The sequence below is a fragment of the Sciurus carolinensis genome, chromosome 15 (genome assembly GCF_902686445.1).
Source record: "Sciurus carolinensis chromosome 15, mSciCar1.2, whole genome shotgun sequence".
Classification (NCBI taxonomy): domain Eukaryota; kingdom Metazoa; phylum Chordata; class Mammalia; order Rodentia; family Sciuridae; genus Sciurus; species Sciurus carolinensis.
Genome location: NC_062227.1, coordinates 41,800,130 through 42,088,487, shown reverse-complemented (window position 1 = coordinate 42,088,487; position 288,358 = coordinate 41,800,130). Strand labels below are relative to the sequence as shown.

At 38.4% G+C, this 288,358-nt stretch overlaps 1 protein-coding gene, 1 non-coding gene and 1 pseudogene across 4 annotated transcripts; 2 read left to right on the top strand and 1 right to left on the bottom strand.

Annotated features, from left to right (window-relative positions):
- The first annotated feature begins 41,321 nt into the window (after positions 1-41,321).
- On the top strand, positions 41,322-41,396 carry Trnat-ugu (transfer RNA threonine (anticodon UGU)). Its single transcript has one exon. It is a non-coding gene; the product is annotated as a tRNA-Thr (tRNA).
- A 40,639-nt stretch (positions 41,397-82,035) lies between these two features.
- LOC124965262 (EP300-interacting inhibitor of differentiation 1-like) lies at positions 82,036-82,530 on the bottom strand (annotated as a pseudogene).
- A 6,609-nt stretch (positions 82,531-89,139) lies between these two features.
- On the top strand, positions 89,140-276,307 carry Garem1 (GRB2 associated regulator of MAPK1 subtype 1). Of its 3 annotated transcripts, none has more exons than XM_047526425.1 (6): positions 89,140-89,674; positions 156,428-156,568; positions 234,593-234,723; positions 256,385-257,557; positions 272,288-272,454; positions 273,860-276,307. In XM_047526425.1, the coding sequence occupies exons 1-6, from the start codon at positions 89,554-89,556 to the stop codon at positions 274,752-274,754; spliced, it is 2,628 nt and encodes an 875-aa protein (XP_047382381.1). In that variant the 5' UTR covers positions 89,140-89,553; the 3' UTR covers positions 274,755-276,307. The 3 variants fall into 3 exon arrangements, with proteins under 3 accessions (XP_047382381.1, XP_047382380.1, XP_047382382.1); XM_047526424.1 differs by having other exon boundaries at positions 273,857-276,307; XM_047526426.1 differs by lacking the exon at positions 89,140-89,674 and adding an exon at positions 112,994-113,049 and having other exon boundaries at positions 273,857-276,307.
- The last annotated feature ends 12,051 nt before the right edge of the window (positions 276,308-288,358 follow it).

Below are 288,358 nucleotides of genomic sequence, written 5' to 3'. Positions count from 1 at the left end.
GTAAGCACATAAGTTCCTGCATTAAATCTCTTCGTAGCTGAAATGCTTATGGTGTCTGTCTCCTATACTGAATCTTCACTAGGTAAGTAGTGGGAAGGTGCAGGAGCCCAGGCATCTGCAGACTAGGCGAGTCCCAGGAAAGTGTTTCAACCAACTCAGTTTTGAGAAGCAATGCTTACCTCAGGTTACCCAAACATATATATATGATAAAACTTGGTTTTCTTTTCCAAAATACTCAAGATTTGGGATGCCACTTAAACTCTTGGCCGTACAGATGCTCCTAATGCATAATAGGTCCTAAACTAGCACTTCCAACTAGAGCAGCAGCCTCAACTCTCTGACCTTGCCCTTCATGCATTTCTCTGCTAAAGTGTAGGCAGAGGCTTTCTCTGAAGTTACTCCAGAAGGAAGGCAATTGTCCTGGGTCCCCTCCCTATCATTGCTTCAAAACAAGGGAAAGTTAACCCACAGGAAAGATTAGAGTTGACACACCACCCCCACAGCCAGATAAACTCTATCCCAAGCTCCTATTTTCATACACCCATCTCTCCTAGAAATCTTTTACTCTTCCTCTAACAGTCCCCACTTCCCTCTCTTCTTTAAACAAGAGTATATGATGTTAAATCTCATTGAATTCTTGGGTACCCACTTTCCTGCTGTGTCCTGTGTGTACTAAATTTGAATACCTTTTCTCCTGCTAATCTCTCAGTTGACTCAATCACTGAACCTTAGAGGGTGGCAGGGAAGTTCCCTTTGCCCCTACACATCCTACAATAGACATCTATTCCCTGTATTTGCCCAGCACCCCTCTCCCTCTTTTAGTAACAATACCCCAGTCTTCCCTCAGAGATCAGGGCCTCCCAATGCTCATCCAGGCTGAGCCCCTGGCTAAACAGGCCAATCAGAATCTACACTCAGATCCAGTGATTGGTTTTAAATGGACATGTGACCACTTTGGTCCAATTAAACTCGGGCTCAATTTTTAACTGGAAAGGCTTGGGAGAGAGTCACTTTCTTTTCACAGGATAACTATCCTAGAGCTGTTAATGGGATAAATGCACCCAGGAATGAAGCTCTGCAGACCTGACAGATGCAAGACTGCTTCCTAGCCAGGAGCAGTGATGGACTCCTGTAATTCCAGCAACTTAGGAGACTGAGGCAGGAGGATCCCAAGTGCGAGGACCCCCTGGGCAACTTAGTGAGGCCATCTCAAAGTAAAAAAAAGTAAAAATAAAAAGGGGGTGTTAGGGATGTGGAGTGGTAAAGTATCCCTGGGTTAAATCCCTAGGACCAAAAAAAAAAAGACTGCTTTCTGGATCCCTTTTGGTCACCAGGACCTCTTCACGCTGAAGTAAGGACGAGGCCTTTCGACTGCATGGGCATTAAGCTTTCTTTTCTTCTTAGATCAGTTTGACTTAGGTCTTTCACTCACACCAAAAAAAAAAAAAAAACAGGCAAACATCCCCCTGAAAAAGAATGTTTTACTTTTTACAAAATCCTTTTTCAACTACCTACTATTACTCTGTATTTGCTATTTAGAATTCAAAAAGGAACCATGCAGCCTTATCCTTCTGACTTATCCTTCAAGGATTCAGAGTCCAGAAGAGGCAGGTAAGGTTTTGTTGGTTTGTTGAATTGCAACATGATGAGGGGAGTCACACAGGTGGAGGGAGCTCCTGATGCACAGGGATGGGGAAAACTAACTCAGCATGGGGGTTAAAAAGGTCTTCACCAAGAAGGTGACACTTTGCTTGGGCCCACAGAGAAAGAATAGGGTTTCCCCCGAGCCAAGGAAATGCAGTGAAGGCATTTCAAGTGGAGGATTTTGGGGTAGAAACCACCACTCTTTCTGAGAAGGTGAAATGCATAGGACACCATAGAATGAAGACCAGGAGAGGAGCTGGCAGGGCAAAGGGGAGCAATTTTGCAAATTTTGCTGCTTCAACAATCTAAGGAAACAAGATTTTTATCCTAGAAATGCTGCATTGCGACTTGAAAGGATTTTAAAAGAATAATGATAGGATTGGATTTGGACTTTAGAAAGACGTACTGTGGAGGCCAGATCCCAATGTGGGACCAGTGGGAACATGGTGCCCCTCTGTTTAGGAGTCTGGGTGCACAGTGGTTTTTCACATGAGGATGACAGATGCTTTATCCAAGATGCAAAGGGGCTTGACTTGAGATCTATTTAGCAGCAGACTGGTAGACTTAAAGAGAGACTACCCGGAGTGAATGAGAAAGGCAGAAGGCAGGAGTTCAGATCCATCTTGATAGTACCCTAATCTTGTCCTACCTAGTCACCTAGCTGAATTTCTACCCCACCCTCATCTGGTTTATTCTGAGGACAGGATGTCCGAAGACCAGAAGTCCATCTTCAGGGGGATAGCCAGAACTGATTGGATCTAAGATGGTTGCCAGCATCACCAATCACACAATCTCCAACTTCATTTTAATACCATCTGCATGTCAAATGACACACCCAGCACCTTGACAGTTGAAAACTGCTGTGACAAAAATCAGAAAGCAACATAAAAGGAACAAAAAGAGGTGGCACCCCAATTCCCAGAGAATCTCTGACCATGCCCAGAAAAGACATGACTAGTCCTCCCTTCATTAGCTTATCCCACCCCCTCATTTCTTTTACCCTGTGTCTATAACCCTCCTAGCCCACAACAGGTTGAGAAGCTGATCTGTGAGCCTTTTCCCTGTTTCTCCTACTCTTGGCCAAGAATAAACCTTCCTTCACTACAATCAGTGGTTAGTCTTGTTATGGGTCCCACAATTCGGAGAGCAAAAAGGACTCCATTTGGGGTCAAAATTGGCAAGACTGAGAAGTTAAGTGCAAGAGAAGAACAGGTTTGAAAAAGAAAGTAATGAATAATTAGAGATATAATAATTGGAAGTATTAGAGATACAACAAGGCTAGAAGACAAAGATAAGCAACAAAGAAGATAGGTCAGCACAGTCATAGAGGCAAGAAATAAGTACTGAGATAACATACAGACCTGGGTTAAAAAATCTTAATTCTACCACACTTAACTGTGTAATCTATCTGAACTTCATTTCCTTCATGTGTAAAATGGAAAAATATCATGTCTCAGAGTGACTAAAGGAACAACATGAGACCACACAAGGAAAATAGCTACCTGGCATTCGGCACATGGGTAGATTCTAAATAAATGCTAGTGTCTTCCCTTACTCCTATTGATCCTTGCTTACTGCCTGAGATTTTACAGTCATGTTAGGTGGCCATAGGAGTGAGATAATGACCAAGTGTCGCTTAAACACATCTATTCTGCTAGATTTTAAGAGCAAGACCTATAACCCAGATGTTTGATCACAAAGTCTAGGGCAATCTCATCTATGAGGTCTCAACAGTCTAATCAACATGTTATATCATTAATGTAACCGCTTACCTTCACTGTATTCAGGAGAAAGAAAAGGAAGATCATTCTCACATTTTCATAGGTGGGTTTAGAGAGGAGAGTTAACTGTTTTAGTCACTGGGACCAAAATACCTGGCAAGAGCAGCACAGAGGAAGGAAGGCTTATTTGGGGCTCACAGTTTCCGAGCTCTCCATCCTCTGGCTGGCTCCATGGCTCTGGGCCCAGGTGCGGCAGCACATCATGGGGGAAGACCAGAGGACGAAAGCTGCTCAGCGCATGGCAGGATCAGGAGGCAGAGTGGAGGAAAGGGGACCACTGGGAAGATGCCCCTTCCAGGCTCCCCAGTGACACCTCCTCCTGTCATACCCCACCTGCCTACAGTTACCTCCCAGTCAGTTCATTCAAACTAAGATAGACTACCTCTCATAATTCAATCACTGCATATTCCTGCATTAACACAGAACTTCGAGGAGACATCTCATATCCAAACTATAACCCTGACTTTACCAGTAAACCACCCTCTCTGCTGACTCTCAGCATTGGCATTTCTGTATTCCTGTGAATAAGAATTACAATTACTGCTGTAATTGGTGGATCTAAGAGACATTTTACTGAATATCTACAGGAAGCAGATTCTTAAGACATACTAAAGATTGATATTTTGAATCTTCATTATATGTTACATAATGTTTGGTTCGTATTAAGAAACAAATTTAAGATTTTTTCCAATATAATTAATGCCAGTTTATGAAGTTTTGGGGGTTTTGAGAACATAGAAAATTTCCTCTGAAATCAGTGAGGTATCTCAGTGTTTCTTCCTTCTTTTTTTCTTTCTTTCTTCCTTCTCTTTCTCTCTCTTTCTTTCTTTCTTTCATTTTTAAACTTTTTTTCCTGACCAAATTATTTGAAATGTCATATAAAGACAAAAAAATTCAGGCATGCAATGGATATATTATCTTGTGTATTTCTCTCTACCAAGCTAAGCTGTTAGGTCAATATGTTTAAAGTTTACTTAATAAGTCAATATAATTTATTTCATTTTAGAGTTAGATTGTTTTAAATTGCCATGATCTTGGCGGTTTTTGTTTTTTATTTTTTGCTAAATATGGACCTACTGTCAGAGTATATTAACACATATGTTAAAAACTAGTTTCTTTGTGAATTAAAAGTGTCCTGCGTGATCATGGTTTTTTTCCAAAATAATAGAAGCAAATTTAAAATGACCCTTTGTCTTTCTCCCTTTCATCTCATGTGCTCTTATTTCCTTTAAAGAGCTATAATGTCTAGAAAGCTGTACAAACAATTAAGCTAAATCATTTTGTAAGCGGTTCTGTGAAATGCAAGAGTGATTTTTTTCTTAAAGTCCAAATGTGTAACTCAGCTTACATGAGCATATAAGCATATTTTGCTTAAATTACATTTCCATCTGACAATATTAATTTCATCAAGGAAGCTTAGTATAAAATTAATTATAGCTATCATTTATGTTATTTCATCTTCCCCTTCCATTGAAGCTTCAATGAGAATTCATCAACTGAAGGGCACAATTCACATTTTAACAACAATAATAAAGAAAATAACCAAAACTACTTTTTCCCCTCCTACGAGAATTCTGTGACTAAAGACTTATCTCTTAATGTCATCTGAAATGTAATAATATATTTGGAGGTTCAGGGAAATGCTTCCAGTAGATATAATGAGGGCACATCTAGTCATATTCTCCTGCTGACATAGGACATTTCAGTTTCATTGACTTTGGTGAATAACCTCCTGTGATTGAGAAATAAGTTCCAAGAAAGAATCTGAACAAGCATTCCAGGGCCATGCTGCTGAGCATGAAGACAGGGACACCAGCATTGCTTCACTCACCAATTCTAGAACACTAAGATTGGCAAATAAAATAGCATTTGTGCTTTAGAGCTCTTCCCCGCAACCCACCTTCCCATGAAAGTTCACTGCAGGCCATGGAGTAAATGACTCTAGGATCCTGCAGGACCCAACATCAAGGCAAACAATAACAATACAGACTTCAGAGAGCCAACAAAGATCAAAGGGTGCTGAAGAAAGAAAAGAAAAAATTTCAGGTATGGACAATTTTAAGTGTATTGGTCAGTCTTCCATCAATGAAAAAAAACAAAAAAAAAAAAAAACCTGAGAAAAACAACCTGAAGGAGAAAAGATTCATTTTATTTCAGTGGTTTCAGTACATGGCTGGCTGGCTCCATTGCTTTGAGCCTGAGGCAAGGCAGAACATCATGGCAGCCGGAGTGTGTGGCAGAGGAGACCACTCACCTCATGGACTCCTGAAAGCAAAAAGAAAAAGAAAGGGGTCAGGGACAAAGATATGATCCCAATTAATGACCCCAGTGACCCACATTCTCCAACCAGGCCCCATCTACTATGGTTTTTCAACACTTCCCAAGAGTCCATTTAATTGTGAACCCATCAACAGGTTGATCCATTGACAAGATCAGAGCTATCATGATCAAATCACTTCCCAAAGCCCTACCTCTGAACATTGCCACATTGGGACCCAGTGTTCAACACAAGAGCCTTTGGGAACATTCCAGATCCAAACTATAATAATCAGGAATCAGTTGCCATATCCTCAACTTTGATTGATACTTTTTCCTAAAACTGACCTGTCTGAGAACATAAGGAAGGATATCCTGATTCTCTTTTCCTCCCTCCTCTTCCTTATTTGCCCTGAACTGGTAGGGTTCCCACTTCAGAAATAAAAGGATCGCCTCTCTTACCCACTATGAATTAAAATATGGAACAAAAACTTCCAGGATGCCAAAGAACAGGAAAATTCCAAACGTTGGCATAAATGAGGCACCTTTTGATCACCATGTTCAATATGGTAGAAAGGTGAGGCAGAAGTAAAGACTGTTTTCTTTTAACCTCATCTCTTCCATCCTCTATGTACTGCCCCAAAGTCCTGCAACACTTCTGAAGGAGAGTTCAGGAAACCAAAGAGGATAAAAACCAAGAACATCACTTTCTTCCACCTACAACACTTAGCAAGATTCCCAGGCCTTACCTATGCATCTTAGAATGGTAATTATTTGCCTCCCCAAAATAAAAAGAGATGGGGGGGACAGGGGTTGTGACTCAGTGGTAGAGCACTCACCTAGGATGCAGAAGGCCCTGGGTTTGATTCTCAGCACCACATAAAAAAAAAGGAATTGTGTCCACAGACAACTAAAAATATGTATATATAAAGAAAAAAATGCTGGAAAATACCAACTGTTACAAAGCTGGTATGCAATATTCTGATTTTCACCATTCTTAGTAATAACAATGTTTGGTATCAGGATGGGTCAAATGGACACTTCTTGGGTTCTATGTCCCACCTTCCAGCCCACTTGTGTACTTGCCAACCAGCTTCTCACTGGTATGACCTCAGAACCTTCTGCTGCTACCACATTTGATGATCACTCCAACCTGGAAGTCAGAAAGAATTAATACGCCATGAGGTCACCACTTTAACCAATGGAAACAAGAGCCAGAGGATAAATCCTCTAAAATATCCATTGGGTGGACAATTTTGAGGCATATTTCAAATGGTTCTTCAAAGGGTACCTAGCAGAACTGAGCTGCAGTTGCCCACAGTGGTAAATGAGCTCCAAATCATACAGTTGGACTGGCTCTTCCTCCTTCTCTCTTTAAATCCTTCCTATGTCCTACTCCCATTTCGTGGGAGTCACTTAAAGTAAATCACTTGCATACAAGTCCTTGTCTCAGGCTCTGCCATTATGGGGAACCCAAGACAATGCACTTAGGTGCATTATTTTGCCTAGTTTCAGAAGAGGTCAAAATTTTCATGATTGTGTTGAATGACTATGTCTCTTTAAGTAAAAGGATTATATGGCACTGGGTAACTTCACATACTGAATTTTCCTGTATTATTCACACAGGTAGAAGGAACATTTCAATTAACCTTTGCCAAAACATTATCAGATGTTATAAATACATATTCATTTTTCCTTTGTACAAGAAACTCCCTCTTGCCTGCATTTGTCAGCTAATTCTTTGTTCATATATTCCATGTATTTTTTAATTTAAGATTAAAATAAAGATTATGTTCTACTGTAAATCATGCAGTGAGCAATAATTCACATTTACTTTAGTGTATCTTTTAATTTAATGTCTTGCTCTACCATTAAGAAGGCATATGGTTTTTTATATCAACTTTTAAAAAATATAAATGGGTAGTATGAAAAGCCAAGCACCCTCTATTATGCAAGTTTCAAAATGTTTCCAAACTATATTCTGAGGTATTCATTTTAAATTCTAGAAAACCAGGCTTCATCTAATTAGAATTTGTTTCTCTTTTGCAGGTTCAAATATGTTTTAATTGTGTCAAATATATAATTGTATAAGTCATTTCCCATCATAACACAAAATTAGACTGTATATATATATTGGAATATAATAATTCTCAAGTGTCATGACTTTCAAAGACCTTGGAGATGAAGTCCTAGATAATTGAAATTTGGCATTAATATATTAGCCCTTCTTCAGAAACTATGGGTAAATTCCTAAAGTACAAAATGTCCTTTCATATGGGGTTATTTTTACCCCAGTTTCATGTAATTTTAGCTCCAAAAACCAGAGGCCTGTAAGGTAAAGACTAATGGGAATAACAGCTGATAAATTATATGGGAGGTTTCTTAATACATTTCCCAAATATTGAGAAGCTAAATGATTTTAATGACTGGATAACAAATCCTTTGAAAATCAGATGATTTCTAATGCTCGTATTTTATGAAATTAAATGAGGTCATTAGGAGGTCATCAGTTGCTCAATCAATAAAAATATTTTTGATTATGGACTACAGTATTCATCTTCCACTGACTTGGATTTCAGATAACCTAGTGACTTTCCTATATTGAAACTCCTTCCATTTCCACCAACTTTTATCAGCAAGTTTTCTCAGTATTCACCTCTAGATTAAGAAAGAAAGAAGGGAGAAAGGAAAAAGGGATCGGAAAGGGGAGAAGGGGAAGGAATTGGAGGGAGAGAAGAGAAAGAAAAAGGTGAGAGAAGAAATTAAAAACAAACATTCTTGTGATAAATAGTATCTGTAGACTCAAACTCACTGGGGCAAAAATTCAACTTTATCCTTCTCCACAGGATGGGTATGTACATTTCAATATTTTACAGTTTATAATTTAATAATTACAAAATTATATAATGCATTTACATATGCTTTTAATCAATTTATACAAAAAAATTGTATGGATAATTTAATGAATTAAAATTAGTAGCATTCACAGACATCATCAAAGATAGTAAACATACTTTAATTTTATGGACATACTTTTATTGACAGAGCAGAGGACCTCTAGAAAGTGATTTTAGCATCCAGGCATGAGACAGGTTTCAGACTGATGTGACTTTAGATACAGAAAAGAAGGGACAAAGCTCAGACATTTTTCAAAAGAACTCAAAGGCACAATGACTTCTGGGACATGAGAGACCAAGTCATGTCGCGTGCCAAAAGTAACTTCGGAGTTTTGAGTCTGGATACCTCAGAGAATAGTGATGTTGGTAGTTATACTGCTAGTGACCTGATTTGATTTATGAGGTCAGTGTTCCACACAGTCCTAAAAATGAGGAAGTGGGACACAAGGGGGCTGGCAGTCAGGAAGGTAAGTCAGGGCACCAGGGAACTTCAGCTCACAGGGCATTTCTATAGTCTTTCTACAAACATATAAGCAATCTTGAACCAAGCTGGGGAAATCTCCATCTGTACATAATGGTCATCTCTACACTTGGATCAACATCCTTTGATGTCATTTTAACTTAAAAGGTCATTACAATTTTATGCTTGCCTTTCACAACAACTTTAGTATCAACTGTGCCTATTTTTCTCAGGAATCCTGCAGCTTCACTGTTCTAAAGAGAAGGTGCCAATTTTGCTAACTCTGCTCAGCTATTCTGGGTAAAGCCCTTCTCCCAGAGTTAAAATGCTAAGTCACAAACCCTTCCCTATTTTCAAAAGTGACTCATTCTTCAACTCCAGACCTGAGGGGTGGATGTCTTTTTACTAAACGTAATGCTTTTCAAAATGTCATTTTTATAGGAATGTACATTCCTCTGTGTAATTATAAACCACATATCTCCAGTTTGAGATGCAGTTTGATGTTTCCCTAGTGATGTTTGCTTATAGTCTACTTCTAAATTTTATGTTGTTGTTAAACATTCACTTTGAATGACACTACAGCATTTTAATTTCACATGGAAAGATTTGTCAAAATTAAAACAAGACATGCTGGTACGACTTTGTCACTTCAGCTGCCAGGGATGTATGTTGTTGTTGTTGTTTTAAGGAAACTACATCTCATGGAACATGTAATGGTCCATATTTTCATCTGTTTTTAATAGTCTACTTTTCCACATTGCAAGTTCTACTTCATAAATCTGTCTACTTGACTGCAGGTTAAGGTTCTAGCCACAATTTGTTCACTGGCTCTGTTGTAATAAATCATTTATTATTGACCAATCCAATTTGCTCACTTCTGACCTGCCACATTCTAAACAGTATAATTCTTAAAGCAGAAAGCTCATTTTGCTTCTTTTTTTGTTTCGAATGCCTTCAAAACAATTAATTTATTCATCCTTTGTTATCATTGGCCTCAAAGGTTTTCCTTTTCTACTTTTTCCCCATTCCTGTAATCATGCTTTGCTTTGACTGCCTTATTCCATTTAATTAACTTAGTTAATTGCACCTCCACCTTTAATTCTAACATCTAGTATAGCTTCATTCCTCTCCCATGACCCCGTATACTTTCCCCTGTTAACTTATCTCCCTCGGAAGATAGAGGGAGGGAGGGACAGTGAGGGAGAGATCATCTTCAATGAACACTGACAGTTCTGCATTCCTCTCCATCCTCAGACCATTCAAAGGCCCATTCAGCTGCATGTCCTTCAAATCAATTGTGCCTTATTTAGCAAAGGCACATACTGATGACATCCTTCCATACAAATATTTCTTTCTTTTTTATAGTTACAGGGGTGAGTTATGCCTTCCTGTGCATTAGACTAGAACTAATAGAAAGGTGATATTTGAAATTATTACTTTTATCCTAATCAAGTCATCTTTCATGAGGTGTGGAATAGGTTCAAATCCTTTATGTAAAGAAGAAAGTCTTGCATGGCTTTGCAAATACTACAAAATGATTTCTCGAGTTTTCAGTATTATTTTGGGAATGTTGAAGCAGTCAGGCTGCAATATTTGAAACCCATTGGAGATATACACAGCTGATTTAAATATTGGGTTTTTTTTAACTTGACTTCTGTGGAGATGATTAAAAATGATAATCTGAGTTTAGCTTGTGACAAGGAAAATTTTTTAACCTTATGATTTATTTTACTTTTCTAATATCATTGGAATTAATTTTAATTGTAGAATTTTAAATTTGTCAACATATCATTCAGACATGTCATTTTAAGAGGGACAGTTTGAAAGAACATTAAATTTATTCTCTATTTCCATGACTGTTTTTTACATGAAGAATCATATCATCTTGAACACTATTGCTAATTCATTCTATTTGTTTTTCTTTGGGGATCAAGAGGATTGATTTGTCTGTGAGCCAAGGACATTCAGTAGAGCTGATGAATTTTCAAGGATGCATGCACGAAGGTCAATCCATGCAAAAATATAAAATATTCAAAATTTATATTGAAATATTCAAACTTTATGCTTCGGTCTCTTGTGTTTGAACATTTTCCCTGACTTTAAAATGATCCTTCTGTCTTCTGCCTAGTGCCCACTAACTTCATAATTGCCCTGTGTTATAACTGCCTCTTGAAACAATTCACTTTGGAAGTAATTTCTGTTTTCAAGATGGGAACATGAGGACAGGAACTATTCCAGTTGAATGGAAAGTTAATTCTTCAAGCGACAGGATTGAATCTCCTATATACAAAATTTCAGGGCTGGACATATCAGTGGTAGAGTGCTTGCCTGGCATGTGTGAGTCCCTGGGTTCAATTCCCAGGACTGACAAAAACTAAAATAAAATAAAAAGGAGGAGAATTTTAGGGTACAACTGGAAAAGACATTCCCCTGTGGAGGAGACTTCCAGCTACAGGGTTCTGTAGGCGCTCATCAGTCTGGGTCCTCACAATTATTTGTCAACATGCAGGTGAGGCACCCTCCCTGGGCCCTGCCACTCCTCTGCCAGAGGATCCAGCCCATATTCTTGTGCCTTCTGATAAAAATCATTGGCATCTGCAATCACTTTGAAGATTTAAGATCACAAAGAAATTATTCATGTGACTTTCGTGTCTTCTTTTGTTTATGTGTTCATTCCAAAAAGAATCTGCTGACTGCCTATCATGAACCTGGACAGGTACCAAGTGCCGTGAGTACCGCTGAGAGTGAAAAGTGACTCCTGACCTAAAAGAAGAGAAATCTAACATGGGAAGTGGAGAAGCAAGCAGCTAAGATTCAATGCAACATGATCAAGGGTTTGGAAGAGGGGTGTTATGGTTTAGATAATGTGTCCCCCCCATATCCATGTATGAGACAATGCAAGAAAGTGTAGAGGTGAAATGATTGGGTTATAAGAGCCTTAACCTAATCAGTGCATTAATCCCCTGACTGGGATTAACTGGTGGTACCCGTAGGCAGGTAGGGTGTAGCTGGAGAAAATGGGTCACTGAGGGCGTGCCTTTGGAGTCTCTCTCTCTGCTTCCAGTACCTTGTCCTGAGCTGCTTTCCTCCACCACACCCTTGCATCTTGATGTTCTGCCTCACCTTGGGCCCAGAGCGGTGGAGTCAGCCATCTATGGACTGCAACCTCTAAAACTGAGAGTGACAAACGTTTTCCTCCTCTAAACTCATTCTTGACAGGGCTTTTGACCAAGCAAAAGAAAGCTGACTAAATCAAGGGAACAGTTACATCTTCTGAAAACACAGAAAAGGAGCACCTAACCCAGATCCTTCTGTCAAGGACTTCCTGTGAGAAGTGGTGGCTCAGCTTAGCCCCAAAAGATCAATCAGGGTTAACCATATTAAAAGGAAGAAGGGGAGGATACAGAGAAGCATGTGTGCGCCAAGGCTCTGAGGTGAAAGTGATCATGTTTCCTTGGAGAACCATTTCCAAAACACAGCATGTTAAAAGAAATGTGTAGGAGGTCATGCTTTGGACTGAGCTTCTGCACTAAACCCCAAAAGAACAAACCAAAATAGAGTCACTCATGCTAAGTACCACACAATCAAACTGAAACTTTAAAGAAGTAGGAAAATCTCTGAACAGACCAGTGGCCCCCCAAAACAGGACATTCGCAACAGCTGATGAGAAGGGACCTAGTCCGCCTGAACCAGCAAGATAGGGAAGTCCCCTCTGCTTTAACCTTTCAAAGAAAGTAATGTGGTGTTAACCAATTTGCTTTTTGTGTCATACGGTTTCCTCATTCCTACTCTAGCCACCTTCCCAAAACCAACTGTTCTGCACACCCAGCAGAGCAGCTCTTGTATTCTACAGATGAGATACTGCCCCATTCACAAATTGCCAATAAAAGCCTGTTAGATCTTTAGGCCAAATTTGTTGAAATTTTGTTTTTTTAACAAGAGTGAATGAAAGAGGAAAGGAGGAGAAGGGCATGAGGGGGAAATCCAGGCCTCAGTCTTGAAGGACTTTGTAAGCCACTTTACAGTATTTAAACTTAACCCTGAAGCAAGGAGAAACAATTGTGGGATTTCAACAGAAAAATGCCATGACCGAATTTATGTTCTAGAACGTTCTTTCTGGCAGTAATGTAGAAGTTAAAAATGTGCAAGACTGGAATCAAGAAAATTACTTACAAGGCTGCAGCAGTAATGCAGGCCAATAATGATACCGAAGTCCCAAGCTAATGTTAGAATGGTTGAGGTAGGACATTGGTAAGCTCAGGGGTTAAGGAGGAAAGAGAAGTTGGTCAACAGGCACAAGATTACAACTGGAGAGAAGGAAGAAGACCTGGTGTTCCACTGCACCAAACAGTGACTACAGTAGACAATGTCATAATTGTGTTTCCAAGAAAACAAGAAGAGTGGCTTTTTCTCACTACAGAGAAATGATAAACTTTTGAGGTGACAGATATGCTTAATGCCTTGATTTGCTCGTTACACAACATGTACATGCATCAAACATCACACGGTACATAAATATGTACAATTGTTATGCATCAACCCAAACCAAAATAATTTTCTAAAGAAGTTAAGAAAGACTGAACTGAAGATGGGCAAACAGACACAAGTAGCAGGATACCTAGGACTTGATGATTGGCAGACCAGTTGGTGGTCAAAGAGAGAAGAGCCCAAAGGACAGGGTGAAGGAGTGGGCATCACATCATGACGTCAGAACACGGAACAGTCTTCAGAGGGGTAATGATGAGTTCAGTTTGGGAATGTCACAGGGTAGATCCCCAAGAGAGGCTACTACATGGTGCCAAATACACTTCCCAATCCCAAGGGGTGCCAGCCACATTGGCTACAATGATGATGACAGTGATTTCCTTTGGAAGGGCAGAGACCAAACTATAAAATTATGTAGTAGCTCTGCCTGGAACTTAGAAGAGAGACTCCTTGAAAATGAAGACTTGAGGGTCCTCGCCATGTAGCTTAAGAATTTGAAGCTCAAGAATAGATGGATTATCCCCGCTCCCAAAGATGGCATGTAGAATAAGAGAACCAGGAATCAAAAGAAATCATGGTTTAACTAAACAGGCAGAGGAAGACACACAAAAGAAACCAAGAAAGGGTAACCAGTAAGAATACAGAGAATGGTCACCACCAAGGAAAGAGGGACTTGCAGTTTAGGTAAATTGCCACCAGGTGGAGTGTGGTCCCTGAGTTAGAGTCTCTTCAGCATTAGCTCAAATACCTGCAAGTGTATTAAGTTGGCAAACAGGTTAGTACAGATCAGTGTATGTAGACATTGTTTAGTTCCTTTGCAGATCCATAGAAAATAGAAGAATAGGTTTTCCATGTATAATTCAGAGAAAAGAGCAGTGATTTAATAAAAAAAGGAAACCAGGTTCTGAGTCTCACCTTTGGTACTCTATAGCAAGAAAATCTTAGGCAAATCTCTTTATCTCCCTGTCTTCAGTTTCTTCATATTCGATATCAGGAATGTGGGCCAGCTTTTTAATTTCCTTCCAACTGCAGTATGATAAGAAAAAAATGCAATAACAAACACAGATATAGCAAATATCTGGGCCTGAGACTGTTACATGCTGGAGAAACAAAAAAGGAATAAAACAAAATGTGATCTGCTCTTAGAGGATTGACATTTTAGTCGGTTAGGCGTGCCTGTAAACTGCAAGTCAGCAATATGACCAGGGCTGTAAGGGATGTGCAGGCCACCGTGGAAGGACAGGGAAGAAACTAACTGCTTCGGAGCCACAGTGGAGAAGGTGACCCCTGAATGAACTTTCCCTTGTGAATAGGAGTCTTCAAAAGCTCATGAGGAAAGGAATCTTATACAGAAGATAAGGACTGTGTGAAGGCTTGAGGTATGTGGGCACTCTGAGTTCTTAGTTCTATGGCTAGAGTCTGAGTGCAGGGAGGAACACAGATGCAACTGGAAAAGTAGGCGCAGACAGGAAAGGTCACTGCAGGCTTCACGTATTATGGTATATGTCTAAACCTTATCTAGTTAACAAACGTGTCTGGAGAGATTGTTATTTATGCCAGGTAGTGTTTGAAGTGCCTTATGAAAATAGGTCACTTAATTCTTGCAAAAATCTAATGCAATAAATAACACCACCACCATTTCATATAAGGAAACTGACAGGAAGGTCAAGTAACCAGTTCTTGTATAATCATAAGCCTATATCAAGTGATGGAACTCAGGTTCCAACAAGGCTTTCTGGCTCCCGAGCTCCTGCTCTTATCCACACCCTGTGCTGCAGGAAGGTCATGTGAGCTAATTAGATTTTCAGCTAGAAGTGACAGTATCTGAAATGCATTTTAGAAAAGTCCCCTGGCAGAAGTGAAAGACAGAGTTGGAGGGAGGTGACATTGGAGGAAGGGGTGCTATTGCAATGTTTTACCTAGAAGACACTGTGTGGATTTGGAAAGGGAGAGATTTATATTTTCAGTGAGCATCCTTTCTGAGCTCAATGACCAATTGAATGTGAATAGGACAGAGCAAGAGAAATTGAAAATGATTCCCAGATTTCTGACTTGGAGAACTAGGTAAATGATAGTGACTTTAACTGAAACTGAGAGTAGAAGAATTTAGGACATGCTGAGTTAAAAATATAATAGCCCATTGGAAATGTAGTGTCTGGAACTCAGGAGGAAAATCTAGATATGAATTTGAGAATTATTAAATTAGATGGTGGTTGAAGCAATGAGAATAAGTAGGGTCATCAGGAGAGAGTGGGTGGATAAAAGAGCTAAAAACTTAAACTTAATGTTGAACAAGAGGAAGAAAAAATTAGGATAAGGTTATCTATGGCATCACTTTTTTATTATTTAATATTTTCCCTTGTTTCCAGGAGATCAGTTTTGTGTTAGAAGAAAGGGACAAGTGAAGAGTGACTTTGCCTGGATGTAATTAGCCTTATAAATTATTTGTGAGAATCATGGCCAAGTTATTTTTATATTGACATGCCCACAATAAAAGAGACCCTTGGTAAATAAACAAATAAACCTTAGTTGGCAGATTTTGATGTTCTAACAGACTTAATTTTCTCACTTTTTTTGGGTGTACAGACCACCTTGACAAAATATATTCAGTTTTCCAAAAAAGAAAATCAACGATATCTTGATTAGGCCAGGCACAGTAGCACATGCCTGTAATCCCAGCAACTCCAGAGGCTGAGGTAGGAGGATTACAAGTTCAGAGCCAGCCTCAGCAAAAGTGAGGCTCTACGCAACTCAGTGAGACCCTGACTCTAAATAAAATACAAACTAGGGCTGGGGATGTGGCTCAGTGGTTGAGGGTCCCTGAGTTCATTCCCCGTACCAAAAGGGGGAAAAAAAAGACTTGGGGGACAGACTGAGGATGTGGTTTAGTGGTTAAGAAAACAAACAAATAAACAAATGAAAAAAAACAGTATCTTGAGAGTTATGTCAAAATACTTACTCTGGGTCTAAATTCTATATCAGCGGGTGGAGGTTGTAGCTCAGTGGTAAAGTACTTACCTAGCACATGTGAGGCCCTGGGTTCAATCCTCAGCACCACATAAAATTAAATAAATCAAATAAAGAAATTGTGTCATTCTACAACTTAAAAAAAAAATTGTTTTAAATAAATAAATTCTATATCAGCTTCCAAAAAAAAAATCATTAACAAACATCTTTACCACCCTTTGTCACGCAAAATTCAGGCAGTGAGTATTGCAAAGAACCTAGGCTCGGAAGTCAAGCAAATTTCAACCCACAGGCGGAGAAGGCCTAGTTCTCTAACCTTGAGCAAATCCCTTAATCTTGCTAAGCCTCAGTTTTCTCTTTGTAAAATGGTGATTATATTTTTGTACAGGCATTGGGCAGCTGGAATGAGACACACAAAGTCCCTGGAGCAGTTGCTGTCCTCAAGTGGATGTTCAGTAAATATTAGATTTACTCTGGCAATATTACAAGAACTAAATCATTTTCACTGATAGAACTGGAAATCTTCGGGAAGTGCTCCCCAGACTTGAAAACCTTTCTCTGAGGTTTTGGACCTGCAGTGTCATCAAGGGCCACCAGGTGGTGGTGTGCCTGTTAGGGGACTCCAAGTTGGACACTCTTCACATGAGGGTAGACAGTAACTTCTCAGGGCTAAGCAAGAGTGCTGTTCCCAGCATGTTTCTCTCTGTAGGATTGCAACCTTACTAAAATGGCCATCTCCAAAGATTAAACACACACTACCCACCACATGTGGATATTAACAATGAAAAATAGATCATTTGAAGTAAGACTTAAGGAAAAAAGAACTACTTAGGTACACATTACATAACTTCCTGATTCCCTTAAATTGTTTTTAATTATTCTTCATCTAACATGCTTTAATTTCCTCAACATTAATTGCAATTCATTCTTTTATTGGCAGAACGCTAATAGCCTTCATGCATAACTTTAGAGTTTGCAAAGCACTCTGGAAAAACCCTTTGTCCTTTTCACCTGCTGGGGGATTGAATCCCCTCATTAACAGTCTTGGGGAACCACAACAGCCAGCACTCACAAGCGAATCTTGGCCTCTATGTGCCTTCTCAGAGTTTGGCCCTCTTTGGGCTCCTTGTCTTCATCCACACAAAAATATAAAATACTTGATGGACTCTCCAGGCCCCATGACGATTGACTTCTGGTCGAAATCCAACTCCCAGAGTTAGCCAGGCTCCCACAGGAGAGCTCTGGTTCTCTGTGCTCACCCCATAAGCAACTCTACCAGAGAATGTTCTGCCATCTTTTCAATGCTAACATGTTGTTAAAGATTTTTTTTTTTTTAAGTTGACATTGTTTTTAGGGCAGTGAAACTACTCTGTATACTATAGTGGACACTTGTCCTGCACATTTGTCTGTTCCTACAGAATGGACAATCCCAAGAGTGAACCTTGATGTTAACCGTGAACTCTAAGTGATAATGAGGTGTCAGTGTAGGTTCTGGGGCTGTACTAAACATGGGTTGAGAATGGAGAGCCTGCATGTGTGAGGCAGGAGGTATTTGGGACTCGGTAGTTTTGTTTTCCTCTTTGCTGTGAACCTAAAACTGCTCTAAAAAATAGGGTCCAAAAAGTGTCATTGTCCTGACAGTTTCTGCACTGTCATGTAGCCCCTAAGGCATCTGTGGAGAAGGGGACAGGAGGTGTGCCCGTGGGGATGTGTATCAGATCGTTACTAAGCACCCACCGGGTACCTGTGACTGAGCTGTGGGCACAATAGAAACCAGATAAATGTGAGCCCTGTCCTCGGGAATACTACAGTTAAAGGGAAAAACTTGAGTTAAGTCACCCAAGTACTTAATTGTTTTGCACTAAATACAAAGAAGGTGCTCTAAGTGGCTCCTGGGGAGGAGCCAGCTGAAAAGCTCCATTCCTCTTCCCTGGACACTCATGTGTCTTCCGCCCTCCACACTGTCGAATGGACTCCAGTGCAGTGGGTGGCAGCCGCCACCACCCACCGCCCCATGGGGCATGTCTTCAAGATCAGATAGCAGACATGTTACTACCATGAGCGTCTTTGAGCTGCCCCGGCACTGACCTCCTCCGGACCCCATCAAAGCAGGACTGCTATAGTCTAAAAAACTTCCAGAAGGCAAGATGGTCCAGTCTCCTCTCACTGGCTTTGTGCTTCAGATCAACTTAGCCACAAGCCTCTGTCCATCCAGCTCCTCTGTTTGTTCTTTTCCTCCACCTCCCTCCTACCTTTTTCTAAATCGACTTTTAATTTGGTGTGTAGCAGAGAAAAGATGGGTGTGTGGAGATATCTCACATGTTAGGAAATTGTACTCTGAGAGCTTTACTATAACACTCCATAATCCCCATCTTCCGAGAAGAAGTGTGGGAAAATGAAGAGTCATCCATTCTTAGTGAGGCAATAGGACCTTTTGAGAGAACAATCTGCCACCTTCTAACAAAACATAACTACCTATGATTTTTGACCAAGTCATTCTATTTCAGAAGCATTTCTTTTAGACGTAAAAGAGGGCAACAATATATCCCTCCAAGAACGATTAAATAGATTTGGGTTCTTCTGTACAGTGGGGTTATTATGACCATGAGGTGGAACTATATCAGTCAAATGGAAAGAAGTTTGTGAAAGTGAAATCATTAAGTTACAGGTAAATATATCTAGAATGATCTCATTTAAAAACAAAATATGCTTATGTGTTTATATATACATTTTTTAAAGTCTAGAACATGGAGGTTGACCCTAGGGAGTGAAATCAAGGAAAAAGGACCTTTCACTCTCTATGTAAAAATGCTTTCATTTGGTCTGACTATTGTTTATAGTAAGAACATTTTTCTGATTAAGGAGAAAAAGTTAAATGAACATTTTTAAAAGGTTAGCTGCTATAGAACAGTAAAGTAATAGTAGACCCATCAGATGGATCCTATTACTTATTGCAGTGTTGGTGCTTATTTTGCGATAGTTCACACTATTTGATTTGAAACAGCCCCTTTCTTTTCAGAGCTCCCTTCCCCCCAACCACTGTGTTTGGCCTTCTGTGCAAAATCTGCCTAGCAACCACAGAGATGGAGAGGTAGAGAAGGAGGCCCAGCAAAGGAACTGAACAGACATTTCACAAAAGAAGAAATGCAATTCATCAACAAATATATGAAAAAAAGTTCAACATCTCTAGCAATTAGAGAAATGCAAATCAAAACTACACTGAGATTCCATCTCATTCCAGTCAGAATGGCAATTATCAAGAATACAAGCAACAATAAATGTTGGCAAGGATGCAGGGGGAAAAGGGTACACTCATACACTGCTGGTGGTGGGACTACAAATTGGTGCAACCACTATGGAAAGCAATATGGCGATCCCTAAGAAAACCTGGACTGGAACCACCATTCCAAGCCACTTGTAGATTTATACTCAAAGGAATCAGCATAGTACAGTGACCTGGCCACATCAATGTTTATAGTAGCTCAGTTCACAATAGCTAAACTATGAAACCATCCTAGGTGTCCTTTAACAGATGAAAGAATAAAGAAACTGTGGTATATATATACAATGGAATATTATTCAGCCTTAAAGAAGAATGAAATTATGGCTCTGACTGTTAAATGGATGGAACTGGAAACTATTATGCTAAACAAAATAAGCCAACCCCAAAGCACCAAAGGTCCAATGTTTTCTCTGATATATGAATGCTAATTCACAATTTGGGGAAGGGAGAATAGAGGTAGTTCAAAAGACTAGACAGAGGGGAATGAAGGGGGGGAGGAGGCACAGGGGTAGGAATAATAGTAGAATGAATCAGACATTATTAACCTATGTCCATATATGCTTACATGACCTGTGTAACCCTATATCATGTACAACCAGACGAATGAGAAGTTATACTCCATTTATGTATAAAGTGCCAAAATGCATTCTACTTTCATGTACAACTAATTAGAACAAATAAAAATACATATTAAAAAAGTAAAAATTAAATTTAAAAAAATGAGAAGAAGACCCAAGCAAAGAAAGGCAACACAAGAGGAAATTAAGAACTTATCCAAATAGAAAGCAGTCATCCAATTTTTTTTTCTTTTTTTTGGTGTGGAGAAATTTATAGTATGTTGAAAAAGTGATAATAGAAAGTACAGAATTCAGAGATGTATAAGTAGTATGATCATGGTAAGAAAAAGAAATAACCTCTCCCATTTCTAGAAGGCATACTAGAGAAAAGGGGATTTTTTTATTTCTTACACTCTAAGCTTTTGGAAATGAGCTGATTACTTTTATCATGTAAGCAATCACATTGACTTAAAAGACACCTATGTCTAACCAACGTTTTACCTTCCCAAAACACCACTGTCAGTACTGGTCATAGCAAAAAAGCATAGCTCTGTCTACTCCTAAGTGCATTTTCGAACCATAGGTATTATGATGCTGAGACGTTCACTGAGTTTTGAGGCTTCTCTTCTCTCTGAATTAGAAAAAAAAAAAAAAAGAAATGAAAATTTCATTATTTTCATAGGTACACAGTCTAGTGAAGTAAATTTAAAGGATTGTTTGGTTTAACTCTGGGAAATATTATACAATATTCATTAAATGGATTCAGAACCTCAGAGTGAGAATTTAGGATCCTTGATTGCTTAGAATCTATTCACAAAGTCGAAGCAGAAAACCTCAGGAATTTAACAAAATCGATCCCAGCCCCTCAAACTCCTGGCTGTAATTGACTGAATTTCCTCTGGTTAAAGGGCACTTATACCCTCCATTTTGGGGTAAGCATTTATTCTGGACTGTTTTTCTTGGTTTGGTTTATTTGATAACAATCCCCACCCATGAAAGCTCCCTCTATAATTTCCTTTAACATTTTTGTTTTTTCAAAAGAATAGGGCCTGAAATGCAGGTTTCATGATAAGGTCTCAAATTCCACTTAAAGTGGAAAATGCTCAGAAGTGGCCGACCAGTGAGGGGTGGGCAGGCTTGGGGAGGTCCTCTGATCACTTACAAGCCTAGACAGATGTTGTTCTTTCCTGGATTTCTCAGAATCTGTCACAGACCCAAGAGAAGAAATACTGGTTGTTTTCCATCTTTGAGATCTATAGGAAAATACAGCAACTGTCCCTGGATTCTTCTTCCTAAAATCTTATTCAAAAAAAAAAAAGAAGAAGAAGAAGAAGAAGAAGACAATCTATGGTTATACCTTTATTTCTCACCTACTGCATTTGTTCACCTGTACACAGACCTGAACAGCTCTGGGTATGTGGCCTGGTTCTGTTCCTTTATTTCAAATAAGAAGTGCTAGTCTTTTCAACCTAACTTTCTTCCCCTATGTACCAAGTTCAAAGTATATTATTATTGATTGTTTTCTTTTTTTAATTTAGATACTTGATTTCTACTAGCCAAAAGGAAAAAGGGAGGAAACTATACTAGCTATGAGCTGTGAGCTTCACATAAATATATCTTTTCATTTAATTTTCACATTAATCTAATAATTTTACAGATAAGAAAACTGAAAATCAAAAATGTGTAATTTGTGTGAGGAGTGGCCACACTTCTGTTAAATAGAAGAGTTAATTTCAAGTCTATTTCTACCCAAGTTCATTCTTTCAATTTTATATGTTGTTTCCAGAAGGGTACTATAAGAAACTAGTATTTGTGACCTATGATATGCCAGATATTTTAAAGATACAAATTTTTAAAATTCTTAACCATAACTGTTTTAATAATTATTCTAATAGAAATAAGTTGTCCTTGATTTTATGAAAAACAAATAAACAAATCCGTGGTTTGGAGAGGTTAAATATTTGCCTAAACTTCATGCAGTTCTCATGAGTGGGAACCAGGATCCCATCCCGTCTGTCTGTCTCCAATTTCTGCTTCATGTAACACCAGATCTCTTCCTGAGATCTTTATAAGGTGGATACCATTATTCCCGTTGCATAGAAGAGAAAAAACACTTTTAGTAAAGTAACTTGCTCCAAGTGCATTAAGTGCATTCGGAAAAGGGTATCAAGACCTAAGCTGTCAGACTCAGCACTCAACCATATCACAGATTATCTCCTCCGAAACATGTTTTAAGAATCTGTGTTCTAACAAAATCAAAGGAGAGATTTCCTTAGATAATAGAAGGGACAAAGCATAACTTCTAAAGAGAGAAAAGAAGAAGTGATGTGTTTGCTAAACTAGTATTTGTCACTGAAATCAAGCTTAGAGAATGAGCGCATCACACAAATTATTAACTGATATTTGCAAAAGACCCATTAGCACATTGTCTCATTAGTCATAACTATTGCTTGGGTGAAACCTTGAAACTTCAGAGGAAAAGGAGGCGGGTTCTGAAGTTGTATAAACAAGGAACTTGTGCAATGATCCGTGTGGGTGGCGGTAAGGCATTCGGTGTTCCGGCGTTCTGTTGTTTAGATGAGCTTACTCATCCTCAATGTTCCAGGTCAGAAGAGAGCTCTGCCAGTCGAGGGAATGGGCCATTCTTCATAGGTGAGGCCAAGGCCATTGACCCACCATCAAGAAGACATGACCCTGGAATTGCCAGTACAGTAACGGTGATGGATCTGTGACTGCCTGTGTGTGCTCACAGGTTCCTGTGACCTGTTGTGAGCAATGACGAGTGTTTGAGGGCGATGGGATTCAAGAGGTGGTATTGTCAACATAGATGAGATTAACAGTAACCTTCACTACCTTGGGCTAAGAGAAAGAGCAGGACCTCATGCAAACTTAAACCCTGTGGATTTGTGACCCACTTTCTCTCGCTTTGTCTGTGCAATTAAGAGATAACAAAACCTTTACAAGAAGCTGTGTTTTGAATGTCCGTAACAGCTCATGTTTCCAGGAATAGAATAAAACAGCTCAAGCAGAGTGCCCGCTGCCTAGTCTGAGACAAGTTCTTTTTATGGATATGTGTTAGATTTATATGCCCCCACCTTCCCTGTGCTTTAAAACAAGGCCATCCAGAATGAATGCCCTTACAGTGGAGATAGAAGCAATATTTCCTCCTGGTGGGAGGCAAGAGGTAGAAGTGGCCTTATTATGCAAAGGGACTATAATAAGGCCGCTCTCCCCACTGCAAGGAGTCCTTAGAGAAGATGAGTGGTGAAGGAGAGCAGGCAAAGGGATAGATGCCTATTTATCTAATAAAACCTGATTACAAGCAACAGGTGCACTAGCATATAAAGGACCTCAGAGTCATCAAGAAATTCTAAAGAAAGCTGCATCAAATTGCAAATGATATGACTTTCATCTAATGATAGATATTAATTATACAGGGGAAGATTGCAGTAGGCCCATAAAATGGGTGTTTGCATCCTCATTATTCAGTATTTCATGCCATGATGATAAAGCAATAATGACAGAATAATAAACAAGCTTTTTATTTATTTATTTGCCTCACTGAAAAACTACACTTTGAAAGTCAAATCAAAGTTCAGAGGAAGTAGGCAAAAGGTACACAAAAACATTGGCAAGAGGCGAGAAGAGATTATCAGGGGTGGGAAGAGTAAGGATGAGATCAGCCAAAGGATAAATGGAAAAAATGTGTTTACACACACTCCTAAAATTGTTTTCTGAATTAAGATGGCAATATCCCCTCATAGGTGATAGCTGCATTTTGTCCGTATGTTCAAAAACGCCCAAACCCTTAGAAAGAGCAATAATAGCTCCTTGCCTGACTTGGGAGGGAGGGAGCACAGGAGATCCCCTGTCAGGACAGCAGTGGCTATCACTTCTATGGTTGCTGTAGCTCCACTGGGTGTCAGGATCTAGTGAACAGCAGAACCAAGCTGTGGGAGATGAAGAGTGGGTGAAAGGGAGCTGGAAGGGCTGAGATGGCCGGCATGGAGAGAAGCAAGCAAAAGGGCAGGAGAGGGCAGGAAGTGGTGGGTGGAAAGGCAAGAGGGAGTGGTACAGAGAGAGAAAACAAACCCACAGCCAGGTAAGTGCCAAGACCCAGTGAAGATCTTTATCAAGATAATTTACTAAATAGCACCCTGAAGAATAGGGCAAATTGGAAGAGGGAAGTGGGGAGAGGGAAGTAGCAAGGGCCAGCTTACCTGGAATCCTAAAATAACCCTCTCAGAAGAAATTCTGCCCTAAGTGTCCTGCTTCCTTAAAAAAATCTCCATCCTTTCTCTAGCCAGCCAACTTCCTGCCTGTGTCTTATTTCTCAATGCTTTGAACCCTGTTCAGTTTAATGTTTTGATAGATGTATTTTTCAAAACACTGGCAAGTCTTGATGGCTTATGACTCAACCTTCTTATTTTTGGTCCTAATGGAGAGGATAAATACATTTTTTTCTATTTCAAAGACAAATAAAGTGATCTGATTATGTACCTGCTCTCAATTTTTCTTTGAATATTCTCTCTGGAGACAAAGGCAAAGGAATCACATTAGTTGTTTGCAAATTATGCTATTTGCATACAGTTCTGAGGTCATCAAGTTGATCTGACTAGTAATACAAACATGGAAAACCAAACTGGGAAAGAAAGATGGTGGAAGAATATGGAAACCCCATCAAGTTAGATTCTAAGAATTAGTGATAAATCTAAACTTTAGAAAAATTACCTTTAATTTTTTTAAATGGCAGACAAATTAATAAGGCAAAAAAAAGAAGAAAAACTGACCTAACAAAGCAAATAATACCTCATCTTGCCAAATTTCAACTACCATACAAGCCTAAGTTTCAAATGGGTGTTTGTAGCCTATTTTTCATAAGCTTTCATGAAATAAACCAATGGTAGATGGTTTTTCTTTTTAAATTGGGAGCATAAATCTTTTGTTTATAAAGCAAAATAAAAATCAGGGTAAATAGAATTTGTTGTTAATTTAAAAACTAACTCTTAATTCTTACAATATGAATGTTACTGTGTTCTGAAACTAAATTTGTATTTAGCCTGTAGTTACTTTATTTCTGGAACCTGGGACACTGTATCCCCAGGAACAAAGTCACTTTGTTCAGGAGACTCCCAAGTTCCCTGACCTTTGGTGAGAAGACTGCAGATGAAAAGACTGAATCATCTCTGGAACACTGGTTTTATATTCACGTGGAGTATTTTCAGAAAAACAGATGTCAAGATGATTCAGGGTGACTGTAATTCCTGAGTAGGAAGAATAACAAGGGGGACAAAGATGTGACACTCGGACATCCCTTGCTCCAACTCCATTCCTTAAATATCAAAAACAAAATCCACTGAATCATTGATACACTTTTCATTTGCTCTTCTCCATTCCTTAGTCACCCACTGGCTTACATAGATGCTAGAAGATGTGTCTGGTAGCTGTAATTTTCACTGAGCTACCCCAAATACAAGAATTCAAAAGGGACGCTGAGGTCCCACCTCTTTTCACAAAATTGTCTGACCCATTCACCCATGTTCATTGATTCATTTGTTCCAGAAATACTTATTGGGTCCTATTGTATACATAGTAATTAGAAAATAAAAGATTTAGGCTCTCTTCCTCTTAAGGCAGTCTGGAGGTTTAGGGTTTGGGGTGGAAACTGGAGTAAGATTCGAACAGGAGAAAACATAAGAGTATGTAAAAAAGTAAGAATAGCAGGCCTATTTTCTATCCCTTTTATGAAACAAAAATTGGATAGGGAGGGAGACAAAATTACTTCTCTAGGGGAAGGATTGTAAATATTGAACCAGGTATGGTGGCACAGGCCTGTAATTTCAGCTACTCAGGAGACTGAGGCAGGAAGATTCGAGTTTGAGGTCAGCCTGGGCAACCTAGTGACACCCTTTCTCAACATAAAATAAAAACGTTGGGAATGTCTTTCAGAGTTAGAAAGATCCTGGATTCAATCGCCAGTGCTAAAAAGAAAGAAAGAAAGAAGAACAAGAAGGAGGAGGAGGAGGAGGAGGAAGAGAGAGGAGGAGAGGAGGAGGGGAAGGAGGAGGAGGAGGAGGAGGAGGAGAAGAAGAAGAAGAAAGGAAGAAATAATAGTTGAGCTAGAGGTAGTTTTCAGTGTGAAATAAAAGCCTTCCAGGTAAGAGTAACACAGTTAGCAAGGAAATGGACATGAGGAAATGAAAATATGGGGTGATAATTAAGACAGCATTTGGGGATTTAGGTACATGAAGGGAAAAAATTAGATAAGTTTGGAAAAGTAGACCAGACTATTCATTCAATAGATGCTTGTTAAAATTCTGTAATATATACTCTACTAAGCACTGGGGTGAAAAGTTGAATAAAGACTTTCCGACCCAAAGCAAATTCCTCAGGGAATCAGCTTTGGCAATACCTGGGTACATTAGCAATGGACCATTTCAGAATCCACTTTACAGATAATGGATCAGAATATGCTCTTAAATAATATGCCAAGGCAATTCCTATGCCCCTAAAGTTTGAGAACCACTGATGTAACTCATCGTCCCTATTCAAGGAGTCTGCAGTTAATTGGAGGTGATGAACAAGCCAGCCAGTAAAGGAAGTGCTGTGTAATAAATGCCATGAGAGATAAGGACAGGGTGGCCTGCTGAAAGGAGCAAACCAGGTAAGGCAGAAAGCACAGGTGACTGAAGATGTTTACCAGTAAACAGAAGAAACATTAATTTTTCTTGATTGGCATTTCAAATACTATTGGATTAATTGTTTTAATGATGCTTTTCCACTTTTTTTACATTTTTTTAATTTTATTTCTTCCATAATTTTTATTGGTGCATTATAGCTGTACATAATGGTCACTATTATTTCTTAAGTTCAAGTTACCATCATATTCTTGCATGCACTATGTAACCTCAACTAGTTGATAAATCCCTTCCATTCTGCTCCATCTATTATATTGCAACCAGAAACATCTTTTCAAAACATGAATTTGAGGGTTGGGGTTGTAGCTCCATGGTAGAGTGCTTGCCTAGCCCATGTAAGGCACTGGGTTTGATCCTCAGCATCACATAAAAATAAATAAATAAAATAAAGATATTTTTTAAAAAAACATGAATTTGACTTCTACCATTCACCTTAAAATTGTTCAATATCTCCCTGATGCATCACTCCTTCCCATGGTTGATAACACCCTGGTGATTCAGCTCCTGCCGCAGCTCACTCCTGATACTCCTGGTGCACTCCACTCCAACCATCTGGCCTTCCCTCAGTCCCTCCTACACTTCCTCTTACCATAGGGAGTACAAACTTTTAGCTCTCTTTGCTTAAACACTCTCTCATTTTTCCCTTAGTCCAGTCGGAACATGCACACCCCCAGATCTTAACTAAAATGACCCTCTCTTGGAACAGCCAGATGTGACTCCCTAAGTTCATATCTCCTTGGGGAAGGATTACATGGTAGCTCTTTTCACAACTGCAATGTTGCACTGCCTAAGTGATGAACCAACTGTCTCACCCACGAATTCAACTTTAACTTTAACTTCCACCAGGGCCAAGGACCCAGTCTGTTATGACTCACTGCCTTTTTCCCTTAGAATGGTGCTGGTCCATATTAACCATTCAATAAATATCTGTTTAATCAATTGATTACTATAGAGAATATTTCTAGAATAAAATGCTAATGATAATATTTTTTGAAACAAAGTACGTGAGACACTTCCGAGAAATTTAGTGAAGGCTAAAAAAAGATCATGTATTTTATTAGAAGATCACTGATAATGACTAAGCCACCATTTAATGGAATAAGTGGTGAAAAAATTGAGGTAGGATCGTAGATGACTTGATTAGCAATGAAGGAGAAATAAGGACTGAGTTAAGTTCCAAGTGTTTAATTCTGTGAAAATAATTATTCCAAACTTATCATAAGTATATCTGTTGTTGGGTTTAAATTTTTATAGGTATTCCATGCATAGGATGATGGGGGCTGGGGGAGGGGGGATTGGGCTAAGAGAGAAGTTCAAAGGAGATAGCAAGGGCAAAGGAAGAGTAGTTCTAGAGTAAGGAAAACTTGGGCATATTTACTGGAAGCACAAGGACCAAGACTAGAACATAAGACTACAATGGAAGAAAGAAGATATGTAATCAAATTAACAAAAACAAGAGGACAGGTGAACAAGGCTAACACGTGTGGAGAAAACATCCCTGAAAAGAAAGAGTAGCACATCTTGCTTTGAAACAACAGGAAAGGAGACTGCTGGGTAACAACCTAGTAATATTGAGTTTGAGAAAATAGATGACCTTAAATAGTTTGTGCTAGTCAGTGTTAGTCAGCTTTCCATTACTGTAACAAAATGCATGAAATAATAAAATTTAAAAAAGGAAAGGTTAATTGGACTCATAGTTTTAGAGGTTGCAATTAATGGTTTTTTGGCCCCATTGCTTTTGGTCCTGTGACAAAGCAGCATATCATGGCAGTAGTACTCAGTGGAGGAAGCCCCTCATGTCAGAGCAGCCAGTAAGCAAAGAAAGAGACAGGAAGAGGCCAGAGTCCAGTATTCCTTTCAAGAGCATGCCCCCCAATAATTGGTAAACCTCCCACTAGAATACACCTCTTAGAGACTTCACCACCTCCCTATAGCACCACCAGATGGGAACCAAGTTTTTAACCCAACAGGCTTTCAGGGATACTTAAACAAACCACTGCAGTCTCTTTCATGATCCTTCCATTACCCTGCTTCCAGCATGTGGTTGTCAACATTCCTTGGGGGCAGAAAAACAGCTCACTTAACTCCATTCTCCTTTTGGCCCTCATATCTTTTTCTCTGCCTCTCTTCTTCAAAAGACCATTCTCTCAACTTATCACCATTATCAGGTAACTCTTCTACCTTCTGAGACTTCAGCCCTGGTCCAGTCATGCACTCTGGTCCTTTCAGCAATAGTCTAAAATGTCTCTATAACTCCTACTGAAACATCACTCATTTCCATTAAGAAAACAAATACTGACTAAACACCTACTCTGCTCCAGCCTGTATGCTAGGGCTTGGAAATACAAAGATGAATAAAATACAGTTCTTGTCTTCAATGAGCTTACAGTCTAGGATATAAGAAGCTACTTTTGAAGTGGTAAAAAGCAATACCAATAATATTAAGGAAATGTGCAGACTAAGGCAAGAAAGTAGAGTGGCAAATTCTCTCTTGGAGGTCTCAGGAGAGACTTCACAAACAAAGCGGCATCAGCTATGATACTTAGTTCCAGGGACTTGGAGGCAGAAGGTGTGGTCACCTCAGGTTTCAGTTGGTCAGGGGAGACTATGACCTTGAAAACATAATGAGGGCTCACAGGGAAGGACAGAAGTCCTTCAATAAATGCTGACTGAGCACCTACGTGTGGCAGGCACTGTGCAAAGGTAATGCCAGGCGTGGACTCAGTCACAGGCCTGTGTCCATTCTGCCTTGACTGACGCTCAGCAAAGTTATGGTACAACTTAAGTTTGTCTATCACCACCTTCATTTCCAAATTTTTTACCTTCCTTCTTCATGACTCTTGCTCCTCACCTCAATTCAAGAAGAAGAAAATATAGTAGCACGTAGCACTGCTAAATAAACATGTCAGCCTTTAAACAACAAAACAAAGCAATAGCATTCCCAGTGAACTCCCTCAACGTTTTCAACTTTGTGTAATAAAAAACAATGAAGATAACACACTACTAAGTGCAGTCCTTGTTGAACAATTAACTGTGCTCCCAACTTTGTGATGTGTTTTAGATGCATTATGTTTTTTAATTCACACGATAATTCTCTGATGTAAGAATAATTAACTGGATCTTACAGAAAAGGAAACAGCTTCAGACTGCTAGTAAATAACTGGCATGGATGTGGCTTTTCTTCTTACAGGCAATCAAATCCATTTTAACTCCACGACTTCACACACAGCAAAGAACTGGTTCAAGTCCTAATTAGGAATAGCCCTCTCTAGATGTTTCTCCACTTTAGAGACAAAGGTATTCTGCTACATAGTTCACTAGGGTTGTGGGTAAGGGTATTTTACATTAGAAGGATCTTCCTAGCACCCCTCAAGTAAGTCATTTGTCCCAATTCCCAGTGGAACTACCCATCTCACCCCATGCCCATGGTTTTGGATATGATAAATACAAAGACAATATTATTATATTACAAACCACATAAAATGTTAGTTACTATTACTAACCACATCAAATGTTTCATTTTAAATGGATTTTTAATAGGTCCTAAGCCTTCTTCTAGTCTAACTCTCTGCAAATTGCTGCTTTTGCTACTTCCCATACAATTGCTTTGACATTCTAAAGTCATCCATTCTTAAAACATGAGCTGCTTAGTATTTTATTCCACCTAATGAATACTGCAATCAGCAGAATGGCCCCCAAACATGTCCACACCTTGATCCCCGAAACCTGTGAACGTGATACCTTTCATGGCAAAAGGGCCTTTGCAAAGAGGATATTAAGGACCGTGAAATGAGCAGATTATTCTACCTTCCTGGGTTGAAACAGTAAATTCGCAAGGGTACTTATAAGTGAAATGGTGAAGCAAGAGGATCAGTATCAGAGAGACACTTGCACCGCACTGCTGGCTTTGAAAATGGGGAAAATTCCACAAACCAATATGCAGGAAGCTTCTGGAGCCACCCAAAGAGATGCAGCCAGCAGACATTGCTGGTGTTAACCTGCTGGTGGGACCTGTTCCAGATCTCTGACCTTCAGAACTGTAAGATACAAGTTGAGTTGTTCAGTCACTAAATTCTTGGCGAATTGATACAACATCAATAGGAAACAAACTCAAATACCCTTTAATCTTTTCCTATTCTTGACACTTGGTTATTAAAAATACTACATGCCACATAAGATGAATCAGACAGTTGGAATTTCTGTTGTATCAGTACCCCCGAGTTTTTTTGTCAAAAGTTCTCACAGAACAGCTTTAGGATTCAGTCATCTCACTTGGGCATGGTGGCACACATCAAACTTGAGTGTATCAGAATCACTTGGAGGGCTCATTAAGGCACAGATATTTGGAGCCCACTTGAGTGTGATGCAGCTCTTCCACCATGGGACTTGAGATGCTGTAGTTCTCACAGTCTCTTGGGTGATACTCATGCTGCTCTCATGGCAAACACACTCTGAGAAGCACTGTTCCATTCTTTGCTAGGAGTGCTTTGTTACAGGACAGAACTGTAACTGTAATAGACGCACTGACTCTGCAGATGAGTAAAGTACAGTGAGACTGAGAGTGGGCAGGACAGTACTAAACTGTTGGCCGAGAAGGTGGACAAAGGCCCCGATTCACTGTTCGCCACAGCACCAGTGCAGCACCAGGAAGAGGACCGTGCTTAGTGACGGTTTCTGAATGAAAGTTTGAATGAATGAAGACTTCCTATCACACTCATTCATTCACTTTCCATTTATTGACAGTAAATAGGTGGGGATGGGGAGGGGGCAATAAAATAGAGAACAAAACAAGCGAAGATCTCTCTCCTTGTAGTGCACTGAGAGAAACAAGAATAAACTAAACGAGTCATTTTTACAGATGTTAGAAAAATGATAATTGCAGTAAGGGAAAAAAATTAAGCTGGGCAGAGAATCAGAACTGGCAAGCAGACTGTAAACTTAGTGTGGTCCAAGTAGGCCCTGTCTAACTCCCCTCAAGCACTACCAAACTAGTTCATGAAAAATATGTTTGTCTTAGTCCACTTTGTGCTGCTCGAACAGAATTCCTGAGCCTGGGTAATGTATAAAGAACAGAGATCTGTCTTTTCACATTCCTGGAGGCTGGGAAGCCCCAGGAGCCAGCATCTGGTTGTCTGCTGAGTGCCCTCTTGCTAAGTCCATCCAGACATCATGGAAAAGCAGATGTGAAGCCTCTGTTATAAAGGTCCTCATCTCCTTCATGAGGGAGGAGCCCTCACAACCAAATCACCTCTCCTAGACACACTTCTCAATACCTGCATGTTGGTGACACTAATGTGGAGGGACACACTGAACTGCAGCAGGGCTCACTGGGCTCCTGGCTACTGCAACTTGGCCTGAACACCAAGGCACTAGGATTGCAGAGGGGAAGCGTCTGGCACCATGCATTCCAAGACTTCACAGCCTGCAAGCCCCATACAGAGGATCTAGCTACCTAATGCTGCCAGCCGTAACCCTCTCTACATCACCAAGACCCTGAATATATTGGCAGATAACACTTAAAACTTTCTTCAGGAATAAACCCAGAGACACTGAGAAGCCAGTGAAGGAAAAAACAAAACATCTACCTTTTAATCTTTGGGCTAGTATCTTCCTCAGCTTAAAAAAAAAAAAGCTGGAATAGGGTAGCAAGTTGTTTTACACTTTTACTTTCATTTGCGTGTCTTTTTTTTATTTTCAAAGCTTTTTTATATGTTATCTCACAGGAGCAAAAGAGGAAAGTAATTTGAAGAACTGGTTCAACTTCAAAACTCCAGACTCAATGCTCCTTATTCTTCTAAAACGAGTAGATGTAACCTGTAGACATCCTCAGATGTCTTGGAAGAGGGAATTAAGTAGAATATACAAAATAATATGCAAACTTTTTTCATGTTTCAATAAAGCAATGGCGGGACTAATTAAGCTTTTTGGGAGATGTGTCCCCTACCACTTTATACAGCCTCAAAAACAAACTTGCCATAGGAAGAATAACTTCTAATGTTCTATAGCACGGAAGGAAAACTATGGTTGACCATAGGTAATTGTGTAATTGAAAATAACTAATAGAGAGAAGTTTGAATATTCCTTACACAGAAAAATAATAAATGTTTGAGGTGATAGATATGCCAATTATCCTGATCTGATTACCTCACATTGCATACATGTATTGAAATATCACACTGTGCCCATAAATATATTATTATGTGTCTATTTAAAAAATAAAGAACTAACTTGCCTACTTACCTCTGTACACCTAACTATAAATACAGATCACAAAACAGTCTTGTCTGACTACACAATGAGTCTAACAGAATAATGCAATTCTCAATTTCTGCTAAGTATGTACAGGACTAGAAACACCAAAATCTCCTTTAACATACTGCTACAATATAACCACAATACTTTGAAAGCTTCTTCTTCAGGCCAAAACAAATTCATTTACCCTTTCCTTTAAAAAGTCCCCATTTTTATCATCTGTTCTTTAAACTCCTTCTGAAACATTATTTCTCAAATTTTAGTTTTCATTAGAATCACCTTTATGGCTTTGTTAAAACCAGTTGCTGGGCCCTGCCCACAGAGTTCTTAAAAAAGTAGGTCAGAGGTGGGGGAAAAAATTTGCATTTCTCATGAATTCCCAGGTGACACTGGTGTTACTGGTTTAGGGACCATACTTAGAGGACCTTTGCTTTAAATAAAATTGACGTATCTAATTGAAATTGTTCTTGTTGCCCATTACAATAACCAGTACACCTAAAGAGAGTAATAAATAACCATTTAAATTTCTCTTCAAGAAAAACAACCCAAGCAGATTTAATCTTCCAATTAATATACCTTTAATCAATGCTGCTGTTCCCTAAATTATCTTGGTTAAAGAAAAAAACCTTGAAAATATAAAAATTAAAATTGAACACCTTACATTAGTAAAGACTTAATAATAAATTAAGTGGAAATAATTTGCTATAGATCTTGAAAACAACCCAATAATCCCAGTTTCTTTTTAGTTTTTTAGATTAAAGCACAATTTTACTCATGAAAGACCTCACTAAGTTAGTTTATCAAGCAAAAAAATATACTGTTCAGATTTCCTGTTTCTTTAATAGCTACATAGACATAGGAAGTTAATTTTCCTTTTAATCTTCCATACTTAGAACAATTAAATTTAAGTCCATCTTCCCAAACCACATTTTAAAATAAGGGTTAAAATTACACAAAAGGAAAACAAACTTATTTTTAACTGATAAACTAAGTGAAATAGAACTCCTACAGCAACTAATAAAGCATGTCTCTTAACATTTGTAAATTCAGTAGATGCCACTTTAATACCATGTAGAAGTGTATATTGGTCCTCAGTTCATTAGTTTTAGTATGCCCTGTTAAAATATCCTACTTGCATTTTTGTATCTGCCAAGATGTCAGTTCTGACATGACTCTCTTCAGGCGAAATGTGGTTGGCCTTTCCTCATTTTTCGCTGACACAGAAAATGAACAATTTCTTAACATCATTTAGGGATAATGCTATCTGAATCATAGCAAGTTCAAGTATAAATGAGGTGCACATGTTAAGTCATCTGCAGAAAGGTACAATTTTACAACTGGCTGAATTAGTTCAAGGCATGAAAATTTAGCAGCCAGACTAACCAACTCTAGAAGTACATCTGACTGATGAAAAATCTGGAAATACATAAAGACGACCAGCCTTTAATGTCTTCATTTCCACTTGCACATAACATGTGACTTTAATCTAATGTATATGCAAGTTGATTCCTGCAATGTTAAGCATTAACTATAACATACCCTTATCTAGAGTACATTTGATGATCTGGGTTGGTCATTAAAATATTTAAATTGAGCACTTAAGTACAGTTTAGAAAATTATATTCTCTACATTTGAAATAACCATAAATAAAACTCTCTTTAAATTATTATGGAAGAATAATGCTAAGTGAAAAAAGCAGAATGCAAAATTGAATCTACACTGTAATTGCAACTATATAAAATTGGTTATGCATGCAAACAAGATCGGGGAAAAACATGGAAAATGTAAGTAATTTGTTAAGGAATAGATTGAAAGAGTTGCTTTTAAAATTCTGGTTCTTTTTATAGTTCTTTGTATAGTCTTCAAAAATATTTTGGGAAAGAAATTGTGTTTTCTTCTCTTAGATTGCATGTTTTCTTATCACTGATGACATTTTAAATTATCAAAACATAGGAAAGATAGTTTATGTTAGAGAAATAGCTGCTATCTTCTTTCCTTCAAAGAATTACATTTTTAAAGCTCATGAGGTTATTGTAGATGTACTAACACATACTTTTACATAGACATTATTATTGCCATTCATCACTAACATTACAATTATCAAAAATACCAGTCTTCCAACCAGAAGTAATCATGGAATCATAATAAAGACAAATGAACTAAATTACTGATGAAGTTGAAAGTTGCAGTATTTTGATTAAACAGCCAGCAGGAATTGTCAGACTAATTAACTCAGGGTCAAGATGCTGCTGAACCAAATGCCAGAACTATCAAAATCCAATACAGGCTATGCCCCGTTACTTCACTAAGACTACGTATTTGTACTTAAGAGTAATGATCTGATATGTTAAGAAAGTTTAGCTCAGTAAAATAACTGCTGTTGAGAACTATTTGTGCCAGGGCTGTTGTCAGCAAATCACTCAAGTTCTGATAGTTGAGTTAGGTCTTTTCAATTCTGAAAGCTAGGAATGTCAAGCATTGTTGTAGGTAACTTGCATACAAAGTAGGGCTCAGGAGGCCTGTAATCTAATATTTATACCCCTGTCTATTGTATTGTTTGGTGAGAAGCAGGGATGACCTGAACCCTCAGAGGTACCAGGACACCCCTTCAAGAACTCAAGATCCAGCTAATGGAATATTGGCAGTGATGCAGGAAGAAGGAAAACAGCCACTAAAGAGGAACTGGCCCAAGGACTGAGCTCTTCTTTCCCTATTAGTTACTGTGCATATCAACGTTTTGTCCCTAGGTTTAAGTTGGACAGAATTTAAACCATTCTGATCTAATTTGTCTCCTTCCTTTCTCAGTTTCCTTCATTGCTTCCATTCTCTGTACTAAATATTAGTCTATCATATATATATTTAAAGAACTTATTTAAAATTGCTAGCTCAAATTGCAAGTTATTAACAGTGTCTTAAGCTCTAAGAGTGCAGATGTTAACCTCCCACACTACCATCCCCCCAAAACAGACAACTATAGCAGATTTACTAGCTTCAGTCTAAGTGAAAGTTGGGATTGCCTAGGAAAATCAGATCAATATGGGGTACATTAAATTGGATAAAATGCAATGAGAATATGACATTCAGGTATACATTAGTGGCTTTCAACTGGAGCAATACTGTCCAATTGTCACAAGTAGAAGCAGTTGTCACAAATGAGAGATGGGGAAATGCTGCTGGAATCCATGCGAGGGATGCTGCTAAATTATCCCACAAAGATACAGGTACAAACGTGCAAAAAGTCACTAGTTCTATCCTACATTTGCCAATGATGGTATTTTTGCTCCCATAGTCAGGTTTAATTTATTGTTTTTGTTTGGTTTTGTTTTTATTTGGTTTTTGTGATGCTAAGGATGGAATCCAGGGCATGTTGGGCAAGTACCTGAGCCAAACCACCTCTCTTCATAGTCAAGTTTTTAAAAACATAAAATCAAGATGTTCAAAATTTTCCTGGTGTTAAGTTTGAATTGTGTCCCCACTGAAAAAAATATACTAAATCAAATCCCTCATGACTCAGAATATGTCCTTATTTGGAACGAGGTCATTACAGATGTAATTAGTTGAGATGAGGCCATTAGGGTAGCACCTAATCCAGTATGACTTACATAAGGGTGAAATGTGGAATAGACACCCATACAAGGACAACACCATGTGAAGACCAAGCAAAGATAAGGCTAAGCTTCTAAAGCCAAGGAGTGCTAAAGATTGCCAGAATCGCCCAGAAGCTAAGGGAGAAGTATGGAACAGATTCTTCCTCTTGGCCCTCACAGGGAGCCAATCTGACAGACACCTTACTCTTGCACTTGTAGTCTCCAGAACTGTGGGGCAATACATTTTGGTTTGTGAACTTTTGTTACGACAGGCTTAGCAAACTAATATACCTAGGACATAATGTATTCTCATTAGACACAGTTATAAGCTAACAGATGCATATAAGCGTCTTCCAAATATTCTTCTTTGACATTCAAACATCACAAAAACTTCTAATGTTCACACTTTTTTACTACTCTTTTTTTTTATTGCTTTCTTTTTATTTTTTTATTTTTTTATTGTAAACAAATGGGATACATGTTGTTTCTCTATTTGTACATGGAGTCAAGGCATACCATTTGTGTAATCATAAATTTACATAGGGTAATGTTGTTTGATTCATTCTGTTATTTTTTCCCTTCCCCCCCACCCCTCCCACCCCTCTTTTCCCTCTATACAGTCCTTCTTTTTTACTACTCTTTAACACTTCTTTGAAATCGCTCCAGATTATTCTAACAAATTTAATGAAGACTCTGGTGATTAGAATTTAGATTTCATTTCCATCCTACCTCCTACACGTGGGGAAAAACATCCAACATCCTAACTCGATATAGTTTCTCGACTTCCTCAGTTTCAGTGACCTTGACTCCCTCTTCGCTTCAGTCACCTAGTTATAACCAGTCCTTAAATCTAGTCACCATGACTCCTCTTACTCCTTTCTGGCTCTCCAAATGCACAAAGACTTGACTCACCCTCCTGTGGGGAAAGGAAGAAAATTTTGCTTTGGTCCTTTCCAAAGTGTCTAGAACAAGGGGATGTGGGGGATGAAGAGATCCGGTTATACCAATCTGTTATCACTACCCATGTCCCAAGTATATGCTGGTGATATCTTACATGGTGATCTTGGCTGAGACATACCCGAGAGTCAGTTTGTCCATCTACATTTATACCTAGAAAAAGAAAAAAAAAGAAGTTTAAACAGAGTATTTCACTCCCTTTAACCTTAGATTCCACTGAATTGCTCTATTTTGGGAAGATGTGTCTGCTCAAGTGTTTCTTGCTGGACCAAAATCACATGAGAATTGCCAGATTGATAGCAGGGTACAGCAGAAGGAAGCCAGAGTTCCAAAAAGGTAGCAATCCAGTAATGGTGGGAGGGGAGAGTCCCGCTGTATCTTCCACCTTGAGGTAAGTATGGCTTCTCCAGGGGGTAGACCAGCATAGATGGCAGGAAGGGCCCCAGGGGTTCAAGCGGATCAGTAACACTTTCTTTGAATGTTTTGCCTTTTTCCATGACTGCCAGCCCTAAGGCCAACTGCAGAAGTGAGGTCCCTCTCAAGGAAAAGCATAGTAGAGAATGAGGTAAATCCTTCTGCCCCTTTCTTGCCATTACCCCTATATTTTCATTGTGGACCAATGAATTGGCTTTTCAGTCCCTTGAGTTTCCTCACTGGCCTTCCTTCCTGGAATTTCCCCTCTATCCTTCCTTCTCACTGCTTCTGGTGCTCACCTCACTGTGTCTCTGCTCTCACACCTTCTGCACCCTCCCTCCCTATTCTTTTCATCAAGCAACGTGAACAAATTCTCTTGTTACTCAAGCAGGTATTTAATTTATATTCTAGGCCAACCTGATCCCCTGAGTCTGGGTTAGTTACCCCCAAATTTTTGTTCTCAGCGTGTTTATATATACCACTGTGGTTCTTCCACTATATTCCATTGACTCTAAGGTATCTGAGGGCAAACCCACCCTATTCATTTCTTTATTCCTTGCACTGTGCCTAGCACAAAGAATGTACGCAATAAATTAAACCATGTTAAAGACATCGTAAGAGAATTTCAACATGAATTCACTTTTTTCCCATTACTTGACACACATTTATGGAGCATCTGTCAAGTACTTGGTGTATAAAAAACTATTCAATTATATCCTTATACTCTCTGTAGAAGTGCTTTTCTCATGTAAAAATTTTGACCTTTGCAAATATTTAGCACAAGACTATTTTATTGCAGTTAAAATAAAACTTAAAATATTCCCCTACAATCAGCTGTGCATTAGCATGCACTAACCTAATTAAAAAGCAAGAACTGTAACAGGAGAAAGGAGATGGGCCATACATGGATTGCAAAGAAATAAAAAGAACTAAGTCATACAATAAAAAGGAGACATTCCATCCCATAAAGGTCAAATGAACATTATCAAACTAGTTTTTCCACTTGGGGTCCTGGTAACAAGGTTGGAAATATATCATTTTAAAAGCCATATATAAATATATTTTTCTCCTAATAAAGAAAAATACTCTCCTAAATAATGGAAAATGGATTCTTTTGTCAAATTATAACTTTCAAGTGGGCCAAGACCACAAAGTGTCTTATCACTATGTACAGCTGTGGTTCTCAGTAACTAGAACAGGCTCCTCCAAATGTTCTTATTCAGAACAGTTGGCTGTTTTGTTATTTATAAAGTACATTGTTCTGAGGATAAGGAGATCAGAGACTATTGTTTAGCCAAATTATAAAAAGAGTGACAAGCACCTCCCTTTGAGGGTAGATCCAGGGAATTCCTGGGGGCTTGACATTTCATCTTGGGATTCAAAAATTAAATGATAAATTTATTTATGGAAAGAATCATGACTTTCCCCTATAGGTTCCCAAAACCCAGTGCAAAATAAGAGGTAAATTAATATATGTTTCAATTTTTAGAATAGATAAATTATTCTCTCCAAATTACCACTTAACTCACTATTGCCTTTCTATAATTAAAAGAACAGCCTAAGGAAAATTTGAGGAGGTCAAGTAGGTTCCATCATCTGTAGATTTGTTATTATCTTACCCTGAAAATACTGCAAAAAACTTTAAGCTATTATTTGTATGAAAGTTTGCTTGTTTCTGTTGTAGGAATATGCGGCAGGGGTACCTGGGTAGCTTACCATTCAAAGTTACATTATTATTCCACTAGAGGATGATATTTGGGCAAATGATAAAATGATTTGGGCAGTTCCACCTCCCTCCCCCAAATGAATCTCTCTCTGATCCTTTTCACAGGTTGGGCTAGTTGTCTCCTGGCGTAAGCAATCACTTCTTTCTTAAATTACATCTCATAAAAATGCCCTAGAAAAGCAAGATTATTACCTGATGATCACATCTCCACTTTATCGTTCATTTACAACATTTATAATGTTGTCATATCACTGTTGTGGGCACTATTGATGATTATAAAGAACTACAAAAATATAGTTCTTAAGTGGTGCAACTCTACTTTGTGTACAACCAGAGAAATGAAAGTTGTACCCCATTTATGTACAATGAATCAAAATAATAATTAAAAAATTAAAAAATATAGTTCTTGACATTGAAAAACTTAAATAATCTAAGAAGGTAAACGGAACAACCAGAAATGACACAAATAATGGAAAGCAATGGTATTAGACTGTTTGGTCTCTGAATTCCCTTATACTCTTAAGATTATTAAGGACCCACCCCCAGAAGTTTTTGTTTCTGTGGATTATATCTATCCATGCATAGCATAACAGTTAAAACAGTACATTTTAATACACAAGTACATCCATGAGCTACAACATCATCACGTGTCATGTAGCCTCTAGAAAAATTGACACTGAAAAGGCCAACAATATCTCCAAATTATTATAAAACTCATTTTGACTTCTCAGATTCCCTGAAAGGATCATTAAGACTCCCATAGGGTCTCCCAAATTCACACTTTTAGAATCTCCAGTGAAAGAATATCTACATATTCCTCCTAAAACATAGCTTTTGAAAGAGCTGTGGAAGAAAACAACATCAATTTCTATAATATAAAAATTAAGAAATCTTAGGAAGACAGAAATCAGAAGAATGCAGAGCATACTGTTATCAGGCTGATAAATATGGCAATCACTCTACTGGTTGCACTGTTGTGTGCTATAGCTTTTCTCCATGGCTTATATACTTACATACTTCTTGGAATTTATTCCAGAAAAAAATGAAAAATTATGTCCACACCAAGACCTCTACATAAATGTTCATAGCAGTTTTATTTGTAATTTTATTTGTTATTGCTCTTTCTAGAAACAACAAAAATGTCCTCCAATAGGTGAATGGTTCAATAAACTATGGTATGTCCACAGCATGGAATATTTACAGAGAAATAACAAAGGAACAAACTACTGATACACACAACTTCAGTGAATCTCTAAGTGAAAAATCCAGTCTCAACAGTTTACAAACTATATGAGTACATTCATATACTCTCAAAACAACAAGAGTGAAAACATGAAAAAGAAATTTGTGGGGACTGGGGAGATAGCTCAGTTGGTAGAGTGCTTGCCTTGTAAGCACAAGGCCCTGGGTTCGATCCCCAGCACCCCCCCAAAAAAAAAAAAAAAAGAAATTTGTGGATGCCAGGATTTAAGGACCATAGCAAGGAAGGGAATGGGAGATGAGTGAGAAAGCAGGAAGGAGATCTTTGTGTTGATGGAATAATTTTGTATCTTGAGTGTGTGGTAATTAAACAAATCAACTCACTAAAATGGTATATGTACATTTTACCAATGTGTACATTGTGTAATATTTTTATACTATACTATGGTTATCTAAAATGTAACCATCAGATGAAACTGTGTAAAGGTACACTGGACTTTGCTGTATATTTCTGCAACTTCCTATAGGTCTCTATTTATCTTAATATTAAAAAGTTATAGAGATATGTATAGTTCCTTGTTCTGTTCGCTGAGAGGACAAAGAAGCAATGACACCCTAGTAATAACAAGTACACCTAGCACTCAAGTCTTACTTTCTAGTACCATTCTCCAAAATAAACAACCAAGACTAACTGGAATAATGGCTAATCCTAGGACTAGGACAGGAATTATACAAGATGACATTGGAACATCTTGTAGCTCTAAAAAGCAAAAAAGATTCTAAGAAAATCAAACAAACAAAAACCCCCAATGATGGGGTTACAAAAAAGGAGCAAAGGAACCAACCTAAGGAACTCCCAGAGGCCAGAGCTGGAACAATTTCAGCAAGAAAATAAAGTAGTATAGTATCATCCTCAAGGTATAAAATAAAAATCCATAAATCCATATTGATGAAAATAAAATACTGACTACAGAAACAAATGAGAAAGAAGAGAAAAATCTCCTATGCAGAATTCGAACGAATCTGTATAGATATTCCATTCTCAAAGTGGTGGAGCATAACTCCCCATACATACTGACTTCCTACCATTAAACGTGGCCTTCAATAGTGACGTCAGGCCTTCCTGCCATTCGGACCTTCCAAAGAGTACAGTACAGAAATGATTTAAAATCAAGAGTAACTTTACGGTAAAGAAACATGACAGGTTCAATCTCAGCCAGCTGTTCAAGATCAATATGAACAGTGGGAAGTCAGGTTAATCATATGATCCCCTGATATGAAGTAATGAAAATGACACACTTTATGTTTGTGGTCTTCCTCCCCAAAACAGTCCCAATCCAATCAGAAGAAGAACATCATATAAATTCCAGTTAAGGGATAGTCTCCAAAATACCTATCCAGTACCACTCCGAACTATAGAAGTCATCAATAAAAAGGAAAGTCTAAGAAAGGGAACCAAAAGGAGTTTAGGAAGACACAAAAACTAAATGCAATGTGGGATCCTGGTTGGGATCCTGGAACAGAAAAAGAACATCAGGTAAAAACTAAAAATATCTGAATAAAATATGAGCTTTTGATAACAATATATAAATATTGGTTCATTCATTAGAACATGTACCATTTTAATGTAAGATTCTAATTTGGTAAACTGGGAAAAGGGTATATGGGAACTGTATATGATCTTTGCAATTATTTTGTAAATTTTAAACTGTTATAAAGTTAATTGAGAATTTTTTTTAAGTGAGCTCCTTCACATGGGGCTGAGTTATACATCTTGCCATCACCTCATTGATCTGCATGTTTCTCTGTCCTTTACTTTTTAATGAGCTTCAAATGAGATATACCTCCACTTAATGGCAACTTATTGATTTGCACTGATTCTCTTTATTTGGTGTTTGAATACACAACTACATTCATATTCACAAATATGAATTGTCCAGTGGTGAAGATACATAGAACGAGAAAACAGAAACGGGAACTCATGAGGCAGCTGTGGTCATTAGTAAGCAGAAGTCATTAGGTAGGGAAGAGAGAAGGTATCCGTTCCTATCAGAGAATGAAGAAGCAGCAGGGACGGACAAGCTGAGTCACATACATGGCAGTCAGCTGTGTTGCTGCTGGATCTTCAGAGCCCCTGTTGACCTTCTGGGTCAACTTTCACTTTCTAACAGCAGAGAGTGCCTGGGCCAGTTCGTGGGACTTAGTTGGAACTCTCTCTTTCTCCCTCCCTACCTTTCTTCCCCTCTCTCTCTCTCTCTCTCTCTCTCTCTCTCTCTCTCTCTCTCTCTCTCTGTGTTTTTTCTTTCTTTTCCTTTTTTTAAAGTAAGACTAGCTTGGATTTGTTCAGGTGCAGGAAAAGATAAGTGACATGCAGGAGTTATTTACCATTTAATAAAATGCCATGATTATAAACCTAAAGACCTTAAAGATGACATGATTCTAGCCAGAGCTGATTTGTGTTCTTGTAAAGGAGAAAACTACTTATTCAAAGCAGCCATGTGTAAGGTTGGATTGAAAAGAGATTAAAATTAGTAAAACTAACTCAACAGAATTTTGCAATAACACAGTGAATGTTATCAAAATGCCTATGAAATCATACTTGCTTGATGCCTTTTTATGTCATATGTTTTTGTCATTTAATGTGTCATTTAATATATTATAATGACAGACCATTGCTTCTATCTTCAAGTCTTGCTAAATCACTAAGATTTAGGAGACACTGCAGTAGGTAAAATATTTATGGACAATAATATGCACTTAAACTAAACTTGATAAATAGTCCTTTCCTAAAAGAAGGTGAATTTTTACTTGAAAAAAAGATAAAAATTGTCCCATGAGTATAAGTACTATGTAAGTAACTATCACATTACATAAAAACTTAGCTTACTTCCTTCTCAACCTTCTTTATCAGATTAGATAGCAAAATTTTGCTTATACAGACTTTGTCTTATATTTACTTGTATCCACTTTAACACTTAGCTAGCTGTCTTACTGCAAGAGGATGCTCAGTGTATTGTTGGTGATTTAGATTTCATAAAATAGTAATTTTATTTTCAGAAAAAATTCAAAGAAGTTACATGTTACATTAACAAAAAAGTGACAAAAAATATATATAACAAATACTAAAATGTTGGGGCCAATTAATACCCCTTTGTTGTAAACAATGGAATTTGTAACTGTCCATTAGACTAATTGCTAAGATTTAACTGTGGCAACATGTTACTTAGCCCAGTCACTGTGTCGAGTGCTTTACAATGCACAGTATTATCTCATTTAATCTTCCCAACAATGCTTCAGATAATTATTGTCATTATCTTTACAGATGAAGAAACAGGCTTAAGGAAGTTAATTGTGAAATAATTAGCTAATTACATTTTATTAGTGCATTCTGTCTTGAAATCATATGCCTACAAGTTTATTTTAACTATGACCTTTATTTTCTAAGAATTCGGCATGTCTTAAATTATCTAGATTGTTATTAAATACATGCTTTTTAAAAAATTACTACTACTCCTTCTTGGAAATTTAATTACTATGTTTCTATTCAAAGGTAAATTGGTCAAGAACTTTGAGTTCAGTTGTCTTATTAAATACAATACCATCATTTGGTGATTTAGTATGTGTGTATCTTAAAGATTTTTTTCTGCTTATACAAAGACATGACTAATTTGAAACAAATGAACATGCTCTTTCTGATTTAAATTAAAGAGTTATACAACATGAAGTACTTTATTGTATTTTAAATACATTTATCAACCAAATAGTATCTATTCCATAAATGTGAATATCAAAGCAATAATTCTACCCATATCAAAGCAATGATATATTTGCACCCTAATAATCGGTTTTATATTTACTGGGGTTTTTTTGGTCCAGATTTATCTTTTTGGAGATGTAGTACTAAGAGTTTATAATTCACTACTGTATCCTTGAGACATGTCAGAAAGATTTACTAGGGCGATCCAAGATGGCGGCCTAGAGGGAGACTGCACCCCCGGTCGCTCCACAACCCAGGAGTTAAGAAGGGGAGGCATTGAGAGACTCGGACTGAAGTGGAGCCACGGGTGAGTCTGCCCACTGGGTAAAGCTCAGCCCGGGTGGCAGGCCCAGATAGAGGTGGCTTATCGGAGCCGGGCAGGGCAGCTAGAGTCATCCACAGGCAGTCCTGCGCACTCAGGCGGTGGGCCCCGCCCACACAGCCAGCTTCTCCAGGTTCTCGGAACGGAACTGGCCCGCTAGTGAGAGCCTGTCTGAACAGAGCAGGCTCCGAGTCCCGGAGCCCCTGCAGTGCAGTGTACTCCTGCAAAGAACCAGCGGAGAGCCTCGATCTGCAATCAGCCTCAGGGATAAGGGCAGGGCAGCCGGAGACCTCTTCAGGCGGCTCTGCCCACTCCGGCTGCGGGCTCTCTTCACGGGGCGATCCAAGATGGCGGACTAGAGGGAGACTGCACCCCCGGTCGCTCCACAACCCAGGAATTAAGAAGGGGAGGCATTGAGAGACTCGGACTGAAGTGGAGCCACGGGTGAGTCTGCCCACTGGGTAAAGCTCAGCCCGGGTGGCAGGCCCAGATAGAGGTGGCTTAGCAGAGCCGGGCAGGGCAGCTTGAGTCTTCCCAAGGTAGTCTTCCACACTCCGGCAGTGGGCTCTTCCCACACGGCCAGCTGCACGGTGCAGGCCCACAGTGAGAGCATTTCCGCACAGAGCCAGTTCCAAAACGTGGAACCAGTAGGGGGCTAGGGGCAGTATTCTTCGAATGAGCTGCTTTATCAGATTCCTCCAAGACATCAGGCTACTGAAGGCTGGGAGGTGATACACTGGAAATCTACTGGGACACTATAAGCCAATAGTGGAAAACTGCAATATCTCAGGGTCCCACTGACAACTGACCATTATGAGAAAACAAGGGAAGAAAATGTCCCAAACAAACCTAGATACTACATCAATAAAACCCAATGACAGCACAGCAGAAGAAATGTCAGAAAGGGAGTTCAGAATGTACGTAATTAAAACGATCAGGGAAGCTAATGAGGAGATGAAAGAGCAAATGCAGGCATTGAAGGAGGAGATGAAAGAGCAAATGCAGGCATTAAATGATCGCACCAATCAACAGTTAAAAGACCAAATACGGGAAGCTAGAGATCATTACAATAAAGAGTTAGAGATACTGAAAAAAAACCAAACTGAAATCCTTGAAATGAAGGAAACAATAAACCAAGTTAAAAACTCCATAGAAAGCATAACCAATAGGATAGAACACCTGGAAGACAGAACCTCAGACATTGAAGACAAAATATTTAACCTTGAAAACAAAGTGGAACAAACAGAGAAGATGGTAAGAAATCATGAACAGAATCTCCAAGAACTATGGGATATCATGAAAAGGCCAAATTTGAGAATTATTGGGATTGAGGAAGGCTTAGAGAAACAAACCAAAGGAATGAACAATCTATTCAATGAAATAATAACAGAAAATTTCCCAAATCTGAAGAACGAAATGGAAAACCAAGTACAAGAGGCTTATAGAACTCCAAACATACAAAATTACAACAGACCCACACCAAGGCACATTATTATGAAAATACCTAACATACAAAATAAAGACAGAATTTTAAAGGCCGCGAGAGAAAAGAATCAAATTACATTCAGAGGGAAACCAATAAGAATATCAGCAGATTTTTCAATCCAGACCCTAAAAGCTAGAAGGGCCTGGAACAACATATACCAAGCCCTGAAAGAAAATGGATGCCAACCAAGAATCTTATACCCAGCAAAACTTACCTTCAAATTTGACGATGAAATAAGATCCTTCCATGATAAACAAAAGCTAAAGGAATTTACAAAAAGAAAGCCAGCATTACAGAACATTCTCAGCAAAATATTCCATGAGGAAGAGATGAAAAACAACAATGCAAATCAGCAACAGGAGGCGCTAGCCTAAAGGAATAGCCAAATAAAGGAGAAACCAATCATGTCAAAAACAAATATGAGTCAATTGACTGGGAATACAAATCATATCACAATAATAACCCTGAATGTTAATGGCCTGAATTCATCAATCAAAAGACACAGACTGGCAGATTGGATTAAAAAGAAAAATCCAACAATATGCTGCCTGCAAGAGACTCATCTCATAGAAAGAGACACCCATAGACTAAAGGTGAAAGGATGGGGACAAACATACCATGCACACGGACACAGCAAAAAAGCTGGAGTATCCATCCTCATCTCAGATAATGTGGACTTCAAACCAAAACTAGTCAGAAGGGATAAAGAAGGACATTACATGCTGCTTAAGGGAAGCATAAATCAGCAAGACATAACAATCATAAATATCTATGCCCCGAACATTGGCTCATCCACGTACGTCAAACAAATCCTTCTCAATTCCAGAAATCAAATAGACCACAACACAATAATACTAGGCGATTTTAACACACCTCTCTCACCACTAGATAGATCGTCCAAACAAAAATTGAATAAAGAAACTATAGATCTCAACAACACAATGAGCAATTTAGACTTAACGGACATATATAGAATATACCATCCAACAAAGAATGAATACACTTTCTTCTCAGCAGCACATGGATCCTTCTCTAAAATAGACCATATTTTATGCCACAAAGCTACTGTTAGTAAATACAAGAAGATAGAGATACTACCTTGTACTCTATCAGATCATAATGGATTGAAATTAGAAATAAATGACAGAATAAAAAACAGAAACTTCTCCAATACCTGGAGACTAAATAATACACTATTATATGATGAATGGATAACAGAAGACATCAGGAGGGAAATAAAAAAATTCTTAGAAGTAAACGAGAACAAAGACACATCATATCAAAATCTCTGGGACACTATGAAAGCAGTACTTAGAGGAAGATTTATTTCATGGGGTGCATTCAAAAAAAGAAGTAGAAATCAACAAATAAACGAGTTAACACTACAGCTCAAAGCACTAGAAAAAGAAGAGCAGACCAATACCAAAAGTAGTAGAAGACAGGAAATAGTTAAAATCAGAGCCGAAATCAACGAAATCGAAACAAAAGAAACAATCGGAAAAATTAATAAAATAAATAGTTGATTCTTTGAAAAAATAAATAAAATTGATAAACCCTTAGCCACACTAACAAAGAGAAAGAGGGAGAAAACTCAAATTACTAAAATTCGGAATGAACAAGGAAACATCACAACAGACACGAGTGAAATACAAAACATAATTAAAAAATTATACTATACTATAATATATACTAAATATACAGTATATTATATATTTTAGTATATTATATATTTTAGTATATTATATATTTACTATATATAATATACTAAAATCTATACTCCAACAAAACAGAAAACCTTGAAGACATCAACAAATTTCTAGAGACATATGAACTACCTAAACTGAACGAGGAGGACATACACAACTTAAATAAACCAATTTCAAGCAATGAAATAGAAGAGGTCATCAAAAGCCTACCAACAAAGAAAAGTCCAGGACCAGATGGGTTCTCAGCCGAGTTCTACAAAACCTTTAAAGAAGAGCTCATTCCAATACTCCTCAAACTATTCCATGAAATAGAAGAGGAGGGAACCCTACCAAACTCGTTCTATGAAGCCAATATCACCCTGATACCTAAACCAGACAGAGACACATCAAGGAAAGAAAATTTCAGACCAATATCCTTAATGAACATCGATGCAAAAATTCTCAACAAAATTTTAGCAAATCGCATACAAATATATATTAAAAAGATAGTGCACCACGATCAAGTGGGTTTTATCCCAGGGATGCAAGGTTGGTTCAACATTCGGAAATCAATAAATGTCATTCACCATATCAACAGACTTAAAGTTAAGAATCACATGATTATTTCAATAGATGCAGAAAAAGCATTTGATAAAATACAGCATCCCTTCATGCTCAAAACACTAGAAAAAATTGGGGTAATGGGAACATTCCTAAACATTATAAAGGCCATCTACGCTAAGCCCATGGCTAATATCATTCTAAATGGTGAAAAACTGAAAGCATTCCCCCTAAAAACTGGAACAAGGCAAGGATGCCCTCTTTCACCGCTTCTATTCAACATCGTCCTTGAGACTCTAGCCAGAGCAATCAGACAAACCAAAGAAATTAAAGGGATACGAATAGGAAAAGAAGAACTCAAACTATCCCTGTTCGCTGATGACATGATTATATATTTAGAGGAACCTGGAAATTCCACCAGAAAACTTTTAGAACTCATAAGTGAATTCAGTAAAGTAGCAGGTTACAAGATCAATGCCCATAAATCCAATGCATTTTTATACATAAGTGATGAATCTTCAGAAAGAGAAATTAGGAAAACTACCCCATTCACAATAGCATCGAAAAAAATAAAATACTTGGGAATCAATCTCACAAAAGAGGTGAAAGACCTCTACAATGAGAACTACAGAACACTAAAGAAAGAAATTCAAGAAAACCTTAGAAGATGGAAAGATCTCCCATGTTCCTGGATAGGCAGAATTAATATCGTCAAAATGGCTATACTACCTAAAGTTCTATACAGATTCAATGCAATTCCAATTAAAATCCCAATGATGTACCTCGCAGAAATAGAGCAAGCAATTATGAAATTCATCTGGAAGAATAAAAAACCTAGAATAGCTAAAGCAATCCTCAGTAGCAAGAGCGAAGCAGGGGGTATTGCAATACCAGATCTTCAACTCTACTACAAAGCAATAGTAACAAAAACGGCATGGTATTGGTACCAAAATAGACAGGTAGATCAATGGTACAGAATAGAGGACATGGACACAAACCCAAATAAATACAATTTTCTCATACTAGACAAAGGTTCCAACAATATGCAATGGAGAAAAGATAGCCTCTTCAACAAATGGTGCTGGGAAAACTGGAAAACTATATGCAATAGAATGAAACTAAACCCCTATCTCTCACCCTACACAAAACTCAACTCAAAATGGATCAAGGACCTCGGAATCAGACCAGAGACCCTGCATCTTATAGAAGAAAAAGTAGGTCCAAATCTTCAACTTGTTGGCTCAGGATCAGATTTCCTTAACAGGACTCCCATAGCACAAGAAATAAAAGCAAGAATAAACAACTGGGATAGATTCAAACTAAAAAGCTTTCTCTCAGCAAAGGAAACTATCAGAAATATGAAGAGAGAGCCTACAGAGTGGGAGAATATCTTTGCCAATCATACTTCAGATAGAGCGCTAATCTCCAGAATCTATAAAGAACTCAAAAAACTCTACACGAAGAATACAAATAATCCAATCAACAAATGGGCTAAGGAAATGAACAGACACTTCACAGAAGAAGATGTACAAGTAATCACCAGATATATGAAAAAATGTTCAACATCCCTAGTAATAAGGGAAATGCAAATCAAAACTACCCTAAGATTTCATCTCACCCCAATTAGAATGGCGATTATCAAGAATACAAGCAACAATAGGTGTTGGCGAGGATGTGGTGAAAAAGGAACACTCATACATTGCTGGTGGGGTTGCAAATTAGTGCAACCACTCTGGAAAGCAGTGTGGAGATTCCTCAGAAAGCTTGGAATGGAAACACCATTTGACCCAGCTATCCCACTCCTTGGCCTATACCCAAAGGACTTAAAATCAGCATACTACAGAGATACAGCCACATCAATGTTCATTGCTGCTCAATTCACCATAGCCAGATTGTGGAACCAACCTAGATGCCCTTCAGTTGATGAATGGATAAAGAAACTGTGGCATATTTATACAATGGAATATTACTCCGCAATGAAGAATGATAAAATTATGGCATTTGTAGGCAAATGGTCGAAATTGGAGAATATCATGCTAAGTGAGATAAGCCAATCTCAAAAAACTAAAGGACGAATGATCTCGCTGATAAGCGGATGAGGACATATAATGGGGGGTGGGAGGGGCTAGCATTAGGTTTAGGGTTAGGTTTAGAGTTAGGCTAAGGAGAGCAGTAAGAATGAAGGAAAGAAGGACTGTGTAGAGGGAAAAGAGGGGTGGGAGGGGTGGGAGGGGTGGGAGGGGTGGGGGGGAGGGGAAAAATATAATAAACATCATTACCCTATGTAAACGTAAAAAAAAAATAAATAAATAAAAAAAAAAAGAAAGATTTACTATATCAATGGCTAACTAGATGGGAATAGGTTCATATGTCATGGATAGAATATTGGAAGGTACAAGTATTTCCTGAAGAGTCTCACATCATCTAAAACTGTGCACTAAATATATAAAAGTGTATAGGGAAAATGGGCTTAGGAGCCAAAAGTGCAAAAGTTCAAAAGTTTAGAGTTAGACAACTAATGGGATCAATAACAGTCTTTGAAAAAACATTATACAGCTAAAAAGACTTGGTAAATTTTTAAATAAACAAAATGTACTGCAGAATACATCAGGCATTGCCTTGAGAAAAAGTGATGTTGGCCTTGATGGATGTAGATTTAAGGAAGGGCTGAGGTTGCTAAATTATAGAGACAAGAGAAAACTGCACCAAGATTTAAGAGACTCTTTTTCAATAAGCACGTCCAAGACAGAGAGCAGAATCCAGGGAGCAAGAAGAAATCTTGGTGCAGAAATACAAAACCAACCTTGCTGCTTTCAGTCCTGACATTTCTTAATGTTTAACTGCTTTACTTGGGAGTCTGAAACATTAATGTTCCAAAAAATTGATAAACTATGGAGACTTGGGCATTTGATTGACACCATCTCATATGAGCTTACTTTGCTGATTCTCACTTCATAAAATCACAGCCAAACAAAATGAACTCAGAGAGATTATCTTTGTCCCCCAACCCCTTCTAGAATAGTGAATAAACTTCCACTATATGATTACTTATTAAATTTTAATCATTTGAAAATATCTATTCAAAGATGAAAACGTTATTATATGAAGACTTCACTCATTGTAGCCAAAACAAACATTTTATAATTAGGTTTGGGAGAACAAGATAGCCATTAACTTTTTAAAATCTACTCCTTGGGGTTTCAGTTGTGTTTTTGCTTTTTTTTGATATCTGAAAAATATTTAAACACACATACTTATCCCATTTTAACCCATCATCTGAGGCTTGTCCAAGTTACTTTCAAACTTGAAAGTGGGTTTGAAACAAAAACTTCGATGTTTCATTTGTCCTGTAATACACTGCAAAAGTGAACGATTTCTTTCACCTGAATTAAAATTTTACCTGCAACAAAAGTAAAATTGTTATGTAGTTATTTTTCACTTCTTAATGTGCTTTCACATCTATGATTTTATCAGAAGTACCTGCTCTCTGCAGCTTGAAATACAAACCAGATCTACAACAATTTCAAGGAAAAAAAATTATGGCAACATTTTATTTATAGAATTCCATTCTCAGTTACATTCTCTCATCTTAGGTACACTACTTACCTTTTCTCCTTACCTACATTAGGAGTCCACATGTTGGTTTTCTGAGCTTGGTTCCTTGACCTTTGAAAGTTGTTTGTTTTTAAATCACCAGACAGGTGTGCTTCTTTTCCAGACTTTAATCTCTTCTTCTGTGGAAATCCACTTTCCTGCTTCATTAAGCCTCTCTGTAATATCCAGAATTAAATCGCATACCTCATGTATTATTGTGCTTGTAGTTCTCCTTTTTTCTTTTTTTCTTTTCTTTTTTAACATAGTACTGGAAATGACTTTGAAAGGACCAATCTGAAGTTTTCAACATTTAATTTATTTTCTTTTTTACTTCTTAGTAACTGTGCAATAAAAAGTTGTTTGACATAAAAAAGTAAAAAATCCTTCCAAGCAATGGGTTAGGAAAAAGGGATAGGGCAAACATAGCTCTCTCCCAAGTGGAAGGGGTTTGTCATGCAAAGGAGAAACGATATTTTTCTGTCTAGTTTTCCAGATGGAAGTAGGACCAGAGAGAATAAATTATACAGAAACATATTTCTACTCAGGCTCTTGTAGAAGCAGGAAGTTATTCCCCTCTGGAAGTATTTTAGTTATGGGATTCCTAAAAGGAACAAGATATTTTACCCAATGAGTTTATAAATCTGCATCCATATCAAATCTGTACCTCTGGTTACAGGCCAATTACAGCAAAACAGAATTGTGTGATGGATTAGAACAAAGATATTTAAGGATGGGACTGAAAGTATAATTCAATGATAGAGTATTTACTTGGCATGCTGGGATCAATCCCTAGCACCAAACTTAAAGAAGAGATGAGAATGAATGACCTGGGTTCAAGTCTTCACCCTGCTGGAGGCAAAGTTGGATGAGGTTTTTTTAAAACCTCTTTTTGCCTCAGTTTCCTCATTTGTAAAATGAGATGGAAAGTAGTGTCATGCATTTTTATGAGGATAAAAATGTATGAAGTATACATGACATCTTGTACACATTATGTGTTGGCTATAAATATTGAGCTCTTTTGTATGAATTTCTTCTGTGCTTTTAAAAATTCTTTCAGAGTAGAGAATAAAATTTAGGGTAGACTACTCCTCCCTTCAGTTGTACATTCATCTAGAATACATTCTTGTGAAAATACACAGTCCACAAGGTAAGAACCTTTAATGTGTAAACAGACAATTCCCAAGGAATCAGTCTGTAGTAGGTTCTCAATAAATATGTATTGAGGTAATGAAAATGTCCAGTTATCTCACATAGAATCAATATATCTGTAAAGAGTATATTACGATAATTTCCTTTAGTCACAAATGAAGTTTTTGTCATAACAAGAACTTTCAAAGAAAAGTTTTCAAAGTCAGGAAACATGTCTAATTTCTCTGTTTGGCACCTTTAAAAATCTGCACTGGGAATGATCTCTTATTAAAAACATCTATGACACTTTTTTATTCTTGGAATTTTAAAAATTGGTTGGAGTTTTTTGGTAGAATATGCAAGCATGATGATCTATAAACCAGGTGCACTGCTGGCCCCACAGTAAGTAGGCTCAAAAATCTACTTTTAAATAGTTAACAAAGGAGATTTGTATACAATGTGAACACTACAGAGCAAAGTACCAAAGGAATAACACTTTCAAGTTTATTGACAGCTTGGTAAATCTTGGCCTAGGTCTAAGACGTGTGGTTTTCTATTGTGAATCCATGATTAAATTGTATTCTAATTGAACATTACTCTTCTCCAGTCCCTCCCATTCCTTAACAGGTCCCACCCTCCCCTACTCTCATGACAAAGGAATTACTCTCTTCCAAGTAAAAATTAAATAATTAGTTTGACATGTCAAAAGCCAAATGTATAAACTGGAGTTTCTCCCACTGAATCTTTCAAAAATACACATATAATACTACAAAATTAGCATCCATTGTTTGTGAATGACCATCTTAATGTTATTAACACTCAGATATATGTTCTTGTGCAAGAATCAAGGGGGCTGGAGCATCTTAGAAAATATCAGGAAACCAGCTGGGCACAGTAACGCGCACCAGTAATCCCAGTGATTTAGAAGGCTGAGGCAGAAAGATCACAAGTTCAAAGCCAGCCTCAGCAACTTGGTGAGGCCATAAACAACTTAGTGAGACCCTACCTCAAAATAAAAATAAAAGAGCTGGGGATGTGGCTCAGTGGTTAAGCACTCCTGGGTTCAATCCCTGGTACCAAAAAATAAAATATCAGAAAACTACTTAAAAATGGTTCAAATGTGTGCACAAAGCCTTGTGTGTTTCTGTAGAAACCCATCACAATTCAGGCATGATAGAATATTTGGTAAAAGTAAAGACTTTGAAATTAAAAAAAAACAACTAGGTTTACTCTTGCATTTGGTGTGACTTGGACCAAATGTTGATATCCTCTAGGTGTAAATCTACACTGTAAAGTGAGAATGTTAATCTCACCTTGAAGAGTATTGTGAAACTTAAATGAGATACTGTAAGTGAGTATGAGATACTGTGAGTACAGTCATACTGTAAATGAGATACAGTGAGGATACTGCTGCATTAAACATATTAAAAAACCATGTTACTGTTAATAATACTAGCTATGCATGACATTGATCAATTCACTAAAAAAAATATACTGAGGGCCAGATTAGTGTCACGCACTGCACTCCACCTTGGTGATAATTGAAAGGAATTCCTTTGACTCAAAAAGGACATAAATGGTACAATCCAGTATGCCTGGTTGCATAAATCTGCAGATGACCAAAAAGAACTATTGCTAATTAAGTCTGCATGTATGTGTGTGTGGTTGAGACAAGACCACACTGAGAAAAAAGTTTGCGTGTCTGTTTCCTGCTCCAAGACTCTTTTCAAGCAAGGCTGCTAATACAAATCACATATATTTCAGAGGACACTGTGCCACTCCTAATTATTTTAGGGTAATGTATTTAGTTACACATTAAATTAATGCTAATTGAAGTTGGAAGAGGTTCAGAAAGCAATTAAATATTACTTGGAATAGAATGGTAGAGTAGGATCTGTTGTTTTTCTCAATGTGGAATTCTTGTTGAATGATTGCACTGAGATAAATTGACATTTTCCCCCCTGAATTCCAGCAAGTGATTTAGCCTTCTACACTTTCTTCCAAATCCCATGGAAACAAGAGAAAAGATACTAAGGCAAGTCTATTTCCTTCTTAAGATTTGCCCTTGTATTAGGAATTTAGACTAAAAGCCAAAATACTTTATGCAGGAGCCCACAAACTCCAACTCAAATATAATCATCTGTTTTGTTTCGTTCCTAGTCTCCTCCATGGAACTTCTAAGAAGGTACTCAGAAGCTATTCAAAGAGAAAATTGAAACATAATTATTAAAAAGAGCTTTTGTATATTGCACATATTTTTGTTATGTTTGTGTTTTGTATAAAAAAAGAAAACAATACACTAATTTTCTTTACATATACACACATAATTTGCAGCAGATATTCTTGAAATTTCTGTTCAGAGTCAGGACACAATCTAGGATCACAAAGCAACATGGCCCATCATATCCAGTTACAGAAATTAAAAATTAAACCAGTTTATGGATTTTTCTCTGTATGCATGTTATGTTTTATGACTTAAAAGATTATCAACTACCTAAATTTGTTTTGGACTAAGACAGTTTTTGTTACCCAGTTTAAAGGTGTTTTTGCAACAAACTAGTTTAATTCATAGGAAGAATGCAATGGTATGCAAAATTCTATTTGTTTAGCTTGTATATATTCCAGATTTGAATGCAATTAATTTTTAATTAATTTGTTGCATACTGAAATAAGTATGTGGCTTAAAATGCCTACTAGTAATTTATTTACTTAGAGAATTCTACAGGGTTTGACTGGAATCAGAGGAATAATCAAATTACTACAGGTCTCTAGTGGATAATGACAATTTGGAAACTCAGAGGAAGATTTGCCTCTTCTCATGAGGGAGATTATCTGTAGGGAAAAGAAGTAAGAATTAAAACTCAGAGGAGATAACTGCATCTGAAGAGAGAAAGGAAGATTTAACTTCAAAAGGGGGGTACAGAAAAAGGACCAGCTGCTCTGAAGCCCAAGAATTAACTGGACCATAAACATTCAAAAACTCCTAGCTCACATTTTAGAAATTAAAGTATTTCATCCAACAGTTACAAGATAATATGTTTAGACAAAAGAGATATTTCCATTCCTTAAAGACTCTTGAGTCTATTGAGAAGAATCAAATAAACAGTCTTCAATTTTTAAATAAAATTTGTACATAATCCTGTGGAAACAAAGTAGACCACCCTAGGAATTTTGCAGAGGAAGATGACACTTGAGCTGAGTCTTGAAATAAAAGAAGTAGTTTGCAAAGCAGAGGGAGAGGAGACAAGCCATTTGTGGTCAAGGGGAAATCTGTGCAAGAGCCTGGAGACAAAGGGAGCCCCCATCTGGGGATCAGTATGCTGCTTAGAAGCTGGAAGGCAGAGGGCCTCCGGGAGGCTATAGCAGGTGAGCTGGGAAGTCACCCTTACCTAGACAGCAGGCCAAGGAATGTAAACATCATTCTGTAGAAGATGGTGAGCCATTAGGACTTTCAGGGTGGGTGCTGCAATTTACCTTTCAGAAATAGCACCTGATCTAATACAGAAAACTGATTTAATCAAAGAGGGTGGGTCAGGAAGCATCTTAGCAAAGGATGCATAATAGTCATAAATGATATCAACTTGGAATATTCACCATTAAACTGATCACTATTAAGGAATGACTCCTAAATTTTTAGACTTGAGCACAGCAGGCTCAGGATAATAAAAAAGGGAGGAGATTTTATAAATTAGAGTTGCGACAGGAAACAGAGGCACACACTAATTGGGATAATTAAAGGCAGGTTTAGCTAAAAGACTATTAACAAAGTTCTGGGCAGGATGTAGACATATGTGAGGGATAACTCAGTACCCTGGGACTGTAACAATAGCCCGAAGGGCAAGGGGAGAGGGCAGTTACTGGAATCCCACAGGGGAATGTTGTGGGAAAAGACCACCTTGAGAGCAGTCATGACCCTGGGTAAGGGTCACAGCCAATCTAGGGCAACACTGCAGGGAGAAAGTTAAAAAGCACATATCTTCACCTTTCCCTCTCCTGTTCCCTACACTCTGCCTGGGCTCCTCTTGGCCAAGCCTAATTGGAAATCAAAAGGTAAGAGGGATTTTTTTTTTTTCCTAATGTGGTCCCTATAGAACTATCTCCTAAGCAAATCAGGGTGGGCAAGTGAGGAAAGTGTATCTGGAGGAACAAATGGGCAACATCCAGCACAATTGCAGTTCACCTTCTCTGCCCCTTAGCATCCTCTCTTCTCTGCTATGTATTTGAAAAATATATGTCCCCCAGGCACAGTACATGTGAAGTCCTGTCAGCTACTAAGTCATCACAGGGTGCCATCTGAACCTAAAGTGTTGACTACTACCAATGTTTTTCAAATAAGGTAGCAGAGAGAAATGAGAAATAAACAATTCCATAGCATTAGCATAACTGATACTGGTGTGTGTGTGTGTGTGTGTGTGTGTGTGTGTGTGTGTGTGTCTGAGGCTGCTAATCACCACTGCTTCCTTCCTCTAGCTACTCCATGCTCCCATTGCTCTCAGCCAGCCTCTTGGTTAAGTCCCTGGTGGTCTTGTCTTTATTGTCTTGGTTTTCCACTGATAAGACTATTAGGGAAAGAATTACTAAACAAGAAGGAACACACCTCCCCAAAAGTGAGTCCCCTGAGTTCCCACGGAGTTCTCCTTATTGCATGGTATTGCAGCAACCCAATTTCCCCCAGTAATCAACTATCCAGGCAGTGCATTAACTGAGGAGTTTGGCTCTAAGTCGAAATCCTGTGTGGTCTTTCAGGCTGACTGAGATGACTGTGAGGGCTCTAACAGGCAGGCCTGAGGCCGGGGTAAGGGTGGATGGGTTGGGACATATTCCCTCCACACTTGACTTTGTACACAGCCAGTGCCTTGCATTCTCTAGATGGAGTTGCGATCAAGGACTTGGACCCCTGTGGGCTGGTCATGCTCTTATGCATGTCTGTATTCCAGGCCTTGGTGCCTTCATTGGGAAACCTTTGTTGAGACAGTCCTCTGTCAGGTGCTCCTGCCAAGACTTCCTTAATGGGGACCTTGAACCCTTTTCTCCAGTTTGACTTAGTACTCTGTACTTCTCTACTTAGAGGTAGCCTTTCTTTTCTCCTCTCCATCAGTCCCAGGGACTGTGAAATACCAGCAGCCTTTTACTTGAACATTTCTGAGCAGGAGACAGTCCCTTGTCTGCACTTATACATCTGACCTTGCTGAGTACCATTCCATTGGGGAGAAAATCTAACACTGGGGAACCAACCGCTCCTGTTTAGCCTCTTCTTTGTATAAAGATTCAAATGTTCTTTCAGTTTGGCTCATTGTTTTAATTGCCCACCTTGACATGGGTGGCTGTCTCTCTCTGACAATAACAATCCCTCCTTTGTCAAAGGAGTGGCAGGAGTATGCTAAAAGAAAAAAAAATCAGGAAATAATTTCTGCTTCCAATTTATTCCCCAGCTCCTGCCAAGATAATAATCTAAAAACAATGCCACATCCTGGGTAGAATGGAGAAGATTAGTCCCGGTTTTTTACCCCCATTTATTTTACCAGTCTGGCCTTTGCAAAAACTGAGTAGATCAGATAATGGTGGACTACCACAAATTTAACCAAGGGCAACTCTAGTCTCAGCTTCTGTTATTGAATACACTGGTGAATGCATTCCTTTTAACATCCATGAGAAAAGGGAATCAGAAACAATGCAGAATGAACTGAGATGGACAAGAGATTACACTCACAGTCTTGTCCTACAATTTTCATGGCCCTTTATTAAAATGTAGTCCATACAAACTTGAACCATTCTGAACATTCCAGAGAACATCACATTGCTCTGCTAATTTATTCGTATCATGTTAATTAGATGTGATGAGCAAGAAGTGCTAAGCACCCGGATGGCCTTTTAAGACCCATATGCTCCAGAGGCTAGGATATAAGTCCTATTAAAATTTAAAGGATACCACAGTAGTGAACTTTTCAGGGGTACAATAGTCTAAGGCATGCCAGGACACTGCCTCCAAGATAAGGGGCAAGTTAGTACCTCCTGGTTGCACTTAGTACCTTCTAACACTATGAAGGAGTACTCTGCAGGCCTTTTTGTATTTTGGAAGCAACATACTACTCTTGGGAATACTGTTCTCATCTATTTATCATGGGGGACAAAAGGCTGTCAGTATCAAGAAGAGACCAGACTATTTCAATGGTACAAGCAAAGGCCAGGCTACAGTACAAATAATCCTGTTTTTTTTTTTTTAATGCCATATCATAAGAAAGATTCCATGGCACCAGGAATGTCAATTAATAGATAAACCATGAAGAACATTTGGCAAGATTCAACAGGAAGTTGTGGTATAGAGTTGTAGGGTTCTGAATCAAGATCATGTGCCTGCATCACAGAACTACACACCATTTCAAAAGCAACTTCTGGCATGTTCCTGGGTCCCACTACAAACAAGCTATGACTTCTGGTCACCACAGGACTATGTAACCTGAAGAACCCATTATGAACTGGGTGCTGCAGACTGCCCCCCACAAGTCTTAAGCTTGAACAGGCCCATATCAGCAATTTGTCAAACAATAAAAATTAAGGAATTTGTGCTAAGCCCAGGAAGATCTATAGGACACAAGTAAAGTACACAATTAGGTGGCTCAAACTCACATATAACCCATGACCAGTGTCCTCAGTTTATGAGACCACAGGAGATCCTTATCACCAGCTGATTAAGAAAGAAAATCCCAGGGTTGGTTTGTAAATGGAATGACCTAATAGTTTGGCATGAGTCAAAAATGAATTGTTATTGCACTGTAGACCCACCAGAGGGGAGCCTAAAACATCTATGGAGAATCTTCCTGGTAGGCAGAGTTTGAGGAGAAAAAAGTAGCCAAAAGAAGAACACATACAGACTCGATGTCAGTCCTGAATTGTTTAGCTAGTGAGTCAGAGGCTAAAAGGAGGCAGGTTGAAAAACTGAGACAAAGAGGCCTGAGAGAAGAGATATGTACAATGGCCTACGGAAGAAAGAATAAAGGGAGAGGACCTTTGTATCAGGCGAGAGCCCACCAGAGAGCATCCACTAAAGGTGAGACACAAAACCACCAAGAGGACCCAAAGAGCCATTAGATGTCAGTTAGTCTCTGTCTGCAGCCTCTCCAACGTTTGTACAATAGTCACATAATTGAACCACAGTGGCAATTAAAAAAATAGATGCTATGCAGTATCTAATAAGGTGAGCTCCATCTTACCTGAGCTTTCTACTTATACTGCTGAATATCTGGTCTATTGTTAATAAGGACAATGTTGGAACCCCACTCCAGTACATCCCTCAGAGAACCCAAACAGCCATCAGTGACAAGTTATTGGCCCCCTTCTGGACTGGAAACACTGACAGGGAGAGACATGTTTTCTAGGCATGGGGTGGACATTGCTGCCCATCAGATTTTGACCAGCACTCCTATCTGAGGGTTCTAAAGTATCAGATTTTCTTTAAAAAAAATTTCCTGTTTCACATCACTTCATATCAAAGGATACTTTTGGCAAAGAGGTAGGTCAGTGAGCAAGTGAACACATGACCATGGGCTCCATTGGTCTTATCACTTATGTTATTATCCAGGGTCTGACAGTCTGATGGAGCATAGAGTGGCCTCTTAAAAGTGAAGTTAAGGCACCAGCTTCAAGATGGAATTCTTTGAGGATGAGGTTTTGTTTTTCAAGATGCAGTATGTATCTTAAACCAATGCCATTGTATTATACTGTGTCCCCAGTAGGATATATAGAGTCAGAGAATCAGGTTATAAAATGGAAATGTTCCTCCTAATAACCAGCCCACCTGCTGAAGGTGTGTTTCCAAGCTCTGCAATGTTAGGTTCTGGGAGTCTACAAGACCTGGTTCTTAGAGGGAGTAGGGTACACATTAAGAGTCTCGCTGAATTTAAAACTATAGTTGGCATCTGGTAACCTTGAGATGCCTATACAAATAGGCCACCAAATGCCAATGGAATTATCATCCTGGGAGGGATAAATGACCCTAATTACCACAAATATATCAAGTTGCCACTATATACTTTTGGCATAAAAGAATTTCTGTCACTCAAGTGATCTACTGTAGTATCTCTTGCTATTCCTTTGTTCACTTTTAACTATTAATGTCAAGTACACCAACCACAATCTGATAAAGTCTGTACCACTCTGCAAGTGGTAATAGTCAAATCAACTTTGATGACATATCTAGTTGGTAAGCCAATGTACAACCACCCTCCCTTTAACTGGTTATAGCCTATGGAGCATGCACTGAGGTGTCTGAAGAAAGAAACTGACATGATGATATGATTTCTTTTGTCCATATAGTTTCTAACAGACTCTTCCACTATGAATGGCCTCTGATGGGCATTTGCATGAGGCATAAATACCTTCATAACCTGTCCAGTCTAAGAATTCTACCTACATCTCTCTCTTCCTTCAATACTGTGATCAAAATTCCTATAGTGTCCTTCCCAAGTTCCTGGGTGTAAAAACCTATTATCAATTTATCTTGAGTGAATGCAGATCCACTTCTCAGGCTGTTTCTCCTCCTACACAAGTGGACAACCACCTGTGCTGCTCAAAGTTGAGCCCACTGATGGTCGGATCATGGTATAAAGGCCTTCTCTGTCTTCTACATACTGTGCAGATCCAAGCATACACTAAACCCACATCTCTTTCTCTTCTGTTAACACATCACAGAGAGGGGAGAAGAAGAAAGGGAAAGCAGTAGGAGCAGATGCCTTGGGATTTTGAGCACTGGCTCTGCTCAGGCAGTTTATTGTACCTTCTGGGCCTGCTTGGGTCTGGCTTCCCATATATCAGAGATCGGCAAGCCATAGCTTATGGGCCAAATCCAGCCGGACACCTCTTTTGTAGTTTGCATTTCTGGCAAGCTAAGAATTTTACACTTTTAAATGGTTGGAAAAATCAAAATAAGAATAATATTTTGCATCACATAAAATTATCTGAAATTCAAATTTCAGCATCAATAAAAAAAGTTTCATTAAAACACAACCAGATTCACTCATTTATGTATTGTTTATGGCCAATTTTGTGCTATGGCAGCAGAGTTGAATAGTTGCAACAGAAACCATAAGGCCCACAAAACCTAAACTATTTACTATCTGGCCCTTTATAGATAAAATTTGCTGACCCCTGATATATACTATTTCCATTCTATAATAGAATGCACTGTGCACATCCAATTTTATGGTTCATTGAATCAGAAAACACAAGTTTGGCAATTTGGATATCCTATGGTCAAGAATTCAATCTGTTCCAAGACCAGTAGCCAGTCAGAGGCTTCTTTACTAATGAATAGTGGTTGGCAGAATAGAACATAGCCTTATTCCAAAACTCTAGGGTGTCTGTGTTGTGATTCTCCTATTGGGGCTTGCCAGATGCTCTGTGCAGCAGTCCTATCTGCCACTGACAGAACAGACCATTGGTTTTGCTTGGTCACAGGGTCTATGTGACAAGACTGACTGAGCTGCAGCCTGAACTATCTCACAGCTCCTTCTAATTTCGGGTCCCACTAAAAACTGTCGACATAAGAAGTTACCTAGTCAATGAGTCAGTACAGCATGCCTAATTCTGGGATTAGAATTCTGGGATATTGCCCCCAATAACACAGAGGACCATAAAGCATTACAAGTGGGACAAAATACAGCTGCTTCTCTCCCACGTTAGAAGGGATTTCCTGAGATGTCTTGGATCATGGGTCCCCGATAAACCTCATTGATACTGTCAGCTTTTGTACTTTCAGAGTTTCTCTCCTCTGGCAAGCACAAGTGATCTCTAGTAAATTTTCTGAACATTAAACTTTTTATCAAAGTCTGCTTCCTGGAGAACTCAATTTGTGACCTCATAGATCATGCTAAGTGAAATAAGCCAATCCCAAAAAACCAAAGGTCAAATGATTTCTCTAATAAGGGAATGATGATATATAATGGCAGGGAGGTGATAAGGGAAGAATGGAGGAAGGATGGATTGTGTGGAGGGAAATGAGGGGTGGGGAGGGAGCGGGGGAAGGAACCATAATAGAATGAGACAAACATTATTATTCTATGTACATGTATGAATACACAAACAGTGTAACTCTACTTTGTGTGCAACCTGAGAAATGAAAGTTGTACCCCATTTGTGTACAACGAATCAAAAATAATATAAAAGATTACTATGACATACTGTTGTGTCCCTGGTTATAAGTTGTTTCTGATTTCACTGATAGAAATAGATGAAAGGGTATTTTCATACCAGGTGCCAGGGGCTCTACTGATTTGCTCCAATAAAGATACTACACCTGGAATCACAGCTACACTAGAGATCACTGTATGCATTACCCAGAGTTCACCAAGGAATATGAAAAAATATATATTATATTTTATACATAAAAATATGTATATTTTACACATAAGAATATTAAAAAATCTGTCCATGTAGAGGGAATGTCAACTCCATATTTTGATCAATTTCATTTTTTAGTGCCTTGATTTTTAACATAAAAGGATAGTAATGAAAACTTACAATGTGAATGGTGGATCAAATGATCACCCAGAGTAGAAAAAGAATGGAAAGGTAAATCATAGACAAAAGAGAGAACAGAAAAGAAGTCCTAAGTATTATCAATAACCTCAGTGGAATAAGAGTAAAAATTGTATCCACAAAATAATAAATAACTATAAAAAGCAAAAACAATTTGAAAGAGTCAAAGTTTAATATTCAGTTGAAGGGTTTTAAGATAATAGCAAGGAAATATCCCAAGAAGTAGAAGAAAGATAAATGCATGGGCAGGAGAAAAGACAAGACAATTTTAAAAGTACAATGTGTTACTGACAGTTCCCAAAGAAGAAAAATGCTCACAGGAATTTAAAGAAATAAAAAGAGACAATTTCTGAGGATTGCAAATATTTAATCTCCAGACTGAAAGGAACCTCATTTTCAGCATAAGAATTATAGAAAATAAATCATTACTGAGGCACATTACCACAAAATTCCACAACCTTAATAATATCAAGTAGATCCTTTCACAACATAAAAATTAAAGTTTCTGAAATCAGAATGGTATCAAACCTCTCAACTGCAACACTGAAAGGAGACATTGGAACAATGTCTTCAAAATCAATGGGAAAGGTCTAACAGACATTTTCAGACATGAGAACAATCCAATTTTTTTCAAATGTGTCATTCCTTGAGACGGGATGGGCAGAAGAAATGTTTAAAAATGGGGGCAAGACTAACCACAATCTCATAAAACATGGGATTCAGAAGATAAGGGAATCCAAAAATGGAAAGCAATAAAGGGAAGTCTCAGAACTATAGCTATACAGCAGGAATAGAGAGTAGCCAACCTATATTGGAGCAGGAGAATGTCCTACAGGAGAAACTGCTACTGGAAAAATAAATGGAACTGATATATTATTTGTTGCCTTTAAATACAAGGAAAATTATGTTGACAGCAATTTTAGAAATATGCTAAATTAAGAAGTGGTTTTATAACATTAAAAACTAAGCAAGATAAAATTAGTCAACAATCATGAAAAAACAAACTTTTCATATAAGGAAATGTCCTCATCATACTACACTTAGCTCCACTGTGACTAGTATTTACATAGTCAAAATAATGTGAATTATTTTATTTAAGAATATTGGGAGAATGTGCTAGAGGGAAGGAGGGCATAGAATAAATGCCTAACATAACAGGAAGACAATCAATAATATCTGAAATTAATCAAGCATGAAACAATGATACCAGTGTATTACTTGTGGCTTCCTAAGACTCCACATCTTGTCAATCCAAACCAGTCCCAAGCTCAATTTCTTACATTAGCCTAGTGCTGGTCCTATGTAGGACTATGTAGTGGCATGAAAGATGGCAGAGGGATTGTGGTGTGCTGGCAAACACACCATAACTGCTTAACAAGTTGAAACTTGATTTGTAGCATTTGCCCATTTCCTGGTGTAAATTTTTTCACCATAACCTATTTCTGCTTAACAAGTTTTTCCAGGAGAAAAAAAGTCTTTGGTTTGTAGCATTTGCCCATTTCCCTGGTGTAAATACTCTCACCAACCTATTTTAAACTACCAACACAATGTCACTGAACACAGAGTTGAGAAAAGATGTCCACAGCAGACTCATGAAGCAACATGAGTTGCTCCAGCACACCACTGCAAGGGGTATTGTTCATCCTGTCTTATCTGAAAACTGTCTCATTAGCTCCCAAAGTATCTCCATCTAATTAATCTTTATCTTTCTCCCCAAATCTTATTCTATAATGAAAAAAAAAAAACAATTCTACTATTATAGTATGCCATTTCATTATCAAATCTTATGTAATATAGTGTTCTAAAATATGTTTAGACCCATAGGCACACAGGAGAAGCAAAGGTCCCTTTCTCTTATAATCCCTAGTGAACTGGAGAAAGGCCTAAAATAAGCCTCTAGAGAAATCCAGCCAAACAGCAGCAGAAACCTTGGTTTACAACCAGATGGCTATAACTTCTCTGTGTGTGTGTGTGTGTGTGTGTGTGTGTGTGTGTGTCTAATATTTATATACATTCTCCTGTTTGCTGTTTTAGTAAAGTCTTGTAAATATTAGTCTCATTCAGGTAGGAGAATACCAGGCATAGTTTAAAAATATTACTAAAAGGATTTTTATTTAAATTTAAAAGTCAGTAACTTACTAAGTAAAATTTTAAAAAGGATGCAGAACAGCATATTCTTGTCAATCTCATTTTTTAAAACTATCACATTTTTGTAAAATACATCAACATAGCAAGATACGGACAATTTTGAGACCCTCAAAATTCAGCATCCAGGATGCAGACAATGACATTCTCATTAAGATAGGTGCTCTTAAAATCATTATAATTGGGCTGGGGAGATAGCTCAGTCAGTAGAGTGCTTGCCTTGCAAGCACAAGGCCCTGGGTTCGATCCCCAGCACTCCAAAAAAAAAAAAAAAAAAATCATTATGATTTATAATTATTTCAATAGTAATAAAGAGAACCCTTTGGAATTCACAGAGAGAAAAGGACTTAGTTGAGGAGAAAAATGAGAAAGAGGATGAGAACATATGGATGTCACATGGCCATTGTCCTAATGAATGACTTAAAGGTAAAACTGAAAATGTTTTCATCATTGAAAATTTCAAACATGTAAAAATAGGACAGAAAAATATAATGAATCCTCATGTATCTATGACCCAATTTGAACAATTATCAACACTGGCCAATTAATCTTGATTTATTCCCATCCACATCTACTATTTCCCCCAACCCTAGGTTATTTATAAGCAAATCAAAAGTATCATTTCATTTCATCTTTAAAATGTTCATTATATATCTCTAGGAGTTAAGGATTCTCTTAAATCATAACCACAGTACATTAACATATCTAAAATTAGTAATAACTACTTAATATTGAAACTAACAGGGCAGTATTAAAATTTTCCCAATTCTGCCCCACAATTTTAGTTCAAAAGTTTAGGTAAATTGAGATCAAAGTAAAGTCCATATCAAGGCCATTGTGTGATTTGAATCTCTAATCTTTAGGTTTCTCTCTTCAACTTTCTTTTTCTCTTGAAAATTTTGTTGAAATTTTCTATTGAAAAAACCCAGTCTTAAATGTCTAGGGTGGCTTATGGGATCATTGTGGCGTTGCTAAACATGTTCCTCATTGTTCAGGACTTCCTGTAACTTGATTGTTGTATCTAGTCTTGCTCAGATTCAGGCTCAGTTGTTTTGTCTAGACTACTTCATTGATGATATTGGGGACTTTCAACAGGAAGCACATGTTAATGGGTTGTCTCTATTTTGTGATGCTAGCAAGCATTGGTGATCATTACTGAGATCCATTAATTTAGTAAGGGGTGTTTAACAGTGACACTAAAGTCCTTTTTGGTTGTTAATTGGAATAGAGTACCTCTGTTAAGGGATATTTTACCTCGTCAATTATTTGGTTTCTCTAAGATACAGTTTTTCTTTTAAATAGGCAGGATAACATTTGAATTTTTCTCTTTACTTACAGAATTAAAAAATTAAATTGGCTCCCTAGTACTTTCCAATAGTGACCAATGAATTTGTTCATTTAAATAATAAATGCCAATCCAACTCAACTACTGAAGTTCCAGCTGGCCACTGAGAGCCTTAACAATTTGTCTCCTGAGCTCTTTCGATCCATCTTCATTAGTCTAGGATTACTTCCTTGCTTTCCAATATAAAGGATATTCTGGGTTCACATTGTAGACTTCTTGTCTCAGATCTGTAATCAACCATTTCTTCAGGAAATATGGTTCCTTCTTATGGTAAATGGTGTAAGCCAGCATACATATCTGATTATCCCATGACAAGTATCAACAGAATATCAATATCAATATGTGTTATGGTTTGGATATGGGACATTTCCCATTGTCCCATGTGTTCAGAGGTGGGGCTTTCAGCAAGTGATTGGATCATGAGGGCTCTGATTTCATCAATGAATTAATCCACTGGTGTCTCAGTGGACTACTGGGAGGTGGAACCTAGCTCTGGAGGAAGTAGATCACTGGAGATTTATCTTCTCTCCAGTTCCCTTCTTTCTCTCTCCCCCGCTTTCTGCCTGCATCTTGCTTCCCAGCTACCATGGCTGAGGATGTTCTGCCTCATGTCAAAACCAAAGCAATGGAAACATCAGACCATGGATTGACACCTTTGAAACCATGAGCCAAAATAAACCTTTCCTTCTCTGAGTTGTTCTTGCCAGGTATTTTGGTCACAGTGACAAAGAGCTGACTAATACAGTATCTCACACACAGGTATAGTTAAAGAATTCCTCGAGGACTTTCGGAAACAATTTTCAAGAAACAAAATATCCTGTCTAAGCAAGCAAGGGGAAAAACAGGAAGAGGAATTATCAGACTGGATTTGCCATAATTTGTACCCAACATGTGGTGAGTCCTAGGATAAACAGGTTACATATCCTATTGGATATATGTGGGCCAAGGGCCTTAATCACGTATTGTTTCTATGGGAAAATGCAAGTTCCTAACAAAAAATTTTCAAAGGAGTAAAATTAATTCATCAATTGAGAACTTACTGGTTTTTTTCTTATTCTAGTAGATAGTATTGATAAAACAAATCAGCTACAAAATACATATTTCTAAAATATTAATGTTAGTGTGACATTTCTTTAGGGTTCCTGATTAGATAATTCTATGCCCTAAAGTTAAACTTTTGATATAATGAGCATTTACTAGTTTTAAGGGGGAAAACAGTTGACTCTGATACAGGGAGAGAAATTCTCACCTCTTTGGGATTTACCCCAACCTTAAATGGTGACTGCGATATCAATGTGAATGATCATTAAGAGAAAAGGCGACAATACTGCCCAATCAGCCCTTGAATAACAGGGTACCCATGAAAAAAAGTACTGTTCTCTACTGAAGGTATCTTTCTTCTACAGTAAACAGTGAAGAGAATAATTGAGAATTTACTCTTATTTCTATCCCAGGATTTAGAAGTAATTTTCTATTATCTTACAAGCTGATATCTGATGGGTATAAACTTAAAATTTGGTCTTCCTGTCATTTAAGCAACTAGATTATTTCATTTCTATCAGTCCTATTTCCTATAGGACTAAAGGTTCAGAAGTAATTTGTAGGGGAAATTTGTAAAGGAAAATGTTCACAGCCACATGACTTAAAGGTTACCTTGAAAATATCTGTCTTCATTAGTCTTCTTGAAAGGCCGTGTTTTCTTAACTTTATATCATGCTCTTTCCTCCACTCACTAAATTTGGTCTGAGTCTGTATTAAGGGCTACATTATCATCTGCTGACTTCCAGAGAAACTGCCAAGCACCAAGAAAGAAAGCACTTAGCTGCTTTTAGTCATGATCAACGGTTTGCTCATAAGAGCCTAAAAGGATCAGAAGGGGCAGAGGAAGGATACAGAAAACCTCTAATAGATCATCACAGGACTTCTACACTTGTTTATAGAGAAAATACCATGTGCAGACTTCCTTACGAGCTCAGCTTGGTTTAGAGAATAGGGATTGACAGGTAATGCTCATAATTGATGTTGATGTAATTCTAGATGGGGTAGAATAGTATGTATATTTAATGTATCATATCTGTATAAAATTTATGTCACATCCTACTCTAATGCCCCTATAAACTGCTGCACAGGAATAGAAGGAAATGACCTTTTTGTTCTCTTTAATCTCTGTCTGGGGCACTAACCTCTTCCTGGGGGACTTCTCTACCCGTTTGCCTCTGTATTGGTGTTAGAGTAGCTCCAAGACCAATGGGTGGTATTAAAAAGAGGCATTAGCTAGAGAATTTAACCCATACAGACAAATCTAATTTACTTACTGCTTTGGAGAACATGCTTTCCTAGGGGTAATAATTACAGTGTCTATTTATAAGATTGGTCTTATCCTCTTTAACCCATAAGAAAGGTGTCTTCATTCCTGTTCTACGGCTGAGGAAACTGTGGCCCAGGGAGATTCAGTAACCCATCTAAGGCACTGTGCCAGTAAGGAATAGAGCAAACCTTTAAGTGCAAGCATATGAGCACAAAGCCAAAAAATGTGAAGAATATTCTTTATTTGTGATATCATTTTATACATTAATATTAGTTCATTTTCAGTCTTGAATTTGTCATAAATTATTTCAGATCTTACAAGTATCTAGAAGGTAGACTTGCAGCCCAGGTACCACGTTGAGAAATGCTCTGGACAAATGATCCAATGATCATTTAGTATAAATAGGTATAATCCCTGCTTTCTAGGTGTTTGGGCCCTAGGAGGGATACTCATTCCTAGAAGTGAACTTGTCTCAGATAGAAACAGTGTTATACATTCTGAGGCAAATAGGAGGGTCCTAAAAAGACTCCAGTGGTAAATAAGTGATATCCTACTTTCAATATGGTGTACTTTCAGAGGCAATTGGTGGTTGAATTAAAATATGCAGACTTATCTGGGTGTGGGGGTGCATGCCTGTAATCCTAGCAACTTTTGAGGCTGAGGCAGGAGGATCACAAGTTCAAATTCAAAGCCAGCCTCAGCAACTTAGGGAGACTGGGTCTCAAAATAATAATTAACAAAAGGACTGGGATATGGCTCAGTGGTTAAGTGCCCCTGGGCTCAATCCCAGGTAATACCTCCCTGCCAAATATAGAGTCTTCTCACCAGGTTGGTTTGGTTTGGGGAATAAGCTAGGGGGTTAGTTACACCTTCTTTACTTCCTGCACCCTTGGCCTAGGATGACCAACTTAATCTCACCATCATAGGTTTTCTCAAACATTAAAAGGGATTAAAAATATATACTTCATAGGTGGATTATAAGAACAAAAGGGAAAAACTTCTTTAAATTCACTTGTAAAGGGTCTAAAATATAGTAGATACAGTTTTACTTCTTAAAAATCTAGTTCAAGAAAGATTTGCTGGGCCTGCAAAAGAGATTTGAAAAATTATTAAGAAATGATCCACATATGCCAGAGGGACCGATGTGTAAATAGGTAGAGGTAATGTATATAAAAACAAAAATGCTCCAGAGACTCAGGAGGCTGAGGCAGGAGGATTGCAAGTTCAAAGCCAGTCTTAGCAATTTAGCAAGGCACTTAGCAACTCAGCAAAACCCTATCTCTAAATAAAATACAAAAAAGGGCTGGGGATGTGGTTCAGTGGTTAAGCACCTTGAGTTCAATCCCTGGTACCAAATAAATAAATAAATAAATAAATAAATAAATACTGCTTGGGAGAATGGATAAAGCGGGAACACTAAGAAGGGAAAGATTTATTCTTTCTTTGGAATATCAGAACACTTTTGTAGAAATGGTGATGTTTCATCTTGTATTTGAATGTCAGGAAAGAAATGATATGAATTTGCACAATTTTCAGTGTAATTAAGGTTACATAATAGAAATCTGCATGACATTCATCCATTATTCACACAAACATTTCTTAAAATCCTACTATGGGCCAGGCCTGTTAAAATACACTAGAGAGAAGAAATGGAACTTCTTACAGTATAGAGATTTACACAGGGGGATACCTTGCATTTTTATTTTGATTTCCTATTATTTATTCTTTTGAAAATCATGAATAGTATACTTGTGCATATTTGTAAAATGATTTTTAAGGCCATTGATCAGTAATAGTACAGAGGAAATTCCAGCATTATTGCCATTTTTTCCAATAATATGTCAGAAAGAAGAAATCATTTTATAGATTTGTAAATTTCTTTTTTTTCCTTTATCCTTCCTTAAAATTAAAGTCAGGTACTTTAATTGTGACTTTGTACTTCTACTATATGTCCCATACAAACACAAACAAGACACATCTGCCTTTGAAGAGTTTACAATTTAGCAAAGGTTTGAAAGTATTTATCTGTATAGATCACGGCAAAATTCCTTTCCAAGATTTGTCTAGTATGAAAACCTAGGGGGAATATAATAGAAAGCAAAGTAGAATTTATTAAATTGTTTTTATAGTGTACCTGAAGAATCATTTCGATCCTAATTTCCGCAGGCACACAAGAAAACCAAATTAAGTCTTGGATTTATTGCCTGCTTTGGGCATTCTGACGTGCTACTGTGTAAACTTAAGTCTCTGTTTCCTTGCAACTGTTGACAGAGGCATCTTGTATTTCTCACTAAGAAATTTTATAACAAAGAGACAAAGGAGATTAAGGCTCTAGACAAATTGGAAGGGTTTAAGTAGACCTGGCACTCTTCTAACGGTAAGACAGCTCTCCTGTTTCTCTGATCAGACTGTATTCTTTGGAAAATTTGGCTGTACATCGTTGTTTGGTTTTTATTTTTTGTTGTTGTTTTGCATGTGTGTGTGTGTGTGTGTGTGTGTGCGCGTGTGTGCGCGTGTGTGGTGCTGGGGATTGAACCCAGGACCTTATGCATATGAGGCAAGCACTCTACCAACTGAGCTATATCCCCAGCCTGTACATGGTTTTTAAGAGACACTGTTACCTTAATGACATGGAAATACATAAAGGAAAATACTGGAAAAGATATACCAGGCAAACTCCTCCAAAAAGAAGACTGGTGTAGGATATAAGGCAAATAAGATGAAGACAGATAAGATAATAGTAAGAGGAACAAGCCACCAAAAAGATGTGGCAACCATAAACCATAAGCCTAATGGCAAAGCAAAACAATAAATAAACAAATAAATAAACACAGCAAGCAGTTACAAGTAGAAATCGCCAAGTCCAAATCATAACCCGCAACCTTTACAAGTCTGTATCACAATCAGACATAGCAAGTTAACAAACCAAAAAACAAGTAAGACAGAGAATATCTTAAGCTGTTAAAATAATAATATTGAACAAATGGATGGATATAACTCTTCCAGTAAACAAATAAAAATATATACTTTTAAATATATTTTCAAGTATCTATAAAATTTTCACAAATTGATTACAAATGAGTTATTAAAGAATTATTTCCATAACTTTTTAAGAGTTAATACATTTCTTAATCACAAAGTAACAAAGTTGGAAATCAGTTATTAGAGGAAAATCCAGATGGTTAGAAAGATTTAAATACACCTCTAAAAATTTAAATATTTAGAGCGGGCTGGGGTTGTAGCTCAGTGGTGGAGCACTTGTCTCTCACTTATGAGGCACTGGTTTGATCCTCAGCACCACATAAAAGTAAATGAAATAAAAGGTATTGTGTCCATCTGCAATAAAAGGTATTGTGTCCATCTGCAACTAAAAAATAAAAGAAAAATTTAAAAAATTTAGAACCAAATGATAACTAGGTTACATCAAAATATTTTTATATATCAAAACAGAAGAGAAGAAGCCAAAGTGGATCTTAGGAAGTTAGAGCATACAGAAAATATTCATGAAAAATTTAAAAAAGGATTGAATATAAACAAGTTAAGAGTTTAACTCAGAAATGAGATGGGCAATAGTAAACTGGAAGAGTTTAAGGTAAAGAAGAGATCAAAGATTAATAAAACAGGACTAAAGATATAACTCAGGAGTAGGGTGCTTACCCAGTATGCACAAGACCCTGGGAAACTAATAAAACAGAAACTAAAAAGAAATGGTTTACCAAGCCCAAAATAAGCACAAAATTGGTTCTGTTGAAAGAACTAACAAATTTACAACTCATAATTTTTAAGATGACTTTTTTGCACTAATCTTTTAAACACTTAATGTTTCACAAAATGCTAATCCAATTCTTCTATTGTCAGGTTCTGTATATTGTAGCCCATGTTGTTGGACCAATAAAAGTTTCCATTTGATACCAAAGGGAAAATGCGAAATTTCTGTACTTGAGTAATTAAAATAGAAAGTTCAAAATTAGCATTTATATATGTTTAAAGTAATGTTTCCACTGGTGTATATTACAAATGATTAAAATTAAATTGGGGATCTCAGAAACCAATAATGAGTTTCTCAGGACACAGGAAGAATCTTGAATTCCTGTACCCACTCTCATCAGAAAAAACTTATTAGCACAAATTTGATTTTATCTTATGATTTCCCTTTTGCTCTTCCTTTCCTCCCTCCCCACTCCCCACACAAACCTTCTTCACTCTTTTCATGGAAGTTTATTTTCTGTTTCTCTTCTACTGTTCAGGAAACCCTCAGTAACAGGATTCTTCAGCATTTCCTTAGCTTGATCTTTTCCTACAGATTTTTCCCACAGTCCACCACCTCCTATGTTCTGCCTTGACTGTCCCTTTCCATTTTCCTATTTCCAGGTTTTTTCTCAGCTCCTACTTTCTCTATCACCTTAATCAGAAAAGTAATTGAAAGGATAGATATTCTCATCTTTACTTCCTGGGGATTCTGAGATAGACTTACCCCAGAAGATGGTAACTCTATTTCCTTTGTCAATATTTCATTTTGTACATTAATATAAATGTAGAAAAAGCAGAAAAACCCTTGGGTCAACTGCACTTTTCTATGTTTCTTTAATCCTAAAAAAGGTAGTATAAACTGCTTACTGAGGGAGTTCCTTGAAAATCAAAGGCACTAAATCTCACATGTACGTCAGTGAGATCCAAGAGTGCTTACTTCAAATAAAAGTAAATTAAGTACGCCAATATATATCTTGGCATCAAAGAGATTTACTAATAAAAAGAACCTTATTAATTCCTTTTCTGGACGGAATTACGACTAATGTGAAAAGGTCAAATGCTTTATTAAATTACTGCCATCTTTCCTCCAGATGTGGAATTTGCTTTTTGACATTGCACAAACTCTGTGGCAACACTTAATTTAATAAAATTCTGAAAGCTCCTAGTGAATTTCATCAGGATTTTATATTTTTATATGAAATAAGACTTATGTAAGTATTCTTGTCAACTGCCTCTCAATTCTTGATTTGATCTCACTTATTCACACTGTTTTGGACAGAATAATAAGATATAAATAGATAGGATACCATGTGACTTCCTCAATGTTTGGGTAATTATTATAAGTACAAATAATATCAGATAATTCTATATTAAAATAAAACTTTAAAAGAATTTTATAGACCTGAAACAATTTTGAAGTTAATAACTTTCCCCACTATTAGAAATATAAAATATTATAATTTTGAATATACATTCCCCCAGAAAATTTGATTCTGTACTTCCAGCTGAGTATCACTGTACTGAAAGATCAATCCCCAAATAAAAATGAGAAGCAATTGAAAGTTCTATTACTTTTCCTTATGGACAAGTATGAATCATATAACCTAGATAAAATGAAATAGAAGAGACCCTTGAAAGACACATGGCACCCCATATTTAAATTGTCTAGGAATAGTGATAATTTATCCTTCTTAGGAGGGAAATTTGGCAATAACATCTATGATCTATGAAGTGCTTTATCATGTTATGGTAGAATTCCTTAAGTTCAGGAAAGAATCTTAAAATTTTATGCTATCATAAATACATTTCTGGGTTTAACATATTTGTGCATAAAGCTTCTTTTCTATGGCAAAAATAATTTCTTTTGAGCAGTTTCTACAATACTAAATTGCTGGGTAGGCATTTAAAGCCTCATTGAAAATAGCCAAGTGCATACATAAAGGTTATACCCATCTACATTTCCACCAACAAGGGGTGAGAAACCCATTTCATCATCTCCTTGACACCCAGCCTGCTCTGGATGTTGAAATAAAACAGAGAAACTGCTGTGTGTGGGAGTGATCCACCAAGTTACTAGCAGTTAGCAGGAATTGGCATTTTATCTTCCTTTCTTCAGATGTTTTGGAGGCTATAATATAGTCTGGCATTGTTACCAAAGAGGGTTGGAAGTGCTGAAGAAGATCAAATAATCTACTTTATTCTATATCATTTGGATCTATGTGATCCTCCACATGTTCCAGTTCATTTAACAAATTTTTGTTGATCTATTATTATGTTCCAGGCCTTGTTTTAGACTACAAGAAGCAAAAGAGATTAATACACACTGTTGTTCAACAGGTTACAATTACAACTGAATAATTTTTCTGAATAATGCAGAACAGAATTTCAAAGCAGTCTTCATGCTGCCTGTTATAAATAATTCTGTACAAAATTCTTCCAAACTTATCTTAGATGCTGATGTTAATCCTAAGTCATTATTTCAGCAACTGTCCATTAGCAATTATCATATGCTAGGCACTAACCTCAAATATGCAAGAGGTACATAAAAACATACAAGATATTAAGTGTGCCTTCTGGAAGCCAGTCTACAAAAACCGAGTGTTTTCTACACATCTTGTGAGCAAAGGCACTGGCAACTTCTGTTATGGGTCATCTTTTCCAGGATCTGTGTATAGAGAACAGCCTTAGAAGGTAGAAATACTATTTCTCTTCGGTACACAGGGAGGTTTCTATACTATCCAACATAATAATGATAATCCTCTGGGAGAAAAGGTAGAGCAGATTTGTTTGATGAAAGGTTTGATTTCCTAATCACAGGGGTCCTTAGGTATAACACAAGCCCACTGTGTTTACGGCATCTACCCAGGACACTGAGTCACCCAAGTGACTTTGGTCAAGAGGAACTGATGTGAATGTGAAGTTTGTGCTGCTCCAACTGCCAAGACTAATCAATCCTTTGTCTCTGATCCAGGAGTCTCTTGTCTTCTGCCAACATCCATAAAAGTGTGGCAGTCTAACTTGTTAGCTTACAAATAGATAAAAATCTTAGCACTTTATAGCTCTTGAGAGTGCCAGGAAGAAATTAACTATTTAATAAGCACGTTAAGAAACACACAAAGATAACCACAACATGCTTTAATTATGGTAATAGTCACCAAAATATTATAAAGAAGGACTAAATTGACTCTGACCAAAAAACAGTTTCATGTAGGCAGTTAAAGATGAGTCCCAGGAGAAGTTTCAAGGTGGAGAAAAGGAACTTACTTGGGAAAGAGAGAGCATAAAAAGCATTATAATTCTACTCCTATTTCTCAGTATCTTCTACCAGGTTTTCCCTGTGACCCTCAGCATTGTATTCCCCAAGATTCTGTCATTTGCCCCACTTCTCTTTGCAAACTTTCTCCTTTCTTGTGAAACTGTATTTGTTCCTATGGTTTCTGCTATCAAATATGCATGTTTCTCATTTCTTTCTAAGCTCTAGTTCATTTCCAATTGTCTACTTCACATAATTCACAGGTGACTTAAATTTAATATGAACTGATTGTTTTTCTTCCCCCTGAAATATTCACTAGTCTCATCTTCCACCTGTTAATGGAATAATCATTCCCAGGGTCCTAGGCAAGAAATCCATAAGGGATTCTCATTGCTAGGCAGGCATGTCAACAGAACAAAGTCAATTTAAGAGTATCAGCCTAAGATGAACTAGGCTGCTAGAATATTATAAGAGTTGACTGTCAATAAAATCTACACTTACCTGGAAGTTGTCCTGTCCCTTTAAGGTGACTGCTTTATCTCTACTCTGATTTATCATGAATTGACTTGAAAATTCCATGTTGTTTAATTCACAGTTCCTTATAATTGTCCCTATGTGCTAATTATATGCTTACCTATGCTGGATTCTTCAGTTAGGTTTGCTTGTTGTTTAATAGAGTCCTGATCATTTTTGAAGAATTGCTTCACCCCAAGAAGTAAATTAATACACAAGTACTGAGGATTTTCCCTCCTTAACAAACATTTTCACTCTGTTACCTTATTTCCACCTCTCAGAATATACTGTCCTGGTTAAACCCTAGATCATGTCATTAGGTTCTTCTCCTGCAATCTCTGTCCTTTCTCTCCTCAGACTTAACCTCTTCAAATCTATTTCCCAAACAGAAACCTGATCTACTTAATCCTCTGTCTTATATACTCCAGTAGCATCCATCATTTATACCATAGATTATCTATTACGAGTCCCGGGAGATAAACATTCAGTTCCTTCATAGGACAGACAAATCTTTCCATAATGAATCCTGTCAAACTCTCCAAATTCATCTAAGCCACTCCCTACCTCAAATCTCAGGAGACAGCAAAACCAAACTGATGACTTCTGCTCCTCTCATGCAATGTGCTGCTTCTGGCCTCAGTGCTGTTTCTCACACTGGTCCTTTCCTACTCCTCTCCCCACTCCTTGTCTTGACCTGGAAACTTGTCCTCTAGCATGCTTCTCTAGTTGGTCATTTTCTCAAAGCAGTTCATGCTGCTGTCCTCCAAATTTGTGCCAGCCAGGAGCTTCCCTTTTTAGTCTCAAGATGTCATTCCTTTCTCTTAACTTTAACTTTACCACAGGGATTGTAATTACAATGTTTCTGGCTCTCCCAAGAACTCATCTTTCTATCCCTAACAGTTTGAATGGTGCCTGGTACATGAGTATGCAATAAATATTTAATATATGGGTGGATAGATTGATGGATTCATGAATGAAGAGCAGGTGCTGAGTTATGGACATTTATGTACCAATTTAATCAAAGTCATTAAAATTTTACTGAAAGGAAAAATGTACACAGTTTTTATAGTATGTCTTTTCAAAGGGCATAATTTACCATGATAAAACATATCAACAATAGATTTGCCTGCTGTTTCACCAATTATAAATACTTATTTTCTCCTTCTGTTAAACTCCTGACAAGTTAGACATGTAATAGATAAAATGGAACATAGTCAATATTTTCAAGTTGTTATATTTAGTTTCTTTTTAAATGGTAAATGTGAAGCATTTATAATGCTAGAATTGAAAGAACAAGAGTCAAATTTTATATTAATATATATCTGAATATACCACAGTGAATTTCACCATCATGTACAGCCACAAGAAATAAATTTAAAAAATGAAAACTATGGGTAAATGGCAGAAAGATCAATAGAGGAAGAGAGCAGGGGTTGGGGTAAGGGAAGTGGAAGGAGAGGTAACTGAGGTTCAAATTAGAAAAAGATATATTCCATATTTGTATAATTATGTCAAAATGGATTCTACTGTCACATAATACTAAAAAGAACCAACAAAAAATATTTCATATCTTTGCTTTCTTTTTTTAAAGTGAATTCATTTCCATTTGTTATCAACTCAAAAAGTGTGACAAATGACTTGAGTCCCTGTGAAAGAGCTGATAGGACAAGTTTAGGTGTGACTGCAGCATGCAATAAAATAATGATGAAACATTTGGGAAAAGAGTAGGTAGGTTGTCACAATCAGTGAGATAGTGAAAAAATAGCATATTTTAATCATCTGAGGTACAAAAGCAATGCTGGATAAATGTATCTTAAAATAGCACATGGGTGGGAGTTGGGAAGGGAAGCAGAGATAGTGTTCGTCAGGATCATCAGAACCTCTGGTAGGACCTGCGGAAAGTTTGCCTAATCATTCTAATGGCACCACCTTCCACTACATTAGCTGGAACAGTTTAGAGCAAAGTGAAACTCAATGGTCTCTGCCCCCATGAGTCCCCAGCGCCTGTTTAAATATCTTGGGACTGTGAGGGTTGATCAACTTAAACTATATTACATACAGGCATGTTTATCTTTCGCTTAGATTTAATGGTGGGAACAAAAAAAAAATTAAAGGAATTTATTTATCTCTAATAATAGAGCCAAGAAACAGAAAAAAATTACAAACTCAGGATCATTTTGTGGAGGAAATACAAATGTAGGCTCAGAATGGAAGCATTTAAAAAACATAATTTTTAAATAACAACTTTTAATTATGTCCTTATAATTATGTATATAAATAATTCCCTCTTCTTTCTTGATGTTCCCACTAATCTTTTATTGTACCCCAGTATTTCGGTAATTTTCTTGTTGGGTTTAGGCCTCCCCAAATATCTTCAATTTTCTTTTCCTCTTCTACTTAAAGGAGCTCTTATTAGAGCTCTTCTACAGGAAGAGTTTATTCAGATTCATGAGTGTCATTAAATATTCTTATCCATTCATATAATTATATGGGCTAATTGCTAACTATATTCAATTTTTATTACTTGTTAAAACTTGTTCACATTGTTTTGAGAAGGGCTAAGGATTGAACCTAGCACATCAAATATGCTAAGTATGTGCTTTACCACTGAACTACATTCCCAGTTCCTAATTCAAATATTTTTAAAAGTGTTTTTTGTGGGAAAAAGAAAGTAGTCTCCTCAGTTTCCAAGCAGTGAAATGAAATTCATATACTTCTAGAGAGCAAATCAGCAGTATATATCAAAAGCATTAAAACATATGTTCATACGTTCTAGTGCAGAAATTTCTCATGTAGGAAATTACATTAAGGGGGAGAAATTGTGGCTATGCCTAAATATTTACCTATAAGAATAGCCAGGAAGGCATTATAAACAATAAAAATGCCAACTTATAAAGAGATAAATTATGCTATTTTTAAAATATTTTTTTAGTTTGTAGATGAACACAATACCTTTATTTTATTTATTTATTTTTATGTGGTGCTGAAGATTGAACCCAGTGCCTCACACATGCCAGGCAAGTATTCTACTACTGAGCTACAACCCCAGCTGTATGTTATGTTATGTTTATATGATGAAATACTATATGATCATTTTTAAAAAACACATTTTGGCATATATAGCACAAGGAAAAATGTTCATAATATATAATTATGTAAGAAAGGTAGAACACATTATATTACAGTTTGATACAAATTAAATAGATACAAATATTAACAATCATAGTTAATTCAGGTTGATGGGATCATAGACCATATATTTTCTTCATTGAAATTTCCTGTGTGTCAAAATTCTTATGAAATATTATAAACACCACATTGGGGAAGTTTTTCATTTTTCTGTGAGGTGGGGGTAAGGCATAAAGTCTTTAAGATGTGGGTTTTGGAATGAGTAGAAGATCTGCAGCTATTCTTTTTTTTTTTTTTTTTTTTAACACAGAACAAGAAATTTTTTTATCTCCAATGCTGTGTTCATAAGGAATAACAAGTTTAATTAGAGGAGGAGACAGAGGGAAACTTCAGATATTGAGGTGAATTTCTGGGCAAGTTTAAAACCTTCAAAGGTTGACAGCATAATTATGCATATAGTCTTTTTAAAGACAGAGGGCTTTCTTTTCACTTGACAATTTTTATCAACAATTGTTACAATATGAAGTTCAACAAAGTCTTTCACCTATTAAGTTAAATGAAAAACAGCAAAACAAAACTTCCCTAGTATATAAGGGTATTAGAAATAAATTGTCTTTTTTGTACTTTAATATACATTTTAATGTCTAAATTTGAAACTTTGTAAAAAGACATTAATTTTTGATTTTAAAAGTCATGACAATGAATTTTCCTGAATTACTGATCATAGCTTTATAAATGGTCAAAATGCATGTACAAAAGTTTTTATGCTCTTGGAAACACATTTTAAGATATAGCACATATGATACATATAATTCACTAATCCTTTTGTAAATGAATACTCAATTCATCTCACAAAGGCAAATTTAGCCTTTGATATCCATGACTTGGCTAGATCATGAAGTAGAATTTTGAGTTTCTCAGCAGGTTTTCAGTTCAAATAACTCAAGATATCTGTGTATATTGTTTTTCCTCCTGTAATTTGTATCAATGGGCTCTTGTATCAGCAGTTTGTCTTGGTCATGATTTACTCTTGTAAAACCATCTTTACAGCCTAACAAGAAAGATATCTTCCCCAATGGAAGGAAAATAATCTCGATCAATAACAAAGTCAAAGCCATAGGTTTTTCAGGACTTTCTTGGAAAACATATTTCAACAGTCTTAAGACCGCCTTTTATGATTCTTATCCTTTTCACAACTGTGCAATCACTGTCCTATTTGTCCTTTATTCTGAAAAGCAAAAACCAACTTTTTTTCCAAAGATCAAGTTTTTCATTGGCACAGATCTCTTTGAAATGAACCCAAAGAAGAGCGGAAAGTTGGGTCTCTCCTCAAGTAGTTTCCTCCTCTTATCAGCATTTAATTACTCTCTATCAATAATCTCATCACAACCGAGTTCTTCCGTCAGATGATTGACCACCATTAAGTGAAAAAAGCTCTTCTATAAAAGTTGACTTATCAAACAGGGTCTTTCATAATGGGTCTGAAACCCGCCATCCCGGGCTGCTTGCCCCACTCAGCTGCTCCTCTTCAGGATGGTCGTCGTTGTCCTCCTGGTCATCAAATTCCTCGTCCTGGTCCTGGCTCTCAAGTCTGGGCCCGCCATCTGGCCCGGCTGTTCCCCAGGGTTGGGCTGGATAGCCAGGCCGCATTTCCCGTTGACTGGACCTTCTGCACCTCCACTGGGCCTTCCTCCTCGAGCTGTGGCAGGGGCCACCTTGCCAGAGGGGCTCAGGGGTGGCTCCTGGTTCCCGCTGCCCACCTCCACTACGGAAAGGTCACCCCCGCCAGGGATCACGTCCATCTGAAGGTCATTGCTCTCCTCATACAGCTCGGACAGCTCTGCCATTTCCGACATTGTTCAAACGGCTCAGTCGATCTGCAGCAATTCTACGCAAGCTAAGGTAACACTACCTAGTCTTCATAGACCAGGACCTGAAGGACAAGAGAGGTCAGGGAGGAAAGCATACCCCATTTGTCCAGGTGTAGTCAGGCGTTCAGGAGGTGCCCATATGACCACCATCTTCTTTCTTTTCTCACTGCTTGCTACAAAAGAGGGCAAAGAATGTGCAACTTAGGAAAACATATAGGATGGCCTTTCTTCAGAGGATTTGTCAGCAGGGAGCTAAAATCTCATTATCTTTCCAGGGAGAGGCTTAAAACTGGAAGCCATCTGTAACTGCCCCTAACACTAAAACTCCTTGCTTCAGATCACCAGAACAATGAACTTGTTCATATCCTGCGAAGAGCTTGGGCACTAATAAATGTTCATAATAGGAATTATTATTTTGGCACTAAGAAAAACAAAAGGAAATGTTTTCTACCTAAGCTTTGTCACATTAAATAGATAAAGTCATTGAGAAAAAACTAAATTATGTCATGAACCATAGACTCTTCTAAGAGAAAAGAACATTAGCTCATCTACTTCATAATGGATATACCTAATTCAGCTATTTCTTTAGCTAGTACTTTAAGTGAATTATTAAAAGCAACTTGCTAGCATACACAAAATAATGTTAATGATTCTGCTGTATTTTGGAAAGATCTATTAAAACAGCAGAATTGTATAGATAACCGTTGACTCATTTAACCACTCCTTTGGGAAGACTTGCCCATAACTTCAAAAGCCACACCCAGAGCAGGACAACTTTTCACTAATAGCAGCTTTTCTAGTTGGGGTCCTGTGCTTGGTTGGGAGCAAAAGCACCATCCACAAGGGGTGCTTTCTTTACAAATCCACATTTATCACCTGTGAAATTATGTACACACACATATACACATGTGCTCACATGTATACCCATAAACGATGACTTTGGTAAACTGAATGATTAAATTCTTATCAGTTTTACCTTTTTATTTCTGACTATTCTTGAATTTTAGAAGCTCCTATAACTTTAACCATAATGCACTTTGTTTTGATGAACTGTAAATACTTAATGCATAAATTATTATTTAAAATAGTGGTTTTTAAATGGTAGGTTGTGACCCATTATGGATTGTGAAATAAAGTTAGTCATGACTGATGTTAAAAAAATTAAACATAAAAGAATAGATTAAAAGATCAAGATGCAGTATGCATTCTAAGTATACAAAATAAGTATCATTTGTAAAACTTTTGTTTCAACTATGTATGTATTGGATCATAGCGTGAGATGTCTTTTTAAGTGGAGATTTCTTGCATATTGTTTTGAGAGCAAACAGCTCACGAGATCCAGGTTGCAACCTGTGATGCTTTCCCTTAATATTCCTCTATTAGCACCTTAGTATCTGTCTTATCTAGTGATCTACTTTTGATATCTATATCAAAAACAAGAAAGGGAGAGATGAGCCAGGCATGGTGGCACACACCTATAATCCCAGCAGCTCAGAAGGCTGAGGCAGGAGGATCTCGAGTTCAAAGCCAGCCTCAGCAACTTAGTGAGGCCCTAAGTAACTCAGTGAGACCCTGTCTCTAAATAAAATATATTAAAAAGGGCTGGGGATGTGGTTCAGTGGTTCAGTATCCCCAGTACCAAAAAAAAAAAAAAAAAAAAAAAAAAAGGGAGAGATGACAAAGTAAATTTTTGAATATTTTTAAAGCTTTTCTGAAAGTGTCCATACTAGATAGGATATGCTGGTTACGCTTTTTATGGTACTTTCATCCACTCGGCATATATATAAATATATACATATATATTCACTAATATATAAATACACATATACATATATAGAGAATATATATGTGACTTACTAGTTCTATGGAAGCTGAGATAATAAAGTCTGCCCTTTGGAGGAATAAAGTCCTAGTCAGGGAGACCACGAATAAACTAACAAACAATAAGTATGCTAATTGTTTTAATACGTGTTACAACTACTAGTCAAGAAGCGTAATCTCTAGTGTGGTGATAAGAGTGCAGATCTTGATTTCAATGAAATTCACATTTTCAGATGAATGAAAAAACCTGGGGAGAGGGGTCAATCTGATAAGAAACATTGTCCACATGGGAAAGTCCTGAAAAGATATAGGCTTGATGTATTGTTTATAATAAGAGATGCAGTGACCTATGAAATAATACAGAGTGAGAGGATGACTCAGACCATTGACTGCTCCGTTCAACAAACATTAATTGAGCATGTTCCCTGTGCCAGGCATGGAAACATGAGCTGCAGAAAAACAGGCAAATAAAACACACTTCCAGTGGGGACAGCTAATTGGTGTCTACTGGGGAAAGCTAACATGAAAACAGATAATAAATCACAGTGCAATCAGCATAGCTAACGAGGGTATTGCCAGGTGCAATGGTACCACAGAAAAAGGGGTCTCCTTGGAAAAGGACAGGCAACATTCCACCCAATGCAAGAAGTTGGAAGAGGAATAGGTGTTTCACAGTAAGCGAAAAGGTGAAGGGCATTTTATACTGAGAGAATACCTGCAAGGGCACGCATCAGCATGGCACTTTGGATCACTGCAAAAAGGCTGTACTACTGGATCACAGGGTGTCAGAAGGTAGTCAATAGAAATGAGGCCGGGGAGCAGACCAAACCACACAAAGGAAGAAACTTTTATGTCTTGCAAAGGACTTTATAGTTTATCCCACAGACAATGATGATATAGACAAGTTTTTAGGTAGGGAGTGACTTTTAAGTCAACTCTGGTAAAAGCATGGAATTTCAGAAAAAGAACTCAGTCATAGAAAACTAGGGCTGTGAACTTCAATATCACATTTGACCTAGGACACTCAGATATGAGGAAAACCAACACATAATATTTTTATCTTGCAAAGCTGATATTTTATAGAATTAACAAGTTATCTATGAATGGTAGACTCATAGTTAGGAAGCAGGGAAATGTCCATCCTAAAAATCTTCTAGTGATATATGCTGATTTCCTCTTGGACTTATCAATAGCTACAGACTCTAGTATATGAGAGTCCTCACTGACCACTGCCTGAATCTGCTGCTAGCAGGTTGGTTCACTGTGGAACAAGTTAATCCCGCAGACTCTAAAGTAAGGTAGTGAAGTCCTATAGCTGGGTTTCCTATTTGAGGAATGTATTTCAATTCTGTGACCTATACAATTATTTTTTTTCCAAAATCTAATCATTTCCTTACATCTAAATCTATCTCTATCTTTTCCATAAATTTTGCCCCTCCAAAGCCAATAATCCTTTTTTTTTTTTTTTTTTTTCTTTTGCGGTACTGGGTATCGAACTCAGATTCAGGTTGATCACCTCTAATCCAAACATCTTAAATCAGAAGTGCTCCAAAGTCTGAAAACTTTTTGAACACTGACAGGGTGCCACAAGTGGAATTCCCACCTGACCTCATGTGACAGATCCAAGTCAAAATGCAGGCATGCTAAAAACCGTGTAAAATTACCTTGAAAAGGCTGAGGTAGCTCAGTGGTAGAACACATGCTTAGCCCATACAAAGTCCAGGTTCAATATTAAGCAGTAAAATATTTTTAAAAATCACATATTATGTTTAGACCTGGTTCTCATTATCATGCATATGCAAATATTCCAAAATCCAAAAATATCTGAAATCCAAAAAACTTCTGGTCCTAAAAATTTCTGATAAAGAGATACTCAACCTATAATTGCAAATATTTCATGGCATTTCCTATGTATCAGACACTATTCTAAATGTCAACATAAATTAAATGATAAATTATTTAAGATGAGAGTTAGTATTATCTACATTTTTCAGAGGAGGAAACATCAAGCTTTCCAATATCCTAAATAGGAGGAAACTACTTACCAAACCCAAGCAATCAGTCTTTGGAGTTTATATTTTTAATCACCATAATATGCTGCCTCTCATAAATCACAGTTTAAAAAGGAATTCAGCAGGAAAAAGGAACCAGAATATCAAATTTTGCCTTACAGGAAACTTTTCCATAAGCTGCAAAATACTGTGTTTTACCCATATGTTAGTTTTCTATTACTATAACAAACACCTGAGATAGTCAACTTCTAAAGAGAGAAAATTTTGGCTTATGGTTTAGGAGATTCCAGTCCATGATCAGTTGGCCCTTTTGTTTTTGGGCCAGTGGTGACATAGGACATTATGGCAGGGGTTCATGGTAGAACAAACCCACCAACCTCCAGCCAGGGAGAGGAGGAGAGGAAGAGGAAAAGGCCAGGGTCATACTATCCCCTTCAAGAACATGGACACTAGGCCCCACCTCTTAATGGTTCCACCATCTTTCCAGAGTTCCACCTTGGGGAACAATAAGCCTTTAACACATGGACCATAGCGGGAAATACAAGGTTCAAACTATAGCACACCTGAACCCAGTTGTTATGCTTTTATATACATAGTTTGCATTGTTCCAACAATCTTCAGAAACATCTTTGGAAGTACAGTTCAGCCAGACTGAAAGATTATCCTTCTCAGTTGATGTTTTTTTGAGTTTAACCAAAACTCTCTTTATCTCCAATTAAAGGTTCCTCCAGGACATGAGACCAAGAATTTGCTGCTCATTAGAGTCTCTTCCTTTGAATACTCAAAATTGAAATGAAATTTTTTCTGCAAGGTCAGCAGTAAGAGCAAATCCAATGTAAGACTTTTATTGATTTTTAAAAAGTTGATTACATTAATCTTTTTCCTTTTTATCTTGTCTTTAGGTCATAAGTCACTAATCCTTTTGTGAGAGGGAATTATTTCTTATGTTCCCTGAAGCTTTTAAAGAGGATATAATAGTAGCAGAAAGTTATTTTTTTTAAATCAATTTACCATATAAGGATTTAGTATCCACCCACAGGCTGCAGTGCCCCTGACCTCCTTGCCCAATCTTAGAAGTTTCCTGTCCCCTACCCCCACCATGTGCTGAGGATTGAACCCAGGGCCTCACACATGCTAGGCAAGCACTCTACCACTAAGCTACATCCCCAAAACTTCGTGTCATTTTTTTTTTTTTTTGAAATCCCCAACCTTTATTCTCAGAAATGATTGTTTAGGGGAAAAAAAAGTTGGTTCCTTGTTCTTTATGGCTTTGAAACATTCTTCTTTATGTAAGCAAATCTTAGAACTTTATGAACCTCTGATTTTGAGTAAAATATATAGCAAAATACTGTTTTCTCCCAAGACTTAAAAAAATTAACGTGAATAACATAAAACTCAAAACTTTCAGTGGAAGAATTTTGTGAAAATTGTCAATAATGCTTCAAAGTGAGAGAACCAGGAGGTTGGGTGAAGAAAAATTCCTTGTTTTTCTTCAAGTGCAAACACTAACAGACTTGCTTGTTCATTGGCACAGACCTTTTAAGTCATCCCTGTAATAGGCCATGGAATCTCTTGAGGGCCTTTTGGGGTGGCCAGGCAGGTGCTTGCTTTACCTTACCAAGCACTGAACATTGAATACATGTGTTGAAAACAGAGGTGATGTACAACCCTTTTACCTCAGCAACACTTATCTCTGCTACTTTAACATTAGGAAAAAAAAAATTAGCATGCAAGCCAGGATGTGCTTCAAGAAACAGGTACCTCACCACCATCTTTATACTGTGTTCACAGTGAACAGGCCATGCTTACAAATGTGGGAAACAGACTTATTGTAGAAAGTAAACTGTAGGTTTGCATTCCAGCATGGGGTAGGACTGTGTGTGTGTGTGTGTGTGTGTGTGTGTATTGTGTAATCCTGTGAAATTACCTAATGTAGAGGTGGTGCTTCCAGAAACTAGGAACTATCCCAGTCTTTAAGACTGACAAGAACTGAGTGGGAAAAGCACGTGCAAACAGCTGACCCTAGTGGGCATCCAGTGACCTACTTTTCCTTTTCCCTTCGTCTGTGTGTGTGTGTGTGTCCCTTCATGTGCCTCAGTTCTCCAGCAGCTTTTTCACACAATGTAGGTACAGCACTGGATGGTCACCTTCCTTCCATCACGTTTCTGCTTCTCCACGCTTGGGCCTTTTTCGTCTTGCCTAGCAGCCAAAGCTTAAACTGGTGGGGGTAACTTCCAGCTCCGTTTGTGGAGTTGCGGGGTTGGGGGGAAACGGCAAGGAGGATTCCCAACCTCGTCTGTCCCCGTGACACTCTCCTGGCCTGTCTCCTTAGACTGTGGACAATTGAGCACCAAGAGGGGAACACCCAAAGGTCTGGTCACTCGTTATCCTGGTGGGAGTGGAGAACAGCACGACTGCGAAAACAATCCCCGAGTTCTCTCGGCCCTCCGGGGCTCCGGGAAGGGCCCCGCGCACGGCGACGCCGGGCGAGGCTGCAGGGCGCCCGAGCGGTCGGACGGGGGAGCGAGAGCTAAAGCTTGCGGAGTGCGCCGAGCTGCCGGCGCCGGCTGCTGCGGCCAGGGAGCAGACGCCGCGCCGAACCCGCCGGGTGGCGGGGCGGGAGTGGCGCGAGGCAGAGGCCGGGCGGGAGGCGGAGCGGGCGGCGCCGGGGAGGCGGAGGAGGAGGCGGTGTCTCCCGGAGCTGCGCAGGCGTTGCTCGCACCTTGTTGATTAGTCAGTGCTGGGAGCGCTGCTATGGCGTTTCTCAGACCCGCGGCTCCTCCTCACACGCTCGAGGCGGAGGGAAGGAGGGGTAAGAGGAGGAGGCGAGCGGGCGGCCGCCGCAGCTGCAGACCCGGGGCCAGAGGAGGCGGAGCGGGAGCAGCCGCCGCAGCCACCGGGGCCGCCGTTGCCGCCCGCCGCCGCGGGGCTGCTCCGAGTCCTCTCTGGGCTTGAGGGCACGCGGGGCGCCCCAGCCATGCCCCGCAGCGGCAGCTGAGCCAGGCGCCGGCCCCCTTCCTCCGGGCTCCCTTAGCCGCCGCGCCTCCCGGCTGCCCGCGGCCGGAGCTGCCCGGCGCCTCCGGCGCGCCCCAGACCGCGAGCGCGAGCAGCGGCGGCCGCCGACGCTCGCTGGTGCCGGTGGCGGGGAAGCGCGGGACCGGAGGAGGCGGGGAAGATGGACACGGCGCCCTTGCTGGGCTGCAGCCTCAAGGATGTGAAGTGGAGCTCGGTGGCCGTGCCGCTGGACCTGCTGGTCAGCACTTACCGGCTGCCCCAGATCGCGCGGCTGGACAGCGGTGAGTCCTGGCTGGGGCGCAGGGCAGACGCGCGCGGACCGCGGTCTCGGCGCGGGTGTACGCGCGTGTGCTCGTGAGGGTGGGACCGGTGGGGAGTGGGCTGCCCGCCCCCGCCCCCCGCCCCCCGCTCGGAGCGCTGGAGTTGGCCCGCGCGGCTGTCGCAGCTCTGGCGCGTTGCTCTCAACTCTCTCCAGCAGCGGCCAGAGAGATGGAAATCGGAGCCTTTGCAGTGTAATTAAAAGGACGCCTTAAAAAATAAAATAAAATAAAATCAACCTGGGGAAACCTCTGCAGATAGTAATCATGGACGCTGTCCCTCCCCAGCCGCCTGCAAGAATTACTCAACCTGAGAAACCCTGAGGAGTTATCTTAGGCAACTTTCTTATGAAAATAATTGCGCTCTGGGTGGCATCTTATTTTGGGTGCTCTCCCTGACCCCCCCAACCCCCTTCGTCAAGAAGCAGCAGATTAAACAGGAAAAGCTCCTGGGTGACCAATGAAAGGGATCACATTTCTCAAAGACCTTTTATTACAGCTTGTCTGTTTTGTTTAACCCAACTGAAAGTAATTTAGGGCTGTGTGTAGAAAATGTCTTCAGCAGAAGTGTTGGTATGTTTAAGGTTAATTATTAACTTAGTGCATTTTCAGCCTAGAAAGAAAATTTAAGTCACTGAAACATATATTGATTTGTAATCTGACCTCAGAACCAAGAAACGCGTGCATGTCCTGAAATTGCCCACCAGTGACCAACCAAACATCCCCCCAACTGTTAGCAGTGTGAGATCTGCAAATAAATATGTAGATGTGCTACTATCAGGCAAGTAGGCGCCTTTCACTTGGAGAGTTGTGACATGTAAAGTGGCAGGGTATGTTGTGTTTTGTTTTCAGGATAACTTCAGTGGGTTTTGACTTCATAGGATTTCAGACTGTTTTCAGAAAGAAGCCTGCCCTGCTGTGGGGCAGCCTGGCTGCTGGCCGGCAGGCAGGCAGATAGAGCTGTGGCCACACACAGGCCAAGTCAAAATAGCACTAAGTAGAAAGATGTCATTGGAGTCACAGGCACTTGTATTACTCCTTGTTTTCTGGGGTTTTGTGATTGTGCTCCTGAGCCGTATAAATGTCCAAAGGAATTTTTTATGCCATTTTTTACTGGGGTTAGATTAGACATTTGAAGCACCAATGTGAAAAATAAGGACAAGAAAGTTCATGAAACTGGAAAACAATCTTGGCATGCTTGCTGTCCTTGTTTGATTGTTGGTGGCAGTGGTGGACATTGGGAACAAACTGGAAGTTTTTAAAGAAGTGATGAAGTGCAAATGACAATAGATGTTGAATCCAGGGGAGGACAGATGGTATGTTGAGGCATTTCTGCTTAGGGCGGGGGTGGGAAAGTGTCTTGTGCTTTAAATATGCATTTGCAGGTCTGAATCTGTGTATGTATTCAGTGTTTTTATTTATTCCTCCACTGTATAAAATTATATATACTGGCAGGTTGTGAGTCCTCACCTTTTGTGACCTTCCCTCTTATCTGCATGCTGCCAAAACTTCTTAGTTAGGCAAGAGAGCATTGGTGCATGTGGTATAAAAGTCACTCAAAAGCCTCATTAAACTGGAAGTTTAAAGAGGCTGAGGACCAGTTTCAGACATAACTCTGAGTTTTCTTACCCCACTTTCCTATCCTCACCATTCATAAAAAGGATCTGAATCAGCAGTGTCCTCATCCCACACTTCTTTTTAAAATCAGGACGTGGGTTGTGAGTTTTAACACTGTGTTCTTTCAAGCCTGGAATGGATTTTGATCATTATGTGTAATTCCAATTCTTTATTATAAATTTAACTTATTTCCTTATTATCATTTGAGAATCACCATGGCACATACAAATTCATAGTCCTAGCCCAATACTGCTTTATACTTTGTCTTTTTCACTTTAACAGTCGCTTCTCATTTAAACACTTTTTGTTAGCATGGTTTTTAATAGCTACATAATGTTCTTTGGGGTAGCTGTACTGGAGAATCTAGTCCCCAGTATACTGTGGATGTTGTTTCTTCAATTTTTTGTTAATATAAATCATGATATAATGAACACTCCTGTATATAAATCTCTTTGTTTAGAATATAGTCCTTCCTTGCTGATTGCATATGAATCCTTTTTAAATCCTTGGCACACATTGTCACTGCTTTAAAGGCTAAAGGTTATGCTCATTTACACTAACATGGGCATTGTAGGAGTATTGCTTTCTGCTCACATCCTTAAAAAATTAGGATTTTAAAATATCTTTACTAATTAGTTTGGGCAATGTGTTATCTTAGCAATTTAATTTGTGTAGACCTTGAAAGAGCCAGTGGTAGATCTTCTGCTTATTTTTAAACATGTTTCACAGCAGTGTTTTAGAACAGGTTGAGGACTTGTGGCCATATTTTTAAATATTATCAGTGAAATCTCAAATTTGTTGCAGTCCTCATCCTGTGTGTATCTTTTTGCCAGTTTTAGTACCTCAGGTACACTTTACACACACACACACACACACACACAGTCCTACCCCGTACTTAGATGTGAAAGGTAGTCATTTTCCAAGTCACTTGCTTTGAAAGATACTAGAAAGAAATTGAAAAACATACCACTAGTTGACATTATGCCAAGAGGAAACTTTTGGCTAATTTTAAGCTATCCTGAAGGAACATTTAAAATCTATTTTCTGAACTTTATTATTGAATGCCCATCATATGCAGATACATTTCTAGATGCTTGATATATATTGCCTCAGTTCCTCAGCAGCCACATTTTAAGGACTTTGGAAACGTGAGATTGAGAGAAATTAAGTGAAGGACTCAGCTAGTAAATGGAGTGGGCTTTCCATAGGACTTTGTGCCTCCTAACAACTGGCCTCTTGGGCTCTGCTACCTCCTTGTCCTAGGGAGAGTAGTTTGGAGTAGGTCTGATTTCGGTTGTAAATAGCCTCACTGTCTCTCTCAGAGCTTGAGGACTGGAAAGTCAATATTTTAAAACAGTATAGACACTGAATTAAGTACTGGCATCATCCATCATGTTTAAATGACTTTCTACCTCCCAACAGAGTGGCTAGAAAGAAGCAGGGGCTAAGAAGAAAGGTTACAGAATCAGAAAGAAGTAAAGAAGTGGAATTTGGGGGAATAGGGCATATATACCTGTATAGGAGTCTTGGGATGGTTGCTTAGTACCCTTGCTTTTTAAAAAATATTAACTACATCAGACATGAAACAACTCCAGTTCTCCATATTAAGCATGTCATTCCTAAAATGCCAGTTAGATGGATGTATTCAATTTTACATACCCAATGTTGAAATTTGTCTTTTTTTTTTCCCTCTATACAGTCCTTCCTTCCTCCATTCTTGCCCCCCTCCCTAACCCTAACTCTAACCCTAACACTAACCCCTCCCACCCCCCATTATGTGTCATCATCCACTTATTAGCCATATCATTCGTCCTTTGGTTTTTTGTGATTGGCTTATCTCACTTAGCATGATATTCTCCAATTTTATCCATTTGCCTGCAAATGCCATAATTTTATCATTCTTTATGGCTGAGTAATATTCCATTGTATATATATACCACATTTTCTTTATCCATTCATCAATTGAAGGACAACTAGGTTGGTTCCACAATCTGGCTATTGTGAACTGAGCAGCTATGAACATTGATGTGGCTGTATCTCTGTAATATGCTGATTTTAGGTCCTTTGGGTATAGGCCAAGGAGTGGGATAGCTGGGTCAAATGGTGGTTCCATTCCAAGTTTTCTAAGGATTCTCCACACTGCTTTCCAGAGTGGCTGCACTAGTTTGTAGCCCCACCAGCAATGTATGAGTGTACCTTTCTCCCCACATCCTCGCCAACACCTGTTTTTGCTTGCATTCTTGATAATCGCCATTCTAATTGGGGTGAGATGGAATCTTAGGGTGGTTTTGATTTGCATTTCTCTTATTACTATAGATGTTGAACATTTTTCCATATGTTTGTTGATTGCTTGTACATCTTCTTCTGTGAAGTGTCTATTCATTTCCTTAGCCCATTTGTCGATTGGATTATTTGCATTCTTGGTGTAGAGTTTTTTGAGTTCTTTATAGATTCTGGAGATTAGTGCTCTATCTGAAGTATGATTGGCAAAGATTTTCTCCCACTCTGTAGGCTCTTTCTTTGCATTGCTGATAGTTTCCTTTGCTGAGAGAAAGCTTTTCAGTTTGAATCTATCCCAGTTGTTGATTCTTGCTTTTATTTCTTGTGCTATGGGAGTCCTGTTGAGGAAGTCTGGTCCTAAGCCGACATGTTGAAGCTCTGGACCTACTTTTTCTTCTATAAGATGCAAGGTCTCTGGTCTGATTCCGAGGTCCTTAATCCATTTTGAGTTTAGTTTCGTGCATGGTGAGAGATATGGGTTAATTTCATTCTGTTGCATATGGATTTCCAAGTCTTCCAGTACCATTTGTTGAAGAGGCTATCTTTTCTCCATTGCATATTTTTGGCCCCTTTGTCTAGTATGAGAAAATTGGAAATTTGTCTTTGTATGCTAAGATAAATACAAAATTGAGTGTTGTCCCACGAGTCTTCATGGAGAACCCAGAAAAAAGTACTCTTGCAGTTTTCCTTGGGAAGATTTGATGGTATTATATCTCATCAGACAAGTCTAATCCCAGTCACTGAAGCCTGTAGAATCAAATATTTATTTACTTTTTTAAATTAAAAAAAATTTTTTGTAGGGTAGGGATCAAACCCAGGGCCTCACATTCACTGGGCAAGCACCCTCTCACTGAACTACAGCCTCAGTCCTTAAATTTATTTTTTAAATGATACATGAAAACATAAAAAATTTGCATATTAGTAGGATACATGACGTTTCAACACACACATGCACTGTAAAATGTTCAACTCACATTAAACCAATCTCCTCAACCATTTGTTGTTTATTCAGGGTGATATTTAAACTGGTCTCATAAATCGTTGGCTAAAGAACCAGGTTCAGCAGATATGTTTAGGACTAAGAAGATAGAATACTAACCCCCACTCCACTCCAGCCATGCTCACTCAACTGGGTTGATGGAAAATTGCTTATTATCTTTCTTGTTATTTCATCTTGGAAAGGCTCTGAAGGTCTAGAGTAGTGTTCTTCTGTCTATTTTGTTCCTGTAAATCCTAAAAAAAAAAAATTCTGTGAAACTCTAAACACGTTTTTAAGTTTCTAAAATTTTTCCTCCTAAGTAGTTGAAAAGGGTGTAATTTTTCAGAATATTATAAATATTGACATTTTTAATTATATCATTTTTAAAAACTTACTGTAATTTGAAGGTACATGAATAAGTTCTTCATCACTTAAACATTTATACCTTTTTTCTCCCTAGGTTCACATTTTGATCTGCTTTTCCTTGTATAAAATAGACTATTCCAATGCAACATATTTGTATGCTTGAAAGTATTTTATTGATCATTGTCATACTTTTTGTAACAAAAAAGGTATATAAATTGAAATTCTGTACTTTTTATTTCTTTGGACCACAAAACAATTCATATTTAAATATTCTTGGGTTTTGTTTTTGTTTAACAAAGAATTGAAAATTACCTGACTTACAAAAGGAGTTGTTTACCCAAATACTAGAGATTCCACCCCTCCACACGCATTAGCACTTTTCTCTTTATCAGTCCTCCTGAGGTCTTTGCATCCCGGAGAATGCATTTCAGAAAGATTTGGGGAAAGGCTAGTTTTGTAAAGTTGGGGAAGGACCATTGTGAGGGGGAGTTGCTGAAGGACAGCTTTCATCCATCACAGTCATGGCCATCACAGAATGGATGTTCCTCCATCACAGTCACTGTCCCAGGTAGATAAATTCCTAGACAAGAGTACAGTTGAACGTTGAGGATTCGGATACTGATTCTTCTATGACTTTTATGGAGAACCCCTTGGGAAGTGTTGACTCTGCTTCAAACATGTACTCTGGTTCAGAAAATGCTGATGTACCAAACTAATAGATAGTTAATGACCTTGTTGTGTGTTGAAAAGAAAAGGAAGGCTGAGACTGCATGAATTGAGAGGGAAAGAGGAAAAAGAAGGTAGTAGAAGTTGGAGATAGCTAAATAGGTAGACTTGGGACAGTCTGTCCTTCCTAGGATTGTGGGGGTGTCAGATCTGATTCCAAGCCCTGAGTGTGTTGGGGCCATGGGAATTTTGGTTTTTGTTTTGTGCTCAGGTGCTTCTACAGCTTTGTCATTTATATGCCTGGAGACCGTAGGGACTTAAGCATGCACACTGAGACCCCAGGAAGGCTCCAGGTGTCTGTTTGCAAGTGTGGAAGGTCTTTGCAGATCTATGTATAATCTTTGAAATTGATGTAAGTTCTCAAAATCTGTTCTGTGCTTGATGTTATTTTATATATGGGTGTATGGATGTGTGCATATGTGTTCGTTTTACTTTTTTTCTAAAGTAACGGTGTAAGTCTTGCTCCAGGATGATGTGTCTTATGGTATGGCTTCATGTCCTCTGGTGTTCTGCATTTACAATACAAAGAGTATACACACCCAGGGTAGGGAAAATAATGGTTTTAAAGATGCTGGATTTGGAACCAAGAGACCTCTGTTAGCTATTTCATAGCTGTGAGTTCTTGGTCAGGTTTCTTTTTCTTTTTTTCGTACTGGGAGTTGAATCCAGCTGCACTTTACCACTGATATACATCCCCAGTCCTTTTTATTTTTTTGAGACAGGAGCTCACTAAGTTGTCCAGGCTAGCCTTGAACCTGTGATCCTCCTATTTCAGCCTCCTGAGTCTCTGGGATTAAAGATGTGTGCCACTGCACCTGGCTTGGTCAGGTTTCTTAACACCTTTGGCCTGTAGGTTTCTCATGCAGAAAAAATGAATATTGTAGTAATGAATGTATCTCTTAATTATTCATTAATTTGTTCACTTGTTCCCCTAATATTTATTAAGTCCCTACTATACGACAAGCCCTGTTACAGATATTGGAGCTACAGTAATGAACAAATCAGACAAAAACCTTTGTCCTCCTGGAGCTACATTCTTGTGTATCTACTTATTTTATTAGATACAATAGCATATATGAAATATATGCAGATATATAATAGCATGTATGCAATACACAACAGCATACCTATGAGATTGGCATAGTGAAGTGCAGATCATTTGAAGGGGAGGCTTCAGAGTGTATCATTTAGGCAATTGAAGTAAACTAAATAATAAGTGGATTTTATTATCCTTATACAGATAAAAAGAAAAAGAAAAATGCTCCGACTGACTTTAGTCTCTTTTCTCTTGAGTCTTTAGGTTATTAGTTATCCGCAGTTTATGAAAAGGAATAAAGTCTTTATCAGAAGTGTTATAAACTTACTCAAGACTGGGGTTGGGAGGGACTGAAGCAGAAAGTTAGGAAAAGACTTTTAATCTAGAATAGACATGTGAGTCCTACTAAATGGGACCAAAACAAAGAGTTGAGAAACTTAAATCTTTTCCTGCTTTTACCATGGACCTGTTACCTTCACTGATTGATGTTCAGTTTTTCGTATACTTTAAATTTTTAAAAATTTGTTCTTTTTAGTTATACATGACAGTAGAATGTGTTTTGACATATCATGTGTACATGGAGCATAACTTCCCATTTTTGTGGTGGTTCATGATATTTTTAGTATACTTGTACTTGCCCCCAGCTCTCACCTATTCTGACTATTGGTCTTGCCTAAAAACTGTGAAGAAAGAATAGGGACAGTGATAAACATTTAGACCCAAAAGACAGGATTGGCTGTAGAGCTTCAGGGTCCTAGTTTTTCCAAAGAAGATGGCTATTTTGAAAGTCTTAACATGAAATGAGTTTCCACACTGCCAGTAAAATCTTAAGATGTAAAAGCAAAACTGTGTTTGATTGTTGTGTTGTCTGCATCATACTTTAAAGAGGGAGTATTTACGTCTCTTTTGCTCATTGGCTGCCTTGTTGAAAGAGCAAGTTCTTGTGGACCAGCTTGTAAACTCATTAATTTTTATTCGAGATTCCTGAGGTATCTGTCTTTTCACTTACTGAGTAGAAGTTCTAGGAAGATTTGTAAACTCCCCTCTGGTCCTGAGCAGGATTCTCAATCTTAAGAACACCAGCTGTTTGGATGAAACATGAAAAATGATTCTCACAGCTTCTTTATGTACTATTCTGTCCTATTTTAAAAATATAAAATACTTGCTTAAGTATTTGGAAATTCATGAGATTAATTTCCTTTAGAAGCCATTTTCACATGAAATGCCCCTCGTCCCCAAACTTCCCTACCTTACCCCTGTTCCCAATATTACAAAAATGTTTATTTGAATTTCAGATTAAAGGTATCTAAAATTGTTTTTACTGTTTCTTAGCACCTAGCACAATGCCTGGCATTGTAAACATTTAATAAATAAACAAGCAAATCTCACTATTAGCAACCGTGAGTTTCAGGATATTTTTATTACTAAAACTTTTCAGCTCAGCAAGTCTCAAATAGAATTTCACTTTTGTTCCATTTAAGGTAGTCATTATATTCTTAAATTTATAAGTCAGAACCAAAATGATAGGACCTAATTAATATTAGCAGCAGGAAAACTAATAGTGTGGATCATCATGATTTATAAAGTAACAATTCTTAGAACTGTTATCAATATTTTAAATTATTTCTGGAATTTGCAACTCATTTTCAGATTTTTCTCTTAGATAAATAAGTCAGTTTTTTTTCATATTAAAATGACTCTTACTATCATGGTCTACATGTAATGGCACCAATCTTTGAAACTAGTCACTGCAATAAAGAAAATACCTGATTGGACAGTCAGCTAACCATTTACCCATCTTCTCATCTCAGGATACCAGTGATTTTATTTCCCCCCCTTTTTTTTTTTTTTTAGTTTTTTAACAAGATTTTTTCATATTTTTAGATTTATGCATTGTGGTCATACCTAACAATGGGATTTGGTGTTACATATTTGTACATGCACACAACATAACAACATAATTTGACCAGTATCGCTCCCCAGTATTTCCCCTTTCTCTCCCTAATTCTCTTCCGCTGGTCCATTTCATTTATTCTACTGATCAACCTTTGATTTTCATGAGATCCCCCACCCTGCCTTTCTTTGCCTTTTTCCTCTGTAGTTTCCACCCATGAGAGCAAACATACAACCCTTGATTTTCTGAGTTTGGCTTATTTCACTTAACATAATGTTTTCAAGTTCCATCCATCTTCCTGCAGATGACATAATTTTTATTTATTTTTTTTATGACTGAATGAAACTCCATTGTGTATATATACCACATTTTCTATGTCTATTCATCCATTGGTGGCCACCTATCTAGGCTGGTTCCATATAATTTGACTTTTGTTAATTTTGCTGCTATAAACATAGATATGCTTGTACAGTCATTTTACTTCTAAGCAAAGCAAGCCACTTGGTTCCAATGGTGTTAAAAAACCACAACTACTAGTTTAGTACAGTTGTCATCTTCCTAGAATAGACCCAAGATTGACTTGAAACCAGAGTGTCTTAATTTCACTGAGTTTCCTTTTATGCCCCCGAAGGAGTAGTACATTGTGGTAAAAGAAGGAAAAACAGCATTTCCAAGCCCCTTTCTGGTTCTGGGGGTGAATTGTGTTACCATTATGGACAGATTGTTTTAATCGATTCTGCTAATTGTTAACCCAGTTTGAAATATTTAAATACCACTTGGGCTTTGATGACTTAATGGTTGTTTAATAAATACCAAGTTACTGAATTTAAAATGCAGCACAGATTCTTCATAGTTATAAAGATATTTGTTCTGGGTAATATTTAACATGTACAGAAAGTTGTTATGATTGGGCTGTTTCTAGCATGGGGTGATGTAATTTTGAGCAGTACTTATGTATATATCCTTGTGAAGATTTTAAACAAGTTAGGCTCTGTTGTGTTTTCCTCAGCTCAGTAGAGAAAAATTTCCTTGGCTGGACACTTGTATATTAAGGTGTTAATTTTCTTAATCTAAGACTTTAGGATGTTGGAAATGAAAATTTGCCCTCCTCCTAGTTGGGAACTAGATTGAAATATCTAAAAATAACAGAAAAGGGTAAATGTTTGCATTCCTATTTTTAATCACATCTGTGAGCTTGTTAGGTAATTAGAAAGCACCAGTTTTAACAGTCTATCATCGATTCATAAAAAGGTTAATGAAATGCCTGAGAAAACCTTGAACAACTTCAACACATCTGCAGTACAGATTTGCATTCCATGATTGATATTCAGTTTTGGATTACTGTTTTTTCCTCTAGTAACAGTGAGTACATGAGGGGTGGTTGGAATCAAAGAGCCAGCATGTATCCTTCCCATTATCATTCCTGGTCCTCAGCAGCCTGTGCTCCCAGATCTTCAGTTTTAGTGTGATTCCAGTTGTTACTGAAACAGGATCCATTTTTACCTTTGGGCCACTGACCCACAAAATCAATCTAGCACCAAACCCAAGTTAAAAAAACAAAACAAAACAATTTAATTAGTTGGAGAAGGAGAGAGCACGTGGCAGAGAGAACCCTAGGTGGTTTAAATTACCTACTTAAAAATACCAAGTCACAGAAAACTTTAAAAGAAATGCCCCTTATTTTTGGTTTATTTTGGTCCCACGTTTTGGCCAGTTAAGAGAAGGGGAGCCACTGAGAGTGGATAGGATCAGAAGTTCTCTTAAGCTCATCATGGCCTTGTAGACCACTTAAGGTGAATTTCAGTTGTGTATAATACAGGTAACACACACACACGCACGCACACACACTCATACAACGTGGTTTATACAACGTGGAGATTTTTTTTTCCCACATAAAAGGAGCCCTGAGGTATGCAGTCCAGGACTTCATATGGTAGTCGGAAGAGTCGAGGAGTAGGCTTTATGTGTTTTGCTCTGACGTTCTCCGTGAGGAGTTTTCACTCTCAGGTTCACTTCAAGCTCCTAAATAGCTGCTGGAGTTCTAGCTATCTTGTCTGCATCCCACACAGCAATTAGGGGCAAAAAATGTTTTACCCCTATTCCTACACCACCCTTCACTCAGATCTCATTGGTCAGGATTAGGTACTTCCATGCAAAATGGAAGACAGGGAACTGAAGTCCTAATGAGTCACGATGCCCAGGGGTTCCTATGGCAGAAGAGGTGGTGGATGTTGGGTATTAGGAGCCACTTCAGCAACCTCGGCCACCCAGATTGTTGCTTGGTGCCCTTTCTTCCCATTTTCCCTCTTACTCAAAAACACTGTTAAAATAGCCACATTGTTGGGCCTCAGCCTCTTGACACCTCCCTTACCCAGGTTCTTCCTCAGCGAAGGTGGTGTGTGACCCTCTTGCCCTGACTTCCTCCTCTTTTTATCCTTGAGCCTCAACTCAACTTCAAAGTGGTTCTCTATTTAAGAAGCCTGTTATTAGAGGTGAAGTGCTTTATAAAAAGTATGGCATGAAAACTGCTTGTGAGGAATTGTGATAGAGGCACACCTCACTGTCTTTTTCCTGTGCCTTGTCACATTTCCTCTGATTCCATACACAGTGCAACAGCTGTACAGTTTTTAAAGGTGCTCCCCACCCCCACGGGCCAGAGTCTTCATGTTTGTGTTTAAAAAAACTTTTTCTGAGGCTGGGATTGTGGCTCAGTGGTAGAGTGCTTGCTTAGCATGTGTGAGGCCCTGGGTTCGATCCTCAGTACCACATAAAAATAAAATAAAGGTATTGTGTCCACCTACAACTAAAACAAAATATTAAAAAAAATACATTTTCTGTTTTTACCCCAATGTCATCATTATAGAAACTTTGGAAAATATAGAGAAAAAAAAAAAAAGATAAAATTGATTATCTGTCTTAATTCCAGAGCACATTATAACATGTTCTATAAGCATTATTTGTTATGCAGGCATGGAATATAAATGGAAAATATATGTCAAAGCGGAACCAAACTATGTGAAACTTCTTTTGAATTTTACATTTGCTCACATTTTTCTTCATTATTAATATCCTTAGAAAATAAAACTTTTGTCACTGAATGGGATTCTGTTATTACCAATAAACTGTTATTTCCTTGACTGTTTTCCAGTTGTGAGACATTTGCTTTTGAGTGTCCTGGTTTTGAGAATATTTTTTTTACTTAAATTAGTCAGTTTTATATTATTTCATCATTGTGGTTTGTAGAAGGGGGACTGTTGTTATTTTTAGATTGTGGATGACATCAATAACTTGCATCCAGGATAGTTGGAACCATCAGCAATGAGTAAGTAAGCCCAACACTCTGTACATTCTTGATTATCATAGTTGTTTCTTAGTCTTTGCTAATTTAAATAATTCAAGAAATTGGCATGTTTTTCTATTTTATTTCTTTGGTTACTAATAGAGTAACTTCAGTAATATATTTTTGTTTGTTACATTTTCTGACCTCTTTGTTCGGTTTTATTTGATAGCATAATACAAAAAACCTAATGTTCTATATTCTTTGTTTTCTATAGGATTTTTATAAATAATCTTCAAATTTAATGTCAGTTAATCACTTTGTAAACTGTTTTTCTTCAGTTATGTTTGTAAGTAGTTATAGTTTCTGAAACAGAATAATTGTGATTAATTTACTTATCAAAGTAGGTATCAGATTTAAATGTGTAGTGATCACTCTCAGATTGGGACTGATCCTCTGAAAGAAAGAATATCCTTTCATTGTATAAAATAAAATCATCTTGTGAAAATCTTGGTTAAACCATGTGTGTATTCCCAACTATAATTCTATTTTTTTTGGAGTCAGGAAGCTTTTCTATAGATACTTCATTGTTAATAAATTCCTGTGGATTGCATAAAACTAAGATGACAGATTAGATTCCTCAGTGTTTGACTTTAAAGACTAAGAATGCAATTGACAAATTGGTAAAAAGTTTAAATTCTATTTTTTTAAATTTTTTAAGTTGTAGATGGATGGACACAATATCTCTATTTTTTTTATGTGGTGCCAAAATTCAAACCCACTGCCTCACACATGTGAGTGCTCTACAATCCCAGCCCTTGAATTCTTTTTTTATGTAATCTCTAACATACCCTCATGTGCTGCGTGTGCGACAGAGACAGACTAGAGCAACTTCAGAGTCTTTTGAAGCTTAGGAGCTGAGTCCTGACACTAGGAGATAAATAACAGAAATTCTGAAATCACTTGAAGACCCAGAGAAGCAAATGTGATGATTCAAATGTCATTTCATTTCTTCTGTTGAATAACAATGCAAGTATTGAGTTCACTGCAGTGATTAGGAAGGGAGACGGGTAGGGGAGGAAGAACCCAGTTTAATTCTCTCTGGATATAAAGCCAGTGATTGATGGGAAATAAAATACATTATCAGTCTGCCAATTTAGCACCTAAAGACTCTATAAATAGTTGTATTTATCAGTGTCAAGGTGACAGTTGCCGAAAGTGAAGTATAAGATAACTTTCAGGGTATCTTCTAATGCCAAAGAAGAAGCTTCAAATTAACTTCACAGTAGATCAGGTAGCTTGTGAGTTGTGCTTACTCCAACTCCCAGTCTCTCTCCTTTACCCTTGACTCCACTGAAAGATATTAATCTGAGCAGACTGTGTGCAGATGAATACTTTCATATTAGAGCAGAGTTCCAGGCTAACTGGCAACTAGAAGGGAAGGATGGAGGAGATGGGTGCACTAAGTATAATCCACCTAATTGTTTTAAACAAAACTTCATTCTACCGTTTATAAACGTCACTGTGAAGAATATGGATATATAAACATGTATACAATGAGATAATGAAAGTCCCTACCATCTCAAGATAAGCCCCATCTAACATTTTGATGCATTCCCTACTCATACATATTTCAAATTTTACATAAATGAGGCATTTTAGCTATTTTAAAAACATCTCTCTCCTTTCACATCAAACCCCTCCCTCCCTCCCCCAAGCCATTCTGCCTACCCACATAATCCACTTCAACAATCTAGTGCATGATCTTCATATTTCTTCTGTACTTACCTTACATTGGCATTTCATATGTGTAGAGAGACCCCTACAGAATTCTGTTATTGTTAAATAAAATTGGATTATATTACAGATACTTCTGGGATTCTCATATCACTCATGGGAATCTTTGTAAATCATCTGGTATCATATGTAACTCATTTTTTAACAATTGCATTAATACTCCATGATATGAAAACACTCATTCTTTTCATTGATTTGTGTTGTTTGTTTCTAGTTATTGACTTTTGTGAGTTATACCTCCCTAAACTTCCCCATATATAATGTCATTAATTTGTTCATTGTTACTTTAGAATTTGCAGTTTCTAGCTAATATTGTCAATTTCTCCCCAAAACCATCTTGGATGCATTGCCTTCCTGATTCTTTCAATCATATATGCAAAATTAAGTATTTTGGGGGGGAAATTAAACTTATATCCACTCAAAATCCAGTTTACAGAGTGTAATTAATTGCCAAGATGTGATCTAAAAGTCCATAACAATTCTCAATTGTTTCAGGGAAATGAAAATACTGTATCTTTAAAATCTGTGTCAAGCACAATTATTATAAAGTTTAATGGTTATAAAGCGAGATCTTATTGCTTATTGTTATTTTCAGTATAGCTATTAGTAACGTTTTGCTGCTTTTTAAGAAGTGAATTGAAATCATGTTCTTTGTTTTTTCTATTGTTGGCTTGTTCTCATCAATTTCTAGATGCTATTTGTATATTATGGAGATATTTCCCCTAGTTTACATTTATTTTATTTATTGATTTTATTTATGTTGTATTTTTCCATTTAAGAGTTTTTAATTTTCCTGTGGACAGAGTTTCTTTTCTTGTTTTTGGTGTTAAGAAAAATCTCTCTTCTCTTAGATTGTACATGTAGTATTTTAGATTGTCTAGGAAAATTTACAGTTTTTTTATTTGTCTTTAATCCATCTGGAATTAATTAATTTTTGCATATGATGCAAGATTTTTTTTTCTTGCAGGCTGCTGTTGTGCCTTCCCATTTATTCAAAAGTCTGTTACTGCTGATATGAATTATCTTTGTTAAATTTATTTTGCTCTTTAACAGTAGAAAGACATAACTTGATTCACACCTGTCTTTCAGGGAGATGTTTTTGGCTGTGTTCTAAGAACACACAAGGTTAATGAAATCTGAAAACAATTCTTTTGTTCCCCAAAGAAGAGAAGTTATAGCTAGCACTGCCCCTTGTCTTGACTTGTTCTTCTTTTCCAGTGACCATGAGAGACCCATGTTTTCTTTTTTAAAGAAAATTTAAATTCCTTTTGAAGCAGAGCTACCCTGGGAGATTTAGAAGTGATAGTAACTTGTTAAATGCCTTCTAGAAGCATAGTCCAGATGCTTTGGCAAAAAGTTTTCTCCAGGGAAGAATTTGTTTTTAAATTGATACTTTACTAAGCTGTTGCACTTTGTTCATGTGTGTGCACACACTTTACTAAGCTATGCACTTTGTGCCTGTGTGTGTGTGTGGGGGGGGGGGATTCAGAATTTAAGAATTTGCAAGTCATACTCGATTTTAGGTTACTCAATTGAAAGTTTATTTCCCCATTATTTTTCTATGAGGGACACACTTTCATGCATTATTCTTAATAAATGTGTATATTTCTTTTACATACCCATAATGACCTGTATCTGTCCACTTTTGAAGACTTAAATTTCTCTCACATTTTGTTTACCTCTCCCAGACTCTTTGATGGCCTTGTCTTCCTGATTCCTCATAATCTTACTTGTAAGGACCAGAATTAGAACTTTCTAGAAAAAGTGTAGGGCAATGTGGATCTTCTATCTTAATTTCAAACCCAAAGTATGTTCATAAATAGAGGAGCAAGAAGACAACTCACAATATAGATTAATCTCTGAGACTTCATTCACTCTGTGATCCTTGTGTAAAATTAGAACAAAACTTCAATCCTGGATCCCCTGAGGAACTTTATTAGGTTGGAATAGAGAGTATTTAAAATTTTACTCTCTTTTTAAATTTGTCTGAGAACAGGGATCCCCTTTTCTCTTTCTATTGTAGATTTCACAGGTCTAGTATGATGCTCCCCTGAGGGATCAGAGATCTTATCTGAGTGACTGTTCCACAGTGTTGTCAGGGTACTCCCGCTTACACATGGGTGCACATACTCTGTTCTTCCCCTCTGGCCTGGTAGCAGGTTTTGGGCAAGGAAAGAAATAATGATTCTAGTAGTCACTCCTTCCTGCTTTAAAAGCTCAGGGGACTTGGTGTCTTTCTAAGACTCCGAGTTTTCAAACTATCTCAAGCTTAGAAGAAACCTCATATGCAAGAGTGTGTCTTTCTTTAAGATTTACTGATGGATGGAAAGAAGTTGAAACATTTCTGAGGCTGGGGAAATTACAGTCAGTTCATGGAATATCTTTGAGCCAAATAATTCCATGTACAAAGCAGACACATGAGACAAGGAATATTAGTGAATGCCCCAGTATTGGGAGCGGGGGAGATAATCTAAAAGGAAAATCAGGGCATATTCTCTGAAACATCCATCTCTAATGAAGAACGCTATAGTTGGGATTTGGAATGTTCCCCAAAGGCTCATGTATTGAAGGTTGATCCTCATCTTGGCCCTGTTGGGAGGTGGTAGAAACATTGGAAGAGGGGCCTAATGAGAAGTCTTCAGTGCGTTGGGGTTGTGCCCTTGAAGAGGGATTTGGGACCCTGACTCTTCCTTTTTTTCTTTTTTGATTTCTAGCCATGAAGTGAATGGTTTTACTGTCAATGGTGCTACTGCCATGATGTGCTGCCTTGCCACAGACCCAAGAATGCAACAGGGCCAACCAGTTATGGGCTGGAACCTCCCAAATTATAACCCAGAGTAAACTTTTTCCCTGTAAAGTTGATTTTCTTAGGTATTTGTTACAGTGATAGAAAGCTGACCAACCCAGAAAATGCCGGGTTGGTTACTCATGTGGCAAAAGATAAGGGGAAGTTCCTTGTTATATATGACCATGTTATGATTTTTTCCTTGTGCTACATTTTCCAACCTCAAAGAATAATTTAATTTGTGTTCCCAGTACCTTTGACCTCTCTGAAGACTGGGATTGTGTCTTTCATGCCCAGCACCCAAGATGGTTTTCAAATTGTGTTACCTTGGCAATATGTAGGTGTTCAGTGGAGCCTTAAGGACTTTTTTGGGGGGGTGGGGGGAGCATGATATACAATATGCAAACACACATACAGTGTAGTGGGTTGAATGGTTATGTTCCTCCCCACACCCACCCCTCACTGCCCAAAGAGATGTCCATGTTCAAATCCCTGGAACCTGTGAATATCACTTTATTTGGAAAAAGATCTTTGCAAATTTAACTAACAGTCCTGAGATGAGATTATTCAGGATTCCCTGAGTAGGCTCTAAATCCATGGTAGGTGTCTTTAGAAGAGAAGGGAAGAGGGAGATCTGAGACAGGAGTAGGCACTGTGACCAGGGAGGCAGAAATTGGAGTGATGGCAGCTATAAACTGAGGTTTACCTAGAGCCATGAGAAGCCAAAAGAAGCAGGGAACAGAATCTCCTGTAGAGACTTCGGAGGAAGTGTAGCCCTGCTGCCAACTTGATTTTGAACTTTTGGCCTCCAGAACTGGGAGAGAATAAATTTCTATTGTTTTAAGCTACTTTGTGTTAATTTATTATATGACCCAGAGGAAACTACTGCACAAACATACACAATGCACACACACACACACACACACACACACACACAATATACAAGTTTTGCTAGCCTAGAATTAAATAAAATGCCAGATTTTTTAAAAAATGGAAGTTATAAATATAGTACTGTATCCTCTGGATTAAAAAAAAAAGTTTCTCCTAGCATCCATCAATAGGCCGATGGATAAGTGGGAGTGTGGTATGTGGTTTCACAATGCTGTTCATTTAGAACAATGGAACACGAGCTTGCTGTCTCATAAGCACAGTACCAAGAGCTAGGAACACAAAGACAAATAAACAGAGCTGATCCTCAAGGAGTTCATAGGCCCAGATTCTTCGACAGTTATCATGTGATAAGCATGGAAATGCTCCATCCCATAAGTCAGTTAACCTTGCCAAGAACTCTTGGGGCAGTTTTTACAGAAAACATGAATTGGCTACTGAGTTAGTCATTGAAGTACGAGTAGAATTTTGCTGGGTTTGAAAGAAGGAGAATGTATTCCCGACGGAGGTTTAGAACATCCAGAACAGGGGAATGTGGGAGGGAAAGTAGGGAATCAGGCCCAAAAAGCAAGTTAGAAGCAGATTTTGAAGAGCCATAGTATTTTGAAGATTGACCTTTATCCCAAGGCTACACTGGTAGCCCTTAACCTTTGGTCGCCTTCCAGGACACAAATAACAGAGTGTTCTAACAGAATAGATTACAACAGAATCCACTGAGTCTCAAATTGTTATAAACTCTAGTATAAAAATTAACAAATAACAAACCTTACAGTGATACATATTCTAATAATTAATAAGCTACTCATATCAGTAGCAGTCTCAGGAGAGGCTTGATGTGGAATCTTGGGCTGTGTACCCATCCTTCCCCAACTTAAGATAAACCTCATGTTTCTGCCCTTATCAAGAAAGCAAGTCAGAATATGAGTGTGTGTCAGGTTTTCATAGAGAAATGTAAATCTGTTTTCATTATTAAGAATGAATTATTTCACACATTTCAGTATTTTACCAAATGCAGTATTAACATGTTCTATAGGTAGCCGTGTCACTAGTGTACAGGTAAATGGCTCATCATGTTCCCAGGTGCATAGCACAGTGCCTACTTACAGAAACGTTCGTGAGATGTTCGATTATATAAACAGTTGGAACATGTTTACCCTTTAAATATGGTAAAGGCCTATATTTATTTTTTACTTTAATGTCCTCTTGGAAGATCATTTAGAGTAGAAAAAGGATAGAATTAGAAAGACAGTGTTTTGAAGCTATAGGGTTATAATCAAGGAGAAGGATGGCCTCTGACCAAATGCAGAGGAGGAGGAGTTATGTGAAGGAGAAATTTCCAGGGCTAATGATTGGATATGGATAACAAAGAAGGAAGCATTAACTAGTGCTGAGGTGACAGGTTTAGATGCCAGTGCCCTTATTAGGAACAAGAACACACATTGAGAAGCAGGTTGTAGGGAAGTGCATAGTCAAGGTAGGCCAGGTTTGGCACTATAACAACAACTTCAAAATGTCAAGTTTGTTTAAAACAGCAAAGGTTAGTCCGGAGATGTGACTTAGTGGTAAAGCATGTGCTCAGCATGCACAATTTTCAGTTTGATCCCAATCCCATTAATACATTAATTTAAAAAACAGTAAAGGTTTATTCCTTGCTTATGCTATATGTGATGACACTGGTTGACTGGAGGGGTGGGGAGTGTAGGACTTTGTCCTCTTTCCCCTCACTTCGGGACCCATAATTGCATGTCCATCCATTGTTACTGAGGAAGGAGAGAGATTCAGGTATTATGGCAGATCATCCCCTGGCCCCTTAAAGTGCTGCCTGTAAATGGTGCTCCTCAGATCCCCCTTACATGTGGTTGCTAGTGGAGAGTTCCCTAGCCACAACTACCTTATGAATCCACTGACTACTATGGGGGGAGGTGTGGGAAGGCAGCATAATACGTGGACATGCTGGGGTATTGAAAGGGAATTCTGCCCACAAGGAGCTAGAAATCTTGCATCTTGAGAGACTTCAGGGTTAGAGAAATAGTATAGGGAGATGTCAGTGTCAAGTGAATAACATTGATCACTATCACTTGGGAATAGAGCCAGTGCTATTGATGGGAAACGATCAAGGTTAATAAGTTTGTGGTAACAAATGTTGCAACCCTTAAACCATATTTTTTTTAAGTAACTAGTTATAACTTTTAAATTTTATTTAATGGTTGCCATAAGGTTTCAATTAATCACCTAAACAGAATTTAACTATTTTAAGACTCCAAAATTGCTGACTTGCACTTAGTAATTTAAAAGGTGCCCTTAGATTTTGCCGTAGGATTTCCACCAGTTCTTTGACCCAGCAGGGAAGACAGCATATTGCAGAGGATAACCATTATGGTTGAAACAGAAGATCCGTTATAAGTTGATTGATGCCAAGGTTGCTGAGCACTCCAGAAATTAGCATACCTTTAAAATTTTTCTGACTGTGCCTCAGACAGCAGAATCAGCTCAGCCTTGCTATAATGATGTTCTTTTTATAGCTCCAATTACTGGCAAAGGGAGGTAGTTAATAGCAGTTTTCCCTATACGGAGGGAGACTTGTTTTCTATTCTTCATTCTCTTTAAAGGTTCTTAGGCATTTGCAAGCCCGGCCTCCATGCCTCTACCCCAGAATTACTCACTTTTTAAATGTTTCAAGTAGACTTCAGTGATTATCCAAAATAAACTCTCTTCTCTCCAAGACTGCATGTTTATCATTGAAAATGAAAACTGGTTTATTGCATGCCTTCATTCTCTTTGATGAAGATATTAATAGCAGGAATGGTGTGAATGGTAATTCTGGTTTTCCTGGTCAAAGCAACATTAAATTTCTGGGTTTTGGTAGTATTATACCATGCATATGTTTTTGGTGGTGGTGGTATTATTATTTTAAATAGAAAGCTAGCTTTAACTTCTTGACACAGGCATGTAAAACTAGTAACTGTTTCATATTCTGCATGGATGTTTACTCCTGGATGATAATTATAGTTCAGTTTGTTGAGAATTAATTGTGGTGCTGGTTATTGCACAGCATTTTATATATGTTGTCTCATTTACTCATAATACCCACAGCAGAAGAAGAATCTGCTCAAGGTCAGGGAGCGGACAACTGGCAGCCAGCAGCCAGAGGCAGGTTTAGAGCCTCTCAGACCAACCAAGAGTCCTTCCGCATGAGCATTGCACATTACAAAGCAAGAACATCTTTTGTCAATCATTTTTCTTTTTTTTTTTTTCTTTTTTTTTTCTTTTTTTACATTTACATAGGGTAATGATGTTTATTTTATTTTTCCCCTCCCCCCACCCCTCCCACCCCTCTTTTCCCTCTACACAGTCCTTCTTTCCTTCATTCTTGCCGCTCTCCTTAGCCTAACTCTAAACCTAACCCTAAACCTAATGCTAGCCCCTTCCACCCCCCATTATATGTCCTCATCCGCTTATCAGCGAGATCATTCGTCCTTTAGTTTTTTGAGATTGGCTTATCTCACTTAGCATGATATTCTCCAATTTCGACCATTTGCCTACAAATGCCATAATTTTATCATTCTTCATTGCGGAGTAATATTCCATTGTATAAATATGCCACAGTTTCTTTATCCATTCATCAACTGAAGGGCATCTAGGTTGGTTCCACAATCTGGCTATGGTGAATTGAGCAGCAATGAACATTGATGTGGCTGTATCTCTGTAGTATGCTGATTTTAAGTCCTTTGGGTATAGGCCAAGGAGTGGGATAGCTGGGTCAAATGGTGTTTCCATTCCAAGCTTTCTGAGGAATCTCCACACTGCTTTCCAGAGTGGCTGCACTAATTTGCAACCCCACCAGCAATGTATGAGTGTTCCTTTTTCACCACATCCTCGCCAACACCTGTTGTTGCTTGTATTCTTGATAATCGCCATTCTAATTGGGGTGAGATGAAATCTTAGGGTAGTTTTGATTTGCATTTCCCTTATTACTAGGGATGTTGAACATTTTTTCATATATCTGGTGATTACTTGTACATCTTCTTCTGTGAAGTGTCTGTTCATTTCCTTAGCCCATTTGTTGATTGGATTATTTGTATTCTTCGTGTAGAGTTTTTTGAGTTCTTTATAGATTCTGGAAATTAGCGCTCTATCTGAGGTATGGTTGGCAAAGATATTCTCCCACTCTGTAGGCTCTCTCTTCACATTTCTGATAGTTTCCTTTGCTGAGAGAAAGCTTTTAAGTTTGAATCTATCCCAGTTGTTGATTCTTGCTTTTATTTCTTGTGCTATGGGAGTCCTGTTAAGGAAATCTGATCCTGAGCCAACAAGTTGAAGATTTGGACCTACTTTTTCTTCTATAAGATGCAGGGTCTCTGGTCTGATTCCGAGGTCCTTGATCCATTTTGAGTTGAGTTTTGTGTAGGGTGAGAGATAGGGGTTTAATTTCATTCTATTGCATATGGTTTTCCAGTTTTCCCAGCACCATTTGTTGAAGAGGCTATCTTTTCTCCATTGCATATTGTTGGAACCTTTGTCTAGTATGAGAAAATTGTATTTATTTGGGTTTGTGTCCATGTCCTCTATTCTGTACCATTGATCTACCTGTCTATTTTGGTACCAATCATGCCGTTTTTGTTACTATTGCTTTGTAGTAGAGTTGAAGATCTGGTATTGCAATACCCCCTGCTTCGCTCTTGCTACTGAGGATTGCTTTAGCTATTCTAGGTTTTTTATTCTTCCAGATGAATTTCATAATTGCTTGCTCTATTTCTGCAAGGTACATCATTGGGATTTTAATTGGAATTGCATTGAATCTGTATAGCACTTTAGGTAGTATAGCCATTTTGACGATATTAATTCTGCCTATCCAGGAACATGGGAGATCTTTCCATCTTCTAAGGTTTTCTTGAATTTCTTTCTTTAGTGTTCTGTAGTTCTCATTGTAGAGGTCTTTCACCTCTTTTGTGAGATTGATTCCCAAGTATTTATTTTTTTCGATGCGGAAATCAATAAATGTCATTCACCATATCAACAGACTTAAAGTTAAGAATCACATGATTATTTCAATAGATGCAGAAAAAGCATTTGATAAAATATAGCATCCCTTCATGCTCAAAACACTAGAAAAAATTGGGGTAGTGGGAACATTCCTAAACATTATAAAGGCCATCTACGCTAAGCCCATGGCTAATATCATTCTAAATGGTGAAAAACTGAAAGCGTTCCCCCTAAAAACTGGAACAAGGCAGGGATGCCCTCTTTCACCGCTTCTATTCAACATCGTCCTTGAGACTCTAGCCAGAGCAATCAGACAAACCAAAGAAATTAAGGGATACGAATAGGAAAAGAAGAACTCAAACTATCCCTGTTCGCTGATGACATGATTATATATTTAGAGGAACCTGGAAATTCCACCAGAAAACTTTTAGAACTCATAAGTGAATTCAGTAAAGTAGCAGGTTACAAGATCAATGCTCATAAATCCAATGCATTTTTATACATAAGTGATGAATCTTCAGAAAGAGAAATTAGGGAAAACTACCCCATTCACAATAGCATTTTCCTTTTTTAAATAGTGAACCTCTTAGGCACAGGTACCAAGGATAGGCCTGATCCCACTAACTGAAGTAAAGAGACCACAAGGGCCCCTTAGAACTGTTTCTCGTGGGAAAGCAACTAAAGTGTGGACACCGGGGATTCCTAACTGAGGTGGGTTTCTTATTTGAAAAGCTTATGTCTTCCCCTACCCTAGGCTTCCCAGCAAGAAGGTGACATATAACGGCAAAATAAGAATGGCTTGTTTTTCTCACTTGACTTTTAAAAGTTATTCCCAAATTGTCCACAGTGGTCCATTAATACATATATTTGGTATTCCTGCACATAAACCCATATATGTAGTGATACTCTTAATCTACCTTGGAATGGGACTTGAAGAAACTGCAACCTCTGTCCAGTGTACCTCTGCTTCTGGTGTTCAGCCCTCTCGTCAGATCCTTCCCCTGAACTCAGCAGTAGTGTGTTCGACCTTACAGAGTGAAACAGCAAATCCTGTGGAAACCAGGCAGAAGCCGGCAGTTGCCCTCAGAATTGACAAAAACACAAGAGACAGAATCAGGGTGTGTGGTCTCACTTAGGCCTCAACATCAGTAGATAACCTGCTCCACATACACATCTGTACCAGGCAGTTACATTTTTATCAATTACAGTTCTAGAAGGGATTCTTCTTTAGCTTTTTGGACATCAGATGAAATCTGCTGAGGGACGTAGATAATGCACAAAAAGGTTTTCATATAATTTCAAAGTGTTCATGGACAGCCCCCACTCCTGCCTGAAACCAGGGAATCAGGCCCTGGGCTGGAGTGTCTGACGCTGCATGGGACTTGGACATAGGACAGATCATCAGGCAGCCAAGTAAAATTGCAGATGTTGGTAAGATTGGAAAGGCACACCCTCTTTATTCTAACTTTATTATTTTACATTAAAATCTTCAGTTTCTTAGGCAAGTAGTGATATTTTTTGTGTGGTGGGTGGATGTGGGGAAGGTGTTGGTACCCTGGAATGGGAAGTGATAGAGAAGGTTTCCCCAAAATGAAAATGCATGGTATCAGTTCACACAGATCTGTTGTTATTTGATTCAAGTCCCTCCCCCACCCCCCACCCCCCACCACACAGCAGCGAGCTTACCCTGAGTCAGAGTTGGCACCTGTGGCCCATGGGCCAAATCTGGCCTGCTGCCTGTTGAAGTAAATGAGGTTTTATTAGAAAATAGCATACCCATTTGTTCACATACTGTCTATGGAACCTTTTGTACCACAGTAGCTGAAGCCAATAGATCCAACAGAAATTGTGTAGCCCCTCCCAAGCCTAAAACCTTGACTATCTTGCTCTTAAAAGAAGTTCAACAGTCTTTATCCTAAACCATCAGTTCTTAACCAGTGTCCTTCAAGACCAGTGTTCATTTATGTGGATGAAAGTTGGATGCCTGTAGACCCTGCAAAGTTAAATGAGACTCTTGTTTGCTCATTTAGTAAATGGTAGATATTTCTTTGAAAATGGGGCGAGAGCCCAGAATAAAACCCTTTATAAATACAGTATGGCAATTCTTCATTATCTGTGTCCTTATTATCTGTGAAATAGCATAATTTTCATCCCAGGCCAGGATCTCTAGTGACTTCTCACAGTATTCTTGGCTGATACAAACTAAATTATTCAATGTAACCCTACAGAGCATAGAACCAGAAAGCCAAAAACACCCCAGTAATAACACAAAATGAATATCAACAACATATTTTCAAAATATGTGGTTTCTTGGGTCATCTATGGTACATCCTTTCATTAGTGTGATTAAGAGCTGTCTATAGAAGTAAACTGTGAATGTGCTTGTGATATGTAAGGTCCCTACCTCCTAGAGATTTTAAAATTTAGCACTTTATGTTTTACAATTAGAGTTACATCATTTTTTTTTTTTTTTACAACTGTTCCAGTAGGTTTGGAAGATCAATCTTGAGAGATAATTATTCATTATTTATTGCTTTCCTGTGAAACAAATATGGTATAGTTTTCTTTTAGATGGTACCATTGCATTGATGTTAGGAAAGAAAAAGTTGCATTATGTCTGTTTCCTGGGCTGGGGTGCAGCTCAGTGGAGTGCATGCTTAGCATGCATAAGACAGGATTCAATCTCTAGCACACACACACACACACACACACACAAAAAAAAAAAAAAAACAACAAAAAACCAAAAACCCAAAGTCTGTATTTAGGAGATTTAGAGGCTTAACTTTTCTACAAAACCAAGGAAATTTGTTAATAATTTTGGAGGAAGGAGTATGTATCAGATATCAGTAAGACCATTATTTAGATATTTATTTGATGAGTGTTTTTGTTTAATAAGCTTTTAAATAGGCAAAGGTGAAATTTGAGAACAATTTAGTTGAATAGTTTTATATAGGTAAGTTAACTGATTTCTTTATTAAAGATACACACACACACACACACACACACATTTTTTTTCCAACCAGAAAAAATTGGTCTTCAATTTGGTCCTAGGAAATATTTTATTCAGGGATTTTTCAGCTTAAGTCATGGGGGATAATTTGTGTAGTAAATGTAAATGAATTATCAGAAACCCACTTTCACCTTCCTTCTGAATGTAAATTAGGTGGTGAGGATTCTTGTGAAACATTTGTAACTGCTGTGTGTGTGTGCTTGTGATAGGAACAGCATATATGGTTTTAAAAGCAGGGAAGTTGCATGCAGTTAGTGTTCTCTGTGTATACAGTACAATCAGGGCCATTGATGGCCATGGCAGTTGAGCCTGCTGGGCTGATATATACAGTAAATGTCCCTTAATAAGATACTGCTGCCCGGCTACTGTTTGGAGGTTGTGCCTGATAACACTCACCAGGGCTCGGCTGGATTTTTCTATTTCGACTTTACTATTTCTTCTCAGTGTTTGAAAATTTAACCCCCACTTTTTTTTTTTTTTTTTAATGTAGAATAATTTAGAAATTGCAAAGGGATTTGGGAAAAGTTGTCTGAGGAAGCAGTAGTAATCAGTTCAGGAAGCTTCATACAAATTCCATCAATGAGCCTACAATTGCGGCAAAATATGAAAGAAAGAGACACTGCCATTATATCCATCAGCTTCCTCCTGGTTTTTGTTTGCCTAGGAAGTTGTTTTACACTTTTGAACTGCAGTCAGATGTCAGTTTCCCTCCTGTCCCTGTGTGTGAACTTGAGAGATTAAGAAACTTCTCTGAACTTGCTTCTTTCTGTGGAGGGTCCCCGGATCCCATTTGCCCACATGGGCCCTGTTTGTACCCCTGGTCCCAATGTCATTCTTCACGGATCTCTCCTTTCTTTCTGGGAAGTGCCCTAGTTTGGACAACACCTTATGTAGTCTTTCTGTTTGTAGGTGGAGATAGCATCTCCCTCTTTATCTCACTGTGATGATTAAATAAAATAGCATGGAGATGAACACCATGACTCTTGGTTTGCAAAAATAAAATTTTTGTTGTAGCAGATAGCCTTGAATAATGTAAACCTGGTGAACAATTTTATTATTTACACACACACACACACACACACAAACACACACAATGAGGAAGTTGCTGTCCAAGAAATGGGGAGAATATTTTGGTAACCATTTACTGTGTATTAGTAATCAAAACTCCGTACATTTTAAAAGAAATAATTACTACTATGTTTATGTCATTAGAGATTTCTGCCACACAGCTCTGTGTATCATTGTTTCAGAGTCCCCATCTGTTATTTGAATTAATTTGAAGACTGTAGTACCCTTGTGGCAGAAGATCATTTAAAATTAAGAGCGTTTCTGTTGGAAAGCTGCATACATCTTACCTTAACATCACATTTCCTCGAATAACTTGATTGTGCTACTGAAGTCATAATTTGCGAGAGTAATTTCTATCATGCTGCTATTGCTTAACTTATATTTCTTTCTAGAAAGATGAATTTAGCTTAATACCATATGGTTTGATTCTGGGATTGTTATATGCTAATTAAATGTTTGTGATTTACTATAAAGATCTTAAACTTTTTAGGAAGTGGGAATAATTTGTCATGCTACAGTAAGATGATTAATTGAGTTTTAGAATTCAGCAAAACAAACTGATCATATTTACACTTGGAACTTTGGCTGTTTAAACAAGGAATCTTAAGCTTCAGCCATTCATTTTGGCATAGGCATTTTTCATCAGAAGATTTCTGGTTTGTATTCAATGACAAATTATTAATTTATGAATTCTAAATATTGTCATGTGCAATAATTTTGACAAGATTTTTTAAAAAGAAATTTATGCCATTCATTTTCTTTTCTGTCTCTCCAAGTAACAATGCGAATGGTGCTCTGGGGGAATATAACACCCTGTTTGAGTGGCAGGGTGCTAGTCAGCATTTGTGATGAGCTATTTTACATATAGCTCATAGGTATGGTACTTATGAATAAATTCTGTTCTGCCCCTGAAAGATGCTCAGAAAGCTCTGTAGTAGTTCTTTGGCTTTTTCATGTATCTGATCCTGAATGAAAGCTGTATGTCTTTTAAAAGTTCTGTAATTCACTGCTTTACAGGTGTGTCAGATTTTTCCACCTGTATCCATTAGGCTATATAGATGGCGGTGTTCTTTTGTAAAATGAGGAGACAAAGGGACAGCTTTGCAGTGGGTAGTGGAGAGGACAAGATGATGAGGTTGGACACAGTGAGCTGAAATTGTTGGTGGGCATCAGGATGGCGATTCCCCCCCACCCCAGGTGGTAGTTGACGTTTTCATTTACCTGTGCATATCTGTGGGCACAGACAGACATTGAGATCCAGGCTGACTGGGGAGGGAAGTGGGTTAGGCTTCCAGGAGGAAGAGTTGCTTGTGCTGAGTCTTGAAGGACAGAGAGGACTGAGCTGGTAAAGAGGGCTAGCTTGTTTTCCTTTGTCTCTCAAATACCTTTTACCCTGATGTGGCCTTCTATTAATCTTTGAAAGTCATACCCTTTCAAATGTCTGTACCATAACAACATATGCATTCAAGGTCGAATTGTCTGAACAACTCATCTAGAAAAAGAGATTTTTTCCCCTCTCCAGAGCTGAGTTAATTCTTCTGGGATGGTTGAAAAGAGTTGGGGTGGGACCTGGCACTACTGCATGTTGGGGATTCCAGGTTTGGCTTAGTTCAGCTGGTTTTCTTACAATTCCTTTTGTTTTTGGAAGTATTAACTCTCTTGATGATTATGTCTCATGTGATGACTGTACTCAAAGCAGCACAGAATGTGAAATTTCTGTTGTTTCTCAAATATGTAGTATGATTTTTGCTGTGTTTTGATATCTGGCGAGATCATAAAATCACCTCACTGAAATCAGAGAAGGTGTTGTATTGCAGTACACACGCCAAGTAGATAACATATTTGTAGAAACTAGAGCTAAAGAACCATAGTTTGGGGAAAAAGACGTGGCAGAACTTGAGACTCCTAACTTTGAGGTTCATGTTATCTAATACACAATAGTGTACTTTAAAATTTATTTTTATGAACAACTTTATTGAGGAATAATTCATATACTATAAATTCACTCTGTTAAATTCACAATTCAGTATATTTTACTATATGCATAGAATTATAATTCCAGAGTATTTTTTTATCACTAGCATAATATTTCTTACCAGTTATTTCTCATTTCCCTCTTCTCTGCTGCCTAGTAACCACCAATGTATTTTCTCTTTGTGTGCCTTTGCCTATCCTGGACATTTTGTGTAAATAGAGTCATACCATTTGTGTCCTTTTATGACTGACTGGTCTTCTTTCACTTGAGCCAAAAGTTTTCAAGGTTCATCGTATTGTGACTTGTATCAATACTTCATTCCTTTTCCTGACTGAATAATATTCTGCCACATGGATCTAACCTGTTGGTTCATCTACTCAGCAGTTATTGGGTTTTGGGATGTTCTCCACCTTTGGCTGTTACCAATGCTGCTTATATGAGCATTTGTGTACAAGGTATTTGTGAACATCTGTTTTCATTTCTTTTGATACACAGGTAGGAATTTCTGGGTCATAATACCCAAGTTTAATAGTTAATTATGTTGAGAAATTACCAGATTGTTTTCCACTGTCTTAACCATTTTACCTTCCCACCAATCATGTATGAAGGTTCCCATTTCTACACATGCTTATTGTCTCTTGTTTTTACTACAGTCATCCCAATAAGTATGAAGTGGCACCTCATGGTGATTGTGTTTTGCGGTTCTCTAATGATCGATGGTGTTGAGCATCTTCTCATTTGCATGTTGCCATTTGTGTATCTTCTTTGGAGAAATGTTTATTCATATTGCACATCTTTAAATTGGGTTATCTACCTTTTTACTGTGGTTTGTTAGAGTTCCTAGTATATCCTAGATACAAGTCCTTTGACAAATAAATGTTTTGTAAATATTTTCTCTTGTTGTGTGGGTTAACTTTTCACTTTTTAATGGTATCCTTTGAAGCCCAAAAGTTTTAAATTTTTAAATTTATACACAGTCAACTTACCTATTTTTTAAAAATCTTGTTTATGTTTTGGTGTCATATGTAAAAAAACCAATGCTATATGTAAGGTCACAGAGATTTACTCTTAACCAGGCTTTCTTCCAAGAGTTGTGTAGTTTTGGCTTTTACATTTGGGATTTGATCTATTTTACATTGATTTTTATAAAGATTACTATTTGATGATGAGTTATTTGTATTTTCTAGCCATTTTATTTTTAAAGTGTTTCCAGTGTTTCAGTCACATGAAATGAAAAGTTTAAAAAAAAAAACTGTTTTTCACTCTTTCTTGTGTTTGATCATTTAGGGGGAATGACAGAGTTATTAATTTCAATTTTTTTTAACCCAGTGCTATTGTGAGTTGAAGAATACACATGTTCTTTTTTACAGTAGCAAATACAAGTCAGTGTACTAGTGAAGGCTCTTGCTCTGTTAACCTGAACAGTTGGTCTCTGTTCTAGAACAATATCTTCATTTTCTGAGAACGTTTGTTTGGGATCTTTCAATGAAAGCATCTCTCTTCCCAACAGCCTCTTATCTGCACAATGAACAAAGCTACTGAGTAGAGAGCAAAAGCTTAAGATGTGCAGGTGACTTGGAAACCATCGTATCCCATATGCTGTTGATGCTGAAGATTAACATCTGTACCAGAGTCGGTTGTGCAACCTCTCAGTCTGTTCTCCTCAGGCAAGATGCTGTACAGTTTTATTATAAAGTCACCTATTTTTGTAATTTTTCATTAAAACTGGACGCTCTTCTTGTTCTTTCATATGCTTAGTTCAGCATTCAATGACACTACTCCTTTTGTAAACAGCATGTTTTAAACTTAAGGGTGTCAAAATTTCTTAAAATACACTTTGTATTTCAAAGAACCGCTGTTTCCTTAACACATCCCAGGTAAGAAGAGGAATTTTTACACTGAAGTCACATAAACTGGTTTCTCTTCTTAGTTATTATTTTAGTATACTTAACTTTTCAGGTTGTTAAAATTATTTTGTTACAAATAATGTAGCTTCACACTTTATGGTGATAAATATAAAGGTTGAGAATCAGGTGATAAATATTGCCATTGTTGCAGTGAACTTTACATAAAACTATAAAAATAGTTTACTTAGCAATGATAAAGAGAAATATGGATTTTCAGTATAATTTTCATTTTTAAAAGGTGGATCAATAATGATTTTCATGTAGCAGCTCAGTAATTTAGTATTTGGCAGAGCTTCTAGCACTTCAGAAAGATTTCTTCTACAAAGAGAAATGGCAATTTGCACCTGCCTGGAATATGACAGAAGCAGCTTTCAGCCACAGGGGGCTGTGTTCTGGGGCTAGTTGTGAATTGCTTCAAGTGTCTCCACTGTGACCTTCTGGGGGGTTGGGTTGGCTGCACCAGGGACAGGAAGTTTGCTGTATTTTGGAATGCAAGCAAAAATATTGGCACATTGTTTCTCCAGTGCAATTTTTAAGAGCACTTTTCTTTCTCTGCGGGTGGAGAGGGTGGGCTCTGTGTGGAGAGATTTGCCGAGTGGGTTGAATTGTGTCTGAAGAAGGAGCCCTTTCAGATTCAGATCTGATTGCAGAAGAGGGGAAGTAAAACTGTAGTAGGGCTGCTTTTGTTTCTGGGTATGAGGGGATGCTTCTGCATGTTTAAAAGATGTTGTGTCTGGGAGAGCAGAGAGCACGGGTCACAGAGGAAGTCCTGGTTGTGGCCTGAGCACTGTAGGTAGCAGCTTTATTCCTCTGCTGCTTTGCTTTCTGAATGGTTGTCTAGGAGGACTGGCTCACAGTTACTAAGTGTTCACTGTGGGCCAGGCAGGTGCTTTATCAGACGGATCACTTAGTCTTCACCACTGCAGCTCAGTTAAGTCATGTTGTTATCTGCACTTGGCCAGGAACAGTGCTGGAGGTTGCTGTTGGAGTCCAACTGCCAGTTCATGCTGAATCCAAATTCTTATGTGAAATTAAAAAAAAAAAAAATTCAGCATTCTCAGTTAAAATCAATATTGTTTTCCATATCTTCACATACATATTATCTAGGAACTAGCTTCTTATACTTTCGGACTTTATTTTAGAGGGTCTTTTCCCTCTCAAAGAAAATGTAGGATCTATAAGGTCCTGATGGTGCTTGAGTTCAGTGACAGTTTCTACTAGTTTTGATGCTAATTTCTGTATTTTATTAAGTCTTAAGAAAGCATCAGTTGTAAGAGACACTATTATTTTATATGGAGCCAAGAAACAAAAAAGATGCCAAATAAACTAATGGTGCTTTTAATCACCTAAGCTTTTATTTTGTACATGTTAAATAATTATCTCTTCAAAATTCTAGACTTATTTAGGCATAGATTTTCACTCTAGATCCCATATAATAAGAATGCTGACGTGAAATAAGGCATTTCTAAGGCTGTTTTATATTCACCACTGTGTTCTTCTGCAGTACTTTCCTACTCAGCCATAGAGGTCCATGTTTTCCAACACAGTATGGTCTTCTATGCCATCAAGAGCATTGTTGATACAGCATACCTTAGGAATGCCACTGTTTTCTCAGGATTTTCTTCCAAGTATCTGACACCCCTTCCACAAGTGCTAATGGGCACACAGAGGCAATGAGGATAGTTACCACTGCATCAGGCCAGCAGTGATTATGAGATCCCGCCCGATTTTGGAAATTCATCATGGAACCAAAGCAAGTTTTGTTTTGTTTTTTTTCCTGCTGTGACTCAGTGACCCAATCAGCACAATTGTAGAGGAAAAAAGGTTTATTTGAGGGCTCACGGTTCCAGAGGTCTTAGTCCATAGACAGCTGGGTCCGTTCCTCAGAGCTGGAACATCATGGCGGAAGAGTGTGGTAGAGGGAAGCAGCTTGCATCATCAGGAAGCAGAGAGAGAGAGTCTCTGCTCTCCAGATAGAAAATATATACCCCAAAGCCACCCACAATTCCCACCTCCTCCAGCCACATCCTACCATTTCAATTAATCCCACCAGGGATTAATTCACTGATTGGGTTAGGACTCTTGCAACCCAATCATTTCCCCTTTGAACCTTTCTGCGTTGTCTCACATGTGAGCTTTGGGAGATACCCCACATCCAAACCATAACAACAAAAATACTGTAATAGTAAAGGAAGAAACAAAACCAAACAAAACACCCAGAATTCTTGACTTCATCACCTGTAAGTGCTCATAATTACATTTCCTCAGTGTGCTTTTGCTCATTATTAGTAATGATAACAGAGTACAAGCACTGTGCTAATTATAGTATGAAACAGGATTGATTGGATAATTCTCTCATAAGAATTTGAATTTAAGAGATATCAATAGCCCTGTGGTCTGAAGTAAAAATACCCTGAGGTAGAGGTGCCAAAACCCATTGTAACCATGTGGAAACTATGTGATCTTGCAAGTTACTTGACTTTCTGAACCTCAATTTCCTCATGCAAAAAAGATAAGGATGATAGTTTCCTTGTAGGGCTTTTTAGTTTACTGAGTTAATATCTGTAAAGCTTTTAAAACATTGATATACTGGTGACTACTATCTGTGTTAAATAAATTACTAAGTTAATAAATGACTGATACCATCAGTAAGTAGGGAACCAGGTAGAAGCAGAGGAGAATGGAACGGACATGCAGAAACTGCTTCAGTTGCCCATGCTGACGGCACAGCAAAGATCAGGCAATTTCTTGAGCTGCTTCCTTCCTTGCTGGAGGAACCTAGTCTGGGAGTCCTGTGGCAGAAGGGAGGACAGAGAGTTACCTTCTTGTACATAGAACCTTACTGGAGTGTACAGGTGTATATGTGTGTGCATATGCGTGCGTGCAGGGGTGTGTGTGTGCACATGCATGTGCCAGAGCGGAGATTGTCGACTGATAGAGTGTACAGGGAGGTGGTTGAGACTGATGTGTGCTCAGACTTCTCCTACCCAACGTTGCCCCACTCAACTGTGTCAGCCCCTTGCCTACAGTGTTCCTATAAAGAAGTAACTCTATTTTTTTTAAAGTTTCAAAACAATTTTTTTAAAGTTCACTAGGTCATTCTGTTAGTTTTGCAACCAAAACATTTAATCTGTTTTCTCCATTATCCAGAAATGACAAAGGATAAGATACAACCTGCAGGATTGTAAATCTGCTGGACTCTTTCCTGTTGGGGAGGTTTTATAGGATGGAAGAAAGCTCTGGAAGGAAGGTAATGCTTCCTTATCAGAAGTCAGTTGACCTCAGCAGTGACAAAGTTTCTCCTATAATTTGCCTTCTTCAGACTTTTATCTGTGGACCAATTCCATGCTTATCTGATGTCAGCATAGAACCAAGGTTCTTATTTTCATGTAATTGTTTTTTTTCCCTCCTCCACGTTCTCTTAGGAAAGAATTCCTCATGTTAAATAACAGAAGATGGAACCATAGGGTCAGGAAAGTAGGCTTTAGAATCCCACTGCCTCCCAGGGCCTGGCAAACCTCTAGTTTTGAGGTCTGTCAGATAGCAACACTAGTATCATCCCCAGAGAGCTATTAGTATCTGCCGAAATCATGTTGTTTAAGCTCTTGGTCTTGCAAATGATAGTATTTGCTCAGGGGAGTATGTGGGGGAAACAGAAGTCAAAGCTGGGCTGCTTCTCTTTCCATCCCCTCCCACCTTCCTCTGGTCCTTGAAACTTGGTTGGGGGACCCCATATCTCCACATTAGCCACCATGAGAAGCTAAACACTTACTTCACCGACAGTTCCCTTAAAATATTTATTGACAATCATATGTAGTCTTGAAAGCATTTCTTGTAAAAAAAAAAAAAAAAAAAAGTAGAATTAGAGTTTTCATCTTAGAGATAGAACTTCATCAGCAGTTAAGTAACAGCCCAAAAATAGAAGTAAAAGGTAAGTCCTGTTATAAACTTGTAAATGAGCCAGAGTTCCTGGTTTGGGGGTTTAGGTGTTAATTTATCAGGATGAGGATCTGACAGGCTTTCGTTGTTGACACTCCTTCACTGGGTCTGGAAAGAACAGAGGACGGTCATTCCTTTGACCCCATGTCGTCCTGTTCTCAGCAGTTCGTGGGGTTCATAGCCTGCTCAGCAAAGAGTCGTTTTAATCGGGCTTCAGCTGCCTCTGGGCAGAAGGGGCTGTGGGAAGAGGCTATCTGTCATCCAGGAGTCAGGCAGGCAGCCAGGGTGAGGAAAGTGTGAGGGCTTAGCAAGACCTGTGGAAGGAAGTTCACAGATTGAAGCTGTAATTCACAGTGATCCGGAGTCTGCTGCTTGCATGGGGGCTTAGCCTTAAACTAGAGCAAACATGCCTTCTCTGCCAGATTAAGCCTCTTACTTTTATCTGTTTATTTGTATATTGGAGGCCTTCTTCTCCCTTCTATTTTTGCTGAGAGTAGAAATAGCAGCTGAAAGTTCTGGGTTTTGCTTATTTTGAACTATTGGATGTTAACTCACCACTTCCAAAAGGCCAGTTCAACTGTTTTTAGATGAAACATGAAGGTAATGCTGCTTTGGTTAAGCACCATTTGCTCAGTTTAAGAACGCAAAGAGTGTAGGAATTGAATAAAAGCACATTTTTGAATAATTAAAAATGGAAATACTCTTTAACATGTCCACTTTCTGTTACCTACATTGGACTTTTAAGAAGAAAATAGAAAGAGTAATTAAAATTTCATTCTCTTCCTGTTTTCTTGTGTTTGGAAGCCTTCTTGTTGGCTGTCCGTCTGTAGGTAAATCCTTCATCACTCTCGGAGGTGAGTCTTCCCTGGCTGTCTTAGGGGGTCTCCAGCCTAGCAGCCTGTGTCAGGGGTTTAATCATTGTTCTTGACATTCATCATCCCTGGTGCTCACTGTTTGACCTTTAACCACTTGAAAGTGAAAGTTGGTTTCTACTGGTATGCATCTCTGGTCCGGAAGTCGTGGACGCCAAAGCACTTGGGAGAGTCCATCAAGTTGCCTTCTTTTCCCCTTCTCTGTTCTAGAACTAATTTCAGTCCCAGTTTTTCTCCCTTTATGACTTTCTCATTCAGCTCTTTCTCAAGCACCCAGTACAGTTTGGCATGCCAAGCTCTCTGCACCTTGGAGCTGGAAGAAAAGCACCAAGATGATCCTATGTTGTCCCCTTCCTGTGACAGAAGGGTCAGCAAAAGCAAGCACCAGAAGAGGTAGGGATGCAATCTTCTGGGTCACTGCTGACTGACAGTCAAAATACAGCTCATACTTCTGTTTGCTGGCCCTGCCTGGTGCTATTTTCACAGTAACACTGCTTTGGTTGCTTAGACTTACTTGCCAGCCGGCTTTCATTTTTTTGTCATTTTAATGATTACCTATCAGTATTCAGTGGTTTAAAATCTACATGTGAAGTGAATAAACATGTGATATGGTTGCTTTCTCTCAGCCCGTATATTAAAGCCTCTCTCTGTGCAGATGCTAGGTTGGGAGCTCTACATGTTGTTTCTCAGTTAATTCTGGGATAACCTTATAAGTAGGGTTTGCATTTGTTGACTCAAAGGATCAAGCTTGTGTAACATCCCCAGCTAAAAGTTAGGGGAGTAGGATTCAAAACTTTCTCCATTTCCAAGATCTCTACCCTGTGAGTATCCCACAGTTATAATAGGTGCATTCAGAGTAAACCTCTCACACTTGAGATTTTTATCAATTTTAAATCTGAAAATATCAAATCAGAATAAGGTATTTTTCTTAAACTATTATTCTGTTTTACCTTCATTTAAAAGTAAACTTCGTGGGAAACAGTTGGTATGAATGGGGCCATGCATGTAAGCCCTCCTAAGAATGATGCTGAAATGACATCTGACTTTAACTGCTTCACCAAGTTAATGACGAGCTTATGAGGGAACATCGATGTTTGCCTGCAGTCAGAGGCCGGGCTTTTAGTTTTATAATCTTTTATATTCAGAATTTAAGGCCAGCTGTTAATCTGAATCTTCTTTTAGGTTAAAAGAACATAGATAAATACAAGTCCTCATGTTAAGTTATTTTTCTTACTTGGGATTCACTTTATTTAAGAAATTGTAGGGTGCACATGTGTGCACACCAACAGAGCAGAGCTGCAGGACTTGCCAGTGTGAAGCTGTCATCAGTCTATGCACCATGTTGTTCTGCCTGACTTCCTTGAGAATCTCTTGGACAGGCTGGTGCTGTGCTTCATCTCGTAAGGCCCTCTTCATCCTCCTCCAGCCCTGAAGTGCTTGCCTGGAGAGCCCTCATCCAAAGCCGCCTCCACCAGCATCTTTCCTTTATCACTTAGGATCTGAATTAGTTATGCCTTATACTGGCCTGTGTTTATTCACATTTTGTGCCCTTCCCCTTGGACGCCTCTCTCTCTTCCTTCTCGCCTCTGAAGTTTTTCCGTTTGTTTGAGGAAAATGATTCTGTTTTCATCAGATGCCATAAACAAAGAGAAAGATAACTTTGAAATTAGACTCTGGGATTGAAATTTCTGCTTAACTGTGATGTTGGGCTACATTTTTTTCACTTGTAAAACTGAGCAGGTAATACCTTCCTCACAAGGTGATAAGATTAAGATCACATGTGAAAAGCACCCAGAAGAGTGCCTATCACACTCTGGGAATTCAAGTATTAATCCTCTGACCTCTACCCTGCATTTCCCTACGGGTCCCACATAGGAAATAAGGCATAGAAATGCATCAGAGATGTCAGGAGACCTTACATCTATACTGACATCCTTCTCCTCAAAGTTACTACTTTTCCTCATGGAACAACATCTTTTTAAAATCCCAATTTATATTCTATATCATTCAAAAAATTACTATGATTATAACCATACTGATTTCTCCCATCATAAAAAAGTAGAAAAAGAATATCTACCCATGATGTGTAATGTTCTGCAAATAAATGTATTCAGTATTTTGCCAGCATACTAATAAAGGTTAAAAAGAATGGTTTACTTTTTTAAAAAACTTTGAATTTTGGAATAATTTTAGATTTACAGGAATTATAAAAATAGTAAGAGTCCTCACGTACCCTTCAACCCGTCTTCCTCTAAGTACTATGGTATAGCTGTCAAAGCTTTGAAATTAACATTGTTCATTACTATTAAACTATAGACTTTTCAATTTCACGAGTTTTCACTACTGCCCTTTTTTCTTTTCTTTTTTTTTTTTTTTAAATTATAGAATTTCATTCAGTGTCCCAGGTTGCCTTCAGTTGTCCTGCCTTCTAGGCTTCTCTTATTTATGGCATTTCTTCAGTCTTCTTGTCTTTTATGACCTTGATGCTTTGGAACAGTACGGGTCATTTGTTGTGTAGAGCATCCCTCAACTTGGGTGTGTCTGATGTTTTCTCTTAATTGCATCAAGGTTGTGTGTTATGAGGAAGGTTTGCAGAGGTGAGCTGATGTGCTCTTCTTAGTGTTATGCCAGGGATACATGATGTCAGTATAGCTTTTTAGTAGAGATGTTCATCTTGATGTCTTGGTTAAGATGGTCTCTCCCAAATTTCTCCGTTGCAAAATAACTACTACTTTTTTCGTAATGAATAAATATTGCGGGTGGGGGGATGCTTGGAGATAATGCATAAGTATATCCTGTTTCTCCCTAAAACTTTGCTTATTTACTTGAACACTGAGTTGTGGGTCTTGGCTGCAACAATATTATGGTGGTATCCTGATGGTGATTATCTATTTCTCTCATTCTTTTTACATTTATTAATTAGAAATCTTCTGTAAAGAAGATTTTTTTCTCCCATACTTATTTATTTGCTATCATTAATTTTTATCAGAATGACTCATGAATATTTATATTACTCTTTGGGTCTTTAATCCAGCATTATCCCTGTTTACTTGGTTGCTCGAATTGTTCCGGCTTTTCTCTAGGAATCTCTCCTTTTGGTTTCCGTATCTTTCAATGGGTCTCCATCTGTTTTCTTTTTAAAATGTTCTTTCCTGTTTTCTGAAAAGAGATGTTCCAGGCTTACTTTCTGTTTTCCTTCACCTGGTCCTGAAATCAACCACTTCTCCAGCAAGCTTTGATTCCTTTTAATGAAGATGCAGGCCTCAGGTGTGATGGTTATTCCAGGAGTAAAACTGCTTCTAGATCTCTTAGCAGAGATAAGAAATATATGTATGTGTAATTGTAAATTTATATACATACATCTCTGTATTTCTAAATCCATTTGTGTGTGTATGAACTTAGGAGTTTGTGATGTATAAATGATTCATATCTACCACAAGATTTATTTTATCCCCCTCCTTTGCTTATTGGTTGCTTACTGGTTAACTTCTTTTTCTGACAAGAAACTGGCTTTTGTTATCAATAAACAATTGACAATATTCATCCATATTTGGATGAATCCATTTTTGAATTCTCTGTTCTGTTCCACTGATCTTTAGTCATTCATTCACCAGTACAACATAGTCTTAAAATTAGGGACTATGGGTTCTCCAACTTTACTCAAATAGTTTAGCAATCCTAGCTCCTTTGCCTTTCCCTGTACATATTTTAAAAAAAAGAAAGAAAAAAAAAAAAACCTGCCATGATATTAATTGTGATTGCATTAAATGAATAAGTCATTTTGGGAAGTATTTACATTTTAAGTATAATGAGCTTCTAGTCCATATACATGCTGTGTCTTTTGACATCTTTTGCTTCCTTTGATTTCTTTCAAAGTTTTTGTCATTTTCAGCACATAGACTCTGAATATGCTTTGTTAGATTTATACTTAAGTATTTTTTGAACTGTTATAAGTGGTATTATAATTTAAAATTAGTTTCCATTTATTTATGGCTAATATATGGAATTTGCTCAACTCTGGTATATTCTTAGGCCTTGACATATTATTAGTTCTAGGAACTGTTTAGTAGATTCTGTAGGATTTTCTATGTAGATATTCATAGTATCTGCAAATAGGAAAAATTTCTATTTCTTCCTTTCTAATCTCTAAGCTCTTGATTTGTTTTTCTTGCCTTAATTGCAATGGATAGAACTTCCAGAATTATTTTGAATAAGAATGGGAAAGAGTGCTACCTTCTTGATCTGAAAGGGAAAACTTTCATTCTTTCACCCAAAAGTATAGTAGTAAATGTGTTTTTTTGGCATATGACCTTCATCAGATCAGAAAGTTTTCTTCCCAGTTTGCTAAAAGTTTTTATCATGAATGGATGTTGAATTTTGTGAAATTCTTTTTCTCTATTAGTTGATATGGTCATTATGGGGTTTTGCCTTTTAGTTGATTATGTTAATCGATGTTTCAGATATTGAACCAAACTGAATTACTGGAATAAACTCCATTTAGATGTGGTATATTACTGCTAATATTTTGTTAAGGATTTTTACCTCTAGGTTTATGAGGGATGTTACTGTAATTCTTTTTTCCTGTTTCTGTCTTTGGTTTTGGTATTATGGAAATGCTGGCCCCAGAGAATGAGTTAGGAATTATCCTTTCCAGTAATTATATTTTCCAGAAGAGATTGTATGGAATGCTATTTCTTCTTAAAATATTTAATAGAATATACCAGTGAAACTGTCTGGGCTTTAGGCGTTCTTTTTGTGGGGAAGGGTTTCTAACTATAAATTTAATTTCCTTAATAAAGGACTATTTAGATTATCTACTCTTCAATGAGGTTAGTTGGTTCTGATTTTTAAGAAATTGGTCCTTTCATCCAGGTGATGTAAATTGTTGGATTTATACATGTTGAGTTGTTCTTAGTATTGTTTCCTTTTCATGTCTGTTGGATCTGTGGTGATATCTTTTCTGATATGGACAGTTTTTGTGATTTCTGATTTGTTATTTTTCATTTTGGCTAGAGATTTATCGATTTTACTAATCTTTTCAAATAGCTAATTTTAGATGTGATTGATTTCTTCTATTATCTGTTTTTAGTTTATTTCTCATTTCCATCTTTCTATTATTTAAAAAAATTGTACTCTGACTATCTTCTTTCTGATTACTTGGGTTCATTTTTCTTATCTTTTCCCAGTTTCCTTTTTTTGTCGGGGGGGGAGGGGTTATTAATTAGAAATCTTCTGTAAAGAAGATTTTTTTCTCCCATACTTATTTATTTGCTATCGTTAATTTTTATTAATGGGCACTCAACCACTGAGCCACATCCTCAGCCCTATTTTGCATTTTATTTAGACAGGATCTCATTAAATTGCTTAGCACCTCACTTTTGCTGAGACTGGCTTTGAACTCATGACCCTCCTTTTTCAGCCTCCTGAGCCACTGGGATTACAGGCCTGTGCCACCGAACCCGGCTTTTTCCAGTTTCTTCAAGTGAAAGTTTATTGTTGATCAAATTGTTGATTTGAGCCCTTCTCTTTTAAGATACCAGAATTTAACATTATAAATTTCCTTCAAATCACTGTTTTAGTAGCATCCTACATATATGAACAAGGCATTATTATAATTTTTGCTTTTAGCCATCATACAGATTTGAAGAAATTAAGAGAAAATTGTTATTTTTAATTACCCACATATTTACCATTTCTGCTGCTCTTTCTTCATTCCTGATATTCCCAGAAAGTTCTGCCTGTGGAACTTTCTTTGCATTTTTTTTAAAGAGCAGATCTGATGGTGACAGATTTTTTTTTTTTCCTTAGTTTTTTTGTTCATCTTAGAATGTCTTGATTTCACCTTAATTTGTCAAGGATACTTTCACTGGATATAGAATTCTGGGTTGATGGATCTTTTGTTAAGGATTTGTCTTAGGACTTGTTCTGCTCCTTTCTGGCCTCTATAATAGAGTTTTGGGTAGGTGACCAGCTGTTGCTACCACCACCACTACACTGGATTGCTTGAAGCTTCTGATGTTCTGTTTCCTCAGATTCCTATCCTCTTTTCTGTTCTGCCTGCTACTGCTTATTTTCTTAGACTCCTCAGAATGATGCTCCATGCATTCTGTTCAGAATTTATAACAGCATTCAGTGGAGCCACAGAGTAGATGGGCTATACCATATTTTGGACAGGCTGTGACTCTCCTGGGAGTCTGAGCCAGACTGAAACCCCTTGCTTTCAATATATTTGCTTGTTTGTGAGTCTATGGACCCATACCCCTGTGAGAAACAGAATTAGCAACCAGAATCCAGTATTTGTGTACAGGTCTTTTTCTTGTTGGCTTTGTTGTATCAAGTCAGAAACACTGTTTTCAAGCTACTGTGGTCCACTCCTTCCACCCCTTTTGGTGTATTTGTGTAAGCCATTCATGTGTAATGTATTATGTTTATAATTTTCAATATAACTAGATTCATTTGGTAAGACTGTGGCATTTTAAAAGTAGGATTTCATGGGCTTTAAGACTCAGAGGCATGAGTATGGCCTAACACAACTCTTGGATCCCTTTTTTTGCATCTGAAAACATGCAAAGTTGTATTTTAATACTGTTTCTTCCATTTACCACCTCTTCCTTTGATCCTATTTAGCAAGAACCATTATCTGTTCTTACTGAAGTACTGGAGTAATAATGTGAGCAATATTCTAGGATTGGATTGGTAATTATTTCATTGCATTTGACATACAATATGCTTGATGACTGAAAAGAACATGACTTTTAAAAAATTTATATCACCACCATTGTGTTTCATGATGTTAGAAACCAAATTGTTACCCTGTCATTGGATTGCCCATGACAAACTCTGATTTCTGGTCTTTTTTGGCTCTGTTAGCTAATCTCTGTAGTGCAGAATGTGGGCAGGTGTCTTGTCTGGTTTTGCTGTCTTACATGTACAATGTAGACCAATAGCAGTTAAGATAAAAGAATGTTCCTCTTCTGCATCAGGAAGGGGTGAGCTGGAAAAGCTGTTCATTTAGAATAAAGTTCACCTCTTGTTGGGTCACTGCTTTTCAGTAGAGAAGTAAAAATGTCCTTGATCAGCTTAGATTAAAATGCTATCAGAGACCTAAGCCAGAAACACAGCAGGCAAACTGAAGTTCTCTCTGGCGTTTCTCACTTCCTATCCTCACAGCTTGAATTCACTTCTAAAGTTTGAAGTATTCTGTTATGGGGTTGAAAAATATCATGCTAGCAACAGAATTCAGGATGACCTGCAGCCCTTCCTTTGAGGTGACTGTGTGACTGTAGCTGAAGAAAAGATTTGTTTTGCTGGAAAGGTTTAGGCTTGCTTATTGATCACTGTCATTTTGGGTGGCGAACATCATTGTCCAGAATGCTGAGGTTGTTATGAACTATTTATATATGATTCTCATGAGAGAAATAATTCTAAGAGGTAGATCACTGGCTCCAAAACCACTAAATTGAGTTAGAATATCACTCAGAAGACCTGTGAAGAATAAATTTGTAATAGCCATTTGTAGAATGATAGGTAATTTTATTAAGTTGCTCATTATTGATGTTAAAAGAAAGCCCAGCAGTGAATACAGATTTGAGATGAGGGCATTTACTCTTTGATGGAGAGAGTAAAAGTAATCTGGGTCATAGATGAGAGATTCCAAAACCGACTTTACCCTTTTTATGCCACAATAAAGGGAAGGCATTGTTGCTATCCTCAGTTTAGAAATTTTTATTTTTCCCTTAAGAGGAGGATCAGTGTGTACACTCACACACACACACACACACAAAAAAAAAAAAAAAAACCAAAAAACAAAAACAAAAACAAAAAAACAAAATTCATTCTATAAATACTTTTTAAAATGTAAAATTTGGGCTGGGGGGTGTGGCTCAGTGGTAGAGTGCTTGCCTCACGTGCATGAGATCCTGGTTGGGTGGGTAGATAGATAGGTAGATAGAAAAATAAAAATGTAAAATGCTTGGTTGGGCTTTGCAGATGGTACAAAACAAGCCTGAGTAACTCTTGAATCAGGAAAGGAGAATATAAGACCATCCAGGAATCCAAGGGCAAGAATGTAGCAAAGGACTGAAACAAGAAACCTCAAGGATGAGGATGTTTGATTGCGCTTCCTCGGTCACCTGTCCTTTCTGGGTAATCATCTGGGCCAGGGAGGTTGGAGCATTTAGTATAAATATTGTGTCTGGAGTTTCCCTTAGGGGCGGAGTAGTGACACTTAATAGTGAAGGGTTAAATCTGACAGAACCCCCCAAAACCATCTATTCTAATACCCTGTTTAAAATTCACCCGCTTATAATTAAAGCCTCTAATGGCGTGTGGCCTTCAGGAAGGTTACAAAATTTATCAAACTTGCAAATATAGTTTTCCAACCACTTTCATTTGCAAGCTGTCAGACTGTTTTAACAGTTTTCCTCCAGGTGGCTGCTCTGCAGCTCAGAGATCACTGCATTCCTAATAGCATTACATTTTCTAAAAGGAATGACTTCCTACCCTCTTACATAATCCATCACCATTTCTAGAACTCTGTGCTGTGCTGTTCTCCCTCTGTGGTCATCATACTGGACCTTCTCCCTTCTGTTACTCAGGCTGTTATATGTTGAAACTTTTTTGCAACCTAAAAAATTCAACTTTCAATTTTAGAAAATATAGCTTTAATATAGCTGTAAATGATGTGGCATTTTTGAAAGGTCACATTTTTTATGGTCGGAAGGAAAATCAGAAATATTTGTGAGTCATTCTAGTTGTCTAAGTGAGTTCCATGCCAGTTTTTTTCCCCTTGATGGTTAGGTGCTTAATTTAAATACAGAGTATCACTTGCCTCCATATGTCTGAGTTTAATTTTTGCAGTGTGACAAAATATAATACAGTCCCTTGAAGTAGGAAATTCTCACGTGCACTTGTGGGGAGTTTGTTGCTTCCATCAGCTTTTCTGATGGTGCCTCTGATAGTGGTGGTGGTGCCCCTGGACCACAGCCACCTTTCTATCACTGTGTCAAGGTTGAGTTCTTAATTTCCACATCAAGGGATGTGGAAAGCTCCTATTTTCTCTGCAGATATGTCATATCAACAGAGTGACTTTGGATTAATTATCTTACCTCTTTGAACTTGAGTTTTTCTCATCTATAAATTTTGGGGAAAAGAGCTTATATAGCTGTTGACCTTTAAAAACTTCAGCATGGTTCCTGGAAAATCATCAATGCTCAGTAGGTGGGAGCCACTGTGAATGTTTAGTTAATGATGCAGGTGTTTCCTGTGCAACATGATTTCACCAGTGAGAAGCCCCCTGTCCTTATTAATTTGCTATCTCCTTTGTTACTTTGTAACTTGTGTGGCTCTCCAAACTTGGAGCTCCCAGGGTAGGAAGTTGGGGCACTGAGAGTAATAGGAATTTAGGAGTAAATGGAGGAAATAAGGGTCAAACTCATTACCTGTTCAGGTAGTGTCAGATTGCTTGAGCTGATTCAATTGTGAAAACTCAAGGATTAAAAGGGAACTTTCTATAGAATAAAGAAAATGGCACTGATATATTTGGAGACTCAAATTCAGTTACATGAAGCGGAAAATGGAAATTGAAGGAGCAAAACTATACATAGTAAGTTGAAGCATGGGTTGAAACCTCTGCCACCTATGTATTTTACCTGAGATCCTGGAATTCATATTTTAATGTCAATAAAAGAATATAATTTTTCAGAACAGTTAAATAATCCTGCTTTACTCATTGTCGGCAGGCCTTCAATTGAACATCTTGCTTTGTCTTTTGGATTCTAGAATTAAAGGAAGAAAATGGGAAAAGATCCATAGAGAAGCAGTAGAATTAATCAAAACATTATAAAAAATAAGGCTCTTAAAGATATGGCATTTGTAGGCAAATGGTCGAAATTGGAGAATATCATGCTAAATGAGATAAGCCAATCTCAAAAAACTAAAGGACGAATGATCTCGCTGATAAGCGGATGAGGACATAATGGGGGGTGGGACGGGCTAGCATTAGGTTTAGGGTTAGGTTTAGAGTTAGGCTAAGGAGAGCAGTAAGAATGAAGGAAAGAAGGACTGTGTAGAGGGAAAAGAGGGGTGGGAGGGGTGGGAGGGGTGGGAGAGGTGGGGGGGAGGGGAAAAATATAATAAACATCATTACCCTATGTAAACGTAAAAAAAAAAATAAATAAAAAAAAAAAAAAAGAAATGGTGAAGAAGTTGTGAATCTTTAGTTTGAAGAGAGGTTTAAGAGGACACTTAATAACTGTCTTTAAATATGTGAAAGACTGTCATGAAAAGAATGTGAAGAATTGTTTGCTTTCTCACTAAGAACTGGATAAACTTAGATAAGAAAAGGTACTTCTTGCAAAAGAGAGAAGTGAGCCGTGTATAGACTGACTGCCACTTACCTTTGATGTTTGACTGTGTTCCTGGAGGTGGACTACCTGCCTTCCCTGAGCAGTTGTTGACTTAAAGTCTTGGCCACAGATTTAGCACTCGGCCTCAAAATTATCGTATGCTAGCTTTTATTTCTTGGTTCTTCTATGCATGTTGTCTTTCATTGGCATCTCAGACTCCCCTTTCTCTGTTACAAATCATACAGCAGTACAGATCACAACAGGAACTCTTGTGGCCAGTAAGAGAGACTCTTTTAGAGCTGATCCATTAGCAAACTACAGAGGGAGTTTGCCCTTCAGTGTTTATGAATACACGTGGAATCAGTGTTTACTTCAGAGAGGAGTACAGTCCATTTAAAAAGAGGAACACCTTCCTGAGGACTTGTGCACAGTTGGTGATGGGAAAAGTCTGTAGCAAATATTTGTTTACTAAATTTACTACCTTGTTTACAAAGGTAGTTTAGTAAATTGCCTAAGCAAGTGTGTTTATTCTCACAAAATATGGAAAATATATACTTTATATTTACACATATATGCATATTTAAGTGGGAGCTGCTATGTTAACAGAGTTTAAAAGCTAAGTATATGGAAAATACTAAGCACATTTATAGTGGAATGTATAAGTGAGTGATAATGAGTTAATATAAAAATAGTGGCGAGGAGGGGCCAAGTGATGGTGTCGTGGACCCTTTACTGCATCACAGACACTAAATTGGGACTGGTACAGAATTTTAAGTGCCTTTTTCTTGGGCCTTGATGCTGTGATCTTTCTTTAGAACAGTTCTGATAGACCCTTTGCAGGGCTGGCCTCTGTGGATGTTGTCTGTGCCAAATTACAACCCAGAACAAGAGACTGTTCTGTTGTAGTTGCTGAGAATAGTGCTTAATAAGTACTGTTTGACAACATGCTGAATTAAGAGAATGTTATAAGGATGTTTTACAAAGGAAAGTGGGTGAAGCATCTGATGTTCACAAGTTCTATTTATATGTAAGTTGATAGCAATAGAAAGCCCCATGCTGAAAGCTTTATTTTTAAAATTTTGTTCAACACATATGAATATGTATGCTGAGAGAAAATGATTTCATCTTGTTCCAAATATATACGATATCTCAAATATAGCTAATGCTATTTTTGAACCCTCATTTTTTGGCCTCATTTGTGTGAAATGTATCAGACCCCAGTAAATTGATTTGTGTTAACCAAACTCATGCAGTACTGATTAGGACACATCTGTGGTTCCTTCCTTCCTTCTTGTCTTTGACATTCATTCTACTATCTTATCTTGGTTTCTAATCCTAAGTAGCTATCGTTTCCTTTATACCGTTTTCTTGTATTCATGTTTCTATGTATATGCTAGTAAAGTTCAGTGAGATTTAATGTCCAAAGGGAGAAATAACTGTCAAAATTTTATATAATAATTCCATTTATGTTTCAGTGTCCAAGTTAAGCCTTTGTCTTGATTTAGTTCATATTAGATTTTAGTATATGAAAATACTCCTGTGGGACATTCAAACCGAGTTCCATTTTTTAAAAGACAATCTATGATCAGTGGTTGTGTACAACATGTGAAACAACTAACTTGTGTGTTGAAGTATAAAATATTATAACCTGTGGAATTTTTTCCCAGTTTGACTTCTTCCTTAAATATGCTTTGGAGGAAAGATAATATTTAGATGGTCATTAGTGCTTCTTGCAACTTAAAATAGTCTATGCTCCACTGATATTAAGCTTGTGTGAGAGGTACAGTCTCTGAATATACAAGTGGCAAACTGTCACACAGTGGTAATATACTTGTGACCTTATTTTGAAGAGATGTTGGTATTTCGTCACTGGCAATAGAGCCTAAGAAAAACCTGCCTGCGTAGTCAAATAGTAGCACTTTTCTTTCTTTTTCTTACTTTGGCAGAGGTACAGTTCTATAAAACACACACACACACACACAGAAAATGCCAGAGTTACAGAAGAGGAGGTAAGACAATCAACCTAATTTTCACTGCTGAAAAAACAGCACAGTGTAAACATAATACCTGCTTTTTATTTTATCAGTAACTGGCACTTGTGTGTCACTTATGGCTTACAGAATGCACTCACCATCATTCTCATTTAATCCTCCAGCAGAATATGAAAGAGGTTCTGTTCTCACATTTCAGATTAGAAAACTGCCTCCAAGGTCTCATGACTTCACTGGGAACACATAGCTCGCGTCAGACTGGATTCGCACTCAGCACTCAGACTTCTAAACCAGCTGACTGTCTGATGTCTCCGGGTATGCATGCACCTGGGCTTCACTGGTAGCAGCTTTGATTCTCCATTGAGAAACAGAACTTGGGTGACCTGGGTATGTGCTTGTCTGAAATCCGAGTATCCCAGTTAGTTTACAGAACGGGCAGTTTTGTTTTTCTTTGCGGGTGAAATAATGTTCGGGACTAAGAAGCAGGAAGCTGGGTTTAGTCTCGCTATTACCAGAAACTGATTGAGAACATTGTGTTTCCTCAGTGATCAGGTGAAAGCAGTTAGGTTTTAGGTTCTTCAGGGAACCTTCTTGTTCCAAAATTCTGTGGTTCCAAATTTAATTGTTATTCCTCCACTTGCTTTAACAAACTTCTACCACATATCATTAGCCCAAATCTTTACATAAATTTCTTCTCTCTAATCCAGGAATTGATATCCTATGAGTTTTGAATAGTGTAATAGTGAAATCACTTTGCAGTGGCCCCCCAAAAAACTTTCTCTGATCCAGTTCTGTTCTCTAAGAAGTAGGGTTCCATGGTGAAGCTCTTATCCTGAGTTTGAAGAATGGAAGATGACAGAATAATGCCAGTAACACAGTTCAGCAAAAATCCATTGAGCATCAATATAAAGTACTTGGGCTGTTGAGACCTTGAGCAAGCAGCTTAGTATAGAAGACTGACCCACAAATAGGAAATGTCACTCCAGTTACAAGGACTCTGGGGTGATGTTCCCAGAGTGCCAAGAGAGGAAAGAGAAGGAAGTAGTTCCATCTGTGGCAGGAAAGACAGAAAGGCATGTATCAGCAGAGGATTACTGAGAGTGAGATTTACCAGCTGCAGAAAAGATAATGCATCATTTTAGGCAGAAGGAAGCATGTAGAGAAAATTTGAGAACTGATGGAGACTCCTTCAGAGAACCTCAGGTAATTGTTTCTTGTACTGGAGAATGATGTGATTCTGGACAGGTAACTTGTGTCCAACTCAGGAGTGCCATAGCTCTGGGGTGACTTTTTAAGAAGGTAAGGAAGAACAGATCTCTTCCAGAGATGATAGAGATTCTGGAATTTACCCATGGGCAATGAGAGGGGGAAGGGCATTTCAGGCAAAAGGTAAATGTGGGAAAACCCCTAGGGACCTGAACTAGTGCCAGTCTTCATCTCTGGGCCCTTCTCTGCCCCTGACTTCCCTCGTATTATATCAGTGTAATTACTGTGACCAGGTCTTGGAAGCTTTCACACTGCACCCTGTGGAATTTGGACATGTTTTCTTAAGCAGTGAAGAGTCATCCAGGGTTTTCAAGCATAGGAATAATGTGAGCAGATTTGCATTTGGAAGATTCCAGCAGTGGCAGAACGGAAGCTAGGTTAGAGGAGTACCACGGCCTATTTTAAGCCAAAAGCAGAAGGGACACGAAGAAGGGACTGTAACTGAGAGGTACTGAATTGAAAGAATGATAGATCCTATTGGCTAAGACTTAGTGCTTACCGTGAACAGGTGCCTGGTCCAAGTGCCTAATGTCCACAAACTCTTTTAATCCTCTCTACAACCTATGAAGTAGACACTGTTATTTTTAGTGTCTGCATCCTACAGAAGAGGGAACTTAGGCACAGAGATGTTAAGTAGCTTACTGAAATGACTGGTTCTGTGCTGGACAACAGTGTGTAACTTTAAATACAGCTGTTGTCAGGACAAGCCAATGAATTCATGAAACCACATATAGTTTCAGCGACCCTTTCATAATTGCTTCCATGTGAAAGTCTCTTGGTGGAACTATATACCCATTTTCTATCCCCCCAGAAGTATTTACACACAGTTCTCTTAAATAGGTACATGCAGCACAAATACAGGGGAGGGAGTGCCACCCTCACCGTCAGTGGGAACAGTCTGAGAAACCCAGGGTTGTATTCTCTGCCATCATGACAGCAAAAAGCATTCATGTTTATGAAAGCAGTGTCGCTAAGACCCTAGAGTTCTCTTGCATCCAGCCTTGGAGTCTGTTCTTTACAAGTTAAATGAGAATGTTCTTCACAAACCCAGCAGGTCTGTGGTTTCCTGACAGTCATTTGTATGGATAAGCACTACAGGGAGAAAGCTGAACCCCCACCACCAGGTTGGGAGGTTTAGTCCCATTCAGAAAAGCAGATCAGGGTAGGAACACAGAATCCAAAGAGTAGTGGGTGCCCAGCAGCGGGTTAGACAGTCCACCCAGGAGCTGGGAAGCATGAGAGTGTCAAAGGCTGTGTCCATTCACCCAATACAGGTGTGCCTAGAACTTTTCAGAATTTTAAATATTTGTTTGGCCCTGATATTTATTTTGGGGTGGAAAAAGACTCTCCTTTTCCTTTCCTCTTTCATTCTAGGGTCAAAAAGTACAGTCAAAGGAGCATAGCAAAGAAGTTTTGAGATGTAAGCATGATATATAGAATAATAATTTTGAAACTATGTAAAAAGCTGTGATAATTATGTGCAATTAACTCGTAAAAGCCAAGTGAAATTGTTGAAAATTTCATTTCAGATTGTATTTTTAAATATAGACTAATGGATTTTGGCATCATTAATCTCTTAATTAAATTTATCTGATGGTATGATTGTCTCCAGAGTCTAAGTGAAGTATGTTCCTTTTGCGTAGTGATGGGGTTAGTGAAGCACAGTCACTCTCTTGCTGAACTCTTCCTTAGACTCACCTTAGACAAGATAACAACTGTTTTCATATCATAATATCTCCAAGTATAAACTGATTTTGATTGCTTTTTACCCATAAAGTCTCTTGAAAGTTCTTACGTAAACACAGAATTTAACCATAATACTCTTAACTGAAATTGTGTATCTGTCCTGTAGTTGAATGACTTGACTGACTTCTTTCCTGCATTAACATTTGTGATAGGCAGAATTCGGGGATGGCCACCTGTTCTCTGTCCTCTGGTGTTATAACACATTATATTATATAGATGGCAAAGGGAATTTTACAGCTATAATTAGGGTTCCTAGTTAGTCGATGTTAAGATAGGAGGTGTCTTAGTTTGGGCGGCTATAACAAAGTACCATCAACTAGATAGGTTATAAAACAGGAAATTTATTTCTCACAGTTCTGGAGGCTAGAAATCTAAGATGAACAGTATGCTGGGTCCTGGGGAGGACCTGCTGTAGGGTTGCAGACTGCTGACCTCTCCTTGTATCTTGCATCACATTGCAGGAAGGAGATGGGGACTTCTTGCTAGCTATTAACCAGAGACTGCTTTCCATTCCTAAAGGCCACTTTCAGGTCCTTGCCCTGTGGCCCACTCCTCATTCAGCAACAGATAAAACTATCTCATGTCAGATCCCTCTAATACTTTGAATATTTCCAACATACTCTTCTTTTTAGAGTTTTAGAAGAATTTTATTTTCCAGTTCTCTTTGGAGAAGGTGCACTTTACTTAACTGAAACACTTCGTACATTTTTTTAACTGTCATATCCTTACAGACCTGTCTATAAATTTGATCTGATTCTTTTGCTTATCGCTATAGTTTTAATATAGTGGGCTTTTCTTGTTGAAATTCTCAATTGTGTGTATTTTGAAGTTATAGAGATTTCCCTGGTGCTGCTCTTAGGGCAATCCACCTGAAAAAAGGTTCTACTGTTATTTGGCATCTGCGTTTTAAAAACTGTTACGTGTACAGGCACTATTAAAATTCATTGACTTTGCATATTGATTCTGGAAGCATCCTTAGATTTTTAACATTGGTCTAAGTATGAGTCTTGTATCTTTTAAATTGTGTTTGGTTTTTAAGGCCGGACAGTACTTTTTTGGAAATCCACGTAATGTGAGAAGATTCTAAAATCTGACAAATATGTAATTCAAACATTTTTCTTAAGACTGTATCTTGTGGGGATGTGGATATATAGCTCAATAGAGTGCTTGCCTTGCAAGCACAAGACCCTGGGTTCAATCCCCAGCACCACACACACACAAAAAAGGACTATATATCGTGTAACTTCTGTGGCAGTGAATCATAGTTCTTAATTCTATTCTTATATATTTTATGTATCTTTTGTCACATAATAAAGTTCAAAGGAAGCTTAAACCAAATTTGAAACAAAATGACCCTGCAGATCTCTTAAGTTTGACCTGTGGCTTGGTTTATCCTCTTGAAATTAAATTGGGTTTTGCACAATATTTACACCTGATGGAAATCACTCCTTGATTTTATTAGTTGAAGTGAGACATAAAGTGTGAATCATTACACTTTAGTGGTATATTTTCTCATTAGATGAAAGAACTGTGTCATGTTCTCAGCCAGGCTAATATAAGGGGAAGGAAACTGATGGAGGGGGAAATAAAGCCAGAGTCCCATTTGTGGGGAGCCTTCTCTCCGCATGTACTGTATAGAATCCCTTATCTTTATTCTCATTCAGTCATCCCAACGTTTTTACGGAGGTTCAAAGTTAAGTACTTTGCCCATGGTGATGTAGTTAATAAATATTAAAACCGCAATTTTAAATCTGTCTGCAATTCCCAGGCAGTTTCTCAGATGCCTCCCTTCCTCTTCTACCTACCCTGTAGAGTCATCACATATTCATTTAAACTATTAGAGTCAGAGAATTGGGGGCAGGGAAGAGGAAAATATTGAAATGTGCCTGGTGATTCCCCTTTACTGGCGAAACTAGAGCTGACTGCTGCCTGCCTCTGCGGGTCTCACACCCCGTGGGCCCTTTACGTGTGAGCCTGACCTCACACGGTGTGGTAGATGCCCACATCACTCAAACCTAACACACAAGCTCATGTTCACCCTCCAACGTGGAGGGAGAACAGACTGGATGCATCAGACTTACTGAAAGAGGAATATTTGTGTACTGTAACAAAATAGATTTTCTTATATAAATCTTAGTCTCCTCCCTCAGCTGCCAGAAATATTCCATGGTGCTAGGTACTGCTAGGAAATTTAGTAGTATTTTGCATGTTGATAGAAATATTGGAACTACTATTGCTCACCTGTTTTTCTAAAAATTGCTCCGAGTAGAATTCTTAATCTTTTAAATATTAGGTATGGTTCAGTATTTCAAGCATAAAATTTCAGATTTGACTTAAGTAGGCATACTTCTATTTCATACAGCAGAACTCTATTAGGTATAGTTCCTGGTAAATCTAATGTTGAAAAAGGAGTCCTTTGTCCATGGGTTTATTTAAAAGGAGGTAATAATATATTCCTAATCTTTTTTCTCTTTTGTTTTATACATTCCTTTTTGCTTAGATTTCACTATGAAGTTCTTAGAGACCACATTACCATTTAATGCTTTACCTAAATTAATCTTTAATGCCTTCTTTTCTTACTGGGATTTCACAGTAAAGGTCAAAAAATGTAAACACAGTTCTTTCATTACTGTAGAACTCAAGTCTTTGAATAAAGTATTCATCGAAAAAAAATAGGACCTTAGACAATGTAGATTTGTTGATATTTATTTAGGTAAGAAGAGATCAATAGAAGATATTAAAAAAATACTCTACTTGGGGCTTGGGGGTATAGCTCAGTGTTCAAGCGGTTGACTAGTATACATAAGGCCCTGAGTTCAATCCTTAGCACTGTGCACACACAGGGTCACTCTTCTTTCCTTGAGAGACTTAAATTTTGAATAAGTTCTGAGTCCTTCATTTACATTTAGATTTATTTGATGTGAATATTCACTAACTGATATCCAAGTTTGTTCATTTAGAAAGCATCTTATACACACCTATCATGTTGCCCAACAGTCCTGTTGAATGCAGACAGAGCAGAAAAAGGGGGTAATGCTGGAACTAAAGACCTAATAGTCTAGGTGGGAAGATAGGTCCTATTTGTTTCATGTGTATGCATTTAAAGTAAAGGGATTTATGAAGACTTAAGTACTTTCTTACCATATATTTCATTTTCCTAAATATGTGGTACTTTTAGTCAGTAAATGAACTGAAAGCTATTTTTTGATTAGTCAGTATGCCATGAAGGCAGATGTATAGCTTAACTTAATCAAATCAGATTTTTTTTTTTTAAATAACAATATCTTGGGGACCAAGGAAAATACCTTTCTGATTTTGTTGGCATATTATTGTAGACTTCTTTAAAGAATTAAATTGCTTTATTTTAAATTCTTGCACATTTTCAAAAACAGAAATGTCCTAATAATGGGACTCTACTTGAATTTCTGTGCTGTAGGTTCATGGCCAAAAAAGATACAAGGGGAGCTGAGAGTTAAATTATTGGCTATTTAGTCTTCTTTATGGTCAAATGGATATATAACCTAAAGCCTGTAAACTGGATTTTTCTCTTCTGTGCTGGTACTCACTATGTAATATCACTGAGGTACTTGGTGTTATTGTAAATTCTTTCATTGATGGCAGATTTTTGGTAATTAATATAAAAAAAACTTACTGTTTTTCTCTGCATTAGTGATACTTGAAGTTACCCCATCCACAGCTATGCCCCAGCTTAGTTTCATAATAACTTAGAGCCAAAGCTTATAAGATAAATAAATTGAATCATTGAAATTATGACTTAATGGAACCTTTTATATGTAAATGGATACATTGAAGAGTTTTATTAAATGTGGGACAGAATCTTTTAGTGATTTAAGGATAGCTCTCTAGTCTTTATGAAATAAACGAATTAGCAAGAGTAATGCAACTTTGGCAATCATGAACTAGTTGGGAATTTTGAAAGAATATATCAGAAGTATAATGATAAATACTATACCCTGTGAACTTTTTGAAATTAAAAAATAAAATTCTAGACATTGTTCAAATTTTACAAATTAGGCCGAGACAGTCCTTCATTAGGTGAACATCTTACAAAAATTGACTTAACAAAACAAGACAAAACTCTAGTATTTTGAAAATAGTTAATGTATTTTGATTGAGTATGCAGGTGCTGTAATCCTTAAGCTTTATTTAGATGCTCCTGAGTATCAGTTTAGGCTTTGTTTTATCTGCAGGTCACAGAAACTCAAAGACAAAGTCCATGTAGGAGATCTGAGGTTGGTATGTTGCCCAATATAGCAGAGAACCAAAAAAAAAAATTTTTTTTTCAATTAATGTGACATAATATCCTCAGTTCTAGTTCTTAGTTGTCCTCAAGGTCTGAGATGGTTGTTTCCATTATAGTAATCATATCTTCATTCCATCTTTCATCTTTTAATGAGGTAAAAGAAAGGCACATTCTCTCCAAAAATACATCTTTGATGCCACTTACATTCAGCATTCTGTTGGAGATTCTAACTAGGAGTACTGGCAAGAAAAAAGAAAAATATATAGAGCATCCAATTTGGAAAGGAGGTTGTAAACTGTCTCTATTCATAGATGACATGTACTTCCATGCAGAAAATTCTAAGGAACACATTTTTTTTAAAGCTATTAGAACTAGCAAAGTTAGTTAGCAAAGTTGCAGGATATAAGAAAAAAATGTACATTAGTAGCAAACAGTCAAAAAATGAAATTAAACCTGTTTATAATACCATCAAAAGAATAAAATATGTAGAATAAATTTGACACAAGAGTACAAGACTTATATACTGGAAGCTATAAAAAATCTTTGAAATAAATAAGGTCCACATAAATGGCAAGACATGCCATGTTCATGGATCAGAAGAGTTAATATTAAGATCATAATCTTCCCTACATTTATCTACAGAGTAACACAATCACATAAGATGCTCCCCATCACTAAGCATTAGAAAAACCCAAATCAAACTCACAATTGAATACTACTTCACCCTTATAACTAAAAAGATGGACAATAGGTGATGAGTTTGTGGAGAAAATAGAACACTAATTCATCACTGATGGGAATGTAAAATTATGTGGCCACCTTGGAAAAAGAGATTGGCAGTTCCTTGAAAAGTTAAATTAATTGATTGACTGATTACTTACAGTACTATGGATTGAACTCCATAGCATTCTACCTCTGAGCTTAACCCCATCTCCTTTTAAAATTTTATTTTGAGACAGTGTCTCTCTAGGATGCCCAGGCAAACCTTGAACTTGGTGATCCTCCTGCCTCGGCATCTCGAGTTGCTGAGATTACAGGGATACACCACTAAGCCCCGCTGAAAAATTAGAGTTACTTTGTGATCCAGCAGTGTATACCCAAACAGTGTGAAAACATGACCATGCAAAATCTTGTATACAGTATTGACAGCAGCATTATTCAGTAACCATCAGAGCTGAATGGTTCAATTGTTTATCATCTGATGAATGGATAAACAAAATGAAAAAATGACAATAAATGATACAAACTCAGCTATCTGAGAGAATATTACAACCTGAGGTATTTGGAGACAGTCATAGGAATACACTTCTGGAGAGATCACTGCGTGGCTAATATCTTTAAGCCCCTGAGGTATGTCATCTCTCTTCTTTCTCAAAACGAGTGCAAGAACTGAGTCACCCAGATGTCTTCCCAGGGATCCTGCTTTGACCACTGGTTGTGCTTTGAGATACCAGAGAGATTTCAGAACATGCAGATTCCTGGACCCACACCCACCTTTAATTCCGATTTAAATGGCCCCAACAGAGGATCTGTCCTTGCAGTTTTCACAAGTCTCTGGATGATTACAATGAGCATGCAGCCTGGGTTCAGGACTGTCTTACTCAGGGGTTCAGAGTCCCCTCATCACACACAAAGGGTGATTGTCCCTAAGACAATCACATATGTTCTCATTTTTGGAAGTGATTGAAAGAGGACGGCCACTAAACCAGAGGTACCATGGTTGACTGTAGTTGTCATTTTCCCAGAGCCCTTTCTCTGTACCACAGATGTTTTAGTATTCACAACGTGACACTGCCTAGAAATGGACTGCACTGTTGGGGAGAGTGAGTGTAGAAATGCAGGTGCATGCACATCCTTGGAGGATCATTTGGATAGTGGAATGTTGGTGATTTTTAGGATACTAAAATTATTCATCGTATCTACCCAGATTTGGGAATTTTATTTTATTTTATTTTTGCATCATGCTCTCTGTCCCAGAAGCTTCAGTTTTTTTTCCTGATTTGATGATTTGTGGGAAGCTGTTATCAAGTCGCTGTAGAACAGCACATGTATTTGATTGATATCTGTGTCTGTTCCTTCCTTCAGTCCTATACATTCTTGTAACACCTCAGCCATTAGGATAAAAGCAATTTATTCTTTTGTTCCTAGAGCTTTGGTTTCTTCAGTTCTCATTGATTTCAAATTATTACTTGTGCTTCAATGATTTCTTGTAACCACATCCTTCCTGATCACTTTATAATTTCTCCTCTTAATAGTTAGCTGCCAATTTGTTGTTTCTTTTAGGATTCTCTTCCACTTCTCTTACTTCCTTCTTGGAGCACCCCCCCCCCAACTTTTCATTGTAGACAACGTGTTAGAATTCAGATTTTGTGATCCCTCTTCCACTGTTCCGTAGAAGATTGCTACGACCTCGCCTCGCCTCTTCACGTCCTCTCACTACATATCCTTTCATAGTCACCATGGATTTCAGATTGTAGTCCTTCAAGACAGAAAAATATTATCACTAGGCGGCATTCTGTTCTTGTTTGTAGCAGGACCTCAAAAATTGAAAATGTTTGAGGCTGCTTGTTAAATAGCATTTAATTTTTATCCCTCACTTTATAGAATGAAATGCAAAATCTAAGCTACCTTTGCAAGGTGGAGGAAAGTTTGTATTTATGAAGAATATTTAGAATACTGTCTATGACAAAAACTTTGTGATCATTATAATTAGGAGACTTTGCTGGTGTTGAAGGTTATGTATATGGAAGGATTAGTTCAGGTAGGCTAACTACTGGAACAAGAAAGGAATCATGTCCCTGGCACACTACCACAGTGCAGGTTACTCCTCCCATACAGCTCAGTGTGTCATCAGAGTGGGGTTGGTGCTTTGCTCCACTATATTTCATTAAGGACCCACACTGCTAGCAGCTGTGCTGTCTTCAGTTTATTCCAAGGTGTTCCTGGGAATTGGTGTGTAGCCATTGGCAATATTTAGCATTGCACAGAGGATAGCTTCTGAGCTGCTCCTTGGGTATGGACAAGAAGTGGGAAATGTCATTTCTGCTTATGCACCATTGACTAGAACTCATTGACCTGCTAACGGTAACTACAGGGCAGTTAGGCACTGTGGTCCACTGCATGCCTGGAAAGAAGAGGAAACTTTAGGAATCTGTCCCTGCCATTAAAGGTACTTTTCAAAATGTTTGGCAAGAGAAATGCAGTGGCTTGAGTATTTAACTGACCCAGTTGGTTTCCTTTCTACATGAAAAGGATTGTAAGGTCAAGGAAACATTTGTAGTTTGTTGGGATGAACCCAACTACTATGTATAACTCTAAAGCTGTAATAAAACAAATAAGTAAATAATGACTAGAAGTGGTTAAGTTTGAGTTGCATATGCATAAAGCATTTTATCATTAAAATACTGGAAAATTTAAAAAAGAAAACTTGTTGGTAGTCAGCTAATGGGTTTAATATCAACTTGTATTTAGTCATCTGAGTACACTTACTCAGGTGGACTATCCCTTATCTGAAGTACTTGTGACCAGCAGTGTTTTTGGAGTTCAGATTTCTTTAAAATATTGGAATGTTTACAAGTACATCTTGAAGATGGAATCCAAGTCTAAATATAATTAATTTACATTTCATAAATGCCTTGTAGACATGTCCTGAAGATACCTTTACACGGTATTTTTAGGGCAGTTGCATTTTGACTGCAACTCTCATATGAGGTCAAATGTGAAATTTTCCATGGTGGCATCATGTTGGCACTCAAATTTTTTTTGAATTTTGGGTCATTTTGGTGTTTTGGGTTAGGCATATTAAACCTGTAGTTCATCTTCATTTAAAAAATGTTTTCAGTCATTTAATAGAGACTTGGATCCTACTGTGGCAGATGTTACATAACTACTTCAACGGAATCAAAACCATCCTGGGTAATTCATACATAAAGACTGTATATTTTATGCAGAAATTCACATATACTTAAATGTAATGGTGAGCAGAGCCAAAATAGTTATAAGGAGAAAACACAAAAATTCAACACTGGGATAGTCTAAATAAACATAAACATTTTATTTGAATATTTGATGAGTAAAAGAAAAAAAACCCAAAGACAATGAGTGAGGCTGCTCTGTTGCATTACTGTGGACACTATAAGGTGGGATGGTCTAGAGATCCCATCTAACAGCATTTATGGTCCTGAGTGTCTTTGTTCCTTAATTCCTACAACCATGTTTCTTAAACGTTAATATATTGAACAATTTTTAAAGAACAGAAAAAATGCTTGTAATTCTCAGTTTTCAATTATTTTAATTATAATTTTAATTTACGTATAAATTCATTGCATGTCAATGTATAAACATTAAATAATTGATCTGTTTCTCATACTCATAGCTCTAAAACAAATTTATAAATTCAGTTTAGAATATAAGCAAAAATACAAAATTAGTGTGGTTTAAATAAACACAATTAGGATCAGGATCAGGAAGACTTTCATGGAGATGGCATTTGAGCTGGTCTGTAAGAGTGAATTGGGTAAGGAGCTGGATAAATGGAGGCTGGAGGATAGAGGAAGGCCCGGGAAAGAGACAAAAGCAAGGAGAGGACCCCGTTACTTGAGACTGCAGCAAATATGTGGAGAATGGTCCCTTTGGGCTCTAGTGTAAGGATAGGGATGTGAGGTAGTGGACCTTTGAAACTAAATCATGGGGCCTGGAATGAATGGGCACCATTGAAGGCATGTGAGCAGAAGAATAGGATTCAGTATTTTAAAAAGATATATCTGTAGCAATATTTAAATAAATTAGAAAAATGAAAAAAGGTAGAAAATCTAAGAGGTCAGCTTTGTGAGGGCAGGAATTTGGTTTACTGATCACCTGGTCCTAGAACATAATTGTTCCTCAGTAATTGTGTGTTGAACTAATGGATGCTGTGCAATAATGAATGGCAGGAAGATATCTGTTGAAATGTGTAGAAAACAAAGTCCAGAATAGGAGCTCAGAATAGAAATTAGGAACTGGTAGTGTGGATTGGGGAGTCATCTACATCTAAGTGAACCCTTGAGAAATGTATAAGATTATAAAGGAGAACCAAATTAAATTGTTATATTGTAGGCACATGCAAATATATAACAGTGAATCCCACTATTATGTATGATTATAATACAACAATAAAATAAAAAAAAAAAAAGATTGTAAAGGGGAGAAAGAGAATAGGCTAAGGGTGGAACCTTAACTGCTACTGTGCAATTGATGTTAAGAGGCAACACAGAGATGGAAACAAGGAGAGGGAAAGGTGACTCAGGAGAAGGCATTGGTGCAGAAACCAAAGGACAGAAAGGGGATATCCATGACCCATTTGTGCATGTCTAACTTATAAATACTTATTTTGGATTTTGAAATTTAAACTTTTTTTTTTTTTAAAGCAGACTCACTTTGAAGTTATCCTAGTGTTAAAAATTATTTTAACAGGTATGTATGACTTCTTGTTGAGGGCTGCAAGGTCAAACCAGGCAAATAAAATAGATTCCAGAAGCATGCTGGATGTGGGGAAATTTCAGTTTTGTATTTCCATAATTTAGAATTTGACACACAGTCTTTTTTTTTTTTTTTTTTTTTTTTTTTTGGTTTTTTGGTATTGGTTTATTTCACATAGCATGATATTTTCCATTTTCATCCATTTACCTGCAAATGCCATAATTTAATTCTTCTTTAAGGCTGAGTAATATTTCATTGTGTATATATACCACATTTTCTTTATCCATTCATCTGTTGAAGGGCATCTAGGTTGGTTCCATAGTTTTGCTATTGTGAATTGAGTTGCTATAAACATTTATGTGACTGTATCACTGTAGTATGCTGATTTTAAATCCTTTGGGTATATACCAAGGAGTGGGATAACTGGGTCAAATGGTGGTTCCATTCCAAATTTTCTGAGGAATCTCCATACTGCTTTCAAGAGTGGTTGCATCAATTTGCACTTCTACCAGCAAAGTATGAGGGTGCCTTTTCCCCCACATCCTCACCAACACGTGTTAGTTGTATTCTTGATAATTGACATTCTGAGTGGAGTGAGAGGGTATCTCAGTGTAGTTTTAATTTGCATTTCTGTGTTTGCTAGAGATGTTGAACATTTTTTCATATTTTTGCCCAATCGTATTTCTTCTGAAGTATCTGTTCAGTTCCTTTCTCCATTTATTGATTGGGTTTTTTTTTTTTTTTTGGCGTTAAGTTTTTTGAATTCTTAATATATTCTGAAGATTAATGCTCTGAGGTGCAGATGGCAAAGACTTTCTCCCATTCTGTAGGATTTCTCATCACATCTTGATTATTTTTTTTTTTTTAATTTATTTATTTATTTATTTTTTTTTACGTTTACATAGGGTAATGATGTTTATTATATTTTTCCCCTCCCCCCCACCCCTCCCACCCCTCCCACCCCTCCCACCCCTCTTTTCCCTCTACACAGTCCTTCTTTCCTTCATTCTTACTGCTCTCCTTAGCCTAACTCTAAACCTAACCCTAAACCTAATGCTAGCCCCTCCCACCCCCCATTATATGTCCTCATCCACTTATCAGCGAGATCATTCGTCCTTTAGTTTTTTGAGATTGGCTTATCTCACTTAGCATGATATTCTCCAATTTCGACCATTTGCCTACAAATGCCATAATTTTATCATTCTTCATTGCAGAGTAATATTCCATTGTATAAATATGCCACAGTTTCTTTATCCATTCATCAACCGAAGGACATCTAGGTTGGTTCCACAATCTGGCTATGGTGAATTGAGCAGCAATGAACATTGATGTGGCTGTATCTCTGTAGTATGCTGATTTTAAGTCCTTTGGGTATAGGCCAAGGAGTGGGATAGCTGGGTCAAATGGTGTTTCCATTCCAAGCTTTCTGAGGAATCTCCACACTGCTTTCCAGAGTGGTTGCACTAATTTGCAACCCCACCAGCAATGTATGAGTGTTCCTTTTTCACCACATCCTCGCCAACACCTATTGTTGCTTGTATTCTTGATAATCGCCATTCTAATTGGGGTGAGATGAAATCTTAGGGTAGTTTTGATTTGCATTTCCCTTATTACTAGGGATGTTGAACATTTTTTCATATATCTGGTGATTACTTGTACATCTTCTTCTGTGAAGTGTCTGTTCATTTCCTTAGCCCATTTGTTGATTAGATTATTTGTATTCTTCGTGTAGAGTTTTTTGAGTTCTTTATAGATTCTGGAAATTAGCGCTCTATCTGAGGTATGGTTGGCAAAGATATTCTCCCACTCTGTAGGCTCTCTCTTCACATTTCTGATAGTTTCCTTTGCTGAGAGAAAGCTTTTTAGTTTGAATCTATCCCAGTTGTTTATTCTTGCTTTTATTTCTTGTGCTATGGGAGTCCTGTTAAGGAAATCTGATCCTGAGCCAACAAGTTGAAGATTTGGACCTACTTTTTCTTCTATAAGATGCAGGGTCTCTGGTCTGATTCCGAGGGTCCTTGATCCATTTTGAGTTGAGTTTTGTGTAGGGTGAGAGATAGGGGTTTAGTTTCATTCTATTGCATATAGTTTTCCAGTTTTCCCAGCACCATTTGTTGAAGAGGCTATCTTTTCTCCACTGCATATTGTTGGAACCTTTGTCTAGTATGAGAAAATTGTATTTATTTGGGTTTGTGTCCATGTCCTCTATTCTGTACCATTGATCTACCTGTCTATTTTGGTACCAATACCATGCCGTTTTTGTTACTATTGCTTTGTAGTAGAGTTGAAGATCTGGTATTGCAATACCCCCTGCTTCGCTCTTGCTACTGAGGATTGCTTTAGCTATTCTAGGTTTTTTATTCTTCCAGATGAATTTCATAATTGCTTGCTCTATTTCTGCAAGGTACATCATTGGGATTTTAATTGGAATTGCATTGAATCTGTATAGCACTTTAGGTAGTATAGCCATTTTGACGATATTAATTCTGCCTATCCAGGAACATGGGAGATCTTTCCATCTTCTAAGGTTTTCTTGAATTTCTTTCTTTAGTGTTCTGTAGTTCTCATTGTAGAGGTCTTTCACCTCTTTTGTGAGATTGATTCCCAAGTATTTTATTTTTTTCGATGCGGAAATCAATAAATGTCATTCACCATATCAACAGACTTAAAGTTAAGAATCACATGATTATTTCAATAGATGCAGAAAAAGCATTTGATAAAATATAGCATCCCTTCATGCTCAAAACACTAGAAAAAATTGGGGTAGTGGGAACATTCCTAAACATTATAAAGGCCATCTACGCTAAGCCCATGGCTAATATCATTCTAAATGGTGAAAAACTGAAAGCGTTCCCCCTAAAAACTGGAACAAGGCAGGGATGCCCTCTTTCACCGCTTCTATTCAACATCGTCCTTGAGACTCTAGCCAGAGCAATCAGACAAACCAAAGAAATTAAAGGGATACGAATAGGAAAAGAAGAACTCAAACTATCCCTGTTCGCTGATGACATGATTATATATTTAGAGGAACCTGGAAATTCCACCAGAAAACTTTTAGAACTCATAAGTGAATTCAGTAAAGTAGCAGGTTACAAGATCAATGCTCATAAATCCAATGCATTTTTATACATAAGTGATGAATCTTCAGAAAGAGAAATTAGGAAAACTACTCCATTCACAATAGCATCGACACACAGTCTTTTAGACTTCTTGTTACTATATCATTGAGCTAAATATATAAATTTTAGTATGTTATACATAGTAGTTAAGCAACAGGATAATTATATCACAAAATGTTGTTTACTTTACGAATTCATTTAATGTAGTATCTCTATTAATGGCCTACCCTAGGATATTTTAACTGATTATATTAAGTTTTGTTTCTAGACAATTTTGGTGAAACTTATTTTGCCTAAAGCAGACACACAGTTCAGTTGTTTAAAAAAAAAAAAAAAAAAAGACATAAGCTCAGATAGGCATTGGTTTCTTACTACTTTATGGCTTTGAAAGACATTCTGAATTCTCTTGCTGGAGTGTTTACTACACCAGCAAGCAGTAGGATTTAACATTAAATTTTCATTTTGATTAACTTGACTGCAGTTGTTTCTTGGCTGCCTCTTTAGAGCCCACTGTGGAATAAAATTAAAACGGTTTTTATGATACAACAATTTAGTTGCAGAAAATGACATTTTTCTTTTTTCCCAGAATGACTGTGTGTGCTATCCCTGAATTTCCTGCATATGCCCCATGGCTCTGGTTTCTCCCCATGCCCATCCATCTTTTACAATACTACCAGATTCATTTTCTTAAGCAGAACTTTGGTCATTCCCTTCTTCTTCAAAGGCTCCCCATTGCCTGCTGTCATTGAAGCCCAGCTCATTCATCAAAGAAGGAGCAGTTCATATGCTGTATTTTCCCTTGAACACCTTCCTTCTTTTCCTCTGCTAACGTCCTGTCCCCACTCAGATTCCTTGTCCCTCTTGCATTGTCCTCTCTTACAGGAACACATCTCACCTGTGAGAATGTGGACTTCTTGAATGCAAAAGCCAAGTCTCCTTTATTTTTTCGCACACCCTGCCATTGCCTGTTCATAGAAGATTCTCAACAAATGTTTGTTGGGTCAATGAAAAAGGAATATTTAAAAATAACCAACATGCAAACTGCCGCTTCTTATACTTGTGTGATCCTCTGATCCTTTACCTTTTCCCCCAGCTTCTGATTAGTTTGTAATGTAGATATTCATGTTTGTCCTTGGTGTTGACTGTCTCCTCCCTGTTGGGAGAGAACTGGTGCTTCCTTTTGTTCACAGATGTATCCATGGTGCTCAGAACCCTGCTTGTTATATGGTTGAGTGAATGAGTAAAACTAGAAGCAGAATGCCAGCTTCTCCCTGCTTCTTGGGTTATTGTCAGTAGTTTTCGATGTAAAGGACAATTGGTGTTGGAAGATCAGGGAGAAATGTAGAGAGACCCTCAAGTTAGTTTCTGCCCCTTCCTACTGTGCCACTCTGAGCAAGTTGCTTGACTGCTCTGAAGATAATTTCCAATCCTGTTCAAGGATAACAGGACCTAAATTACATTGTTTACATGAGGATTAAATTTTAGTAAAGAAACATGTAGTGTAGTTAATAACTGAAGTTTCTTGGTCATTCCTAGTATGTGAGACATGTTGCTACATATTTTCCATCTGTTACTGTATATTCCCACAGCCATTCTGTGGAGCAAAAGATGGCTACCCTATCTTGTAGATGAAAAGAGGAAGGGTCCTGCATAGTGGTGCGTGGCACAGCATTCACAGCACGACGGTTCTGCTGAACCCCAGACTGTGTGCTCCTAAGGCCTCTGCTGACTGTGTGTGTATGCTCCTCCTGGGCTGCTGGATCTTTCCTTTGGAGCAGTGGAGTCTAGACCTTGCCTTGTTGCCTTGTTATCACTTTGCAAAGGGCTCACAAGGACCCATGTCCCCAGGGAGGAATTTTTTAAAAATACCTGGTCCTCCCTAAGCTTGAAGTGCAGGGAGTCTGGTTTGGAAACTGTTCCCTGCGGAGTTAGCTCCTTCCCCTCCTACTAATACTCCTGCCTCCAGTTTGTGTCCCCTCCCCCCGCCAAATAAAGCTTTCAACTCTGTTATTTTCTAGTACAAAGACATAGCACTCCTGTGTTAAGACTGTTTTAAGGATCATTGCATTATTGGTTTGGAAACAAATTAGATGGTTTATGGTTGAGATAACCAAGTGGATCATTACTGTCTTTTCTATTGATTTGAAAAGTAATGAGTCTTCTAATTTTAGAGAGATCTGCAGATGCCACTTCAAAACACACTTATGTCCCTAATAACTCTTAATTATTGTAATAAAGTTAACTTAAATAATAAGGAAGACTGCTTTCTGTATAAAGGAATTAGCCTTTTCAGATATTTTCATTATGCATTTAAAAGAACCAACCTAGATTTAATGGGGTGGATTATGTTTTCATCTGAAAAGCATGTTTTTTACATTTCAAGGAATAGGTTTCTCTTTTGAAATAGTTTGTCATCAGTTCACTCCAGAAAATATTAAGATGAAAAATAATTTTGTTTATATGCTATAAAGCTTCATTATGCTTAATTGATTGGGAGACTTAGTAGGAGGTCAGAGAGAACTGGTAAACATAAAATTTAAAAAGGAAATATAGGCCTTTCACTTCAAGTACTCTTTCAACAGAGATATAAGTTCATTTCTGATAGTTTTATTATAGTGATTAAGAGCATGAACTTTGAAATCAGTCTGGCTTAAGTTTAAATCCTCCCCTCTTTTTTTTCTTATTAAATCTGAGTTTATTCATGTTACCTAAATTCTGAACCTTGATTTTTCTCACCTATAAAAAATGAGCAATACTTAGTTCATAAAGTTGTTTTATCACATGAAATAATATACACAACACATCTAAATAGTGCCAAAGTATTGCAGGCACTTTAACAATGTTTATTATCTTTGAGATACAGTCATTTAGATATAAGGAAACATTTGAATATCACTTTGCCAAATAGGTGGGAAAGATTTTTATGAAATCCCTATTGCAGTTTTCAATTTGGTATGGAATACTTTTTTTTTTTTCTTTTTTCCTTCAAGCCAGCTCAAATGATAATCTCATCTTGGGATGAACTGTCAACTTTCGCATTAGTGAGATTTTAACTCAGGAGACTTTCTTTCCAAGTATGGAGGTAGCAGGTGTGAATTTTAAGTTTCTGTATCAAATCGTGTTTTGCAGGAGAGTGCATAGAAGGACTGCGGGAGCATGACTACCTTCTGATTCATTCTTGCCGGCAGTGGACCACTATCACTGCCCACAGCCTGGAGGAGGGCCACTACGTCATTGGGCCAAAGATAGAGATTCCAGTGCACTACGCAGGTAAGACTCCTCTCGGGGGCAAGAAAAGGCAGAGAGAGGAAGGGGGCTTGAAGAGTTGATTTTTTTTTTTTTCCCCTTTACAATGGGAAAAGGGGACTTGTCTACACACTAGGAAGCATAATGACTAAGAAAAAGAAGAATCAAACACTTCTATGTGATTATTTTTATCTATCAGTGAAAGTTCGAATGCATTTTGTCATTGATATTTCTAATTGTTGCAGCTGGATATTTATAAGATAAAAATTTTACAGACACATAAATAACTTCTCTGTAGTCTTGGAATTAAGATGAAAATGTGTAGCCAACCTCTGAGCTCCAAGTGCTTGTGTTTCTGAATAACCCTGTGTAGCTTGAAAATTGCTTTTGTGAATGACTATGATGTAATGATTTCACGAGGTACCATTGCACAAGTGGCCATTGTGTCTGGTTTAAAAATATTGGCTTGGAAGTTCAGATACCTGGGTGTGTCCCTTTTTTTCAAGGAGGCTTTTAGAACACAGCCTCTCCGATGACCTCACTGCTCCAGTTCAGTGTGGATGATAGGTGCCTCCTCACCTCTCTTTGAACTCCATTCAGTTCAACAATGCCCTTTAACTAATTTTTATTGAGCTCATTCTGTGACCAGCACTGAGCTTGGGATATGTTTAGTGGTTTGAATAAACTTAGTAGTGGTAGTTATAAATGTTTAAAAAAAAAAAAAAAAAAAAAACTAGTATCACTGTACATTTTTTTCTGGTACTTATTGTTTGTTATATAAAGGATCTTAAGTTTTTCCACTATTATTGTTCAGTTTTTTAAAAGTTGATAGCAGAACATTTTAACCAACTAAGCATAAATCTTATAACCCTAGACTGACAGTTTTTTTTGATTGACCTCCTACAATGCTGACCAAGTTGTCTTTTTGGAAAAGGGATCTTGCTGTATCCCCAATGTCTTGAACAATAGTAAATGGGGTTTTTTAAAAATATATAAATGTTTTATGAATGGGTGCTTTGTTACCCTTTTTGATTCCTGGAAGTCTTTAATTGCTGGTATGACTGAGGAATCACTAAACCACTCAAAGATCGTTCTTATTCAAAATATTATAAGAAAATGAGAATTTCTCTGAACTTAATCTTTGTCCTTTAGAATATTTCCTAGTCCTGTGAGTTGAGTAGCTTTCATGAAAACAGAGAAACACTTAGTACTTCTCTGTGTGGTTTCCACAATAGGTGAGATTTACATTATTTATAGCAAGCTCAAATTCTGGTTTCTTTGTAGAAACCGAAAAAGAAAAGTAAATTGTTATATTGCTTCATCCACATCTATGATTTTACCTAGTCTGCTGAATTCTTCTATTGGTAGACTGCATTATTTTTTAATCTTCCCCCCCAAAAAGCCATTGTGAATAGCTCTATCAAATTGATCTTCCCAAAGGATTGTTTTCATTTGGTCACTTGCTCAGATCCCTTTGAAGGCTTCATGCTGCATTGGATTCTTGGCCTTGCTGTGTAAGCCCTCCACCCCGCAGAGTTCCAGGCTACTTCTCCAGCCTGTTCTACTCTGAAGAGTGAACATTCTAGCTAGATCAGACATCCCACTGTTTTCTGAACACCCTAGGCACTTGTCCCTTTGTATGGTTCTCCCCATTAGAGTGGCCTCCCTCGACCATAGTGCTTCTCAGAGCCTGCCATTAGGTTGGGAGTGTGCAGGGGTCCCTACTTACCCGTGTGGTCTCCCAGTGTACTCACCATGTGTCACATTCATTGGACACATTTGGTCACTGTTCATTCAGTTACCAGTTCTTATGTACATATATATTTTCACCAGTTGAACTATATCATCTTTAACAAGTTAAACCATTTCTGAAAAATACTTGCATATCCTTAGAAGTGACTTTATGGATGTAGATACTAGTTCTAGGGACCCCAAACGTGGTTATGTGTGGAATCACCTAGAGAGTTTTAGAAGACCGGTTGCTGGGTCCTAACTCCAGAAGTTCTGGTTTATTTGATCTGAAGTGTGGAACTAATTGAAGGATTTTAAATGTTTCCCCTGGTTAAGAATGCAACCAAAGTTGGGAGTGGACATCACAGTGTCAGATTATAGATAAGATTTCCCCAAACATCTAAAAATATTTGCAAATGTTGTAGTATTTGAACATATGTTTTTGTATTAGCAGCCATCCAGCTTTCACTGGAAAGAAAGAGACGGTATGTTCAATGGCTTACTCTCTTTTTAAGGAAAATGATGATAAACATAACTGGGAACCCAGGCATATTGTTTTTAATGAAACTGAGGTGCCAAGATTAAAATGAAATGTGAACACTAAGATCACACCACTTTACATGAAAGCAGACAAAATATTAAAGCAAGAAAAACTTGAAATAGACGCAAATGGTTTATGAGATCATCTGCCATTAGGCAAAATAGAATGGATGGTCAGTGATGCGCCTGAGTTGTCTGCCTGAATTGCTTCAGCAGGAAGCTTAGGTAGAAGTTTTGGGGTATAGATCGCTATGATTGATTATTTTGTTTAGGGACATTACATCTAGAGATAACACCAAGAAAGTTCCTTTAGCAAAGTTTATAAAGACAAATTTAGTGACTTATTAGTTTAAAAAAAAAAAAAAAAAACTATAAGCTAACCAGTAAATAAGAGGGCAGCGCATTCTGATTACAGTGTAAAATTGAGACTTTAGTCTGTATGTGATCATATCAGGAGTTATAGTGGCCTACGCCCTGGGCACTCACTACACACTGGTTTTTTGTTTTGCTTTGTTTTGGCTTTTTTTCCTGAGATGGGGTCTTGCTCTGTTGATCAGGCTGGTCTCGAACTCCTAGGCTCAAGCAATTCTCCTTTCTGAGCCTTCCTGAGAATCTGGAACTACAGGTTTGCACCACCATGTCCAATTTGTACTAGCTTATATTTTGTTTTGAAGAATGTATTTATTATGAAGTTCATCCCTTCGGAGAAGAGCATAAAGTACATTGTGGAGACCAAAAAATATCATTTATGTCTCTCTAACTTACCCTGATACATACATATTTGACTAATTTGTCAGAAATTTCATCTGGGATGCCTTCCCAGCCTTTTGGCTAAGATCAAGTGTAGAAATTTCATCTAGGTTAAGATTAATCTTTCATTCTTTGAGGGAAATTAATAAATAGTTAATAATTACAGTAGAGCCTACCAGCTGTATAATCAAATGGCATAGTTTGATTCCCAGTTCTGTCATTTATGGTCTATTTTAATTTGGGCAAGTTAATAGACCTCTTGAAATTTTAGTTTCCTCATCTGTAAAGTGGGGGTAATTATAGTGCCCTGCTCCTAAATTGGTTGTAAAGCATAAAAGAGGTAATGCACGTGAATCCCTTTTCAGAGTGCTGAGTACTTTCTAAGTGCTAAAGATTTAACCCTTTATCTTGTACCACTAATTACAAGCTGAATTTCCTTCAGCGAAGCCAGCTGAACATCGACATCCCTCAAAATCGTTTTGGTGGTGGTTTTTTTGTTTGGTTTTGCTTTGCTTTTTAAGAAAAACTCTTTCTTTTGAGGTTGCAGTAGCGTGGTACCTTTTCTCATCTACCCAGTTATGCCCATCGTTTTGCCAGGTCTGTTCTTAATCGTTCTTTCTCTCCCTCCCTAATGCACAGGTGGGTATGCACACGTTATTTTCACATGCAGTGTTTGAGAGTAGACAGCACACATCCCCTAACACTTCACTATGCATTTCCTCAGAGCGAGGATGTCCTCTTACGTAACTGTTAGCAAATTCAGGACACTTAATACTTGAATCTGCAGTCCGTATTCCAGTTTTGTCCATTGTCCCAACAGTGTCCCTTCTTGCATTTTCCCTACCAGGCCAGCATCCAGTCTGGGCCCATGTATCGGATTTCACTGTCCTGTCTCTTTAGCCTACTTTAATCTGGAGCAGTTCCTCAGCTGTCTCTGTGTGTTGGGATGTAGACATTTTCTGAAGAGTATGGACAAGTTATTTTATAGACTAGCTCTCATGTTGGGTTTTCCTCTCTCCTGATGATTAAATTCAGGCTGTGCATTTGGGGCTGGATTACCACATATGTGATGTGTCCCTCTTAGGAATCACAGCTCAGGACAAGGGATGTCTGTGTGCCCCTTATTGGTGATATCAGTTTTGATCACTTAGATTAAGTTGTTGTCTGATTTCTTTGGCTGTGTAATTAACATTACTAGGAAGTTTGAGAGAGGATATTTCAAGACCTATAAGTATCCTTGCTCCTTCTGTAAAGCTTCCAGCCCCTCCTTCCTACCCTGATTGTGCAGCTGTTGAAGATTTCTGTCTAATTTGGTTTTTGCTTGAAGGTGGCAAACATTTACTCTGTCATTCCTTCTTATTTCTTAACCTTGTTCCACTGGAAGGAAAAGCATTCCTTTCTTTCCCATTTAGTAACTTAACTTACCTGTTCTGATCAGCACGCAGTACGGATTCTGTGTCATTTTGTGGATTGTACCAGCTGTATAATCAAATGGCATAGTGTAGAAATTTCTAATATTACTCTCCTAATATTAGTACCCATATTGCCCCAGATTTGCGCGTTGGGGTATGAGCTATCATCTGTATCTTGGAGACATGCTTCCTCCGTATTTTTCAAGCATGCCCTTGTCTTCTGGTGTAGGTAGCACACATTCTTCTCAGTCAGTATGCTTTGTGAATCAGGGCTGCAACACTATCCTGTTCCAGGCAGTGCTTTTCACTGTATGGTTTTGTAGATAGAGTCCTTGGAGTTGGGCAGTGTGCAGCCTGGGCAGCCACACACAGCAGCAGTGTTCTCACATACCCTGGAAAGTGGTGAAACTCAGGACTTTTTAAAAATCACAACTCAAGAGTGCCTTTCCCATGTTTCATATCGAAGATTTTCATGAAATTCCTCATGTGAAAAGAATGTCATAAGACTTTGAGAAAAGCTAAGTACCTGTGACTGGAAGTTTGTATCAGAACTACACTCTGAAATGGAAGTATAAAATTTCTTATTCCAAATTCTGAGATGATTAGATGTGCTCTCAACAAATACTTTCCTCATTCTAGCTAGGCACAGTGGCACACTCCTGGAATCCTAGTGATTAGGTAAACTGAGAAACTGAGACAGGAGGATCATCAGTTTGAGACCAGTCTCAGCAATGTAGCAAGACCCTGTCTCAAAAATAAAATTAAAAGGACTGGGGATGAAGCTCAGTGATAAAGCATCCTTGGGTTCAATCCCTAGTATCAAAAAACCAACCAACCAACCAAAGAAACCTTTCCTCATTATGGCAAAAAATAAAAAAGTTTAAATTTTGGAAAACAAGGAGTTTTTTGGTATAACAAATAATCAATTCTAAGAGAGAAAATGTGTCAGTCAGCGTCACGTAATTTCCTAACAGTGAAGAAACCACTTGAAGAAATTGGCACAGTGTTGAGGGAAGAGGCTGCCTCTTTCATACAAGTTTTCTTCAAAAGGCACTGCAGATAAATTTCATCTAAACTTTCTGACTTCACTTTGCTACCAGAAGGGCAAAGATTTCCTAAGAAACATACATTATTGCAATATAGAACTCAGATTTTTTTTTTCTGCATTCTGCACACTCAAAACATGTAACTTCAAAATTGCCTGGAACTTCATCAGACACTGCTTGCTCAGCCTGCATGCCCACCCTTCCCCCCTTTTACCCTGACATATTGAACCAAAAATACCTACTTAAAAAAACTCTTTTCAACCCCTAGTACAACTTAATTCTAGCCAAGAGTTCCTAAAGATGAATGGTTTTCATTTTATCTTTCACATATCTATTCATCAGATTCGTTTTGTCTCTGCACCTCAGAGTAGTCAGTCAAGCAGACCCAAATTTTACCATGAAAGCATATATCTCACTTAGGTGATCCTCTCCTAGTATCCACAACCTAATTTGGTGTTCGTAATTTGATATTTATTTTCTTTAAAGGAAATCTAAACTTCAGGTCCCATAAAGATCTGGATGCATAGCCTCAGGAATTTTATTTACCCTCCTGCACTCCAGGTGTCCTCTCCAGATGATGGACATAAACCATAAAAAATATGTGAAAATTCGGTGAGGTCTGACTTGTGTTATGACTCAACACTGTGCTGGCACATAATGAGTATGGAATAAGGGAATCTTCTCTCTCACCTCTTAGAAAAACCAGAGAAAACCCTACCAAGACATACCTTTGGGAAGCTAAATGGATCCAAATGTGAGGGGTCTCTGTATCTGTGGTTCACCAGTTTTCAAAGTAGTGGAATACTGAGTAGCTTTCTGAAAATTTAAATCATTCAATGGCATGCTCACTATTATCATGGATGAACAGATTGCTACATGAACATAAGCATCTGAGATAAACTCCAGCCCTGTTTGACTTCTATTTTTAAATGCTCATCCTCCTGCAAATCCGGTGAATCTATAACAAGCTAAAATGATCTCAGTGCTTTCCCCCTGAGCTGCAGTATGTACAGAAATAAGTGACACTTGCGTGCAAGATTGGTGAGAAACGCTTATGCGGTCTTTGAGGTCCTTATTCAGCAAGCACCTGGATTTATATCCGCAGTGCCTGATTTTAAAAATGTGGGGTGTGCGGTGTCTGTCTCATGGGCAAAGTTATAGTAACGCAGTATCTAACATAACCTTGAATTGTAATTACTGAACAAAAGGAAATGTTGAAACAAGCTAATTTTATTCTCCTGGGTTGCAAGTTTAATTAGCATGAATCATCAGTTTACAAAAGTAGCTGCTAATGTTGAACAACACTTTGTGTACTTTCTCTGTTACATGGGATAAAGCTTCTGTGATAAGATAGAAAATAACTTTCTTTTAAAAGGTGCTAAAAATGAATATAGTATGCTAAGGAATATTTATCCCAGCCTGTTTTGCCTTGAGTAGATATTAAAGACCTAAGGAGAAACCATTTTTCGTGATTAAATCTTTTTTTGGTGGGGGTTGTGGCTTGAACTCAGGGGCATTTGACCACTGGGCCACCTCCCCAGCCCTATTTTGTATTTTATTTAGAGACAGGGCCTCACTGAGTTGTTTAGCACCTTGCTGTTGATGAGGCGGTCTTTGAACTTAGGATCCTCCTGTCTCAGCCTCCTGAGCCACTGGGATTATAGAATTGCACCACCATACCCGACTCATGATTGAATCTTTAGGTCACAGTTAACAGCTAAAAAAGATTTAGTGCTTAGTATTTCCTAGGCATTTGTTAATTAAGCCTTTTCCCTTGATTTCTTCATATAACTTTCACAGCATACCCATGAGGTTTGTTCCATTATCATCTGCATTTCATAGAAGTAGAAACTGAGGTTCAGGGATGTGGTCTTATCATATAATACAGTACCTTGTCATATAATATAGCCAAAAAGTGTGATTTGAACCCAGGGTATGTGCTCCATAGCCTGCTCCCCTTACCACTATCCCTTGGAAAATATTAGAAGACACTTTCTCTGTGGAGTGTGTGCTTATCCTAGAGAAGAGGGGTCTCTTAGAATTAACCAGTACCACGAGTAAAGCTTTTGTTTTCTTTCCTTTCACGTATAGTTCCCCACTTGTATTCTAACTCCAGGGGAAAATTAAGTAAACATTTGAATTTTGAACTTTAATATGTACAAGTCATCTCCATAAAAGTAACATTATTTCTATTTCTTGAGTAATTGCCAGGAAGAAGGAAAAGTAGGAAGAACTTCCAGGAGAGCTTCTAGCTTGATGGAGAGGGGACCTGCAGAGGCCAGAGTTTTGCAAAGACTGGAGGAAGAATCTTTCACATATGGACTAAGCAAACTGGTGATCTTCAACAGGGCAGTCTCAGTGAATACAGGAGGAAAAATAGACTACAGCAAGAGATTAGAAATGAGTGAGGAGTCTGACAGCAAGCAAACATCCATTGCTTTCCAAGATTTTTGTTTTAAAAGGAAGTCAGGAGAGGATACAGGAATGAAAGCCTTTTTAATATTTGAGGGAGGGGGTACCAGGGATTGACCTCAGGGGCACTCAACTACTGAGCCACATCCCCAGCCCTATTTTGTATTTTATTTAGAGACAGGGTCTCACCAAGTTACTTAGCACCTCGCTTTTGCTGAGGCTGGCTTTGAACTCTCCATCTTCTGTCCCAGCCTCCCGAGCTGCTGGGATTACAGGCATGTGCCACCACACCTGGCCTTTTTAATATTTAATGTTTAGAGAATAATGCAACCTGAGGAATCTTTCTGGGCTAGGTGGAAAGAGAAAAGAAAGAGAAACTAATTAAGTAATATAATAGCCTGGTGTCAGGGAAATTGTCTCTGCCACTTTTTCCTCAAGAGGAGTTTGCTATTCCTGCAGCATGGAGAGGTGTGATCCCTTTCCACACCACTCAGAAGGGGTCACGGTTGACACTCCTAACAAAAGACAGGTTAGAAAGAGAAAAGCATAGCAGGTTTATTTTATCAAAGCTTTACATGATATGGAAGCCTTCAGAATAAAGATCTAGTGAAAAATGCCCATCTTTATGCTTAGATTTGATGAAGGATGGATGGCCATGCAGAAATGTGATCCCACAAAGAGTGTAACTCTTTCACAAAAAGTAATGGACTGAGTAGGAACCCAGCAAGGCTTGTCTGTTCAGACTGTCCGTGACTTTTCTTTGTGGGTACTCCTTCCTCCCAGGTACAGGGCAGGACTCCTTCTAGAATGAGGATCTCATGAGCTACTATCAGACATGGTAGAATTTCTTTATGGCCAGTTCCTGTGCAGAAAGGCAGGGCTGTGGGGAAGGTTAGAGTGATATTTCTGGGGTTTTTGGCAGACTCTGGGGGAGAAGGGTCTGTAGTTTTTATGACCCAGCTTGGGGGGAATAATTTGCTTAGTTTATGTGAGGGAAAAATGAAAGCAGAATTGAGAGGAGAAATTCAAATAGACTTTGCTTCAGAGGCCCTTCCAATGAACAGAAGGGCAGTATAAATTATATACATATCTGCCTTTGCTTCAAGAATGAATTGAAGGTTATCAGTCTTTGTTATAGCTTTGATATAGCTAGTCTCACTTCTCTTTGATTATAACCCTAGGAAATTTGAATGTAAGTGATAATTCATGATGAGATGATATCAGGGAATTACTTTGGTTTTATTAGTTGGCATTATAGTTATGGTGGGATATACTCTCATTTTTTGGAGACATACTGGATTACACAGGGGTAAAATATGATTAAAATTTATAAAATACCTAAAACAGATGGATATCTGGCAGACTGTTAAAGTTGTTAAAACTAGGTAAAGGGAATATCAATGTTCATTACCCTAATTTTCTAAATATTTGAACACTTTGGTAAAGGAAACGAAAATGACTCGGTGGTATGGAGGCTAGCAGCAAATTTAATTGCATTGTGGAACTCTTAAGTGATATTCTTACCAAAACCACTCTGCTTCCCTTCTTAAATCCTAATTATAGTCCTGTTTTCTAGGGGTGAAAGTTCCTCATTCACTAGGTCATTTTGTTCCAGTATCAAATGTTTATGGAAATAATAGGGTGAAAGGTGAATTTAGGAATAAGTGGTTTTGTTTTTACTGGGGTGGAACCACCTTAACTGGTGGCTTCCTGTGGAGACTCGATTGCCCACAGCTGTGGCTAGTTTCCAGGGGCTGACCAGTTTAGAGACTGAAGTGTTAAAGGGGAAGAGGAGTGGGTGGATAGATGTAAAATTTGGGGAGAAAGGAACTATTTTTTTCCCTTCGTTTTCTTCTTAAAACAGGAGCTTTAGCCAGGCACCGTGGGGCACACCTGTAATCCCAGCAGCTCAGGAGGTGGAGGCAGGAGGATCTGAGTTCAAAGTGAGGTGCTAAGCAAGCAACTCAGTGAGATTCTGCATCTAAATAAAATACAAAATAGGGCTGGGGGTGTGACCCACCAGTGGTTGAGTACCCCTGAATTTAATCCCCAATACCAAAAAAGAAGGTGTTTTATGGGAGACATGGGAGTGTGGGGGGAATACAAGCAAATACATTGGAAAGTTCTTTTGTGTCATACCAAGTGACTTTTCTTGATTATCCTATAAACACTGGTAAATTCACTTAATGAAAATTTTAGAATTCCTTAATTGGCGTTTTCACATTTTAGCCTGTTTACCCTTGTCATCCTTGCAAATCATATGCTGAATATACAAACAAAAACTCAGACTTAAAACAAAAAATCTCTGACACAAATCAGGGATAGCATTTGGGGTTGAAAACTCCTAGGTTGCCATTTTGTATTTCGTTTTTACTTCTGTTTATGCACTCAATGGAAGTTTGTACTTGAAAGGGCTAACTCCAGTTCAAGTATAATTTAACCTATGAGATAATGTGATTAACATCAGGCGGAAAGTTTGAACAAGCCGCCTGTGACCACACTGTTAATGGAGTGTTTATAGCATGGGTGGGAATACACTTGTCTCACTTCATAATTTGATTTCCATATTGGATTTGTACCTCTAAAAAGTAGTGTGACCTTTCAAAAGGTTCCCTTTTAGCTTTTAGAAATTGCTTCAAGCTTTCTATCTTTGCAGAAAACAGACTTACCAGTGCGTTCCAAAACTGAATTTGATGCTAGTAAAACTTGGAAATCACTTCACTCCATTTCTTAGGGTTAGAATCACTTTCCTTTACAACTGACTATCCAGGGAAAATCACATGCTGGCTTTCTGATAAGACCCTGACCCATGTGGCTAGTCATTCAGTGAACGCCCAACAAAAAAAACTGCAAATCCAAGTGTATTGTGTGAACTTCTGACACTTGAGACAAGATCATTCATACACTTCATGTTGGTTTGTCCCAGCTGAACATTATTATACAGCACTCCAACTTGTCAGAACTGGTTGATAGAACTCCATGGGGTTTGCCCCTCGTGGTGAGTCAGGCCAAGGAGTGAGTGTGAGGCAAGCAAAATAAACACAGAGCTTTTATTTTCTAGATGCTAAAAATCACTGTAGGTAAATGAAATGCAGTGGGCACATAGACATTCAAAATATTCCATTTCTCCAGTCCTGCCTTTTGCATTCCCTCAGTTCTAATTCTCAGTGGCAGTTATTTATTTATTTTTCTTATGGTCCTTTACAATGTTTGATAGTCCCAACTCTTTCCCATTTATGAAACCAGACACCTTGTGTGGGAAAACCAGTCCTCCATCCACCGCAGGCCCTTTCCTCCTTGCCCTCAGGGTAACTGTGTCAAATCTTGTTGATTTTGCTAACTTGACCCTGAAATAAGCTGCTTCTCATTTTCAACCAAGCCCAACTGTCTCACCTGCTCTAGAGACCCTACATCCTCCTGCAAGTCCTCTTATATGTGATCGTCAGATTGTTCTTCTCAAGTACATCTCTGCTAATTTAATGACTGGGACCTTTCAGAACTTTACCCATGTGACACCAACTTTTGATTAATACTGGGCCCTGAAGCCTGTCCAGCAGATGCCCCCAGGCACCAGCCTGTCACTCAGCTAGGCTCTGCTTGTCTCACTCTCTTCGCTTTCTTGACATAGTCACTCCCCAATTGTGAGGTCTTCCCTCAAATGCCACTTAACTCCAGAAAATGTTCCCCCTCTTCCATACCACATAGATAATCTTCCTGCTTCCTTCTACTTGGGCATCCCTGTAACAATTTATGCCTAGAAGAAGTTGTCTGGCTCTTACTCTTCTTCCCATTACTAAAGGCTCCTCAAGGGCAGTTGCGGATAGGATTGATCCTGTCAGCATAGGTTTTAAAATAAGGGCTCAGTAAATAATTCTGACCTAACAAACTGCTTCATCTTGTAAGGACATTTTTTTTTTTTTAAAGTAGGTTCCCAAAGATGCTCAAGAACCACTTAGAAAACAAGTCTCTTACTCTCTTGAAACAGGGGACCACAGGAAAATGCTCTCATGGGAGTGCCACCAAATGCCACCAAGGGACTGCTAAAGGCGGGGCCGTGGCTGTTGTCTGGGAGTGGGACGTGAGGACTTCAGGCAAAAGTGGAAGACAGGCCATTCTCCATGTAACCAGCTTGAACAAAGCTTTGGCTTGTGGGAAACAGTGAGGATCTCTTGAATGGTTGTGGGATAGGGGAGGGATATTTAGGAGATAAGTTGGGAAATCTGCTGTGCAGCAAAGGGCAAGGGACTTAAACCAGGTAGACTACTGGGAGCTGTAACCTCTGTGCCTGGGGAGGTGTTCACAGAATCTGTGTTTTAAGATGATAGGAGGGAGGCCTCCCTCCTCTGCATGTGAGTTAAATCCGTCAGGAGTGGAATGGGCAGAGAGAGCAAGAGACTGCTGATGGGAAAACTGGTTAGGAGGTTGTTGAAATCGACCTGATGGAAAAGCAAGAAGTGATGGGCTAGCAGGAAGGTCTGATGAGTTAAAAGCTGAAGTCTAGATAAAAGGAGTATGGAAATGGGGCACATCAGTCTAAGAATTTTAAAAAACTTTTGTCCAGTGTTTAAGGAAATGAATTTTCCTCCCCTCCCCTCTCTCCTTCTTCCCTGTCTCCCTCTCAGACATAGATACTTGCTTGCACACACTTTTTCCTAATGGCTTCAATTTATTTCTAGCATTTTCTTTGTTGCTACAGCACCCTTTCCCCTTAAAATAAATTTTGTCAATAAAATGCAACCTTTCAAGTTCCTCCTAATAATAGAAATAAGAAAGTAAAGATTTAGATTTCTTTTGGAATTCTTTGTGATCTTTGAGACACTTGGGGCCTTCCAGTAGAAGTTTCTGATCATCTCAGATACTGGATTCTAGACTGGAAAAAAAAAAATCTTTTTATTTCTTGGGCCTGCCTGGTACATAGAGTTAGGAGTTCCGTAGAAAAGTATATTTGGAGTTAAGGGTCAGGAGATAGAAAAAAAAAAATTGTGTTTAAAAACCCCAGACTCTAAAAGATGAATACCTTGAAGACTTGATAGTTTTACTTGTATTTAATAATTATATATTTCCTACATCCAATTAGAATTTGTTCTGTGGTCAAAATCTAGGACAGTGGTGAATCACATGAAATATTATGGTCATATATTTTCAGTATGATGATAAATTTCTCTGTGAAGGAGAATGTGTAATGTAGGTCAACTGGTAAAGCTCAAAAACATCTGTTAAGGAATTTCTCATAATTCATTATTACTTCTTTATTTAAGAAAAATAACAATTGTTATCTGTTTAGCGTAGACCATTATTTTCAACCAGGCTGAAAGTTTGTACCCACGTCCCCACTGAAGGGACATCTGCAATGTCTAGAGACATATTTGTTGGTCACAGCTGGCGGGTAACCACTGTAGTCTGGTGGGTAGAAGCCCAGGATGCAGACCACTGCTACAGCACAGAATTGTCCAGCCCTAAATGGTACCAAGATAGAAAAACCTAGGTTATGATCTTCATTATTATTGTAATCAGTTTTATATTCCGCTACATTATCCAATTTTTAACTTTGGAGTCGGGAGTACTAGGGATTGAACCCAGGGCTCTTAAACACTAAGCCACACCCCCAGCCCCTTTTTATTTTGAAACAGAGTCTTGCTAAGTTGCCTAGGGCCTCTCTGAGTTGCCGAGGCTGACTTTGAACTTGTAGTCCTCCTGCCTCAGCCTCCTGAGCTGCTGGGATTACAGACATGCACCACCACACCTGGCCAAATTTTAACTTTTTTTTTTTTTTTTTTTTTGCGATACTGGGGATCGAACTCAGGGACTTGTGCTTTCAAGTCAAGCACTCTACCAGCTGAGCTATCTCCCCAGCCCAAATTTTAACTTTTTAAATAGAAACTGTCAGACACATTGTCTAGAAAATCAGTGTCAGAGTTGACTTTTAGAATATAATCAGTCGTTGCCCAGACTGAAAAACAAAAAAATAAATGTTCAATAGATCGTGAGTCTACGTTACTCTCCTCACACATTGCATGAGACTGACAGCAACCCTGCATGTCATGGCCAAGAAATTCAGGCGGCAGAGTGGAGCAGTCCCTTCAGTTGCAAAGCTTTGTTCATCTTCCAGAACTATCCTGAATTTTTTCTTCTTCCTTTGTTTTAAAAAGGCGTATCCATAAATGCCTAGGATAAACAGGTTTTAGAAGAAAACCAGGTCTACTGCTACAGATTAGCTACATGACATATGGTTCTTCAAATGCTAGAAATTAAGGATTTAACATCCATCCACCTGAGGTCATAATCTGGGTCTTTCCTTAGTCCACCTCCCTGACCCCTGCAAAAGCATATCATTTTTCTTATGTTGCTCATTCTTCATCCTTCCCCAGCATTTTAACAGCAGTATTGTTGTTTTTTGTTTTTAAGTTCAGGCAACTGCAAAGGGAGCCTAATCTAGGAAGGAGGGACAAGGACGTTGAAGCTGTCTTCCTTCAGGTCTGTGGATCGATTCAGATATTCACTGAATGATTGAATACCTACCAGATGCTGGGTAGTAGATGCCGAGAGTGGAAGAATAATTGGCAGTGTCGAAGTTAAGATGACACTAATGAGCATCAGGGAGCACCTACCACGTGGTGGCTGTGTCAGTGCCTCACACGTTACCATTATCTCATTTAATATAGAAACTGCCCTTTTCTAGATTAGGAAAGCAAGGCTTGGATCCTCCAATCAATAGTGGAGAAGTAGGGAGTCCAGCTGAGAGCCACCCAGTTATAGAGCCTTAGCACTTAACATGCTGCCTGTCACTATGGCCCATTCTCGACATTTTTGTGAACCTTCTGGAAGGACTTGGACTGTATCTTGTGAGCAGTGAGCTCATTCCCATGGTGTGGTATTTGTGTTTCAGAGATAACCCTTTGGCAGTAGGTGGGAATGGCTCTTTGTGAGGAGCAAATTGCATAAGTCAAATGGAGGGAGCTCATAATGTCTTCCATTGTTCCTTGACTCTCAGGACTCTGGAGGGACTGTTCCACCACAGTCTTTCACAGGCAGGCCACATGAATCATGAAGAGAGGGATGACACAATCTCAGGCATGAGAAAGCACCGTGATTGAGGCCGCCCTTGTTCTATTTTTCCATCTCTCCCCTACCTTTAGCCCTCTCGCCAGCCAGTCTCTTAATGAGGGCTCTTCCACCAGGACATGCTCCCAGGTGCCAGGGCTTTTGTTCCTCCCCCTCACGTTGGAGTGAGGTCTTTTGTGTGTTCCCAGGGTGTAAATGGGCTTCAGAAAAGGCAGTGCTTACATTTCAACAAACTCCCATATCTGAACCAAGAGGACAGTCGTAGACATGTAAAGAAGAATGACCTCTGGGCTTGGTGGTGCACACCTGTAATCCCAGTGACTTGGGAGTCTGGGGCAGGAGGAGCGGGAATTCAAAGCCAGCCTCAGCGAAAGCCAAATCCCCGGTACCAAAACAAAACAAAACAAAACAACAAAACAGAAGAAGAAAAAAGAAATGTAAAGAATGAAGACCTTGAAGAAGAACTACAGAATTCTTGGCGTTTATAACTCACTTCATCTCTACCCCACTCTCCTCCTAGGTGCACACACATATGACAAATGACTCCTCTTTTCTGAGTGGGGGGGAGGAAAATCAGATGATAGCTGTTTACCTGTTGCAGGAACCATGAGGAAATTACCTTCTCTTTTATATAGTGGTTCTGGTGAGTTCCCATGTAGCAGCTATCAAGCTTGTTGCCATTTAGAGGGATATTGTCCTCAAGTGCTTCTGCCCAGTCACCTGGACACTTTCTTCACACCTGGTGACTGGGCAGTGCCACACTGACCCTGAGAGTAACACCAGTCTCAGAGTGACATAGTCCCAAGATGCTTAGGTGGCAGCAGCCACCTTGGGTGATGTCTGATTCCTGGCAAAAACTCAAGTTCATCCCCTCCTTCCTCCGGCTTCAAAGAGACATGCATGATACCGATGCCACTGGAGTCAGGACCAAGCCAAGGGCTCCTGGCTTTACCTCTACCCTTCTGTAGACCAACAACTTGCATTTTTCTCCCCAACTACAGTGAAGTACTGTACCAGAATGATGATACAGAGTCAAGGTACCTGTCCTGGCTCAACCCCTTCTGACATATGTTGCCTCACTTCCATCATTTACAAAATGAGGCTAATAATACTGTTTCATACACTTATCATGTAGATTAAGTAGTGCCTAGAAGCATATCTGACCTATTAAGTACCATGTAAGTGTTCTCTGCTGCTCTTTTTATAAGTACACTTTTGTTTTTATTGATACATAGTAATTGTGCATATTTATGGGATTCAGTACATGTTTACAATGTGTAAAGCTCAGATCAGGGTATTTTGCATATCACCGCAGACATTTATCATTTCTTTGTGTTGAGAGCTTTCAATCCTCTCTACCATCTATTTTGAAATATTCAGTTGTTGTCAACTATAGTTATTCTGTGCTATAGAATATTAAGTTATTCTTCCTAACCAACTGCAGCCTATGCTCATTAACCTTTCTTTCTCTATCCCTCCCTCTCCCACACCCTTACCATGATCTGGTAATAATAATTCTGTTCTTTTCTTCTTTGAGATAAATGTTTTAGCTTCCACGTAGGAGTATATGTGATATCTATCTTTCTGTGTTGACTTCGTTTACTCATCATAATGTCTTCCAGTACCTCTGTATTGCTGCAACATGAAAAAGAACTTCATTCCTTTTTACAGTTGAATAATATTCCATTGGGTATGTATACCACATTTTCTTTGCCCATTTACCCATTGATGGATAGCTAGGTTGATCCTGTGTCTTGGCTATCATGAATAGTTCTGCCATAAAAATGGGAGTGCCCAAGTTTCTTCAACACACTGATTTAAATTCCTTTGACTCTCTACCCAGTAGTGGAATTGCTGGATCATATGGTAGTTCTATTTCAAGTTTTGGGAGGAACCTCCGTACTGTTTTCCACAAAGGCTATTCTAGTTTGTATTCCCACCAGCCATATATGAGTGTTCCTCTTTCTCCATATTTTTGCCCGTGTTGCTATTACTTTGTAGTAGATACAATAAGACCAAAAAAGAAAAGAAAATGGGAAATGAGATCTTAAACCATGGGAAAGAGGAGAAAAATATTATTTGTAGATTATGATTGTCTGGCTAGAAAATCCAAGTATACCAGTTGAGCCACAGAGAGTAATATCTGAATTTACTGGCCAAATATAAGTGTAGCTTACAAAGGTAAATAATGTTTCTATTATACTAGAAATAGCCAGGTCAAAATATATTTTTTTAACAAAGTAAATTAGAGCAGCAACCAGCAGACATTCTCCTTTACCTTGAGGAGACCTTGGCCGGATCTAAATGGAGACAGTTACAGTTTGAGAGGTCTTTACATCAATTATTCAGTAAGATGAGTGATTCTTTGATGGTATGTGAAAACATGCCAAGTGGTATGTGTTAATTTGCTTACATATTTAAGTGTTTCTCACACCTTTACATGGAGGATGTTGCCTTGATTTTGAGGTAACTCTGATTAATCTGTGCCATACTTTGATTTGGCCATTTTCCTTAATACAGTGAAACACGATGAGACAGTTTTTATAAGATTGATTTTTTTTTTCCAAATTCAGATAAGTCCATGAATATCCCCTGTTGGAAATTAAGTCTGGTGGTGATCCATGTGGGTTACACAGCAGCACTTGTAGCAGTGGCCATTGAAGTCAGTATTGAATCTTACAAAACCTATTTGATTATTTTCCATACAAAGTAGAGGTGCATTGGACTGAAGAGCCAGACATGTACTATTGTCTCTTATAATCTATTCAACAGTGGAATCAATTCCAATTGTTCCATCTAATGTGCAACCATCACCTTTAATGAAATGACTTCCAGTTTGGCAGCATGTAGGCTGGGCAAAATAGCTAGGATGATAGCGCTGTTCCAGTGTGAGACATAATTGGAAAAGATCACTCATGGTTGGCAGCTTTCGAATGGATTGGATTTCTCAAGTAATTCTTGACTCAATTTAATTGATCTGAATGAGTAAGATATGGAGGTTCCCCAAACTCAGAGGAACCCATGGAAAAATCCATGTAGCTTGAGACTTGTAGTCCCACCCAAGACATGGAATTGTTCTTTGTGGTGTCCAGGGTGACATGGTGGGGGGGGGGGGGTGGAATGAGTAGACTGTGGTACTTGCTTCTGAAATTTACATTTTTAGCTCTTCATCCTCAAAATGTGCCTTTATCCTTTATAAATCTCAGTTCCCAATTTTTCAAAATAGTTACAATAATACCTAGGTTGCCATGTGTTTAGACTAGTAAATATATCGATTATAGAAGCTTTGTGGACTGTGAAGAACTATCCTTTTGCAAAGCATTACTTTCAGTTAGTCTGCATTTTCATGGTCCTTCATATACTTAGCATCTTCTTTTGTAACAAATTGGTGTCTTTCATACTTAAAACAGATGGTATCTAATCTTTAATCCATCCTAAATGTCCTCATCTTAAATCTCCCAGTTAGAAGAACTTTTTCTTTTTGTAAGTCACATAACACTTTACTGGAACTACGTCTGGCACTTCAGAGTATAAAATGTCTCTTACACACATCTGCTACTTTGTTTTATAAGCTCTCAAATATAATACATTCTTCACAGTACCTTGCTGGGTGCCAGGTATATAGGAAGCACTGTGGAGCGGTCACATACATGAACTAGTATGAAATTATGTCTTGTCTTACCATGTAGAGTGGTTCTCAAAAGCACATATTATATAGGACAGTTTTTATTTTTGTCATCATTCAGGAATTTTCTTGTTGCCTTTCATACTCTCTTTATCATTTTGATGTGTGTGTATCTCTAGAGGTGCTACTTAAAGCAAATGCAAATTTTAGTATTTTTGTTGAAGCTCTCTTGTTTTGCTTGAATCTGAGAAAGGGTCTAGCATAAGATCTTGTATCCTTGATTACTCATTTTGGCTTCAACTAGAGATCGAATATTATATGGCCACGTGTCAACAAGGATAGATCACCAGCAAGGAGGGTGAGCAGTTAAGTCAGTGATCCAAGAACACCAACTCGTATGTAGAAAACCAACGGGCAAATTAAAAGAAACACTCTTAATTATTGTGCAGAGCAAGAAGTGGAGTGGTATGTAATGACTGAACACAATGTAAAAAGTTGGCTATCTGCCCAGAAAAGGAATTTATGACCAACTGACCTCACTGTGTGTGCCTTCAGCAGAGTGTCACCTTTCTACCATCTACTTGAATGTCCCTCATGTCTTTGAAAACCATGTGTGAAGCATTTGATAGGAAATACGCAGTGTGAGTGCTAGGTTCATGGTCTTTGTTGGAAGCCGAAGCATTTAGCATCTGAGAACTCAAACAAGCCGTGACTCTGTTACTTATGAAAGCTGCTGAAATCACACACCAGGTTTTTAGCATTCAGTGTGCTGGCAAAATGAAAGCTATAAGCACGTTGTCCATCAGTACTGGATACTGTGTACACACGGTTTTTTTAGGTGGAAGCAATGTATTCATTTTGCCAAAAATTCTTATCGGTAGTTTTATAAGGCCTTGAAGGCTCATTTACAGAACTAGTGCAAGAAACCTCCCATAAACTGACACCGCTAACAGTAAATCTAGTCCACTATGAAACAGATGATTGGAGATTTCCAGGTTTATCTCTCTCTGGAGGCTGAAGAAAATCAGGATTGCACATAGTGACCAAATTTCACAATTTTCTCATGGAAATACAGTGAGCAGCTAGAACATATTGTGTGACAGGTGTTCCATTCTGGCATCTTCTTCCAAATGCCTCATTTTCAAGTACTCTCCTTGATCAGTGGTATCTCTGAAGGCCTGAAAAATTCACTGTTTCATTACTTCTTGTCAGAGTCTTCTTGGGGAAATATGAAGGAAGAGAAAATGCAGGTATTTTTTTCTTTCTTTTCCTTCTTGTCGTATACCAAACCAGACAATGATCTTGTAGGTTGTTATCAAAGAAAGAGTGTCCTCTACATTCTACATCATGTTCCCCTGGGTTCTGTGAGTGAAAGTAGGGGAGGCACATGACTGCTGAGTGTTCTCCTGTTTCCTGGAAGACGTAGCCAAGGAGACCAGGAAGCCTTCTACCCAGCAGGAAGTGTCGTTATCCATCCTCTTTGATTCATCCCTCTAAGTCCATGTTGGTTGCCCATGGAATGTTCTGGATTTGGGGTTCTGTATAGTCTTGTCTACTGTATCCCAGGGTTCCATCAACTGTATACCAGGGTCTGTTCCTGGTAGTTTTCTCAGTCCATTCAAGCTGCTATAACAAAAACGATAGGGACTGGTAGGCCTATGAACAGCAGAAATTTATTTCTTACAGTTCTGGGAGGCTGGAAAGTCCTAGATCAAGGCATGGGTAGATTCAGTGACTGGTGAGGGTCACTTCCCAGTTCTTGACAGTGCCTTCTTATTATATCTTCACATGGTGGAAGGAGTGAGGACCTCTCTGGGGTCTCTCTTAGGAGGGCACAAATCCCATGCACGAGGATTCATCTACCCTCATGACCTAAACACCTCCCAGAAGTCTCACCTCCATCACAATGGAGATTAGATTTCAACCTGTGAATTTTAGGGGACAAACACAAGCATTCAATCTACAGCAGTGATGGAAAGAAATCCCTCCCTCTAAATGGGACCCAGTTATTACCAACATATGTAGTATCTCCTTTTATTAAGACATTTCAGAAAAAGATGAGTTTTGACATTATTAATAAGAAACAGGATTATCTTCTGAGTTCATGTAACAGTTTTATGTACCCCTTCCAGCTAAGCTGTTTGACGATTTGGTTTCTCATTCTCTAGTGGGGGAAAAAAGAGTCCGGTTTATCTACTATATAAATATGGAGATATGGCATTAGTGCTTTTAAATTTGTATACAGACTGGGGAGGGTGATTAATACAGAAAAGCATTATTGACCATGTTCCTTCTGGTATCTGCTAAGATAACTTTGTTTATGGGAGGGAAAGTAGCTGAGAGCAGTGTTGGTAAGAGTGAGGCTGAGGGTAGTGAGCTGTAGCCACAGCAAAGCTGCCTGGGAGCCGCTGTGTCCTCTACTGAAAAACAACACAAAACAAAACAAAAAATACACAGTACCCAGTTTTCTAACCATCCCTGTGCCCTGCTCTCTTCTCCGGAAGTCTCTGTGGGCTGCCTTTTCTACCTTACAATTCTGAGCTCTCACCCATTTCCTGGTAGAGCAAACCCAAGCCAAATCCAGTGGCCATTCAGCTGACGAGGCTAGTTTAACCAGTATTCCCAGCTTTGTTGACATTGCAACACCACTCCAGAGAGCTTCGTGTGTTGCTCTTTTTGTCAGTGGTGAGACAGAAGACAGGTGTGGGAGCTTCGCAGGGTGGGACTTGTCCCCCTCTGATGACTCACAGGGTGCCACTCTTTGGGTGTATATCATCAGTGCCCCTTGCCCTCACAGATATGGCTTCCAGAGCTCTTCCCCTAGGACTGTGTGTTTAAATCCCTGGAAGCATGCCAAGTGGGGTGATTGTGTTCCACCTCCTTGGAACCCAAGGGGGTTGGGTGTGTCTTTTTCCTAGGCTGACTGTTCTAGGTTGTGTTTCTCAGAAGGAAGAAACTGGCTTATTGTCAAAGAGTTGTGTGTGTCACAAAGAAGGATTGCATTTTGATTTGGAGAAAAGATTGCACTTCTTTCATGTGTATGTTTGTGATCCCAGTAAAGGGGAAATTTAAATGTAAAGATAAAATTCAATTTATTAGTACATGGTAATGCAATTTTTTTGTGTCTGCATTGTTTGGGCAGTGTAGATACAGAATAATGAGCGAAAGGATAGCCACCAACATGTTAATGTTGGCTGTCTCTGGATGCTGAGGTTTCAACTAATTTTAAAAATAAAACAAGTGAAACCCCACCATTAACAGCTTCTCAACCAAACATCTCCATTCCTTACCCCTCATTTACTTAGTAATTCTTAGGAGTCCAGTGTTTGTTCTCGTAATGTGACTGAAACTTCCCTGAAGTTCTTAGTTCATTCTACTGTCTACATGGAGTGGCCCTTTCCAGTCCTTATCTTGCTTGAGATTTGTTCACGATTTCTCCTTGACATTACCTTTTGTCCCCTCCAAGCTCTCATTATTGGTTTCACACTGTGACACTGGGGCTCAGTGTCACACAGAGTGCCATCCCTGGTCCACTCCTCTCCCTCCCTGGGATATGTCTGCAGAAATGTCCAACAGCTCAGCTCAGCCCAGCTCCCTCCACACTTTCTGCCCCCGCCCCCCAAACCCGGGCAAAACACATACCCTGGCTCTTCTTCCTGTATCCTGTTTGGTGGCATCATCACCCAAGACAGAGATCTGGGAGTCTTCCCACGACTTCATCCCCCACATCCTGTGATGAAAAGTCCCAATGATTCTATCATCTCTGCATATCAGATGTGCCTTTTAAAAAAACATGTTTCTACTGCCCTAATTCAGACTCGCTTCATCTTTCACTTACAGCCATCTTTTAACTACCTCTAGCTTTGCTTCCCTACATTTTGCTACCCACAGAACTGCCATAGAGGTCCCCAGTTTTTAAAACACAGTATTTAAAATCTGCCTGCCTCACATCTTCACTTTAAGTCCTTTCGTGGATTCCCCAGGCCAACACAAAGTCCAGGATTCCTCCATACGACCCAGCAGCACACTCCCCATCTGGGTCTCGCCTGCACCCGTCCGCAATGCTCGCTCAGTGCAGTCCTCCCCACGACCGAACTTGGACCTGCCGCCCACTGCACCTGGCGTGGCTTGGTTGTCTACCCTCAGCAAAGTCTCTTCTGATGCTTCCTTTGCATTCCTGTACTTTTGTCCCTGAGTTTACGTAGTCTCATTAATAATTGCCTCTTTTTCCCAGTGGATTCTGAACCCTTTGAGGACAGGTACAGATCTCCCTTTGTGTCTTAGCACCTATCAGAGGATCTGGCATGTAATAAGACAATAAACTTTTGGATCAGTGATATGTTTATGTAGTTCAAGTTGCTGATAGGCATAGGTTATAAAAATATTATAAACAGGATGTAGTTTAAACATCATCTTATTGTTAGTGTTACCTTGATTGCCAGTTGAAGCAGTGAAGGTGACAAGCATTGTGCTCAAGCAGTATGAAGGGGCATATTCAACATTTAAACTTGCCTTGTCTTACATACCACATGGTATTTATTTCATTTCATATTTTAGCTACATAGGAAATGTGGGGAATTTGGGAATCAAAGAAAATAGTTTGTAAATTAAGGAACATTGGCTTAAGTAATTTTAGAAAATTTGAATGTAAATGTTGGGAACTATGCCTGTGGTGAAAATTCATCCTACACTTTCATAAGCATGTTGATATAAATGATGTAGCTACCTTTACTTTAAAATTGCCATGAAGTAGTGTATAAACTACCAATTAGGAACATTTAAAATTTTCTTCATCTACCGCCTGTTTAAATAGAATCTTGTCTCAGGTACTATCTGATAGTGCTTATTGAAGCTTGTACGTCAAAGGAAAGAGTAATTTTATTCGTCCCCAAACTGAACAGTTGAAGAAGATAACGGATGTATATGCAATTAGAAGATAAAGGACATGCATGCAGTTGGAGAATAAAGGACATATATGCAATTAGGATTAAGGACATGTATGCAGTGTATGCAATAAGGATAAAGAACATGAATGCACTTTGAGGATAAGGGACACACATGCAGTTAGAGGATAAAGAACATGCATGCTGTTGGAGGATAAGGGATATGTATACAATTAGGATAAAGGACATACATGCAGTTGGAGAATAAAGGACATATATGCAAGTAGGATAAAGGACATGCATGCAGTTGGAGGATAAAGGATTTGCATGCACTTGGAGGATAAATGACATGCATGAAGTTAGAAGGACAAGCAGACACTTGGATAAATGACATGCATGCAGTTGGAGGACAAAGGACAGGATACCCTGTCATGAGGATTTAAATAGGAAGAAATTAAGTAAATTTATTTTAAATGATATCTGACCTTCCTGCTACCCAAAAGAAATTGATGATTTAAACAAAAGTAGTGTTTATTACCAGCTATAAAATTATTCTCTATTTTAAAAGACTCTGAAGCTTGAGTTCACTCTTTTTTTGTATGCTTTCATGTATTTTTAATTTATAGATAAAGCCTATCTATTAAAAAATTTTTAACCTATAACAAATGGCATTACCAACAAAATTTCTCTCTGTTACAAAAGAATTTCAAATTGGTAAACTAATCAATTTGTAACTATCTTTACTCACAGACAAAATTATTTAATATATGCAGACACAAAGTAATTTGGATTATTGACTAGGTTCATGTTGAAAGTAGTTCCACCAAGGGGCAGAGAGGAGGGGAAATAGTGGGGAACAGTACTGACCAAATGATATTATTATATTGTGTGCATATGTGGATATATAGCAACAAATCCTGCCATCGTGTACAACTCTAGTGCATCAACTAAAAATATGGGGGAGACGTAGTTCTACATCTTCTGAGGAAGCACCTGGGCCCTGAAATGTGAATTTGGATTTATCTTTTCCTTTCTCTCACTCTCAGGTTGTCTGTCAACCTGCAGTTGTGCCAGAATATGGTCGTGTGTAGAGCTTATTGATGGGGAAGGCAATATAAGGGAGGTGACATTGAAATGCTTTACCTGTTCTGATGCTTCTTCCCTAGGAACAATGGCATAGGTATCCTGTTCAGATCCAGTGCGGACCAACTGTCCTTTCTGAAAGGACAATTACTACATTTTGTATTGAATTCACAAAGCAGATTTCTTCTTAATTAGCTTTAGTTAATGTGCCAGGCATTATTTTTTGTTTGTTTAACTTTGCTGCTGTTATTAGTACCAGGGAACTAAGTTTTGCCAATTTCCAATCAAAATAGAGGCCATTGAAAAGCCACATTCGTAATGTTTGTGTGTGAGGAAGAGAGAAGAGAAAGAGTATGAGACAAAATAAAGAATAATGACCAAGAAGAGCTAGAAAAGGAGCCAAGGCTCTGTGATGAAGGGCCTTTATAGATCCATTTCCATAGGATACTTCATGACTTTAACATGTAAAAGACAAGACTGCCTGCCATCTTGTGATAAATAAGGTGGTGGAAGCAGTGGTTCAGAGCAGAAGAGAATGGTATTTTACCAACTGATCATGTATTGAAACATGGAGACCTCTGTTTGAGTTCTTGTGCAGGATTTGGCTTGATAATCTGTGAAGATTACTTGAGAGCCCTGACACGTTGCTAATGGATGTGAAGATCCACAGGTACCCAGAAGTTCAATAAAGTCTGGCAATAGTACAGCTCAGTTTTGATCAGTGGTTCCTCATTGGAGCAGACATTTATTAAGCAGTTTTTCACAATATAAGACCAGGCACTGGTCTTAAGAGGATGAGGACAACAGGATATGACCCTACCCTCTAGAATAGAAACATAGGCTTAAATACAAGTTCCCACAGAGTCAAAGTACCCTGACTCTATTGAGGAGTACTGATGAGAACCATGGTAGTTGGTTTGGAAGAGGTGGGGTGAACCATTGTTGCCAGGGCCTGGCTTGTGCTGATCCTGGAAAGATGGTTGGAATTTCAGCAGGCAAAAGAGAAGGAGCCATAGAAGGAAAGGGTAAGCAAGGATGGGAATATGTTTGATGTATTTAAAGAAAAGTGAGTAGCTAGATGGGTTTGCCTGGAGTAGGATTTTAGTTGAAGAGTGAACATCTCCAACATTTCATAGATTCTTGTTTTGTTTTCTTTTTTTGGTACTGAGTATTGAACCCAGGAGCATTACCCCTGAGCATCCCCAGCCACCCTGTTTGAAAATTTGAGATATGGTCTCACTAAGTTGCTTATAGCCTTGCTAAATGGTAAGGCTGGCCTTGAATTTAGGATTCTCCCACTTGAGCCTTGCCAGTCTCTGGGATTACGGGTGCCACACTACGCTCTGCCATTTCATAGTTTTCATTGCCTCTGCCTCTTCTACCAGGAATGCCCTTCTCCCTACCAACTCATTCTTGAGCCCCAGATTAAATGTCACTTCCCATGTCATCTCCCCAGGCAGTTAGTCATCCTCCTGTGAACGTGTTTGGCTTGCTCTTCTTATTTCCGTGCAGCCTTTCCCTTTGTGTGGAAATTGCATTGAGTATGTGTCTCCTTGGCTTGCTCAGAATCAGGAGTGGGCCTTGTTCATCACTCTTATATCCCTATAGCTTATATGAGTGCTCCGTTTGGAAATGCTCAATGAACGAAGCAAAACTAAATTAATAAACAATACATAAAAAGTTTGGACTTTGGCCATGAGGAACTTATTGAGAGATTGTTCATTGTTCGGTAAGGGAGGTAAATTCAAAATCAGTGATAAAAGTTTGAGAAACTTCTCAAAGGAATGTATCTTTTATAAATCAATGGAATTTTGCTATCCCTAGATGTTATAAAACTAAATATTTTAGGAGAATAAAAAGGCTTAGTTTGAATTTTAGGCTTAAAGTATAATCTTGGTCTTAACAAATTTATTGCCTCTGAGTTTGTCATAAGGAAGAGCACTCTATCCTCATTATCTGTTTTACCTGGACGTACGTAATCTACGCAGCAGTATTCTTCTACCAGTCAGACATCAGTATCTGTGCTAAGCTTGGTGGTGCACACCTGTAATCTCAGCAATGCAGGAGGATTGCAAGTTCCAGGCCAACTTGGGCAATTTAGCAAGGTTCTAAGCAACTTAGTGAAACCCTGTCTCAAAACAAAATCAATAAATAAAAAGGACTAAGAATATGGTTCATTGGTAGAACACCTCTGGGTTCAATTCCCAGTACCAAACAGAGAAACAAAATCAGTATCTGATATAAACCTTAAACACTGTTACTCTTTGTTAAATGGTATTTAAAAAAAAAAAAAATGCTTGAAAACAGTGGTTCATCAGGTTTTTTTTTTTTTTTTTTTTTTAGTGGTTCATTTAGTGGTTTTATAAAGAGACTATTTTTCTTGAGCTTTGCAGAAAATGAAAGGATTGACATAGATGTATTTTAAAACAAGGTAAAATTTCCTAGTTTATTTCATGTGGGTTTTTGTTTGACACCAATCAATTTGAAAATCAGAAATGTAAGATTAAGAATTAAAGGCTATTAACACTGCTAAGATGACTGTGGGATTAGGGAAGGGTTTAGGGGAGATTAGGGTTTTTTAAAATTCACAGTTTGCCCTTGCCTATGCATCAATAACTCTTTCTCATTTAAAAAAAGATAAAGATAAAAAGAATTGTTAGTATTTCCAGTATTTTTTTTATACAAAGGAACTTCATTGTGAAGTGTGTGACCTTATTAAAATGATGCTTTCTCAACCTTATATTTTACCTGTTGACAGCAAAAGCTGCGTTACTGAGAACCTAAATTCCATGCACTGGTTTTTCCAGAATATTTGTATGACTTTCTCAGCAACTAAGAGCTGCCAACCCAGTTTTGGTATGTAGACCTCCCAGCTAGCCGGAAACAAAACATAATTTCAAGTCACTCCTATATTGCATAACTGTGAATTGACTCTAGTGCTAACTCTTAGTTAAATGCTTTTACTCAAAGTTTATCTCATTTTATGGTCTGGTAGTTAAACTTTCTGGTATAAGTGAGTGAGGAAAATGGCTAAAAATCACAGCTTTTTTAGCCCTTTAGTTTTTTGAATGGATGGATCTCAGTAAATAAGAAAGTTTCTCTGTTATATGTAGGTTCCCTTCCTATAAATCTATAAACATGTAGTATACTTTAAATTCTCTTAATTGTCTTCTTCCAGGGTAGTTCTAAAATGAAATCATTCACATGGCACATATTTTTTGATGTCATTGGACCACAGAAATCATAAGCCTACCTGGAAGAAGCCTGCTGACTATTACGATGTAAGATAATAAGCAAAGAGGGAAGGACAAGGTCTAACAGGACTGTTTGGGAAGAGCTCCTAACTAGACTAGGTAGAGCTGAGGAACCTCTAGGGGATGGATGTTCCTGCTGTAGGTTGGGGAGACAAGGTGGATGGGAGAGGAGAGAAGTGTCATGGACAGAGACAAGTGACAGTACGTGTGTCTCAATGAAATAAAAATAATACATCTGAAGCTGCCGGCACCAGCTGCTTGAAGAGAGAAAATGGAGAGATAGAGCTGCATTGTTAAACCAGAGTCAGATCAGGAGCACACTTTATGGTTTACTAAACTCATCAAGCAACATCTGAGGAGGAGTATTTAAAAGGAGTCTGGAAATCCTCCACCCCCATAAATCCTCCCAACAGTGCAATTCCTCCTTTAACTTTTCGCTTGTCAGATGCAACACTTTCAGAGGTTCAACTCATAATGGAAAAAACAAACAAACAAAAGACAGCCCACACTTCTCGTGCATTCTCTAGACAGTGTTGCTCTCCTTCCACCACAAGCCCAGGGAAGTTAGGATTAAAATTGAGAGTGCCTTTTGATGAGGTGCTGGGGGCAGAGGCAGTAGACAGCCAGAAGTTGGAGTGTGCAGCAGGGAAAAAAACCCTGAATTGACACATGGGTGGGGTAGGCAAGCCAGTGGAGAAGAAGCAGGTCAGGAAGTACCTTGTCACCACTCTTGGAGTTTGGGGCAGCCCTCTTTTCTACTTCCATTTCCCCATTATGGAATAAGAGGGCATTTACCTATGGTGTCCATATATTTCTACTACTTCATTTGAACTGTTTTGGCCTTTAAGTAATGTATTTACAGGAAATCTCCATGATGTATTTATATAGTAAACAGAATATTTAAAATCAAGATGGTTTCTGTTGCTTTAGTGACCACTGGTGCGGAATGACGAATATTTCATGATGTGAATGACTAATGCTTTTTTTCTGTTGAATAAAAAAAAGTATCATTGCCATAACAGAATATCAGTGTAAAAGACCATTGGAATGATACTTATACCATTTCTTAGTAAGAATAAAATTAATTCTGTATATATAAAGATCTTGGTTATAGTTTAGATTATTCTGAACCAAAGTTCTTTCTGAAAACTGGGAGTGAAGACAACCCCATCTTACTACCTGGACCCATTTTTGTTTCTGTTTTTGTTTTTGTATTTTGAGGTGAGATTGAACTCAGGGGCTCTTGCACTGAGCCAAATCCCCAGCCCTATTTTGTATTTTATTTAGAGACAGGGTCTCACTGAGTTGCTTAGTGCCTTGATGTTGCTAAGGCTGTCTTTGAACTCTGAGATCTTTCTGCCTCGGCCTCCCGAGCTGCTGGGATTACAGGCATGCGGCACCATGCCCGGCCCTGGGCCATTTTTATAAAGTTCCTTTGTCGATATTGAAGGTCAAAGGCTGTAAGCAGTCTTGGGTTTGAATCTTGCTTTGCCATTTGCTACTCTGAGATTTCATGAAGTGAACACTTTGGAGATCAGTTTCTTCCTCAGTTTATTTTTGAAACAGTACATTGAAAAGTCTTAAAGAGATGTAAAGGATGTGACTCTTTGTGTACTCTTATGTGCCTGTCATGTGGTACCTACTTGCATTCTCTTATTTAATAACTTGATTCTGATCCTTTTCATCTTGTGTACTTTTGTGTACTTTTTTTTTTTTTTTTTGCATTTTTCTACTGCGGTTAGCATGTTTACAATGTATTTTTCTGTTCATCAGTGCTACAAGCTAGTTTAGAAAACTTTGTGAATGTAGCTTACCAGATTTTATTCACAAAAGGTAAAATGTTAACAGCAGCACATCAGACTTTGAAAAAAATCAATAAATATAGTTTAAAATGTATCTTTGATTTTTTTTTTTTTCTATCATGCTGTTTGTGTTGCATGCTCTGTGTGTTTTGGGAATTGGGGGAAAAGTACTCATGGAAGTCAGATATTAAAATTATTCTTTTACTGATACTAGAAAGATAATCTCGATCAGAATAAATCTTAATGCCTTAGATCTGCCAAGGGCTTCTCCTGTGGTGTTTCAGAAAGTTCCAGAAGATTACCTCAGTCCTCTTCAAAATGACCCTTTCAGCATCATAGATGGCCAGGAGTCCACAAGCTTTAAGGCTTTGTCTTTTTTGAAAGTTCAGAATATTTTGGAGCGCCCCAGAATGGAGGAAATGAGATTAAGTTAACTCATTAAACCTTTTCCGTTGTTTGGATTTAAAAATTTGCAAAATTTTCACATTCTTTACAAAAACCTCATTTATTAGGGATGAAGGCAGAGTTAGGCCATCAGTGCCTAACTCAAAAGGAATCCTTTACCAGGAGTAGAAAATATTATTAGATCAGGGAAATGATTCATTTTTCTTACTATAAATAATTTTAGATGATCATTAATATTTTAACTCTAATTGTATGGTTAATTGTACAGTTGTATACAATTATGACACCATATTCATTTTATAAAGAAACAGTAGCAAGTTAATATCCATAATGTAATATCTACCTTTGCAGAGAATGGAGCCATAGATTACAGGTAAAGCCTAGGCAGTTAGTTTTTATTTTCTTAAAATAATTGATGTTTTAAAAGTGGACCATTTTTTAAGTAAGATTTTTTTTTTTTTTTTGCCTTGAGACAGAAAACTATTTTTATCCTGTAATAAACATAGGTATACTTTTGTAATGATCACTAGGGAAATTGTGGTATATTCGGTTTTTTTCAGGAATATTTCTGCATTTCTTAAAACAGATCAATCATCTTGGGCTCAGAACTAATCATCTCATATAACTCATTGACAAAACTGAATACTTACAAACTGCAATTCCATTTTACACCAATATAAGAAAACTTGATAAATGAATACAGACATGAAAGTATATCAATTAAATTATTATGCCCAAAGGATTCCTTAGAAGAGGAATCTTAACTAGTCAGTATAAACCAATTTACTATAGATACAAATTTAGTTTTAGAAATGAGTAGGTATATAATTAGTGAGATATTACTGTTTTAAAAATGCAAACATGGCTGACAAACATCTTTTTTTCCCACATTAATATCCACTCTTGTTTTGATAGTTAAAATATTGTGAATTTTGCTCTTTTGAAACTGAAACTGGAGGGGCAGATTAAAGTATAAATAAAAGGTTAGGTTATCTCTGATGTCTTTCACAACGTCAAGGATTATATCTCCGTAAACACTAGCTTAGTCATTTGTTTAAACTCATATAAATGTCTCTTTCATAATTGAGGTTTTTCATGTCTCTAGATAACTTCCCTTTTTTCTGTAATTTGCCTTTCAAACTGTATACATGCAAGACTGAGAAAATCACATATTCCTGTTGATTCTTATTGATAGCTACAAATATTTAATAATTGAAGGAAAGTAAGATTTTTAAAAATATTGTAATTTAAAATACATTTTAATTTAGAAATATAGTAGGAGATTAATGACCACTAAATTTGTTTAAAAGGTGTTTCCAGAGATACGAAAAAGACTTATGCTAGAAGACAATTTGTTCTAGATATATACATCATTGGATACCCATAGGATAAATGTATGGGAATGGAAAGTGAAGACTGATAGAGAGAAGAGGGAATGAAAGACTATCCTGAATTCAGAATTCTTAGCTAGAACATGTGTAATGGGAAATACTGATAGTCATTGCTATATGATCCAAATCCTATGAGGGTTTCTTCTGTCATCTGCCCTTTTGCCATACCAATTGTGACAGTTTCTAGTAGCATTGGAAGGTCACAGGAATGGTTTATAAGCTTATATTTGTATCACTGCCTGAAAAAGAGTCATTTTTTAAGCACTTCATGTAGATTACACTTAAACATATACACAGACATAAAGATATATATTGTATTCAACTTTTTAATGGCACATATGTCTTTTAAAAAGAATCAGATGAATATGTTGAAGGGAAGGAGACTCCATTCCATTCCACTTTCTATTAATTTAACCTCTTGATGTTGATGTCATATGAGATAAACATAGTGCCTTTTATAAACTTTACTAGGAAATAGAAACAGTTTACAGTTTTTTTTTTTCCTAAAGTAAATGGTTTATTCAGGATATTGGGAAATTATGAAGTACCAATGTAAAAATCTCTCCTGGAATGTCTTAATTCCATTTCCTGTTAGCTTTTCAGAGGGAAGAGGGAATGTCAGAATTTCAATCTAACTTTCTGATATCAAAACTGGAAGAGAGTTTGCTTAGGTACCAAATGAATTTGTGGTTAATCATACTATTAAAGTTAATAAAGTCCCGTGGTTCAAAAATTGTATTATAGTTAATTTTTTCTTCTTGATTTTATTGAGGCAAACCAAATATCCACAAATAATTTTATTTTGTTTTGAATATTACGAATTTTATCTATTATTAAAATTATTTTGCAACAGATCTACTTGACTGGCTCTAATCTTGAAAACAGCCTGAGTTCTCAGGCTCATGACAAGAAGAACTGGATGAAGAGGTTGGCTAGGTAAAAGTTTGATGGAATGGAGAGGTGAAAGAGCCAGTCTGGGTTTCAGGGTTATCTGTAGGTGATCCCTGAAATAGATGGTTTCCATATAAATGTGTTCCTGTATGGAGCCATGACAGCAATGGTAGGGACAGCAGGGAGGAAAGAAGACTGGGCTTTGTTTTCATATAATCGCATGGCTAAATCTAAAGATTAGGTAAAATTCAAAAGTTGGCAATGTGTGAGAATTTTAGTATTTTTAAAAGAATATCAAATAAGAGAATATTTTCACCTAACTGGAAATGCTACCATAATTAATAGTATTTCTGTGAACCACCTGATGCAAAAGGAAAACTCTGATTAAATGTGCAGCATGAGCTAGGCATGGTGGCATGTGCCTGTAATCCCATCGGTTTAGGAGGCTGAGGCACGAGGATGGTGAGTTTGAAACCAGCCTCAGCAACTAAGTCAGACCCTGTCTCAAAAAAAAAAAAAAGATCTGGGGATATAGGTCAGTGATAAGAGTGCCTCTGGGTTCAGTCCCCAGTACTGCAAAAAATAAAAATAAAACATGCAGCATAAGCACAGATATTTATTATTTGTCCCCTTCTAAAACCCAGGAAAATGAAGTGAGGAGCAAATGTTATAAAGACCCTTAAAAACAAATAGAAGTGGAGGGGAGATGACAGAACAGGAATGATATTCGGAGATCTCTGGAATAAATTCTAGAAATTTCATCCGTAATCTGTCAGATTTTCAGCAGAATAGGGCTACGGTGGGAACAAGATGCCAGTACTAAAAATAGGTTTGATGAAGTCAAAATCCCCAAGGTAACTCCAAGGCCCTCCCACACTAGGCTTTTGCATGTTTACTGGCTGCACTTAGGTCTTGCAGATGGGAGGATTCTTCCCTGAAAAAATGACCCCCCAAGAAAGAATCTATAGACACATTTGGGGACCTTCAATGAAACAGGCTCTCTTCTGATCACCCTGCAGTGAAATTAGCCACTCAACAAGCCACTTTCATGCCTCCAAACTTCCCACTTTCCTCCTAAATGAGGATCAGCAACCAAGCATGAGGCCTGTGTGGAATGTCTGCATGGTGACTCTCGGGAGTAAATCACTCCTGGAAAAAAATGCCACCCAGGAATCAGAAGAAAAGTTCCTTAATTGCTTGTGTGGGATCAGGGAACAGAGAATATTTGCTAGTTATTTTTAATTAATATATATTGATATTATTTTATACTAATGAGTTTTTTAAAAGAAGCAGTCAGAATATGCAAGCTCTTCCTTTGGAAACTAAAAATATTGCAGAAATAAATAAATTCAGTGTAATGATTATCTAGCTAAAGATGAGAAACTTTCCCAGAAAGTAAAATTTTCAAAAGGAGAGGCAGAAAGGAAAGAAACAATTGGAAAAAGGGGGGGGAAAAGTGTCTTCAAGGTTCAACATTTGAGTAATAGGCGTTCTAAGAAAGAAATGAATAAAGGTGATTTTTTTTTTTTTAAAGGAAAGAGGAAACTGATAGGTTGCAGGATGTGTTTCACCATATTGGTAGGGTTTTTGTGTTTTGGATAAGCAAGAATTAGTGATAGTTAACTTAAAAAACAAAGCAGTTGTAAAAGTAAGGCAATTACTTACTTATGGCAAAGGAAAGGATATAAAACCCACTTGGCTCCACTAGCTATATGGTATAAACACTGAATATTGATTGTAATTCCCAGACTATCCTAGAACCAGAGCAGGGGCATCGAGGAAGGTGAATGTGGGGTGGGAGTGAAGGTACATCACAAGCCTCCCACATAATAGGAAATCAATGAATGTTACATACAAGTCATTCATATTCAGGAGTATAAAGACAGGTAACAGACTGTGCAAAGAGTTAAAAATACATACTTCTAGGGAGCAGGAGCCAGTTTGGGAGGTTTTCTTTTATTAATTATAAGTTTTAGTATTGCTGTAGTTTGAATCTTAAGTGCCTCTCAAAAATACTTGGTTCCTAAGGCAGTGCTTTTGGGAGATGGTGATTAAGAGTCAGGGCCTAGCGGGAGGTATTTAGGTCGTTGGGAGTGGGGGAGGTATTTAGGTCACTGGGGAGTCCCCTTTAAGGGGACTGTGCGATTCTGACCACAAGTTAAACAGCTTCGCTACACCATGCACTCCTGCCATGATGAGAAACAGGGCCAATCAATCATGGACAGAAACCTCCAAAACTGAGCCAAAATAAACCTTTTCTCTTTATATACTGATGAGCTCAAGTATTTGTTATAGTAGCAGAGGGTAACAAAGCTTGCCACATCCAGTTTTGACATAACATAAAAATGTCACAGTATGAGGAATGTAAACTGTGTGATTGGGCAGTTTGAGGGTAACGGACGACTTCTACTCAGGTTTGGCTTGGTGACGGTACATTCTCTGTATACCAGAGCCCTGCACTTGGTTTAATGCTCTGCTATTGCAGTTCTGAAATTCTTAAGTTAGAAACAAGGGGCCCTACATGTTCATTTTGCTGTGAGCCCTACAAATTATGTAGTCAGGTCTGCTTCTGATGGATACATTGTTTGGGATTTGGCCTGAGTGAGGTTACTACTCCTTCCTTTGACCATGACCTTGTAGTGGTTTGTTGTTTTGTCACATATTGACAAAGACTGGAATAAACTGACATTTTCTCTCAAAGGAATCCGGAAGTCATACGTTGCATGGATACCTTAGAAAGTTGTTCTGAATCTTTCATTGGTTACTTCTGTGTCCTTTTTAGGAGGGTAATTGGCGTTTGAAATGATTATTTTAAATTCTGAACTATGTGCTTCATGAAATGGTTTTCACAGGAAAAGAATATCAGTACATGGAAAACTAAGCTTGCTCACCCTTTTAGGGGAAGGAGGAAGCTCAGACTGTCATCCAGATTGGCTTCCTCATGGTGACCCTCAGCAGTGAAGGGACTGGACCCCTCCCTGCAACCAGCAATGAGGACACAAGGACTAAAATCTGGCCTTCTGACTACCCAGGGTTCGCTTGACTTCTCGTTCTGAGCAGTTCTCGTTCTGAGCAGTGTCCCCTTCAGGCAGTTCTTTCTTGGCTGGTAACCTCATGGTAGACTGCACAGGGAAGGTTAGGATCTCTGTGTGCTACTCAGGGACCTCTACTGTCCCCTTCCTGCACTGGCAGAATGAGCCTGTGGCCTTTCTGCTGCAGATCTCCACATACCCAGGCCAGAGTGGCTTAGGCCTCTGCATAGGGGTGGTGTGTCATTCAAGCTCAGTGGTGGGGGTTCTGCTGAGTGTGTCACTTGGGGAGTAGGGAGAGGACAGGGAGTGCCAACTGAGAGATAAAGACTTGTCACCATCAAGGCAGAGCAGGCAAGTTTTCTGGTTTGATCAGTAAGTTGATTTAAAAGTCAGTTGCCAAAGAGGAACCTTAAAATTTTTTAGAGCAGTAATACAATCACAAAAATTACGTTGCTCCCCAGAATGATGTATTTGAAAGACACTGCTCATTTAAGTGTTCTGCTGTATTTCCTGTATCAACTATAGCCATGTCCTTTTTATTCATTAAAATTATTGAAGATTGCAGCACCCCAGAGATGACTATGTTTAGTGTAAAGAAGTAGGTGAAACATTTTTTCTTTTCTATATTTTGGATAAAGTCATTTTGCAAAGGATGAAAGCTTCCATGCAGGTAATATTAATTGTGGCATGCCGTAAAGCACTAGGTAAAACTGATGAAACAACCCAACCCCTGCTGCACTGTCTGTAATGGCTTTTCTTGATACCCAGTCAGGTCACATGCCCAGCACTGGCTAGACCCAGGAATAGAGGGTGGAGCGAGATAACATGTCTGCCTCTGTCTTCTGGCTCACAGTCCAGGGAGGGAGGGATACAGTTACATAGTTGCACATCGAGATAAAGGCTGTAAGTGAAAAGTTCAAGGTGTCCTGGGGTTTAAATGGAAAAGCTAATTTAGGTTGAGTTCAGCACAAATCTCTTTGAGGAAATGACTTATAAGTTGAATCCTGAATGATTTGTAAGGAGAAAGAGAATTGCAAGCACCAGGAACCAAGTGTGTGACAGAAGGACAGGAAGCAACAGCAGGGCCTGCATGAAAGGAATCAGAAGAGGCTCAGTGTCCCTCTCAGAACAGGAGTGTTGTCATGTGGGATTCTGCTTCAAAGGCAGTGAAGGGCAGAGAAGTTAGGACCAAAAACTCTATTAAAGATTTTCCTTTCAAAATTACATGGGGTTAGGGATATAATTCAGTGGTAGAGTGCTTGGCTAGCATGTGCGAAGTCCTGGGTTTGATCCCCAGCAACACACACACACACACACAGAGAGAGAGAGAGAGAGGAGAGAGAGAGAACCCATTGATGGTTGGGGTCTGATTTAACAAATCTTGGATATTCAAATATCTTCATAATGACTATTCCCATAGAAGGTTATTTTCACGTTTTACTGAAGATTTTGACTAAATCAGATCGGCATGGGTCCAAATCCTGGTTCTGTTCATTGCTTATTGTGTGACCTGAAGCAAATGACTTCAGTCCAGGGAATCTCAGCTTTCTTACTTGCAAATTGGCATGATAATCCCATGTGCCATAGGGAGATTAAGGCACATATAATGCCTTGGGCGGTATTTTAGATGCAGCACATTCTCAGTAGATGGTCCTGGTGGGAGTAGTAGAAATTGTTGTAATTATGTATTTGAAGACTTTAAACAGTATTTGAGGACTTCAAAGAGTGGACAGAGGAGCACAGAATAATAAACTATCGTCATTAAATAGGAAAAAGATAAAAGAATTCATTACAAAAATTAAAGAGAGGAATCAAAAATTATGTTTATTTAATTATCTTGTAATAGAAAAACTTTTCAAAAAGCATAGCAGTAAAATTTGAATAGATTCACTCCTTTTCCTCCTGGGTATTTTTATTTTGTGGGATTATAAGATTTAACAGCTTTTATGTAAGAGTTTAGAAAGCAAACTTGGAAGATTAGTGGGAATGATCATTATGTGAAAATCCCTGATATATAATTATCAGTGCGTTTTGGATTATTCACTTTCTTGAGAAAAGTTTTTGAAACTAACTTTTTTTAAATTAGGAAAACATTGCTAACCTGACCTGCTTCATGGTGATTCATTCTTTTCCCATTTTGCTCCTTAAAACAAACCGAGAAGCCAGATGTTTAGTTGTCCAGGATGAAAGCCGTTTCCTTAGAAATCTGAATGAAAAGAAAAACTGCTTCTCTGGAATGACAAGGTCTGTTGAGAAGGTGATCATGACCTGATTCAGCAGCAGACTGTGGTTGTAAGAATGTTGCTCATGGCAACAAAGAGCACTTGTAGATATATTAATTTTCTAAAATAAGCCTTCTCTAATAAGTGTGTATGGAATTTTCCTGTTCTACTGTACTGAGTGTTCTTTATTTTTCAGTGATTGTGTTGACCTAAATAATATTCCATTCAGTAGACTTGTAAGCTTTAGAATATTTGTATTTATTTAAAAATCTGCCCCCCCACCCCTTTTTTGTGGTGGTACTGGGGATTGAACTGAGGAGCACCTTATTACTGAACTTTACCATTCCCAGCCATTTTCTGTTTTTTTTTTTGAGACAGTGTCTTGCTGAGTTGCTGAGGCTGCTCTCAAACTTGCGAGCCTCCTGCCACCACCTCCTGATTTGGTAGGATTATAGGCATGCACTGTGGTGCCCAACTTCCCTTTTTTTTTTTAAACATTATTTTTCACTTTTCATTTGTTAGCACTTAATTTTGTTAAATCAAATTTGCAGGTATCCAGGTACTAGAGGAAAAAGAAAAAAGGCCTTAGTTTCCCTATCATTTATAAATGGCAAAAGAAAGTCAGTAATTTTTATTGTTATTATTTTAAAAGATAAAAATGAAATAAGGATCCAGACATGTAGTTCAATGCCAGTATGCACAAGGTGCTGGGTTTAATCCCCAACACTGCCAAAAAAATAAATAAATAAAAATTAAAAAAGGAAAAGAAATGAATTTCTATTATGTATATATGTATGTTGATTTTTTTCTGTTTTCCCTTTATTGTTAGTAACTTAAACATTGAGCATAAAGCTCTGAAACATACATGTAAAACTAGCAATTTGATCACTTTCCTCTGTCCTTGATTTTATAAATTCATGAATAATTAGCAGAGATCCAAATAAAATTTATTTTCCAAAGATGAAAACCTTGTCAAAAAAGAAAATTTTACTTTTTACTGAAAAATAGAGTTGTAGGCGTTATTATGTTCTTCACCGTAGACTTCTTACTTTCAAAGGTTTGAAAGGAAGTTGGTTATAGGTATATAAAAATCATGTAATCACTAGATTGTTTTGCAAAAAGACTACCATAGGTAGACATGAACCCTTTAATTTAAAAAAAAATTTTTTTAGTTGTCAATGGACATTTATTTATTCATTTATTTATGTGTGGTGCTGAGGATCGAACCCAGAGCCTCACACATGCTAGGCAAGCACTCTACCACTGAGCCACAACTCAAGCCCTGAGCTCTTTAATATTGATAATGGTCATAAAACTTTCTTCTATAATTTTTTCTTCCTTCTGGCATTCCCACTTGTTATTCTTTTAATAGTCTATAAAGTTCATTCTGTTTGTGGAATTTTCTGGAACAGAGTCTCTTGACTCAGTAATCTGTATATTAATTTGATCACCAGGCAAATGCAGTAGCTGCTTCTATCACTCCCTTTTCACTTATTTTGCTTTCTAATTTCATTTAATTTTCTGATTTCTCACAAAACATTCATTAAACACAGTGAAGAGTAAAATACTGGAGGGAGGTCAAAGGAGTAGACCCCTGAATGCGGCTGTGCTTTGTGACCTCAGGCACATCATTTAACCTCTCAGGGTCAAGTAAGCCAATCAGTTGAGGGAATTGAACTCTGCCCTCTCCGAGGTCTCCTCGAGCCCAGTCTGGATGATCCAAATATCTTTTCTGCTTTTGTGGAGGTTTAGAGAGGGTGATAACTCATTTCTCTCCTCACTTCAATGTGTTATTAAGGTTTTAAAGTTTGTATTATAGATAGAAAAGAAACAAGACTTCATTTGGAGGTAATTCCAGTGGTAATTCAGAGTTAAGTTTGGATTCTCCCAGGTGAACCACAGTTCTAGTCATAGCTCTCTCTCCTTTGTCTTAATGGCACTGAAGTAAAACATACTGCATAATATAGTTGTCTTAAACTTGGCTACTCTATGAATATTCATGATTTTTCATACTTTCAAACTAAGTTATTAATGTTTAGAAGTATATTAAAATCCGTGAATCCCTTTTCGTAATCCTTGCCTGATTTTACTTTGCTTATGTTATTATATAACGTGTCCTGCCATTAATTTGGAATTTCCATGTACGAAATGGGAAGCATAAATATGGAGCAGACAAGGCACAAACTCTGGCGCTGAATTAGTTTTTCATTTTTACTGCAACCTTGTAATACCAATGAATTTGTCAGTTTAAATTATCAAGATGATTTACCTGTGTTTTCTGTGGTTCCTTTGGCTTTGCTAATATTCATCAGTTAACACTGACCAATGAGATATTTTTTATTAGCTATCATTTGTTTCTAAATAGTCAAGTTATTCATAAAAGATTTTATAATTCTAAAGTTATAACTTTGTTTTCTTGACTTCGAGAGTTTGAGTTCTTCCTTCTCCTTTTTATTCTTCCATTCACTCCCGCTTTTTTTCCCCAAACTTCTCTTGATTTTAAATCATAAAGTTCCCAGGTTCATTTGCAGTAATTCCACACACATAGAACAGCACAGAATTATTTCATGAAGTACCTTAGAGTCTCCTTGCCAAAGGTGATGTGATTTCAGTGTGCTGAAATGATTGATAATCTTTTCTCCTTCTGGGATTCACATTTGGGCAAACAATGTTATTTTCAATGTACTTGTATCTGATGTAACTCAGGAGTAGAAGTCTGTCATTCAAGAAGGTCCTGTTGTAATCAAATCAAGAAATTCAATTGTTTCTGAACTTACTTGATGACTTAAGGTACAACAAATCCTTTTAACACTTAAAATTGCACTAAGGTTAAAAAAAAAAAGGTATACTCTAAAAACACAGCTAGCACATACATATGTAATATCTTAAGACCAGCTGGAAGTTGAGGAGTTACCGCCCTTACTGGAAGTTTGTCACTAAGAAATAAAAGTAGCGTTTAGACCTTCTCTGATGCAACATCACTGTTTATCTCCCACACAGAAAATATGTGGCCTACAAAGCCATTCAAAAGATAATTGTTGGGAAAAAAAAGTTTCAGGTTTTATTATTGCCTGTTTAGAACTTTTTTTAAAATATATTTCTTATTGTGGGGACATTTTAAAAATATTAATGTAACAAATTACAATTAAAGTCACGCATTGTGGCGCATGCCTGTAATCCTAGCCGCTCAAGAGGCTGAGGCAGGAGGATCAAAACCAACCTCAGCAACTTAGCAAGACCCTGTCACTAAATAAAGTACTTTTAGAAATGGACTGGGGATGTGATTCAGTGGTTAAGGGCCCCTGGATTCTATCCCTGTACCAAAAATAAATAAATAAATGAAAAGAATAAAAGTCGACGATGAAAGATAGTACTTATGGTTTCTCATTCTAAACAGGAAATCACTAACCTTTATCTCCACATTAACATCTGTCTCTTCTAAAAATTCAGACCTGTAGCCATCTAGATGGAGTACAGAAATTTATAGTGAAAAGATTTAGTGTGGGGTGGTCTCGTTAATAAAAAAAAATTGACTTGTTTATTCATAGTTTTAAGTACCTTTCCATTTTCAGTTTGAACCACTTGGATCTTAGTAGCAGCTTTAGAAGGAAGTTGCTGGGAAACCCTCTGTCCTGTGGCCATAGCTAGGGAGATTCCCTTGTATCTCCAGAGGGGCCTGGAATTCTCTCCCCTGTTCTTCCAAACCTTCTTCCCTGGAGATTCTTGCCTTTCCTGGTAATCACACATGTTCTAGGTCTGAGGTACACCGGCTTGCGTGGGCCCTCACCAGCCTGCCCCAAGCCCCTTGTTCACTTACTCCTCCGCTTTCCACTCCACTCCCTCCAAGTTCCCATTCCGATTATCCCTAAGCCCCTGGCTCTACCCGTCTCCTTCTTAATCATGTCCCTCTTAGAGGCCACCCCTAGCCCTTCCTGTATCCTGTACCTACCATAAATCTTTAAAAGAAAAGGGCTGTGAAAACTGTGGACTCACGGGGAGGGACAGGATTTCCCACTCACAGCAACACAGAAAGAGGGCACCCACCTGGGGTTGACCATGGGTGCCTTCTCCCAGTGTTCTGCAGAACTCCTGGCCCTGTCTTAGTTTTATGTATTAAATCAGGTTTTGTGCACTGATCTGGCAACTTAGTCCCCAATTGTAATCTTGTGTCCCTGAGAAAATGTTAAATTTTTGAAGAACTAATCATGAACTTTTGGAATCCCATTCCTCGGTAGGTGGAGGGCTGCCTGTTTTCTGATGAAGCTGTAGCCTGCAGCTGCTCACAGGGGCTTTGTTTGGGTTTGGAGATGGGGGAAAGAGGGCTTGTTGGTTTGCTTGAACATGGAGAATTTCTAAGTCTGAAAGCTGTTTATAATTTTAATTTATATTCTTCTATTGAAGTTTGGGCATTTTACATGTAACGAATTTGTGCAGAAAAAGACATGTATTCCATAAAAAAAGATATGTAATTCCATAAATCTACGTATCAACAGCTGTGTACCTCTGTGAAAGAAAAGATTCCTTTTCACAGGACTTTTTTTATGGCATGAAAACTAATATTTTAATCCATCTTTTCAAAGAATGTACTGAGAAATTGAATGTAGGGTAGCTGGTCTGACTTTAAAGTATGGTATAAGTCATGTCAAACAAAATTTGTGGTTTTTTGTTTGTTTTTTCTTTTCCTGTAATGATGTCTTCAGTTCAGGTACATGTTATTTTAAGTAAATAAGTAAGGGGATGTGTTATTTTAGAGATACTTACTTTCATTTTTCAGAATATGACTTAAATTATTTACTCACCAGGGCACTGGGACATTAAGTGTTGAAGATCATTGCACTTCTCCAGATTGTACTAGACTATACGAAGTATATACTCAGGAACGTGGCCGGATTGTGTGAAGTTCTCTATCATGCACTCCCTTTAACATACAGTCGGCTGCTCTTCCTGGAAAATGTATTATTTATATCTGAGTTAAGCGAGGGCCAAGAACTGTCATTGTTGTTCCTCTGCTTGCATCAGTAGTTTTACATAAGCCCTCTCCACTGATACACTTGAGTCAGATTAATGAGTAATAAATCTTAAAGATAACCTTTTAAAACTATTGGAGAGCCCAGAAAGTGAATTTACAATTGTGATTTGTAAGTTTGTGACTAAGGCGCTGAAATGCATTTCATAGGGTACCTCGAGTATTCTTTTGTAGTTTAATGCAATCAAATGGAAATTACTTCCTAGTTCCTTCAGCATAGCATCATTAATTACTTTTAAACTCCTAAGAAGTGATGCAAAGAAATAAAGCAGTGAATCATAAAAATAGGAACTGGAAGTTTAACCAAAGGACTGAGAAATTAAGGTACAGATTGCTAGATAAATTTCGGAGTCAACTTTTCAAAATGTATTTTGCTAGTATTTTCTCTTTTATTGGTTTAAAACTGTACTATTCAAGAACATAGTGTATTTATTAGAAGGTAGGAATTATTCTAATAAGTGAAATTGTATTAAAATATCATGCTTTACATTCCTGATATGCCATAAAATTTGTGTAGTAGAACTTTAAAACTTGACTATTCGAGTTTCAGGTGTAGTTTGAAACTAGAAGGCTATCACTTGGTTTGTTTCAACAATATGAACTTTGATGTTTCTATAGTACACATTTTTATCTCACATTGAATGAAAACTTGAACTTTTCATTGAATCCACAGTGAGCAGACACCCAAGTAAGAACGTTAAAGTGATCCACAACCTGCAGGAGTTCCATTGGCATGTAAAGCCATCTTTCAAAACTTCATTTAAAGACAGCTCTCACATTTTCTAGAGAGAAGGGTGTTGTCTTTAGTGTGAAGTAGTATCAGATAGAAATATTGTAAGTTTGAGCCAGGCACGGGGGTGCCTGCCTGTAATCCCAGCTACTGGGGAAACTGAGGCAAGAGGACCCAAGTTCCAGGCCATCCTCAGCAACTTAGCTAAGACGTTGTCTCAAGAGAAAAAATACACAGGATTGAGAATGTAGTTCAGTAGTAGAGTGCCCCTGAGTTCAACCCTTGGTACAAAAAAAGGGAAGAAAGAAGAAGAAAAAATATCACAAGCTTGATTTGAAATGTTTATTCATCCTTATGCTATTTAATTTAAATGTCTTTGGATCCATACTTAATATGTTAAAAGACCCTGACTCTGTTTTTAAAGGATTTGGAGTAAGAGTCTACCAATATTAGCTCTAAATCCTAATCGGCATATTATAATAATAATTCTATTAAGGTACAGTTATGGATAATTTCATTTCTTACTTTCAGAACTGTAAAGTGGTTATATTGCTTTCATAAATAGACTTTTTTAATGTCTCTGTGTGTATATATATTTAGAGAGGAGAGAGACTCTGAATGACTCATTCTGGAAAAAAAGAGGGGGGTGTAGTTTTTAACTTTTCAAATAGCTTTCCTTCTTCTCATTTCTTTGCTGAAACTTGCCAGTTACTGTACATAAAAAGCGTTCCCTTTCTTCTGACTATCTCTGCTTGTTGCCAAGGTGTAAATCAGAAAGCCCAAGTTTCTTTCTCCCGCTTCATAAACAAGACTCCGTCCTGCTTCAGACACTTGGAGCCCTGCCAAAGTTGTCATGATGATGTCAGTTTACCAAGAATGTTCGCATTTCTCATGCTGTGCTCCACACTCCCCCGACTCCAGCAAATGTCCTTTTAGAGCTCACTGAAGTTTCAGGGTTGGATTTAAAAAGCATGCCTTGTTTGCAGCACTTGTCTTTCGTATGCTACCTTTTCAAAACCAAGGGTCCCTTTTTAAGAGCTTGACAGTTTACAAGCCCACATTACATTTTGTATCTGTTGATTAAGAAAATACAGAATGACTAAAAGTGTATCAGGTGGTGGAACCATTAGGATTTGCTAGTCCAATAAATTGAAATTTTTTTTATTATTCTCTCCTTCAGCGAATATTTGTCTTTATTTTTTATTTACATTTATGATCAGTTTATTTGGCAGTATATTACTTCATTGACTTCAAAATTTTTCTTTTCATAAACAACAATGACATTTGTTTTGGGAAAGTGTTTCCTATTTGTAAATGGTACTTGGTAAATAGAATTCTCAGTTGTCTTCTAGTAGTTCTTGGTTCTTGGCTAGCTCATTGGAAACCAGGGTGCTATAGATGATTATTTCCAATCATTTAGCAAATGATTTTGGATCCATAAGCCATAAATATTAGAAAAACTGGACAGTCTTTGAAAAAACTGTTTTAAAGAGATGACTGCATTTGGAGGGACTAGTTTAACTGTGTATGTACTTGTCTGGGCAGCTTAACAGATGTCTCATTTATGGAGAAGTTATAAGATCCATGAAAAGTTCAGACTTTCCAGCATCTGAAATGTGTGTAAACTCAATTTTATGGATTTTAAGAGAACAAACGCTTGAAATAAAACCTGTTCTATTTTATATCTGCTGCATTCAACTAGCTATTCCATGTAATTCAAGGCAGTGTGTAGAATTCTGTTCTGAAATGATCCTTGAATAACATAGTCTAATTATTTTATTTTTTTAAGTGAGACCTACATAACTGATTGCAGACAATGTCCATTTTAGGGAAATTGGACTACATATGATAAATTCTGTGAAAAAATATTAGTCCTCAGAATTCTTTGTAAAAATACCCAATAAATATGAGCATGTTTATATGAATTTATTATAGTTAATGTACATTTATGACTTAATAATTAGCATAAGGAACAATACCAGTAAATTTTTGTTAATATTGTAAATATATTTGATTTTTTTTAAATTCTCTCTTTCGAGTTGGTAAATGACATGTTTACAAGGAAGAAAAGGGGATTTTTCTTGACTAAATTTTTAGGTTGGGCTTTGGTTGACTTTCTAGGCTTATGTTGGATATTGCCTGCTTTTCATTTCTTTTATGGTAATATGAGTTATTAATAGTTTTCATTTAATCACTAAGTTTTGATTCATTCAAAATAATGGAACTTCTTGAGACAGATACTAACCAACACACTAAGAGAAGTATTGTTCACAACAAGCAAAACCCTGGCCCTCTGTCCTTTGTTCTCATTGAGCAGCCTAACTTTTGACGAGATTCCAATTCATAAACTCAGACCATTATGAATTTTAAGTTTAATCCTACTAGCTTTGCTTTCTTGCACATGTACCCTTTTGATGATTTTTTAGAGCATTCCCTTGTGGTTTTTTTATAGAAATTTTAAAAACAAATTTAAACTAGGCAAATTAAAATCTAGTTGAATGCAGAGATTTTTAAATCTCTATTTTAAGAAATAATTGCAGATTCCAAAAGTAGTTTCCAAATTAGCGAGGAGGCCTCAACCAATGTTTCATTCCCATCTTAGAACTCCTCATCATGTTCTCTAGAATTTCAAGAGTTAGTTACCAGAGCCAGAAAGGGACTTGAATTCCAGAAAGTCTCTGGCATCCAGATCTTGCCTTCCCTGAGCTAATTTATGATGAAGACAGATCAAATTCAGTGAATTATTTATGGTGTGTTTATACAATAGAAATACTATAACAGTTTTCAAAAACATGGGATAGTTACTTGACATGAAAGGATAGACAAAATTGTCCACTAAGCCCCTGGTTGTGTTCTTTTAGATACTCCTATTGTCTTCCTATGAATGGGAGCTGTCTTTAAAAAAAACTGTTTTACTCTTTTTTTCCCCACTTCTGTTGATTGCATAAAATACATAAATGTTTTAATTGACATTAATTTGGCATTTCTGTGATTTTTCAGTTAAAGTCATTGTATTATGTACCTTAATAGCATTTCCTGTAGAAGAGAGATTTCATTTTTCCTGCGAGATATTTCCCAGTTAACCTAACTCATTCTCCAACTTTAGTGTAGTTCCCTCAGTTCACCTTTAAAGAGATTGTTTTTCTGAATTTGGTTACATTTAATATTCTCTCTCCTTATTTCCAGTATGAACGCTGATTTGTTCCTGTTGTTTACCAACAGCCAATTAGAAGCCTTCCAACTTGAGTCCTTGCTCAACAAGGACCTAGAGTTAATATCCCTGGCTGCAGACATTGCTTTTGCTTTGCATTTTTTTAAATGGTCTCATTACTGAGATGTTAATCTTTTATTCTTGTAACTACTTCTTATCCTTAACTGTCTTTAAAATCACTTTCTTTTTTATCATCCTGTGTTCACAGCTAGCATTTGAAGACATGATGTATACTGAACATACTCCATCAATTAAAGGCCTCAAACCTGGCTCACTTGGAGTGGGTTTATATTCAGACTTCCCCAGATTCTATTTCCAAACAGAAATGCAGTGTGAACAAAGCAGAGTCTGAAGGTTGAATTGCACTGAGCCAACACAGCGTCTCCTCTCTTCTCTTTAGCCCTGGTGATCGACCTCTTCCCTTTTGTAGAAAGTTCTTTTTCAAATCTGTAGCTGTCTGCAAGGCCTTTTCTCCCCTGTAGTCCAGGTCTGCTTTATAATCATCCTTTTAATGTAAAAACTTGTATTTGGCAAACTGTACTAGATGTTTTAAAATCAGATCCTATTAAATGCAACACAATCCAAGGATTCTGCACCCCTTTGTTTTTCAGTGTCTGACATGACCAGGGGTAGTAATTCATTGATTTTCTAATTCTCATAATATGAATGCACTAAAAAATAAGCAGAACAAACAGCCATTTGTTCTGCTGCCACCAAAGGAGGGCCCATATCCTTGTGTTGTAGTGGAATTTCATTTTTACATATGGTCTAAAATAAAAGACCATTAACTTGGGCTTTGGCACTTTTTTCATGTAGCAATTTACCTCTAATAATATCTATCACCTTTGTAAGAGGATTCACTTTATATTGATTAAACATTGGCAAAATATTTAAAGAAATTTCCATAAAAGTATGGTCTATTTGTATTGGTAGACCTAAGTCGGGTCAATAATTTTATTTTATGTGAGGATATCCTTAAATATTTGCATCTAATCATTATGTTTAAGATTCCAAGCATGCAAGTTTTTTGCCTCATTTCCAATTATGCCTATAATTAAGCAACTGTTGACATTGATATTATTGTCAACTTTTGAGAAACACTGAGATTTACCTGAGAACTTGTAGACTCAAGTGCAGAGTTAAAATAAAGCCAGCCCAGAACGTAGTAGAAAAGGAAGTTAATATCATCTCAGTAGGAAGCACACCCAGTGTGTAGGCAAATGTGGGGAGAACTGTGCAGTTGGGCCATCTGCTCTCGGCGGGTTGGACCCTTCCTCTGACCAGCATCCACAGTGCCATCATCTCCCAGGTCTCAGATCCAGGTCAGGTTGCCCAACCCCATGTCATTTTCATCATCTTGGTGATGTGAATCTCAGCTGCACATTCGTCAGTTACTTTTCATTCTGAATCAAATGAGCATTTGCTTTTTGGACAGATTTAACCAGAAATTGGCATTTCCTGTCTTCATTGCCAGCATAACCAAATTGTCATTGCCATTTTCAAAAGCGTAGAGAAAAGACTTCTTATATGCATTCCTTTATTTTAGTCTATTTGAAGAACTCAACGCAGATTCAATGAAATTGTTTATTTTCTTTCATATCACAGATTTTCTCTGTTATCATTGAATATTTTTGACTATCCAGATCATTAAAACTCTTTTGCCAGATTATAGTTATGGTTTAGATTTCAGCTATTGAACTGATGAAATATGCTTGACTGAAGATTTCCCACACTATGGTGGTAATTCTAGATTCCTAATAATGGTTTTCTGGTACATAGACATTTCATTGATTCATTGTCATTTTATCCTTCTCACAATGAAAACTCTTTGCTTAGTCTGTGCTCCAGATAATTGAGAGTTCAGGGTTCTCTGCATATTAGATTTATTCATACATATATTTTACTTATCTAGTTTGCTTATAGACTATGAACTATTTTATTGTAGACTATTCAATAGCTTTTTGACCTGTTACTTCTTTATTACTTACTTATTTGTTTATTGATGCCAGGGTTAAACTCAGGGGCACAAAACCACTGAGCCACATCCCCAGTCCTTTTTTATATTTTATTTTGAGACAGGGTCTCACTGAGTTGCTTAAGGGCCTTGTTAAGTTGCCGAGGCTGGCTTTGAACCCACTATCCTCCTGCCTCAGCCTTCTGAGTCACTGGGATCACAGGTTTGTACCACCATGCCTGGCTCATTATTACAAATGTATATATAAATATAAACATTTTATCATTTGACAGCATTTTATTTTGAAAATGCTTTTTATATTAGAAAACTTTAAGTTTAGTATTTTATCCCTATAATTTCCAAAATAATATTCAAGTAATTAGGCATATCTACATATAGCAAATTGCTATATCTATTATTCAACACAGTGAGCACTTTTTTCCCATTTAGCATGGTTAGACATAATTATTGATAATTTCTGTGTTTATAATCTCTTTTGCACCTTAAATATCTGACCACCAGTGCAACATCTTGACCTCATTGGCTCCCAGCAGAGGGTTGGTGTATAATGCCTATCCTCAACAGGAATGAAATTATTGGTCAGCATTAGCTCTGATTTTGAGAAATTTTCAGAACTGTTAAATTTTAGGAAAGAGGCAAGCAGTGCAGGACCAGCTCTCAACAGGAATGCAGCCTGTTCTGTGTGAGTGTCTAGGTCCAAAAAGATATCAGATCCAAAAGAAATTCTCTGACAGGCTGGCATGGGGGTACACACCTATAAACCAGCAACTTGAGAGGCTGATACAGGAGAATCACAAGTTTAAGGATAATCTCAGGAACTCAGCAAGACCTTGTCTCAAAATAAAAAATAAAAAGGACTGTGGAGGTATCTCAGAGATAAAGTGCCCCTGGCTTCAATTCCTAGTACAAAAAAAATAGAAAGAGAGAAAGGAATACTCTTGACATTTGTGGACTGGGTTGGGGATGGGGGAGGCAGCACAGTTCTGTGAATATAATGTAGGGGCGATATTAATGCCAGTTACCCAGGTGGGCCTTTCCAGAACTTCCTTTGGGGTAGGATGTGAGGAGGTGAGAGCAGGATGCACATAGGCCCCCAGGAGATCTGAGCTTTGGCATAAACAAAGAAAGGGGTGATCCAAGGACTGCCAAGAGGGGACCAAAGCAACTTGTGGGGGAGGGAAGCAGGCAGGCTGCAGCCCCTGTGTAGAGCTGGGAGTGGGAGGTGCCTCTGAATATCCTGGCTACTGCCCTCAGGCTGAAGAGTGGGTGACTTGCTGACACTGGATGTGCATTCTGGCTGCTCAGATGCATCTAGACAGTGCTAAAGATGGCAATCACTGTTTTCCTATGACGATGCTGTAATTCATGTTAGGTAAATGGTAATGTTACACTAAAATGCATCATAATCTGGAATATATGAGATTGATGATAGGTGGTACGGGTTTTGTCCATTTTCTTTTAACTGGATTGATTTAAAAGTGCCCTCATGACTTTTCAAAAAATCACTTGAAGAGATCCTCAGGAGGTGTATATCTTTCTCTTCTACCCACAATTAAATGAGTGTTTAGAATTCTTAAAGTGATTATGAAAAGCTTTTATCAGAGTGTAGTTGACAAAGAGCTGTCTGGTGATCACATTTTCCTTCTCACTTTTTCAAACATCATTATTAAATATTTTCGAAGACATTTGAAAACTATTTTTATAAATTATCAGAAAAAAAAACTTATAAAGTTCTTACAGAGGCAAATAAACTGATTTTCAAAACCGGAAAAAAAAAAAAAATCACTTGAAGACTCTCAAGGATGTTGCTTTTTCTCCACCTGCCCTCCCTTTTGTTAGTGTCGGGGATTTTTTTGCCAACTTTTAGCATTTTCTATCTAGGTAGTATAACTACTGAAAGGAAAAATAATTTTTTTTGATACTTAACCACTGAGCCTTATCCCCAGCCCAGCCCCTTTTTATATTTTATATAGAAACAGGGTCTCCTGAATTGCTGAGGTCCTCGCTAAGTTGCTAAGGCTGGCTTTGAATTTCCAATCCTCCTGCCTAACCTCCTGAGCCACTGGGATTACAGGCATGTGCCACTGTGCTGGGCAGTTTTCTTAATTTATGTGTTATATAGCAGCAAATCCAGTAATAAACTTCAATTTTGTTTGAATGATTTGGGGATATAAAAGTTGACAAAATAAGTTAGCAATGTATTTACAAAGTGGGATGATTTTCAGAGACTCAGCCATGGTGTTCTTGATATTTCAAGGCTTTTATTTGTTTTTGTTTTGTGGTAGTAGGTATTGTACCCAGAGCACTCTACCACTGAACTAGCTACATCACCAGCCATTTTTATTTTATTTTAAAATTTTGAGTCACAGTCTTACTAAATTGCCCAGGCTGGCCTCAAACTTGGAATACCTCAACCCCCCAAGTAGCTGGGATTGCAGGTGTGCCACTGCTCCCAGCCACTTCAAGGCTTGAGTTATTGATCACATTTACAAATTGAGAATAATAAATGTCTACCAGTAGTTTGGTGCAAATGAAGTATGGAAAAATACATAGATGAGGCAAAGGATATCACAGATAGGAATCAATTGTTGGGCATTCTCTGTTAGAAGGTAGAAATCTCCTGTTCTTTGCTACAAAGTCTCCTAAGCTTTGGTTCAGCAGCACTTGGTTCATTTATTCAGCAGACATTTTGAAGTGTATATACTCAGTTGTTACTCTTCCTTTCAAGGAGTGTGTGCTGGGAGCTAGGGATTCAAGACAGACCGCCTTCAGGAAACTTTGATCTATTGGAAAGACAAAGACAATCAAACAATTCTGCTAGAATAATCGCTAAGGTAGGGTAGGGATGTGGAATCCACTGTGAACTGAGATATCTGGAAGTACAAGGGGCAAATAGAGGAATAATGTCACAAATGCACTGCCTGTCCTGGGAGTCCCTGTGTAAAGTCACAAGACAGTGTGACTGAGTCTGGGTCACGAAAGGCTCTGTGCCATACCAAGGAGGAGCAGGCGGAGCCCCAGAGGAGTTCAGGAAGGCAGTGTCATGATCAGGTGAGCATGCAGCCGGAGCACGAAGGAGGAGGGGACTAACCTAGACGCAGAGGATCATTTCAGAGGCAAGTAAAATAATCCAGGAGAGACACTGATGTTAAGTGTGCTTCAGAGCTCTGATTCTCCTTGACCTTCAGACCTTGAGCAAGTTGCTTAACCTCTCAGCTTTGATTTCTTTGTCTGTAAAATGGAGATAATGATAGTACCAACTTCAAAAAGGATTTGGGGTGGGTAGAAATGATGCTTATGTAATGCCTTATACTCAGTAAACTATGTAGTAATACTTATACTTATTACGATACCAGGTCTCAAAGGCCCTTCAGATTCAACTTATGCAGAGCATACCATTTCTCTGCTGGCCTCAAATCAGTGCTCTCCATCTCACTGTGATCATCCAGATGCACAGCCAGCAACTCACTTAAGCCTTGACAGGCCTTCTCCCTCCTGTTTTATAGATTTTTATCTCTGATTCCTGATGATTTATCTTCTGCATAAGCCTGGAATCCATTCAGTTCTCTCTGCCTCCACTATAGCTGTCTTCACCCAAAGTATTGCTGTCAGCTCCCAACAGGTTACTGTACATCATCTCTTGTCCACCTCTCCCTGCTCTGCCCACTCCCCACCCCACCCCATTCTCCACTTAGGAAGCACAGAGCAAATATCTTTTAGAAACATAAATCTGACTAGGTGCATCGGCATGGACCTGTAATCCCAACTACTTAGAAGGATTGCAAGTTCAAAGCCAACCTCAGAAACTTAGTGAGACCCTGTCTCAAATATAAAAGGCAAAAAAGGCTAGGGATGTAACTCAATGGTAGAGTACCCCTGAATTCAATCACCATTACTGGGGAAAAAAATTAATATATATGGTGGTTCTTGTATAACCACCATATTAAAGATTGGTGACTTCCTGTAGCTCTTAATATAAATATTTAAAATTTCTCTTACACAGGAAAAAAAGTTTTTCCAAAATATGGTGATTTTCTCTTGTTCAGTTATTTTTATGTATTTTAGTACAAAGAAACCTATACAAAGGTGTGTAACACACTTTTCATCAGTCTTTAAGGGGCAAGATTGGAGGCGGAGCTAATGCCAAGGGGTGGCTTTAACATATGGACTCTAGGACTAAAGCGCTCTGCTCAGTATCTAGCTCTCATTTGCTAACTTTATGGCTGGTGCAGTTACTTCGGCTTTACCTCTATCTACCTCTGTATGGATAATCATTGCATGAAAGCACTTAGCAAGTGCTATGGAAGTGTTTACTGCTATTATTATCTATTTTCTAAGTATTGTTAAATTATTGTGATAAACATGCTTTGCTTTTACAACACATTTAAAAATTTAAAAGAAACTTTAATAAAAAATAGGAGGAAGGAAGGGGTCTGAGGGTGTCTGGGGCAAATTTGCATTACTATTTCCAAGACTTGATATGCCAGTCTTACCTCTCTGGCAGCCCTCACTGGCTGCTTGTCTTCCCTTTGCTTTCTGACTGCAGTCATGCCACTCTTCTCTCAGTTCCTGTCGCCTGACCTCTGCTCATCTTTGAGGTCTTAAGTCAAAGTTACTTCCTTAGGAAGCTTTTTTAGGGGTCTTTTAGACAAGGTCGAGTTCCTTCCACCTCTTGGTGCTTTTTCTTTAGAGCATTCATCCTGGTTGTAATCAGATATTTCTCTTGAGTATTTAATAACTGACTCCCTTTTACCCCAAAAATTGACTAGAACCTCTGAGAGGCCAAGACTGTTTACCTCACTGTTATATCCCTAAGTGCCTAGCCCAGCAGTCTGCCAAACTGAGAAGGAAAAAATGTCCTATGGAACTGGGAGTGAACATAGCTGTGAAGGAGAGGATGTAGGCTATGAGAGGACCTGGAAAAGTGATACTGGAGAGGAGGGAAGCTGCTGGCTGCATCTTGAAGGATGTTGTCATCTCTGCTTGGATTTTGGACTGTATCCAGACATCTTGGAGGAGCTGGTCAAGGATTCTAACCAGGACCGTGATTATAGGACTAGGTTGCATTTCAGCAATGGTCAGTCCAGCACCAGTGTGGTGAACGGGTGGAGTGGACAGCCAGACTGCAACTCAGTGCAGAGATGAAAATTGTCTAGGTCCAGAACCTCAGCAGCAGGGAAGGAGTGGTGGGAACAGCTGCATAAGTATTCAGATGGAAGAACTAACAGAGCCATGCATGGGGCAGACATGCCACAGTGCTGTGGTGATGAAGATGACTGCTGGCTTTGCATTATGTTGTGAGATTATGACTTTCATTTGAAAAGTTAAGAAGCAGAGGGTAAAGATCAGGTTTAAAGAGAAACACCATGAAATGAGATTTGCATGTGTTCAGTGCCTGTCAGACATCCTGAAAGACTTGTCTAGTGGAGGCCTGAGGCAGTCTGACTGGGAGAGAGATTTAGGAGAGGCCAGTCTGTACAAGTTGATGCTGAAGGTATGGCTGGGGTGGCCCGGGCAGCTGTCCTCCCATAGACCCGGCTTAGTCCATCTTCTTCTGTAAAGAAAATTTCAATCAGCGGGGATTCCAGTTCTGCCTATTTTACCCAAACTACACAGGTGTGTGACTTTAAAAATACTAACTTGGGCTCTCCAGATTTTGTTTTGTTCACTCCAAAACTATAGTTGCAGGTGAATATATACTGAAACTTTAAAGAAATTACCTCCTTCACATCCTGGATCACCCTCCCCCTGCCCCATAACCTTTCAGAGAGTGTTTCTACAGTCTTTCAGTCTGCCAGGCTCAGGGCTTGTGGTATGCCTCCTGCCAGCTTGTTTGGTTAGTTAGCTAATGTGTTTTGCATTCAACCAAGGAAGTTCAAAATACTGTCTCTGAGAGCCAGTGAGGGTGGAAGTGCCGTCCAAGTTACAAGTGGCAGGCTGTCTAAATTCTTGGGGTGATGATTGAACAAACTACCCACTAATTTTAGGCTGGAAGAACTTGGAGCACAAATTGAAATTTTTATAGGAAATAATACCCTTCTAAGATATTCTATAGCCATTGGAACTGTCTTCTGGCTCTCTAACCCTTGACCATTTTAAAGGCCCATATCCCTGCTCATTATCATATTAAGTGCGGTCAGGATTTTAGTTTTGAAAAATTTAGCATTCTACCTTAGATCATCTGGATCTCAAAGTTCATGAAAGTTGTGCTCTTTCCTGTGACTGATGTCTATGGGAAGCAGTAAGCCTTAGGCAGAAGCCTCACCCCTCTGTGGATATGCTGGGTAATGTACACATGGCTACAGAACCTGCCTCAGTCACCACTCTCAAGCTCCTATGCCAGACACTGAATTGTAGCCTTCCAAAATGTGGATTAACTGCTCCTAATTGTATCTATATTTTAACCTTTCAAAAAATTTTTCCTACGTACATCAAATATCTCATCTACCTTGTTTTCATGGGTGCAGTTTTAAGTTGATAGCCAAAGCTCCATATGATCTTTCACAAGGAAATCACATATGACTTTGTTAGTCCCAATTCTGGCACTTTTTCAAACTTTCTGGAGTTATAACCAGGACATTAAAAAATAAAACAGTGATTGATTTCCCAAAAACAGTACCAAAGTACAATGTAGTTTTGCCTTGAATATGGAGGTGCCTGTACCTAAAGAGTTTTGGATCTCCCCCTAGATTTTTCCAATTGGAAAACATAACAAGTCTGTGCAGTAGGTAGAAGAACTGATGTCATCACTGCTTTATAAAATAAGTGAGAACAGAGAAATGGTCTTCCCATGAGAACCCCTGGGCTGCAAATTTTTAGCAATTACCATTTTTAGTCTCCTACTTAGAGTCAAGAATTTAGCTAGTTATTTTACATGCATCTGCCGATATAACTGGACCTCACTTTATAGACGAAGGCAAGTTTCAGGGGAGTTAAATAACCTACCCGAGGGCTCATTGCTGGCAAGTGGAGTCCATATGGTCTGAAGTCCATGCTTTTTTAGTCTTCAAGCTGTGCCTCTTTACAGTGTTCAGATTGATATCATTAAGTTCTATGGCTGTCTATGATCCATGTGTAATTTTTAGTCCATCAGAGCATTTGAGTCAGAAATAGGGCAGAGCTGGTACAGATTTGTCTTGTTCAAGCCATATTCTGTATATGCTAATTTTAATAATTAAATGATATAAATCCCTGTATTTGCATGCTTGATGGCAATTGAGATGTGTCAAACAGGAATAAATGTTTCATGACAAAATTAAGATATTTAAATTCAACAAGTACTTACAGAGGACCAGAATTTGCTAGGCACTGTGAGGGATGTTTTCATGCATACTATTTAATATGGTTTTTATAACATCCCCAGGGGCCTTAAGTGTTGCATATTTACAGGTAAGGAAGCTGTGCTTCAAAAAGAATGAATTACTTGAGGGAAAGGAACACAGCTAATAGAGCTGGATCTGGACTGGGATCTTTTGACTTCACATCCTGGACTCTGTGGCAGAGCTGTTGTTCCCTTCTCATAGTCCATTCAGTTGCTTGTGTGGTCACTCTGCTGTTCCTCAGCCTAACCTATTGCTTGACATTTACATATCCTTACTTGTGAATTTTAGCTACCTTTGGCTTTGATGCAGAAAGCATTTTCTGAATTTTAACTGGAATTGTCTACAGGAAATCTTAACATCTGAAGAGGGTATATTATGCAGTCATTAGCATCTTGTTTAGGAACCTCTGCTTTTCAGAATTCATTTCACAGAAAGTGGTGGTATCTAGCAAGCGAGCATTTCTGGGGAAAAAAAATGCAAGAGATGGATACATGTAGTTGACATCAGTATGGCTCATTCCCTCGATTGTATTTAAGAAGTCCTGAGGCAATTGGATGTGATGACTGTTTTTGTATATGAAGGTTTTTGCTGACACTTGTTTTTGTGTTTTGCCTAAGTACATAATTGCAAAAATATCCTCCCGTGGTGATCAGTTCCTGGTTTAAAATAGGCTGTTTCATTAAACGTAATTCCATAATGAGCCCAGGGAGGACCCAAGCAGCATCCCTTAGTGAGAGCAAACCTCCTTCACTGGCAGCTTGACCCTGTGCCCACAGAACAGCGAAGAGTCAAAGCCCTCCCCGTTGGTTCTGTGTGATTGCAGGGAAAGAGGAGGTTAAGCTACATTGCCTTTAAGGTTCCTTCCAGATTTAGTATTCTGTGGTTCTTTGGAATATTCACCAAGTGAAAGTTTGAAAATTGATTCAGCTTTCACACTGAGAGGGAAGAATACCCACAATTGAATAAAAGATTAGGAGCTGTGGAGAAGGAATAGTTGTCTTGAGTGAGTTCTTTTATTGGAAATCAGCCTCAGACTGCTGGACAGGAAATTAAGATCTTGCCGGGTTCATTAATCATTGTGTCGATTTGAAAATTGGCAGTGGAGGGAGGTGGTGGCTGTATCTGAGGAGGAAGGAAGGAGTGGGTGGAAAGAACGCTCCTAAAGCTGCCCGGTCTGAGTGGGCATTCACCGGCAAAGAGAGGGCGATATCGGCCACCCCCTCTGGCACAGGTGTCCACGTTATTTTTGTCAACTCTCCTAATGGTTCCCACACGTCTCCTCCCCAGATCTGTTCCCCACTTCTATCAAAAGGAGTGAAATGGAAAGAAGCACAGGGTTTTCACTAGGCAAGAGTGAAGGGGTGGTATAATGGGGTCATATTGCCCTGTGTAACTCAAGAGCTACTATAGGGAGGAAGACAAAAACGTGAAGGTATCTTTAATTTTTGTTGAAGTCAACAGCCACAAGAAACCCAAACCCAGCAAACATGGGGAAGCAACTATACCATACTGTAATGGACAAGTGTTCCTCAGAACTGCTCTCTTACCATCCTCTGCTTGTTTCTCACCCTCTTCCCACGTGGAACCCCCACTTTGAGGGAGTACCTTCTGCCACATGAAGTTGAAGCTTCCTCTGCATCTGTTTATTGGACTAGAAAAACATCAAGATCATTCTGGCTTTGGCTCTTCCAACCCTCCCCCAGCATGGGACTGGTTTAGAGTATTTGCACTTTTCTATTTATTTTTCCTGTAAGGTGAGAAGTCTTGGTAAATAAAAACTTGGCAGCAGATTTTATTTCCACAAAAATAACAATTTTGACATCTCAAGGTGTCATGTGTCTCAAAGCTGTTCCCAGTAGGGTCTAAATATACCTCTGGGCTTTCTCATCGCTCATCAGACCCCCTTGGGAAGTTTACCCCCCTCAGGGTATGATTGACTAAGCCTTCTGTAAAGCTCTTTCTCTTCTCTTATGGATTTTTCTGATGGAGAATGTGGCTAAATTAGGCTGGGAATTGAAGTATTTGGCTTGGTTACAGTTTGTGTGGGTTTTTGCTCTCTCTCTCTCTCTCTCTTTCTCTCTCTCTCCAGACACCTGCTTCTTACTGTGATTTCACAATGTTCCTAACTGCTCCATGCACAATATGCTCCTTAGCATCCCTGATGAATCCTGCCCTGACTCATCTTCCTGGACGGTGATGGCTTTCATGCTTAGTGAACCGGAAGAGCCTTTGCAGATCCAAAGATCTGAGTGTTCCCTCCAAACGGCTTCTCCTGTTGTTTACACCATTATTTACATCAGTGATTAACACCTAGAGATAATTTCCAAATTATTGGGAATAAAAAATTCACATCAAAACATAAATGTCATTATCAGTCCAAGAAGTGCATTTGGAGCAGCCAGTGAGGCTATGGATGAGATTTGCTGCCATGAGCTGCCTCTTCACAGGAAATTACATAGGTCGGTAGTACTAGAAGTGCTCTTGAATTAAAAAGCGTCCTTTTGGTTCATCCCTACTACATTGGCTAGATTTTGATTCTCATCATCAGACCCCATGGTCTTTTCCTTTTCTGCTCTTTGACCTTCTGCAACACTGGACACTAGTGGGTACTGCCCTTGAACCCTTCCTCCCACTCTCCCTAATGTTTCATGCTCCTGACTCTCTTCAACCTCCTCAGTTCCTTCTCTGTCCCCTTTGGTTCATCCCTGCTATGTTGGCCATGAGACTCTGTGCCTGTTCTCGCTCTCTGTCTCTCCCTCCCTCCTTCCCCACCATCTCCCCCTCTTTCTCTCTCTCTTCTTCCTTCCTACCCGCTTCCTTCTTCCTCGTAATGTCTCCCTCTTACCTATTCCTCCTGTATCTCCCCAGAAAACCTAAACGTCATTGCTTCCATTCCTGTTATTGGTTTGACTCTTTAATCTTGACTTTTCCCATTCTAAAGTTTAACCTACTGAATACATTTTCACTTTATTATTTTTATCTTCTCAGTCTTAGCTTCTCTAAAAAAAAAATAATTTTTTTCTCCCTTAAGCTGGATACTCCTTAGTTATTTTTGTCATTGTCACTTCAATTCATGTCCTGGGCCACCATGTTGATCCCCAGTACTCTTGCTCCATTGTGCCAGTGTTTTCAGGAAAGAGCCCTCATAGGTTTCCAGGGCACAGGTGTGAGGGATCCGTATTAGGAGCTTAGAAATGACTCATTCCATCTATGAAGCATTAAGTGCCAAGCGCCACACTAAGTTCTTCCTAGGCTTACTCCCTGTGGTCTTCACAGTATCCTTTCAGATGGTAAAGGAGGATCCATGCCCTGCACAGGAATGGGAACAGGCATGGCTCTTTCTCTCTTCCTCTCAGACATCCAGGACTGACTGCCTCTTACTATAGGAAGGATGAATGCTTATAAATCTAGGAGCCTGGTGGGGCAACTTTCTTGGGGAATTTGTGATTGGAGGCTTGAATTGCCTTCCTCTTTTCTCCTCTTTGGAATGGTACGATGTAGTTCTGCTGTGTCTTCTTTTGGGACACACATTTGGCTCTGCCCAGAGGAAGAATGAAAAATACAAGACTCAGTGTGAGCCTTGTTACTAGGTTTTAAGAGAGCGATGGAGGGAGCCAGGGAAGGTTCACTGTGCTCTGACCAGCTTGGTTCTGAAGTCCTGCACCTGAGCAGTCATTCATTCAGTAGATGATTATGGTGCAGAGGTGTATTGAGTGACACTCTAGCTTACTCTCAGCTATCACATACAACCAGGAGAAATACCTCTACCTTCTCCAGTTATCCAAAGCCCGGTTTTAGTTAAAAGTTAATTGAAACTGTGATAAGAGCTCTGAAAGCATGGTGGGCAGTAACCCTCATCTGTAGGCATTTAGCTCTGCTGTCTCCCAGCTTTCTGTCTAAAGAACCACAAGCTCAGGTGGCATCTGGACCAGGTGCTGATTGAGGGGACAAAAGAGCCATCGGGACAGCACCAGACCCGGAGTCTGTTTTAATAAGACTTCCAGGTGAGTTCTCACTTTTGAGAACCACTCATTTATTTGACTCCTTTAGATTTCTTGATTTTGTCTTTCTGCCTGATTTCTTATTTCATATATTAAAAGTTCACCTCCACAGTGAAATCCTAAGTTCACCATTTTGCCCACATTGATGTATTTACACAGTGTTACATTTAAGTTTAATGCACATTTGGATAAATCATTGACAGTTATTTCAACCTACTTTCACCTCCTTCCATGTGACTAATAACTTCATCCTAGTCTGCTTGGGAACCCATGGTTTATACAGAGAATTGCTACATTCTTCCCAGCTTCTGAAACCAGTTGAGAAGTTCTCATGGGAAGAGGATGCAGTATAATACAGGAAGGGCCTGGACTCCAAACCACTCTTTGTGGACTTTTTAAGAAGAGGAAGGAACAGATTTTTTTGTCAGCTGGGACTCTTGGTTAGGTTGTGAGGTTAGGGTATGGTTTTGTCAGAAGGTGTCTCCGTGGGGGCCCATGTGGGATTTTGAAGAGAGTGCTGGAAATGCAGTTGAAGAAAGAATACTTGGCCCGCCATATACTCATCTGGTTCCTTCTTTCTTCCTCCTCCCCTCTTCCCTTGCTCATATATTAAATAAGTGTTTAAAATACCAGCCTTAGGTTTTCCTCTCTACTCTTAAAAGTGCGCTGGAAAGTTTGATTTTACCGGGTTTCATCCTGAGAGTGCACTCCCTCCCACCCTCTCATATGCACAACCATTCAAGTGGGCTCATTGTGACTTGTTTCTTTGGGTGTGTTTTTGCATAAGTGCAGTGGCTTGTGTGCAAATATTTTTAATTTATGTAAATTACATTGTTTTTAAGTCTCATGTTTTTCAGCATTATTTTACTTTATTCAGCAAAACTTGGAGAAACACTTCTGTTTCAAAAAAAAAAAAAAACCCAAGAACATTCTTGTTATGGTGTGTTTGAATGGTCTTCCAAGTGTAGGTAGCAAAAATGAGTGTCTTCATGGGCTCGCCTTCTGGTCTTGTGTGACTGTTTCTTTGGAACTTATACATAAGGTTGCTGGGTGTTAGACTCATGAAGAACTAATTGATTAAGTGGTGCCAAATCCCTCTCCAGAGTGGCTGCTCCAACCCCAGTTCCACCACAGTCTATTAGGATTCCTTAACCCATGGCAGGAAATTGCAGTTTTGCAGTTTTAGTGGGTATAAAATAATAGCTCTTAGTTTGCATTTATTGGGCCACTCAAGCTTGCTGGTCCTTTGGATGACCTCCATGGTGAAGGACTATTCGCTTCCCTTTCCATCATTGTATTGGTGCTGGTATCTTTCTTGGTGTTTTCCAGTATTTCACTGAACTTTCCCATTTTGTTTTTTCTTCATCTGTGGCTTCTCAGGCATTTTCTGTTCTGTCACCTACCTATTGCTCTGATAGTATCCTTCCTTGAACAAAAATCCCTAGTTTAACGTAATCGTTTTACCATACGGTTCCTATTTATGAAGTTCATTTAAGTTTTTCTCCACAGTGAACCAGTCTTTTTTTATAATTTTTAATTTTTTTTAGTTGTAGATGGACACAGTAACTTTATTTTTATGCAGTGCTGAGGATCGAACCCAGTGCCTCACACGTGCCAGGCAAGCACTCTACCACTGAAGCACAATCCCAGCCCCAGAGTGAGCCAGTCTTACCAGTACCAAAGACTAACCTTTTCCAGTTGGTTGTTGCAATATTTTTATCATTTAATATTAAGATTTTTTTCCATTTCCGTAACTCTAACTTCATTTATTCCACAGAAATGCTTGTGTAAGTTGAAATGTCCAGAAGCCTACTAAAATAAGCTGCCTCCCACTGACTAGTAAGAAGAACACTTTAAAAATGATGTCAACCTGCTCTTAACCCAGCCTCCACCTAGTTTCAGCTAGACTTTAGGTGGAAATACAGTGTAATTGCTGAAAAGAACTATTAGCTGTTGACTCTGTCCATTCTACCTGTAGAGTATCGACCATCTCAATCTGCATAAATGCAGGCCCCATCCAAATATATCCCGTAGTGATTTCATTTATCAACCTTCTGCTCAATGTGGATTTATGAATTGTTTATAGGGCATGCAAAATTAATTAATTAATATGTTACTCTAGATCATTCATATCTTAAAAATTAGACTTTGGAAAAATTCAAACTTGTATGTAAATGAAATCCAAAGAAGCTCAAACATTTCTAAGTATGCTTCTGTACAGTAATCTCTGAGTGCCTTGAAATATCCTTAGAACTTTGCACACTGCCTTGAACAGAATAATAAACAAAATTTCTTCCAGTTTGTCATGTTATTTTGACTAACAGCTAAAATAGGGAAGAACAAATAATTTCAAATTTTTATTTTAAATTATCAAACGCTGATAATAAAAATACTAATATTACTGTTAATTAGGACATACTGCCCTTTGCTGAGCATGGTACATGCATGGCCTCATTTAATCCCCAACATCCCCATGAAGTGTGTTTCACCATCCCTATTTTGTATGTGAGAAACTGAAGCCCAGAGAAGTGTCCCTTTCCCAAGGTCATATATCTTCTCAGGAGCAAGGCTGAGTCAAACTCAGCCTGTTCCAAAGATAGGCTCTTGCCACTGCTCATACTACCTCCCATTAGTGTGAATTAAACCTAAGTGACATTCCACTAAATGCGGATGTGTTGGTATTTACCCAAAAATATTTGAATATTACATTGTGCATTTCATACCAAGAACTCAGCCTTTGATGTTTAATGTTCAGTCAGGTCCTAAATGTTTTACAATAAAACTATAAACAAAACCCTAACTCACTAGCTCTCCAGTCATCCTTTCCTGTCACAGTTATTTCCTGGTATCTAAGTTTTATGCATTGCAATTTCTGTTTGTTTTTATCAATACCTATTTTCTTGATTATGTTCTTTGGTCACCTTAATGTAATGGATTTTCTACCTATACTCTTGTTTACAGGACTAAAATATCTTATTTCATCACTTGTACCAGGCATTCATGAAAATAATACAGAGTCTCTGTATGAACATCAAACATTAACATGAGAACAATCTACTAATTATCTGACAATTATTTGTCTTATTTAATTGAATATTAGCCATAATTTCCTTTCAACATCTGTATAATTTCTTCAATACTCTAAATTCTGAAAGTAGCTTTCTGTAACATCTCTGGCACTTGAAATGTTTTTGGATTTTCTTTTTAAAGAAATAAAAATTTAAAGCAACCAGGTGAAAAAGTGATCCCCTTTAGTATAGTGTCAGAGATCAGAGTTGCTGACTCAGTCATTATTGATCTTCTTAAATTGCTCCCCGTGATTTCTGTTTATTAAAAGCCTGATCTTATATTGGAGTAACACTATTTTTATTTGGAATGTATCTCTGGTGCCTGACAAAGTCATTCCTCTCTCAAAGTACTTTTTCTCCCCAGCCTTGTTTATCCCATCAGACATTCCTGCCAGAAGCAGCCCTGTTTACATAACTACCCTTGTTGGATGGAATATTTTACTGAGCATGTCCTACACATGCACCACAGCCTGTTTAACATGGAAGAGGGTCAAAACCTGAAAGGTACCAGAGAATGCCCAGTAAGCCAGGTCTGTGCTGAATAAGAATGGAGGCATTTGGAGGAAAATAAAGCTTTGGAGCAAGAGCAGGGGCTTCTTGTCAGCCTAGACTTAAAAAAAAAAAAAAAAAAGGAGAGAGTAGTTTCTTTGTGAGGGGGTGGAAGGGAAAACCATTTGCTGATTTTGGAGTAGGACAAAGGTATGTATTTGCTGTTTGAAAGCATGCTCATTCATTAAGCAGTTTAGCAAAAATGGAGCTGCAAGCCAACAGAGCAACCGCATGGGTATTTGCTGTTACGTTTTTTAATTAAAGAAAAAGATTTGGCAGGAATGAGAGGCTCTCCATTTTATGGAGTTTTCTATTTTTTTCTGCCGTTTTTACAGATTCCTAAGAAGCACAGGACTCTGGTCCACTGTCGTCATTGTCACAAATATATTTTAATGTTAAGCATGAGATAATGGATCGGACTGTTTAGTAAACCTAAAAAAAGATTACACTTGACCTTTCTCAGTCTGTTTCCTAGAACCAGTGAGCCACCCCTAGTATCTTCTGCATTTTTTTCTCCTCTCTTCTTCCCAATTACCGCATTACCAATTGCGCTATTTCTTTACCTGTGTCACATTTAGAATACCTTTTGATGTCTCATATTCTGGAGGAGTTTTTCCAGGATTGACATAAAGAACTAACAACCTTTCTTCCATCCATTAAAAAAACCAGAAATAACAACATGATTGCTCTTCTTTTCATTGATGACAAATACACCTTCACCCTCACTTAGACTCCTTCTCATAAATACCCTTACTGAACCCTTGCTGTGTGACACTTTCTGTGTTAAGCTCTTTATATGTGTTTAGTCACCCCCAAGTGGAATGTTGGTTTTACTGACCTGCAGAGAAGAACTAGGAAACAAACGGAGGTATAGAAAGTTATGACTCAATCAAGGTTGCATGGTAAGAGAGAAAACAGGGATTTGGACTTCAGTAGTTTATGCACTTAACTCCTGGGCAAAGATGTGAAGCCCAAATGATAATCCAGAGCTAACAACCCTGTGCTAAACCATGACAGCAAAACACACCTGCCTGTGGAGGCCTCCTACCTTGGCTCTACTCTCTATGGAGTGCCAGACTTCAAGGCATTGCCTTTCTTGCCCACCCCCCTGCCCCGTAGAGCAGTTGTAGGTTCACAGCCAAATAGAGAGGAAGGTATAGAGATTTCCCACATATCCCCTACCCCACCTGTACACAACTTCCCCCATTATCAGCTCCCATACCAGCCTGGCACATATGTTACAGTTGATGAATCTACACTTGGCACATCATTACCCAAGGCCCATAGTTTATGAAGGGTTCACTCTTGGTGCTGTACGTTCTGTGGGTTTGAACAAGTGTATAATGACAGGTATCCACCATTACAGTAGCATGCAGAATGTCTTCACTGCCCTGAGAAGCCTGTGTTCCACCTATTTGTTCTCCCCTTCCTCTTAATCCCTCCATCCTTGTAGCTTCTGATCATTTCACTGCACCACAGTTTTGCCTTTCCCAGAATGTGATATAGTTAGAATTGTGGAGCGCCTAGCCTTTTCAGATTGGCATTTTTCACGGGGTAATATGCATTTAAGTTTCTTTCATTGCCTGCTTGATTACTTTGCTCTTTGCAGCTAAAGAATTTGGTGGAAATGTATCCTTAGCCTTTCTAGAAAGGCAACATGGGACCTATGCCAGCGTGTTTTTATTTCGTCTTTGGTAGATTTCAGTGCAATAAACCAGTGTTGGTGTGAAAAATTGGACTGTCCCTCCCTGGATAATTCAGTGTCTGCTCTGTAGCATACTTTTAAGAAACCATTCTGGTTTCTTTACATGGCGTTTTAATCACTTCAGTTTTGGCACAGAGGTTAAAAACTAAATCTCTTATAATCAAGGCACTTTTTTTCCTAATAAAAACCACAGCTTGAGCAGCTGCTTGTATTATTGTCTCTCCTCTGTGGTCCCACTGGTGTGTGGGAGTTTAGTGTTGGGCTGTGGAAAAGGGAGCGCCTAAGAAGCCAAGAACGGGGTCATGTTTCAATAGAGAAATAATGGTGGAATGCTAAAATCTTTGAGTGTGTTCCTTGCTCTCCCCCGTCTTTGGTCATGCAACTTGGCTCTCTTTTTCTTTTTAAAATACTTCCATAAGGCATGGAAAGGAAGCATATAGCAGAAGATCCATAGTATCCAAAACTTCTAGACTTCAACTCTGATTCTACACAGCATGCCCTCACTTTGACCTGTTGTTGTAAGTGACAGTGTGGCTTTAAAGCCCATCTGTGTTGTGAACATCCATACTTCATCCATCTGCGTTGGTGTGGTATTTCTTTCCTGAGTTGAAAACATGTCTGTCTGTGTATAATGTCTTTTGCTTGTGTCTGTGTCTACATCTCATTTTCTTTCTTTACCCATCTGTTTCCACATCTTCCTTTCTCCCCATTTTATCTTTCCTGCTCCCTGTTTTCCGTTCACTATGTTTTCCCTTCACTTTTCATGCAATACAACTTAAAATTCAATAAACAAAAAAATCAAATTTATTTTGATAATATTAATTTTTATGCAGGATATAGATCTCCAGGAAGGATCTATACCAAATAAAATGGCTTTTTACATATTGGAGCCTTGCTTTTCTTTTTTTAATATAGGTTTTTGATCTGTAATAGAAGCAGCTGCTTCATCCTGGCTGCCAGCCACAATGCCAGACATTGTGAAAGGGTGGCTGGGTTCTGATTACACAGAATGGGGTGAATCCCCAGTGATTCTGTGGACCTTCATGCTTAAGTCACCCTACGTCACTTTTGAATGAAGATAAACTTTGTCATTTAACCAGTTGCCAGGGTCACTCTGGGAATTGAAAAAAGACAATCTGAGTAGAAATTCTATCACAGAAGAATTCCTTGTAAATAGTAAGTAACCCTTCTTCCTACTAACTTTTGATATTCTTTCAATAATACAGGCAAGGCATAACCAGCACCTCATTCTAAGGAGGTGTTGGTAGTTTTTGGATGCATCACAGCAACCGTGAATTTGGGTCAGAACATAGAGTTATAATCCTGGATTTGCTACTGACTTTCTCTGACCACAACAAATTCCTTAACCTCTGCGGGCTCCATTTCCTTGCCAGTAAAATCTCTAATACTCCCTGCCTGTGTCCATGGATTGTTAAACAGGGTAATGTGTGTGGGAAAGCAGGCTAACTGTGGAGAATCGTCCTGAGATGACTCTAGTCCAGAGGGGCAGGCTCCATGTTTTCTGTTTTGTCTTTCCAGATGTGGTAGTTTCTTTAAGAAGCTGGTTGTTTGGTCTGTGATTCTCTCTTCTAATTCTTTGTCAGCACTAGCACTGGATACATTTTGGCCTTCTGTCATTCAGGATCTACCATCCTTTGTTACCATGTTTTTATTTTGTAATTTTTTATCCTGCAGTATAATAAATGCATAATAATGGATTGTTACTGTGTTTTTAGTTTGAATGTATTTGCAGGCCAGTGGAAGTAAAAGGAGTTTGGTTATGCTTAAGCAGAACACTGTCAACAGTGTAAGTTATAAATGAACTTGCTTATAATGCATACACTAAAAGCTGGAAACAGAGTTCTTCCACTTCAGATTCGTGGTTTCAGATTAGGGAAGAGTGAAGTGTTCCTGGAGCCTAGATTTCCCACCTCAATCTTGAACATTTCTGTATCACCATTCACCCACTTGAATATATTATTGTGGTGTGATAATCCCTTGATCAAACTACATCCGTGCCCTCTCTTTCACAGATTCACAGTAATCCTTGAGCTAGGTGAGATTTTTTTCTTTTTTACTTGAGACAAATATTAAAATTGCATGCATTTGCATAAAATGTGCTTCTGGGAATCAGGTGCTAGAACTCAGGAGGTCACCATATCTATTTATCGTTTTACCAATTTATAAGACTTTTCTGGTACCATAAACATTTTGAGTTTGAGTTTTGAGTTGCTCCAAATACCAGCACTTTAAAGACAGCATTTATGAAAATAGTTTCTATTATGAACTTAAACTACTCTCAGGGAAGCAGAAGACTTAATTCTTGTCAGGGCATTGTGGATTAAGAAAATAACACAAAGGCAGGTGAAACAAGCAGGGAGTAATTAAACATTAAACTCTGGTAATAACTGTAAATTAAAATTGGCAGGGGCTGAGGTTGTTAGGGAATACTTTGTGCATGACTCTGGACTTGACCTAATGATTAAATCCATTCCTTCATTCAACTGTTTATTAAGTACCATCTATATGTCTTGCCCAAAGTTGGGAACTGAGAAAAAGACACGCACCCTGCTTTCTTTAGTTTTCTGTTTGGTTTACAAAGATAGACATGTAAAAACAAATAAGGACAATGAAGTATTTTACATGCTTGGAAAAAAAATCTGTAGACAAGATAATGTGATCACCAAAAGGAATATGATCAGTTATATCTTGGGTTAAGATTTTTTTTTTTTAATAGAGTAGATGATAAGTGAATCAAATTTGGAACATAAATAGACTGGAAACCTGGGAATAGAGGAAAGGTATTCCAGAGGGTCCAGTATAAGAAGAACCATAGTCTACTATAGATGAATCTAGATGGGTTTTGTCATAATGAGAGGAAATTGAGAGCCCAATATTGGAGGAACTTCGTACATGTTTCCCATGTGCCTCTCTCTTCTGTGTCCATTCTTTTCTGCCTCTACTGTGCCCTGTCCCAGAGCATAATCTATAGGACTAAATGAGTAAACTCTCATACTAATTGATTCCCTGTTAGATTCTGCCAGTCAGTAGATAGCCCCAGCAGGAGACAGGCAAGAAGAGAGTGAGGTCAAGGTTTTATACTCTTACCTTCCTCCACTGCATCTCCCCTTCTCACAGTCATAGTATTTATACAACTCTTCCTTCCAGTAATGAGTTCCTCTCCTTGCCCCTTTGGCCCCATGGTGGTGACATCTTTTCCTCCAGTACCATCTCCAGGTTGTCACTGTGACTTGCCTGTAGCTCACCCACACTGTTAACCAATACTCCCGTTGTGAATAAATACTGTGCAAAGTATCCTAATTTGAAATATGGTTAGATTGAAATTTTAAACAGTGGATAGAAATAATTCCCTAGAGAAGAAGTCTAGAGGTAATCAGAGGCTGGGAAAACTAGCCAAAGTGAGAGATGGGATGGTTGGGAATATGTGGTATAAATGGAAAGAGAAAAAAATTGAGTGATATAGAAAAGATAATGGAGTTGAAATTGTTAGAAACGTGTTAGATGTGAGAGATAAAGAGTTAAGGATGACCACCCAGATTCCTGATGTGGATGTCACTTTGATGCAAGAAGTTAAAAGATGAGTTTAGTTTTGCTTATATCAATTTTGAGAACTCCGTGGGAGAGCCATTGGAGATGTGCACCAGGTATTGGGTAGATCTGTGTTGAGTTCGGGAGAGATCTGGCTGTTAGTGTGTTGTCAGCTTGGTGGTTCTTCAAGCCAAGATTAAAGAGAGCTGAAGGGGTTAGAGGAGGAGGGGGAGGAGGGGAGGGGGAGGAAGAGGGGAGAGGAGGGGGAGGAGGAGGAAAAGAAAACTAGTCATCACAGAACTTAGAATGTCATTAAAAGGATTCATAGTTTTGTACAGACTGAGGAAATAGCATGAGCAAAGGCAGAGAGGAGAGAATGCATACCGAGTGCACAGATGGTGGGGAAATGTTTGCATAAGCTGAGTGGAGCCAGATCATGGAGGGACTTAAAAGCCCAGGCAGAGGAGCCTGAGCTTGGTGGTGAGAGATTAAAGGGCTATTATATGTTTATTTATTTGCTTATTCTACAAGTGTTTGTGGAAAACTAGGGTTCTTGAGAGAGAAGGATTTGTTTTAAGTTGTATTTTAAGGTGAATAATACGATAATGGAAGGGCAGGAATGAAAGTGGGCTTAAAATCTAAAGCAGTAATATCATTACAAATGATGGAGAGCAAAACCAGGAGAGTTACAGTGAGTGCTTAGGGCACAGAGATTTCAAGGAAAGAAGGGAAAAGACTAGGGGAGAAATGAATATAGGAGAAAGATGAAGATGCCGCAGAGATTTCCATTATGATATGGTAGCAACCCTGTTCTAATCTAAGGCCTTCTTAGGTTCTACCATGTTGATAATTTGCCCCAGAAAATTTCTCATGATTCTGAGGAAACAACTAACCAATTAGATGCAATGAAAAATGCCATTTCCCATTTTCAAAAAGTAGAGAAACCTTTTGCAGGGCGGGGAATAACTTAATTCAGCGTCAAATCCATGTAACTCTGGTTCAAGTTCAAGGATAGAATAGAATTTCAGCATGGAAAGTAGTGGAGTGACCACTTGTTCTGTACAATCTTAGATGCAAAAATCAACAGAGATAGTCACAGATTATTTTTTTAGTAATAATCATGCCTCAGCTAAATCTCATTGACTACAATACTGCCACTGCTCAGAGCTTATTTATGATGAAGGTTATTAGTTTTTGATTGATGTTTCTTTCTGTAACTTGGCTTTAATTCCTGTTCTCTGCAGTGATGCTTTGAGTTTTTTTTATTTTCTATATTTTTATTTTTACAGACTGCATTTTGATTCATTGTACACAAATGGGGCACAACTTTTCATTTCTATGGTTGTACACTATGTAGATTCACATCGTTTGTGTAGTCATACATGTACAGGGCATAATAATGTCTGTCTCAGTTCACTATCTTTTCTTCCCCCACCTCTTCCCTTGCCGTTTCCCTCTACACAAGACAAAGTTCCTCCATTCTTCTTTTACTGCACCCCCCCCCCGCCCCAGTTTGGAGCTTTTGTACCAAGATTTGTTTCTTACTTTCATTGGAGATTTTCTTCCCTCTACTCTACTTCTTTCTCCCTTCCTCCTCCTCAAAATTAATAAATGTAGGAACTACCTAGAAGTTGATATAGGGAATCAGATTTTAGACTAGGAAATGTCATAGTATTTCACATTTGTATTTTATTTTTAAGACTGTGTTTAAGATTAGCACAAATTTCAAAGATTGGCAGTTGGAAAATGAACAGAAAATTCACAGAATCTGAAATATAAACCACTTATAAAAATAATTGTATCCTCCTGTGTGATAAGAAAAGTGTAGTTAAAATCCCAATGGATACTGTTTTTTGCCTATCATACTGACAATGATAATTTTTTAAAAATGCTTGACCATGAACTATGAGGAAAGGCATGAGGAAGTGCACTGTTGGTGGGAGTGTAAGTGGGCACAGCCTTTACTTAGTTTGGCAGTATGTGTCAAGAATAAAAATGCACTTACCCTTTGACCCAGTGATTTTTTTATGTAGGCATTTTCCCACCAGTGTGCTTGGATTAAGTACAGAAAGCCTTCAGTGCAAGAATATTAACTTCAACATCACCATGACTGCAGAAGATAGAAATAAATCTGAATGTCCATCAGTGGAACTAGTTAAATTAGTTATGGTATGTGCTTGGGATGGATGATTGTGCAGCCCTTAAAAAGAATGAGCAAAGTTTTATGCATTGATAAAATAACTATAGAAAACACTGTTCTTGTTTTGTACAGGGTGGCATTATATATATGGGTACTCTGTTGAATCCTGCCTCTGGAGAGAGGTACAAGAGAATGGTAGTAACTCTCTCAGTGAGGAGATCTGAGGATTCAGTTGGGAGGGAGGCTCACCACCTACCTTGTATAGTATGTTTGAATTTTTTGTTAAATTACACGTATTGATCACATTACTCAAGATAAAGAAAGCTAAGTAGCAGACACTCAAAAGTTTAGGTAAATGAGTGGACCATAAACTTTGTAAAAAGCAACGCATTAGTTTCTGCTATTCCACAGTAATGAGGCACGTATCTTCTGCCTGGCAAATCTACTTTGATATTCCGGGTCTATAGAGACTCTAGCCTACACACATACTGAAGATAAAAACATAAGAGTATTTTTTATGTAGATCTTGACTACAGGTACAGATTATTGCCTGGGTTTTTTTTGTTGTTGTTGTTGTTGTTTTTTTCCTTTGAAAAACAGCAACCAGTTTGTTTCTATCACTTGAAAATTGCTTATTTCTTTACATTTGGAAATGACCCAGTGGTTTTAGGCTCAGTTATTTGACCCATTTAACATGCCTTTCATTTGCACAACTAACTTGGAGCCATCTAACTCAGGGTTAGAGGCCTGTTTCTGAAAGAGGTCCTGAGAAGCAAAGCTTGTTTGTTCACCCATCCACTATTTAGTAAGCACCTCCTCAGTGCCAATGTGATACCAACACTGGAGTACCACACTGAGTAGCAAATGCAGGCCCATCCCTTGGTGACACTGTCAACATTCTGGGTCTCCCTTTGCTTAAATTTTTTGCTCACTTTGGTGTTCTTGTCTCTTTTCTATTTTATCATCTGGGGCTGGTTTTTGCAGCATTTCCCTATTACCAGCAATGAGGGAGACTTCAGTAGAGTATTGTTTACTTGAGTTTTGGGACCCACAGATGGATTCCATAGGCCTGGGCTTTGATTGATTGATTATTTATTTATTTATTTACATACATAAAGTATACCACTGTGCTGAAGGGATGGAAAGCAGTAAGACTATAGCCACAAAAGAAGATTTACCACAGGCCATGCTTATTGCCAGCAATGACAGGGACCAGAGGAGTACAAATCATGGAGAGCCCTGCCCTTGCCAGAGCCACAGAGTAGATCCCCACTGACCACTGACCATAACTTGACAGACCTGAACTCCACCTCCTCTAACTCTCCCTCTCATTTCTATGCATCTCAGCATTGTGGTTCTCTCTTCTTAATTAGCAAAATTTGTTTCCATTTTTCATTTCTGACAAGTGACCTTTCTCTGTAAGTAAAGGAGAATGTATTATATTGTGGTCCCTCAGCATTGTACAAGTTCTGGAATCTTAGATGCTCAAAGGAAGATTTGGGGCCTCTTGGCTGCACTTCATGTGTTATCCATTGTGAGCTAATTCACAGACTGTCATGAAAAACGTGCCCCAAAAATGGATATTTTCTAGATGGCACTTCTCAACGTATTAATTATAAAGTATAATTTGAGAAATAACTCGTAAGATATAGCATCAATCTTTGACTTCTACATATTCCCTTAAATCTATTTAAACTGTAGTCAGTGAGCATGTCATTGCTGTTGGATTGGTTCCTGGGAATTTCAGGCTCTGCAGATGGACCAGCTCTCACAACAGAGACGTTTTATGGAATCATCAAAGCTGTTGAAAGACAATGCAGTGTCCCCCCTATCCAAGAACAGAGTTTGACAATGACATCTCAGAACAGATGTTTCCACAACCTCCAAATGTTTTCATTTGGTGGCACAAAAGACTGTTATTCATGAAATGGTCTGTTAAAAAATTAGTTCCTCCACATGGGGATTGTGGGAATATGTGTTATGTCAATTGATTTCACTTTTGGCAGGGCACTGGCCCTTAACTCATCCAAATCTCCAAGGTTGGACTCCAACAAGTTCCCAATTTCCAGGCCACAGCAGTCACAGGGAATGCGGTAATAGCAGAGCCCAGCATCTTTCCCAGAGGATGTAGAGTTGACTCATCAGAGAATGTCACTGGTTTTTTTTTGCTTTTTTTTTTTAAATAAAAGAAGATAAGTGAAGCTCATAGAAATTTAGTCTTGTAAAGCACAGTGAGAAAATGCAGGCATACATGTGAATAATGTAAATATTCTCCTAATACAAGTCCACTTCTAGAGCATATGCTTGTTGATTCTGGACACCTATTTTGCAGGGAAAACTGCAATTCTAAGATAAACATGGGTAGCTTAGGATCTGGTTCCAGGTGCCTCACAAGAGACCTTGGTGTGACTATTTAGTCATGTAGAATGAAAGGACTGGTTATTTCACTTTTCCTGTCTGATTTTACCACTCCCCTGATCTGTACTTTCCACTCCATTCAACAGGTCAGAGATCAGCTGACTGTGGCCCGAGGGCCACATCTGACCTGTCGCCTGTTTCAGTAAATAAAGTTCGCTTGGAAGCAAACCGCTCTCGTCCTTTGTGTTGTCTGTGGCTGCTTTTGTTCAACCTGGCCAGAGACCATTTCGCCTACGAAGCCTAAAATATTTACAGAACATGTTTGCCAACCCCTGCAGAAGGAAGTCACGTGTGTACTGTGACCCTGCTACATTAAGAAGACCTTTGATAGATCTAAGCTATTTGAGATTTTTTTAAAGACATTTGTGGAGTGTAAGAAATGTAAAGTAACTAATTCCTTTTAGATAACAGATCACAAGAGAATGGTTAAAATATGTTAAAACATGCACATAAACACGTGAACTAAAATCTTCTGTGACAATCTGAAAAAAAAACTACAAATGAAACTACTATTTTTTTGATGGGGAGTTATGTTCAAATGTTAAAAGTTGTTACATTTGGTCATATTTGGCTGTTGCTTTATTTTTTTCTTGTAAATGCTCCCAAATATGTGATTCTGGGCTTCCTGGCCAACAAGATGACAAACCCAGATGAGACTTATAGAACTGAACATTGACGCTGTGGCCATACCAAATGTGACTGTTTGGTCTCATTTGGCCAAAATATATCTGAGATGTATCACACAAGACTGCAGGTGCAGTAGAAAAATAATTTTAAAAGGCTTAAAGAACAAGAGCCCAAGTTGGAGGAAAAGAGAATAGAGGGAGTTATATCAAATAAAGAGTTCTCAAACTTTCTTGTTTCATGAGAAAAAAATATTCTATGTCAAGAGATAAAATTACACGCTAGATTTAAGACAAAAAATTTTAAAAGGATATAAAATATCTTATGTTCATATTAAATTTAGATGTATTGGCTTCAGTGAAATTTTAGAGTTAACTTTTTTCTTTTTGCTTTTTTTTTTAGTGTAACTACTAAGAAAATAAATGAAACTCAGAGATTTAAGCATCTGCCAATCTAATGAATAATGTACATAGAGATCGCCTCCTGATGTCTTAGGAAATTTTTTTCTAAAATATTGATCACAAATTTAAAATAAACTTTCATACTCTTGAAAAAAATCATATCATTTGCAGTTTTTCATGAAACTATGCCTGGTTTAATGATAGCTTGATTTGTGTTCAGGTTCCAAATCTGTAATTCTTTCTTATTCATCTAACTAATTAGAAAATAATAAATCACAATTATAGATAATTGGAAGTGTTGGCAAACATCCAGTGTCTCTGTCAGATGGTTCTGGAGATTCCAACCAAGTGCACTTATAAATTTTAACCCCTGCTGACAACTGCTTTCGCCCTGGGTCCATCCCATCGCAATGCTGAAGGATCATCTTTTTCATCATAGGAGATATTTTCAAAGTGCTTATCTAATCTATTCTTTGGTTGGGTTGACCCTGAGAAGTTTTTCTTCATGTTATCTAAAGCTTGTAGGTAATGATTTTTAAGTAAGCCACTCTGCTCTGTGACTGTTGAGATAACTGCCTCCAAAGTCAAAAAAATCAACTTCATCAAAGCCCACGATCCATTGATCCCACTACCTTTTTCACTGTCTCTCTTCTTCTCAGCCAGAATCTTGTGTCCCTCTTTACTCAGTTCAAGGTCCAAGGATAGGCAGCAAAATGACTCCCTTGCACACAACCTGACTCCTTCACCTGCTGTTTCTTCTCACACTTGGTGATTCCACAGCACTAGGTGAATCCACATCGACTGACTTTCCTTTTGAACTTGACTGGATAAAAACATGGTTGTCCTTTCTGGTTTCACTTTTAATTTATGATCTGGAACCTCATGTGGGAATTTAATGCTGCCCAGCACACATATTATGTGTTATTTACCATCACTGAGCTTCAGACTGTTTTCTCATCCCTTAACCTTCCAACAACACCTCCTTCAAGCTTATTTTCAACAGATGTTTTCTTTCCAGCTTTAACTGGAAAAATTGAAGCAACAACAGGGAGCTTCCCACTGCTGCTGCCCCTATTGTAGGTGGAGATGAGCTGCCTGTACTCTGGTCTGAAGGCAGCCCCCCCACTCTGGTGTCAGATGTGCCCCTCTCCTGGTTCAGCACTTGGGCTCTATTAACTCCCAAAGTCAGCTTACCCCTCTCTATTGGTCATTTCCATTGACATCCAATGACTCTGTTACTTCTCCCATTATATTAAAGAAAACACATACGTTTCCAAACCCCACTGCACCTCCTCCCTACAACCCCCACTCCATGCCTCTTCTTCCCTCTTCAGCAGTAGTCTGCAGACATCATCTGCTGTCCACTCTTATCTTTCCCACTTTCTCCCTCTGGGTCTTTCCTGCATCCAGTCCAATCAGTGTTTGGCCCAGTGATTTTACTGCTCCTATCCAAGTCCCCAGTTAAATCCCCTGGTTTTCAGCCATCATCGCACGTCCCATCAGCAGCATTCGGCATCACTCCCCTTGAAGAACTCAACCACCTGTTCCAGGATGCACCCCTTTTTGATTTGCCACTCACTCACCTGGCCGTTCATCCTCAGTGTCCTGGGACTCAGAACTTAAACTTCTTCTCTGTCTGCACTTGAGACTATGGTTCATCATCATTAAAGTGTCATGACTTGAAGTAGTGTCCATGGGCTGATGACTTCTGGGTTTATTTCCTGTCAGACCTGTCTCCTGACCTCCACATGTATATGTCCATCTAAGAGCTTTTGGATATCTTCATTGTATTGTGTTATATGTCCAATACCCATCTCAGACTTACCTGTCCAGATGCACTCCTGGTCCTCTTTCCACCCCCGCAATCTGTTCCATCTCAGTTCATCACAGCTCTGTTCCTTCAGTGGCCCAGGCCAAATTCCTAACACTTTCTTGCTGTTCCCAAACCCCTGACATCTCCTGCCTGAATTACCGCAGGAGCCTCCTAACTCTACACCCCACACTTTAACATCTTCCAACATGGCAACCAGAGTGATTGTCAGCGGTGAAATCACCTCTCCTTCACGCTGACATTCTTTCTCTTCTTTCTTCCCTCTTGTTCACCTTGCTCCAGCCATGCTGGCAGGATGCCAAGCAAGTACCTACCTCCCTCAGGGTCTCTCTCAAGCTGTTGCCTGTGTTTAGAATCCTGAGAACTCTCCCCCAACTATTGAGCATGACACTTTCTCACCTGTCTCCAGGGTCACCTGTTCAGCATTACCTGCTCCGGCCTGCTCCTTACCTGCCCTGTGTCCTGTAGTTCTTCTCACCTCCTCAGACTCTGACATTCTCTACCTCCCACTAGACTGTAACCTTCAGAATTTCACAAATTTTTGTCTGTTCCGAATGTGGATGGATCTTCAGAATCTGGAATAATGGGTTCACCCAGTAGACACTAAGTAATGTGTTCAGAGTGCAAATCAGAGTTTCCCTGTTTCTGCCTCATGTCCCCCAACATCTGCTTGAAAACTGCCTTGTGATCGCTTTTGATTCCTTTCAAGTTTCTCCGAGTGTTATAACATAAACCAATTCACAAAATAGCCACTGAAAATGGTGTCCCAGACTGGAGTACAAATCATCTTTTATTTTAAACTGAAAACAATCCTCCTAAAATGTAGCAGCAATATCCATTAATATTGAAAATGTGTAAATAATTGATCCTTGACATTTTTAAGAATACCTTCAAAGTTCTTCACAAATTCCCCAATTTGTGTACACCACAGTAGTATATTTACTAACTTGAATTTCAATCAAAAGAAAAGAAGGAAGCTGCATGGAGCCCTGGCCACTGTACGGCCGGCCAGGCTCAACTCTTGGGAAGAGGCTCGCCCTGTAACCCAGCAGCTCTGCTTCATGCTGTGCCTCTGTGATGGCACACATCACAACAGCTCTTGAACCTTCAGCGTTTCCCCTGTATTGTTGAAGCCAAGAATTTCAATTTTGTGAAAGCTAGAAGTCCATTATATTATTTTATTCTATTTTATTACTTTGTGTCGTATAATGAATTGAGCCCAGGGCTTCATGCATACAAGGCAAATGCTATACCATGAACCATATCCCCAGACCTTTTTTTGGTATTGAGGATTGAACCCAGGAGTGTTAACCACTAGGCCACATCCCCAGTCCTTTCTAATTTTCATTTTGAGACAGTCTCACTAAGTTGCTTGGAGCCTCGCTAAGTTGCTGAGGCTGCTTTGAACTTTCGGTCCTCCTGCCTTAGCCTCTTGAACCACTGGGATCACAGGCATGTGCCACCACACCCAGATTTACTCTGTTTAAAGTATTAAACTTTAAAATTTAATTTCTGCTAGACGACTGGACTTGGGTTTAGAATGTAACGTGTGGGTATTATTACAACTAAATGGCAAGGTAACTTACTGTTAAAAACAAAATAAGGAACCTCTTATATCAGTAGGTTTTCACTTTGAGCCCAAATGACAAGTAAGCATCCATTCCAAGTAATTTGGGACCTGCGAATATAAGCAGAAAAAGAGAAAACTCTTTGTTTTCATTTTTAAGCTGATATATATGTATATATATTATATATAGTGTAATAATAATAATATATCTAATATTTCTAGTTTAACAAAACCTTCATGCCATGGGAATTCTTTTTTTAAATGATGAACAGGAATCTTTGATTTAAAAAAAAAAAAAAAAAAAGGTTGGCATAAAGAGGGTGCTGTCGCCACGGTGACAGCTGTCCAGCAGAAACATCTCACATCTCTTCCCTTTATCATGTGTTTTAGGGCAATTCAAGCTGCTGGAACAAGACAGAGACATAAAAGAGCCAGTGCAATATTTCAACAGTGTGGAGGAGGTGGCTAAAGCATTTCCTGAACGCGTGTACGTCATGGAGGAAATTACTTTCAACGTGAAGGTAGCTCTTGAAACAACCAAATATTTATCTTCACTAAAATAATTTAACATTCGAGTCTGTGTGTACACAGTACGTGCGTGTCTGCCTCCCAGGAGAGTTCCATCCTCCCGGTGGGTTAGTGTTAGCCACCCAAGCTCCTTGTATGGCAGAGCCAACCTGACTCCTGACCTCTATTCATTAGCATTGTCATTTAAAAGTGACGAGTTCAAAAATAAAATTGCAAAAGCAGATAAAAGTTTTTTTTTGTTTTTTTTTTTTTTAATTTGGAGTTTATTCCCTAATGTGTAACAGTTGTTTGACCAGATTTTCTGTGGGACTGGTTGTTGTACTCTTCAACGCGAGGACATATGATGAAATGAATACCCAACTTTTAGTTCAGGAAGGAAAAAAGGCTTCCAGAGCCTGCCCTGAGATCAGCAGTGATCCATTCCATTCTTTGTGAGCTACCTATTGCAGTATACACTGAGAAAATTGATAAAATCTTACCCAGAAAAAAATGCTAGATAGGGTTTGCTCTGTTTAATGTGCTTTGCATTCTTATAGGGTCAAGGCACTTCCCTTCCACATGTCCAGCAAGCAAGCTCCTTAGACCAGACTTGATCTTGAAGCATTGCCACCAACTAGGTTCAGTCGTATTGCCCGCACATCTACTGCGTTTTCTTCAGCAACACCCACAGTTACACTCAACCACATTAGAAAGTGTTCACTTTGAAAGGATTTCCTATTTAAGTTCATTTCCACAGGAAGTCCAATTAAGTCACATTCTCTGAACATTTCAAGATTTCAGAGGCCAGAATCCTGTTTCTTAGAAATCTGCTTTCTGTGAACAACAGACTGCATGGTATCTTGGCCCAGGAATGCACCAGTGTCTTTGTGGGTGAGTCAGTCTGCCCACACTCTTCAAGAAAGGTAGGGGCATCCAAGCAACCTCCTTGTTTCTGAGCTGGTTCTGCCCATTTTATTGGCTAAGCCAAATCATTCTTTCTAATGTGGAACTGCTCTGGTCAACCTTCTTTAGTGTTATTTTTAGGGTGAATGAGATTTTATAGTTTGTAAAATCTTAATACTAAGTAAATTTTACTTATATGCAAGAATATTTATATAATTTTTAACTCCTTCAGTGGCCCAGTATGTGAGACAATGTATATTCAGTTACACCCAAAGTTTATGAGAATGTTTTCTTTATTTTTTTTAAACTTACCAACATTAATTGGTTCATAGGAAGTTACATCTGTTTTTATTCATCTGTCTGTCTGGTTTTTGGTGACTCTAGGGATCAGACCCAGGGCCTTGAGCATGCTGGGTTAGTGCTCTAACACTTAGCTGTATTCCCAGCCCCAGGAAATTGAATCTAATTTCATTAGTGTCTTCATATGATTTAAAGTTCTTCTTAAAACTTATATTTAGAATGATTTAATGAAAAAAATGTTTAGAAAGGCAAATTAATACTTTTAAACTCTTTTCTAAAAATATTTCATCTGTACTAAGTGATGTGGTGCACATCTGTAATCTCAGTGACTGGTGAGGCTGAGGCAGGAGGATCGTAAGTTGAAGGCCAGCCTCAGCAACTTAGAGAGACCCTGCCTCAAAATAAAAAATAAAAAGGACCATGGATGTATCTCAAAGGTAAAGTGCTCTGAGTTCAACCCCAGTACCCCCCCCAAAAAAAAATTTTTCATATGGAACAAATGATGAAAAGTCAAGCATAAAATTTTTTCATGATTTTTAAGATTTCCTCTAGTATTAAATTTAGCATTCTGGTTTTCGTGACATATTGTTCTGTATAGTATTTTAAAAAGGTGCCTATAGGGACTTTCTTTTTGAAAAGAAAAGATTTAAGCAGTGATTAAAAAAGATAATACTAAATTCATATGTTTTAATATTTTTAAAAGTATAAAATACCATGTTTGAGTGCATTCATTAAAATGTATGTAATAGAGATGTCACTTAACAGTTCGAAGGCAGGGATAAGTATATAAAGGGTGAGCTTATAGCACCCATAGAGCTGAGCTAATTGGATTTGGGTTGAGTTCCATGCTGTGCAAACATAAATATTTAACATCAATAGTCTATTACTTTAAAAGTTTTGAGAGCTATCACATCCAGCTTGCATAAATCAGTAGGATATTATTCAGTTCTTTTCAAAGGATGATTGATATAGAAACCTCAGGAAAGTTGTGTAAAGGAATACAAATGTTTGCAAGCTTAGCGAATAGACATCCAAGCAAATAAACTGGGGAAAGTTATGGGAAATTGTCTGGATGCTACTAGGCTGAAAGTAAATGTTGGAAGTCATGGTCTTCTTTAATTAAAAGTAAACATGATTATAGTGTCTGTGAGAATTAAGGGGAGATAGTAAAGAAATGACATGTTGGTTCATTACTTCCCTAGGAGGAGGAGAATAAAATGAAAACAGTGCTATTTATTCACAGATGTAACTGTTATCCAGGAAATAGGCGGTTTTTTTAAAAGAAATTTCAAACTTTCACACTCTACTGTCCACCACATAATTTAGACCAATAGGAGACACCATTGAAGAAATCACTTGGAGTTCAGAACTGATGTCTAACTGGTCTCATAACAGTCAAGGCGCACATGTTATTTGAAATAAATATTTTATAATATTATATATTATATATAAATAAATATTTACATGTATATATTCATATGTATGTATATAATATGTACTTGTATATGTGTGTATATACATATTATATATATATGTAACACATATAATTTATATAATATATATATATGCCCAAATGGAAAGCAAGTCTAAAGAATTCAGAGGAGAGCAAGTGTGTTAAAAGAATGGGAACTCTAGTTCTATTTTTTTTTTTTTTTTTTGGTCCAAGATTATATCAAAATGTTAACTAAAAGAATAGATAGTACTGTTCCCACGTTTATTTAAAAATGAAGCATTTCTTTTAACCTAAAATGAATGTTTTTTCCAGTACTAGGGATCAAACCCAGGGCCTCACACATGCTAGGCAAGCATCCTATCACTGAGGTATATCTGCTGCTCTTTTTAAAAAATTTGTTTTGAGGGACGGTCTCACTGAGTTGCCCACACTTGCCCCAAACTTGTAACACTCCTGCCTCAGCTTCCTGAGTAGCTGAATTTACAGGTTTGTATCACCGTACCTGTCAAAAATTTGTCTTTAAAGATGCCCTGCTATGTTTTACCCATTTTTGTCCCATTATCCCAAATGTGGAACACCTATAAAAACTTAAATATAGTATGTAATATATAATTATATAAGTTATAATTAGAAGAATATCATTGTATTATACTATAATGCTATGATAATATTAATATAATATATATAAGCTGTAGATTATGACCTGCAACCTATTTTAATCTACCTATGTAAATTTCATTGAAATAGTCACAGAATTGAAAACTTAAGACTTTATGGGTTAAAATTATCTGCCTGGTTGCCCCATCATTGATTAACTGCGTAAAATGAATTCAAATGCATTCATTGTTTAATTCCTTAATCATCAAGTTTATTTTGAGCTGTTATTATATGCCCAGCAATGGGAATACATTGTGAATATCCTAATACCTACCTGCATGGAGACCACAGTCTAATTAATAGGGTAGACAGACAATTGATAGATAAAGAAGTGTTAATACTACCTCCAAGTAGAGATATCAAGAGGACAGTTGGGTGTACCTATCTGGAGCTTGAAGAAAGGTCTAAGCTTGGGGTTTGGGGCTCATCACCTCCGGGAAGACACTTAATGCCATGGGTCCAGTTGAGTTGAACCTATACCACTGGTTCTCAACCAGGGGTGATTTTGTCCCTCAGAATACATTTTGCAATACACATAATTTTGATTGTCATGACTGTGGGGTGGAGGACATTCCTGCCATCTAGTGGGTAAAGGATGGGATGTCTCTAAGTATACCACAAGACAGAAGAGAGGCCCCCACAACAAAGAATTATCCACCCCAAAATGTTACTAGTGCCAAGGTTGAGAAACCCTAACCTAGAGACCAGATAAAGAGAGAAGAGATCTGAGGATAGAGCTTAGAACATACCAGTATCTAGGGGAGATGAAAGTATCTACCTGCCACAGGCAGGTAGGAGGACAACCAGGAGCAGGTGGTGTCCCAAAGCCAGGTTTCAAGGAAGAATGAGCAACTGTGTCCAATGCTGCTTAGTAGCTGAGTAAGTTGAGGACAAATTTAGCAAAATGGAACCCATTAGTATCCTTGACAGGAAGGAAATATTAATCAGCTCTAAGACCTGGAAAGTGAGTTAAAGAGGGCAGAGTATAGGATGGTCCTCAAGTTTTGTCCCTGTGAAATTCAAGTGAGATTTCTCTGTACCACCCTGTGTTTCTTTCAGCCATCTGTGGCTGCCTGGATACAGGTACAGAGTAGACACAGAGCTGGTGTTCATCAGATTTGAGGTTCTTCCAGGTTAATGTTACCCAGATTAGCCATGGTGTCATGAAGTATATAGTAAAAGGACAGGTAGCACTGAACCATAGAACCCTCACTGGGTAAAGAAATGTGAATGTGAACAGTGTAGCCCCAAATAGGAGTGGGAAATGGGAGGCAAGATGATCCAGAAAATTCAAGAATATGTGGGCAGGTAGCTTCTTGCTAATCATTTATGTGCATTTCCTTCAATCTCCACAGAACTAAAGGCATTCGATGTTTATAGAACAGCAGTCACCTGCTTCTGTCTCCCCCCCCCCTTTTTTTTTTCTTTATCCATCCAGTTTTTAGTTTCCATGGTGAGGATTTTGTGTTTTTTTACTTCCTTTCTTGAATATTTGTTTTTAACTGCAATAGACTTTTTCTCTCTTTTCTCTTAGTTTTTTTGTCAACCATCTCTATTCTGTTTATTTCCAAAGTCAGAAGTTGTGTCATTTCTGAGTTGGCCATCCCAACTGAAGTTTTAAACAGCCACACCAATCATTTTTAAGTCACTCATCTGTCTTTAAAGAAAGCCACCATGATCTAAAGACCAGTCCGACTGGGTTCATGCTCTGCATTTAGAACTGAGTTCGGACCTCTAGCTCCAGGCATTGACTGTGACCAAGGGCAAATCTTCACCTGCAAAATGAGTTGTTGTGAGAATTAATTGAAGTTGTACACTCAAGTCCTTTGCAAGTGTCCAATAGGGAAGTTGGCAAACTATGGCCTGTGGACAAGCCACCTGTTTTTGAAAATAAAGTTTTATCGGAACACAGCCAAGTCCATTTGTTTATGAATTGTCTGTGGCTGCTTTCATAACACCAGCAGAGCTACATTAGTTGCAACAGAAACCATATGGCTTACAGAGCCTGCCAGTACCTAATTCAGAGCATAAAATCATATTAAATTGTTTCATATTTATGAATAATTTCCCACCACAAATTATAACTTACCCTTAATTTAACACTTCACACCCAGTATCTTAATATTAAGAACTTAATATTAAGCTGCATATGTTATTGTTTTGGAATATCCCTTCACTTAATATGCTTTCAAGAGACACTACACTGATACCTGGTGAATTATTTCAGGTATCTCCAGCCAGCTGGGCAAGGTGGCGCACGCCTATAATCCCAGTGACTCGGGAGGCCGAGGCAGAGGATCACAGGTTCAAGGCCAGCTCTCAGCAATTTAGCAAGGCCCTAAGCAACTTAGTGAGATCCTTTCACAAAATAAAAATTAAGTACTGGTAATGTGGCTCAGTGAGATAAGCACTCCTGGGTTCAACCCCCAGTACCAAAAATTTTAAAAAAGGAAAAAAAAAAAAAAAAAGGTAGTTATCTCCAGCCTTTCAAACCCAGCCCACTGATGATGGGAAATTTTCTCACACATATATTCTCTGCCAGCAGAATAATGATTAATCAATTAAGTTTTAATCCAGTTCTGTCCTTACTGTGAAAGTTGTACAAGGTGAGGGAAGAAAGGGCAATTTTGATTTGGTGTTGGATCTGAAGTTCCCTGTCTTCATTGCAACAGCCCAAAACTTCACACCTTAAAATTACTGCCCTCAAGTCAGTGAACCCAGATACTCTAATCTGGATGCTTTAATGTCACTAATTTTAGTTCTAGCCAGTTTGGTCCATGCTTTTCAGCTGTTCCAGCAGAGATGACCCCAGAGGCAACATAACAAGTTCATATTGTCTCATCAAGGGAAAGTGACCCACTGAGGAATGTGAGATTCCAGTCAAATGTGGAGGAGTCACCACCTTTGCCTGCTCGGGCCTCCTAAGTACCATTTCCATACCATGTGATATGGGCAGGGAGCTGAACTGACAACCCTGTCACCTGCATATAGGCTCCTAATTACTGCATTTGGCACCCGCTATGGCAAGGATGTCATTTCCTAGCAACAGAGCCTCTGTAGTATGGGGAGAAGGATTTTAAGGGTGCCCTTTTTTTGGATATTGACAAATTATAATTGCTATATTTATAGAATGGAAAATGATGTTCTGATATTTACATACAGTGTGGAATGATTGAACCAGGCTAATTAACCCATTACCTCAAATACTTATTCCTCCTATCTACCTGCAACATTTTACCTTTTGACCAACATCTTCCTATTCACCCCACTTCCTACCCTCTGGTAACCACCATTCTGCTCTTTGCTTCTGTATGTTTTGTTATTTAGCTTTCACATGGCATGTCAGAACACGCAATGTCTGTCTTTCTGTGCCTGGCTTGTTTCACTTCGCATAGTATCTTCCAGGTTTATTCTGTTTGTCATAAATGATATTTCCCTTTTTTAAAAAATGACTGAATGGTATTCCATTGTGTATATTTACCAGATGTGACTTTTTAATAGGAAAAAAATTAATATAAGATTCAGAGCAGTTGTATGATAGCTTCTTGATACCGAGAAACTTGACGAAGAGTAAAATGATGAAGTACTATAAAATAATCCAGCAAGATGAGGCAGCTTGCAGACTTTGAGTTTTTACAGTGATCAAATTTTAGATCTGTGTATAACTAAAAACAACAAATAAATAAAAATTTCAGATCCAGAAAGGACTTTAGACACGACATAGCCCTATTTTTTATTAACAAATAAGAAAACTTAAGATGCAGATAGGCTAGCCAACTTCATTGATTCACACAAAGCCCCAATACTAGGTAGCAGCAAGTTCCACTAGCTTGGAAACTAGATCTCTAATTCAATTCAGTCATCTTTCTTTTCCTTCACTTTCTGTTTGTGGACTTGAGATAAGAATCAAGATTGTAATCAGAAAATATAATTAACATTGACATCATAGCTTGTGCAGGTTATTCCTTCTTTAAAAAATCTAAATAAACATGTTCAATAATTATTTCATGTTGTACAATACATATATGACCAAAATCCTTCAGTTTTTTGGGTTTTTTTGTTTGTTTTTGTATTTCTGAAATATATGATCTAAAACAAAGGATTTGGCAACTTTGGTTGAATGTTAAACCTGTCACTTTTTATATTTTGAAATGTTTGGTTGATTGTTATACCTGTCACTTTTTATATTTTATCCAAAGTATGACTCTAGAATTTAAAAAATAAAATTCTGCCAGTTATCTTGATGTTTTCTTTCAATCAACCTCAGTGTAGTTTCTAATTAATTAGATTTCATGGGTCAGATTGAATTCTATCAGAAATATCACTGTAAAGCATTAACTCAGAACTTCTAAAGTATTAACCAGTGTTTGTAAGAAGCAAGGCTAGAGTTGAGTTCTTGCAGCATTGCTGTTTGAAGCAGTGTTAAAGATAAACTCAAAGTGCTAAAATGCATCACTGAATAAATAAGCAGGAGTTCTCAAGTTTAATTTGATTAGTGCAACTTGATGCTGAACTTTGAATCTCTTCCAAGACTTCCAAGTTACTGAAAATCAGCCAGTTTTTTTCACAAGTCAAAGATTAGAAGCAATCTTTGTGCCTTTTATCTTAGCATTTTAGTTACCCTTTTAAAGTTGCTATCTGAGAAAGTTCCCAGGAAATAAAGACCTTCTCCTTTTGCCAATCAGTTACACTGGGCCTTATTTCCATAGATAAAGTAATTTAATTAAACAGATGTCAAAGTTTACCATATTCATTATAACAGAACAAACTATAGACAGGACCTTGAAAATATATTAATGAGAGGTTTGGGGCTACTTGTGATTCTACTCTAGTAATGATTTATGCTCTGACATCTTTCTGATCATGTTTGTCTTTTAAAATGCAAAAAACAGCTTATTAGTAGATAATTGTTTTGCATACATTGGCATCTTGTGGTTGTCCTGTAAAGTAACATAAAGAGTAGTACTAATTCAGTGTGTTGAGGGGTTTGTTTGTTTTGTTTTCAGAGTATAATTTGGTCTAACCACTGTTGGCAGTTTAAAATACCACTCCCTAGTTTGACTTGATAGTTCAGAAAAGGAGTATCCTTGTGTTTTAAGTTTATGATAATATCAGGGACACTGTTTTTCTTGTGATTTTCAGAAATGGACAAGGGATCATTTGCTCCAGCATTTTCTCTAGAACCTTTGGAGTACAAACTCATTCTAGACAACCAGCATTGTGGATAGCTGTGTTTTAAGAAAATTCTTTCCAAAATGACTCTAATTTCCTTTCATTTCCTTATAATATGTTGCACTTTTTGCCACTTAAAAAGAGTACTGGAGCAAAAGTTGAATGTTCCTTCATCTCCTGTTCTATATTTCACTGAAGCTCTCCATACTTCTTGAGATATGTGTGACTTTTGCCTTTGCATGCCCAGCCCCTGTACCTTGATAATTTGGTGTTTTATGGTCTTCTTAACTTTTTTTTGCTTCCTGTATCTTAGAACACCTGCCTTTACAGTCTGTCTTCCCAGTTTTTATTTCCACTTTTTCCACTCCGGTCTGCCATGGGCTGGAAATGGTGGATCATGTTTGGCAGGTTGTTGATAAGATAGGAGCAGGGCTGTGCAAGCTCTTCCTGTAAGCCCTCACATCAGCAGTTTCTCTCTCCTTTTTGACCAGCACCCTTTTCGTTCTTGCTTTGTTCTTGGCTACATTCCAGAGAGGTCAGAAATGATCAGTGACTGTGCAACCTCAATTTCGTCAGATGTGAAAAGGAGTTTTAAAGATGAAAGTGAATTTTGGAGGTAGCCAATTTTTATTTTTATTTTCCAGTTTTTAAAAGTTGTATAGTTTCCTTAGGATGAGTCAGATGTCATTTATTTTCAAGATTCATTCAGGATGATAAATTGGATATAATTGTGGGTTAATTATTTTAGTGTTTGAAGACAGCTCAGTACTTTTATTTATTTATTTATTTATTTATTTATTTATTTATTTTGGTCATTTGGGGTTTTAAGACCTCCTCTGAAAAACTACCAGTTGGCAAACCCTCTGCTCTGGAGTCACAAATTAAATCAATGCCATTGTTTCTTGTCATTCTTGCCTTATTTCCTGTTTAAAAACACCATACCACTCAGAACTGATAGTTATCTTAACTCTTAAGGCACTTTTGGTCTCATTTTCAGCCATTTTCCCAAATAAAAATTGAACTTGGCATAACACATAATATTAATCAAGTATTGTATTTTAGTCTATATATTAATCAGATCAATCCTGGTTGCCATTTAAGAGTTGGAATTTTAACCTCTATCACATTGCTAGAGAACAGATTGCCTATTGCCAACACCATCATTGTGTGTGTGTGTGTGTGTGTGTGTGTGTGTGTGTGTGTAAGATTTTACTTCAGTGTTTTAAAATGTTTCTTGACCATGGAGTATTAGTTCTGCATGTTATTATGAGTAAAACCCTGATCGTTTCCTGGATTAGACCTATTAGAGTTGTTTAGATAACACACTTTGAATTACTTCCTCTCAGGAAACATTGAAGCTGGAAATGTTAACCAGGCACACATACCGAAGCACTTAGAACACATTGTTTCTTTTGCTATTAAAAAATAAAAAAGGAAAGACATTATGCAAATAAATCACATCTGTAGAAACCTAAGGAGATTGTTTGACTCAACTGCCAAAGGAAGGGCATTTATTTACAAGATTTCTCATCTGTCACTGACAGGGACCACAAAATTGGTTGGTATGTTAGTCCCATAATTTATGCAGGGCTAATTGCTAGCATTAATGATGACATCAGAGTTGGAAGCATAGAATTACAGATTGTATTCACATATGTTATGCATTTTCATATATGGGAGTAGGAGTAACTTACTAAGTACACACAAAACTGTTGAATGTGCCCAGATAGCCACATTTAGTAAGGATAACTTTGATCTGCTTAATCTGTGCATGTACTATCTGCTTCGCATCTCAGAAGCTGGCTGACATTCACTCTTGGTTCATTTTGGTGTGCAGTGCTTCATTAGACCTCTGATTTCTTCATTCTACAAGGTGTATGTTTATAAAGGTAAATTAGGGGAAATATATCAAGTATCAATATAATGCAATAGAAACTGTGCTTTGCTATTCCTTCAAGTTTGGAATAGCAAATCAGCTCCCTGTATACTAATTGGAAGTACTTGGTTATGTGAGTAAATATGTGTGCGTGTCTCAAATCTCATGAGCACCGCTTCTCAGCATCCTTGTCTCCATCCTTATCCAAGTGGGTGAACTGCCAAGTCTTTCACAAAGTTCCAATAAAAGGAAGAAGTATAGCAATGAGCAGAGAGTTTTGCAGACTAGTTCTGTTCCAAACTGGTATATTTTGAATCATTTCCACATGCTCACTTCCTTTGGGATATATCCGTAACGATATTTCAGGCTGTATTCTGACGTTAAGTTTTATTCTGGGATAAGTATTCAATAAAAACTTGAGCTAGTCTTCAGTACATAGAAAAGGATAATGCTAAAATAATGGTCTGGGCTTGAAGGCAGTAGTGGATGGAAACCTAGAAAATATAGAATTGTGAAAAACAATGTAAAGCAGAATTACAAGTAAAATGTTTTTATTGTTAATGAAAGTCCTAGTCAAAGTAACCTGCATTTATTGAGAGCCTACCTTACTCTAAGAACTGTGGGCAGTTGTGTACATAACATTCACTTAGTCTGTGAAGTAACAGTGGTGTTCCCATCTTACAGATGAGGAACCTGAGGTTCAAAATAGTAAACGCTTGCCCAGCATAGAGGTGCACATCTGTAATCCCAGCCTCTCAGGAGGGTGTGGCAGGAGGACAGGGGAATTGAAAGTTCAAGGCTAACTTCAGCAACTTAGTAAGGCCCTGAGCAATTTAGCAAGACCCTGACTCAAAATAAAAAACAAACTCCCTCATCTAATTCAGCCGAGGTTAGCTTTTACTTTCAGGCTAGGTTGTACCCACGTTTTCCATAGTATTCTGGGCAGAGGAAGAAGCCGTGGGAGGCCGGCAGACTTGCTGATCACATCAGCTCGATTTAAATCGAGCAATCAAGTTTGTTACTGCTTCCAAGAAGTGCAGAAGTTGCGCTCTCTCCACTGAATTCTCACTTTTGACCTCGATATCAAGCACAACTGGATAGACCGCTCTCTTTTAGAGTTTGAATTAACCTGTGTTTATGGTCACGCAATGTGAGAGTCCTCATCTCTCCTCTCTCTCAATAAGGTACTCCACGTGCATGGACCTTTTTATTCCCGAAAGGAGGCCTAGCACCCACCTGTCCCGTTTGCCTTCTCTTCTGAATTCCTCACGAGGGCACCCTCTTCCAGGCACCGGTACTCACTCCCATCCTGCATGGGCAAGGGACAGGGTTCCCGTTGGGTTGGACTGGCTGCAAAATAAAAGCTAAGAAATATATATATCAGAAATAAAGACAAAAAAGTGGGAATACAGGGGCATGACCCATTGAGTCATCCAGAAGGTTCTGGCTCTAACAAAGAAGCAACCCACACTTGCTTTATTTTATTTTATTTTATATTTTTAATGTTTTTAGATATTGATAGACCTTTATTTTATTCATTTATTTGTACATGATGCTGGGAATCGAACCCAGTGCCTTACACATGCTAGGCAAGCACTCTATCACTGAGCCACAACCCCAGCCCCCAGGTTTGCTTTATTTAGAGCCATACAGGTGGAAGGGGACTGGTAGGAGCTTCTTCCCCAAAACAGGCTGTGGGGTGGAGGTGAGCCTGCCATTTGGCTCTAGCAGGTCACTCCCGTCTCCCATCCTGTGCTGGTGCCTGGACTCCAATCTGGCAGTGAGCTAATGCAGGATACCACCTGACTCAGGTGTTCTTTAACAGTGGCTATCTGACTGTGAGTACCTGAGGCCAGGCATTCCTGGTTAATTACTCCATCTTGGTGCGGTTCTCTTAGGAGTTGTGGATGGCTCCCCTCAGGGGACGTGGCTCTGTGGTTAGGCATGCCTAGGTTCAATCCCCCATATCAACCAAAAAAAAAAACCAACCAAACAAACAAAAAACAGTAAACACTTTGTCTGAGGTCATTTAATGGTAAAGTCAGGATTCAATCCCAGCTTGTGGCTAATAGTGTTAACTAATAGTATTGCGCCAAATTCCAAAGCTGTGGTTCTTTCCATTATCTATTCCCAAGATTGACAAACTTTTTCTAGAAAAGGATAGAAAATAAATGCTTCCAAGTTTGCAGACATAACAGTCACTGTTACAACTATTCAGCACTACATTATCAGGCAAAACAATGTTTATAGCCATAGACTATTCCTAAACAAATGGGTGTGGCAGTAACCTAATAAAACCTTCTTAACAAAATCAGGTGGTAGGCTAGATGTGGACTGCCCAGCAGTGTTTTGCCCACCTCTGATCTACATACAGTGTTGTAGGCTGAGTTGCTAAGCTGACAGTAAGAATACACTCTAAAGTTAAAATGAAGAGCAAAATGATTCCTGGGGACCAAAGTCAAGAAAATAACTGAAGTCTTGAACTAAAGATCCTGTAATAAAAGAAAGTGAGCTCTCATATGTGCCAAGTACTATCATTCAAAAAATGATTTGTTAGTGTTAAAAAAAAAATCCAAGCTGTATTCTTTAAAATGGTCAGTCATGAAAAACAAAACCAAAAAAATCCCAGATGGGAGGACTAGATGCAGTGTGGTAATACTGGTCTGATCCAGAAAAAGGATGTCAGTGGAAAAACAGGTGACATCTAAAGAAAGCTTGTAGCCTATGTAATGGTATTGGACCGGTGTGGTGAATGTGTAATGCTCATGGTAGTTTTAACAGGAACTGTCTTCCTACTTAGTGATTTTGTTTTTGGCCAATCTGAAATTTTTTCAAACAAGCAGTTAAAATTTGCTCATTTACTACTTATATTCCTAGACTTACTACAGTATGGACACATAGCATCCTTGTCAGGGCCAGGTGATTACTAAGTCTGAAAGTAAAATGGTTTTTAAACCTTACCAGCTCGAATTGCCATTAAAACAGTATTGCACTGTCATTTATGTACTTATAATGACTCCTGCAGAGAAATTTACTTCACCATGGAAACAGCAAAGCTGTTTGTTTTTTATAGTACTAATGATGATTGACAAATTGCTTGTTCCAAAGATTAAAATTATACCCAGATGACCTAGAATGAGAAATTATTTACAAAGCTTGTTCTACCTCATTTTCTAAACACTTACAGGCAATTGCCACTCAGTATGCATTATGAACATCATCAATTACTTTACCCCGTCACCTTTTATTAACATAAAAGTTCAGTCTACCTAGACCTGATAAAGCTTAATAAAGATAGCATAATAAAACTGTAGGCCAATCACACCTGTGACTAAGATCCATAAATCATAGATCAAATACTATCAAAAAAATCATGCAGTGTTGTCTTAAGTATACCATGATGGTGAACAGATTATTTCAAGTACATAGAATTATTTGAATGCATGGAAATCTACTCTTTTTTTTTTTCTGCCTTTTGTTCTTTTTTTTTATTGTAAACAAATGGGATACATGTTGTTTCTCTGCTTGTACATGGCGTAAAGGCATACCATTTGTGTAATCATAAATTTACATAGAGTAATGCTGTTTGATTCATTCTGTTATTTTCCCCTTCCCCCCCACCCCTCCCACCCTTCCTCTCCCTCTATACAGTCCTTCCTTCCTCCATTCTTGCCCCCCTCCCTAACCCTAACTCTAACCCTAACACTAACCCCTCCCACTCCCCATTATGTGTCATCATCCACTTATTAGCGATATCATTCGTCCTTTGGTTTTTTGAGATTGGCTTATCTCACTTAGCATGATATTCTCCAATTTCATCCATTTGCTGCAAATGCCATAATTTTATCATTCGTTATGGCTGAGTAATATTCCATTGTATATATATATACCACAGTTTCTTTATCCATTCATCAATTGAAGGACACCTAGGTTGGTTCCACAATCTGGCTATTGTGAACTGAGCAGCTATGAACATTGATGTGACTGTATCTCTGTAATATGCTGATTTTAAGTCCTTTGGGTATAGGCCAAGGAGTGGGATAGCTGGGTCAAATGGTGGTTCCATTCCAAGTTTTCTAAGGAATCTCCACACTGCTTTCCAGAGTGGCTGCACTAATTTGCAGCCCCACCAGCAATGTATGAGTGTACCTTTCTCCCCACATCCTCGTCAACACCTGTTGTTGCTTGTATTCTTGATAATCGCCATTCTAATTGGGTTGAGATGGAATCTTAGGGTGGTTTTGATTTGCATTTCTCTTATTACTATAGATGTTGAACATTTTTCCATATGTTTGTTGATTGCTTGTAGATCTTCTTCTGTCAAGTGTCTATTCATTTCCTTAGCCCATTTGTCGATTGGATTATTTGCATTCTTTGTGTAGAGTTTTTTGAGTTCTTTATAGATTCTGGAGATTAGTGCTCTATCTGAAGTATGATTGGCAAAGATTTTCTCCCACTCTGTAGGCTCTTTCTTCGCATTGCTGATAGTTTCCTTTGCTGAGAAAAAGCTTTTTAGTTTGAATCTATCCCAGTTATTGATTCTTGCTTTTATTTCTTGTGCTACGGGAGTCCTGTTGAGGAAGTCTGGTGCTAAGCCGACATGTAGAAGCTCTGGACCTACTTTTTCTTCTATAAGATGCAAGGTCTCTGGTCTGATTCCGAGGTCCTTGATCCATTTTGAGTTTAGTTTCGTGCATGGTGAGAGATATGGGTTTAGTTTCATTCTATTGCATATGGATTTCCAATTCTCCCAGCACCATTTGTTGAAGAGGCTGTCTTTTCTCCATTGCATATTTTTGGCCCCTTTGTCTAGTATGAGAAAATTGTATTTATTTGGGTTTGTATCCGTGTCCTCTATTCTGTACCATTGATCCACCTTTCTATTTTGGTACCAGTGCCATGCCGTTTTTGTTACTATTGCTTTGTAGTAGAGTTGAAGATCTGCTATTGCGATACCCCCTGCTTCACTCTTTCTGCCAAGGATTGCTTTAGCTATTCTGGGTTTTTTATTCTTCCAGATGAATTTCATAATTTCTTGCTCTATTTCTGTAAGGTACATCATTGGGATTTTAATTGGAATTGCATTGAATCTGTATAGCACTTTTGGTAGTATGGCCATTTTGACAATATTAATTCTGCCTATCCAAGAACATGGGAGATCTTTCCATCTTCTAAGGTTTTCTTTAATTTCTTTCTTTAGTGTTCTGTAGTTCTCATTGTAGAGGTCTTTCACCTCTTTTGTGAGATTGATTCCCAAGTATTTTATTTTTTTCGAAGCTATTGTGAATGGGGTAGTTTTCCTGATTTCTCTTTCTGAAGATTCATCGCTTATATATAAAAATGCCTTAGATTTATGTGCATTGATCTTATGTCCCGCTACTTTACTGAATTCACTAATGAGATCTAAAAGTTTTCTGGTGGAATTTCCTGGTTCCTCTAAGTATACAATCATATCATCAGCAAATAGGGATAGTTTGAGTTCTTCTTTTCCTATTCATATCCCTTTAATTTCTTTGGTCTGTCTAATTGCTCTGGCTAGAGTTTCAAGGACAATATTGAAAAGAAGTGGTGAAAGAGGGCATCCCTGCCTTGTTCCAGTTTTTAGGGGGAATGCTTTCAGTTTTTCACCATTTAGAATGATATTAGCCGTGGGCTTAGCATAGATGGCCTTTACAATGTTAAGGAATGTTCCCACTATCCCTATTTTTTCTAGTGTTTTGAGCATGAAGGGGTGCTGTATTTTATCAAATGCTCTCTCTGCATCTATTGAAATAATCATTTGATTCTTGACTTTAAGTCTATTGATATGGTGAATTACATTTATTGATTTCCTGATGTTGAACCAACCTTGCATCCCTGGGATGAAACCCACTTGATCATGGTGCACTATCTTTTTAATATGTTTTTGTATGCGATTTGCTAAAATTTTGTTTAGAATTTTTGCATCGATGTTCATTAAGGATATTGGTCTGAAATGAAAATCTCTTATAAAAACAATACACAAAGTTAAAACTAAACATGACCATGTTCTGGATACTGAAATAGCATTTGATTAAAAATTTTAAAATTTTTTGTAGAAATTTTTAGAAATGAGAATGGTGAGATACATTACTAATATGATAACATCTCCAACCAACATACTTCCCATAGTTTTATGAAGGTGCTGACTTGTATTCACATTAAAATCTGAAACAACATAAAAATACTATCACCACCACCACCTCTGTTGGGGGAGAACAGGAATGAAAATTGAAAAATTTGAAGATAAATTCTACTAGGAATCCCAAGAGAATCAACTGGAAAGAAAAAAAAAAAAAAAAAAACGAGTAAGTAAGATACTGGACATACAGGATAGCAATAATATTCAGTAACTGTGAATCAGGTTGGTAATCCATACTAATCAAGGAAATAAAAAATCTAAATAAATGAGAATTATGTGCCTATTTGGAAATACTATTGTAATGGTGTCGCCACTTGTCAGAACACCCTGTGATTTAATACTTTTCAAAGAAAATTATCAACTCAAACCCCAGACAAATGATTCTAAAGATCATATGGAAAAACAAGCAGGCAAAATACCTAAAATTTTCTTGGTGTCTTTGTTCTTTTTTTTGCTTTCTCCTTTTTTATTTTTAAATAATTTAGTCTTAAAGAATTATTGCAAGAATAGTCTGAAAATTTCCTAAACACTTGGCCACATTGGTTTTATCATGGTTTATCTTTCCCCACTTACACACTTGTACATATATGTACATAGGTATTGATTATGAGTCTTTTTCTGAATCACTTGATAATGACTTGAATACATTATGCACTTTACCCCTTAATACATTAAGTTTATTTTTACCTAAGAATAAGGGCATTTTATTAGGTGAACACAATGTATGCAGCAAAGATAATTGCAAGGAAACACAATCCCTATTCCAAATTTTCTCAATTGTCCCCAGAGTGTACTTTTTTCCATTTTCATTTCTCTTTATTTCACTTTAGCCTGAAACAGTTCTTCAGCCTTTCTCTTTCATAGCATGCACATTTTGTTAAGAATATATACATACCAGGTGTTTTATTAGAATATTTCTCAGTTTTTCTGATATTTTCTCATGATAGGATTCCATAATACAGTCTTGACTTGGAATGTTACATAAGGCCATGAGCTTCTCAGGTTGTTGGCATACCTCTCCTTGATGATATTAAATGCCATCACTCTGCCAAAGAGTTGTCCAATTTCTTTACTATATTATTTAGTTCTTCCTCCTTGCAGTGAATAAGCATTCTGGGTGCTGCTTTAAAGACATGCACATCACTTGCATCTTAATCAAGCATCTATAAAATCGAGCGTCTTGATGATTTTTATATAAAACCAGCCTTTACTATGACAGTTGCATAATCAAAATTTGTTAATCCCACCACTCTTCCTCCTTTTCCCATTTTTTCATTCACTCATCTTTTTGCCATCAGTGTAGACGTAGACATTCTCGTTCTATTCAGTAGATTATATTTCATTATGGTATGTTTATTATGATGCCCAGTATGTCCCAGATTTTGCCAGTGGGAGCTAATTCAGACTGGTTCCTGTGTTCTCTTGACATATTATTTTATAAGAACTTTACTTTCTGGGACAACAAAATGTTCCAAGCTCATCTTGTCTCTCTCCTGCCCTATTGCTGAAATCAGTAATTTCTTCAAGAAGTATTGGTTCCTTTTGATGGGGAGTTGTTTGGACAGTGAGTTCGGGATACTAGGAGCCATAGCTTCCAGTAGCTTAGAAAGACAAAGCTAATAAGGGTATATGTGCATGTGCACCGTTTCTGAAAATTGCAAGTTAATATTGATACCCCAGGGAGTTCTTTCTTGCCTCTCCTGCCTTGCCCCATTTCAACATTTCTGTTTCTTCTTCCAGAGTGAAAACTGTGATTTTCAAAACATCAACACATTGACTCATTTCTTCATTCCTATGATACACATTCAGTTGACTCACCCTGTACCATGTCCTTGTGAAAAACAGATTTACTAAAAGAAACACCATATTTATTGGTCTTTTTCCCCTACCAACATTATGTAGCCAAAGGTAGTCTTCTGGCATTGACAGTAATGTGGTCAGAGAACAAGAATTCCAAAGTTACTGGCTTGTTCCTTTGTTCCCAAAATGGTTGGTTATTTTATTGATTTGAAATACAGTTTGATTCATCTGTTTCCATTTGCATTCGGAATTAAGTTTACCTGTTTTTTTACACTGTTGATTTTTTTTTTTTTAGTATATATGTAGAATATTAACATGGATCCTAAAAGTCTATAGCAAGGTACTCTCAGAGAGGTATCATTTTCTCCTGTGTCCCTGCTATGTGGTTCTTCCCTACCTCCTATAAGTGACCATTTTAATTGTTTTCTGGATTTTTCTAAAAAAATTTTTATTTTTCTTCTAATTTTTTCTTTTTTTTCCTTTTTTTTTTTTTTAACAAAAATAGATAAAATATATACACTAATTTTCACTTTTTACTTAAGCACACTGGATAACCTTTTTGCTTTCTTTTTCACTTAACAGTATATTCTGTAAGTCATTTCATATCAAATTCATTGTACTCATTATTCTCATTCTTTTTTGCATGGTACCTTTTTATGTGTGTACCATAGTTTACTCAGTCGACTTTCTGTATTTGGACATTTAGCTCAGTTCCTGTGTTTTGCAGATACAAGTAATGCCCTAGTGAATAACCCTGTACATGTATATTTTCATATTTGTGGAAGATTATCGTCAAGATAAATCACAAGAAGTAAGGTTGCAGGGTGGAGGGATAAATGTATGCATAATTAGGTTGAGTATTGTCAGATTCCCCGTCACAGGGGTTGTATCATGTTGCCTTCCCACTAACTATGGACAAGAGTTCTGGTTACCCGACAGCCTCCTTAGTGTGGTAGGTGAGAAATGGCATCTCAATGTGATTTTAATTGACATTTCTCTTATTATGAAAAAGGTTGAACATCTTTTCATAGATATGAAAGCACACATGAAAGCTGGTGTGCCTCTTTAGTGGATTGGCTTTACATTTCTTTTACTGCTTTTTTTTTTTTTTTTTTTTTTTTTTTTTTTGTGGTGCTGGGGATCGAACCCAGGGCCTTGTGCTTGCAAGGCAAGCACTCTCCTGACTGAGCTATCTCCCCAGCCCCTTTTACTGGTTTTTCTATAGCATTTTTGGTCCTCATTTTTTAAAAGGTTCTTATACTTTAGGAATCTTTGTGATATATGTTGCAAGTATTTTCTGTCAGTCTGTCTTTTAACTTTTGACTTTGCTTCTCTTGTTTTTAACCATTCGAAAAATACTTTAGTCAGAAAAATCACAAGTGGGGGCTTTTGTATCAGATCTGAACATTTATAATAAAAATATAGAATTTTAAGCAATATAATTATGGAAAAATAGAAAGATCACTGGGATAAGTGACCTCAAAATAGGTACAAGTATATATAAACATTTAAATGTATGCGTTTAATGAATTTAGCATATATTAAAAGTGACACTTCAAATCAATGATGAAAGGGATAGTTATATAGGAAGTATACTAGCCACCAAACTGTTTAGAAATAAAGTTAAATCCCTACGTTAACTAGTTCACCAAAGAAAATTCAGTTAAATAAATTTAATAGTTAACAAATGAAACCTTCAAAATACTAGGACAAAATATTGGTAATTATATCAGCGTTTCTCAGCTTCAACACTGTTTAGGTTTTGAACTGGATAATTCTTTCCTGTGGGAAGAAGGGGGTGTCCTTTATATTGTGCTTGTTTAACGACACCTCTGGCCTCTACCCAAGAGACACAAACAGCAGCTTCCCCAGTCGTGCCAATCAAAAACTTCTACAGACTTGCTAAATGCCCTCTAGATCTTCTTCACTGGAAGCATAGCACCAAAGAATGAAAGCAGAAAGATCATTCTGAAACAATTTACTACATTGGGAAAAAAATAAAAAAGCTTAAGAATCTTGCTGTAAAATTGAAATTCAAGCAACAAATTGAAAAATACATAGCATAAATGGCATTCCAGTTACCTAAAATGTGATCAATAAGAACCTAAATAATCAGTAAATGTCATATATATATGTATATTCTAATAATCGAAGATATTTAAAATAAAACATGAACAAATAAATTCAAGATGCAGACTTTACCTTTCATATTAGTCAATATGAAATGAACTTATTCACATTTAGGGAGACAGACACTTTCATTGAGTGATAGAAGAATAAATTAATATAACATTGAAATGCAACAGACAATACATGTTATAACTTTCACATATATACTTAGCTTTTCTCCATGCATTTTACTTATGGTACTTTATCCTTTGGAGATAATGGAACTGTCAAAAAGTTCATTACTGTACTATTTATAATTGGTGAACATTGGGAAAATGCATCTGTCCAATAAAAAGGAACAGGTCAAAATAAATTAAGGTACATTCATATATAATGAATATATTAAGGTACATTTATGTATTATGATTACATTAAATCAGTACTATAATCAATGAAGTGTATACACAGGGAAGATGGGCAGATTATAATTAGAAACTCAGGTAATAAAATTGTGTGTATATCTATGTATCTCTGAGATAGGTACCATTTCTTTTTTTCTATTTATATAAAAATGTTGACAATAACAAGGTAGTATAGAATTTTTAATTTTTGTTTTTGTATTTTCTAACATTTTTCCATTAAACATGAATAGTTTATATAATAAAAAAAGTTTTAATGGATAAATAAAACAGTTTTTAGGGGCTAGGATTGTAGCTCAGTGGCGGAGTGCTTGCCTAACTGACATGTGTGAGGTCCTGGGTTATATCCCCAGCACCACGTTTATGGGGGGAAAAAAAAGTTTTTTAATCCTTTGTCTCAATACCAAATTTTTAAAAGTTGGAAAAATTTTAAAAGTAAAACAATAGTAAATTTTTAAATAACAGAAAAGAATTTTCTGCAGTGGTGTTCATGAAAGAATTATTTTTATAACTGAAAAAGAAAGACAATGTCCCATAATAATTTTGCATATGATAGACTACTCTGCATATGTAAGGATAAAAATGGTATTTTTAAAAGTCTAAGCCAATATTGTCTTGGTGAAAAGTGGTACTTGTTAATCATCTAAGCATTGACCATCCAAAAATGAAATTCCAAAATCTTATAAAGGAAACTATCTAAATTTAGTATTAAAAGCACAGCATTTCTTGTGTGTGTGTGTGTTTGTGTGGTGATAGAAGTTTCTTTACTTCTTTGTGTGAATAAACTAAAGAAAACCAACCTAAAATTTAATTTGTTGTATTGTAGGTTGCTTCAGGCGAGTGCAACGAGGACACTGAAGTTTACAACATCACCCTGTGTACCGGCGATGAACTCACTCTAATGGGGCAGGCAGAAATCCTGTATGCAAAGACTTTCAAGGAAAAGTCACGACTTAACACAATCTTCAAAAAGATTGGGAAGCTCAATTCCATCAGCAAACTAGGAAAAGGCAAAATGCCGTGCCTCATCTGCATGAATCACAGGACCAATGAAAGCATCAGCCTTCCATTCCAGTGCAAGGGCAGATTTAGCACCCGGAGCCCCCTGGAGCTTCAGATGCAGGAAGGTGAACACACCATCCGCAACATCGTGGAGAAAACCAGGCTTCCTGTGAATGTGACTGTTCCAAGTCCTCCACCCAGAAACCCATACGACCTCCACTTCATCCGAGAGGGACACCGCTACAAGTTTGTCAACATCCAGACCAAGACGGTGGTGGTTTGCTGTGTACTGCGGAACAACAAGATTCTCCCCATGCACTTCCCTTTGCATTTGACTGTCCCCAAGTTCAGCCTCCCAGAACACCTGGTAAAGGGAGAGGTATGGCCCGAAACCCTGGTCCATCACTGGCTGGGTATCTGCCAAGAGCAGTTTGACATTGATGAGTATTCACGGGCTGTCCGTGATGTGAAGACAGACTGGAATGAGGACTGCAAGAGCCCCAAGAAGGGCCGGTGCTCTGGCCACAACCACGTGCCCAACTCTCTCAGCTATGCCCGGGATGAGCTTACCCAGTCCTTCCACCGGCTGTCAGTCTGTGTGTATGGCAACAATCTCCATGGCAACAGTGAAGTGAACCTTCACGGCTGCAGGGACCTGGGGGGAGAGTGGGCCCCCTTTCCTCATGACATCCTGCCCTATCAGGACTCTGGTGATAGTGGGAGTGACTACCTTTTCCCAGAAGCTAGTGAAGAATCAGCAGGTGTCCCAGGGAAGTCAGAACTTCCTTATGAAGAGCTATGGCTGGAGGAAGGCAAGCCCGTCTGTCAGCCTCTTACTCGCTCTCTGAGTGAGAAGAGCAGATGCGACCCATTGAGAGGCTCTGCCCGGTCCAAATGTGCAACCTCTCCTCTTCCTGTCCCTGAGACTCTGGGAGCCACAATGAAGTCTTCAGAAATTGCCCTACCTCCACCTCCAGTGCCTCCCAAGTCTGAAGCCGTAAGTTGTTTGTCTTTGTGAGTGGTGTGCTGCTCTCAGTGTTGCTCTGCACAGTCGTCTATCTACTCATTCATTTTCTTTAAAAAAGGAAAACTTCCCAACGGAAGTTGATCAGAATGAACAAATTTGTTTGACTTGGCATGAAATGTAGTTGTTAGCTAGATTATCTCACTAGTTAGAGTTAAGGTTGTATTCTATGTTGGATGAAAAACTCTCCAAGAGTCTTTTACAGGAGACATTTAAAGCTTTCACTGGTGCCTAGAAAACACATTACAGGGAGGAGAGAGTAGAAGCTGGGAGACCAGGGAAGAGAGAGTTAAAGCAACAGGGATATGAGGTGATGATGCCTGACCCAGAGCAGGTAGTAGCAGTGCAAGGCAGGGAGAGATGCGCTGCTTTGGAATATGGCTCAGAGGTAGGCCAGCAATGTTTACTGATGAAGCAGGTGTGGGAATGAAGGAGGAGGGCAACAACCCCCTAGATTCTGTTTTAGTCACTTTGCTGCTGCGACTGAAACACCCAGCCAGCACAATTGTAAAGGAGGAAAAGTTTATTTGAGGGCTCACAGTTTCAGCAATCTTAGTCCATAAAAGGCCGGCTCCATTCCTCAGGGTTCCAGGTGAGGCAGAACATTATGGCCGGAGAGTATGGCAGAGGGAAACAGTTCACATGATGATCAGAAAGCAGAGATAGAAACTCTACTCCCCAGACACAAAAGTTAAACCCCATAGACACCCAATGAACCACCCCCTCAAGCTACCCCCTACCTGCCTCCAGTTACCACTCAGTTAATCCCATCAGGGATTAATTTACTGATTAGGTTAAGAATATGACCTGATCATTTCTCCTCCAGTCTTCTTGCATTGTCTCACACATGAACTTTTAGGGGACACTACATCTAAACCATAACAGATTTTTAACCACAGCAACAGAGTAGATATTTGCCTCTATACTACAGGAAAGACTGAAAAAGATGTACATCTATTGGAAGCAGAGGGGAATGAGCAGGCATTGGCATCCCTCATAACTCTTCTGTATCGCTGAAGCTGCATTGAGATAAATGCATGGGAGTGTGCTCACCAGAACCAGGTGCCGAGTCGTTCTAAACGCCTTAAACATAACTAGTGGAGCTGGGGTTGTGGCTCTGTGGTGGAATGCATGCTTAGCAGGCCTTAAGAACCCCAGGTTCAATTCCCAGCATCCACAAAAGAAGGCATTCAGTACAAACAGGAAAAAGGGTCTTCCGTTTGGATAATGTTTTTGATTGACAGCCACTCTGAACTTCTGCTACTCTTTTTTTTTTTTTTTTTTTTTTTTTTTGCGGTGCTGGGGATTGAACCCAGGGCCTTGTGCTTGCAAGGCAGGCACTTTACCAACTAAGCTATCTCCCCAGCCCTTCTGCTACTCATTTTTGATGATTAAATTTCATTTTACCTGAAGGGAGAAGTACTAGAGGCACTAGGTATAATTCTGTTCATGTATTTGATAATATGTATTACAGTGGTTTACTTTTTTCCAGCTCTAGCAAAATCTTTTCTTAAAATATCTTACACAGATCCCAACATATTAGATGAATTAAAAACCCACCTAAATAAAGCACACATAAGAAAAGGAAATCTTTCTTGTGTCCCCACCCACTCTCTTCCCCCATCAGGTGGTTTTGGGATACCTCTATGGACCCCTAGACTGTGGAGAACCCAGTTTCCAAACCATGAAATTACTTGGTTAGATGCTAGAAATACCTAGTCTAGTAAGACCTAGACTCTGAGCCCTGGTACCTTTTAATTTTATGGGGAAGGTAACAGACAAAAAGAGAAGACTGTTATACAGGTTAAAAGACAAACAATAAAAGAGAGGGACACAATGCATGTGGGAATTCAGAGGACAAAGAGAGAGTTCTGGTTGGAAATGAACAAAAAGAAGCCTTTGTGGAGATTCTGATATTTTAAGTTTAGAGCATATCTGTAAATTGAAAGATTAGAGAGATGAGAAAGAAAAAAATTTCAGGTAGAGTGAGCAAGGGTTTGGGAAATGGGACAGCTTAAGCACATGAGGAAAAACAAGTTCTGTTGAATAGTGTTGGATAGGGTTAGGTAAGATTGGGTAGGGTTGGATAGGGTGGATAAGTTTGATAGGGTTGGATAGATTGGATAAGGTTGAATAAGGTGCATAAAGGGCAACAGTGATTGACAGACTGGAGCCAGGACATGGACAACCCTGAATGCTGGGCAGTAGTTCATGCCAGGTGCCCTGCTTAGCTGTCCACACAGAGCCCTCATTGCTCCAAAGTTTTCTCAAGAGAGAATCTACTTCTGGCTCCCAGAAACTGCAGGTCTGGGCTTTCCCATGCTTTTTCCCTGTACCTTTTCCCAGGATCTTCCAGGGACCCTAAGGCACAAGCACAGAGATCCCTGTATTCATTAGAGGTATTCATGTATTCATGGAATATTTGGGGAACTCTTGGTGGAACTAAGGTCCTCAATCCTTGTATTCACCTAAGGGTGACTCCAAAAGTTAGGTAAACAGTAAGGGGACCCCCTCCTAGCAAGCACCATAATACCTTTAGTGGTGTGGAAACTCAGCTATGTATTTGATGTTACATGACGGTTGAGGCCTTGATCTTTATTAGGAACGTGACAGTGTGAGCCTTTCCTGATGCGCCTTGGTCCTGCCTTGCATGTAGTGTGCATCATGTTTGTTGACTACTGATTACTCATCCAAAGCGGTCATACCCAGGATCACTTGTGTAGCCAAGTCTAGAGGTAGGAAATTAGCATCACTTGTTTTTTCAGTGGCTGATGAAAGAAGAGTAAGAACATAAATATTAAGAAGTCTTGACCTTGGTACTAAAAGAAAATCACTTTAGTTAGGTTGGAAACTGAAGCAAATTTCATAGGAAAAGAAAAGATTTTGGCCTCCAGTCTAAACTGTAATTTCTTATGATGTAAGAGAATCTTTTCAGAGTATGTCCAGTGTTTATAAAACACTATAAACATAAAAACACCTGAAATCATTTAGTTTACTTTTAAAGAAAAAAATTAAGCATTTTAAATGAAGTCATATTTTTTTATTAGTTCTGTGACCATGAAATGAATTTTCCATTTTTAGGATGTGTGTGGGAACCAGAGAACATCATAATTATTAGATGTGGCTTCAGCTTGTAATTTTCAAAAGGGAACTTTAATGGGGCATCAGTTCAAGTGCTCCCATTGAATTAAATAGGAATTCTGCCTCGGATAGTTAGAATGCAGTGAGTCTGGGAGAGACAGGCCCGTGTCTAACAGCCGTCCCACCCGGTAATTAAAGATAGTGGTGAGTTTTCAAGTGAGGTCCGGGGAACATCATCTGGGAAGAAGACAACTCCCACCAGGTTCCTTAGGAAGAGAAGTTGCTGGCGCAATGAAGAGTCAGAGAAAAGGTGTCTTTCATCGTAAGTAAGCAAAGCTGGGGACGGATGAATGAACCTCCTCCTCGACCCAGCCACCTTACCGTCTGGAGGCAGTGTGGCTGCATGAAGGTGCCCGTCAGCCAGCTCCAGTCGTCCAGCGCCTCTCCTCTTCACTTTCCAGCATCCTGAGTTGTGACATGTTTACGCTCTCTCCCCAGCAGATTTTGATGGGTTTTATTTCTTCCTGTGAAAGTGAGAACGAATCTTTCCCCTTCAGCGATCATGCGTGCTGTTTGCAGCCCTGGTGGCGTCCGTGTGATTCTCCAGAGCACCTTCCCATCCACATCTTACACAGGGAAAGTAGGCTGTGGGGCCAGAGCATCCTTAGAGACAGAGGAGTTGTTTGAGCCCTGTTAATGTATTTGGTTCATACACCTTGTATCTGATGTGACTCTTCGGAATTACACTCTGGTCATCTCTTGTGTCCTTGTCAACATTGTTCAATGTAGATTTTTTTAGACAAAGCAATGCCACTCCATCTCTCTGTAATATGAGGAACTGTTTCCTTCCTAACAGGAACGTCCCAGGGGAAAATAAACAGTAACTGGTCCCAGGGGTAGAAGGGACACAGCCACTTGTATCCCCAGAACTGCTGGGGTGGATCCCAGGATGAGGGAGCATGCCCACCTCACTGAGTGTTGATGTTGTCTCTTCAAAATTTTGCAAGGAACCCCCAGATTAGGATACCTGACAATCCCTCTTAAGTGGATTATCCTTATTGATCCATACATTTATTCTAAATACAGCCTCCATTTCAGAACGTTGTGGGCCTCTATTCATCATTTTAATTTCTGGGTATTGACTGATATGTCTAAAACATTTACCCAGATATACTCTGTAAATGACAGTCTGTAAGATCTGTCTTTTTTTTTTTTTCCCTTTCTCTTTAGAAAATGCCATTTTAGAGAGCAGTGATGGGAACACTTGATACTACATGAAACTGCATAAAATTCTATAAATAAAATGACTGCCAGAGTGCTGTGGTCTATGCAGTGAATTACAAATGGTCATCAAAACTATAGGTCACAGTTCTAAAGCCATTTGGCCGGTAGTATTCTACCAGGGACCCCAAATGATCAGTGTTCTCCATCTCTGGTAACATGAATAACTGCATTCACTTGTGGTTGTTTTTTGCCATTGCATTGATACCTGAGGTTGATGAAAGGAAAATCATAAAAGGAGCTCTAGGCTACAAACCACTGGTGCCAACCAAGTTATACTGCAATATTGATGAGTTTGTTAACCTTTGTGATAGATGACAGGGCTGCCCCATGGCATAGGAGAGATGGCGCGTAGGGACTGAGCTCTGAGATAAAATGGTAGCATATATTCATCATTAGGAGACTGGAAGTCCATCCCATAAGTAAAATTTCCTTAATGAAGCACATTGTATTATTGGTGTTTGAGAAAATAAAAACTCAAAGGATAAATATAATGCCAGATTGAAATGGCCTCGTACAGAAGGTACTGGAAAACACTAACTTAACATATAAGTTAGAGTGCCTGAGTCTGGCTGAACAACTGGTGGAAAAATGGAAGGAGTTATCAAGTCAAGTCTCCTGGGAGCCTTCATTTCCCATCTTAGTGGAATTAAGGAGAGAAGTAGTCCACCATGTTAGGAGATAGTTCATTATAGGCAGGTAGTGTGTGTCTGAGAACCACACCTGGATTAGAATCCTCACCCTGCCTCTTAGCAGCTTTATACCTGGGGCAAAATGTTTAGCCTCCCTGAGTCAGTTCCTGTGGGGATAATAACTTCTTCACTGCATTATTGTATTATACAAAGTCCTGGCACTTTTCCCTGGCACTTGGTAAGCATTCAAAATGAAGAGTAGCAATAATTTAATATAGGATGGATTCCAGCATAGGGCCTGATGGAAAGTGGTTTTTTGGAGTTTTTGTTCCCTCTGTCCTTCCTTTGCCTAAGGGATGGAGAGAAGAGTCACCCTTTTCAGAGTCCAAAGGCCCTAAGAAGAGCCAGAAGCCTCTTGGAGATGAGCATATCCACCTCGTAGTGGATCAGCAGAGGCAGCCTTGACACTTGGACAGGGTCCCCTAGTCTTCACATCCCCAAAAGATTGTGATAGTTTCATATTTGTTAGATATTACAAAAACATCATCGATTTTCACAACAGAGCATTTTCATCTGACTTCTAAACTCAATTTGATAGCATAAGTGTTAGGTTATTGTTACCTAGCTATGGGGTCATTGTACATTTTGTAATCATCACAAACCAAAAAAAAAAAAAGAGAAAGAGAGAGCTACAGAACTGTTTGACATCCTCTGAATCCCAATACTATATAATCCTGTATTTAATCGGGGAGTTCGAGGATTTGAAGAGCTATAGGGTACGTGAAGGCTGTGTGTGGCTCTAAGGCTGCAAACAGAGGTCAAGAAACTATTCCCAGTCAAACCTGCCTAGCCATGTTAAAGCTGAGACGTTGCCAGGGATAACTCCATTCCTTGGGCATGGCTGGGCCAGGCCATGGCATTACCAAATGTGACCCTGGACATGTCCATCATATAGAATTAGGGCCTCACCCAAGCCACGAAAGCTGTATAAAAACATTTGTTTATAAGCCAAAGGAAGTGGCTATGACAATTGATTGTATTCCAAATTTTTAGTGTTACTTTGTCTTTGGGCTTTTTCCATCTTTCAAATATTAATATTGAAAAAGGCATAGAAGGACAGGTTCTCTTAAATAAATCTGACATATTAATATTCAAGTTTAAATTCTGAAAAGATTAATATGGAAGTGGGGACCGGGGGTGTGGCTTAGTGGTAGAGCACTTGCTTAGCATCCTTGAGGTCCTGGATTCAATTCCCCAGCACTGCAAAGGGAAAAAACAGTACAGAAACGATTATTTACTTCTCAAAATAACTGCTCTTCAAAAACATTCACTCAAGATTCCACTAATTAATGAGGTCTCCTAGGGCTTTTGACATTTAATTAATTTTAATTACAACTTTTGAAGAGTACTCTGCAAGCACGCCATACCTATGTTCCCTTTGTTAATTGAAATAAGGACTCAATTATTATTGTGTTTTGGTAACCTCGAAACTAATTGCCTTCCATTTCATGTAGGTTGTTTTTAAATTAATCCTTCTTGGCCAAGAATTTTATTTTCTTCCATGTCCATGGGAAATCTCAATGACTAGAATGTTAATACGGTAATTATAATATTGTTGGATAAGTCTTATTTCAGATCTCCACTCTTAGGATATAATTTATATAAAATCTCATTAATAGAAGGTTATATACTATTTGTCTTTCATTATTATACTCTTTACTCCGGGAAAGTCTTTACTTTAGGCCCCAAAGATGTATACTGTATTCAAAGTCCATGGAAGCACCCTAGATTTTAATCAAGAACTTTTTTTTCCCAGTGCCACTTGCCCTTCTTGCCACAGACTGAGTGGCTGCCTGTACCTTCCCCCAGCCTTGCTTGCCTGAGGCTTGAATATTGGAGGGTTTTTCTGAAAAAGGTCTCTTAGGTCCTTATTGTCAATGTATAAAACTGAAAAAAGAAACATATGCATCTGAGAATCAGGCTTTTGACTGTAAATCACACTTGGCCTTGCATAATGAATTAAATGGAGGTTCATTTAATTTGACTGAAATATCCACTGATAGCTCTGTGACAGGGTTGTGCACTCTGCATAAAAGTCTCTTTATAAATAAGGTTTCTTAAGGATGGAATGATTTTGTTATCTGGGAGAGAGGGAGGATGGGAAGAAATGTAAAATACAGGGCAGGGAGCACACAGTGAAGGCAAAGTTACAAAGTTCAGGAAACCACGATTACAAAACTCCTTTCTTTGGATTGACGACATTATCCTGAATGTGGCTTTTTAGAGAAGAAAATTCATGATAAAGGTGAGTCCAGTTTTAGATCACCTATAGCATGTATATTTTCTGAATCATCAGTATGGAAACAAAATGATCTATACCCCACCTGAGTATTCCAAAGTCTCTTTAGTGATTTCTCACAATTTCAAGCAGCATGATCTTTGAGACAGGATATGTTACCCCCCTCACCACCACCACCACTGTCACCACGAGGTGTGTGCAGTGGATCTTCAGCGGGGAACTTTAAGGAAGTGGGTGTCCCACCAGCAGGTGTCTCCAGATCCATTGTCTTTTGTGTAATGAGTTGAGCAACCACGGCTATGAAAATGATTTTTTTTTCCCCAAAAGGATACCTGAAAGCCTCATTCTCACACTGCACTGTTTCATAAACACTTGACCTGTCTTTTATTTCTTTTAATCCATAGATGTGTGAAACAAAGGTAGGTAACAGAAGAAAGAAATTAGTTTGTAGGTAATATTTATAAAATACTCCAGTGACCTACTGGAGTAGGAGTATTATACCTACAGTATAATATAGTTAGTATATGTAATTTTGTCCTGAAAACATCTACACTTTCTATTCCAACCATGCAATAATTTATTTTGTGTGATTAAGGAATTCTCGGGCTGGGAGCTAGCTCAGTGGTAAAACACCTGCCTAGCTTATGGGAGACCCTGGTTTCAATCCCCAGCACCACAAAAAAAGAGAAAAGAAATTCTCATGTGTTGTTTTTATCTTGTGAATATTTAGAGAAAAAGGACCTTTTTTTCCATTTTCACAAGTTATTGACCCCTTAATCTGTGCTCAGGACCTTCCCAACTAAACTGAACTATAGGGAGCGGAGAGAGGAAAGGAAGGGCAAATGCCTACTCCAGCAGGCATGAAGCTGAGATAAATTTTCTGGAAAACCTTCTGAAAGTTAAGAAAGTAGTTCCTGTCCATAATGTTTTTGATTTTAATCAAAGATTGGAGTTGGTTTTGACTGCTTGCTGACCTCCTTTGCTTAGAAACCAGAATCTTTCCAGTTCTTGGTTCTATTGGGTGCATTTCATTTTTCCTTTCGTTTCTCTGGTAAGCTATCATTTGTTATTTTTCTAGCTTTATGTGGCCAGTGATGGCACAGCAAAGGCAGAGAGCCGTGGGAACTGTGTGTTCTCCCCTCTGACTTAACCTCCAGGTTATGTGTGTGCATATACATACCCAGTCACATTTTTCAAGTTTCTTCCAAATTAAAATTAAATTAAAAAAATTTTTTAATAAGCACACTTCCTTCCATCCAGTATCCCTTTCTAACAATTGCTGCACCCCTTTCTTTCTATCCAGTTCCAGAAAAGAGTGGACTGCCTCATTGACTCCACAATCACCCCCTGTTCTGGCTTCTGTCTGCCTCACGTAACTCAAGCCTCATTTGCTAAACTTTCCAGTGACCTGCTAACTACCACTGTGGTGGAACCTCTGCCAATGCTTTCCGTGGCTTCCTGCCCTCTCCTCCATCTTTACTCGATTGTGCTTCTGCACTTCCCCTGCTTCCTTCAGTCATGGGTATACTCTGTGAGCAGTAAGATACAGCCCCTTGTTTTCCAGGTCCTTTGCCCCTCTCCTGGGGTTCAGCCTTCTATGCTTCTTTGGATCTCAGTGTCACCAGAACTTCAAAGTCTATCTACCAGAACAAAATTAAGCTAAAACAGTATCTCAAAACAGAACTTCTTGGTGTCTCCCAAGCCCTGTTTTCCCTTCTGAGTTTCTGTCTGATAAATGGTACCAGTGTCTGCCCTATCATCAAAGCTCCCAGGCCAGAGCATCGTTCTGGTGGTTCTTTCTTCCTCAAGACTTTCTCAGTAAAATTTCCTGTGAATGTATTCTCCTGCTACCTTGAGTACATTCATTGTGTTCCCATGAGCCCTTGCACATACTTCTGTTATTACCCTTAACAATTTTTATCTTACATTGTCTCCTACCCTCACAAATGAGTTGCTCATTTTTATGTACTCAACACAAGCTCAACAAGCATACGAAAGGCATTCAACATGTAGTTGAACAAATAAGCAGGAAAATGAAGTTAACACAAATACAAAGGGAAGGGCAGAGTGACTGCTGTGTCCTGCAAGCTCTTGGGGTCAGTGAAAGCAGGTGGTGTCTGTGGTCCCCACTGTGTCCCCCCTTGTACAGTTTATTTACGCCCCCACTAGTACATTATTTCACTGTGTTCAATGGCAGGCACTTGAATATGGCCCCCTAGCAATGTGCTTTGTAGGCTCTAGAACAGAACTCTCCATTTCTCCCCTTGCATGAATTAGGTTTATATTTAGCCCTAGGTTAGCAGTGTTGCTAGTGAATACCACATTATCAATGCCAGGGCAGTGGTGTCATTTGATAAGAAGTAAGTCAGTGACATTTGAGAAAGGGGACTGACTTCTATGAACGGGCGAAGAGCAGAGATTTATGCAGCTGCAAAGAAAAGCTTTAGACTAGGGAACTGCTCAAAAAGCAGGGCTCTGGGTGTGACAGCAACCGGCCCTCTATGCTGCCACCTGGATCCATGGCGTGTTTATTGTTTCTGTCTGTCTGTGGTACTGGGCATTGAACCCAGAAATGATCTACCTCTGAGTTATATCACCAGTGCCCCCCATATATATATATATATATATATATATATCTTTTTTTTTTTTTTTTTTCTCTTGAGACAGGGCCTCCCTAGGTTGCCCAGACTGGCCTCAAACTTGAGCTCCTCCTGCCTCAGCCTCCCAAGTAGCTGGGGTTACAGGTGTGCACCATGCTGGCTTGGTTCTGTCTTAAACAGTAGGACTTTGGTGCCACAGAGTTTTTCTGTGAACACCAAACTACTCATAGCCAGAAATGACCTAGAGATGGGCAGAGGACACCCATAATCTGCACTGGATAGTAACACCCATCTCAAAACAACGCCAACCCCTCACTTAGCACTGGTATTAGAGGTTTATTCCTGAAAATTCAGTTACCTCTCCCTCCATGTGTGGCCAGTTGAAGTTCAGTCTTCAGTGGAAATAAACAGAAGGGCTCTAGTCCACCAGCCGCAAAATAGTCCCTTTTATCTTCATCTTGGGATGAATTTACTCGAGGGTACACAGCAAGCAGAACCACAGCGTGTCCTAGTTGGGGAACGTAGGCATTGTCATCTTCACTCCAAACTACTTCAACATGCGGAGGGGAGACGATGGTGGGCGGTGTGCCAGTCCTGGGGCTCCCTTTGTTCCCTAGGTCGTCAGTGAATATTGGATGTGGTGGAACGAACACCCAGCCTAAAATGACTCATCAAGATCCACCTAAAAATAGAAAAAAAAACATTTTGTAAGGTATGTTTAAAAATAAAAATGCCTTTTGTTATGGGTTTTTGTTGAAAAATATTAACCTGTTAATCTCTGCCTGGCATCCTGTGTGGCATCTTTGTGTCACAGGTGATGGATCCCCAAACCCTGCTATCTACAGGACAACAATAACAATAATGACAGTCCTTATTATTTTAGCCCTCGGGCTAATTTCATATACATGGGGAGTAAGTTAGTGTGACAGTGTGTCAGCTGAGTTCAGAAGCAGGGATCAGCCCTGGTGGCTGCTGAGATGGTCCCAGACAGAGAATGTAACATGGGCTGGGCAGGAGGAGTGGGTGTTTAGGTGAGGGTGGACAGTGTCCACTGAAGCAGAGAGAGGCAGAACAGCACAGGGTGTGTGGTGACAGAACCCACCACTTAGATGTGTGTTCTCGTGGAGAACTGGTGGGAGAGAGCACTAGGAAGGTAGGTTGGAGCCAGACAGGAGAGGCTGGCCTTTATCCAGCAATCAGAGGGGGCCACTGGAGATGGAAATAACATGATGAAAGCCATACGCTGAGGCTTTTAGAAAGAATGTGCCGAAAGTGTAGCACTTAAAAGTGAAATTGAATATGAGAGAAAACTGGAAATAGGGTGATTGACCTTCCAGTCCTTTATTGTCAGATAAAATTCATTTATACATAACTACCTTCCTCTTGGATGTGACTGTTCCACATTGAATCACATCAAAAAGCAAAGAATGATTACTGTTGTCAGGGTGTAAGAGACAGGAAGTAGGATGGCACAGTAAACCTTCACTATTTATAACTTCCGAATTCCAAAATGTATACATCCCATCAAAGCATATAATTCTTCCCATAAAATGCTGTGAAATAGGACTTCATTGGAGCAGCCATACCTGCAGCACCAAGTTGAAAGTACCAAAGCGCCCTGGAGGGGATCATCAGCTATGCTTACCCACCCATGGCCACTTGCTGGTCTAGCCCTCCTGTGCCTCAGCACAATCACACCTGAAATCTTATCTTGGAAGAGGTGGATCCCTTTAAATTTGTCTTTTTTTAAACTACCATTTTTCCAAAGTGGGTTTCAAGTAAGCTTAATCCTTTCACTTTGAACTCATAATTGCTCCCAACCTCCTTTCAAGGAGCCATGTGGCCACCCCAAAAGTTGCCTGTGACTGGACACATGCCTGTAATCCATCAACTCGGGAGGCTGAGGCAAGAAGATCACAAGTTCAAGGCCAGCCTCAGCAACTTAGTAAGGCACTAATTAACTTAGAGAAACTCCATCTCAAAATAAATAAATAAAATGAACTGGGGATATGGCTCAATGGTAAAGTGCTTCTGGGTTCAGTTCCCAATACAAAAAAAAAGTTGCTCATATCCCAGATTCTGTTTTGAGAGTCAGCTGTAAACATTCCCAATGGCCATAACTTTCTGTTCACCAGGCCCTGGAACCTACATGTGCTGCTTCTTACTTTCCACCTCCCCCACATTGTGGAAAACCCCTGGGAAGCTCTTAAGACTGCCCAGCTCTGAAGGAGGTGGCAGACCTTGGGTATCTGGGACTGGTTATGCAAACAGGAAGACTGGATTTCCCTTATGCCACATTCAGCTACAAATGGATTCTTTTCTGGGTGCCAAGACTTAGGCCAGCCAATTAGTTTAAATTAAATTGCATATTATAATTGACATCTCAGCATATTATAATTGACATCCCAGGTAAGCAGTCCCTAATGAAATGTCATATGTAATGACTAATTCCAAAACTTAGAGAATTCTAAATTGAATTAAGCATTGACCTGTTTTCCTCAGTTCCACTCTACCCCAATATTAAGATGTGATTGTTTGTTTTAAAATTAAAAAGTTAGCAGAGCCCTTTTCTCACATTTCCCATGTTGTCTATTACCATAAACACCCACCCGACCAAGGCCGCCTGTTAATGTTACACCAATCCACCCTGGACTCTGTAGACACTCCCTGAAAAAAGAAATACAACCGGCTACTAACAAGACAGAAGGAAGATGAACAATGCCCCCCAAAAACTGGGAGTGGGGTGACCCAGCCAGGCCTTCAGTGTCCTGGGGGAGCTTAACTTTGGAAGGAAAGGCAGATTCCAAAAGGGTGCCAGAGCTGAACAGTCCTCTCTTATCTTGACACAAGCCTCATTGGCTCCAGGTTTTCTTTTTGCAGCCATTCACCTACCACCTTTTTAAAAGCTCAAAAAGGGGAAGCATGCAGCTGTTTGGGAAGGAATCTGCTACTCTGAATATTTTGCTTTACCTTGAAGAACTTCTCCAAATGAAAAAGACTCCTGTGACCAACCCAATGGGGCCCCAGTAACAGGGCTGTGGGTCCTGCAGATGGGAGCAGTGATCCTGGCCCCAGGAAGAAATGCAGTGGATGAGACTTTTCTAATTGCTTCCATCTCACTTTAGAATCAGGATTTGCTGGACTGCCCGTGATCACGTGACTTTCCTTAAAGACTGGTTTTCTTTGGCAAGTGATTCAGGCCTGGGACGGCAGTTGGAGGCTCAGTGTGCAGTTGACTTAGGAGGTGGATGATAAATAGCGGGAGCCCGTTTTATTTCATCTGAAGCAAACGCAACACCAAAGCTTGCTCTTGCTGTTTGATTGTCTTCAGTACCCAACTGCTGGGAAGGAGAGGAGTTGAAGGCAAAGGTGAAAAAAGTGGTGAGAACATGGCCTCAAAAAGGCAGAGGCATTTCAAAGCACAGTATTTTTGATGGGGTCCAAATAGGCTGTTTTTGACCTCTGTTGTTTAGTGTAGACAAGCAGGACCAAGTGGAAACTGCCCCCTGCTGCCTGACATGGAGAACTACATATAAAATGCCCACCTCGTTAACCAGAACTGCATCTGGAAATGCCTGCAGGGGCTGGAAAGCTGGAAAGGGCAGCCAACTCACCGAAGACCTGGACATCATGGGTCACCCAGATCCTCGCCAGTGTGAAGTTGAAATGAGGGCAAGCAAGTCCAAAGCAGCTCTTATAAAAAGTTCTACTTTTTGGATTTGGAGCGCTACTTCATTGTACCCTCTGAAGCCTTGTTTCTTTCAAAGTGTGTTCCCTGGTCCCGTGGCCTCCATTTCACCTAGTAGCTTGTTAGAAATACCAGCTCTCCCCATTTGTGTACAATAAATCAAAAAGTCAAAAGAGAAAAAGATAGAAATGTGGTTCTGGGCACAGAGCCATGACGCATACCCCTGCCCCCAACTGCAAAAAATATAAATAAAGATCATGAAGCTCTTGGATGTGCAGTATCTAATAAAGTCTGCAGTGGTGTTAAATGCTTATGTTAGAAAAAGATGTATTCTGCACCTTGATACTACAAGGTTCATTCCTTCACTATTCCCCAAATTGGAGCTTTTGAAAATAATGGCCACTCTTCCTCAGTACTATCTCAATAAAAATAAAATACTTTCAAGACCAAATAAAAAGGAAAGAAAAGAAAAGGAAATACCAACTCTCCAGCCCCACTGTAGGTCTCCTGAATAGAATCTGCATTTTGATAAGATCCCCAGGTGATTCACATGTACATTTGCATTTAACGCATTCCATTTGTCAGCCCCAAATAATACACACACACACACACACACACACACGCACGCACATACACAACATAGTTTCAGAAGGAGCTTTAACCCTGAAGAAAGGCCACCATTCCCAACCTGGGTCAAAGTGAATTTCATTTGTACACTGAATAAGCACATCTCCATAGGAGAGTCTCCTCCTCTACCAGCGTGGCAATTGCCTTCTGTTCCACTATACATCCTCACGTTTCACTAGACCTTTGACCAAAAAAAGGAACTTTAATTTGCTGTATTGCACGTGATTTTCTATATTTCTCCAGCAACTGACATTCACCAAACAGGTTCTTTCGAGATCAGTCGGCTCCCAGCAAATATATGACAGGTGTCTAGTTCTCTCTTTGGCAGTTCTGTGTTTACCATCTTTCTGGGTTGCTCCCATCGTCTGTCTTTCTCTCTTGCTTACCTTCCTGCTGTTACTGCTTGAAGAGTAGCCTGTTGACCCCGCAGGACAGAGCTGGCCCCTGGGTCCTTGTTAGTCTGTTGCTAACCTGGAGTGTTCTTTTCTGCGCCAGGTCAGGGAAGAATGCCGGCTCCTGAACGCCCCACCTGTTCCACCCCGAAGCGCAAAGCCTTTGTCCACAAGTCCCTCCATCCCTCCTCGCACAGTCAAGCCAGCGCGGCCACAGACTCGCTCTCCCAGCCCCACCTTGTCATACTATTCTTCAGGGCTGCACAACATGTAAGTCTTGCTTCAAGGGCTCATGACAACCTGATTTCTCTTCAGCCAGTTCATGGACCTTGAGAGCATCCCCTAGCAGGGTGGTGGGAGAGGAAATGGTTTTTATCATTTAAAATAATTTTACTGGAAGAGCATGAAGGGGTGGTCCTTGTTGGTTTTGACCTTGGACAGAAGAGCCCATGTCTTGGGAAGAGAGGATGTCACGGGTCTATGAGAAATCAGTGCAAAGGCCTCTGGATTCTCTTAAAACAGCATGTGTAGGATGCGATCCACTCTCACAAACCAGCATCTGGGTCTTGCCAATTTGACATAAGCAGACAGTACCTTCTACCAGGACCTCTAATTGAAAGGGTCCTCTTGGCTCTCTGCTCTAAATTCCCACCCACACAGAAATCCTTTCTTGATCACTACTGTTAGGTAGTCATTCCCTCCTGTCTGGATCCTTCCAGTGCTGTGAGCTCAGTTCTCTTTACTGTGCAATCCATTCCAATGTTGGCAAATGCCAACATTTTATTTTAAAGAAGTCTTTCAGACTGTCAAGTTAAAATCTGTCTCCATGTAACTACTATTTCTTACACCTACAGAAACAAAATAGGTCTTCCTCACTTCTGTCAGCCCATGAAAATTTGAAGTCTCCATGATATAAGTCTTGTCCAAAAGAGAGAGCATCAGTTCTGTCTGCCCACCTTCCAGCACACTACCATTTCACTGCCCCTCCTAAAATGTGGCCCCCAGACTGAAGGCACCATCACATGTGCCCTTCAAGTTTAAAGTAACTCTCTTCAATATTTTTTGTTGTTGTTCTTTGGTCATTTAAATTCTTATGCTTATGAAACTCAGTTGTACAGAAACCAAGGGGAGGAAAGCATATGATTGGAAACATGTCTTCCTCTGTCAGACTTTTAGGTATAAAATAGAGTCATGGGTGCTGGTGATGTGGTCTGTCATTGTCACACAAGATTGGCAAGCATGAGACACCCATTACCACTCTTTCACTCCCTTTTGTCCCAGGCAGATATCACTAATCAATTTTGACACCTGTTGGTGCAAAGCCCAAAACATGGTTTGGGAATTTTTCTCATCGTTAAAAATCCAGGTATTTACTAACAATGCTTTTCTTGTTAATTAAAAGTTATTTTTGTTCCTATCTCCACCGTAGCATTTTAAATCATTATGTGCATATCTGTAAGTATCAATATGTGTTATTAAAGATTTTTTTTAAAAAAAACAATGAGGTTAGCAGGTACTTTGTTGACTTTATGATAAGAAATCAATTTTTTCCTAATTGTATTTTTCTGCTCGCAAGTAACTTACATCTGTGGATAACAAAAAGCTTGAGATGTGACTTTTTTTAAAAAATAATAATAATTTCCTTTTCTGTGTGTGTGTTTGCTTTTTTAAGCAGCTCTACTAAAAGTGACACAAGTCCTTCTGAAAGTGCTCCTGTCTCCTGCTATCCATGCAACCGGGTGAAAACTGATTCTGTGGACCTTAAATCCCCATTCGGAAGTCCTTCTGCTGAGGCTCTGTCCTCCCGGCTCTCATGGCCTAATCATTACTCAGCAGCATCAGAGAGCCAGACCAGGAGTGACTTCCTGCTGGACCCAAGCAGGAGTTACAGTTACCCCAGACAAAAGACACCAGGCACACCAAAGAGAAACTGCCCAGCACCTTTTGATTTTGATGGCTGTGAGCTCTTAAGCAGCGCCCCCAGCTCAGTCACTGCAGAATTCAGTAGCAGCGTCTCTGGTTGTCCCAAGTCAGCCAGCTATTCTCTGGAGAGCACAGAGGAGAGCGCTCTTGCAGCTGGCATGACCAAGCAGAGTATCTCCTGCCCTGCCTTACCCCCCAGGGCCCCAAAGCCGGTGGAACAGAAAGCCGTCCCTGAAACTTCTCCTTTGCCTCTGAAAATCGATGGTGCTGAGGAGGACCCCGAGTCGGGGTCACCGGACCTCTCCGAGGACCAGTATTTTGTTAAAAAGGGCATGCAGGACATCTTTGCTGTCTCTTACCCTTTCTCATCTCCACTCCACCTCCAGCTGGCCCCCAGGTCCTGTGGCGATGGTTCCCCATGGCAGCCACCCGCTGACCTGTCGGGACTCTCTATAGAAGAAGTGTCCAAGTCATTGCGGTTCATTGGTTTGTCCGAAGACGTCATATCCTTCTTTGTCACCGAAAAGATTGATGGGAATTTGCTTGTTCAACTAACGGAAGAAATCCTCTCAGAGGATTTCAAATTAAGCAAACTGCAGGTGAAGAAAATAATGCAATTCATTAATGGCTGGAGGCCCAAAATATAGCCAAATATCCCCAGCTAGCACGGGACAGAACTGATTGGCATGTGTGCCAGGAGGGGTGGGCTGGGACACAGTTTCATGTTTTTGCACTAAAATCCTTCTCTGTAAATAGGGATAAGAGAAACTCTTACTATGCAGATTACGTTTTTGAATGGCGAACAGGCTATTTTGTACATCAATAAAGATGCTGTACAGAACACTTAGAGGTGTGCCTTGTACGTCCCTCAACACTCAGCAGCTGCTATAAGAACAAAAGGCATATTCAGAGAACTCATTCTTACCCCAGTAGGTTTATGTGAGAAGGTACGATATTTATTACAAAATAGCCAAAGCTGAAAGACATAAGAATCTTAGAAAAAATAATAAACAGTTTTTAGCAATTCCCTTCTTTGGGGGAGTTGACTTTAGACAATTAACTATATTCTGTGCTCTGTCATTTGAATTGCTTAGTGCTTATTGTTTTACTCTTGTGCCTGAAAATGTTAGTGATATGAAATGACACTTTACTGTTACATGCTTGGTGGGGATCTTTTTATCTAAAAGCATTTTCCAAAAGTCATGTGCTGATAGAGGATATATGATGTCCTTAGAAATATTACAAATCATGACCACAGTAATTGATCTGTAACTGCTGCTAATTTTATTGAGCAGAGAAAAAAAAAAGATATATATATATATGCACCTATGTTTTAAGCATAATTTTGAATCTGATATTTCAGGTAACATCTGTTCACATTCAAATAAATATCCATCCCTTGAGGTTTGGGGACCTTAAAGTTGATTCTCTTAGGAACAGTGAGTGAGATGATTCCAAAGATGATCCACACCCTGAACCTTGAAGCTCAGTCTTTTTAGGTTTCGTCACTGAAAACTTAAAAAAGGTCTGTAATGAAGAAATTAGTGTTTCAAGCCTGTTGGAGGACCAATTCGTGTATATCCATGCTGGCGTCCAGAGAAATGACAGTTTCTATCAAATGACATTTCTCGGCTTCGAGGGTCCCTTCCCTGGTGCCTGCTGATGAGCAATCTGGAGAGCACTTCTCAGTGTGAGGTGTGTCAACACACTTTTGAGAGCTCACAAATCAGACATAACATCCCTCAGATACTTTATGTCCTGTACCTTTGAGTAACTATTTTAAAATATCAATAAGTGTACTTGTTAATTTCATACACTTTTCCTTTCTGCTTTCCAAAGAAAATACTTGATTACTATACTTTTGTTCCAAGGATTCCAGGACAGAAGTCAGAATTTTTGCTACTAAATATTCTAAAACATGACTCCATCCCCATTCTTGACTTTTGGAAGGACCATAAACCTTAGAAAAGTCCTTTGATCAAGGCATCCAAACAGCCCCCAGGTCTGACCCTGGATCCTGAATGTGCAAACAGCCTCCAACAGGTGCGTGCTGTGGCCTCTCAGGTGGGGCAGATCAGTCACTAGGGTGTCAGCATGCTTTGCAGGATTGGGTCATATTTTATTGTCTCTTTCTATTTCCCAAAATTAAAAAAAAAAAAAGTAAATATAAAGGCAAGACCCGCCAGTCTGGGTTTGTATTCCTGAAATATGTCTTCTATTTCTTGGCATGAGTAAGATGTTTCTAGTGTATCTCATGGTAGTGTTAAGGCGAACTGGTACCTATTCTAATTTTCCATCTCAGATCTCCTTTTAAAACAAAACAAAACAGAAGACAACTCTGTTTTCCTAATATGCCTCCCAGAATGTAAATATTATACTCCAGGTAAAAAGAGTAACCTGTTAACTGTCAAACTGGAAGCGCCTCTTCCTAAGTAGCTGACAGAAGTATGAAGAAGTTCCCCATGCCAGACTCACATGACCCACAAGACTCCTATTTAGATAACATTCCTCCTAGTAAATTAACCTCTCAGAATTTCCCTTTAGGATAAAAACAGGCAAGATGTGGTTGGTGGGTTCATTGGTACACCGTTGCTCCCAACCTTTTTTAAGCACCCAGCAGTTGGACACGTTTCTTAAAGTCAAAAGCAAGAAGCGGGGTTTGTTTTGGTTTACTCCCCACTTAAATACTGGATTCCATTTGTCTTTTTTTTTTTTTTTTTTTTTGGAAAAATCTTATGCAAAATAGGGTCATTTTCCTTTTGCTTGTTTTTTTTGGTCTTGGTGTATTTATGCCAGGTTTATATTGATTGGCGACCTGGAGACTCCTCGAGGACAAGGACTGGCCTTGGATTCATGTATTCACGATACATTCCTTGAGCAATTTTGTGTGCCAGGCCCAAAACAAAAAATGACCCAGCCCCTGCCTTCCTGGAACTCGTTTTGTTTATGCTTAAAATCTCAGTTGCTGAGGCTGTGTGTGTATGGATAAGAGAGACATGAACTCCTCTGGGCAGCTGGGTATGTGGACAGTGAAATATGCCCTGTCTTTAAATATCCACAGATGGGATCAATGGCAGCTAAAGGCATAAAATAAACACCTCAAGACTGTTCAAACTTGTAACATGGAAGCAGAAAGCGTCTGTCTCTCACTGTCTTGTATTTTCTTTTACTGACTTGGAATTTTGGATTAATTGTAATAAAAAGTATCTTTGGCATTTGTAAAAGCCACAAATGGAACTGTTCTGATCTGAGTACCTGTCTGGAGAGGACTTTGACTAGACAGCATCTGTAGCCCCAAAAGAATCGCAACAATAAATGCAGAGCAGGAGTCAGAAGGAAGCGGCCCCTCCCTCCTGAGAGCTGCGATTTTGCGATGAAAAGCACTGTGCAGAGGTCCCATGAGCAGAACCTCTTCCACCACCTGGTCAAGACTGAATGCATCCTTGTTTGACAGGTTCCTGCCATCGGAAGAGTGACCATGGTGTTTGGGGGGAAGTACCTTTTTTTTCCAGTACTTAAATTCACAGCCCCCATCAGAAAAGAAAATCAGCAATAAACCAAGCCAAGCAGCTGAAACATAAAATGACCCAACTCAGGAGAACTCACACACAGATCAATTCTTTCTCAGAATCTTGTAAATGCCTGCGAGTTCTCTCTTCTTTAAGTTGAGCTGCTCAACTTTATGAACTGTGAAATGTACACTCACACTTTTTTGAACCAACCCACATATACCATCCAAGTTTATGAAGTTGTAGCAGACACCCATTCAGCTAAATCTCAGTGTTTATTCTTGTCTCCTGCAGAAATCCAGCAGTCTTATGGGAAATATTATGACAGTCCATTCCAACCTATGTCAGACACATTAACAGCCTCTGCTCACATTCCAGAACCACCTGCACATCAGCCACACACCTCCCTGAGAAGTACAGGGGGTGAGTGTGGATAGACAGAGTCCTTCGTTTTCCAAACACTTGGTATAACAAGTCACCCTCACCATGCCTAAGTAGTATAAAGTTGGCATTCCAAACAACTAACGAGAAAGCAAAATAGTTTTTCAAGAACCTAGTGAACTGTTCAAAGAACATTTTAGTTTCAGTCTACCAGAAAATTTTAAATATGTTGTTGGACACAAGGCTTTCAGAAACAAGTTCAGGGCTGGGAAGATAGCTCAACTGGTAGAGTGCTTGCCTTGCAAGCACAAGGCCCTGAGTTCGATCCCCAGTACTGAAAAAAAAAAAAAAAAAAAAAACCAAGTCCATTATATCAATTTCCAAAATTTTTCTGGCAATCTAAAGGAGGCTAAGGCAAGAACAGTAAAAAAAAAGTCCCAGCGTGCAAATGATGAAAAGCAGAACTTCCATACTGTGGGATGGTTATACTACGAGATTCTTAGGGCTGCGTCCTGTTAAATCACGTCAGTTAGTCTTCAGAACTTGACGTTTTAAAATTTGTCTCATTGTGGTAGCCGGAAACAAGGAGTAAATGTGATTTCAGTTAAAACTATATATAAATATCTTCTGTAATTTTGCTGCTCTAATTTGTAGCTCTGAGTTTTGTAATAGAGCTTATCACATTACAAATTTTCTTTGTTTACAATCTCATGTAGTGGGGCTCTGATAATTTCTTAGCTACAAACTCCCATTTTTATATTCAGTTCCATTCAAAATATTGTTTCAACTAGGCCTAAAAATTGAACTCCATTAAGAATTTGGGGACTTCTCTTCAACTTAAATGGAGATGATGTATTGTTTGCAGAGAATTTTGTAACTGTCTTTACAGTTTCTTAGCTTGGAAAACTTTGGGGTTGTTAACTACAAGTTGACAGTTGCATTATTTTCCAGTGGGCCCAGTGTGTACCTCAAGATAAACACAGTATGTTATGTCTAAGAGAACTCATTTGTCTGTTGATCTAAATGGTTCCAAAATGTCTATAAATAAAGAAAATTTCAAAGATGCTCTTCTTCCAGTTTTTCCTCAGTGAGCAGACCTAGTACAGAGTTTTCTAGGCCCTCTTTCCTTGCTTCCTTATGCAGCAATAGGTAGCTGGTCTAGAGAATTCCTAATACTGCAGGCCCGTTCTGGATTAAGAGTGTGAAGATTACAGCTGTTCTACACAAAAACTGGTAACCAGGTACACTGATGGCATCCAAAGAGAACCCAGTACCTGTGTGATCGGGAGATGGAGCTCAAGACAAATGTAGATGAGGTGGAACGCTTTTAAATAAAAGTCTGCATGTTCAAATGGTGTGCGGGAAGGGTGCTATGTGTTTCAGTTCATGTAAGTACAACAGAGCAGAAATGGCCAAGAGTACTAGAGAAAGCCATAAGCATTCCAGCCTGCTGTGGCATCTGCCAGTTTTACAACCAAGTTGGAAAATAACAAGTAGAAATGGATTAAAAGTTTTTATTCTACTCAAAATAGCTTGAAATGACTTCCCAACATTCTCTGCCCTCAATCTTCCTGCCTTCTTTTACTAGACTAAAACATCCCCAAATTGTTCATTCTGCCTTCTTCTCCTTAAACTTTCAGTCCTACTCTCCCGTTCTACAGGGTTAAAACCAGTGACGGCACATATGTGGCCATCTCCTGGATTTTGGTGTGCCCTGGAAGAGTCCATAGGCATAATGTAGGTTAGCTAAAACTGCAAGGATCTACCTCAAGGCACAGGAGTACTTACCTCAGGTACACACCAGGACACTCGACTCCAAGTTGGATATTGCAGAGTAAATTTAGACATAAGTTTAGAGTTAAATGTCCCCCAATTCCTATATATCTGAAGTTAGGTCATATCATTGAAAACAACAATGAAATGTTCGATAAATTTTCTGTTTTGCTTAAATTACTTTCTCCTTAAACTCCTTCTTGCTTAAATAACTCACACACATCTTTCAGGGTTTGCCAGATATGATCTCCAGACTAGTTAGGTTCCACTCTGCTAATAGAGCTCCCTGTACAAATCTCTGTCTCTGTGTAAGTTACAAGCTCCTTGGTTTCTGGGCAGTGTGTGTCTTCATAGTCTCTTCAAAATAGATATGACTTGAGGTCCTATTGAATGACAGCATGGATGCCATGATGTTTCCTGATGGTGTCCAATTGTGCCATCAAGATCAAGACTGCAACCTCGAGGAAACAATGAAGTGAAGTCAAATGAGGGTCAGGAATGTGGCCTAATGGTAGAGCACGTGCGTAGCACACGTAAGCCCCTGGATTCAGTCCTCAGCACCAAAAAAATAAGTCAAATGATATCAGTGACACATACTCAAAATACCTGAGTAGACCAAAGATAGCACGGCATAAACTTGTTTCAGAAACCCCAGGTTGAGTTTGTTTCATTTATCAATGAATAAATTTTTCTTACAGTTTAAACCAATGACTTTTATTTTTGGATGGATGTAAAATGAACCAAAGAGATCAATGATTGATAACAGATATTAGCTTAAAAGACACAGGCTATTGGAAAGTAATAGATAGGGTTGGAACCTAAGCTTAGAGTGCTCTCAGGGCCAAGGGCAGTGATGGGAAAGAGGAACAGATGTTCTGTGTTCTCAAACTGGCCAGGAAACATGGTGCAGGACTCAGAAAATACCATCCACAGGCAATACATAGAAGCTGAAAGCCAAAAGGACTTTGGAAATTAACTGGCCCATCCTCTTGACTTCATAGACATCAAACCCATACAGGGGAAATGACTTTCCCCAGAGTACAACATATGGTTTGTGATACAACAAAGACATGAAGTTAAATCTGGTTTTCCATTTTGTATCCATTCCGTTATAACACTGTCTCCCCGGTTCCTCAACTTTTAACTTTCAAAAATAACAACAGTTGTGTAGTGCATGGAATTTCCTACCCAGGTCCCCACTCTCTCTTCTAAGGCTGAAAAACAGAAGATAATCCTCAACTGATATTCCCCAGGTAAAATCGAGTGCAAATGAAGACACTAGAACACACATTTTGCTTTTTGATTAAAAGGGATAACTCAATGGAGATACTCAATGAGGTGTAAATGCAAAGGAAGAGCTTATCCACTGCACCTAGGTGGAGAAGCAGCTGTAGTACTGAACATGGCCACAGGGTGCCAGGCTCTTCCGCCCAGCCCATGACTACCCCAGGATTACCCCAGTCAACTCTGGCTGGACTACAATGGGGAGTCAAGGATAAGAATAGAAGAATCTAATGTTTTAGTCCAGCCATGTTGGAGGGCCCTGTTTTCCCATCTGTCATTCTACTTTCCTCAGCCAAAGGCATTGGCATCTTGAGGCTGTGGAAATGACTAAACAGAAGTGACTCAAGAAAGACAAGGAATTTGAAAATGGGGCACTGATCAGGTTTATTTTTTTTTTCAAACCAGATGTCTGCTCAGAAGAGACCAGAGGGACTTTTCAAAGTGTAAAGCTGGCCTGTCGTAGACCTGGCTCTTTCTTAGTTCTGAGTCTTGCTTTGGGATTTTTGGAACTTAATAATTGTGAATCAGAAGCTCTTGAGTAAAAAGAAGCTGTTCTTTTTTATTTCTCTGATTGGTTTTGAGCAATAAAACCCATAAACCAAAACAAACATCAATCAAGTAACATTGTGCTAAAGTTGTCTTTCAGATTAGAATTGAGAAAAAAGTTTCCCTAAAGCCTCCCTGGCACTTCACAGTCAAACCATGAACCTACTTAGTATCCTGCGAGAAAGGACAAAGACCTATCTAAACAAAAAAAGAAATTGTCCAATTGCCATCTTTGTATAAATATGTTTCTGCTTCATTTTTTGTTCTTTACTACTCAGTATCTCAGTTATTGACAAAGTAAAGCAAGTCTCTTTCAGTTCCACTTATAAAGCAGGAACTGATTTTTATAAATCCAGTAAACTAACAATTCCATTTTTCACAGGTAAGGTTGCCATCTTGAAATAATATGATTGCCAGTTCATATGGTTTTTTTTTTTTCCCCACTTTGGTGATTTGTGAATAAAGGTCATGGAGAAATATGATTTTTCTGAATGGATCACAGGTCACAGAAACACAGTTGTTCTTGTTGAAAAAGGGTCTGCTGGGTCCATTTTTCTTTTTACATCAGCCCATCCAACACATCTAGAGACCCTCACTTTGGGTTCTTTATATATAAAAGGACTGTAGAACTATGCCAGGGTTGTGTCTGCATCCTATTTGCTCCTGTCTCCTTTTGAAGTTTAGTAATGTAAATGATTTTACCATTGAAGCAATGCAACCTTGAGAGGTCATGAGACTGGTTTCCTACCCTTGAGGCAGGATCACTGAGAAACCCGTTTATCTCAAAATCTGAGTCCTGGGCAGGACTTTTGCCTTCATCCTGTGATGGCCTCTTCCTGGATTTAGAGACCTCCAGCATAGCAGGTCTCATTCCTATGGCAAACAGTTCTAGCTCTTCCATCTGGGCCTCATTTGGCAGCTTAAATTGTTCATCTAATTTTTTAAGTGAGTTGTATCTCAATCTTTTACTATCCAACTATCCCTTCATGGAGATAAATTGCAGATCAGGTCATTTCCTGTTATATTCTTTGGCAGACCTAGAGACTGTTCGTTTTTTCGTCCTCGTCTTTCTATTAGATGAGACTAGCACTTGAATTCAGCTCTGAGTCCCCCAGTTATCTGGAGCACATGTGGGAAAAGCAAGGTTCCCCTGCATTCATTTATCATGGGTGATAGAAAAATGTGGAAGTTATTTCTTCTGGCAGAAGAAAGGTCACCTATAGAAAGACCACTACTAATGGTGACACGCAAAAGACGTATCATAAATCAGTTAATCATCGATAGTTTATTTGGAAGGCTGAGACAACTAACTTTCACAGATAACTATGAAAAGAGCCATTGCCAGCTTCCTTGAGAGATAGTAGTTTATTTCATTTATTTATCACCTTACTATGTGGCTGGTATTGACTGTTTTTAGAGAACCCATCTTTCATTCATAGGCTTTGCCCCCTCCTGGTCGTCACCCGGTGTCAGGGTGTGATTTAATTTCAGGAGGATTATGCAGAAGTAAGCAGTTGTCTGGGAGAGGGATTTGGTAGACAGCAAGTCCTTGGGCTCTCCGTTGCCTCTTCCACCTCCTGACCCAGCTCAGTGGCTCTCCTACCTCACATCCCCTGGAAATGAAGGCTCCTATCACTCTGCCTTCTCCTGGTCTAGGCTTCTTCTCACTCTCTTTCCCCGGGACTTCTTCGATCTCCCGACTTCACTCAAATTCCATACTTCCCTGAATATCTTTTGCAGTCTCGTTCTATATCCAGCTAGATCGCGATGTTGCTATAAAAGTTCTCCAGCCTGATTTTCTATTCTACAGAAAACGTGTTCTGTTCACAGCCGGAGTTCCACTGGGCAGACAGCACTGGAGAAATGTGTCGGCCTCCAAGGCTGGCACAAGAAGGAAGGGAGGCCAGTGTGCGACTGTGGGGCTTAATCCATCACGAAGGGGACGTGCCTAACATCATTCTCAAGCAGAAAACATTTACCTTTCCTGTAAACACTGTCACGCGTATCACAACAACATTCAGTCGACGACAGACCACACATACAAAGGGGGTCCCACAAAATTATAATGGAGCCAAAAACTTCCTGTTGACTAGTGTGACATGGGAGCCATCATAACGTCACAGCACAGCACCTCATGCGTTTGAGGCCATGCCAGTGTAAACGAACCTGTTGTGCTGCCAGTCACATAAAAATATGGCACATGTCGTTATGTGCACTAGAAACTTGACAATGGCAATAGCTGAGTATGTTACTGGTGTGTTTACTGTACTCTTTATCATTAATTTTTTTCTTTTTTAATTTGTTCTTTTCAGTTATACATGACAGTAGAGTGGGAGTTTGGGGGGGTATTTTTGCTGGGTGGGGGGTGGATACTGGGGATTGACCTCTGGGGCACTCGACCCCTGAGCCACATTCCCAACCCTATTTTGTACTTTATTTAGAGACAGGGTCTCACTAAGTTGCTGAGGGCCTCGCTTTTGCTGAGGCTGGCTTTGAATTTAAAACAGTAGGATGATTAAATCTATTAGTCTTTGAGTACCTTCATAATGTTATATTAATTGATATATATGTTGTTTTTTAGAAATTTTTTCTATTTTTTAAAATTTTTTTTCAGTTGTTGATGGACCTTGATTTTATTCATTTATTTATATGCGGTGCTGAGAATCAAACCCAGTGCCTCACACGTACTAGACAAGCTGTCTGCCACTGAGCCACAACCCCAGCCCTAATTTATGTACATGGCCTATGGCAAGTGCCCAGGTAGCTGATCTATTGAAATATTGACTGATGATTAAATGAATTTGACCAGGCCTAGGCAGAGATTAGAAAAAGCCTCCAGAGGGGCTGGGGAGATAGTTCAGTCGGTAGAATGCTTGCCTTGTAAGCACAAGGCCCTGGGTTCGATCCCCAGAACCCCACCACCACCACCAAAAAAAAGGAAAAGCCTCCAGATAGCCAGAGTGGACATTCTGGTAAAACCCAGAATTCTGCATTTCTAGTGTCAGTAGATTTCTTCAATCAGATTTATTTGTGGTTCTGGAATTTCAACTTATGCCAACGAGTAAAAGTTAGTCATGTTACCACAAAGGACCATTCCACCCACACCACCACACATACAAGTAGTAACCGCAAATCTAACTGGTCTTCCAAACTGAAAGAAACACCAGAAACAGGAGCAAATCTTCCTTAATTGGAACCAGATTAGAGATCTTGTCAACTAGGAATTTCTTTCAAAAACTCTAGAAGTGGAAAAGAATATCATGGAATAAACAGATGGCTGTCCTGTTAGTCAGCTTAGCATCTCTGTGATCAAAATACTTGGCTAGAACAACTTAGAGGAGGGAAAGTGAAGTTTATTTTTGGCTCAGAGTTTCAAAGGTTTAGTCCATGGTGGGCTGAGTCCATTGCTCCGGGTTCGAGGTCAGGCAGAACATCATAACCGTAGGGCATGGTGGAGGAAGACTGCCCACCTAGTGGTGAGGTCAGGAGAGAGAAGAGGGCAGCAGGGAAGATGAGCAACTCACCTCCACAGTGACTCACCTCCTCCAGCCACATACTACCTGCCTACAGTTACCACCCAGTCAGTCCATTCAAGCAGGATGGACTGATCACAGTACAGCTCTCAAAATCTAGATCATTTTACCTCTGAATATTCCTGCATTAACACAGAACCTTTTGGGGAGACAACTCATATCCAAACCATAATAGCTATGGTTTCAGTGTGTCCCCCAAAAGTTCATAGGATAGAATCTTGGTTCCTAATCCAACAATCTTGGGAAGCAGTAGGGTGGTTGGAGGGGGTCGACTCCCTTCCCTCAGATCTAGGTTATTCTGAAGGGACAATATCAGTTATCACGAGAGCAGTTTGCTGTAGGGTGAAGCTGCCTCTGAGTTTTATCTCTTCCATGCATGCTTACTTGCCCTTGCTCATTCTGCCATGAGTTGAAGCAGCATGTGACCCTCACCAGAAGCCAAACAGATGCTGGTGCCATGCTTTTGGATTTCCCAGCCTCCAGAACTGTGAGCCAAAATAAACCTCTATTCTTTATAAAGTATCAGCTATTTTGTTATGTAATAAAAAATGGACTAAGATACTGACTTACCCAAGAAGACTAAGAAACAAAACTAATGAAGCGGATTTCTTCTAGGGTTAGCTTCAGTCAAATAGTTGACAGAGTTTTAAATTTCTTTCTTTACTGTTCAACCACTTTAGTCTAAAATATGTTAATACTGATTAACCCTATCACCACAATCCTCATTAAACAGAATACAATAAGGTATTACAGGCTTTGTTTAAAACAAATGAAAAAGTGGTGTATTCAACAAAGAATAGCTAATGGGTTGGCATACCTCTCTATCTAGAATAATTTATGTCTAATATCTCTGGCTTTGAAAAACTTAAGCAGAGTCTTGGGAGCAGTACTGAAGGAATAAAATTCATTTAGGAAGCAGGGGCCAGACTTTCATTTCTTTGAAAAAAGGAAAGTTAAGTCCAAAGGGAAAATAAAGAAAGCAGCAAGGCTTATATATCAGCAGAAGAAAGGAAAGAGATTCTTTGTCATTATTTGTCATGTAGCATGACCAGATAATGATCCACAGGGATTGCCCTTTGTACTGGAAGGAATGAGGCGAGGTCAGGAATTGGTTTTTATATTCCCTCCACCACAGCCAAGGCAGCACCTTGCCGGTGGTGGATATTTGGTCCTATCTGTTGATTATTTGATGGGTCAGGAATTTACCAAACACTCCTCTTTTCCTCTCCACTATTATAGCAGCCTTTTCCTGCTGCTCTCCACTCCAGGATGCCTGGCTGATGTCAGTATTGTCCTCCATCAGTACTATGGGACATTTCCCCTCCAGAAGGTGAATGGGTCCACACTTTGGGGCTGAGCTTCTCATCTTGTCACTGAATTATATGTCTTGTTCACCTTAGTCCTGGTGTCCCAAGACTGCCCCACCATCCCCTCAGCCTGTCCCTGCCAGGCTACATTCATAAATGTCTTTGTCACTGGCTTGGTGAATTTAAGCAATTTGAACATCTAAATTCTGCTTTTGAAAGTAAAATCTTCTTTTACGAGTGATTTTTTTTAAAGGAAGGTACATGTTTGCCAAAAATATTAAATGTGTTGAAATAACTATATTTACCTATTTAAGAAATATTTTTGTACTTCAAATTGAAACCTATATTTAGTTTTCAATACGATGAAATAATGTCATAGCTTTCAAAAAAATGCAAGACACTCACTTTTCCCAGCTCTTTTTAGTTTTTCTTTTCTCTTTCAAAATGGTTTTAAAAAAGTCTCAACTTAATGAATATATAATTCTCTCTAAATTATAATGCGATTTACATTTTATGACTTGAAACATTTGCCTCTATTAGATTTTCTTCCCTCCCTAAGCGAACAAGCAGATGCATTGTGCTAGATTTGCCTCAAAGCAGAGAGAACATCAGTAGTCATTTGAAGCATCTTTAATTCCCACAGGCCATTTCATAGAGTATCTTTTTACCAGCTTTTTCTTTGAAAAGTTTTAAGAGAACACAAGTCTAAAAACAACAGCAAACAGAGTGCTCCGTGAGATTTAGAAAAGACAGGCAAAGGTTAACAAAAATATAAGGGAAATTTAACTCATTCCATTTTATTGAAGGCAATTTCCAAGTAGCTTATCTGTTATGAAGATAACTTCATCCAAGCATTTATTTAATAGTTAATTAGCAGCATCTCTTAAAAGATTTCTGCAGCCTAGGAAACACAAAGCCATAATCCTAGCTAATAATATCAAACTGATGAGCAAAGACATAGTACCTACGTTTTCAGCTGATGATGTGGCAAAGATCATGAAATTCCACAAAACTCAATCTAAAGTGAGTTATAAATCGCACAAATACCAGCTAATGGATAATGAGATTCTATTCTAATGTTGATAATGTGCAATGTAAGTGTTTCCTGTTTCTTAAATAGGATATCTTTGACCATTTAAACAAGTCTTTAGCACCAAGCATCCACAGACATGGGTATATTAAAAAAGCCATTTCGTGTATGCCGCTTGGAGGTAATGAGAAAGCGCTTCTCAATGGGACACGCTTAAGAGGAGACATCAATGTCTTATTAATAGGTAAGCGCACACTGAGTTAATAGTGCATTGATAACTTATTTTTATTGTCCCCTTCTCACCACGCTTGTGTGATTTGGTGATGTAATATTAGCAAGAAAACAAAAAGCCACACTAACAATTTACTGCGTCATCATTTTCTGGCATAAAAATGTGCTGGCTTTTTATCGGAAATATTTTTTAGCTATGAGAACAGCATTTGACCTTTTTCACAAATATCAATACCTCAACTTCATACCCCAAATTCCTCCACTTATCTCCTTACTCCCACCCTGTTTTCCAGCACCGGATCCCAGCTTTGATCTTCTAAAAAATCCAACAAACACCCTAAATAATCTGATTCTCTTTTTTAATCTAAATCTCCCGCTAACCTATTTCCTGTCTTTCTGTTTTACCCCTTGAGCAAAGGCTCAAAGACCAAGTTGAGCTTGAGCAAAGACTTTGGGATGCTTCATTTAAGAACTTGCCATTGGCAAATCTTTACCCTCACAATGCCAGGCACTCAGGGGGATATAAAAATACACGGGTCTGATAGCTATCCTTCTGTCTTATTGTGTGGAGAAGAGACAAATATATTCATTGAACATGCATTTATTAAATATTTAGTCCATGCCAGGTATTTCCAGCTACAGACCAAACGAAAATTG

Excerpts from the sequence above, each read along its gene's own strand:
- Garem1 (XM_047526424.1), top strand. The coding sequence starts at position 89,554 with ATGGACACGGCGCCCTTGCTGGGCTGCAGCCTCAAGGATGTGAAGTGG. Across the intron at positions 234,724-256,384 it reads AAATTACTTTCAACGTGAAG|GTTGCTTCAGGCGAGTGCAA; the intron begins GTAGCTCTTGAA and ends GTTGTATTGTAG. Across the intron at positions 272,455-273,856 it reads TCTTCAGGGCTGCACAACAT|CAGCTCTACTAAAAGTGACA; the intron begins GTAAGTCTTGCT and ends TGCTTTTTTAAG.